This window comes from Chenopodium album, chromosome 2 (assembly GCF_948465745.1).
Source record: "Chenopodium album chromosome 2, dcCheAlbu1.1, whole genome shotgun sequence".
Lineage (NCBI taxonomy): Eukaryota > Viridiplantae > Streptophyta > Magnoliopsida > Caryophyllales > Amaranthaceae > Chenopodium > Chenopodium album.
In genome coordinates, this window is record NC_137835.1 from 84,817,304 (window position 1) to 85,061,771 (window position 244,468).

Sequence of the window (244,468 nt, forward strand, 5' to 3'; positions counted from 1 at the left end):
TCCATATACATACAAAACATAGGACTGCAAGAACCTCTCCTTGTTGTTCAGATTCTCTGTCATATCAGCATGAACAATGCCATAACCTATACCCCCTCTGTTGGAATAGGAAGTCTTCAGCTTCTTGTACTCTTTGTCCTCTGCATTTTGTACACACCATAAGGACAAATCAGTTCAAATTTCACATTATACGATCTATACAATGGGAGGTTATATAAAGTGTATTCATTATCATAATTTGTTTCCAAAGCTATAAAATCTTATCCTATTACCTGTAACACTGTCTTCAATAGTGAATGTATAATCACTGAACGACAGCCCATATATCCACCCCACCACTTCATCAGTGATCTTGATCTCATAATCATCCCTAATGCGTAGTAACTGGGTTTCAGGATCCCACCGACCCATTAACCACGACAGAAAAAACCGGTCAAGTTCATTAAACTTCACATCCAGAAATGTGGAAAATCCAGCCTCCCTAATCCATTCCTTTTGAGTAGTGCCTTTTGGTACTGCGTCGACTACTCTGTCTGGATAAATCCTCATAACAGGATACTGCATCATATAATATATTGTCATTTTAACGAGTACATTGTAATCAGGTATAGTAATTTATACCACCAACATTGTCAAATTTATATTTAATTTAAGATATAACACGTACATGCTTGTTTTTTTTGTGATCGGGGAGGCATGGCCTTCCACGCTTTTTCTTATTTGTTGGTTCAGTTTCTTCTTCTTCACCTTCCGTAATGATAATTGGAACGACATTTTCAAATGCTTTTTCTTTTCCGGGACGCTGCTTTCTTTTTCTTCTGCTGCTTTCTTCTTCTGGGGGTTCCTAGTAAGTGACAAAGCAACTCATTCATTTATATTAAATCTTACAAGATGTACATTTTGATAATTGGATCTATTATAAAATAATCAAAGAGAAATTAGGTAACAACTTACCTCTTCCTCTATGTTCTTTTCCCCTAACTCATTTCCACCAAGCTCTGGGTTCTCATCCCCAACTCCCTGTCCACTTTGAACATGAGACTTATCCCCACCTTGTGCTCCAGCATCCTGTCCTACATCCCCTAATAGTGAAGCCTATTTACATAAAACAGAATTGTCAGATTCATTCCCAATCTTATACAATACAATAAATTAAATTGCTTGCATCATTTCTGTACTAATAGAGTCAGGGTTAACTTGCTGCAGATGCCCTTGATTTCTTTCCCAAAACTGCATCTTCACCCTCTTCGGTGGCATTAGTCTCACCCTCTCCACCATTCCCTTCTGCTGGAGGCTTTTTTTACACATAATAACAAAATATCCCAAATTTTACACAACATAATAATTTAAATATGCATCATTTTTGTATGAATAGAGTAATGGTGAACTTACTGAAGATGCATTTGATTCCTTCGATGATCTCTCTGATCCAGTCGGTAATTGGTTTAGTACCAAACCCGTTGTTGCCTTGTCTTGGGTCTCACTACTATGATCCATGATAGTACCCTTCTGTGACCTTGCCTCCCCTGAAACATTTGTCTGCACAAAATGTGACAAAATATAAATATACACTTCACTAGGTCTTCAGAATTGGTGAAAACACTTATTATTGTTGCTAGAGTGTTACATAAAATGTATCATTTTTGGTTTCTTAGTGTCTATTAACAATTACCATTGCTTCTTATCCAAAAGGAACTAATCAATCTTGCAAAACATTGCAGTCAACTGTAAATATAAATACGAAGTACTTTGGTGGAACACAGGACTTACTTCACTTTCAGGATTAGGGTCAGCGCTATGTGCATCTTCTGTAACTTTGCTGTGTTCTGGACCAGGAACATTTGGTGCTCCAATCTGATGCTGTCAAGTAGACAATTTACTCAAATTATTCCAGTTAAAACATCGCTTCTAAGAACATTAAGATATCAAGCAAATTATAAATTGTTACCTCAGACTCAGACGCAATTACTGATGTCGTAGTAGTGACATCTACCCAATTATTCAACGCAGGATCGTTGTGTAGAACGTCCTTTCGATTGCTTCAGACCCACATGAAAGTAACATGGAAACGCTTGTTATTTAATCTACTGAAAAGCTAGTTTTTTTTTTTTTTTTTTTTTATAAATTTTCATTATTAATTTACACAAAATACCAATTTAATTAGCGAAGCGTGAAGCATTCACAGTGGACGATCCTGTTAGGGTTTTAAAGCATTCTATGTAATTAATAATTATAATTTTTTCCCCCACGAACAACAGCAGTCAGAACAACATGCAATAGCAACGCCAATTAAACAAATTGAGTTATGTAAATCGCTAATCAATAAACCAGTGTACAATTAACTACAATCTTTGAAAACCCTATTAATTTGCAAATTGAATTATAATTTGAGTTCAACACTAAGCTTGCAATTTTCAGAATCAAAGTTCTACTACAATCGGGGAATAATTTAAATGCATGAAATTTTGTCTACAAAACAATTAAGACACTTACGATTCTCCAGGCGCATCCATGGTGTGTTGAGTCGTTGATGAAGTCAGTTACTTTGAAGTTTTAGAATTAAACTAATAGTTTGAAGTGATTACAGAGGATAACTGAGGAGAAAATGTGAAGAAACGTTTGAATTCTAATTGAAAATGGAGAAAAAGAAACGAAGGCGGGTAGAATATCTATGTTATAGAATTATGTATCTTAACCGCTTTACATGGTAATTAATATGCAATTTTTATTTTTTGACAGTTAATTAATATTAAATCATTTAAAATAATCCATCATTTATTCTCATAAGCCATTATTATACATTATTTAATTTAATTAGGAAACAGTATTTACTTTATATTTTAATTGGTTAGTTTTTTTTATTGAGTAACGTGTTGTATTAATTAATGTTTCTTTTTCTATGAAAGAAAACTATTACGAAACTATTACAAAGAAAAAAAAACGCTTGAATTTATGAATATTAAAAGTATTTTTTTTAACAATAAAGTGATAACTAAGTAAAAACATTATAACACTTCGTTTTTTAAAAAAAAAATTAAAAAAATACAATTGACTAAAAATAAATGATTAAATAATTAAATAGTATAGAATTAAGCTAATGACACAAGAAAATCTAGAGAATCTTAAGGTATTAATTGTAAGACGCCTAAAACAACGTGTAAGCATAATTATTTGTATAAAATTAAAAAAAAAGGCAAACCAAAACGAAAAATATTTTGCATGAAAAACTCTGACTTGTCAAATCAACACTACTAGAAAACAGGTTGATTGCGACGGAAATTTTTCGTCGGAAACACCTTGTTTTCCGTCGCAAAACCCATTTGCGACGGAATTCCGTCGTAACCGGTTGTCGGAAAAGTTGTTGTCGGAAAAACACCCTTTTCCGACGGAATTTCCGTCGTAAATGGGTTTTCCGACGGAATTTCCGACGGATTTCAGTCCGCCGAGAACATTTTCAAGCACGGCAAAGTCCCTCGTAAAATTCCGACGGAATTGAATTCCGTCGTAAATGCCCGACGGAATTTCCGTCGGAAAATGCTTTAAAAAAAAAAAAAAAAAAGCCACCGCCACGCTGTACCAGCCACCGCCACCGCAAGCCGTCACCCCTCACCACCTACCCCCACCTCACACAACCAGCAACTCACCAAGTCACCTAACCCACACCCAACCCCACCAACCGTATCACCACCCACACCAGAACCCTACCCACCAGCCACCTACACCAGATCCACCACCCCACTACCCACCTACAACCACCACCGCCACCTAACCATATTTACCACCCCACCACCCACCTAAAATCACCACAACCACCACCAAAAATCATCACAATCCAGAAATTAACAAAAAAATTAAAATCCGAACGCAACCCACAAATACGGTCTCCATCCAACAGCCACCACCCACCACCACCATAAATTGTAAAAAAAAATTTCAATAAAACAACAAAATAAAATCAAAATTGAAAAAACGAAATACATACCTTAATTAGACCACACATAACCTCGAAATTGGGTTTAAGAGGCCAAATTCGACCATAAAAACTCTAGATCTAGAGTTTTCATGGTCGAATTTGACCCAAAAACCTTTGTTTTAAGCATGAAGAGAGAGAGAGTAAGGGCGAAATAGATGAATATTATTGTTGATGTTGATGCCGGCGATGGTGTTGTTGATGTTGGTGTTGTTCGTTGTTCGTTGTTGATGGCGGCTATGGTGGGAGATTTGAGGGGAAAGTAGAGTAGAGGAGAGATAGAGAAGGAGAACGAGTGAGATTCAGAGAACGAAAGAAGGAGAACGAGTGAGAACGAATTGAAAGAGAAGGGGAGTGAGATTCAGAGAAAGAGAAGGGGAGGAGAGAGAAGAGGAAAGATAAGGAGGAGAAGAGGCGGAAAAGAGAGGAGTGTTATTCTAGGGTTGATTTTTTTTTAAAAAAAAAAGAAAAAAAGAAAAAAATTCCGACGGAAAATTCCGTCGGAAATTTCCGACGGACTAAAAATCCGTTGGAAAAAGTAATTTCCTATGGAAATATCCGTCGGAAAGCCCATATATTACGACGGATTTTAATTCCGTCGGAAATTATACCATTTACGACGGAATTTTCCGTCGTAAATGGTATAATTTCCGACGGATTAAAAATCCGTCGTAAATTTACGACGAAATTTAATTCCGTCGGAAATTTCGTACTTTCCGACGGATTTTCTTGTCCGTCGGAACGGTTCCGTCGGAATTAAGCTGTTTTCTAGTAGTGCAAAAGTATAGGCACTAGGTGTATAGGGTTGTCGGTTTGTGATTGCTGAGGTCCAATTGTTGCATTTTTTTTAATTCTTTTAATTTTTAACTAAAGTATAGAAATTCCTGATTACTATTTACATGTTATGATACATTCATTTTATTACGTAATTGTAATAATTATTTGACACCAATTTTTTAATACTTGTAAATTTTTAATTTACATTAATGATTGAAGTAAATTAACATTTGTATTAGTAAAAATAAATTTGATTCAAAATTATTTGTTAAAAACTTTGAATCTATAACATTTATGGACGGAGGTGTATATGAACCGACCAGACAAATAAACAACTCTAGTTCAATATCGGTTTTAGTTTGTTCATGTTCGTTAAAGTAATAAACCACTCTTTTTATTCACAATTTCAATATTTTAAATAAAAAATACCTTCTTTTTATTCAATTAAAAAAAACTGCCATCCTTCCCCTCACAAAATAAAATAAAAATAGAAAAAACTGCCATCCTTGTATTAAGGAAAACTACCATCCTAATATTATTATTATTTTTTTTTAAATAGTAACCCACTAATTGTATCTATCAATAGTAATATATAAATGAAAAGGGGTTTTGGTTGATAAATTTCACTTCCCAAAATACCCCTTTCATCTTTTTTAATTTTCAAAAGAAAACTACCATAATTTAAAAATATAACTACCATTTAAAAAAAAATAATAAACAAATAAAATTAAAAAACTTACCACCCTTTAATTTTTTTTTATTAGAATAAGGTAGATAATATTTTAGGAAGAAAAAGATAATCGCGCCATGCATATTAATTTCTTATGTTGCACACGCAATTTTTCTACACCTAATCCGATCCGATCCGAATTTCTCTCTTGATCCAATCCGATCCAAACCGAATTAAAATTCGGTTATTTGGATCCAATCCGAAAATTCGAATGATAATACATTATTTTTAGCGCCTAATACAATTATAAAAATAAAGCTTTACTATAAATAAAAGTCTTCAAAATCATGATTAAAATAAATAGTTCAATGTCAAGTCATTAATTAATTTATACAAAGTCTCTCTAATTTATTTTATGTAGTAGTAAGTATTTGAGCTAAACTTCAAAATATTACAGAAATCCATATTTATACAAGCTTAATTTTACAATTCGGTTTTCGGTTTGGATTGGATCCAATTAGGGTCAATCCGATCCAATCCGAAAATCCGAATTTCCAAAAAATCTCAATCCGATCTGATCCGATTTAAAGTTTGGATCCGATACGAATTGATAATTCGGTTTGGATTAGATTGGATTTCGGTTTTTATCTGAATTATGTACACCCCTAGCTTGGGATAATAATTATATTGTACACGCACACATCATGTGCGTCTCTTAGCTTCTACACCTAATTGTTCAGATTATTTCATGAACAACTGGTATATCTATGTTCATGACACATATATACACTAAGCTTGTTCATGAAACGCTCAGTTAATAATAGAGTAGTTCATAAACGACTCGCATACATATATGAAATTAATTCGGGTGACCTTGAGCAGATGCTTAGGCTTGCTTCAAAGCCCGGGATCGTGTTCGGACTCACCTAATAAGTTGACTAAACTTGAACATGGAGAAAGTAGTACTAATCTAATTGTTGGGTAGTACTCATATAGGCTCGGCTTAACTACAACCCTAATTGTGTAAGGTTGTAAAGGTAGTACTCATCTATGCTCGGCTTATCTCCAACCCTAATTGTTTAAGGTTAAGGGTGCAGTGGTTAGGGCTAGGTTTTGGTTTTATGATAGACTTATCATTTCATCTATATATGCTACTGTAATCTTAAGTTCCCGGTTGACACAAATAACACATGGAACTGACTTGCCTAATTATTTATAATTTTATTAGGGTATATATTCTACCAAAACGGGTAACATGACCGTAATCGCATTCAATTACACTGTCGTGGTATAACACATCATCATTGTATACCCGTCAACCATGTATTGTTATATGGTAGGAAGATTGTATACTAATGTTGTGTAATTAAAGGTATTATTTACACGGCTTAAAACTTAATACACTCAACCGGTATTGAGATTTTATAATATTCGGATTCAATCATAATAGACTCAACTCATCACATGAAAATGAGATAAATGAATTCCAATTTTGTTTTCAATCTCATCCATCCATGATTGACTACCCAATTCACAACACATTTGACTCCATCTCTAGATTCATTTGTATTAAAAAAGTTTATAATTCCACTTTTTTTTTCAATCCATAATTTTAATGTTACATACAAATTGTCATTAGATTTTCAAGATTTAAAATTTGGTTTTTTTTTAAAAAAGGACAATTATTTTTAAAAATTCTTACATAATTTAGAAAAAGTTAATCAGTCGAAAAAATAAAAATTAACCCACTACTCCTACTTTAGAAGTTATTTCATCACAAACTTAAAAAACTACCCACTCATTTCACCCATACATCTTGACAAAGGAAGTTATAAACCGTCACTTTCTATTTAAGAATTCCATTTACCAAAAAAAAAACAAAAATAAACTCACAAAATATAATCCGCTCCCGCAAAAACTCAAACATTTACTTCCTTCAACATGGTTAAAATCACAGAAATTTCAGATGTAGATAACGTCTCCGTCGCTGAGGGTGTAAGTTGATGTTATTGTTAATGTCTTCCCTTAATTTTGTTCATCATGTGTAGATATGGTGGTGCCATATATTCTTAACATATTATTGGTGTCCTTTTAAATGAATTTAGGCACCAAATACACAACAACCAAAGAACATCGGCGACGGAAATGGAATTGAAGAGGTTTTGTGCAATTCTTTGTAATTTGGATATTTTTTAGTAACTAGAGTTTTATTATGAACAAATATCTTTTACAAAAATCCGATTTTCTATTATTTAATTTTTGGGTAATTAAGTTGATGTGATTGTTTATTGTTCATCATTTCACTCTTACTTGTTGTGGTAGGATGTTGATCGTAAAGGGAAACGTCCCTTAGAGTGCGATGAAGACGATGGATCATCATCAAATTTATATAAGCGCCAAAAGGTGATGTGATTCTTTGTCTTAAAATTACATAGTTCGAAAATAGAAACAACCTGTGACAAATAATTTTAATATACTTATATGAATGAAATTTACTGATTATGTTTTTTTTTTAAACTTAACTTGTAAATATTTAATGGAATTGGGTGAATTTAAAAAAAATAAAAGTTAAAATGATTATTTTAATCAGTATTCACTCTACTAACACAGATACTAGTATATTATTTTATCAATTTATCCCCTAAATCTATTAAATTATTTTATTCATTTTTTAAATTTTAATAAACTTTCAGATTGACGACATTAATGAGAACCAGACCGGCACCCAAGCTCTCCTCGATTGGAGGAAATCGGTATAAATATTGATTTCTTTATCTTTTCCCAATATTGACTTTACTTAATGACTTAAAGTTGTACTTCTATTAAAAACTTTAAAATAGGTCTGGATACTAGAAATTATTTGTTACACTTAAATGTTGTAATTTTGTTCATATCCGAGTAATTAAGTTACATGTGTGTACTGTGTCTTTCCATTAGAGAGCATTTGATTAATTCCCAATTTCCAGACTTGGTACAGGATGGAATTCGAAACCGATGAATTTAAAAAGGAATTGATGGAAAGTTCATACCCTCATTCTGAAACTACACAATGCTCTTGTGTGAAGTGGGTTTTGGAGCTCGCCATTGACCCTAAGTGGAGGAGACAGTTGCCTAGAGGTTTATACTTTCAATTGTGCAATTCTCATGTTATTGAACCTCTTGATCCGGCAGACATTTGCTTATGGAAGAATCAAGACTTAATAGAAAAAATATGGGGATGTATGTCTGAGAGAACCCTATCCAAAGTCATGTTGACTTGTAGGGAATGGGGTAGACTTATTCCATTCTTTGTGCACGACACCCCCTACAGGGCTAATTGGGAATGGCAGCACATGCATGAACCTAACTTCAGATATGAACGAGGACCTCAACGTGGGATTAGGCGTCCATACATCAATACCTACAAGGAGTACTTCGGACAAATCGGTTTTTATTATAGTTCTAGATGATGTTCATGCACTACTACAACTTATTTGTGTGCAAAATACAGTATTAGTGTATTAGTTTGTTTTTAGTGTTTTATCTATTTACCTAAGCGTTATTATGTGTCATTGATTATGTTTTCGTTATTTTGTGTTACATGTAATATAAATTTATATGAACTATTAAATTAGAAGTGTTTTAAAATTCTCAAAATTTGTTCAAGGGCTAGCAAACCTCATGCATCATATATTATCAAATATTTGAAAAACCTAAAATTGTTCAGTTACCAATGAGGATATATTTAAAAAATAGTTTAAAATTTACTTTTTGGAAGGGACTTGCATATATATTTATAACCCTAGAGTTTCCTACTTTTGAAACATATTTACGTATTCTAATTCATCATCTAACTCAGATGATCAACAAATATTGGCAACAACAAGCTGGCTTGCGAATCAAAGAAGATCATAATGTAAATTGGAGTGAATTGGAGAAGATTTATTGTAAGAGCGATAATTCATGCATTGTAGTCCACAACAACGTTGAGGACTTAATGGATTGTAAAGAATGTGCTTGGTTTGGAATATGGAGGAAAAACATGTTCAAGAAGGCAAAGTATTGTTACACTAAACACCATGGTGTGTTGTTTCTTCACGTTGAGGATAATGCTAGGCCATGGATGAAGATGCTAAACACTAAGCATAACAAGAACACGACTGTAGCCCTCTAACTAAAGTAGATGATAATTAAATGTTTATTATGTTATGTGATAATTATAGAAAGTTTTATTGAGCTTGTTATGGGAAATTTTAATTTTATGCATAAGAATTTATAATTTGAAGCATGTTTAACTATTTCATTTTTTGATTGATTAAACTTGTAGCTCTGTTTCGTGTATCAATCACAAAATTTTACCTTATGTACAATTAAGTCTACAGGCTTAACTAATCACGAAAATGTAATGCAATCAAGTTTAAAATACAAAATAATGTAAAAAAAAAATTAAAAAGATTAATATTTGTTACAAGCAAATGAAAACAATTGGTCAACCAATGTCAGCCTACACTCCCATCAAAAGTCGCACATAATGATGACCTTTTATCACAAGATGAAAAAATCTTATTACCCACTCTATTATGCGAAGTAATTCATATTCATTTGGGAGCAATTCTTCTAAAACAAGATCTCAAATCGTTAAGGGTACCATAATTTTAAATTATATATCATCATGTAATGTTTATCAAAATAAGTTTGTGATAAAAGTCACTATTAAATAATTGGACCGTAAATTATCTTATAAAGGTCAATATTAATCCTCATGAATGTTTTTTTTTTAAATTAAAAAAAGAATATATCAGTTAAATCACACCACATAATTTTTAAAAGGTCAATAATAATCATATTTTCTAAACAACATGCGATGCACAAAATAACCATTTTATTTTTACATAAAATTTTATCTAAAAAGTTGAATTATAAACCTTTATTATAATTAATTATTTAACTTTGGTCACATAAGTATATCACTTTTTTAATTTGGCATTACACTTTAACCTAAATTTGGTAATTCAAATATATCTTAAAATTTAATTTATTTAAATGTAAAGTAGATGATAACCATTGGGGAACCAATGTATGGATATTGTTACCTCGATTATAACATAAATTACTAAGCTTTGCTGAATAGTCAGACTTTCTTTCTATTTTTATTTTTCGCTTTAATTAAATCAAGTTAAGTTCAATCCTATTTAGTTCCGAGGGTGTCCATTCGGTATAGCTGTTTCAGTTCAGAACCTAGCCGATGATTCAACTGTTTAGAGCATCTCATTACGATTCCACATAAATAAACGTCGATAATCCGAAAATCCAAACTGACCCCGTTGAAATTTGGGAACTTCTCCGATTAGAGAACTTGGTTTCGATTGAATAGGATTTCTGTTCATTTACAAATGACGGGAACCCTTACCGCTTTTATCTAAACAACTCATTTCAGCTATAATTAGCTAGACCTGGCAATCCTGACCCAGACCTGATAACCCAACCCTTGACCCGTAATCGACCCGAAACCATTGAGTCCAAAGTTGACCCAAAACCCAAATTAACCCGACCCGAGTTAACAGTAATTTGGGACGAAGGAAGTACAAGAATAACTCAAAGAAATTATTACAACAATGACAATGATAATAAGAGTACGTATTTAAACTAAGATCAATAAGAGAGTGAGGTATAACTCAATTAGTTCTTTTTAGTTTCAGGAGATCGTGAAAGTGATTCTTAGCCTGAAGATCTAAACACACACACACACAAAAAAAAGTTAATTAAAGTCAAACAATTACTATAATCCATGACAAAAATAGCATTAATAAATATAGTGAGTTTTTCGTCAACAAATTAATAAATATATGTACAGAGTTGAATTTAACCCAATGAATCACCCGAATATGACTCCACAATAAGTTAACCCGACCCGAAGTTGACCCGGAAAAATGAACCCGATCATTGACCCAACCCATACTTGACCGGACCCGAACTAGACCATAATTGTTGACCCGAAACCCGACCCGACCCGATTATCAGGCAATCTAAAATCAACTACTAACCCGAAACTACCTAACCCGACACGAACTTGACCTGATAATCTTTTGACCCGAACTTGACCCAACCCGAAATGCCCCGACCCTTACCCGACCCAAATGACCCATTTTCCGGGTCAACAATCAGCTACGTTCAATTCATTTCCATTTTCAATAGTCCTGTTACAGCGAGTCTAGTTCATTTACCCTTACGTCGAAGCATATGTCCTCCCAATTTTAATTTTGACATATCAAAATTTTAAGTATATCTATACACTTTAAACTACAGTTCACGATACGATATCACACACATTGCAAATTTATTAAGTAAATACGCCTTCTAAATTTTAAAATAAATCGTAACGCTTTTGCATAACCTTTCTATTTTTTCCACAAAAAAAAAAGTTGATTGTATAAGGGGTCCATATACAATTTTTATTTGCAAATACCCACTTAAACCTTTTTATTAATTAATAATTCAAAATTGAAAGGGGACAAAATACCACTGTACTGCACCGTTTGTTTGTCCAATCACAACTGTCCACGTGTACTGTCAAATACGTTGCGGATTCTAAAAAAAAACAATAAGTAAATGATTCCTATAAATCATATTTGATACTATAAATTCGTTTAAGATACTGACCCGATATTAAGTAAGTTTTGGTACCAAATTCAAGTGAAAATGTCTATCTAATGTAAACTCCCCCGCCAAATAAGATTTTCTATTACTAACTTGTGGCGGGAATTAAAATCTCTATAAATGAAACATTAGTGTACCTCATATCTATATCCAAAGAGCACAAATACTCTAATAAAAAACACTACAACTTGTTACTCCAGATTGATTTGTACATTGTATTTCACGATAAAATATAAATGGCTAAGCGGAATAGATGCACAGGTAACTAATCGATTTCTTGTAGTCGAAAATGGTTCTTCAGTTAAATTAACATTGTTGTGCTATTTATATTGATGGTTGCATGCATGTATTGATTTTTTCCAGCACCCACAGAGCTAGAGCAAAGTCAGATTCACAGAGTGAAAGATCAACACAGCTTTCGACTATTCATGCGAAATGTCTTGTACCACATAGGACCTTTGGATACGGGAAAGTTAGTAAGTGTTGGTGGGCATGACCCATTTATTGAGCAAATGTTTCAGGAGGAGCGCTTTAACTACATGATTCACAAAGGCGTTGCTGGGGCTATACCAATTAACAACAAAGGGATACGGCTAATCTCACTTGCTGATGTTGATGACCGAATTGTGAAGGTTGAACCAATAGATCTTGATGAAGAGATGTCCTCCAAGCGCATCAAGAGAATCGATTTTATTGATCTGTCTACCGAATAGTAATTTGTTGGGTGTTTGTATAATTTCTAAATTAGGATTTTATCCGTTATTGTGCTCCAATTTATGTATCAGAGCGTTGTATGCTGTTATGCACTCTTTTTAGGATATACAATATGCAACCAATTCGTCTATTATACTGATTCCATAAAAACGAAAATGACCTTACAAATTAAACAATGATTAAAAAAAGTTATTATGAGATGAAATATCACTAATTAAAATGCCTTATATTTTACATAAAGTCCTTCATAAACATCACATACCAGATTCCATCAAAATAAAAAACATCCCATACAAGATTCATTACAGATATAGCTAGCTAAGACAGTAATTTTAATAATTATATCCAAAAGATTTATGAAACACCGAGTACATCACTTTTTGTGTCCAAACCATTGCTTGTACTCCCATGCATCATAAATTCTTCTCTTCCTCATGCCACCATAAGATTGAACAAGGTAGGAAGAACCCTTGTCAAAAGCTTCTAATCTCCATGGTACAGTCCAGTTGCAGTGCTCACAGTTGAACATGTTGTCGAGGTTGACATGGCCGCCGCAAGGAGTATCATATATATTCTTACAACAAAGCCTCTCGAGTTGTGACCAATCCACATCCTCGTTGGCATAAATCCTTTCACTCACTATGTTGTTCCAATCTGAGTTTAGCGGTAGCAAATTCAGTAAGTAAAATATCCCATCAATCTTTGGGAAAATATGCTCAGCAAAGATTGTTTCCCAAGCCCCAAATTTATCATGATCAGGGTAATAGGGTTTCTCTTCCTCTTGAGTTTCCATTTTTTGTTTTTTTGAAGAACCTTGAGTATCCATTTTTTATTAAACAATTCTCAGATTTTTTAATAATTAGAGAAGGAAGGGGAAAGGTTTTTAATTTTTTTTTTTGTGCATGCAATAAAGAAGTAAAAGGTATCATATCTGAAATTGGAAAAAACACCTAAATAAAGGATTTTGATTACATAATATCAACAGTGCTAACGTTGACTAACGGTTCAATTCTAAAGACCCTCTCCCTTAATTTTTTAATATTTTAACCTTGAAAGTAACGATAACTGAGTGGGAAATCTTTTTTTTAATTGCATGCATTGGGAATCAGCAAAATTTTTTGGAATAAGGTTAATAGGCTAGGTTTATTTTTATTTACCCCTATAGTAAAGACTACTCACCTCAATATTTAACATACGTATAGGGGAAAAAAAGAAGACATACTTTTAACTCAATATCCCACTTTGAATTTCTAGATTAATAATACACTAAGATTTTAAATGTGTTGTTCTTGGATTTAAGTATTTTTAACATCCTTCACAATACCATTTTTTACTTGATATTTTATTTCACTATTCCAACATTTTGTTGAAGTACTAATTATATTGACTTCAAAATATTACAAAATACAGAAAAATGTACATATCTAGCCACAATTAGAAAAAGAGTTACTAGTATATTTTGTTGAAAAAAACAAGGGTAACAAGGATTATAATATTTTAATTAGGAGGTAAGATAATCTTTTTTGTAATTTAATTCATTTTAAACTCGGTATTAGAAACATTGAGCTAACCAAATGTGCGGTAGCTACATTGAACAAGGAGCTCAAGAATACATAACAACGGGTCTCTAGTTATAATATTGTGTAGGTTTTATGTTATAATCCATCATTAGGAAATAAACACAACTAAAACTGTGTATCCCTTGTTATAATTTTATCGAACGGTTCTTGTAATATTCTTTATCCTTTTAAGAAGTGTACATGGTCATATAAATCGTTTTACATAAATATTTATTTTACATGATGCAATTTTTTTACATAAAAAAGACCACTGAAACATATCACATAAAATCGAGTATATAAATCTTATGTAACAACCATCAAAAAAATATTTATAATAAGAAGGAAACAACTAAATGACTAATGAAGGAGTATAAAATTTAATAAGTAATGTACATTTGCTTCTGTAAATTAAACAATTAAGGGTAATTATGCATGCTTGAACGTTTAGTGTTTATTTTCATCTTTCTATTATATATATTGTTAATAAATCCTATAATATTTTTTAATAAAAGTAATCATTATTTTTGTCCAACGGAACATAAGGTCTGCTATGTAGAAAATCTTTTGTCAGATTCTTTATTTTTTTTTTTTGTGGCCAGAAATTTGCCCACTCTATCCACAATAATTAACATTTTTTAATTTCATAATCTTATCAACTAAGTGTCCTCTCCATTTCTGCCATAGCAAAACAAAAAAACAAAATATAAAAAAAATATTTAATACAAAATCACAAATAACCATTTAAAATAAAATTACAAATCACCAACAGATATTCATGACACTTGGTCCTTATATTACTGTGATTTGCTTAGCCTATTTTTTTAATTGTCTTCCCCTATGATATAATATAGTTTGCGTGTTGGTTTTCATGTAATAATTGCTTTTCTTGTTTTTTTTTTCCCCTAATTTCAGTAATTTTTTTAAAGGTCATATGTAATGGTATGGTACTATATGTTGTACACATTAACATACAATCTTAACCCCATGACTTACTTATCCCTTTCCTTCCTAAAAATCCCCATTATCTTATCATCATGAACAACAATGATCAAACTGAAACCGAGCCTTAGTACCCCGACCATGATTTATTGGCTGATTGGGATCATATCTTTCTAAAAATAAAATATATATGTGCACTATGTTGTATGTTGTTCCTTTTAAGTTTCCCTTTGTGCTTGAACTTTAAGTGTGTTTTGTAAACAAGATCATTTCCGAATTTACAGAATCATAATAAATTTAAGGGAATCACACTATACGTGGGGTTTTGTTCGAGAGATATAAAACAACAAACATAACTTCAACTGCTGTGATTATATGATAGCATAAAAAGCACATAAATTTCATTATGATTTGAAAACAAAGTACAGTACATAATCGAACTAATACATGAATGGATAGTAGTGCACTTGTAGTGCTAGTAGAGTGCATTTATAGCGCTAGTGGATTGCTACATTAGCATAAATGGTAGTGCACTTATAGTGTTGCACCTATAATGGTAATATTTTGCAACATTACATAATCGAATTCCTACATGAATGGATAATCCGTGGGGTCAATGTCTTCTAGTAACTCATCAGTATATGGGTGATTCCTAAACCTACCCTCCAGGATCAACGCATCCCTCCACTCCCAAGACTCATTGTTTTCCCGAATGTGACCACCGTGAGTGTCACTTAAAAACTTAACAGCATTTCGGAAAGTGCACTTGCGACATTCAGTTCTCCACGAACAATCGCGACAACTCTCGAATTCCAAAAAATTCTTATGCTTAATCATACACCCGAGATGAGGCCTACTGATGACCGTCTCAAGCTGACTCCAATCAATATCTTCATTCTTGTTAATCCTTAGCCCTATAACACGTAACATCCTCTTGTTTACAGCCTGGAATTTTAAAAGGTATCCAATTTCTGGTATCTTTGGCAAGATGTGATCCTCAAATATTTCCTCCCATTTGCCAAAGTCATATAACTCTACTTGTGGAGCTAAAACCCTTTTATGTGAATGCTCCATTGAAAATGCTTGAACTTAGTTGGTTGTACTTAAAATGTTGTAGTCATATTAGGTAACACAGGAATATGTGTAGAGGAAAAATTAGGAGGGAAATGTGAAAGCTCTTACTGTTTTTTCCCTCCAAAAGTACTTAAGAAGGGAAATTAACCATTGGGGAACCATTTACCTCGATATGTACAAAAAATAAAGACTATAAACTGGAATAATATATCCCAATTCCTTTTATTCACGTAGCTTTTACAATTACTTATAAGCTACAATCCATGGGAGAATATTATCCAAACCACGACCATTTCGGTCAATGGGAGGTGATTTTTAGGGGGCATATATATCCGAAAATTAACGAGATTGAATATCTATTGAAATTTCAGTCGTTAAACAAAGAATGGAAGGAAACTACTGGAAAACGGATCAACGAGAACAAAAACATCAACTGGAGCCAGTTTGAAAAATATTGTTGTAAGCCAGTTACAAAAGACTCATGTCAACACAACACTTTTGAGGAAATGAGCGGGTGTGTAACATGTCAACATCAAGTCAGTTGGAGAAGACGCTGCTATGAATGTGGGAAACGCTATTTAAGACAAACTCATGGAGGCATAGGCGCAGGCCTTGGATATTGGTTTGGCGTCCATTTGTAGTAATTTACATGATTTTAGTACTTTTAATTGTAGTTGTTTAGAGTCCTTGTAACGTTTTGAAATAAAATAACAGAGTAATTTACATGATTTTAGTTCAGTATGATTGTTGTTATAACCATTGCTTAAACAAATACATTTAACATATTTAAATATTCTATTTGCCGAATTATAATTGATATGTAACAATTTCACCCTGCAATGTCTGGGTAAATAAAACGCAACCCCCTCATAATTTATTTTACAGTATCAAAATATCATTTAAAATAGCAAAACATAATAAATAAATTTAATTCAAATAAAACTAATAGAAGACGATTCAATAGAACAATACCAATAAATTTGTTAAGGATAACATCTTCAAGATCATTAACACAATTTTCTAAAAAAAAGGATACAAAAGCCCAAAACGGAGAAAACACAGACACTGGTAATCCATAAAAGGTCCATATTTAATAAAACGATAAGAAGATTGCATGACTTCATAAACACAATCCAATGAAACCCTAGACACCCACAATCAAGTCTTCATCCTCCACAACCTCAATTTGGTTTGGTCCTCGATGTTGTTGCTGCAGCGCCAGAATTTTCCTGTTGATTTTCAGAAGTTTTCCTTGTAATAACGGTTTTTAATTGTTCTATTAGGATTTGCAATTCAACTTGCCTTTTTTCTGCCTCCTTCCTTTGCTGGCAAGCCTCAACATAACGCCCTTGAAGATATGACAGATAGTGTTGCAAACCGAGCAACTGCAACTCATAAGGAGATTTTGATGATGAAGCTCCATCTTTGTTATTCATTTTAGGTGATGAGGTAGGTTAGTGTTTTGAAAAGGAAATAGAAGGCGAAGGGGTGTATGGAGAATCGGAGGTTAATGGTTGAACAATTAGTTGAATAATTTGGGTTCTTTAAATAGACTATTAGGTTCTATTGTAGTCATCTACCCTAGTTTTGTAGGGAATAGTGAAAACCAAAGAACCACCCTTTTTAAAATAATAATTGGGAAAATAATCAAAATTTATTTATTATTTTTTTTAATTTATATTATTTCATTTTGTTTGAAACAAAATAATTACCGATGAAGACAATTTTTAAAAAAATAGAACAATAATTAATCGGTGAATGGCTAAGAAATCAAGTACATAAATATAACAACTCGGTACTTTCTTGGTTCATTGTCTCATACAACTTTTTCAATGGATCCGTCGCTACTTCACATTCTTTTGACCAAAAGAAATACTTTTGTTAGTTCCATAACCCGAATCCGAGCCATGATTAGTAGTAGCCCCACACAACCACAGACCAAATTTTACCAAAATTACACTTTCCCTTTCGAAGGAGTCCAAAAAAAATCGCATTTCGTTGGAGATCGAAATCGACTCGTCCTTCGAAGGAGATAACCCCTTTCTTTCGAGGGTGACTTTACTATAACCTAAGACATAAAATTAAAAATTGAGAAAAATTAAAGATTGAGGCTTAAAACCGGTGAAATCCGATGGAAGCCCCTTCACACTTCACATTGGAGGGTAAGGTTATTGAAAGGTTAAATATATTATTAATTAAGCAACAATCCCTAGTAGAACGTATAGGACAAAATATGATTCCCACACCGAAAAAAAAAAAAAACAACAACACTACAATTAATCCAACGTGAATTATTAGTTGTACACATTGTTACTTTCTAAAGTTATTTACAAAATTTGCATTATTTTTTTGAACCTAATATATATTTACAGAGTAAATTAATGAGGTTTCTCCAAAACCACAATCCTTAATTCTCATACACTCTCATTTTCGATCTCTTTTTTTCTTCTAATTTTATTTTCTTTTATTCCTTTTTGTATTATTTTTTAAAACCGAGTAACCCTTTATTTAACCAAGTAACCCTTGACAGACTAAGCAACCACTAAACAAATAACTCAGCGACACAGTGTGGCACGCCAAATATGGAATTTGGTGAAATTTTTTAGGGAAATTCCCATTGGTAAACCTGTGATTTTGACTTTTCCCATTGATACACTCTTAAATTTATGTCTTTCCAATGGTACACCCGTGGTTTGGTCTTTTTCTCAGCCGTGACTAGCACCGTTAAAAAGTATTTCATAAGTTAAAATGATTAAGAAAAAGACTATAATACCCCTTATAAACTTCTGATGTCTCGACTTGCGGCGTGTTGAAAATTGTTCGGTTAAAGTTTTGAAAGTCAAGTTAGTTCTTAAGGATCCAAATTAACCTCGAAATTAGCAAAAAAAAATAACGCAAATGTCTCATATGCGTGTCAAAAAATGTCTCTATTTCCGTGCGGTATTTTTTTTGTGATAATAATTGTTCGGTTTAGGTTTTAAGGGTCATTTTGAGTTTCTGACCCTTTATGGGTCTAAATCAAACTGGAAATTGGCAAAAGATTAACGAAAATATCTCATTTTGCACGTCATGATATTTCTTATTTTTTTGTCATGACACGCAAAACGAGTCATTTTCGATAATTTTTTGACAATTTTGAGTTCGATTTAGACTCTTAATGAGTCAAATGACCCCTAAAACCTTAATCGAACAAAAACTATCACAAAAAAAGTAATGACACGCAAATCGAGACAATATTTGACTGGCATATGCGATTTTTACGTTATTTTTTTGTTAATTTGGAGGTTAATTTGGATCCTTAAGGACTAACTTCACTCCCAATACTTTAAACGAATAATTTTCGACACGCAATTCAAGACATTAGATATTTAAATGGGGTATATAGTCTTTTCCTTAATTATTTTAACATAATGAAATTTTATTAACGATGTTAGTCACAGTTGGGAATATCTTTTCGACACGCAAATATCTTTTCCTTTTTTGGAAATAAAATTTTTGGAATATCAATACGTAAAACACATATCAGGTGCATTGCACAAGTACACTTACTCTACTTTAAAAATTTAAAAAGACTATAACAATTTCAAATTAACAAACTTCTTTGTTCATAAAATTAAAATATTGACAAAGATTTAAAATTGAGAAAAATCTATTGATTTAAAAAAATAAAAAAAAAATCCCTTAACTCAACATACTTCATAACGCCCAAACCTTTATATTGGATAATTTTTAATTGGCTCATAATAGGCAACATCGTATTCGCTGTATCATGTAGGCCCGTATATTTTAATACTACAACTGGTTCCATATATTAGAATAATTATATGTAGTGCAAATATTATGGCGTGCTGATACCCATGTCCCAGTTGGCGAGTAAGTGGTGATTGAGAAACTTGTACTTCTTGGTCCTGGTTTCGATTCCTCTATAACCAGTTTCGCTTTAGTTTTTTTTTTTTTTAAAAAAAAAAAAGAGAAATTCTCTTTGGTGAACTCTAAGTTTTTAATTTTCTAAGTGGTAAACATTCTTAAAATTTATTATCAGTGGTAAACCAAATACAACGACCTTGAATTATTGAAACAAAAAATAATAACAACATATTTCTTGTCATCAGATAATTATTTATGTGAACATATTCAAATAAACAAAAACACAAGTTTGTTGATAAATAGACAACAATGTACGATACATCCACTTGATCCTTTCGAATTGATAACAATACTTAATATATTCATATATAAAACAAAGGATTCAATCCAAGATTACTATTAGTACGATTAGAGCTACTAGGCTGTAATTGGTGGTGCATGGTGTTGAAATCTGAACTTGCCTCACCCCTTGCACTACCTTGCACGTTCATGGATGCACCCACTTGACCATAATTAACGGGTCTAGTCTGACTAGATGTATATCCACCAGGTTGAAATGCACCACTAGCACCGGGACCAAAATTAGGGAAATAGTTCCCATTGTAAAATTGTGGTTGAAAACCGTAATACACTGATGTATCCACATAATTGCCATTCCCATTAATATTGCCACCATCAAGCTCTTCTGATCCAATTTCTTCATCGTCATCATAAACCTATAACAATACACAATTTTGAAAAGTTGGGTTAAAGCAAATTACACAAAGATATTGTTACAACATAGACACTGGAAATAATAGTTATTTTTTTTGGTATAAAAAAAAACAATTTTAACACAACATGAGACTTACGCTTTTCTTCTTCTTTTTACGACTCCGTTTTTCGGTTGGATGTTTATTTCTCTTCGTAGGAGCCCTTCCAGTGCCTCGTTTGTCAACTGGATTCTTAATTTGACCTTCACCCACAGGCTTTGCCACACTTTCAAGATGCCTTTGATTATTCTCCTTAGGCCTTATCCTACGCCGGCCAAAAACTCTATTCATGGATGGGTGACTCCAATCAAAACCATCCACTTCATCAGTCCTACGAATACCAATAACATCTTCAAGAGCAGTACGAACTTTGTTAGTTGCTTCATAATACATTGAGAGTGTCTCATCATTGTGCATTGCTAACGTTGAAAGGTATTTGTGCCTCCTTTGAATTTCATCTTTCTGAGCTACGTTAGCTGAATCCTTAGAGTCGTAATAAGACACCTTTATGCCCTCGTAATCCCTAACGAGATCCTTCCTCCATCGATTCAAAATGTACTTCTCTGGGATGCACTCGATATCTTCAGTATGAATCACCTTGATAATGTGCCGGCACAAGATACCCCTAAACTCAAACAGCTTGCAGCTGCAACTAAATTCGCCTTTTTCCTTATCAACAGAAACCTTAAACGTCCGCCTCGTTGCTTTCCATACTGGTTTGGGGATCTTCTCGTCTGCATCATACAAATTCATTGACCCTATGTTACCTGTTTTAACTATATTGGTGTGCTTTAGGCCTATCACTTCGTCCCTCACCTCCAAAAACTTCTCATTAGTGTAAGCCTTGCTAAACACCACCTCGGCTACTACAGTGTTGTCATAGAAAAATGGATTACGCTTTGTTTGGTAATTTAGGTCCTTTTCCCTTTCCACTAAGCCACCACAATACACATTAAATTGATTCATGAATTGTATCAGCCCAGTATTCAAATTAACGTACACTTTTACACCACGGTTCGTGCTTTCACTACGTTGTGTTGATGACATGTCAGCCCAAAAGAGCCCACGCCAATAGCCAGGCGCCCACCGATGCCTATTAGCATATGCGTCACTTAACCAAGTGTTCTTTTGTAACTTGTACTATATAACCATTGCCTTCCATGCATCCTCAAACTCTTCAATGCTAAAATTATCGTGAACAACATGATCCAAATCTGCCTCTATATCCTTCCATCTCGGTAACTTACCCAAGTTCCTTGCAGCGTTTTGCTTAATGTGAAATAAACACAGCCTATGCGGCACATCTTGAAACACAGTTTCCACTGCCTTCCCTATAGCCTTACACTGGTCAGTCAATATTCCTTTAGGGGGTTGGCCCATACATTCAACAAAGTGTCTAAATACCCATTCGAACGACTCGGAATCCTCATGACTGATTAAGGCAGCTGCAAAATGTATATTAGACCCATGATGACTGCAGCCTACAAATGGAGCAAATGGCATTTTGTACCTACAACATTAATTTAGAAGATAAATGATTTATGTTACACATAAATGATTCTGTAAAAAAAAATAAATGATTCATCTTACAAATATATGATTCTGTAAAAAAATACATGATTAGATAAATGTTTCAGGTTAAAAATAAATGATTCTGTAAATAAAATATAATGTGTTTATGCAACGTCATTATACCTGTTACATAAGAATGTTGTATCAAACGAGACAATATCACCAAAATCTCGGTACATTGCACGACCCCTACCATCAGCCCAAAAAACATTTAGAAGTTTTCCTTCTTTATCTTGTTGAATAACACTATACAAATTAGGATCTTCTTCAGTCATCTTTGTAAAATGTTGTTCTACGGCAAGTGCATCCCCTTGAAATAAGATAAGTCGGCGTTGAACGTGCACTGCATTTATCATATCTTGCTTGGTGAACGACAATTTCGAATGTCCTCCTTTCTCAATAACGAACGAATTAAAGCTCTTACCCAAAGAGATCCCAGCAGCATCGTTTAGTGCCATTCTCTCATAACTACCGTCTTCTATACCTCTATAGTTCACCATACGCCTTGTACAATCCGGCAAAAGAGGATGATTGTGATCCAACACACATTGTGTGATTACAAACCATCCCCCTGACATTCTTCCATCAACATATACCTTACATTCTGTACAAGATTTCTTTTTTTTTTGCGTTTATGCTCTACATTTTTGCTCCTATCTTTGACACTAAGATTACAATCCATTCTAATACGGGACATCATATGGTACTTCGGCTCCTTTTCCCCAACGCCTCTACAATTAACGTCTGCTACTTTGTACTCCTTCATCAATGTATCTGTTCTAACATAAAATTCAAATCCTTTCTCATAAGCGTACTTATGGCAGCATTGGGAAAATTCTTCACCGGATTGAAATAACATCCCAACAGCTGGGACAATGGCAGCAACTACAGTGTTGTCATCGTCTACACTGCTATTAGTTTGGTTAACAGGAACATCATCACCTTTAGATGACGAACTAGCATTTTCCTCTGCCTCTTCATTAAGATCAGGAATTATATTGTCGTCATTCTCAACGCCTTAGTTCATCTCATCCAACACATCGTGTTCAATGTTTACAGCTTCACCAGATAATTGGCCTTCGCTTTCCATTTACTGAAACAATACGCAATACAATTACATAATAAACAATTTGATACTAGAAAATTACAAATGACACATACATTAACAAAGTAATACTGTAAATTTAAAAATGTTATATAATATATTAGAACAGGGGATGTGAAATTTTAAGTAATTCTATAACTTTTAACGAACTCCTGAAACAGCCATCACAAGTTGGAATTGAAAGACAAACATTCGATCTACCACAATCCCGAAAGAATCACGAGCTCGACTGCAAATAACTTAATTGGACATTTAAACATCAAGTCGTTATAACCGTCTACAATTACAATGATAATGGAAATATAACCCTTCACAATAAAGGGGAAGTCAACAATTAATGGGGAAAATATCGGATTCTTCAATTATTAACAACGAAATCAGATTGCAGAAGTGGGGAAGAATTGATATTATACTTACATTAGTATAGATGTTGAATACTATGTAGAAAATTATTTGCATGCTAACTTGCTAGCTATGTCAATGGCAGCAATAAAATAGATTGAAGGACAACGATGACGAAATTAAGTGGGCTCCATAATCACTTTGGCGCTCTCTCACAATATTCCCGCCTTAGAACAACGAAATACCGCCAATAGCCCAGACAAACTACCGCTCAGTTTTCCCTCCCATTATTTTGCCTTCCCTCTTCTTTTGTGTAGGACCAGCTGAGTTGTCAATAATTTATTGGTAGTGTGTAAAATGCTCTTACACACCAAGTGTGAATGTAGAGTTTTCGCTACAATTGTGCCTTTAATGATTGAATTTATGACAATTTACCTCAAATTTACACAATTTCTTAATAACCGCGTATAATTCCAAAGCTCAAGAACAAAAGGGAACGGAGGGGGTATTGAACTGGACTGATTGAAACTGAACTAAACTGAACTGAATTGATTGGGGCTAAAATGAACTGAATTAATTAGAGTCTAACTAAATAGAGCTGAAATGAATTGTTTTTGAGATAAGGAAATTAAGAGCTGGACTAAACTGATTGGAGCTAAGCTGAATTGAAATGAAATATTCGACTGTTTTTTTTTTTTTTATATATAATAATTATCTTAAAAGTTTATTATTTTAAAATTAAACTTATTTGGTTTATATCCATAATAGATTACTTAAGTGTACTATACATAAGTTTAAATTATGATAAGGGCTATTATATTCTTTTAAAAAGTTCAAAAAAGTTCAAATTGCGAACAAGTATGCAAAACAAGAAAATTCCAGTCACAAATCCTGAATTTCCTTCTTAACTCAACAGAAAACCAACAAAAATGGCAAGTTTAACCAAAATACAAATTGGTCTCCAGATTCAAACATTTTGATAGAAGGGAGGGAAATAATTTATCAGCGCCTATCCTACAGAACAAATAGCTCATTTCACCTAATAACTGAACACTGAAATTCAAATCCAAAAAGGAGAAATCTCATTAAACTCTAGACGAGTAAAAGTGCATTACTCATCAAGGATTACATGGAATCGTCACTGAGCAGACCAACAAGCTCAGACTTCTTCAACTTCGAGAACCCTTTCATGCCTCGAGATTTTGCAAGCGCCCTCAACTCCGTTAGCTTCATAGCATTCAAGTCTTCAGTATGCTCCTTTTCTGCATCTTCCTCGTCAATAATATCTTCTTCAGCATCTAAAAGCTCAGCCTCTGACAATTTACTTACTGTAGGTCTTTCCACAAATTCAGCTTCCGCCTCCAAATCTACCTCAGCCTCTGACAATTTACTTACTGTAGGTCTTTCCACATATTCAGCTTCCGCCTCCAAATCTACCTCAGCCTCCTCCTCTCTCTCCTCATCATGTTCTAGCTCTAGCCCAGACTCCAGATCCATATCCGGCTCTAGATCAGAATCTGATTCAGCCTCCGGGTCAAGTTCACTAAGAGTCTCTTCATCCGTCCTTGCATCAAGATCTGAATGTGAGATGATTGGCTCATACTTGATCCTAGGAACTGGAGACCTTCGCCGGAATTCAGATGGTGGGCGTGTAAATGAAGGCTTATTGGTTTCCTGAGGCTCTTCCCTAACAATACTACTGGAACTGAAAAAGCTTTTGCTCTTATCCTCATTGGATTGCCCACTCTGTCTTGGATGATCAAAATTGAAATCATTTGCACCACCACCATTCACTTTTCTTTTACCTTGCTCAACTGAATGCTTCCTCAAAAGCTTAAGTAACGAATCAACTGTTTCGCTCTCTTTATTTTGCCCTTTGACAGCTTCAAGCTTCTTCTCTTCCTTGACAACTGCTCTTTGTCGAAGTTGAGCCTGAACCTTCTTAAAAAGTTCAACTATTTCCCTTTCTCTTGGTCCTGGGGTAGCAGTAGCCTGGGACTTTGGGCTATTAGAAAGAGAAAGTAATGGCCCATTTTTAGTTGATAAGAACTCAGATTCATCAAGGTTCTCAGAGCTGTCCTTCTCTTCATTAACCCGGTTCCTATTTCGGGAGTAGCCAGACCTGTTATGCCTAGGGAAGTCTGGATTTCTTCTATAACCACCATTATTTGCCTGGCAGATAAAAGAGTTATGTTTCAAAGAACATTTTGACGACATTATTTTCACCTGAGCAATTTTATATTCATTTCGGGGACACGTTGATACACTGACTGCCCTTCCAGAAACTCCCAAGCACGGGAGAGAGGTGCTCTCAGATGGTCCATAGCCTACAAAATAGAGAAAAGAAAGGTAACAATACGAGTTCTGTACACCAATTTTAACCAGACAAAAGGGTAAAGGAAAACTAATACTTAACCAGCACTATAGCACAAATCGTTAGTCAAAAATCAGATCATAAGCTCAAACCAAATCTGTGGTCAAAACTCACTAGTATCTCCAAAAGAATTTGTCGGTACAAGACTTAAGGATTTGACTCATTTTCATTCATGGCTCTCCCCACACATCTTTAGCGAAAAAATTCCCCTTTTACCCCAATTAATCAATCATAATTTACACAATGACTACTGTGGAAACGACATGCCTATCAATCAACCAATCAATCAAATCCTTAATCCCATAAGTGGAGTCGGCTACATGAACCAAAATTGATTATTCCGTGTGGCATGCCAACATCTTCAAAAACATTTTGCACCTTCCAATAACCCAACAAGTTGCTCCCAATAACCCAACAAGTTGCTCCCAACCCCTTCTCCTAACCTCCATGGCTCCAACCACTTCAAACAAAGATGGAAGCTAAACTATGGCATGATTAGAGAAGCTGATTTGTTTGTAATTGTAATAAACTTACCGTCAATCACAATTAAAATCTAAATTTGATGCATTACTCTCATCTTTCTCTTCGTCAATTCCTCTTGACTTGGTAAACACTAATAATTATGAGTTAAAGATCTCTATTGACAACACTCCTATCTATAACTTCCTTCATCAATGCATACGGTCTGAGATTTGTAATGTCATCTCCAAAATTTTGTCGAAATCACACATATCCATCTAAGAAGTGCTATTACAATTACAAAATCACTAAATTTGAGTTTTGAGCGATTGATGCCCTATCTCCACCAACGCAATTGCAATAAGCCATCCCCACTCATTAATATTTCTCATTGCAATAAACCCCATAACAAATTCTACTTTACCAATTAAGCAGCCCTAGATATACCTAATTTTATCTATGTTGATATAATGGCCCCAAAAAATTATCAAAGAGCCTGCTTTAACCAGGACTTAGACTACTGAAAACTAATGTCATTTCATCAAACACTAGGTGGGCAACATCTGTAACTCCCAAAAACACCTAAATTCACTACTAAAAACCACATTTCAACGAAAAACAACACCTTCCCACAAATCAGATAACCAATATATGAAAACCCAGAAGCCCATTTGACGAAATTTTAGCTACTGAGTCATTAACAAAGAAACAAAACCCAGAAAATAACACAAAAACCATTTTTTTTTTTTTTTTTTTTTGTCAAGAACATAAAATTTAAACAGGAAGAAGAGGAATTATAAATATTTTATAACAATTAGAAATAAAATTGAAGCTTAATGATCATAGACGATGACAATAGACAATTTAAAGGGAATACTAGACCGAAAATTGTGAATTTAATTAAATAAATAGAGTCGAAAGTTTACTGTTAGAAAGGATAAAGAAAATACCTTGAACGTTGTTGGAGATGATATTTAGGGTTCGAGACATGACCTTGAAATGAGTATTTCAACGGCGGTTTTTTCGCATTTGTATACGATTAGGAAGGAGGTCTGCTTCACTTGAAAGCAAATTGACGGCAAAATAAACTAACTATATATCCGGTTGTTAATGAAAACAAAATCAACTGTATATCCGATTGTTTTTTCTATTTGGGGTAATTGGGAGTTTTCCTATGGACTTAAACTAAAATGTCAAAATCAATTATATGTACGAGTCTCATCGTATACCGAAACTCTTGTTGGGAGACTCATTCATTATAAGTTAGGTGTACGATCCGGATTGAATCCATGACATCATTATTGTCAAGTCACTTCATTTCAATATACTTATATGACATCATTATATTCATATGAAATCATTATTGTCAAGTAATATCAGAGCATACACAATGGGTTATAGGATTACATATTGAGTGTCACAATCCTCTTGTGCCACGCCATCATGGATAGTCATTAAAACCCATACACTTGCAATATTTTATTGCATAACCACAAGCAAATAACCGGTTATAGGAATAACCTGATCATTGCAAAATTTCCCCAAGTTTTTCTCTCTTTTCATTTTTTTATTATTCTTTTAGTTTCTCTCTCCTAATAACCAACCCTAATGATCAATGGTTGTGCATGCTCTCACTTCCATCATTATATTCATATGGCATCATTATTGTCAAGTCACATCACTTCAATATACTTTTATGACATCATTATATTCATATAACATAATTATATTAATATGACATCATTATTGTCAGGTACTTTCACTTCAATATAATTTTGTGACATCATTATATTCCAAAAATTTCATAATACAAACATAAATCGTTCTCGGTACTTTATAGACATTTTTATAGGTGTGTTATGGTTTCAAACCACCTTATATGACCTCGGGAGTCACCCCACGTTTTCAGTTCAATTTTCGAAAAAATGACCCGAAATCGTGTATTATAGCCTTCAATTTTGGACAATTTTTCACTTTTTTAGACCCGGAAATAAAAATTTCCGAGATGCTTCCCATGGATCCTAATACACCCCGGGAGTCCATTTGGGCGGGGAAAACCATCCAATATACCTTCAAACAGTCAATTTACCTGTTTACAACTTGCACCGATTTCATAAACTCGAGGCTATCACGGACATTTATGGCAACATATAATGATCATATATGGTTCCAAACGACATTATATGACACTAGGATGTATCCCCTGGTATCTCGAGACTTTTCGACATCAGGTCCCGAAACCTCCAAAATTGGCCAAAAAGTGTGTATTATAGCCTTCAATTTTGCCTATTTTTAACTTTTTTTGATTCGGAAACAAAAATTGACAAGAAGCTACCTATAGACCCTAATACCCTCCGGGAGTCAAATTGGGTGGGTGAAACCATCCAATTTGCCTTTAAGCATCCAATTTACCAGTTTCCGTACACGCCACTTGTATTGATTGTAAGCTTCCACGGGGCCTTTATGTAGCCGAATTATGGTTGTATATGGGTCCAAACAACATCATATGACCTCGGGATGCATCCCATAAAATTCCGTGAATTTCAGACACCAGGTCCGAACACCTACTAAATTGCTTCGATTTCGTGTATTATAGCCTTCAAATTTCGCTTCCGTACATCATTTTTTCACCCGAATGTAGTCGCAGCACCGGATTGACATCCTAAAAATTAAACTAAAAAAAAATGTCTGCCTCAAATTAAGTGTAACATTCTCAACAACATATACGGGGTTGAGACTTATGAGTCAAATCACATACGGAGTATGTAACCAATTGGCTGTTGGTGTAGTGGTGATTGGGATTACACTTGGTAGGGAGGACCCGTGTTCGATCCCCCGCAACAACAATTGGGAGGGGTCTGGAACCTAACCACCCAGAACTAATCCCCGAATCCGGATTAGCCCAAAGGGTGAACCGGGTAGAACACAAAAAAAAAAACACACGGAGTATGTAATATGAGTATAAATGTCCATATTTTAACTCGTTATTACTTATTGTATTACCTTGTTTATTATTATTTTTTTAATATAACCAACCCTTGTTATCACCTCTAAAATAAAATAGTGATTTACTTTTATTATGGTAAAATATCAGTTATATTTCTATGATTTCACTATATAATTTCACATATTATTATTGTTGGTATTCATTTGGAGTTGACTTCATTAGCGGTTAATAGAACAATCTGTTCATATCACAGTGTCTTTAAAGGGATATTCTGAAGCTTATAGGCATTACTAGATGTCTAGATGTCCTTCGAGCTTAAGTAAAGGCTTTTGCCTCCTTAGGAAGAAGCAATACAATGCAAGCACGCCCGGTATGTTAATTCTGGAGTCTGCAATACTCCATTGGCAACAAAGGAACCACAAAATTATTATTTCGGACTTATAACATTTCGACATAAATATGGACACTTAAATACTTCTTTTGGAGCCAAAATCATAGAATATTTTTACAATTTGCTAAGTTAAACACGTGGACTCGTATCCATATATGACACAAGTACCTAAGTCCGAGTAACATAAGTACATAACTACTAGACATTAACTACTCCTATTTTAACCCACGATCATTCTCAAATTTTTTTCTTTCTTACTTTCTTAGCCAAACCTCTCGACTTCATGAATAGGATTTCACTCATTGAATACTGCAAAATTTTAATATCTATAGTTGAGATTCGCTCAAACATTGGAGATGAAATTTGAAATGCAAGGTTAATCACAGTAAATTAACCTCTTCTACCACATACAACTTTGCTCCATTAATTCTTTATAGAAAGTGAGGTATGTAGACATGTAGTACATGATAGCTCTTTAGACTGAATGGATATCAACTGCGCTTAAATGTTCAGAGCATTATTACTCAGATAACTGTTTAAAATCCAAAATCGGATACTGGCCATCCTCACATTTTCGAGAAGAAAACAGCATACTAATCAAAAGTGCCAATCTCATCAGCAACTCAGAATCATCTCGTCATTATTTTAGTTTCTTCTCTCCTTAACGTAATTTTAAACAATGAATATTTTTCGCCACAAAGATATGATTGGATTAAAAGAGGGTACATACAAAACAATTCAGCAAGGCCCTAATTTTGCCAGGATGTACGAGTTATAAGGGGGTTGGTTATGCATAACCCCATCCAACGAACTCCAACACATTGGCTGATTCAACTTAAGTTTTGTGATTCTTAGCCATTTCTTCAACATCGAGCTCAACTTCTAGTACGGGCAAATCCTTCTTGACACTGAACTCACTGAGGAAAAATATTTCAACATATTACTAAGCTAGTTGACATAGGTAGTTGGGTATTTTTACAATAAACAAAACATGATGAAGTAAATGGATGCATATACCTGTTTCTCACAGGACCATGATCAACAGCATTGCGCAAACAATAAATAACTCTACCAATAATGTCTGACATTTGAACTGGGCCGAAAGTTCTACTGTCCTTGGCTTCCTGCTTCAGGGGGTTGGGTTGGGGTGGGGGCAAAGAGAAAGAGTAATAAAAGTCAGAACTTGCTTAGCATGGAGGACATGGTTAGTTGATCAAAATTGCAGTAAAATTAAACATAGATGTTACTATTTAAGATGCTACTCACTCCAGTCTAAGCCTCTTCGGACTTTCACAATGTCTAGATCAAGCTTCCACATCATCATCCACTCCTATGTACTCAGATACGACTCATACGAGTACATCCTTATAGCATTGGAATGAATATGGAGAAGATTTGTACAGAAGGGTGGGAACAGTAAACCTATAAAATCATAAACTATATTTACTCCCAACATCCCTTATTATTTAGCACCCTATCCTTTGTTGACAGTCCCAAGTTGATTGCAGACTCATCTTTTAGAGTATATTTCCCTAATTGCCCCCTTTTTTTTATTCTTTTTTCTCTTTGATCATTATTCTTACTCTTGTACCAATAACAAGTCTGAAGTATATAATATGGAATGGGATCTATAGAAAGGAGAAAAAACCCAAAATAAACAAGAACAAGTGGCAAATTTACTGTGCAATGATTAATGGAATGAGCAATAATATTTGGATATGTTAAAAGCTTAAAATGGCAAAAGAACTGAAAATATAACCATGTGAAAGTAAGAGATCAGCATGAATTAAAACAACCAGATAGTATGCCTACAAAATTCAAACTCTGTTCTGTTAAAGGCTAATGCAGGTGTATGAGCAGAGCGCCAAAGCTTGTTACAAAGACATGGGAAAAGACTGTACCTTTGGCTTCAAAGCTTCATTGTCAGCAAGAACCCAGCATTCATCCTTATCTAGGATAAAAGGCTCCTCTTTTTCATCCTTCGAGACCATTTCATATCCTTCAGTGGCAGCTAATCTTCTGACTAGATAATCCTTTGGGCTTTCAGGGTCTTTCAGGACCACTACATCTCCAATGAAAACACGACTGTCATGGTAAAATAAACATTTAAAAATCTGAATCAGAAGGAAACAATAACAAAAAAACTTCAGAAATCTCTGCTCTCAATTCTTCATATAATCAGTTTTATTTATATACATAAAATTTTTCATGATACTACACCAAATTATACAGAATTTCATATCCCCACACAAATTTCCTAATTTATAACACAGTCCTATTGACTTAAGTTTTTACCCATGGTGAGTTTCCACTCAAAACATATACTCCTATACGAGTCATTTCTGAGTTCTGACACCCTTAGTTGTGTCACTGTATCCAATTGACCAAGAAGTGGGATAATGTAAAATTGAAAAGTAGATAAGTTTTCGTTAACTCTCAAGTTTTGAAGAGACACCATACATCTACAATTATCTATTTGATTTCTTAAGAAAGGATCACTTAATCAATTTTCTGATTTTCTCAAGTGACAAAACAGTTGCTAGAAGTCTAGAATTGACACTTAAGTACTTGACAAGTTGACAGTAATATATGCTCAAGAATGAAATGCGTTTAATAAAGGGAGCTCGACGGCACAAAATTGGGCACAGATTGCGAAGAAAGCGTAACAACCATCTTCTAACATGTCGATGCTCCAGACTGAGGAATGAAAAACTTAAATGACTAAGACCAGCATCATTGGAGTTGAAACAGAAAATTTTAAGCCTAAACTGATTTCAATCAACATCATTATAGCTTCTTATTCAAGATAATCGGTTAAAAAACTGTTTCATCCCAAATTCTTAAAGAAAATGTGCACTTTTTTTTTTTTTTGGAGGGAAGAGGTTAAGCCATAAAGAACAATATCTTAGAGGAACTTCTGTTATAGATAATCATCATATCAAAAATTTTGTGAGATAGAACCTTTTATAATCAATTTTTGTGGGGATGCATTTAATAAAACATGTTTATTGATGATGGTGCCATTTACTTGACGTACACTCTTGCTACTCCTGTAATATTTTCCTCAAACATGCTCCTGCTATCTCCTCCCATTGATCCTGCTTTAATCCTCTGTGTCTCTTCTCATCTTCTTCCTCTCCCACCTTTCACCTCCCATCTTCTATAAGCCCTCTGATCTTATTTTTTAATCTTCTTCCCATCTTTTGCATGACATTATGGAAAACACACTCGTTTTCCTCCCTCTAAAATGTTTCTTAAGTTTTTCCTCTGCCTCTCTCTTTCACTGAATTTTGTTCTCACAATAAGCCAACTTAATGCATAAAAAAAGCGCCCATTTTCGCCCCAAATATTGACCTCTACATGACCTCCTTTACTAGATGTATCTCCGTCGTACATAAATTCCAAAACCTTTACTGATAATTTTGTGGTTTTCTAGCATTGGTGCAATATTTCCCAAATTCAAAAGATTGAAAATACTTTATAGCATAATGGGATCTAATTGTGTTTGTTAGTCACTATAGAACAAATTGACTATACTAAGGTGGTCCAATATCTACTACTTTTGATTACGTTGAGTAAAAATAAATGATATTCATACCCAATTTTGGTTGAGGAGAATCAAGCAAAGATAGAGGGGCAAGAAATTTCAGTTTTTCTGCTTGGTGCGAGCAATTTGGGTTATAATATTATGGAGTATTTTAATGACAGGAGTCTTCCCTTTATATTTTTATATTATTACTAATGTAGTCCCATATTCTTTGCATGGTAGGACTTTGGAGTACTATTTTGATAATTTGGCAAGGTATTGTAGTATTAAGGTTGAGGGAAAAGAAGTATGGTTGATTGAAGTAAAGCAGAATGAGAGGGAGAAAGAGGAAGAGAAGAAAATCAGGTGCATGAGGAAGAAGAAGAGAGAGATTAAAGAGAGTGCGGTGGTCTGAGGGGAAAAAATTGCACTTCAGGTACAGATAGTAGAAAATTAATAACGGTCAACAGTTGGAAATTTGATCCTTTGGCCAGATTCTGGCCAAAATGCGCCAAATTTAATCTTCTGTATCTATAACTATATAAGTAATTTTTTCGCAAATAATTTTAGAGGGTGCTATATCACACATTCTGACAAAATACTATCTAGTCTGACATATTTTCGTAGTTAATAAAGACCAAGGGAATCCAACCTTATTAAAGAAGACAAATTAAACCAAGCCTTCAAATAGGCTATCACATAGCCATACAAAGAGAACCATAGATAAACACTAGTTCTCGACATCACACATAAACTTATCTATAGCTTTGTAAGCCTATAGTACCAATGAGAGAAAAGCTGGCAACTGTGGTTCATGATAGAGATCTCTGATTTAACTGTAGCCTTAAGACTGAGAGCTTTAAACCTTGAACAACAAGAATTTGCCCTAAAATATGCGCCCACTATCTTCTTTCCATGTATTCACCACTAGCTAAATTAAATAGTTTCCAAATTTTAGCAATACAGTTTGCCTTCACCCTCCTCTTCCAAGCTACCAATACATCTTAGTATCTTACACATTTCCACATTAAACCCAACCAATTATAAACATCACAAAACCAAAAGTATATGCTTGCACAAGGTTTGATCTACCAAAACATCTTAGTATCTTACACATTTCCACATTAAACCCAACCCATTACAAACATCACAAAACCAAAAGTATATGCTTGCACAAGGTTTGATGACCACTACAACAAGCTTATCTTTCCACTTCAGCAGTAATAGCAAAATCTACACATTGCCTTAAGGAAGCACATGATACATCTGAGGTGAATATTACGAAGTACATACAAAAACCTGCTAGAACTTTGATTATCTAACGCTCCCAGTCCCACCGTCTCATATCTAACTACCCAATTTTATATTTGAAATGTTTCAAGAAATAATTTCCCATTTCTTTGTCACCTTAACTTTACTCTCTCTATCCATCAAATCAACCCTTTATCATCATTCAATTAAAATACTTTCATTTATTTTTCTCGCTTTTTCAACAACAATTTTTCATTCTGCTCTTAAATTTGTCTTAATGTCCATGCCACTTAGAAAGCAAAAGCTCTACTAAGGACAGGGAAAGAAATAAAAATCACCATTTTATAGGATAAAAATCTACCTAGAATCCTAGATTCAACTCCAAATAAGCAAACAACAACAAATCAAGAAATGCATACACTAAGAGCAAACAAAAGACCAGGTCTACTAAATAATATGCAAAGCTAAAGAACATTAACATCCCCCACTGATCTCCATCAAAGATATGGTTGACGAGTGATAACATCCCACATACAAGTGAGAACTCAACAGTACCAATATATTAGTATGCAAAAGCAAAGGGGTATGAAATTGATAAGCATTCCAAAAGAATGAAGAACAATTAAAATAGACAATTTGCAAATTACCTTGGGCCTGGAACTGGTATTTTTCTAACTAAGAGAGTGCCACCTTCGGACGCAATTGTAGGAGCCATCTCCTCTCCTTTATTCCAATGTAAGAAAGTCACCTTGCCCTGAAATAGGTTTTTCCACACAGTGTCTCCTATTTGACCTTCAGTTATCCGACCTCCTTTATAGTTCTTCAAACACATTAAACACTCCAATCAGAAAAGATAAACCCTAAGAAGACTGGCAATCTCAAAACTAAACAATATCAATAATAAGCTCAAGAAATTGATATAACATGGCATTTGCACGGCTTTACAAAAGGCAAAGAATCAAAAGATGATGCAGAGTATCAGTTACAACAACCCAGCATAAATTCTTCTGGTTACTGTTCACTAGAGGCAACATAGATGGTTAAGATGTATACTACCTAATCCCTAAACAAACTGTAAAAGACAGAAAGAGGCTGTTTTCATGAAAGAAAAGCCATACTTAAACTTCTTCCACAGAATTCATATGTTTTTAAGAGATAGAAAGTTCTTCCTGAAAGATGAGGCAGCGCAACTTAATAATTTGCAACAGACAATAATTTTGATATCCCCTCCTTATAAATCATCAACTAATATTCCAAGACAAACAAGCAAACAAATGTGCCACCTCCCGCTCCATAACTATCAAATTCTCATTGCAAACCCAAAAGACAAGTTAAATGGAGTATATGATCCTATTTCCCCTCCCTCAAGAAGTCAAGAACACGGGTGCAAACACACTGTAAACAAACAGGTTGAATGAGTAAATAAGAAGAAGAGTAATGTACGCTCCATACAAACCTGAATGTGAATGTTGGTAATTAAGCAAGGATAACATTTACTAGTTACTACTCTGTACAATATTTAGCAAGTTATATCTATCAAAGACTCTTTCTTTCATTACACCCTTATTTCATTATCATACTGATAATCATAGAAGAAATATATCAATCAAAGACTTTCTTTCATTACACCCTTATACTCAATGCAGGCATAAGAACCCAGTAATTCACAAAGTATTTACTGCAATCTTACATATATAGCTAATTACAATGAGAAATGTGAAAAGATCGAATTGTTAACATCAAACAAACAATTATAGATCATAAACCCTAAACCCCAAAAACCTCAAGCAAAAATCCCAACAATTCACCTAAAATCTAGGAGCAAATCATAAAAACGACACCCAAATAAACAAAATCATTCATCACAGATTCAAATTGAGGTTCAAGAACACCCTTTTCCGAGAACATAAGCAAAACCCAACATCAACAAAAATACCCATTAACAAATTACTTAATAATTACACAAAAAAATCACAAAACAATGAAATATTGAATTAAAGATTGAATTTGGATAAATAAAAGAAAGATGAGAGAGAAAATGGACACCTTCCAGCTGACAGCCATGGAGTATTCAAGCTTGTGGGCGATGTAGCGACACCATGTTGATACAGAAACCATTGCTTGTTCTTTTTTTTTTTTCCACTTTAATTTTGGGGGTCTCTGATTAATCCAATACTAATGCTTCAATTTCACGAGAAATTATTCAACTACTCGTATAATTATGGTGAAGGTGAAATAGCAGCTGCCATCTCCTTTCTTTGTTTTTAATTTCTTTTTCCTTTTTGGGTTTCTAAAACCCTTCGATTCTAAACCTCGAAGGTGACTGTCAAATTTTCACCGAAGCCCTTCGAGATTTTTTTTTTTCCCTTTCTCGGGTCCGACATGAGTACTTCCGTTACATATTATTTGCAACGATTTGACATAAAGTAGAGAGGAAAAATGTCTAATCGTTGCAAATAATATGTAACGGAGGTAGTAACTTGTTGTACTATTAACAACATAAGTTACGGAGTAGTTGATATTTATCTTTGGTAGGTAAGGAGAAGATGCTCTATTATAGGAATGGCGGACTGAACTACCAAAGCCTCCCATCCCAAGTTGTTTTTGGTGGAATTTGTCCCACAACCATGAAGCTACAATCCTTACCATAGTACCACTAAACCAAGTGTTATTTGGTACAAGCTTCCATGATTACAAGATGGTTAAATAAACTTTCTCATTTTCCAAACAAATTGGTTTTTGAAGCTTAAGACGACCTTAGAGAAAAGAAGAGAAAAATGAATAAAATTAGTACTACGTACATTAGCCATGTAATTATTTTTTTTTTTTCTTTAGTAAAAGTGTAAAACCATTTGAAATCATTGACAAGTTAATCATTGTTACACTCCGCATACAAATTATGTATATATCGGATATGTACTAGGATGTTCTTTGAAAAGAATATTTTTTTTTTTATGCGGTAAGATATAGGGGGGAGGGGGGGATGAGGATCTAAGTCATCTAACTATCTAACCCCCAACCACTTGGGGAAAGATGGAGGGACTAACCATCCCTTTATTTTCTATGTCCTCTTATCTGAAAAGAAATAGTCTACTATAAACTAAACTAAATCGATCATTTAATTCCATTTGCAAAGAAAAGGAGTATAAAAATTGAAACCAAATAACCAATCAATACAACATGTTAACTCATACCCCAATTAATAAGGATGAATCATATAAGTGACAAATATAATGTTTTTGCTTAGAACTTGTTAATTTGTTATGTACTGACTCAAACATTTGTGCAATTGTGCATTTGTACACATCATATTAGGCTGTATTAATTGACAAAAAGATTGAGCTAAACTAAGATTGAGCAAGATAGATTACAACATAAGATTCTATCATTCTATGAATATAAAATAGACACCCCAAACAAATATAAAAATCCCAAAGTTTCATAAATGTGAAATTTTGGATCAAATGTACATAATATAAACAATGACAAAATCAAAAGCTGTCTCATTCTCTGATTTTCATCAGTAATCCTCAAATGATCCAGCTAGCTTAGACTCATTAATCTTTATAATAATATGATTTTTATAATTAAATACTTTGTATTACATTAAACCGTACCATATTTGTTCAGAAACCATTACCCAAACTGCCAAATAGACCTCTAACCAAGATTCTAAATTATATTAATCCGTTATAAATTAAATTAAAAACCTATATACTACCTCCATTTTTTATTATGTGCAACAAAAGGGTATTATTTATGAGATATAAAATATTCCTACGTTACATTCTTTCTTTGTGTTTATAAGCCACCTTCCCTCAAACCTTCACGTCTCATTTCACACTGCACCATTGCATAAAAAAACCTTCTGTGTACGGTGGATATGGGCGAGTTAGGAGCGAGTTATCGGTTCGATAACCGGGGAGATAAGACGATGGTGACGAGTGGAAGAGTGCACGCTGCTGGATCATCCGAGTTAACGGCGTATCCGTCGCAGTTGACTCGGCCGAGTCGGGGATCAAAGAAGGGGAAGAGATGGGGTAAACGACTCAGTAATCCTGAGGTGAAACGGAAGAAGAGAGTTGTAAAGTATAAGGTTTATGCAATGGAAGGTAAAGTCAAAGCTTCTTTTAGAAAAGGGTTAAATTGGATTAAGAATAGAGTGTCTTCTTTTGTTCATGGCACCTAAAAGTTTTGTGATTGTATTGTGGTCAAAGGAGAGAGAAAATTATAACAATGTAGAGGGGGGGGGGGGGGTGGTATGAGAAATATCATGCAAAAATTGTAATTTTTGATAGTTTTTTGTTTATGGGATTTTATGAAATTCTCATCAATCATCTTAATTAGTTTGTCTAAAAAAAAGTCGCAAAGAAAATGATGATGCAGATGAAATTCGATTTAGTTTGGCTGAATATCACCCCTCTTTTTCGGGATGTTGTTTCATATTTGCGTTGTTCGTATACATTTAATTAATGACGTAACAATTGGAAAAGTGGTGAGGAAAATTATCATCATTTGTATGCATATCGTTTCTAAAAGGTAACTAGTATAATTTCTTTACTTGTAAATCAAAGGAATTGATTTGATTTGATTCATTAGAATTTGTAAATGTGGCTATGAGAAGCTATTTTATTTTTTTCCTACTAGGATAAAATTCTTATCCGATTAGGATCAAGATTAAGAATATGATAGATAGTATATGAATAAGCTTTGAATGTAGATACATTTGATACTCCACAAATTTAAAAGATCTTAACTCTATAAAGTATTAATGAAAACATAAGATTTTAATTGCAAGGGTTCATTTAGATAGAATTAAGTGTACACCTAAAATCGTTGGCCACAAATAAGTCTAGTCTAGTCGAGCCGAGTATTTGAGTGTGTATATATATGTTGGCTTGTTCAATTGTTCGAGCTTGGAGCAAGCTAAGTGCTAGAATATGCTTCATCTTAAGAAAACTAATTTATAATCAATAATAAAAGTAGTCGGTTCTTCACAGACCAAATATAATAGTTAATCAGTAAAAATCGGTCAACATGAACGTGGCTATGAGCCTATGACCATTGCCAAGAGAAACCAACATTGCAAAGTGTTGTTCCACCGCTGGCAAAATGAAGTCGTCATCCCATAACAGCCCATCTTACAACATAGCCTTGCACATAGCATTCTGCTAGCCCAACACTGAAAGCCCATTCTAACATGCATTTACACATTAGAAGTAATAGCCTAATATACTTCATGGAAAGTATTGCAATTAAAAAAAAAAACTGAGAAGTATTACGTTCAATATCATCGTATTTTGCATAATACTTCGTAGGAAAATGTTACAAATAAATCTTACCGCATGAATTATTGGGCGTGTATTTTGCATAATAATCTATTAGCTCAACAATATATATTTTATAAGTTATAACAACGCATTTATCAATGATCTATCAACAAAGAATTACCATACATTATAAGCGTGAAATAAGGAAAATAAATGTCCTCGCATTAAAATTATGGCATGGTTAAAAGGCAAAAACCATACCAAAAAATGACATACACTAAACTTTTATTTCACAAGACCAATTAATTAAATAAATAATACATGGTACAAGTAATCCAACCCCAAAAATTTCCCACAAAATGTGAGAGAAATAACTAAAGAAGAAAATTATAATTGGGAAATTACAAGTATACAACTAAAATAATATTAAATGGCATCAAGAAATTAAATCAATTGACCTATATAGATGATGATCAAAGCATGCAATCCATGTAAATTGCACGTAGTCATCACTAATACGTAAACCTATTCTCTTTTATTATATATTTTCCCAATCAATGACAAAATTATAATTTCCTTCATATTTCCCTCAAAAAATTAACCATGAGACCATAATTATTCAATAAACATGCATGAATTATGACCATGGATTCCTAAATAATTCTCAATTTTTTGTTGTATATATAACTCTATTAGAAGTTTTGGAGCCTCATTTGTTGATAAAACTTAGCAATGAACTTATCAGCCTTGTCGTCGATCATCTCATCCCCTTCAAGCCCGTCGTAGTAAGCATCTCCATCGATCATCATACCCTCCTCCTCATCCGAGTCCTCATCAACATTGTCAAGATCATTTAAACTTTGAGCTGAGGCATACCTACTCATATCTCCTCTAGAAGATGATGAGCGCGAGGAGGAGGAAGAGGAGGAGGAGGCATCATACTTGGAATGATAAGAGGGTGCCTCAATTACCTCATCATCATGCCTAGAGAAAAGAAGTTGGGGGTGTGGTGATGATGAAGTCATGCCACCAACATCCCTCTGAAGATGAAAGGGGCGAAATGCCCCCACAAAATTCGTTAGAGAGGTGTTGGTGGCTGTTGAGAGGGAGGGTGACAATTTTTTACCAGTCTTGTCGCCCTTCCTCCTCAACATATACAATACCACCTTGATAACATTCATAAGACTCCCCTTGAACATATTTTTTTTGTTCTTGGAAGTTGGGGGTTTCTTGTGATGGTTGTAATAATGATCATTGTTATTATTTGTTGGATATCCAACGTCGGAAATGGTGTTTGTAGCCTCGCCCTCTCCCATAGTAACAGATTAGACGTGAATGATCTCTAAATTTTTGGGAGAATTTTTTCTCCTCACCCCGCGAAAAGCAGGATGAGAGGAAAATCTAGGTGATAATCTATCTATGAAAAACTTTCTAGGAGAATCATCTTTAGGAAAACAATTTGTAGGGGTATTATGTAGATGCGTGATTTTTGGTGTTTTTAAAGATTAACAGAAATAAAAATTGTTGGCTAAGAAAATTGAAGGATTTACTAGAATTAAAAAATAAATAATTTCATAGATAATTGAGGGACTTTAGGGAAGAAGTGTAACGAGATTTAATTTCATAAGAGTATAAACATACACTATGGTATATATACTCCAAAACTTTGGGTTTCATGCTCAACGTTTTTGTACTTCGTATAGTTTATGGTATATACATATTTAACAGCTAACATTTACGGGACATAAAAACTATATTTAAATTTTTTATAGCCTTGAATATTATGGGAGGATGGGCAATGAAAAAATAAAGGAGTATGTCGTAGAATGGTAAGTAATAATTAGCAATATGTACATTCGAGTGTATAATAATAGATATATTACCGTTTAACATAATTTTATGAAATAAATTTCTGCATCATCAACAATAAAGTAATATAATTACCATGAAATAAATTAAATTTCTGCATCATAACAATGTTATAATATGAATGTAATAACAGATTGATCACCTGAGAACATGCTACCATGAAACATGTACCCTTAAAACTAACATTATATCACGTCCATTTGATTGAAAACCGCGGTATATAGGAGTGTATGGGTCCTACACGATTATGCAAGTCTCCATAGATTACGACCTCTAATAGTCTCTACTTGCAACCACGCTCGGCCTGCAAGACACTAGTGGTATAACACAAATATGCAAACTACGTATGTACAAACATTTAAACCTATTTCGGGCCGGAAATATGTAATAAGGGTCATTAGGTCGGGTACATGTCCAATTGTCCATGAAATTATGTACCAATCTTTCATCTCATTTTTTATTTTATTTTATTTTAATTTATTTATTTTTATATTCGTGTAAAGTAAACATCATCGATCCTTCTCCCACTTACAATATGATTTATCAAATATGCAATGAATGATATGATGAATAAATGAGACAAAGAAGATGTAGTTAGAAGTATTTACGGATTATATATATGTATAATGGGAGTAGGGAGATAATTTAGTTGTAAGGACTTGTATAAGCAAAAATATTTATCAATTGATTCACATGCAAGATGAACCAGTAGATGATTTTAGGCCGAAAACATGGAATTCTAACCAAAGTCAAGCCCATATTGTTGGTCCATTTTGTAGCTAATGACAGTTAATATCTCCATGTTGTGCACAAAAAGTTGGGTAGAAAAATTTAATTTTGTTTTACAGAGATCAAATAAGGATTTCTTAGAGACGAAGGGCATATTCTCATTGACTGAACTCAGCTGAACTGAACTGAACTGAGCTGAACTGAATATTTTATAAGAGAAGGAAATTAGGAGCTGAGCTGAACTGAGCTGAGCTGAGCTGAATTTCAACTTAAGAGAATAGGCCCGAAATAAGGATTTCTTCGCAGTTTCATTACACGTACAATTATAAATTATCTTACGTAAAAAGTTCACATAAAAGATGATGTGTACACTCGAGTTTAAGAGAGAGATTTTGTGATTCTTTAGTTTTTTAATGATTTAAATATTATCATTGAGTAAATAAAATTTAGGTCAACAAATTTTGATTAGGATCAAGTTACAAAGGTGATCAATATCAGCATAGCCTGTAAGTTGGCTAACGATCTAGAAAGGATATTAGCTTGAACATACAATACAGTACAATCAAGTAAACCACCCAACCTAATACCCGGAATCAACCCAATTCAAACTGATTTACTTAGAACCTGAGTGCCAAGGCGATTGGTTTTCGGGTTCATACCAAGGATTTGTTTGCTCACGGCTTAAGGTTCAATTACTTGGATACTTCTACAACATAATAAGGCCAAACATAACAGTCACGAAGCAACGATCTAAATTCGTAACAAAAGCATAAAAAATAACTCAAGGAAGCAACATTGTAATCATTGACATAGAAAATAGAATCAATGAATAATTGATTAATGGGACACAATGATGAACGTCTTAATCAATAAACATTGAATGTAGCAAAGTCTTAATACATAAGTCATAGATTTGGTTAACCACAATTAAACAAGTACATTACGTGTTACGGTTTAGTCTCTCAATTCCATTAAACTGAGATGCCATCATCCATAACCTGACAACCACCCATGTTTTTTTACTTATTAATCTTATGTTCCTATATCATGTTCACACAAGAAAAGGTAAAATAAATATATAAATAAATAAATAAATCTTGTGTACTACATTCTCCTCATTTTTTTTTCACTTTTTGGATTATTTTGTTAGAAAAAACTTATTTTAGCTGAACTTATTCAAGAATTCTAAACGTAAAAGTGATCAACTTTGAACATTTTTCTATGAGCAATATTTTTCGTGAAGAATAAGAAATACACATATTCTTAATGCACATAAATACACATATTACGATCTCATATAACTTTAAAGGTCATCTTTATCTATTAAGGTCTTTTTCCTAAGTGAGATAAGATCTAAAATATGATCCGTACTTCTTAAAAGTGCAAGGCAAAATCAATTAAGGTGACTAAGACCTTAAGCCGACCCTCACAAATGCCATAAATTATTGTAAGTCCGCCTTATAAAATTGAAACTACGTTTCGCTTTAATTGATTAGATAAAGCTGGAGACCTTTACGTTTTGTAAAAGGACAAAACTCTTTTAGTTTTGAAGAAGGATAGAGGGAAACATCGAAAGCAGCTGCCAAACAAAAATCCAACCAAGATGTTTGAAATTCAGGTTACTCAACTTTTAATTTTGGAGGGTCCTATTATTATCCAACTCATTTTTTCTGTATATATCTATTTATGTCCTTTTTGTCCTTTCATTCATTCGACTTGCCTAGGATTTTCAGATGCTTTCTTTTTTTTTTTTATCACTAGGGTGAAGTATCGTATTATTTGTAATAGTAGTAAGGTCCCAAGAAAGAAAAATAAATAAATAAATTATTGTGCTATACATAAATAAGGGTTGTATAATGCTAAATAGTAAATACTTAAACCACAATCAATGTTGTTTGGACATAAATCCTAATGCGAATGCCCATTATGTTCTCGAGTACACCTAAAACTATCCAAAAGTAAACTAGTTTTATCTTAATTATGTCAGGGTTGTAACTAAACTAATTTTATAGTTGTACTTAAATAAGAGAATTGTACTTAGGCTAGGTTTTTTTTTAACCGGTAAGATACGGAATCACAGGAGGGGGATGATGATCAAACCCCCATCACTCGCAGGGGGGGGGGGGGTGGAAGGACTAACTATCCTTCCAACTCCTTGATCCTTTTGTGTATCTAGATATCTAACAGAGTGACATTGCATTTTGCATCACCCATAGTTTTTAGCTATGAAATCTATGGTTGCAATTTGTCACTTGACACATTATACTTTTGACACTTTTCACATACGAATGACTTCATTTTGACCTTGGTTATATATAAAATATATAATAACAATCTGATTAGATTCGACTCGATGTTATTTTAAATCTTTTATTAACTGTATTAATGATATTAATTATTAAAGGTTAAGTTGCCTTAATACGTAAGAATATTACGAAGTATATGTAACAACTTAAGAAAAAACACAAGAAATACTCCGTAATACAAGTTTTTAGTGGTAGGTCCAAAAAACTCATGAAAAAACAAGCTAATGCTATAACAAAAAATAAATGAAAACATAGGGCTGTATGGCCCCACAATACAGCCGTGTTCCCACCCTTCACACTTTCTCACTCCAATCACAACGCGTAAATTCCTTAACTCGTAAATTAAACAATTCTGCCTCATCTCACATATAAATACACACTCAAATTTCAACTCTTTTCATCATCTCAAACTACCAATAACCAAATAAAGCAATAACATTTTTGTACCAAAAAAGAATTGCACAAAAAAAAAGTTCATCCATCTTTTATAGCACCAAGAAAGCAAAACAAAATGGGCAAGAAGAAGAGTTCATGTGAAGCAGCAGCTCGCCGAGCATGGCGACGCCTTCGGATTATATTGTTATGGGCTCAGGAAGGGGGTTTGCTAAAATGTAGGCTAATGGCTGAGTTACGGCACATGCCTAAGCAGCTCAAGGGACATTACAAGAAGTCTAAGGATATGATTCAGTATGGTGAGCGTCAGCTCTCTTTTGATGAGACACCAATGATACATTTTAGGATGAGCCGACCTTCCTCGTTAAGGTTCAAGATCCCATGTATCTCCCCTGAGGTTACTGATTTCGACTACGATTTTAGCAATGATGGACATGATTATGATGATGTGAAGTATAATGCTTATGGTGCAAGGAGGAGTTTCCTAGGGAGCAATGTAGAGGATTGTCAAGAGGATGAGAATGAAGTATGTGAAGAAGCAGTAGTCTGTGGAGACTCGAGGATTGACGACAAGGCAGACGAGTTCATTGCTCGATTCTATGAGCAAATGAAGCTGCAAAGACAGATTTCCTATCAACAGAGGTGTAATTCCATTAAAGCACATTGAAAAGATCCTACAAAACACAGTTCAAAGATTTGATTTGTTCTTTCTCCTTGTTCGGAGTTTTTGTAAACTGAGGCATTACGGCATTTTGTAAATACCCGAGGCCTCATTTAGAGAATTTTGCAGTGATTTTATTAATGAAAGTAGATATTCTATTCAGTATATTCATTTTTGCAGGATGAATTTTGAGAAGAAACATAGTTATGCAAAGAAAATTCAATTGATATAATACTCTCAAAACAAGATTGAAATTTTTTAAAACGATTGTGCAGATTTTCTGGAGTCCAATGGAGAGGTTATTCCAGAGCTATACTATAACCAACACCAATATTTTTCTATCCAAAACTTCCTATAGAGCAAGGAAAAGAAATTACTGACTTCTGTTCTGATACCCTGTTCTGATACCCATGGATACAAAAAACGATGCTGCTTAGAGCTACAAACGCACCTCTTGATCAGATTAAGCACAAAAATCACGCAGCAACCCTTACGCTATGTCTATCAATCCCTGAAAAAAAGGGGCAACCACTGCGTTAGCTTGCTCCAACCCTTCAAGTAAACAACAGATAATCCAACAACTTTTTACAGATATAGATGCTTACCGCTGTAAGAATTAAATCTATAAGATGCGCCAATGTAAATTTCCACACTAGCTACCATTCTGATCTGTCTTCAAATAACCCTCTAATTGATTGGTTGCTGCCAAAATCAGACCTATAATTGCAAAAAAAAAAAGGTCAAAACCAGGCCTCAACTGCTTGTGCTCAATCATTTAATGTGTTGCTAAGTGCATACATGCTTTTTATTCAAGCAATCATGGCATGCATGTTACCATTCAACTAAATCGTATATCTAGTGCAAGTCTAGAATCGTTGCTAATGAAAGGTTCTCCATATCGGGTTCAATCCATCTCAACTACTCCATAGTGGATAAAAACTAGAAACAAGCTCCTCAAGCAAACATCCAACTTAAATGCAAAAATTATACGAAGTATTGAATTTCCAATGACAAAACTTGACCAAAGAGTAGTATGAAAGCAAGAAAATGAATTAACAGTTCAACAAGCCTACTATGTGCTTTTCCCTTGCATCTGTTAGTATGCAGATCCAAGGATTAAATGGTACAGCAGAATTTACCTAAGAACGGAGCAGAAGCTCTCCCAGGCCTTGACTTAAATTCTGGATGAAACTGCACCCCTACATAATATGGGTGACCAGGCAGTTCCAAGATCTGCACAAAAGGCGGTAAAAATTGACATATTTGAAAGTATTTACTACTCGTAAAAAGCAACCGAATTTCAATTTAGCGTCTTTTTCCCATGGAGATTTTTCTAATGTATCATTGAATACAGATAATCTCCACAGAAACAGAACACATAAAAAGCCACACTTGATGCCACATTTTTACAACAAAATTCATCTTATAAAAACTGGGAGAAAATTTACCTCCATTCGTTCTCCACTTTCATCCCTTCCCACAAATTTTAGACCACCATCTTCTAAAGCATTTACTAGATTTGGATTTACCTGCAACATACATTTCAAAAGTTGTTGGTATACAAATCTGTATAAAAAAAATATGGTAAACACAGAAATCAAGCATCAGGAAATGGACCTCATATCTGTGGCGATGGCGTTCGTCCACAAACCTTGAATTATGATACCTAATCAAGGGAAACATCCGGACAAAATAAACTATCATTAAAAGGGAATTCATTTCAATGAGCAGAGCCCTTATCTCAAATTCAGATATAAAAACAAAAACCACTACAAGGTGCCAAGAATTAAAAAAAAAAGTGTCGAACTTACAATTTAGAGGTCACACAATGGGGGGTCTTAAACAATGTTTTCCGAGAACCTAATCTCATTGTGTTTCCCATATGTGTTCTGGAACCCTGTGTGCACAAGTAGTTTGGTAACTACCACAAAATAATCTCGTTCTTCACTAAGATTCTCAACTAGACATTCTCATGGCATACCTCTGGCATAAACTTGATCACAAGACTGGAAGCTTTCTCGTCGAACTCTTCACTATTAGCATCTTCCCAACCCAAAACCTGCAACAGATAGTAAGCAAATCTAATATTCAACCAATATCAAGAAACAGAAAATTGAGTTTTTAAGTTTCTTTGGAATAAATTTACTCACGGATCTTGCAAATTCTATGACAGAAATCTGCATGCCCAAGCAGATTCCCAAATATGGAACATTATTTTCTCTAGCATACTTCGCAGCTAATATCATTCCTCCGATTCCACGATCACCAAAACCACCCGGGACCAGCACACATGAAGCACTCTGTACAGATAGTTCATGTGGTTTATTAATTATATAGGAATTGTATTCATCTTAAGGAGTACATTTGCCAGCCAAAAAGTAGTCCTTAAGTAATTAAAATGTAATAATCATCACTTTGTGGAACAATAAGGAAACTTAGGAAAACAAGAAATTTTGCACAAAGCACATGATAGCCTTTAAAGCAGGAGAAAAATAAATAAATAAATAAATAACCCATTACATTGTTTTACATTATAATTTGAAGACTTTCCGGAAAAATTAGTGGTACATCTAAAACCCCGTAATTCATCCCACAGTGGAAGAAAAATCAGATAATGCTTGTGATAAAATATAAAGTAATGCTTTTAGGGAGCGAAGAAAAGGTAAAAACACAAATCCAAACCTTTAGAGTCTTCCATGCAGAAGCATGGGCTTCTGGTGTCTGCACCAAAATAAAACAAACTGTCAAATAAATGTTCAGAAATTTAGACAAAGTTCCATTTGCAATACAACACTCGCAACAACCTTCTGCAGAAATACAACAGAAGATAACATAAGAGATCTTGGTATAGGGGCTAGCTACCGATTTGACACTTTCATCTTCAAGGTCTGAAGCTGCAATCCAGTCAATAGCTGGCTTCATGGAACACGCAATGCAGGCATGTAAAAGTGCCTATAAACGAGATCACCATCATGCAAGTAAAATTATAATAAAATTGTAATTAGAGCTTCATATACAGTGGCATAGAATCCGTGTAAACAATGTATAACAGTGATGACAAGTCATTGAGAAAATATTGAGATTCATGAGGTAATGAAAAAAAAGAATCAGATGTCTCGCTAAGCAAACCTCCATTCTCATTTTTGTATTGTGTAAGCTGAATTGTTTCTAAAAGAAGCATATTCTTTGCAATTGCGAGAGTAAGACTCCACACATCTAAGTGATCTGACCACCACACAAAAGGTGAGGGGCCTTGTGAGATCACGAGATGCATTAAGATAATAACATGGTGACAGTATGATAAATTTCCACATTCCATTCATGTATGAAAGCTGCTAGAGGGATTTAAGACCTCATGAAACAAAAGGGAAAACATTTTCAGAACAATACCATCCAGTATGATCACTCAGATATCAATATAAAAGTACCTCTTTGGATGTGTTTGGTAGGGCAGAAACCATTTTATAGGAAAGCTGGTTTTCCTTCTTTTCCTCTATTTGGTTTGTGAAGGGAAGAAAAATAGTTTATCCAGGGTGAAAAATGTTTTCCTCTAGTGAAGAAGGGATGCTACACTACCACAAGTTTCTTCATACCCAACACTTCTTCCTCCTCTCTCCCCTTCATATTTTAAATCCTTTCCCCTCATTTTCTGTTTCCCTTTCTCTCCAACTTTTCTATAAAAAAGTCAATCAAAGAAAATGAAATTCCCTTCAAACTGTTTTCCTATAAACCAAATACAACCTTCATGTCTAATAGACATAACAGCATCAAAAGCAAATCATTATTCCCATTTTCCAAAAGGATGGGATTGACTACATGAACCAAAATTTTCTCTCGCAGTCATCCAGAAAGATCCTTTTCATCCTTTTACTTATCTAGTGTTACATATAGTCATACAAACCCACTTTCTTCGTATCATTCTTCTCTCTCTCTCTCTATTTTGGCCTTCTTGGGCAAATCAACAGAGTCCTTATTTTATCCTCAATAATTCAATATCCAGAACTCTTAACTTTGTTCCACATATCTATTTTCCTAATTAGATCTCAAAAGGTATTCCCACGCATTATTCATCTGAACATATCCTCCTTCCTAAGAGCTCAACATTTTGACCTGTATAGTTGGTCTAATTGTCGTCCTATAGAAGGTCCTTTTAGCCTTAAAGGTGCACAAATGTTGCACAATAGCCCAAGCACTGCTCTCCATTTGAGCCACCTATCCATGATTTAATTCTATATTTTACAATTGTATGATATCCTTATTTCTCAGTAAAATCAAATGAGATAATTAAAACATTCACTAACAAGTAACTTCTTAGTTCTTACAATCTAAAGTCACAAAATTTTCACTTAACCCCCTCCCAATGCTCATGTACTCTAAACTAACACCACTTTTAGTCTCATCAACCATCATGATATCATTCGCAAATAGCAAATATCTCATCTTGGATAGACAAAGAGGAAAGGACTTAAAAGCAGATCTTTGGTGTAACCCAACCATGATAAGAAAATACTCCGTTCTCTACAAATCCTGATCTTTGTTTACACTTCTCAATAGATATTCTTACTTAGGTCAATATACTTGCATTGATTACTCTTCCTTGTCATAAAATAATTGCCACCAAGGCACTTATTTCGGTACCTTATCACATGCCTTTTCTAAAGTACTCCCTAATAAAAACCATGAGCAACTTCTTCTTTCTCACCCTACAACTCTCCATTTCAACCTCATAAGATTATTAGCTTATTTGGTCGATTATCCCAATATAAACCCAAACTGAATGTCCAATGTACTAGTACATTTCCTTAATCTATGTTCTATCACTCTTCCATTATTTCATGGTATGCCTCATAAGCTTAATCCTTCAATAGTTTAAACTGAGCTTCTCCTTTGTTCTAACAGAGATGGAATCCAAACATATACTGTAATAAAAGAGTAAGTAATTGTGACCATATTAAAAAATTAGAAGATATCTTTATCTAAGTGTAACACATTGATGGTCATAATAGAGATAATTTGACAACCAGGAAGCACGATTTCGATAGAAAAATTGTTAAAGCTATGGAAATTAAGCATTACCTTTACTACGGACAAATAAGAATCTGTTAAACCGACATACTTTCCAACCATAGCAATCCTAACCTGCCACCACCAAACTTTAATTAATACACAATAGAAGGTACACCAGAAGTGAGAAGATGAAGTAATTAGGAACTAACAGAGTTGGAAAGGTTATCATATGTCTCAGCCCGAGTTGTCCACTCTTGTAAATTGGGAGTTTCAGCAACACTGAAATCAATTCAACCTGGTTAGCGAAAAAGAATCTCTCAAGAACTCAATCTTGATCCCACAAAGTCTTAATATATTGTTCTTAGGTAGAACTAAGAAGGCTCAGATGACACAGGACGATTAAAAAAAAAATCATTTTAACTATATATGCCCTCATTGCACCAAACCTAGGCATTTGGGACCAATCATTTGCAAGCGAAACCTCAAAGACCAAAGTTAACATGAAATATATCTTGTAGTTGAGCCAATACATACAAAGCAGGGGTATGAGAAAGAATATCTTACTCGAGTAAATTCAGCTGTCTCAATATAGCAGAGTGAGCATTTTGATTCTGAAAAATAGAGCATACAAAATTCAATTAGACCCTGTCATGAAGAGGTGTAGTTGTAATGGAGCAGGTGAAATTTAGAAGTCTGAAACATCATGAATATGAAGAATAAACTGACCCGCAATAGAAGTGGGACATGCCAGATATTAGGAACATCATGGACATTAAGAATATTTTCTGCCTGCAGAGTCAAAAAAGGGGAAGTTAAGGATGAAGTCACCAAAAACTATCACATATTCACATGGAGCCTTCCAAAGAAGCAGTCAATTACCGGAACATGGCAAAATTGTGAAAGCTTCTCCTTGGTATTTTCTAGCAAAGGCTGCTCAAAAAAAGAGAAAACAATTACACAGTAGCCATTTAAGCATCTAAAAGGCTAAAACTCTTCAAATTCTATTGAGAAAAGGCTACATTCAGACTGCCAGGAACCAAAACGTCGTTAGGAAATGAACAATCGAAATCTGCAAAGTTTAATAAGTTAGTCTCACACGTAATGGCTGCTAAATTAAGATAAAGATCAACCTGTGCAGATCGGCATGCAAGTAAATGAGGAGTCAAGCCTAATGCCCTCAGTTCTCGCACACTATGTTGAGTAGGCTTCGTTTTCTAAAAAGAAGAAACAAAGAAAGCACAAAGGTCACAAAAGGCAAAGAAAGAATATGCACTCAGAAAATAGACTAAAGAAACATGTGAGTTTTGATCTTTGAACAAAGCAAAATCAATATAAAACAAGTTAAAAGAGTCCATAAATCATTTTACGCATCAAAAAGTACCTGCTCACCCACAACACCCAGAACAGGAATCAGGCTGACATGAATGAGGCAGAAATTTTCTTTTCCTGGAAATTTATACAAAAATAAGTATATGATGGAAAGGACCATGAAGTATCAAGCTCCAAATCCAGTTAGTCGACTGACTATTGAATAATATCATCTTAACAAGACTAAAAGCAAGAATAAAACAGAAGGGTTGATATTCTACAAATTAAAACAGTCACAATATTCACTTCAGAGAAGGAAAATTTGCTAATATATTTAGACATACCAACTGTGATATAGAGACACAAATATAATTATAAAACAAGTGGATTGATATTCTATAAATGAAAGGAGTCACAATATTCACTTCCAAGATGGAAAAATTGCAAAAAAAATTTAGACATACCAACTGTAAAAGATAATTGTCGTAGAGCTTCGATAAATGGCATTGACTCAATGTCACCTTCAAAAGACACAGAAAGAGGTTCTTACATCTGGCTTTTAATATATAGTAAAGCAGTTGCAGAAAGAGAATTAGAAGTGGAGAAACCCTACCTACAGTCCCTCCCAACTCTATAACACAAACATCAGCAGGCTCATTATTTCCATCGACAGGGATGTTTGCAACTCTTTGAATCCATTCTTTAATGGAATCAGTTATGTGTGGAACAACCTGTAGGAAAAATAGAGAAGTCATTACGCGTGACAAACTGCTTAAAATTGCAAGACACCAGGGACTCGTAAACTAAAAATATGAAACCACCTGCACAGTTTTTCCAAGATAATCGCCTTTTCGCTCCCTTTCAAGGACAGACTGCAATAAGGTATAACAAGTTAATTATTTGATAAAGTTAAAAAACAAACTTAGACTGACATTAATACAAATATTTTTTACCTGATATATTTTCCCAGTGGTAATATTATTGTCTCTTGTAAGAGTAACATCAAGAAATCTCTCATAGTTGCCCAAGTCTAAGTCAACCTTTTATGAAACAAGGGGTAAATTAGAATCCTATGTAAAAAGGTCAGATTAAAAACATGTTCAGCCAAGATTAGCTAAATACCAGAATGAAAAACATAACTAGGGATGCAAAAGTAAAACTATATAATTTAGGGGCAAGTGAAGTTAATCAAATCTTCAATTATTTTGCATTAGTGTTCACTTTCAAGTTTATTGGTAACCTAGTGTAGTAATGTATCTATTTCTTGTCTTACTTTGATATCTTTGATATTCATTTTACCCATTGCTTGTGCATAATACATCTGTCAAACATCATATTTGTGCCAGATAAACTTAAAAGGCTTTTAAAGGCGTGAAGCTAGATACCAGTAAACTTGAAAGTAAATGCTAAAACAAAATAACTAAAAATTATTATACATTTTTTCCTATGTCTCGTAATATATCACAGACAGACAGCTTGTGCTAGCAAAACATTGACTGTTTGTTTCTATGAATTCTTTCAAGAGCTGATGATAGCCAGTTATATGCATAAATTTCCAAGTGAAAGATGAAACTGAAGTTAATATGCAAGTTACAAAGTAAATCATAAACAAACGCACTTAAACATACAAATGAGCGTGCCATCCATGAATGTATCATCAACTCATTATCAAGTATCAGAGCAAAATGGACATTTATTTGTTATAAACCCTAAACTAAACATGCAGAAGACAATAGAAACAAAACCAAACCTCTCCACCATCATCAAGTACAAATACTTCTCCATGCTCAAAAGGAGACATAGTACCGGCATCGGTATTCAAGTAAGGATCTGCAATGTAAAGAAATTGTGGTCAATAAACAATCGTCCCATACATTCAAATAGCTCAAAGACAAAAGGATATAAATGGATAAACATTTATAAGATTACAAGAAATATCAGTCACAACCAAAGGAACACTTCAATATGATAAGCAACATTATATAAATTCATATAGGGTACAAATTCTTTCCTTAGAAACCCACAAATACATCATGAAAATCAAAAAAGTAATATAAAAACATATAAACTCAAGCATAGAGAAAATGATAAACCTTATTAGCAAAAACTATGTGACAAACCAACAAGCAACAAATTGATAATATAATAATATTACATTAACAGCAAACATGCAATTACCACAATATAATTTTTCAATAAACCTCGAGATAACTGTAAGTATATATAATAAAACACTAATTCATAAAAAGTCTTTATTACAATTAGCACCATATTCCAAATTTCCAACAAAATACATGAGTTTGCAAATTAACAAGGATGGGGTCGACTGCATGGACCAAGAATTATCTCATGTGTTCATCACAAAGACCCTCAACCACACACTACAATACAAACAAGTGAAACAACTAAACAAATAAACCAATTACTAATCATATAAAGTGATGACAGCTTAAGCAAAACCTACAAATGACAATGCAAACAACTTAATCAGAAATGCAACAAATCAATTACCAGACACAAGTTAAAGTAATTGATGACAACTTAAGCAATACCCATAAATTAATTTACAAGAATATCAAACAAATACAATCAACCCATTGCAAATTAACTCCCAACACATGCAACCATCCCAACACAAATTAAGATATAATAAAAGGTGACATCTTTAGCAATACCCACAAATCAATTCACAATTAAAAACAATATACAAGGTAAAGTTAAAGCTGACATCTTTAGCTATACCCACAAATCAATCCACAATAAAAATCATAAACCCATCAAAATTAAATGAAAAAACTAACCAATCTTAATGGAAGTGACCCGAAGACCACAAGCTTTTAGCACAACACCTATACTACTAGCAGTAACACCTTTACCCAATCCACTAACAACACCACCAGTAACCAAAACATACTTCATCTTTCTTTCTCTCTCTTCACTATTTTTATGTAATTCCAAATTTAACCCTCTATTTGAGGAAGAAGAAGAAGTACAGAAAGGGTAGGAAAAGCGGCAGACAATGTTAATGTAGGGCAACTGTTTGATAAAATGCGTAGCAGAGCGGGAAACAATTGTTGTTGTTGTAGTTGTTGTCGAGAATGAGGAGAGAGAAAGTAATGATTTTGATAAACAGTTTAACTTCAACATAACAATTAAGGTCAAATTTCTACTTTTACAAATTGGGAACAGAATCTGGGTTTTTTTTAATTTTTTTTTTTTTTAGTAAAAGCTGCTATGAAAATTGAAAAATTGAGAGTATATTTATAGTGGGAGAAAAAGGAAGATTGAAGGTGGATAAAAAAAGAAAAAAGAAAAAAGAAAAAGATTCCGATGCCGGGAATCGAACCCGGGTCTCCTGGGTGAAAGCCAGATATCCTAACCGCTGGACGACATCGGAATTTGTTGTTCTTGGTCTAACTTAAAATAATATATACTCATAGCAAAACGGCATTACAAATATGGGTTGAATTGGGAAATGATTCGACACAACGAAAATTAATTTTGACACGTCTTTATGTGAGAAAAATACTACGATTACCTCCGTTTCATAATATTTGCAAGGATTAGACATTTTTCCTCTCTAATTTTATATCAAATTGTTGCAAATAATGTAACGGAGGTAGTACGAGTATAGAAAATTACGAGGTCACATTGGCGTGCTGATATTATTTCTCTTAATTAAGGAGACAAATTAATTACCTTTTCGCGATTTGAATTTTAAAAAAATGACTACTTATTGAAAATTTTTAATTATTATGTACGTTTTATAGTTTTGAGAGAAAAAAAAAAAAAAAATCTTTGACTCGAATTTATTAACCTGGAATTGAGGGTTACAAATCTTACAACTTGCAAACAAATTTTGTTGAATAATTTTCTTAATATGCGATTAAACATTTTACAAATCTTCTTTAGCCATATAGGAATAATTGTTCTGTGCGATTTTATAGTATCCCCTCATATTAAAGATTCTGGCTGCGCTACTCTATATTTTGACCAACACCATAACTCTAAACTAGTACTATGCGTCTATGCCTTTATTAATGTGACCTTTCATTTATGCTAGTTCATACAGCTCAAAGAATTATGTTGCTCATAACTTTGTAAACTTTGTTGCTCAATCATCATAACATACATTCACAATTTGCTTTACAATTGTTAGTATGGTCTAATAAATTCAAATGGTAATAAGTTGTTTAGTTCAAGTAAATGGGACAAGCAAACGGAGATGACAGATTTTTCATAATAGGTTAATGTCTACTTTCCGAAAAATTAAGAAGATATTGTATCAGTGGTACTAATTTCAAGTCAATTATCCAAATTTTTACATCCAAAAATGTTGAACAAATCAAAGACACAAAATTGGGGATCATAATACACAAAACAGTTCCGAAACATGTATTTTGTGATTTTGTCGGCTTTCCTCCATAACAATCCAGGCGTTTGAAGGTTTCATAACAGCAGCTGAATTACAAGGAACACTTCTTCAACAGCCCTCACTAAAGATGAGGTTTGAGGAAAAAACTCGACTTTTTTTTTTATAACAATCAACTCTTAAGTATCAACATTTCTCGAAACTTGCTATCTCTTATGTCAGGGTAAAAAAGATTACAGCAAACCTAGAAAGTCCTTGAGAATTTCCTAATCTCATGAATAATTAATTGAATAGAGACGAGATCCTTGTTCAGTGCAGACCCTCCCTGCACCTTCTTTACACACTCGGACAGCCGTGTGTAGTAAAGCAGCAACTGGGTTAGCGAAGTTCTCAAGATCTCCATGCCGCACAAGAAATTGCTGAAGGATGTTATCACATCTTTGTGCATCAGCTCAATTGCATCTTTCCATCTGCTAGCAAAGTCCTTAACGAGTGGCTCAACTTCACTCACTGATATGACCTTCTCAGAAGTCGAACTTTGATCCTCGGCTAATTGATGATTACCAAACCAGCATTCAAAATTATGAATTAGTATCCATGAAGAAATGGAGATCAAAGCAAAGGATATATTACACAAAATCAACAGTACAAATCTATAATTTCCATTTTTTAAAATAAGTTGCTTTGAGAAGAGACTACATTTTACCTACCATTGCACTCATATCATATCAAGACTCAGAGTTAGTACGCGGTAGGTCAAAAATATTTTCAGGTACTCCTTCCATCCCATATAACTCTTGTTAGGTGTTTTAAGGCTATTAAGAAACTGGTAGGGGTCTAAACCAAAAACTGTTAAATGTAATATTATATTTGAAATTGGACTGAGAGTAAAATTCATCTCATCTTTGGGTAAATTATTAAATTAAAGTAGATGGCAGGTGAATAGTTTTGAGGCACCCCAAATTAGTATAAAGGCATATAATTATACAGACAGAGAGAGTTAAAGTGATTTGATTATTATTTTTTTTTTTTTTCTTAGGATATTAGAATGCTTAAGCAAAAACATTCATAACTTGTAAGGTGTTTGATATACTGGAGGAAGAAAATATGCATCTGCATGTCAGAGTACTCACATGCCCTTGTCTTCACAAACTTAATAAGATCACTGAAGTGCTCCAGCAGTAGTTCTTCCTGAATAAACAAAGTAACAATCGATGTTTATACAGCCACATAAAACCACAGAGTTTTAATCATTAACAAAATCAAATACAGAAATTGAAGAGCCAGCATGGAAATGCTTAACATCAGAGCACCACCTCATAGAAAACTTTATGCTGGTCACTTACCACATATATAGTTGTTTGGCTCTTCAGGACCTCCTCAAAATGCATCTGAATCTTACCACCATCAGGACCAGCTTCCTGAATTTGAAAAAAAAAAAATAATATGAAATGAGGCTCTTAGTTGAAGCAGGTTGTCCATTAACCAACATAACCACTTTTACCTTTAAGACTGCAATCGTCATATCATAGTTATTTATAAGAAACACACTTTGCAGTTTTGATTTAAGAAACTGCGTAGACAGCTTCATAATCAAATCATCAACTGCCATTCTAAGTCTTTCCAAGTTCATCTCCAGCTGAAAAGAAACAGAAATCAATGAAGTCAAGTAATTATATGCACAGATTACAGGAGTGATAATTCTTGGAGCATGAGGATATATGAATTAGCAGACCATGAGGATATATGAATTAGCAGACCTGGCCATCTCCATAGTCAACGTTGAGATGAATGAGGGAGGCAGTAAACTCAGCATAACGCCTCATAACATAGTGAGGAAGAACATCATCTTCCCACAATGTTTTCACATTTGCATTACGTAGACTGTTGATGTGCATGTCAAAAACCATCTTAAAACGGGGCCATAGTGCGATGTTCACCTGGTCACATAAAAGGTAACAGGAAACCATTATGTTGCAGTTGTATATGAAACCATGAAGGTTTGACGGTACAAGTTGCACATAAGTATTGTAAAGAAATTAAAAGGAAATCAATCATCCAGTTAAAGGAGGAGTCTTTTTATTCAATTCATGGCAATAAAAGTTACTTAAAAGAAACACACCTTATCCAAGTATGAGTCCAAGCAAGGGATCCGTCTTCTTGACATAATAAGCTGAAATAAAGACAGAGAGTCAATTGATATGACATAAGACACATGTTAGCAAGAAAATAGTAAATAAATAATTAAATATAACAGAAAAATACCTGGTGCTGATGGGTAAGGCGAATCATGAGCATTAGCCCAATAGCGTCAAAAGAATTTGACAAAATTGTGTTGAAGTGCTCATCGATTACTGCAAATGGACCTGCCAAAAAGGAGCAATAAAATCATCACAGTGCTGGTATAAACTTGGGTTATTGATTTAGTTAGATCAATTATTTTAAGATGGAATTAAGAACAATCAAGAAGTCCATATTTGGCATGGTACAGGGGGATAGTGGCTTTGATTTTTGGACCATTTTCATTGAATCAGGGCATGGGAATCAAGCTTTAGAGCATCATTATGGAAGTTCTAGAAGTTCTAGATGTTGAATAACTCTTTGCCTTTATGTCATTTTAACTTTCATCTCCAATGGAATTACATGATATGGTAAGGATAGAAATGCCATTTTGATATTCAACCCTTTAGAGCGAGGTAGAGCTTGACCGTGAGCCTTGCAGCTCCCACCAGGTTTTCCAATGAGGCAATGACCAACAAAGCCATATCATTGATTTGGTCTTGCACGTGCTGTGCCTTATGTGTACAATATAATACCCTTCGGTAATTTGTATTAGATTTGGTTATCATTTAATTTAAGCATTAAGATAACAATATAAGGTTGGGAAAAACTACTTAAGGGTTTCTTTAAGGTTTTGCTCCCCCCTACAAAAAAAGTTCCGGCCCTCCATGCAATGAACACACATTGCTAATTGATGATTGAAAACCTTTTTGTTCCCTGACAACTATCGCTTGCCTTATGACAATAAGGAATGTTTTATTGGTAATTCAACCTTAAGTTTTTGCAACTCATATCAATATCTTTGGTTCGTATTACTACTACATACTTGTCAGCCCCTGAAGAGCCACTAGGTCTAATACCTTGTATAAAGAGTATCACATTAGTGAAACTGTGAAAAGGATTTTCAATTTTCCTAGTTTTTACTCTATATTTCAATCAAATAATCATACAACATTTTCCCATAGCAGAACTTCAAAATTCTCCCCAAGACACAACTTCTACCCCATTCAAGATACAACAACTTGATTAATTAATTGCTTGACAAAATAAAAAAAAAAAAAATCAGCCTCAAGGCCAATAACATATATGGATGAGATTATGTTTTCTCTTGAAACTTATCATTATGCTAATGATGTAGAATGTCATATATCTACCAACTAATCCCATTCTAATCGTGATACACAAGACTTCAAGCACAGGGTGCAAGATGCCAAGTTAAGAGGCATCCTGGACCATGGTCTTGCACTAAAACAGTACCCTGATAGAAATAAGAAAAAACACCATGCATTGACTCTAGCTAAATAGATTCTAAATGACTTCAAAAACACCAGCCACTTGAGAAGGCACAGCAAACTAGCTGATACAGCATTTCACACTCCTAGAATAAGACAATCACTATATTATGTTATAAGTTGAGATTTCTCACACAAGGTGACTTGCATATCATCCTCATGCATCTGGTTGACTTCCCCCCTCCCCCTTTCCCTTTCATTAGTCATTACAAGATAACACATTACTGACTTGAATTCTTTAGATAAAACGAATAGCCTGAATGATTACCTGCAAATATTTCAGTAAATAAGGCCTCTTCTCCAAAAAATTCATCGCAGAAAAGATACCTGGAAGGTAGCAGATTTGATCAAGTTGCAAACAAAGAATTCAAAGTAGAACCTAATAGTCATTCAAGATGCAAAATGGCATTCTAGTGCATACTCAGAACTGGCAGTGTCCATCAGCAACTTATGCAGGCTCCGGAAAAGAACTTCATAAGGATATTTCTGAGAGCTCGCTTCTGCTATATGAGGAATCAATGCAGGTTGATCAATTTCCTGAAGGCGACATGCAGTTTACAAATATGAAGGTCAACATCAAGCAAACATCACATTTCAGCAGGGATATAAAAATAGCATTAAATGATGAATCATCACAAAAAGCCAAAAGAAAATGAGCTTTATACATTAAAATCCAGACACAAGGACAGCCAGAGGAGTGGACAAATGCAATAACAAGAAATTCCTTGCTTAACCACAATGAACAAGGAGCTAATCTACGGGCTAGCCCTCTCCTGAAAAAATTATGCTGTGAGCTTTTAGTCATACTATTATGTGTTCCATTAATTCGTTGAATTTAAAAATTAAAGGCAAAGAACAATAACAAGAGCAAAATACGAGTAGAAAGTTCCATTGTAGTAACATGCAGGGAAGGATAATATACACTGTATAACTCTGACACCAGAGTAGCAAATGCAACTGCCGCCTATTTAACAGTTTCCCTGCTTATTTTATTGTAAAAAATTCTATGTATAAATTCGACAGTTGTTTTTTTCCCAAAAGATTTACCAAACACATAAGAAACTCTTAGCAAGATATGTGCCTCACAATTTATTGGGATGAAAAAAGAAACTTATCAGGCATAAAATCATCTTTATAACACCAGAAACCCTTAAATATGAGCTTTTTGCAAATTTTAGTCAAGAATGAAATAGAGTGATTAACTTGAGTGATAACAATTACTTTAAAATATCTAGGAATTTGTACTTCTTCCATAAACTGCTACAAGTATGACAAAACAAGTAGTGGGGATCTAATTCATCTAAACTTACAACAAGTGATCAGGATTATCCAGGTTGCAAAGTTAGATGTAGTACAGTAAAAAAAATATAAATAAATAAATAAATAAAACATGCACGAGACAGCAGCAGAAAGTCCAAACACCAACCACCTGACGAGGATTAACCATGAATAGTCTTTATAGGGAAAAAAAATACCTTTAAAATGTTTATTCTATCCCCCAGAGAAAAAACAGAAGAACGGTTCTTCAAAGGTTCTCTTCTGGTTGAGAAAAGACTGGTGCCTCTGGCTTCAACACCAATTAAATCATTTGACGTTGCTATATCAAGTTGCAGTTTCTCCAAGGCTTGTATATAAGCACGGAAATGTGCACTCAAAACCTGTAACATTGGCCGAATTTTTATTACTGTCAAATTTAGCATAAATGACAAACAAATACAGGAGAGCATTGTTCTGCATCAACACTTAGCTCATTAGAGAGGAAAAAAAATAATGATCTACCCAATCAAACTCTTCTGAGAGGCCCACGCAAAAGCTTCATTCTTTTCCATTCCTTCACTACCCCCCCCCCCCCTCTCTCCCCCTCCTCCACTCACCCAGCAGGCCAGCACCCAAAAAAATGCCATATCTGTTCTCCAAACAGAGCTTGACAAAATCATCAGCTCTAACTATGATTAAGGTTAAGGTTATATCTTAAATGTAGACCGCATAACAATTCTATCTATGAAGGATACAATTACAATTCTAGAACATGAAATTATTTCATTTCTGGGTAAAAAACATGAGATTAATGGCTTGTTTATAGTCACATATTTCCAACTTTTGAGGGCTCAAATAGATAAATGATACGTATTATTTGTCAGTATTCACCTTATTCATTGTGTCAAGGTAAGCTGCACGGGCTTCTGTATACACTTCTTTGCCATGTTCTTTAAGAAATGAAATAACATACCTGCATATTAACAGTCAAATATCAATTATTCTGCATGGACTTTACATAAATCCCAACAAGATTCTTTTAAGTAACCTGTAGGATTAAAAGTACTTCTCAAGGGCCTACAAATGATGAAAAATAGTCACAATATACAGTTAAAGATTTTAGAATTGTCATTCAAGACAGTAAAGAAGTCAAGAACATTAAGTGAATGTCAATCCCATTTGTGCCACAGATCTTGAGCATACAAAATGCAGTGTAGTGCACCATGAAGAAATTAAACAGATTAAACTTATAAGTTTTAACAATGAAATTTATTCCACTAAAAGGTGTAGAAATTTATGAGCTCTGAAATTTATCAGATATATATGTAATTTTGGCAGGCCCCACTTACAGACTTACTTATATTTCAAAAGGACGCTTTGTTGAAGGATCTGTATGTTTGTTTTTGGTTTTCTCAACGCATAAAGCTTCTGAACAATGAAATCAAAAACCTACAAAGTCACAAACATATTCAGTCACTCACAAATGCAGTGATGAGCTTCAAAAAATTTAACATGTACACTATATAGCTAAAATGTGAAGAAGTGCAGTTAATGCTAACAGTTTCACTGTGAGCAAAATAAATCCAATAGAAGATTTTGCAAGTCCTTGTACCACAAAAGGTCACCATATACAAATTTGACAGTAAGAACATTTCAGCAGATTGATGTGCCATTTAAGATATCAAAACATGACATAAGATCGTGGAATAACAAGATGCAACAGAAGCTTCATAAACTTGAAGTGAAATAGGAGGAATGCATATTGCGTTAATGCTAGAGGTCAATTAAAAAGAAACCTTGGAAACTGCCTTCTGCCGAAGTCTTTCCAACTCAGGTTGAACATCTTTTAAAGCCATTGATGTCTTCACCGTTGATTCTGTAGTCACAAACTTCAACTTCTTACTGAGTATCTCTAATGTTCTCATGTACTCCTCATTCACCTGGACAAAAATAAAATATAAGCTCTACTGCAACCATGAAGCACCCAAAGCACCAGAAGTTGCACGTACAAAGTTATCCATAAAGCAAGTGAGAAGCTGTTGGAAAAAGACTTTTTGAAACCCCATTTACACACACACGCCTAATTTGTCAGTATCACAAAGGAAAAATACTTTTTTTGTAATACGCATTAAACTGGCAGATTGATGGTGTATCTGTTTAGAGTCTTAGGACATGCACAAAATAGAAATAAAAAACAATAAGGCCTGATGTTACTTTAGATATATGTCATCTACAAAATTAGGCTAGAGATTAATCCATATTAACTTCAGAAGGCATGCAATCTCTTAGTCAAAAACAAACTCCAGAGTCCAAAGTAGAAATATATCAAGATCAATAAAAATTTTATGTGATTTGTATGCTCTTCCCTACCATTAAAGAAAAAGTTGAAATTAAAAAAAAAAAAAAATTAAATAATAATCTGTTGGATGACTCCGGTCTACCAAAAGATTCTTTATATTATCTCCTTACGATTAGAGCTGTCAAAAGTTGACCCGACCCGAAATACAGACTCAAACCCGATTATAAACCGACTCATCTGAACTCGAAAAAATGGTGACCAAAACCCGACCTGAAACCAACCCTAGACCCGAGTTGACACGAGTATGTGAGACCCGTACCCAAACATGAACTGACCCGGAGATGACCCGACCTGAATGTAACCCGTAAATTATTGACATGAACTGAACCCGACTTGAACCGAAATTGACCCAAACCCGTTTTAACCCGTCAAAACCCGAATTTAACCCGACTTGTTACTAACCTGACCTGAATTCAACCCAACCCGTTCCTAACCAGACCCGAACCTGTTACAAACCCGACCCGAAATCAACCCGACTTGTTATTGACCTGACTCAAATTCAACTCGACTTGTTATTGGCCCGACCCGAATTTTACCGGACTTATTATCATCCTCAAATTTAAGAGTTAAATATAATATATATTTGTTGTATGGTCAAAAGAAATAATTATCTTCCTAAATTATAAACTATAGTTTCCTAGTATATTTCCATATATATTATAATCAAAGAAAATAATTAGCTTGATAAAAATGATAATTATCTATTTATAGTTAGTTGAACCCGAATATGATTTGACTTGAAAATGACCCGACCTGATACAACCTACAAATTATTGACTTGAACATAACCCGACTTGACTCCGAGTATGACCCGACTTGGAAATGACCTAACCTGATTATAACCCACAAATTATTAACTTGAACCGACCCCGAGAATGAACCGACTTGAAAATGACCCGACTTGATTATAACCTGCAAGTTATACACTTGAACCGAACCTGACTCAAACCCGAGAATGAAACCCGCAAATTATTGACTTGAACAAAACCCGACTCGAACCCAAGAATTACCCTTGCCTGTTTTAACTCGTGAAAACCCGAATTAAACCCGACCTAGTGTTCACCCGACCCGAATATAACCCAATCTGTTATTAACCCGACCTAAACCCGACCCAAACACGACAAGAAGTATGACCCAACGTGTCCCAACTCAAGCATGACCCTGCACGCATAGGTTATGGAATTAATCCGAATTGACCCGACCCGAATTGACCAGACCCACTCTTACCGACCCAAACACGACCCGTTTAGCCGAATTGACAACTCTACCCGAAACCTCCAAAAATTCTCAAAAAGCGTGGATATTAGCCTTCAATTTTGGAATTTTTTTACTTTTTTTCACCCGGAAATAAAAATTGCCGAAATGTTTATCATGGTCCCAAATACCCTCCAGGAGTCCAATTGGGTGGGTGGAACCATCCAATTTGCCTTTAAATGACCGATTTACCGGTTTAAAACTTACACCGATTTCATTAATTCAAGTCTACCACGAACATTTATGACAACAAATAATGATCATATATGGATCCAAATGACATTATATAACCCCAGGATATATTCACTAGAATATCAAGACTTTTCGACACCGGACGCAGAAAATTCCAAATATTCTCAAAAAGTGTGGATATAGCCTTCAATTTTTGAATTTTTAGACTTTCTTTCGCCCGGATATAAAAATTGTCGAAATGTTTATCATGGTCTATAATACCCTCCGAGAGTTCAATTGGGTGGGTCGAACCATCCAATTTGCATTTAAACGGCCAATTTACCGATTTACAAATTGCGTCGATTTCATTATTTCAAGCCTACCACAAACATTTATGACAACATATAATGATCATATATATTTCCAAACGTCATTATATGACCCCGATATTAATCCCCTTAAATCTCATTTCTTTTCGACATCAGGTCCCGAAACATCCAAAATTTCTCAAAAAGCGTGGATAATAGACTTACATTTTAGAATTTTTTTACTTTTCTTCGCCAGGAAATAAAAATTGCCAAAATGTTTACCATGATCCCAACTACACCCCGAGAGTCCTATTGGGTAGGTGGAACCATCCTATTTGCCTTTAAACAGCCAATTTACCGGTTTACAACTTGCACCGATTAAATTAATTCAAGCCTACTATGAACATTTATAATAATATATAATGATCATATATGGTTCCAAACGACATAGTATGACCCCGAGATGTATCCCCTTAAATCTCAAAACTTTTCGACACCAGGCCTCGAAACATCCCAAATTTCTAAAAAAACGTGGATTTTAATTTTGGAATTTTTTGACTTTTTTTCCCAAAAATAAAAATTACCGAAATGTTTACCATAGTCCCTAATACCCTCTGGAGCCCAATTTGTTGGATGGAACCATCAAATTTGCCTTAACAGCCACTAATTTACAACTTGCACCGATTTCATTAATTCAAGCCTACCACGAACATTTATAACAACATATAAAGATCATATATGGTTCCAAACGACATTATATGACTCCAAGATGTATCCCCTAAAATATCCAGTCTTTTAGACACCGGACCCCAAAACCTCCAAAATTTCTTTAAAAACGTGGATATTAGCCTTCAATTTTGGAATTTTTTGACTTTTTTTCGCCATTGTCGAAATGTTTAACATGGTCCCTAATACCCTCTGGGAGTTCAATTGGGTAGGTGGAACCATCCAATTTGCCTTAACACGACCAATTTACCGATTTACAACTTGGACTGATTTCATTAATTCAAGCCTACCACGAACATTTATGACAACATATAATGTTCATATATGGTTCCAAACGGCATTATATGACCTCGAGATATATCTCTTAAAATCTAAGCCTTTTCAACGCATGGCCCCGAAACCTCCAAAATTTCTCAAAAAACGTGGAAGTCTTCAATTTTGACATTTTTTTACTTTTTTCGCCCACAATTAAAAATTGTCGAAATGTTTACCATGTTCCCTAATACCCTCCGAGTATCCAATTGGGTGGGTGGAATCATCCAATTTACCTTTAAACGGCCAACTTACCGGTTTACAACTTGCACCGATTTCATTAACACAAGCCCACCACGAAAATTTAAGACAACATATAATGATCATTTATGGTTCCAAACGGCATTATATGACCCCGAGATGTATCCACTAAAATCTCATTTCTTTTCGACGCCAGCCCCGAAACCTTCGAAATTTCTCAAAAAGCATGGATATTAGCCTTCTATTTTAGAATTTTTTTCCTTTTTTTCCCCGTAAATAAAAAATGCTGAAATGTTTACTATGGTCCCTAATACCCGCAGGGGGTCAAATTGGGTGGGTGGAACCATCCAATTTGCCTTAAAACGACCAATTTACCAGTTTACAACTTGCACCAACTTCATTAAGTTAAGCCTACCACAAACATTTATAACAACAAATAATTATCATATATGGTTCAAAACGGCATTATATGACCTCGATATATGTATCCTAAAATTCTAAGACTTTTCGACACCAGGCCCCGAAACTTAAAAAATTTCTCAAATGGTGAATAATAGCCTTCAATTTTGGAATTTTTTGACTTTTTTACCTAAAAATAAAAATTGCCGAAATGTTTACCATAATCCCTAATACCCTTTTGGAGTCCAATTGGTTGGATAGGACCATCGAATTTGCCTTTAAACGGCCAATTTATTGATTTACAACTTGCACCGATTTCATTAATTCAACCCTACCACAAACATTTATGACAACATATAATGATCATATATGGTTCCAAATGGCATTGTATGACTCCGAGATGTATCCCCTAAAATCTTAAATCTTTTCGACACCGGACCCCGAAACCTCCAAAATTTCTGAAAAAGCGTGGATATTAGCCTTCAATTTTGGAATTTTTTGACTTTTTTTTCGCAAAGAAAAAAAATTGTCGAAATGTTTAACATGGTCCCTAATACCCTCTCAGAGTCCAATTGGGTAGGTGGAAGCATCCAATTTGCCTTAAAACGACCAATTTACCGATTTACAACTTGCACCGATTTCATTAATTCAAACCTACCACGAACATTTATGACAACATATAATGATAATATATGGTTCCAAACGGCATTATATAACCCCGAGATGTATCTCCTAAAATCTCAAGCCTTTTCGACACATGGCCCCGAAACCTCCAAAATTTCTCAAAAAACGTGGATATTAGCCTACAATTTTGGAATTTTTTGACTTTTTTTCGCCCGGAAATAAAAATTGTCGAAATGTTTACCATGTTCCCTTATACCCTCCGAGAGTCCAATTGGGTAGGTGGAATCATCCAATTTGCCTTTAAACGACCAACTTAACGTTTTACAACATGCACCGATTTCATTAACTCAAGCCTACCATGAAAATTTAAGACAACATATAATGATCATTTATGGTTCCAAACGGCATTATATGACCCCAGGATGTATCCCATAAAATCTAATTTCTTTTCGACATCGGGCCCTGAAACCTTCGAAATTTCTAAAAAAGCATGGTTATTAAGCCTTAAATTTTGGAATTTTTTAACTTTTTTCGCACGGAAATATAAATTGCCAAAATTTTTACCATGGTCCCTAATACCTTCCGGAAATCCAATTGGGTGGGTGGAATCATCCAATTTGCCTTTAAATGACCAATTTACCGGTTTACAACTTGCACTGATTTCATTAACTCAAGCCTACCACGGAAATTTATGACAACATATAATGATCATATACGGTTCCAAACGGCATTATATGACCCCGAGATGTATCCCCTAATTCTTAAGGCTTTTCGACACCGATCCCTAAAACCTCCAAAATTACTCAAAAAACGTGAATATTAGCCTTCAATTTTGGAATTTTTTTACTTATTTTTGCTCGGAAATAAAAAATTTCCGAAATGTTTAGCATGATCTCAAATACCCTTCGGGCGTCCAATTGGGTGGGTGGAACTATCCAATATGCACTTAAACTGCCAATTTACCGATTTACAACTTGCACCGATTTCATTAATTCAAGCCTACCACGAACATTTATGACAACATATAATGATCATATATGGTTCCAAACGGCATTATATGACCCCGAGATATATTCCCTAAAATTTCAATACTTTTCAACACGGGACCCCGAAACCTCCAAAATTTCGCAAAATGCGTATTTTGTAATTTTTTTACTTTTATTTGCCCGAAAATAAAAATTGTCGTAATGTTTACAATGGTTCCAAATACCCTTTGGGAGTACACCTGGCTCGGTGCAACCATCTAATTTGCCTTTAAACAGTCTATATACCGGTTTACAACTTGGACCGATTTCATTAACTCAAGCTTACCACGTAGATTTATGACAACAAATAATGATCTAATATGGTTCCAAACAACATTATATGACCCCGAAATACATTCCCTAAAATTTCAAGACTTTTCGACACCAGGGTCCAGAACCTCCAAAATTTCTCAAAAAGCGTGGATATTAGACTTCAATTTGGAAATTTTATAACTTTTTTTGGCCCGGAAATTAAACTTGCTGAAATGTTTACCATGGTCACTAATACGCTCCAGGAGTCCAATTGGGTGTGTGGAACCATCCAATTTGACTTTAAACGATCAATTACCGATTTACAACTTGCACCGATTTCATTGACTCAAGCCTACCACGAACATTTATGACAACATATAATGATCATATATGGTTTCAAACGGCATTATATGACCCCCCCGATGTATTCCCTAAAATCTCAAGGTTTTTCGACACCGTACCAAACCTCAAAAATTTCTCAAAAAGTGTGGATATAAGCCTTTAATTTTGGAATTTTTTGACTTTTTTTCGGCCTGAAATAAAAATTGCCAAAATTTTTACCACGGTCCCTAATACCCTTCGATAGTCCAATTGGGTGGGTGTATCCATCTAATTTGCCTTTAAACGACCAATTTATGGGTTTACAACTTGCACCGATTTCATTAAATCAAGCCTACCACGAACATTTATGACAACATATAATGATCATAAATAGTTCCAAACGGCATTATACAACCCCGAGATGTTTACCCTCAAATTTCAAGGTTTTTCAACACCAGGCCTCGAAACCTCGAAAATTTCTCAAAAAGCGTGGATCTTAGATTTCACTATTGGAATTTTTTTACTTTTTTTCGCTCAAAAGTAAAAATTGTCGAAATGTTTATCATGGTCCCTAACACCCTTCGTGAGTCCAATTGGGTGGGTGGAACCATCCAGTGTGCCTTTAAACGGCTTATTTACCGGTTTATAACTTGCACCGATTTCATTAACTCAAGCTTATCACGAACATTTATGACAACAAATAATGATCATATATGGTTATAAACGGCATTAAATGACACCAAGATGTTTCGCCTAGAATTTCAAGATTTTTCGACACCGGACCCTAAATCCTCCAAAAAATTTCAAAAAGCGTGGATATTAGCCTTTGTTTATGAAATTTTTGACTTTTTTTTCGCCTGAAAATAAAAATTGCCGAAATGTTTACCATGATCCCTAATACCCTCCGTGAGTCCAATTGAGTTGGTGGAAACATCCAATTTGCCTTTAAACGGCCAATTTAATTACCGGTTTACAACTTGCACGGATTTTATTAACTCAAGCCTACTACAAACATTTATGACAATATATAATGATCATATATGGTTGCATACGGCATTATATGTCCCCGAGATGTATCCCCTAAAATATTAATACTTTTCTACACCGGCCCAAAACCTCCAAAATTTCTCAAAAAGCGTGGATATTAGCCTTCAATTTTAAAAATTTTTGATTTTTTTTTCACCCGAAAATAAAAATTGCCAAAATGTTTACCATGGTCCCTAATACCCTCCGGTAGTCTAATTGGGTGGGTGGAACTATCCAATTTGCCTTTAAACGACCAATTTATTGGTTTACAACTTGCACCGATTAAAGTAATTCAAGCCTACTACGAACATTTATAATAACATATAATGATCATATATGGTTCCAATCGACATTATATGACCCCGGAATGTATCCCCTTAAATCTCAAAACTTTTCGACACCGGGTCTTGAAACATCCCAAATTTCCCAAAAAGCGTGGATTTTAATTTTGGAATTTTTTTACTTTTATTCGCTCAAAAATAAAAATTGCCGAAATGTATACCATGATCCCTAATACAATCCGGCAGTCCAATTGGGTGGGTGGAACCATCCTATTTGCCTTTATACATCCAATTTACCGGTTTACAACTTGCACCGGTTAAATTAATGGAAAAATTGCCCGCAATAATCCGACCTTTTGCCCGTCCACTGAAAATAATCCCACCTTTGGATTATTTTTTAATAATCCCACCTTTACCCCCCGATCTTTTTTATTGGTCCCAACCGGTTAGTTAACTTGTTATAGCAAGTTACTAGCCACGTGTCGGAACTCAATTAGTCCAAAAAATAAAATTTAAAAAAAAATAAAAAAAAAAACAATTAATTAATTTAGAAACCACCCACCACCCAAACCACCTCCCCTACCACCAATCCGGCGCGCCGGCCTCCCCTGCCACCCCTCCCTTGAACCACAATCGAACCCCCTTCCCTGAACCACCCTCGAACCCCTCCCTCCCTCACGAACCTCCACATGAACCACCCTCGAATCCTCACGAAACCAAGCCAACCCCCAACCGGCCAACCCCATTCACGCGGCTCCGGCTTACCCTCCCCTCCCATGAACCACCAATCCTCTCCCTCACTCTTACCCCCGTGAAAACCCAGGCTCCGTCCGCGAAAAACCCACCAACTCCCTTAAACCCAGCTCCGACGCGCCAACTTCCCCCATCCCCAGATTCTGGTCGTGTCGCGTCTCCCCCGTCCACCGTTTCCAGCCGCGTCGTCGTCGTCGTCCACAGAGGAGGGGTTGGGTTAAATGGTTAATGTGGTTAAGGGGTTGGGTTAATGGGTAATTGGGTTTAGGTTGGCTTGGCTCGGTGGGATTCCGGTCAGCTTGGTGGTTTCAGGTGCGGGTGGGATAGTGGTTCTAGGGTTTAGGTTGGGTGGTGGTGGCTGAATTGGGGTGGCTTAGGTGGCGATGGTGGTTTTTTTACTACTTTTTTATTTTTATTTTTTTGACTAATCAAGGAGCAACACGTGTAAATTCTACTTTAAAAAAAAAAAAAAAAAAATTACCTGTTCAACCGGTTCCAAGTATAATGGGACCATTTATAGCGGAATGGGTATAAAGGTGGGATTATTAAAAAATAATCCAAAGGTGGGATTATTTTCAGCGGACGGGCAAAAGGTCGGATTATTCCGGGCAATTTTTCCTAAATTAATTCAAGCCTACTACGAACATTTATAATAACATATAATGATCATATATGGTTCCAAACAACATTATATGACCCCGAGATGTAGCCCCTAAAATTTCAAGAATTTTCGACACCGGACCCCGAAACCTCCAAAATTTCTCAAAAAACGTGGATAAGTCTTCAATTTTGGAATTTTTTGACTATTTTTCGCCCGGAAATAAAAGTTGCCGAAATGTTTACCATGATCCCTAATAACCTCCGGGAGTCCAATTGGGTTGGTGGAACCATCCAATTTACCTTTAAACGGCCAATTTAATTGCCGGTTTACAACTTGCATGGAATACATTAACTCAAGCCTAGTACGAACATTTATGACAACATAATATGATCATATATGGTTCCATACGGCATTATATGACCCCGAGGTTTATCCCCTAAAATATTAATAATTTTTTACATCGGGCCCCAAAACCTCCAAAATTTCTCAAAAAGCGTGGATATTAGCTTTCAATTTTGAAATTTTTTGATTTTTTTTTTCGCCTGGAAATAAAAATTACCGAAATGCTTACCATGGTTCCCTAATACCCTCCGGTAGTCCAATTGGGTAAGTCGAACTATCCAATTTCCCTTTAAACGACCAGTTTACCGGTTTACAACTTGCACCGATTTCATTAATCAAGCCTACCACAAACATTTATGACAACAAATAATGATCATCTATGGTTCCAAACGGCATTATTTGACCCCGAGATGTATCCCATAGAATTTCAAGACTTTTCGACACAGGCCCTGAAACCTCCAAAATTTCTCAAAAAGAGTGCATATTAGCCTTTAAATTTGGAATTTTTGACTTTTTACGCCCGAAAATAATAATTGCCAAACTTTTTACTATGGTCCCTAATACCCTCCGGGAGTCTAATTGGGTGTGTGGAACCATTCAATTTGCTTTTAAACAGCCAACTTACCGGTTTACAACTTGCACTAATTTACCGGTTTACAACGGCCAATTTAATTAACTTGCACTGAACTGACTTGAACCGAAATTGACCCAAACCCCTTTTAACCCGTCAAATCTCGAATTTAACCCAACTTGTAACTAACTTGACCTTAATTCAACCCGACCCGTTCCTAATCCGACCCAAATTTAACCCAAACTATTACAAATCCGAACCGAAATCAATCCGACTTGTTATTGACCTGACTCAAATTCAACCCGACTTGTTATTGAGCCGACTTGAATTTTATCATACCTATTACTTACCCAACCAAAAAATTCAACCTGATCTAATACTAACCCGACTCGAAATTAACACGACTTGATATTGACCCGATCTAAATTCAACCCAAATTGTTCTTGACCCGATTTCAAATCACCTTAAATGCAATTTAGACCACCTTATTATTGTTGATCAAAGCATTTTGTCTTGGGAGACAAAGTCGGTCCACGCCAGCAAAAGAAAGGAGCATCATCCTCAGATTTAAGAGTTAAATATAGTATATATTTGTTGTATGGTCAAAAGAGATAATTATCTTCCTAAATTATAGACTATAGTTTCCTAGTATATTGTCTTATATATTATAGTCAAAGGAAATAATTAGCTTGATAAAAATGATAATTATCTATTTATAGTTAGTTGAACCCAAATATGACCTGACTTGGAAATGACCTGACGTGATTGTAACCTGGAAATTGTTGACTTGAACATATCCCGACTTGAATCCGAGAATGACCCAACTTGGAAATGACCCAACCTGATTATAACCCGCAAATTATTGACTTGAACTGAACCCAACTTGAACCCGAGAATGACCCGACGTAAAAATGACCTGATTATAATCCGCAAATTATAAACTTGAACCGAACCCGACTCAAACCCGTGAATGACCCGACCTGATTCTAACCCGCAAATTATTGACTTGACTCGAACCTGAGAATTACCCTAAACCGTTTTAACCCGTGAAAACCCAAATTAAACCCGACCTATTGTTCACCCAACCCGAATGTAACCCGACCTGTTATTAACCCGACCTAGACCCGACCCAAACCCGATAAGAAGTATGACCCGACATAACCCGACTCAAGCATGACGCAACCCAAACCCGACCCGCATAAGTTATGGAATTAATCTGAATTGACCCGACCCGAGATGACCCGACACACTCTTACCCAACCCAAACCCGACTCGTTTACCCGAATTGACAGCTCTACTTATGATCAATTTTTTCTACATCAAAAGAGAATTCAAAATTTTGCAAAAATATATAATGCAAGATAAAAGCGAAAGGAAAAAGAGGATCTTAGAGGATGACCACAGGAGATAGACTCTGGAGGCAGCAAACCCCTATCCTTTAGGGAATGAGCCTTTGATTTTGTTGTTTCAAAACTCTTTTAAAATATCAAAGTATGCAAAGATTATCACTGCTCTTTTTCTAAAGTCAATGACATAAAAATAAAAAATAAAAAATAAATCCCACAAGTAGTAGCAGTATGTACCTCACCATCGACGATAATGTCAACCATCCTTGGTGGGACGATGATATCTTCAACAAATTTGGCCAATTTTGATTCTGCCATCTATTAAATGCAAAACAAACATTTAATATTAGCAGCCTGCTGTTGAGTTGAATAACAATAGACTGAGAAACAAAACAATAAGTTGAATAAAGATCACAAAAGCTACATTATAAGATAGAATCAAGAAAGGAAGAAAAAAGATAAGATCAATGCACAAAACAATTGTGATTTGACATGAGCAAGTACTTGGGGTACAGAGTAATAAATGTATATACCAATTTCAGGATAATTTACAGTTACAGTTTAACTTTTGAAAGATGAACTCGTAAATGATTAAACTGTTATACCTTGCGGTTCTTCAGCTTCAAGCCCATGTCCATTGACTTCTCTTGGAGAACTTTTATGTCTGAACTTATGGAACCAATCTCAGCCTACTCATATCAACAACATTTTGTTAATTTATTAAAAAATAAATAAATAAATAAATAAATAAATAAATAAATAAAACTGAGGTTACAAAAGTATGGGCAAACCACAAACATTACAAATCACCACAAACTGTCACTTACACAAGATACCAAATTAAAACATATTCTACTGACCTCTCCAAAAATTCACTTATGGTTCTTAAACAATAGCTTCATAAAAGAAGTTCTTCCATACCTGAAATCCGCTTAGAAGGGACTCCATCTGTGACAAGATGGTGTCACAGTCACGAATTTGATCATGAAGTGACACAAGATTATCACTTTCTTTAATATAATCCTGCATGGTTAAGAAGCAAAAAAATCTTGTAACCTTCAACAATTAAACAGACTTCAAGTATTTGAGGAAAAGAGCTTGTGATAGAAAATTAAATTAAGGCCCTGTTTGGTAATTAGCTGGTAGCTAATTGATATAGCTGGTTATATTATTAATTGGCTTGACTAGCTGGTTGTAAATTACTGGTTATGTAAAAGTATTTGGTAAGTAGTTGTTAATATTAGCTGTTTAACTATTTAAGTGTATGTAATAGCTAAAAAGTTAAATATCCAATAAGCTAATTTTAAAAAGCTCTTTTTTTGAGCTTTTTCAACATGAGCTTTTAAGCTTACCAAATCAGGCCTAAATTAACAAGCACAGCGAGAAAGCTATTTAACCATTTAATCAATGTATAATTTCTCAAATATGATTGACAGGGGTAGAATAAAGGAAGGTGTTTGTCATAAGGATAAGCCACAATTCCATGGACCCGTATCATCCATTTTTACGCAAGCCACTCTAAGAAATTTCAGTAAACTTGAAGGCCATAATATACAGTTCAAAGCAGAAAAACTGCAAACACAAGAAGGTGAGTTCCACTATGCAGTCTCTTTCCAAGGTGTAACACCCATTATCAGGAGCATTTTTTTAGTCATAGAGAAAAACCATCAGGAACCACCAGATTAAACCAGGAGCCAAACTCTACACTTCAGCAATCCCAACACTACATTCTCTATGGAGAATCAAAACAAAAGATGATACATCCAACAACTCAGCGATCGAATCTGCTGGTAACTTTTGAAAAGCAGAGAAAATCAGACATCTTCAATTGGACTTTGAAACATGCAAAGATTGCAAACCCATCTTTCTTGTTAACTTTAGCCTTACTCCAACATCATAAATATTGTTACAAAGCCTTTAGGATGATTACACCCAACCCATACAAAATAATAACAAATAAACTGTAAATTATTTACCACTTACAGTGAAAAAGAGGAATGATTGAAACAAAAAGGTTGCTTGAATATACAATCAAAACAATACAAACCTGTATAGAATCCAATTCACCTTCACGTAAGTTCTTCTCAACAGTCTTTGTATAGTCACGTAGTTTAATACCTTTTGACAGGATGTTAGCCACAACCTGCGTGGAATAATAAATTTACACTTCTTTTAACAGACAAGGATTAAACTAAACCAGGCTAAGAATAAATATAGCCACACAAATCAAGAGCTGAAAAGAGAAGAGATCAGCACATTGACTCATAAGGCCTGTTTGCTGTGAAAATGCCAGGATATAATTATCAACAAAACGCAAGCTGGTTATTCATTCTTCCAAATGTAGGATATGATCAAGATGGTTTTTAGGCCAAAAATTTTAGGTAAAAAAGAAAATTGAAGGAAACAGTGCTTTGAAAATTTTATGGCATCAAAACCATATGCCAGAAACAAAACTGTTCAGCAATAATATTCTTTACATTCTAACCACAGGGAGAGAGTCCAGAATTGCAACTTGCAACTAATAGTCCCAAATCAGCTTGCTTAGACGGGGATAGACTTAATAACTCCTAATATCTATAACGTGATTTTCTTTTTCCTATTTGATGGATCAACACACACAAAGCCACCGATCACATGATTCACATCACCATTACACCCATAGAAAATATTTTAGGCAATTCAGATCCAAGCTCATCACATATTCCTTGAAGTAACAAGTTAAGAAATTCTACAACAATGATTTTAGATGATAACATGTGCCCTCGATAGTTCACTATATTTCATCAATGTTACAGGTGTCTAAAACAGCATCAAAATCTACAGATAACTTAAGTTTTCCAGCTCATTAGTGTAAGACATTCAACCTCCTTGAAAAAAACCCCACCCATCAACAGATAGTAGAGTACATCTTCAATAACTTCAAGCAATTTTAAGAAACGCCTAGCTAGTAGCTACACAGATACATCATCATCCACACTCCCAAAACTAAGCCAGGACAACTACCAAAACACAAAATACAAGACACAACTGAGAACCTTACATTTCCCTCTACACATAATAGTATAACACACCTAGCAAGGTTGAAAAATGCTTTGCAACTACACAGAAACATCATTCACATTCTTCCAAAAGTAAGCTCCGACAACTACCGAAACTGAAGAGTCCACCTTTTACACATACACCAGCATTCAAGCAATATAACACATAAACAAGATTCATCTATTAAGACATATTGACTGGTAACTGGCTTCGGTGTAGTGTAGAAAAACTTACTCACTAAGCGTTATGAAATCCTAGCTCAATCCATTCCCTATTAAATCGATTTATGTGTGATAACATTGATAATCAACTCATGCAAGAAACTACAATTGGAAAGCAGAGAAAATCATAAACTGTAATCAAAAAACTAAAACTAGGTTCCATACTTCACATTGATCTTGTTTCTCAGAAAAGCAAACATGGTAAACTTGCTAAACTGTCAACTCAGAATTAAAATTCCTAAACATAGAGTGCCCTTACATCATCATGTATACATTCTTCCAGCTCTTGTTGTAGCCCTTCAAGTGACACATCATCACTGGAAAATAAGAATAAATTTTGTGTCACATACTACTAGCAAAACACACAACATTTACATACAATGTGTTACAAAATGCAGTCATCATTCATAGCCAGGAAGCCAACAAAAAAGGATCATGTCAACTATAGTACAACAAAGCTTTAGTCCCAAAAAGATTTCAGGTCGACTAACATGAATCGTCATAAGGAACCATATGCAGTTGTTTATCTTGTACACACACAAGAACATGATGTGCATTATGCTTCCTATGTTCTTCCTTACGGAAACACATCATGCTCTCGGGTGTATGATCTAATTTGTGCATTCGGGTGTATACAGACACTATACAAGTTAACTTATTGGGTGATCAACAAGACAGAATCAAAATCTAACCACACCCCAGATCCAAAAGCTAGATTGATAAATGATAATCACAAAAGATATCTAATTTCATGTTTCAATCACATTACCCATTTCCTAAAATCGATCAAGGTTACAAATTTTTATAGCATAATAGCACAATTTGATGAATTTATAAGAGAGAATGTTACCTGGCGCCTTCATCCTCCATGGATAAATCTCCCACAAAAGCCCCTAAATCAAGGACCTCCATTTGGGACATTACTGGAAAATCCAAGTGGGATTCAGTTGATATGCCCCAATTCGATTTCTGGGTAAAGTTTGAATTTGATCGGAACCCCTTTGTTTCAATCTTCTTGTTTGTTCTTCAGATTGAATTGGGTTAAAAGATGGGAATTGGAAGTGAATTGAAATTTGGGAGTAGGATTGTAGGAAGGAGATGATTCGTGACGCTTTTTTTTTACACAGTAACAAGATTTACATACTCCATAACCCCGTATTAGGAAGCCACATAATGTGCAATTTACGCCTTAATGATACACGGAGTGGTCAGCAAAATATTACGGGTGTCCGTTCGGTTTTCGGTTTGGATTTAGTACTAGTCCGATTCAATCCGAAATATAATTCGGTTTTCAATTTTTCAATCCGATCCGATCCGAACTTCTCTCTTGATCCAATCCGAATTAAAATTCGGTTATTTGGATCCGATCCGAAAATCCGAATTATAATATATTATTTTTTAGCTCCTAATACAATTATAAAAATAAAGCTTTAATACAAATAAAAGTCTTTAAAATAATGAGTAAAATAAATAGTTCAACGTCAAGTCATTAATTAATTAATACAGAGTCTCCCTAATTTATTTTTTGTAGTAGTAAGTATTTGAGCTAAACTTCAAAAAATAAAGAAATCCATATTTATACAAGCTTAATTTTACAATTCGGTTTTCGGTTTGGATTGGATCCAATTAGGGTAAATCCGATCCAATCCGAAAATCCGAATTTCCAAAAAATCTCAATCCGATCTAATCCGATTTAAAGTTCGGATCCGATCCGAATTGATAATTCGGTTTGGATTGGATTGGATTTCGGTTTTTATCCGAATTATGGACACCCCTACAAAATATAGCTGTTAACGGTGTGAACTGTGAAAGTCTTAATATCTCGTTTCGTCGGTATTTATTTATGAAGTTGTCTTAGTTTCCCGATTCAAGAGGTTAAATTTGAAATTACATACAAAATTGTTACGGTACTTTTCTTTAGTTTGTTTCTCATGTTAAGAAAATGTTGAAACTTGAAATTTTATTTACAGTTGATGTAATTAATAAGGGTATATAATGTCTTTGTAGTCATATATATGTTGTAAAAATCTTATAATGAGCGAGTAACAACAATTTGCTAGTTACTTAAAGAGAGAGTATCTTGTGGTTTTATGTGGCTGTTCTAAATCAATTAAGCATCGCTTGTTACTTTATTTATACAAGTGAAAATTCTTGATTTATACTAATGATTTTTTGTACAATATTCTTGCTTTTTGATCTTCAATTCTTTGTGGATACTAATACTCTATATAAAATTTTAATGCTGATTTGGTAATATTCGATCAGTCAAGGATCAAAGTTCAACATCTGAGAAGGTCATATCAATGAGTCAAGTTGAGCCACTCGTGAAGGATTTTAATAGCAGTAGATGGAAATATGCAGTTGAGCTAAAGCACGAAGATCACAACATCCTTCAACAATTTCTTGTGCAGCATAGAGATATTGAGAACTTCACTAATCCGGCTGCTGCTTTACTTCACATGCTTTGCGAGTGTGTAAATAAGGTGCAGGAAGGGCCTGCACTGAACAAGGATCTTGTCTCTATTTAATTAACTTCAATAGATTAGGAAATTCTCAAGGACTTTCTTGGTTTGCTGTTAATCTTTTTTTACTCTTGACATAAGAGATAGCAAGTTTTGAGAATTGTTGGTAAAAAAAAACCGGAAATACTCTCAGTTGATTGCTATGAGATAAAGTCTGATTTTGTAACAAAGAGTTAACATATTATAACAAATTGTGAGGGCTCAAATTTTTAGGTATGTTTTCAAACTCCATTATAAGGTATGTTTTCTAATTTCAACAGATTATAATAGGGATGGTTAGTCCCTCCATCTCCCTCCATGTGATTAGGGTTCGAACCTCACCCCCTCCCCCCCCCTCTTGTTAGGATTTAGGAGGGGCTCCTCGTATACTTTACCTTTTTTTAAAAAAAAAAGTTTCGTTCAACTCATATTTAGGGATGTATTATATCTTGATAAATTTCTTTATTTCCCGTCAAAAAAAAAATAAATTTCTTTATTTCGTCAACTTAATTTTTAATAATTTTTGAGACACTTACATGGTAAACTAGTTTTGGTAATAACAAGGAGCTCCAATATATACATTAATTTGTGTGCCACTTTTTTTTTTTTTTTTTATCATTTAAAAAATTAAAGAAAATAATTAGGTTGTGAGAGGTCGAGAGGAGATATATTTAAATCTTAGAGAAACTTGAATTTACCCGTAACTTAATCAAATTTCAACTATCTCATTTATCTTCCAGAGTTATAGTTTGCACCAAGAGATTTGGCCGTTATTTCCTGGAGCAATTTCTGAAAAGTTTCCTTATATGGCCTGAATTCTCAACAGGACGAAGAATGAGAGCTCATTATTCCTTGCCAAATTTCTCCTGATGTCAGCTTGTCTTCTTCATAATTTACAATTCCCAGAAAATTTAAGAAACCAGACAAATTAGAGGGATTATTATTGGAAAAAGAAACGAACTATCTCAATTCCTAAATACCCAAATAAACTCAATTCCTAAATACCCAAAAAAAAAAAAAAAAAAAAAAAAAAAAAAAATGGGATCAGAAACCAACTCTCCAACACCATCTCCAAGTGGGAAGAGAAGCAGAGATCCCGAAGATGAAGTTTACATCGATAATCTTCATTCTCATAAGCGTTATCTCAGTGAGGTCTATTCTATTTTATATCTATTTTAATTATTTTCAACAATTATAATTTGGGTATAAATGATTTTATATTTTACTTGTAATAGTATGAAAGTATGTTATATTGATCAAAAAGTCTTCCTGAATGTTTGTGTGTAGTTAAATGAAAAATTACCAATAATATCGGAATTGATGACAAAATCACGTGTCGATGTGTTATTATACTGAACCGTCCTTAGGGGGTTGTTATCAATTTCCTAATTAATATAGTAAAGAAAAGGTGAAGACTTTGGTATGATGATGCTGAAGATATGGGATTTTGATTTGTTTGCATGGTTTCTGTCTTTCTGATAGTGTAGAGCTCAGTAGTTGTTGTTCTTGTTGATTTAAGGGTTTGAAATTGTGGGAATATTTTCAGATGATGGCATCAAGCTTAAATTGTTTGACTGTGGGTGACCCAATTCCTGAAAATCTGTTGGATTCTCCGGCGAGGTCTGAAAGCATGTTCTATTCAAGGTGATATGGTTTTTGGGGTTTGATTTCATGCATTTCAGCATTTGTGTTCAATAATCAAATGATTATTCCTGTTTCCCCATGTTACCTGCAACGTGCATTGAACCTTGTATTCCTGTGTTAGATATTCAATATTTTGACTTGAATGTGGGCACTTGATGCATCTGTTTACTTGAGTCTCACACCTTTACATAAATCCATGTTTTAATTGAGTAGCCAAAGTTGTTAACCTTTAGCAATATTGAATTGTGTGTACATGTTATCGCTTGTTACATGTGTTAATGTGTTCTGATGATATATGTCAGTATGCAAGAATGCAAGGTGCTGACAGAGATTGCTCTGTTCCTGAAATAGTATGTGTAACATAAACTGTGTTTTAGTCGAGGAGAACTAGCATATCTGTTCTCTGAAACTTTTGGATCAATGGTGTAGATGTTCATCGGCCTTATGGGTAGATGATCTACCACACATCAACATCCCTATTCCCTAGGAGAGGCTTTTTATATGAAATTTTGATTTGGGTTAATTTAAATATTTTTTATTGGTGCAAATGAGGGGCTGGCCCTCTATAAACTATAAGAAAGTAAAATGGAAATTAAACATGGCTAAGCCACCTCTTTAACATCCTCATTGGTTATCCTACCGAGTGCAAGATAGGACCCTTGCAATTTGGTTCCTTTACACGAATTGCAATTTCATACGCATCTCTCATTATAAACCTTAATTACCAATTTGTGGAAGCAAAGTTTTTATTCAGGTCAAGTACCCTTGAGAGAGCCATGAGCTAGGCTTTACAGAGGAGAAAGCTTTAAAGATTAGCAATGAAGGCAGAAGCAAAAGCAGCCAAGGTATTCCTTAAAAGCCTTTGCCTTCAGCCAACAGCGGACTAACTTTCACTGCACTAGTTAATTTTAGAGCCACCCAATCAGCTGGCACCTGGCAGAACAACCCACCTTATGAAGACTTCCTACCGGACCATAACTCTCCTTCCATTAAAGTACTTTTCTCTCAAATAACTTTTTTGGTTTCTTCTATACAGTATTACTAAAACAGCAAAGGGATTAATGGGTGTATTCCTTTGCTTATTGCACACATAATATTTTGTTTAGATATTGAGATTTTCATTCTTTCATGCTATAACAGTGCAAGAATAATCTGGATTTAAAGTACATGAGTGCATAATGTTATCTTGTCTTGTTAAATACATAAGTTGGCAATATTTAGCTAACTAATGTCGCGCTACATACCTCCTGCATACTAAATTTGATTAGTGTGTGCTTTTGGCCTTTCAAGCCTTGCGATGGAAGCATGAGAACCACTCTGCCTCTTTCTGTAACATGACCAGAATAAACCGCAGAAGATTTTGGTTCCAATTTTTGCTTATGTATGGAATTTTAATTCTAGAATCATTATGTCCTACAGTGAGGAATTTGAGGGTATCATACATTTGTTAAATTCACAAAAGGAGCTTTACAAATATTGCAATTTCCACAGTTTGTCCTTTTCTTTTCTACTGGGAAATCAACATGTTATTTGCTGAAATAGTCGTATGCCAAGAATGGAGAATTGGCTTTAGGCACTTCATGTAAATAGGTAGGATTTGTGAATGAGGCATGTAAAAAGATATCTGTAAATTTCAATTGCATATGACCAGTTTTGCTTCTCCATCTGGTTGCAAAAAAGTGGTATTGAAGGCTAGTACTGATAATGCACGATTCTACCTCATTGGCATCAAGGATGGAAATGGAAAATACTATTTTTCAAACTCAAAGTATGTTATGCAGTAAATACTTGGCTTTATATGTGCAGCTTACGTATCCCCTTGGAGAACTATTAGGTAAAACCTAACATTTGAATTCTGCTCTATTAGAGTCAGATTGTTGCCCTATCCAGCAAACTTAATCATCAACTCAGATTCCGATTGATTTTTCAACTATCATTTGCTTCTCTTTTTTGCAAATTGTTTGGTCTTGGTGTTTTGGAGATAATGTCATTCTGATTTACAACACTTTGATTCTATGTATTATTATAATTTTCACCTAATATTGCTTTTCTAACCTGTCCAAACAAGAAAGAAGTAAGGAACAACCCTTGAAACCCTCATTTGTACGTATATATTAAATGTTTTGAATGTTTGATCTAACATTTGCTTACACTCATTGCAGAGATGAATTGTCCTTACAGTATTCACCCATGTCTGAAGACTTAGACGATGCACGATATTATGAAACTCCCATGAGTGCCTGCTCATCGCAATCTGAAAGCCGTCCTACTAGTCCTGTCTCCCCGTATAGATATAAACCAGTTGGTGCATTTTGCTCTAGTCCTCCTACCACCTCACAGCCTTCAAATGGATGCAGTACCTTCTCAGGTTCTTCTCAACCTCGTCAGAGAGGTTCTGATACTGAAGGAAGATTCCCTTCTTCACCGAGTGATATATGCCACTCAGGGGACTTAAGGAAAGCTGCTCTTTTACGATCTGTGCAGATGAGAGCCCAGCCTTCATGCTCACCAACATTTGATCTAGGATTTACTGGAGCTCAAGAGGGAATGCAGAATGTTGAATCTGAAACTCGATCTTGCTCATTTTTGAAACCTTTGGATGATGAACGTGAGTACCATGATGAAGGATGTCCTGTCATACCTTCTTCTGATCCTGAATTCGATGAAAGAAAGGATTCAATGGCAGTGACTATGGTCGAGAGAATCATATCTCTGGACTAGCTGTCATATGAAATTGGTTTATTGATATCAATGTTTGGTGTCTGACGCTTGTACGGCCCACATATGAAGATTGTATTTCCTTTTCTTTTATCGGTGAAGACATATGATGATTGTTGGTGCAAACTGCGAAGTTATCTGTTGTGGGATTAATGATGAGAAAAGCTATTAGTTGACCGCATATTTGAGACTCTTAATGCCAGAACAAATGGTTACCCCACTCCTATCCATTATAACAACAGCCTAGTATCAATTTCGTTGAGGTTAGATCTGGAGACGTCCACGTGTACGCAGCTAAATTCCTAGATATGTTGTATACTTGTAATTAGATAACTGATGGAGGCCTTATTGGATTAATATTCAAAGGGAGCTGTAAGCTGCTCTTTGTTCAAGATGTCAGACTGGCAAGTTGAATTTTTGATGTTTGCTGCTGATATTAATCATCAATTTGACTGTTGGAAAAATCTGTAAGTTCAATTTCATTTTTTACTTTTCTCCTTCCATGGCTACGACCCTGTTCTCAATTCTATTTTTCATCTATGTCTTGCAAAAGATGGCTTGAAAACTTCAGTGCTTGAATATATGTTGACTTATTTTTTCTGCCATCATGCCAGTCTTTGTGATTTTTGATCTTATGGTAGTAGCTGAACTTAAGACTAATTGGTAGCTAGCTTTAGATATACCCAAGGCTGTAACCTGCTCATCATTATGAGCTCCTGAATGAGAAAAACACAGCTGAACACAATCTGGTTTAGGGAATTTAGTGCACCAGCATGATAATGATTTATTCGATGCTTGAGTAGGTGCTGGTTTAGGGCTTGAAAAAAATCTATGGTTGTGAATAATGGCAGAAAGTTCCAGTTTAAAGGTTGTGATTTGATGGTTTAGGATATATTACTTTCAACTTCACGGAGATATGTTGAGGTTGTATGCAAACATGGTCTTTGAGCAAGCTTTTGTTCTGAAGTTCATTTGATTCAGGTAATATATATAAAAGACCTGCAGTAAGCCAATAGGGTTTCCCTTTTTTAATTGAAGGTGTTTTTTGGCTTTAATTAAAAACTGCCTGATGTTTGTTCAATCTGCTGGTAAGAAAATACTTTAGAACTTAATGGACCTGCTCTAGAATTGCAATGTAAGTTTATAAGAAGTATCCTTTCCACCTTTTTTTCATTATGATGAAATGGCCACTACCACCTTAAGCTACTATGCCCTAATTAGACCAAAATTCTTTTGCGTGACATTTGTTCCCTCTCCTCACTAAGTTGTTAAATTTTGGTAAGATTTTCTCTATACCTTTTCTCTACAGTCGAAACCCTCACTCACTCACCCCCTTTTTCTCTCTATTTCTCCTGCTCAGTTTCTGTGCCCTTAAGGAATGTTGTATTTGCAAGAGTCCAAGACCATGCAAAGATTTCACTTTTTATTATATTGTTTGGGCTATTTGCAGTTTTCTATTCTGCAAAGACAACTTTTAGTTTTTGGCATCAATTTACATAGAGTGCATGTTGCACTGGAACTAGACTCACAAGACCTTCTGTACTTTTTCCTTTTAGCCAAAAGGAGGAATGCTCTGCTCATCTCTGAAGAAGTTACTTGGATCAATTCTTCTCTTCGCCTTGGCCAACCTCTCGAAATTATTCTTGAAGTATTTGGTACCCCAAACTCTAGCTTCCAGATAGCTTGTAGTTCCATTATTCCCATTAATGCCCAAATCAAGGTCCCTATAATTAAAATAGGCAGTTCTCGGAGACTTAGAAACATATGGACTCATAAATGCATGAAGCATTCTTACCCAGTGAATATGCCTTCTAGCTTCCTCAGCCTCATTCACCTTCCACTTCACTATATACTGTATGTTATATAGGTTTCCTCCTCTATGAGGGAAAGCTAATTGGGTTTCCGGTATGTGATTCATCATCCCACCAAGTGGTTCCATCACCATGTAAGCCTCATCTACCTGTAATTGTCTCTCCCATGCTTGTTGAAGGGCAGTTTCAGGTATGATTTGGTTTACAAAGTCAGATTTCGCCTTGAAGTAGCTCTTATAAAGTTGATGATCTCTGTCTAGGAGAACTTCCCTTGATGTGCCGCTTGGGTGCCCAGCAAAGTATAGAATTGATTCAATCCAACTCACTTCTTTGCAGTCTTTTGCCCCGACTCCCAGTTCTGGGAAGATTAGCTCCATCACTGAGATTAGGCTGTTGTTGCAAGTGATAGAATTTCAGATAATGTCAGATTTCACTATGGAAATAGCAAGAAACATGCATTTATTTGTAGGGATGGCAATCTAGTCCGGATCCAACCCTATTCTGCCCCGATCCGAGGTAAAATATCCGCTCCGAGTCTGAAAAAAATGTAATCCGAGTTTGACTCCGTTAAAATAATCCAACTTCGAGTCGGAAGAGGGTCGGAGTCGGATCCTACAAAAAATCCAAGAAAAAAATCCAACTCCGACAAATGTCCGACTTTAACGGATTATCCGACTCCGACTCCAATAGATAGTGGATTTTTGTGTGGGTCATGGTGGCATTGGGTGTGGGTTGTAAAGGCCCAAATAGCCCAACATCTCAAAGTATATTGAATAATGAAAAAAAAAAACTCGGATTCGGGTTGAGTCGGAGGTCGGATGTCGGAGTCGGATGTCGGATTTAACCTCCGACTTCCTGTCGGGTCGGAGTCGGATTTAGCATAATCCGCTCTGAGTCCGACCCGTTGCCATCCCTATTTATTAGTATACTAGTCTTTTTTATTTGCCTTTTTTTTTTTTTTAATAACAATTATCAAAGAATTATTTTGTACTAAATAAACTTTAGAATTTTGTTCTGCACAGAAGCTATCTTACTCAAAGTCTGTTTCTCTTCAATTACTTGAGTTAAATATTCGACATTTCTTAGGTACATAAACTTGATACTTTATTAGGAGTTTAGATCAAAAGCATTATGTTTGGCCACGAGTACGTGTCAACATTAGTAGTCGAGTCAAGTGCCATAGTTTGGATGAAAATATCTCTCTACTAGTTTAGGTTAAAGACTGTGTACTGGAGCTTGTTTAAATGGTGGGAATTTGTGAGAAGATTTACTGGCCTTTGTTTGACCACAAAGGTCAACCATGAAACTGATGTATTGAATAGACACTAGGTTGGCTGTTGTGTGCAAATAAGCAGGTGTGTGAAAAAAGCAGACTTGTATATGCATGTTATTACTGATACCTCTGAACATTCCCAAGAAACATAGAGTTGAAAGAAGCTTGAACAGTTTTCTGTACACCATAACTTCCACCACCCACATTCTGAACTATGATCCTAATGAACAGATCATCTGGCAACTTGTCTGCAATCTGCTGCCATCGGTCAACGAGCTTATTAGCACCTTGCTCAAGAGTTTTATGAACTGTAAAAACTGTTACAGTAAGTGGAACTGGAACCATTTTGATTTTCCATGCAGTAATCACCCCAAAACTTGCTCCTCCACCACCTCTAATAGCCCAAAACAGTTCCTCTCCCATCAACTTCCGGTCTAAAACTCGGCCATTCACGTCAACCAAGTGAGCATCCATCACATGATCAGCCGCCAGACCGTACTTCCTTGTCAGAACCCCTAACCCACCCCCACTGATATGGCCTCCGACTCCGACTGTAGGGCACACACCTGCAGGGAAACCATAGGTACTACTTCTCTGTGCAATGCTGTAATAGAGCTCCCCTAGCGTTGCCCCGGACTGAACCCATAACGTCTGGTCCACCATGTTGATCCTGATCTCGCGAAGGTGGACAAGATCAATGAGGACAAAAGGAGCTCTGCTCAGGTAGGATAGGCCCTCGTAGTCATGGCCTCCACTCCGAACTCTCACCTGAAGGCCATGCTCTCTGCTACAGAGGACAGTAACTCCAATCTCAGGTTCCTGAGATGGGGTAACTATGTACAGGGGTTTAAAGGCCAAGGTGGAGTTCAGCCACCTTGGATTTTTCTGTGATTTTAATAATAGGGAGGAATATAAAGTTGATTCTTTTGTATAAACATTAGAAGTAGAGAACTTAGATGCCATGCATTGAAGAAAATCTTTGGAGTTTATTGGTTTAGTAAATAGTAAGATCATAAGCAGGAAAACTGTTGATCTCAATGATGATGCAGAAGCCTTGAGGTTATTCATCTGCAGTTTTTAGGTGCTGAGATTTACAGATTGTTAGTGTCTGAAACTAGGTGAATACTGTTTGAGAGCTGTAAAGTTGGATTATAGATATCTGAAGACTACTAACCAGTTGATCTATTTATTTGGATTCGAGCAGTATTGGTTATGAATTTTATGTGAAAATCATGCATCGTTCTGTATAATTAATTATCTCAACTATACTAGTTAATAATCTAACATCTGTAGACATTTTATTAAGGTTTTGTATATGCTTGATTGAGTACACACAAGTTCATTAAAAGCGTATGCGATGAAAGTTTATGATGTGATCAAAGTTGTATTTTATAATGTAATGCTGAAGCTGGGTAGTTTGAGCAGGCTACATTTTTTTTTCTGAACATGCGGTAAGGCTGAATATCCGCCGTGACCTTCTCTTCCCAAACTTCGATCTGTCGCTAACCCCTCGGGGAGGGGATATAACTGAGTGAGTGATCTACCAGACATGCACACTTGTTCCATGTGTTGAAATTGCTTCATGCACCTGCGCATGTATGCATATCTGTCATAGGGAAGATCTTGTGCATTAATGTTATTTTTTCTGGTGATTAGTTATGGTTAGGCACAAAGTACTACAAGTTCTTAGGAAGAATCCAAAGGATACATAAAGATATATAGACATGTAAGTAATTCTAATGTTATCATCATTATGTTAGGTTTGAAGCACAAATGGGAGTAATGTTGGGTTTGCTGATGAGGAGTATGTTGAATTTGCACATATGTTATAATGTGTTGTATTTTGTGTTTGTAACTAGAAAATTACCACTCTATTTTGGGAAATTTGCCAATTTAGATACAACTCGCAATCCGCAAGTGTACTGACATTTGATCTATTCTGTATTTGACAAAAATAACTACGAATAATAAGTTTTTAAAATAAATTGAATAGAATTAGTTCTCCAAAGGCTTGTTACCCACGTCATTGAGCCATATATGGGCTCCGTGTTTGTCCCAACTAAACCATCGGCTTTAATACCACTTGTTGGGCCCAGACAATCCACTTTGTTAGGCCACATGCACACCACAACTCCACATTAATTACTATGATATTGATTGTTTTAGGCTTAACCTGTACAGATTTGTTTTAGACACCTTCTCAAAAGGCCTCATACTAATATAATAGGTAAGCACTTAAAAACAAGTCATCGCTTCCTTATTTTTTATCCGTGAGACCTGATGAATCACATTTATATAGAGTTTATAGGCACATTTATGCTAGTTTTATAGTTGATTTTTGAGTCTTTTGTTGCTTTTTAGGTCGCAATTGCATAAGTTGTCCATTTTGTGCTCTATTATGCTCCGTTTGTGTTTTCTTAATGTTCCAGGTAGTTCTCATAGCTATTTGGACGCTCTCGGAAGAATTTAGCATTTGTCGTTGGATGGAGGGATGTTGATTTGAGGCCGATGATTCATTGACCTTGTGCTTATATATGTATGTAGATTCTTTGAAGCAAATCGGAGTTGTTTCGTAGCTCTTGTTGCAAGTATGAGATCGTTTTAGGCCTTTGGTGCATTTACAATTTGAGTTGCTAAGCATTCTTGCATCGAGCTAAGCTCGAGCTATAGCTCGAGTACTAGCTCAGTAAGGCAGCAAGTCAAGGAAGCTCCGAGCTATCGCTCGCAAGCTAGCTCGCCTATTAGCTCATCACTGCCATACGCAAAGTCCTATGCGAGCTATAGCTCGCCAGCTAGCTCGTCAAGGCAGTAGCTACATTCGACGAGGAGCGATAGCTCGCTCGTTAGAGAGCGATAGCTCGGTGCTGCTCCATCTTTTCTTGGTCGTTTGATGTAATCAAGTCGAGTATCGTGCCACGTCATCAATTATAATCCAATAGTAATTCAACTTATGTATTTATTATTTTCTTTTTACTTTTCTTTAATTATTTCTTTAGATTAGTTTTAGGATAATATAAATACTCAAGGGATATTATTTTCCCGGAGGCCTTTTACATCTTTTTTATTTTACGTTCTTTTTAGTTTTCTCTCTAGAACCCTAGTTTCTCATGGCATCTCCATGGATTCTTCCATGGATGATTCTTGGGTTTATGATTTTAATTCATTGAGGTATTTTATTTCTATTTTCTTGCTTTTAATTATGTTTTATTCCTTAGATCTAGTTTTATTTATTTATTTCATGCTTGAGTAGTTTTATTTCTAGGGTTTGGGAATCCATGTTTATATTATGAATCTTGATTGATATTTGTGATATTTTGATTATTGATTTCTCTAATTGATAGTGTTCTATTGCTAATCTTGCAACCTGATCAATTGTTTGATTAATTATTGTTAATAAGAGTTTGAATCGAAAGATCTTACTTTTAGAGGCTTACCTACAATTAGCAATTCTGATTATGTTAGCGACCGAACTACATATGTTGAATTGGGAGCGTTAAGACCCGATCGTAGGCTTAGCAATTGCTCTAGATAATTGATTGATTGAATTGTTATTGATACTTGATAGATTTAGAACTATAAACATGGTGAACCTTAACCCTAGGTCCTTTTTATTATTTGTTTTCTTCCTATTTTATTTTAGATCTATTCTTAATCCCAATTTCGTGACTTGTTTAGTTTCACCAATTTCTTAGAAGTTAGATTGAATACCATCTCTCTGTGGATTCGACCCTACTTGCCCTACTACATTGTTAGTTGGATTCGTTAGGAATTTATTTTTGACAGGTGTACGACAACCTATCAAATTTTGGCGTCGTTGCCGGGGAGACGGCTTAATTTTATTTAGCTTCTTATTTGGTGAGACTAATCTGTATATATATTTTTTCTTATTTTTATTGTGTATATACTTACTTTTTGTTTTACTCTTATTGTGTTTTCATGGAGTGGTATGATTATATTTCGTATGGGATGAATGATCTTAATTATCAAGGGCAATATGATTATAATTCTGGGTATTGTAATGCTAATGTTTCTATGTTTGATGCGTCATATGATTATCAACATTCACAAAATATATGCATGAATTCCTGTGAAAATTCTTATTACCCTAGTGAGTCTTATATGCATGATTTTAATTCCTCTTACCAACCCCAAGTGGATAATTATGCTCAACCCGATTCATCGGAGTGTAGGGAACTTTTTAATATGATGAATGAGTTTATTGTTTATCAGCATGAGGAACTTAATGAATTGATGCATGATTGTCAACGTATTTCAAAATCTATTGAATTACTTGCTGTGCAACAATATGCTAACCAACAGGTGATACATGATGATAATGATATTGGTTTTGAGGATTGTATTTCAGTGGAGGAAAGCGCTAATTTGACTCATGATATTTACTCCCCGTCAAATGAAAGTACAATAGAGGAAAATAATTTCCCATCTATTTATGATTCAGATGGTGAAAATTTTTGGAATGACGATATAGAAGTAGTGGAGAAGGAAGAACAACCAATTATCGTGAAGTCCTTGGTTGAGAAACCATTGGTTTTGGATCTTTTGGTAGTTGAAGATCTTGTTGACAAGCTTATTCATGAGGGTGAAGTTGAAGGTAAAAGCATAGGTAAAAACATTTGTGTTAAGCCTAACCCATCTCCCCTTCATATCCCGTTTTCCTACAGGCTTGATCTAGTTCCTTCATTCACTATGTCAAATCTTCCATACTTTCTCAAAATATCTCCATTTCATGATACACTTGGTCATGTGGACCTTGATGATTGCTCAAAAAGGTCTACATGGCCTAAGGGGCAAGCAGGGGTAAGGTGTATACATTCTTTTTCTTTTTATTTTAACTTTTCTTTTTCCGATTTTTTTTCTTTTATTTTTTCTAACCCCTTGTATTTCAAGATTTGTGTGCTTGCAGTCAAGCCATATGTGATGCTCAATGATATGTTTGCAGGGGCGTACGATAAGTTACTCAAGGCATTGGATTCTTCCGATTGACGAATTGAGTAGGGTCGTGCGGGACCTTAAAAACCAGCGCTAATTGGGAGGCAACCCAATTTTCTTTTTGTTTTTTTTTTGCTACTTCCTATCTTTTTCGTTATTTAAATAATAATGCTAATGTGTGTTCTAGTGATGACGTCTTTTGCTAGGTACAAACATAGCTAAGTTCCTTGGCTACGTCGGCTACCCAATTACAACTACCAATCGTGGTGGAGGTGTCTATACCTTTGACGCTCCCTTCGCTTACCCACCCCTTTGTGAGTTGTGTCTCTCCTTTATTTATGCTTTAGTTCCTCTTTGTTCACATTGAGGACAATGTGATGTTTAGCTTGGGGGAGAAAGATTGTTATCATCACTTTGTGCATGTTAGTTGTGTTTAGTTTAGTTCTTTTGCTTAGTAGGTGTTGTATGGTTTGTACCATTCATTAGGAGTGGGAGTTTACATACAACGAAAAACAATGTATTGCTTTCTTATTTTTTATTTTTTTTTTCTAGTTGTTTTGATAGTGCATACTTGTGTCCATTTTTCATATATTTGACTTCGAACCGTGTGCGGATTTGGTTTGACTCTCTTGAGCTTCTTTTGATCTTAGTTATAATTCTAAAATTCAGTCGGTTTGCGCTATACATTGCTAACTGCTTGACATTGTGTGAACCAATTGAATGGTTTGTGGAAAGATTGGTTGTCCCATATCAAGTATAGCTAGCCAATTCTCTTGTTAGGTCATCTTACTCTGTGTTTGTGTGATTGATGCAATTTGTTATTTCAATGACTTTGGCTTGAGATTTATTAGTAATTTGACTATGATTCACGCATGCCGCATATGATAAAGGCCATGTTCTTTAGGTAGCCTTCAGATGATATTTAGATACATTTGTTCCCATTTTGCTCACCCATGTTGTTGCCTTGCCCATTCATTGATATGTAGCTACATTACAAGCCACTTTAGCCCCATTGGTTACTATTCCCAAGTCTAGCTAGCTTGGGGAGCTTATTGATGCGGTGTTGTTTGTGTGTCAAGCTTCAATTTATGCAAAACATGATGGAATAAAGATTGAAAAAAGTTTATATTTACAGTTGAGAAGTGTTACTTGAAGATGTGAAAAAAAAAAAGAAAAAAAAAATAAATAAATAAAAAAAAAAAAGCTTGTTTATATGTACTCATTGAAAAAGCCGAAGAATTGAAAGAAAAAAAGGCAAAGAAAAAGGAAAAAAAGAAAGAAAAAGATTATCCATGACGATGTATAGTAGATTTCAATCTTGGTTCTATATAATGTTTTAGAGAAAGTTGGTGATGTCAAATGGAGAATGAATTTTAAATCATTATTTGTTCGTGTTTATGTTATTGCTCCCCAAGTTGGCTTTTTCGCTCACATTTTCCTAAATATTATCCTACCCCTTCACCTTTGCCCCATTACAAGCTTTAAAAAGTCCTTTTGATCGGCATGTGTGTTTTGTGATTGACTGAACGTTATTTCTTGATATCGTCATGTTACCTTTTGTTGCATCAAATATTTATATTCTACAAGGTGTGCGGTGACGACTAGCTTGATTGGGAAATCGTTTGTGGCCAAGTTTGGTTTCAATTGTGGATCATGATGTTGAGAGGTTCTATTTGTATCCGAGCTAAATTTTGGTCTTAATAACTTTGGTTTGATTGTTTGCTCGAGAGTTAGGTCGGTCTTATTCTGGTTCCCTGGAAGTCTTATTAATCTTGTTTCTCCGTCTTGAGTTTAGTGTTGCTTGGGGACAAGCAACGGTTTAGCTTGGGGGAATTTGATGAATCACATTTATATAGAGTTTATAGGCACATTTATGCTAGTTTTATAGTTGATTTTTGAGTCTTTTGTTGCTTTTTAGGTCGCAATTGCATAAGTTGTCCATTTTGTGCTCTATTATGCTCCGTTTGTGTTTTCTTAATGTTCCAGGTAGTTCTCATAGCTATTTGGACGCTCTCGGAAGAATTTAGCATTTGTCGTTGGATGGAGGGATGTTGATTTGAGGCCGATGATTCATTGACCTTGTGCTTATATATGTATGTAGATTCTTTGAAGCAAATCGGAGTTGTTTCGTAGCTCTTGTTGCAAGTATGAGATCGTTTTAGGCCTTTGGTGCATTTACAATTTGAGTTGCTAAGCATTCTTGCATCGAGCTAAGCTCGAGCTATAGCTCGAGTACTAGCTCAGTAAGGCAGCAAGTCAAGGAAGCTCCGAGCTATCGCTCGCAAGCTAGCTCGCCTATTAGCTCATCACTGCCATACGCAAAGTCCTATGCGAGCTATAGCTCGCCAGCTAGCTCGTCAAGGCAGTAGCTACATTCGACGAGGAGCGATAGCTCGCTCGTTAGAGAGCGATAGCTCGGTGCTGCTCCATCTTTTCTTGGTCGTTTGATGTAATCAAGTCGAGTATCGTGCCACGTCATCAATTATAATCCAATAGTAATTCAACTTATGTATTTATTATTTTCTTTTTACTTTTCTTTAATTATTTCTTTAGATTAGTTTTAGGATAATATAAATACTCAAGGGATATTATTTTCCCGGAGGCCTTTTACATCTTTTTTATTTTACGTTCTTTTTAGTTTTCTCTCTAGAACCCTAGTTTCTCATGGCATCTCCATGGATTCTTCCATGGATGATTCTTGGGTTTATGATTTTAATTCATTGAGGTATTTTATTTCTATTTTCTTGCTTTTAATTATGTTTTATTCCTTAGATCTAGTTTTATTTATTTATTTCATGCTTGAGTAGTTTTATTTCTAGGGTTTGGGAATCCATGTTTATATTATGAATCTTGATTGATATTTGTGATATTTTGATTATTGATTTCTCTAATTGATAGTGTTCTATTGCTAATCTTGCAACCTGATCAATTGTTTGATTAATTATTGTTAATAAGAGTTTGAATCGAAAGATCTTACTTTTAGAGGCTTACCTACAATTAGCAATTCTGATTATGTTAGCGACCGAACTACATATGTTGAATTGGGAGCGTTAAGACCCGATCGTAGGCTTAGCAATTGCTCTAGATAATTGATTGATTGAATTGTTATTGATACTTGATAGATTTAGAACTATAAACATGGTGAACCTTAACCCTAGGTCCTTTTTATTATTTGTTTTCTTCCTATTTTATTTTAGATCTATTCTTAATCCCAATTTCGTGACTTGTTTAGTTTCACCAATTTCTTAGAAGTTAGATTGAATACCATCTCTCTGTGGATTCGACCCTACTTGCCCTACTACATTGTTAGTTGGATTCGTTAGGAATTTATTTTTGACAGGTGTACGACAACCTATCAAGACCTTGATTTCATACCCCAGCAAAGTTAATCACACTATTGTTATTTCATCTTAATATAGTTAGTGCATTGCTTGTAATTTGCAACTTAAGTGCAGAAACTTTACACATTATTGGCTGATTGTGAGTGTATAGAAATAGAAATAGCCACTACAAGTCTTAATTGAAATGTGAGTACATGAATTGCCAAAAACAAGTAGTCTAACTGAACGATGCGACAACTAACAAAAGTTAAGATTGTACTTGTGGACACTAACTTTTCATACTTTTTGTAATTATATGCAGTTAATGATACATGCATACACGCAAAAGAACGGGGAGATTAGACATAAATATAAGGCCATTAGGCGTCTAGACAGATTACAAATTCTTTTTACTTTTTCTATAATTTCATGCTTTTCAAATTTTTCTATGTATTACGTGATTATAAAACTAGATATTTTAAAATTTATCCATGCATTTAAATTACGTGCTAGTTAAATGGATCGAGAGGCAAAAAAGACAGGTCGAGATCAAACAAAGAATAAAGTAAACAACTTGTACAAGATGTTCCATGACCTTTCATTGTTATGTAATGAATGTACATCCCAATTGTTCTTAGGAGCTTTTGGGCATACAAATGGCATAAACCATTTTGTATCCAAGAATGTGTTGAGCATTTTCACGAGCCACATGCCAATCTGTTGATTATGGCCGCCCTTATTTTCCTCTTAACTTAAATGCTCTCACCATCTTTACAACCTAGCTTTGGAAATTTGATCCTTAGATCAAGATTTTGTGGTCCTTTACTCCAAGTGGCTGATCTAATTTATGTTCATTTAACTATTATAATCCAAACTAGGTAGTACATAGCTATAGTTTCAATTTGATCTCAATCAAGTGTGCAAGCATTGCATGGACTTAGATCTAGGTAAGTGTAATGGCAATAATGTTGTCTAAATTTATCGGTTGGGCTACATGGTTGAAGATGCATCTAGGGACTTAGTGGCCAACTCGCCATAATAAGTGACAGATCTGATTGGACATAATATGACGTAACACGACAAAATAACTTGAATGTGATATGAAGTGAACACACAAACATTGACTTTGCGCTATGTTATATTGTTTTTTGTATACTAGGAACGTCAATCAATGTAATAACAACTAAAACTGAATACTTCGAATTCATTCATCCAATTAAACTATTGACTTTGCGTCGTGGTTTTAAAGGAATGAGAAGGGGGATCAGATATGGTGAGAGTCATTCTCCTAACTCGGGATATATGGTGGAGGTATATATATGGCCAACTCCAACTCTCCATTGGTAAGGACACTAGCTAACTTGAGTCCTCTACAATGTGAATATATACTAGTCAAATGATTAGACCTTGATTAGATACCACCAATGACAGATACATGAAGCAAGCTAAATCATTTGGTCCAATTGTGCATAGCAGTTTGAAATATTAAATCAGCAAACCTTGGTTAACAAATTGACAAGACTTCTGTACTAATTATCGACTATACATTGATTTTAATTTGATTAAACCATTTAAATTATAGTACTTCATAAATCTTTATGAACATTTCGGGGTATTCAATTAATCAACGTGTACCTCTTGAATATTTCTAAATGTACATCGTCTATTAATGATGCTGTCGTAGTATTGGCACCAAGCTAACATTATTGCACATGAAAAGATTTAATTTGATTCAAGTTAATGTTCATACACACATCACAGCTGCTTAGGAGTTAAGAGCCGAAATGTCATGACGCACAATTGTTACACGATGATAAATAGTATCAATGGTAACGACATTAACGAATTGATGATAATAAATGGTGTCGATGGTAATAAGTTTATATGTACTTTTTTTTTTCTCTTGCTTTTTTAAAAAAGGGAGAAAGTGAAAGCAGAAAACAGACAAAATGTTCCCTTTCGCTACCAGTATCATTCAGATCATCAATAGTACATTAACTAGATCACCAAAAAACAAAGAGGAGCAATATTGAGACACAAATGGAAACCCAAAAAAGAGACAATGATAACTCAACCACTACTACCCAAATAAATAAAGTTACAAATTTAATGAGACTACACTGAAAACATCGAACACCTAAATCTATCTAAACACTTGCATTATAATATCCTTCCCCTCATGAGCAGGGTTTCCTAATGTTTCGGGGATTTTTTTAAGAGAGAAGCCAAGCGAACATAGCTTGTTCTTTCTCAGCATCTAAATCAGAAGAAAGATCAGAAAAAACAGGAGGCTCTTGCAAATGATCATCATTTTCACATAACCAAGAGATGAACTGCTCCTTCTCATCCCACAACTTGAAATCTTGGCCGATACAATCGACGGTCCCGATTTCCCAATCCCAATCAAATCCACCATGATGATCAAAGTTTGATGATGATGAAGCTGTTGATCTTGATCCTCCACCATTAGACCCTATGGATGTACTCACATTATAATTATTGTTATTACTATTGTGTTGATTATGATTTTGATCTTCTGCAATTGGGCTCATTCCCATAGGTCCATTACTCTCACTAGGGCCCACACTATTCTCTTCATTTGTGGTTCCTAAAAGCCCATCAAGGCCCATTATTTCTTCAATACCCAACAACTCTGTTTCCTCTTCATTAAACATTAAATTCTCATCATTTTCCACCTCCTCCCTAATATTATTATTATTATTATTAGAAATTTTATTCTTGGGTATACTAAAGTTTTTATCTCCCACTAAATTGCTCATCTCCTTGGTGGGCCCCACTGTTGCTAGAACATTAGCAACACTGTTGTTATTGTTGTTGTTGTTGTTGTTGTTGTTGATGAGGGCTTTATTGTTTCTATTCCTTTGCATTGCAGCCCTGCTTGTGCGGCCCCCACGGCGCTTAGGTGGCGCGCTCGCATTGCTCATGTTTATGATGATTTTGCCACCATTAGCATCACCATTGGGCCTTCTAAATGTATGGATTTTCCTGCTCAAATGAGAGTTCCAATAATTTTTAATCTCATTGTCTGTTCTTCCTGGTAGTTGCCCAGCAATCATGGACCACCTGCATATATATTGTGTTAGCCCATTTAAGAACAATGAAAATAATCATTCACATGATTATTAATCTAAAGGTCCTATTTGTGTACCAATGTAATAATAGCAAGGGTCCGATCATATAGTTATTATCAAAAGAATGAGACGGACATGTTTGTAGTCGTATCTAGAGATTAACTAGTACGAAGTATATTATATAGGATCTTTTTTCTGTCAAAAAATCGGAGTTAGATCCGATTTAACTATTTATGTTGGAGTAATTTTAACTTATTTTCACTGAACTAAACTTCTGAAAGCGGTAGTGGTAATCACGTGTGGACCTTGTGTACTCATATCGATAGCCACGTCGTGCATGTCGTGGTGTAGGGTTTTTCTCTCATCATGTTGTTAGGGATGGCCACAGTACAAGTCATTCTCAACTAAAGAGCAAATATGTCCGGAAAACAAATCATTAAAGTATAATAGGCCCAAAGATTACCAACTTGCGCAAAAAAAGAGATGACAAATTATTAGGTAGTTTGATTTCTACCAACGATCTTGGAGTCCTTTCACTACTTGTCAACTCGTATAAAATTATGACTTATGAGTAAGTACGTACAACATTAACGTAATAAGACATAATTTCATCGTACATTTAATTTCTAATTTAATACCAATTTCAAAAATTAAACGTACTCGTTAAATTATATTATATAGGATCTTTTTTCTGTCAAAAAATCGGAGTTAGATCCGATTTAACTATTTATGTTGGAGTAATTTTAACTTATTTTCACTGAACTAAACTTCTGAAAGCGGTAGTGGTAATCACGTGTGGACCTTGTGTACTCATATCGATAGCCACGTCGTGCATGTCGTGGTGTAGGGTTTTTCTCTCATCATGTTGTTAGGGATGGCCACAGTACAAGTCATTCTCAACTAAAGAACAAATATGTCCGGAAAACAAATCATTAAAGTATAATAGGCCCAAAGATTACCAACTTGCGCAGAAAAAGAGATGACAAATTATTAGGTAGTTTGATTTCTACCAACGATCTTGGAGTCCTTTCACTACTTGTCAACTCGTATAAAATTATGACTGATGAGTAAGTACGTACAACATTAACGTAATAAGACATAATTTCATCGTACATTTAATTTCTAATTTAATACCAATTTCAAAAATTAAACGTACTCGTTAAATTATACTCTGTATAGATTATTTAGACATGTAAAATGGTTGATATTTTAAAGCTCAACCGCCTTATTCTCTTTATATGATCATTTCTCATTGATTTGCTAGAACTCCCTAGAGTCCCACGGTCCCATAATTTTAATTAATTGAAAACACTTTTTTTGAGTGAAATGACCCTCTTGGTCCATGCTACTTTTCTCATAAACCATATGAATCTCTTCATTTTATTATAAGTAATCAACAAATTTCATTATAATCTCCTTTTAGAAAGCTTCAAAGGATAATTCTAAGAAAATGATTTTTATAAAAGGGAGTAATCTGTTAATTATATGCATGGACGTTGATTTTTTTAAGATACGTTAAAAGATAATTGAAAAGTGCGGGTTTGAAAAGACATCATAAAAAGTTTTAAAAGTCGCTTTTTCTTAAGATACGTTCAAAAAGTCTGATGTAACTTGCACGTTTTGTATTTATAATAAAGTAATTTTACGTAAAACTAAAAATCGTCGTGAATCGTGATTATTAATATAAAATAAAATCATGCTATTATTCATACAACAAATAATTTTTATTTTCTTTAAATTTAAATAGTTTTACTGAATTTCATCCATGATATTCCGATGCACAAGTTTCTAGATTATCCATGCACTATATAGTCCGCGTGTTTGTGTGAGTTGACAGACACCCAACAAGGTTCATTTTGCAAGAACAACCTTATAATTAATTTATGATGATATAGACTAGGCAATATGCATGCATACCTAAATTATTTATTTATTTATTACACGTAAATATACCTCATGGCCTTAAATTACACAATGAAATATCATAAACTAAACTTTATTAATATTATTAGAATTAGAATATAAACTAAACTTTATTAATATTATTAGAATTAGAATATTATTTAATTGGTAAAATTGACTATACATCGCATATTTTCAGTGTTAATATTGATAATTTTACACTACGTGCGAAGAAACAAGCCACACCTCACCGGCCCACTTTCACAGTCCAAAAAGGCCGGGAGGCTTTAAATATACATCAACTAACAATATTAATTGTAAAGAGACTAAAGACATCATCATAAGACATTAATAAATAGAAAGTGAATATTTTTATGGTGACACCCTTTAAATTGCAAAATATATGAGAGCCACTACTCACTATTAAAAGTAGTAATATACTCGGTAAATTAAAATGACCGGTTAAATTGTAAATACACAGAGCACGGTGAATTGATTTTAATAAAATTGCAGACTTCTGACCCCTAAAAAAGTCGAGGTTATATTTCATTTAAATTAGGATGATCTTGTTAAAGTTGTGAACATTATTTGACCCTGTAACCGAGTAATATTACGATAATTGTTTTTTAATTTCTTAGAAAAGAAAGTGTTGCAACGAAAATAGAACTGACCTATTACCCATAGTAGAATGGAGTTTGATAATGATCTCTTCTTCATCGGGTGTGATATTTCCTCTCTTTAAATCGGATCTCAAATAATTTATCCATCTTAATCTACAACTCTTTCCACACCTCAATAACCCTACATGCAATTTAAAACAGTACAAAATTAGTTTTGGGATTTCCAAAAAAAGCCAAACCTTTAAAAAAAAGTAATTAAAGCAATGATGCCAAATGTATAATTCATTTATGTGATTTCGATCCTCAATATTATCATCAACTCATCAAGTAGGCTACTGAAACTTGTAGGATATGGCATATGCTCACAGAAGTACAGAATTATTTAATTAAAAATTTGTCTTTTAACAAAATTAAACAAAACGGAGTATTTTTTTTTAACAATTTATGGGTTCCACAAATTTAATTGTTTTTGGATATGAAGATTGACAACCAAACTGAAGTTGATACATTTCATTTCATCAATCTAATGAAGTTTTTTAGGACCAATTCCAGCAATATTAAATTACATGCAATTTAATATCATCACAATAATTGTTTAACACTTACAAAGTTTATCAAAATATATAAAAGACTTCCCTTAAGTCATTTTCAATAGGTAAATTAATGCCTGTTTTTGTCCTATACAATTTATAATTATTTGCTTTTATCACATCAAAGTTGACTACCTTTAACCATATGTCCATATATCAATTTATAACCAATGACACAACCTAATTAGTAGAAATTTAATAAAGAAATTAGGGATCTAATTCTTTTTTACTAAAATAATAATAAGTTAGTTCTAATAATTTAACAAGAACGAAAAAATTAATAGTACATACATTATGTACTTCTAAAGCATATGAGGCCACATATTATTATCCTATAATAATAATATTGTCTTCATAATACATACGAAAAAAATAAATTAAAATGAAGTAAAACCTGCATTTTTAGGCAATGATCTCCAAGACCCTTCTCCATTTTCTTGAATATATTTCAACAACTTATTATCTTCCTCCTCCGTCCACCTCCCACGCTTCAACCCGACCTTTTCACAACACGGCGCTCTTCCCATCTCCGTGTATGTACGTTTGTCTCAAGCTAAGCAAGTTATCGAGGTCAGTCGATAATAAGAAGGATGGAGATCGATGACAAACCAAATAATATATATTGTGACACAATAAGAAAGTATTTAATAATAAATAACCAAGCAAAAGAAGAAAGAAAGAAAAGAAGATCAAAGATTTAGGTGTTTTTAGAAAGGAAAGTTTGTTATAGAGTGAAGAGTACTTGTAATAATATTTGATGTGTTTTTTTTTTCTTAGAGTAGAGTGTGATATTGCATGGGAGTAGTAGAAAGTGTACAATATAGTATAAGTTTATAGTTATATAATGTAATATACCGCAAATTTTAATATAAAGTGTGATAGTATATTTATAATGGTTCACGAAATATAAGAAAGTGTAAAAGTTTATGAAAAGTGGAAGTAAAAGTGGGTCCATAATAATGGATTAACGGCTATGGATTGGGCCACGTCGACAAGGAAGTGAAATAAGTAGTCGTGGCGTTTTGTGGGTCGAGACTCAAGAGCCTCGTGACGGGGCTTTCCATCCCCCACGTTGAAGTCTAGTCTCTTACTTTCTCTCTCTAAAACTCTAGCTTTCTCTTTCTAGATTTTTTTATTTTTTTTTTTGAGAAAAAAATTTCTACGAGTATCAAGTTTTACACTTTTACTGTTATAGGGTTCTACTTGTAGTTAATAAGGACAATCATTGTTTGGACAAATTAGTACTTTGATGGCTAGAGATTTGGGTTGTTATATATTAATGTTACAAAAAAAAAAAAAAAAAAATCACTCCTTGGAAATTAAAAATAGACGGGTTTGTCTACGAGTTCGATCTTACCCTAAATTATGGGTTAGAATCTTATATAAGTGTTATTGGGATGGAGATTATGATATAAATTTCATTTTCTTCTTTTAACTCTGCATGTTCTATAAATATTGTCTTAAAAAATTGTAAAAATTTTGTTACTAAAAAATAAAGTTGTCAATTGGATAATCGATCAAAAGACATTAATTTATAAATGATCATAGTAGTTGGAGCAAGATATATTAATACAAGCAAAAATCACTCCTTGGAGATTAAACTAAAAATAGAGGGGTTTGTCTACGAGTTCGATGTTACCCTAAATTATTATGGGTTCGAATCTTATATAAATGTTATTGGGATGGAGATTATGATATTTATTTTATTTTCTTCTTTGAACTCTGAATGTTCTATAAATATTGTGCTTAAAAAATTATAAAAAAATTCTTACTAATAAAAAATGAAAGATAAATAAAGTTGTCAATTGGATAATCGATCAAAAGACATTAATTTATAAATGATCATAGTAGTTGGAGCGAGATATATTAATACAAGCAAAACTAATGCAAAAACTTTTGTATACATCCGGTTTACACTAATATTAGTGTACATCGAGCAGTATAAGGGTAACTTTTAACTAATTTTAGGGTAACTTTTTGTCTTTTTTTGGGTAACTTTAAACATAGTACAATTTTTATATAAATCAACAACAAGAAAAGTTTTATAAAGGTAATTTAATTACATTCAATCACTAATAATTGATTTTTAGTCATTTAAAATGTGATTCTTTACTAATAAAGCGTAGATAATTTTTATTTGAATTGAGTTACTTTAACGCATATTGGGGTAACTTTTATTCATTTCAGGGGTAACTTTTAATCACTTTAGGCTATCTTTATAATGGATGTACAATAATTATTGTACACCCGATTTTTTTAAAAGTTTGTAAAACTAATGAAACTCTCTTAATTATTATATTTATTACTTAGGACAGATAGATAACAATTCAGATAAGAAAATACAATGCAAGTAATATAGTTTAACATGATTGTCTATCAATAAAACTACACAAGAAACTTATCATGCGTAAATTAAATTATAACTTTTTGTTAAGTATTATCACCACATAAGCTGTGTTCTTTTTTTATTTTCACTAAATTTTTATACCGGAGTACATTTACTCTAGTATATATAAACATGACTAATTATTTAAACTTATTTAATCTACTTATATATTACTGTAATAAATAATAAATATTTATTGTTCTTAACTTACCCAAACTTAATTGCCATATTTTTCTAAAAACTTATCTAAATACACTAATGTTTCCTAAATTTAATTTGTGAACTCATTTTAATAAGATAGAACATATCCTTATACTAGATACAGTCAGCTATAGGCAATGTTATCAATAATATTTGGGTAAAAGATGATGTTTTCGACTTTGTACGTACAATATTGGTACTCAATTCCTAATAATGTCATTAAATATCAACAAATTTTGATTGGTGAGAGTCTGAATATATATTTACAATTTAATGACATGTTAATAATTAATAACTGAATCTTAATTAAAAAAAATGTGTGCCATATATAATTAGACACATGTACTTTGTACGTACGGAGTAGCTAACTAATTAGGATGCACGTCATTATTAACAATATATCACTTAGGAAAAAGTTAGCCTTCATAAACTAGCTTATTATTAGTTCATGAATTATTTAATTACCATCTCCTTAATATGAAACAATTGTTAATTAAGTGCTATATATACAATATCCAATTCATTCCATCAAAGTTAAGACGTTGTACAATGAATCAATCATGTCCTAGGACAACTATAACTCACATAATATTGTCGTGCAAGCATCTCTTGCCAAGCTTACTTCCATTATAATAACAAGATGTACGTATATATTTTTACTATAATAGTACTTACTAATTAAGCTTGAGTGACGGAAAAAAACAAATTAAAATTCAATACATACTCTAAGGGTTTGTTCTCTTACGTTGAAATTCAGTTCAGTTCAGTTCAGCTCAGCTCAGTTCAGTTCAGTTCAGTTCAGCTCCTAATTTCCTTCTCTTATAAAATATTCATTTCAGTTCAGTTCAGTTCAGCTCAGTTCAGTTCAGTTCAGCTCAGTTCAGTTCAGTTTAGCTCAGTTCAGTTCATCTGAGTTCAGTTAATGAGAATAGGCCCTAATTATATAATTTTACGCAATATGAAGAGCTTACTAGGCTTTGAGTATATTTTTTTATTGTATGTATAATGAAATATATTATTATATTTTTTATATAGGTGTAAATGATAAGTGTGTGACACCCCTGTCAATATATACTTTGGGTTCAAATTCAGTTAAATCGCATCTACCGATCTTTTGCATGTTTTAATTTATATGCTAGTAATTGATCGATTTTACAATGTATATATTCTTACTAAGCTTTACTGGTTAAGTGACATTAAAAATAAGATAAAAAAAAATGGTCCAATATACGTACCGATATTAGGTCTACACTTGATTTCGTGGTCCCAATATTAGGTCTATTTTTTTCCAAATAGAGGAAACAAAATTTAATGTAATTATTATATATATATGGTCATTTACTCATTTGTGAGAGTGTAGAAGTATATATAACCTACTATAATTGTCCTACTAGTGTAACTATGATGAACTACACTCAACAACTTTTTCTGGCAGCACCTCTTCGTCTTTGCTCTTTTAGGTCCACTCTCTTTATTTCTTCACAACTAAATATCTCCACACACTTCGATCTTTATTCTTGTATTGTTTAATATCTTATATTATGATATTATTTTATATGTTTGAAGGATCTCCCATTTATTGAAACTTGAGAATATTCCATGATAGAATATATCTAGGTTTTATTGACAAAAAATATAGAATAAGATTTAAATAAAAAATATATTTTTAAATAGTATTCTATTTCGATTTGATTGTTTCTAGTTAGTACACATAGCTATTTGGATTTAATGACTATATGTAAAATGTATCAAGGCGGCGGACAACTAATCTAATCTTTTTAATCTAAATGTATATTGTATGTACAATTTTGCTAATACACGAGATATATAATCTTATGTAATTATGAATCATAGTATCGTTAGATGATATAAGATTTTTTTTTTTTAAAGATGGAGTACGGAAAATTTGAGTAAGATTTTATAGACTTGTGGGATAATAAAGTTATAAGAAAAACGTTTAATTTATTTAAACACGGAGGAAGTAGTGTAGGACTCCGTACAAAAGTTTCTACAATAATTGACTTTGAAAACAAGCAAGAGAAATGATATGCATATAAGCATATTGCGTGAATATATGACCATTCCATTAATCGAATGCTCTCGTTCAATTCTCATCTTTCTTTAAGAGATTTGGATGTGGTCCACTTAATTAATCCTAATGTATAAATCAAAAACTTTTAATTGGTTGGATATATAACAAAATTGATGAACCAATTAGACGGGCCTAAATGTCATATTAACATTTTTATAAGTTAATAAAACGATCATGATAGATTAACAACTTTATAGTTTTAGGGGGCAATAGCTAGGATAGTTTAATTAAGCTATGTATTTTTTATTATTATTATTATTATTTTTTTATTATTTTTTTTTTTTTGAAGACAGTGTATGTTGTTTTTTTTAATTAGTTGGAGAACCCAAATTTAATTTTTTTGCTTCCAATTTAGCCCAAATTCATGTCTTCAACAATTCAAGTTTGATACTTTACCTGTCTAGTAGTTAATGTCACAATCAATCATTATTAGACATCTAGAGGGGCTTGCTGGTTCTTAAGACTTTTTTGCCCTTTAATTTAATGGCTCAATTAAGAGCCTATTTTGTTCATCTTAATTATTTTCACTTATTTTAGGTGTAATAAATTTAATACAATTTGATAAGGGTTATCCAATTAAGTACAAATACAACTAAATTAAAATTTCATAAGGTCTAATAAGTTCGAATTAGTTCAAGTAAGTTTAAGATAAGTGAAAATCAGGTGAGTAAAACATACCCTTTTTCCCAAAGAATAAAGTGTTACCCTATTTCCCAAAGCATATAGCTAGTGTAGTATTCGTCGTGGTATATATATACAAAGTTCCTCTAGCTTTTTTTCTTGTTAAGCCATATATTGTGTATAGTTAATGGGCCAATGTATAATCCCTAATTTAATTTATATTCTTAGGTTGTATAGATATATTGTGCTTACCGGTAATACAATACATAGAAAACTATTCTCTCTGTTTTTGACATGGTATCGGAGCCAAAAAGACTCTAAACCCTAGAACACTAAATTTCTCTCTAATCACCTCTATTCTTCTCTACCGAATTACTCTGTAAAATTAATAACAACTGGATGATGCATGGTAAAATTGATCCTTCATCTCCTTTCTACCATGGTTTGGGTGATTAACTCGGCAATTTGATAACTCATGTCATCTTGAAGGGCGACAAATATTTGGCTATTACTATGTCCTTGAAATCTATTGTATGTTGGCCGACAACCATCAATTATTTTCAAATTCAAAACTATTATTAGACTAAGAAATAAAACAAACAAATCTATGAACAAACACGAAATAACCTTTATATCTAGCTTATCCTTTTTTTTTTTTTGGTGTTCTACCCGGTTGACCCTTTGGGCTAATCCGAATTCGGGGATCAGTTGTGGGTGGTTAGGTTCCAGTCCCCTCCCGATTGTTGTTGCGGGGGATCGAACACGAGTCCTCCCTACCAACTGTAATCCCAATCACCACTACACCAACAACCAATTGGTATATAAAGCTTATCCTTAATGTACATACTACAGGACCATTTAGAAGGAGGCTTATATATATATAGAAAGAACCACCTTTCCCAATTTCAAAATAGTGAATCATACATGATCATTGATCAAAATATCAAATTGTGTAAAAGTGAAAAACACTAGGAATCTTCCTGTATGCCTTTACTTCTTATCCAAACACGTTTCACGTAATTGAAAAAGGGGGATATTCTATCATATATTCATATTGTATATATGTCTCCCTCTAATTTTTTTATTTTATTTTTTTTATCTAAACATGTTTTCCTCGTTTATTTGCATTGTTTCAATGTAAATGAAACAACTTTCTTTTATAATTGTCCAAATTTAAATGACATACTTTTGTGAATCACAAATTTACAGAAAATGACACTACACTAGCTTTTCCTCCTTAAATTATTAATAATTTGAATCTGACATCAACTTTTATTAAAAAAAATCTCATCAACTATCCGATTACATCTACTGTCCAGATTAAAAAATGAGTCAACAACCATTTATCATATAAAATTAGTGTACATTGTGGTATATAGAATACATTGAAATGTATAAGTACGTGACTAAAATTAGTAACCAGTAATATTAATACGAATGTATGTATCTCTCTTATTGGTCTATATTATGATGTAAATGTACCCAATGCAATAAACTATTCAAATAGATGTATCTATAGAGGTCAAAATATGGATTACTTGGGATTAAATGTATTTAGAGGGGTGAAAGGTTTAAGGTATGGCATGATGCTTTTTTTTTTATTTTATTTTTATTTTATTTTTATTATTATTATTATTATTATTATTACTATTTCTTTTAGGAACTATGGCATGATTTTTTTTATTTTAATTTTTTTTTTTTTTAAGGAAACTATGGCATGATGCATTTGGATGATGTATTGATGTGAATTAGGGTATAGGGACATTAAGATCAATATTGAAGAGTCAAATACTCCGTAAGTTATGATTAGGTGAGATTATTGAACGTTTTGAGTAGTGTTAGAGTGTAACTGTGTAATTGATGCAATGTGATGTTGCAATGGTATCAATAATTAATTAAGGTGCTTACAATGTTGAAAAGTCACCTTGCCAAGTTGCAATTAACTACTCAAATATATATATATATATATATATATATATATATATATATATATATATATATATATATATATATATATATAAATTTTATTTTATTTTAATTTTTTATTTTGAGACAACAATATGAATATATTCTAATTTTAAACAATAGTGATCACACACCAATGTGTTTTTGTTTCGTTTAATTAATGGGTTTAGGCACATGGTAATTTAGAAATAAAAGGTAACTTTTACAAGATTAGTGTTTAAACTTTAAACAAATACACGGAAAAATGAGAATCTTTTTATTGTTAATTAAATTAAGTTGATAATTATTCATGGCCTGTTAGATTCATCATTTCTTTATTTAATTTACTACTAGTTTTATGAAGCTGCCGCAATATATATTTGTTACTTGCTCTTTATGTAACATGTGTTCATGGCCATACGTTAGATAAACCGTTATTATCTTATACTGTATTATTATTATTATTATTATTATTATTATTATTATTATTATTATTATTATTATTGTTGTTGTTGTTGTTGTTCCATCTCAATTGTTTCTTAATCTCATTATAAATTTTGAAGAGATATAACATTGATTATTATTAGAAATTTGCTTAATAGCTCTTTTTTTACCTCATCGTTTGTTAGTATTTATATAATTGACTTTTTAGTTAATGAGTTTTGTTATTACGTAATATTATTTTATTTTTTATTTGACATTTTGGTTAAAAGTTAGAGATCACGTTATTTTCAAAATGATACGTCCATTAATATAACGTGTTAATACTTAACATACAATTTGGTTACTACTCAACATATAGTGACTACTCAAAGTTCATTAATGTAGTCCATGAATGTCAAAGAGAACAAGTTAGATAAATTAGAAAGACTTCTTAAATTAGTGAGTTGAGTACAAAATGCATGGCATACCACACACATGCTAATACCTTGAACTATAAATAATGACCTTGCTTATTATCATATAATTCAAGATATTGTCCGACTTGATTGTAAAGGATTTGATCAAATCATATTTATTGATATTGTTTATAGTTAGCAATCCCTTGATTTACTCTTTAGATTGATAGTCAAAGATATCCCTTATTCTTAGCTAATGTTCCTAGACAAGTACTCCAATGTGTCTAGTCGTATTATATTGCTTAATCATGTACTATATATACTCATGGAATCACATCAATATAATTAAGCTTTCCAACATTCTCTTTCCCATAACTCTATCATTGATAACTAATTGATAAGTAATATTGACAAGAAACATAAATGTTTTTAAGGATAATCCTAGATGATATGAATTGAAAAGAGTAGTATTTTTGTACTTACTTAACCATAAAGTAGCCTTAATGAGAAACGAAACGAAATGTCAAAACAAATGGTTCAAAGACGTGCCACAATGCCATTATACTACGATCATCGAAGTATTGAGAAGGATCACTTATAAAAATAGTAATAATTCGTAGTACGTAGCAAAAAAAATAGATCAATGATCGTGGAAGTTATTGATCCAATAGTTTATATATGGTTTGTAGTTCATTATATGACACTAGAGTACTACAAAACAGTCTAATGTTACATCCTCATTAATGCTAATTGCTAACGTCTTGCCTTTTGTCGATTATAGCACCAACTTTGCTGTTACCTCGTTATCAGTCCACTTTGACTCTTTACATCTACATGAATTTTCAATATACTGTAGTAATCAATCTTCAATGAGTATTGAATTTTATTTATATTTATACTTATTAGGATGACTGGATCAATAAGAGTTTGTTCACTTCAGCTTAATTTCAGTTCAGTTCAAATCCAATCAGTTTAGTTCAATTCAGTTTGGTTCAGTTTAGTTTAGTTCAGCTCCAATCAGTTCAGTTCAGTTTTGTTCCACTTAGTTCAGTAAATGTGAATAGGGCTTGAGAATTAGCGCTAATCAAGTTTTATAAGATAGAAATCGGATGATCAGTTTAAAAAAGGGGTGTAAACATAAAAGTGAAACCGAGCGAGGTTAATTAGGTTTAATAAGCATGTTGACGTAACAAATTCAGTTTAAATAAGTGTATATACATAAAGCGCACCCATATTCTTAAATGAAGTATTTCATATCTTTGCTAGTCATCTTATGGATCATATGATATTTCATACGAATATGTAAACAATGGATCGACATTAGATATCAATTGGTGTATTGGGTTAGTTGTATAGTCATCTTATGTATCATATGATATTTCATTTCAAACAATGTAAACAATGGGTCGACATTAGATATCAATTGGCGTATTGGGTTAGTTGGCGTAACAAATTGTTCAATTCAATTGGCGTATAGACGTAACAAATTCGGTTTAAATAAGTGTATGTACATAAAGCGCACCCATATTCTTAAACGAAGTATTTCATATCTTTGCTAGTCATCTTATGGATCATATGATATTTCATATGAATATGTAAACAATGGATCGACATTAGATATCAATTGGCGTATTGGGTTAGTTGTATAGTAATTGAGTTAATTAAAATCCTCCGATAAAACAACTTCTCTAATCCTCAAGATGCTAGTAATTTACGATATTAGTCCGGTATGTAATACGGAGTATAAGCATGTTTGCATGTGTCGTTACTTTGGAAACTTGGTGGCATTAATTAGGTTAGTTCTAATTAATAGGTTAAATTGTGCCACGCATTTAGAATTGAAACAAAGCAATCAATAGTCTAACAAATCAATCAACTTACTAATATTGATCATGCTACATTTGTCCGATGTGTAAACTATCCTTTTAATAATTAATTAGAAGGATCAAATTAAAGCATGGGGATCTAAATCAAGTAGGGTCATTTGTTCATCAGATAATATAAAACAACTAACTTTTTTTTTATAATATATAATATTATTTGGTAGCCCATATATATCAAAGGTTGAATATTTCAGTATAAGATTTGATAAGACATGGCATCATTGATCCTTCATGAATTATGGCCAAATAATTAGTAATATATACTTCCTCTGTTCTTTTTTACTTGATCTGTTTCTTTTATCACGCTTGTCAATGCAAAACTTTAGCGATCAATAACTTTAATTCTTCATAAGTAAAAACTATAAAAGTTGTATATTACGATAGTACTTATTGAGACGAATTAAAAAAGATATCATATGAATATATTTTTCCTTACATATCATTCACAAAAGACGGTCAAAGGAGAGGTGGTGAATAGTGTAAAAGTCAAAACGGATCAAGTAAAAAAGAACAGAGGAAGTATATTAATTGCATATTTTATTATATTATATATTGGTTCGACAAGAAACTTAACAAAAAAAATCATGCAGATTATAAAAGGATTATTATGTAATTCCTCCATTTTCTTTTTTTTTTTTTAGTTGTAATACTTCCATATAATAAAAATGTCACAAAAGTTGCACTATAAAAGGGAGGTTTTTATGGTGAAAGTTGTACTATTATCTTTATTTAAGCTCATAGTGTATTATATGATGTGAAGTTCACTTTTTCTTAAATACGGTGATAAAAGTGTATATATGTTAATTGTTCTTACCAAGTAATTATTATGCAATTGAAAGTACGAGATAGAAACTCATCATTTACACGTGGGCTTTAAATGATGGTTTCGATAAAATTTAATTATTTTAACACTACAAGAAAAATCACTTTTCGTAGCGATTATTTCGTAGCGATTGTTCATTCGCTACAATATGCAAGTATGTTTGTGAAATAATTAAGGATGCCGTATCATTTTTACAATCGCCATGGTTTTCCCATATAAAATCGATACCGAAAGCATAATAATACATATCTACACTATTTTTACACATTTATATAATTTTGAGAAATCGTATCATTTACAATCGCCACTAAATCCTAAAAATCGATACGAAAAGCCTTTTCAACACTAGATATATAAATATTGTTTGAAAAAGAATACATAAAATATGTCATAGCTTATTGGTGAAACATTTAATATAAGAGTTTGAGGTTGCATGTTCGAATCTTATAAAGATCATACGCATGTTTTTTTTTTTTTTTAAGAAAATGAGTTGAACATTTATAGCGATTGTAATCGCTACAATAATCACCACGATTGGATGTAGTTTTTCGTATCGATTATTGAGGCCAACCCCAGCGATATTGAAAACCACTACTGAAAAAGGGAGCCCTCTTGATCACCTAAAGAGATTTTTAGACAGGCTAAGGCAACGGGGGATATTGTATCGAATGATCATTCTTTGGGAAAGCTTTTTGTTGCAATTACAATCGATACTAAAGGTTAAAATAATCGCTACGAAAAGGTTATTTTCTTGTAGTGTAAACTAGTTTTGTACCCGTGCGATGCCCGGGTTGTTTATTGAATTTTAAGATAAATTTTTAATCTATATGTCAAATTTTAAAACATATCATTGATACAAAGTTACTTAGGAATTGATGTGTTTTTGTGGTGATTTAAACTATATAGTAGACATGTAATGACTAATAATAACATTGGTGAAAAACATTTCTTGACCCGTAACCTAAAATATTGACCTTGTCCGAAATGACTCTATATTGTAAAGTATATTGTTTTAATTGATTAGAATACATTATAAATAATGGATGTGGTGCATTTTGAGCTAATTCCTTCGCTCCAAAAAAATACTATGATACAAAAAATAAATTTATATGATAATTTATGACTGTAATAATTTTTTTAATAAAATTATAATTTAATTTGTACATATGAAATATTGATACTTTATGAAAATAAAACTCTAAATTAACAATTTTATCCTAAAATTCTATCCAAATTTGATTGAAAATAGAATTCTTTATGAAAATAAAACTCTAAATTAACAATTTTATCCTAAAATTCTATCCAAATTTGATTGAAAATAGAATTCTAAATTAATTTTTTTATCACACAAATTGAATTCTATATAACTCTATCCTACGTGGCGCGACACTTGGCGAAAATTTGGAGCGCCAAGTGTCGCTATCTCGTCGCCTGGCTAAAAATTTAGCTTTATATATTAGTTATATGATTACACTTTATTGTATTATATAAAATTTTATAGACAAGAAGAAAAATCCTAGTTTGTAAGGTATTTCTCACACGATTCAATATTAAATTAGTCCAATTCAACTTTCATTCTCACTGGCGCTGATACCCTTAAAGAGTCCTTAATGATATTGAATTCATGACTTTTTAAGTCATAAAGTCAAACCCTAACGATAGTTCAAGCTTTATATGAAATTAACCTACCATTTGATGTAGACTTGTAGAGGTTTTTTTGGCTTTGGAGAGTGATAACATAAGTGTGACATTCATAAAAGAAAGCTTGTAGCTAGCTCTCTTAAAAGGTTATTTTTCATACATACAATATACTCATTATAATTTGTACTTCGGATAATTATACATAGTTCTTTTTAAAAATTAAAAAAAAAAAATACTACGTAAAATTAATACATATACCTTACGTCACAAAAATTAAACAGTAAACAAATAGAGAAAAAAAAAAAAAAAAAAGGTAAAAAACATATTAATCTGAGACAGAAAGAATACCCTATATCATGGAGTATTTTTTCAAGGGACAATGAATGTGCTAATGTAACTAATCAATGGGTAGGGCATGGAATAAGCCCATTATCGCTGTCCATGGTGTTGAAATTGGGTATCTATAATTGTAATTACACCTTTCAAGTTGGAATTCATTAAGGGCCTTTTATAGTCTTCATATCTGTACCTTTGTCTAATATCTAGCATTCTAGGCTTCTAGCCATAACATTTGGGCACCAGCTATATTGAGTTGGCCCATATCTAATGATGAACTATGGATGGTCAACACTCAACCAAAAATATTAAATAATACTTTATGTGATTAACTTCAAATATTAAATAATTTTGTACTTTAATAATAATTATAATATCTCAAAAACAGAAAAAGTTATATAACCTGTAGAAAATTAGTGGGAAGCCGAGATACAATATGGGCCCCCCACTCCTCTAACTATAGAAAAGTCTATCCTAATAAAAATATGAGCTGCAGCACGAGCCCCAATGTTCTGAGTCGTCGAGAACTTCTGAACCCGTTTCAGCAATACAACAGCTTCCGTGTCTAATTCTCCGAGTGAAGATAAGAGAAGGGAAGGAATCCATATCCAATTGCTCAACAACTAAATTCATACTCCGTATTTGACTCGCTTGCGATGAGCCACATCAGTCACAACCCGTCCAGGAACAGAGTCAGATAGCCCATAGTGTATTAAAGGAGAAGACCATGTCAAATGAACACATACATCATAACCACGATCCCAAGAATAAAGTAACAAATATGCAGGTTTGAGAGCCCCGTCATTCCCTCCGGACAACCCAATGTCAACCTCTTTTCTCACTGAAATACCTGATCAATAACAAACATCAACAAGGGTATCCCAAACAACATTGTGCCGATGTTTAATACCCATCATACCAGCACACAATATAGCGTGATCACAGAAAATATCCCCTTGTGAAAACCCTTGAACAAGCAAAGCACAGCGTCGAGACATAGAACAATGGAACACCCAATCGGTAGCATAACACACATCTGTAAGTCTTTGTGTTCATTGTCTGACCCAACCCTGAAATAGGAACTGCGCGAAGCCAAGCGGATGTGTGATCTCCCTCCTGCGATTTCCACAATGCTGATTGTCAAGGAGATAAAGAGAAGGTGGGTTCTGTAGAAGCGATAACCTTTATGAAGTATATATCTACCAATTTTTTCATGAGTTTAGGGGCAGCGACCTCACTAGGATAACTCAAAATGTCAGACTCAACCGTTCCATTAAACAGACTCAACGGATCCGCAAAGGTTCGACCAAGGCCAACAACGCTAGCATGCCGCAGTAGCTTTGTCTATAAACAAGCATTTAAATTGAGTTAAGCTTCTAAAATCAAAATTTTTTAAATGCGTCACAATTGCTTATCTTTGTGATGAATTTTTGAAGTTTAATATTTTTATCAACATGTTTTCGAAATGGTGATACTACAACTAGGTTTTCATCATGGTGCTCTTATATCTTTGCTCAAGCCATTATCTAGTTAGATCAAACGTAAAACAATATTATTCTGAAATATTTACACCTTTATAAACACTTTACTTATTATGCTTTGGAGAACAATAATTGATCAACCATTAAATTCTGGAAAAGCTCAATATATATGCAATACTAGTTAGGTGTAACTTGTAAGGGTCTGTTTTGTTCAGCTTAATTTCAGTTCGAATTAACTTCGATTAGTTTAATTCAGTTCAGTTCATTTCCTAATTTCCTTCCCTCATAAACAATTCATTTTAGCTCTATTCAGTTCAGTTCCTTATTTCCTTCTCTCATTAACAATTCATTTCAACTCTATTCAATTCAGTTTAGTTAAATTCAACTCCAATCAGTTCAGTTTAGCTCCAATCAGTTTAGTTTAGTTGTTTTTAGTAAATTGGAACATACCTTTAGTGTATACTAAGGGCATGTATGTTCTCAATGACTGAATTCAGCTTAACTGGACTGAACTTATTAGAGCTGAACTGAACTGAACTGAACTTATTAAAGGTGAACTAAACTGAATTGAAATGAAATGAATATTTTATAAGAGAAGGAAATTAGGAGCTAAACTAAACTTATTAGAGCTGAACTGAACTAGCTGAAATGAAAATAATCGTATGAGAACAGACCTTAAGTATAAAATAGTTTGTGAAATGCTCATAAGCTAACCACTATTCATTAATGGAGCTCTAAACCACTTAAGCATGACTTGTAACTATCGAATGTATATCACTTAAATTGGTATTGTATTTTTTTTAATTTATTATTTTTTATTTTTTGGGTGCAAACTTAAATTGGCATTGTATAGTATGTGTTTATTTAATTTTGACTTATGAAATAAGTTATCCACTAATTATTAATTGGGATATAAACCACTTGACATGGTTTGTATCTTTTGTAGGTGTATAGATTTATTTATGATTCATTTTATTTCTTATTGTTTGTTTTATTTTTCTTTTTTGGAATTAAAAACTTATCAACTCTGACCATAAACTCCCACTAGCAATAGTCAAAATAGTAATGTATCAAATTATCGCATTTTTTCTCAAAGGTTCATCCAATTAATCTCCTTAGGGCCTGTTCTCTTCACCTTAATTTCAATTCAGCTTAGTTTAATTCCTAATTTCTTTCTTCATAAACAGTTCAGTTCAGTTCAATTCAGTAAATAAGAACGTGCCCTTAATGTACATGTAAGACAAATAAATATTATATAATACTTCGTATGATTTAAATAGTAAACATAATGGTACAAGTATAATTTATGTATTTATACCGGAGTAATAATTTTTATCAATTTTACTTACATAAAAACATACTCCAAATAATTATTTCAATTAGATACAGAGGATTCAACAGTTACAACTAAATATGTCTGAACTACCAAACAAAACTTAATGAAATAGGTGGAGAACTCACCTTGTGACTTTAACGTCTCAAGCTCGAGCTCTCAAACAGTGACTTGCGGAGCTGAGATGGCTAAACCTCGTTCCTACGTTCCAAAAATGTCAATTAATTTGTAAGTTTCGTACTCCTTCTAACACGGCAATACCTAAAGTTAACGAACATCCACGTGGCATCATCCAATTGGACAGCAACAACAAAAACTGCACCCTGATTGGTCGAATTCAATGAAGAACACGTCGGTTAAAAATTTAGAATACCCAGTTGAATATTGACATTCACTCTCTTTTTTTTTTCTTCACAAAAACAAACACTCCCAAATTACACTCGCACTATCGCTCACACAACAATAGAGCCAATCAATTCCAAATTCCCAGATTTTGTTAATTGTTCTTCCGATTTTCAGAGAAGATTGAGGAATTTCAATCGATTATTCAATCATCATTTGTAAAAATCCAGAAATTTCCAATTCAAAACCCTAGAAAATCTGAAAATCGAAGCGGAGAGATCTCGAATCTCTCCTCTGCTAATCAATGGCGACTCGGAGAACAACGCTGAGTTTGAATTTGTTGTTTCTCGCTTGCATTTTATCTTACACTGTCTTCGCCATTGCAGCGTATGCTCATTTTCTCTCTCCTCTAATTATTTTTTGAATAGTATGAATGATCGAAGAGCTGATTTTTTTGTTAATTTTTGTGAATTTTAGGAAGAGTTATTATGATGTATTACAAGTGCCAAAAGGAGCTTCAGAAGATCAGATCAAACGAGCTTACAGGAAGCTTGCGTTGAAGTATCATCCTGATAAGAATCAAGGCAATGAAGAAGCGAACAAGAAATTTGCAGAAATTAACAATGGTAATCACATTCGATTTTGATCGGATTGTTTTGAAATAATTTGAGCTTAAAATGTGATCAAATTTGATATAAAATCGTTATTATTAGTTATTCAAGCGCCAAATCATGATCATTATTCAATTCAAGTTCAAATTAGATGATTTGAACAATTAAGGATTAAAATGTAGTTATATTTGTTCAAATCTGTATTAGTTATGGAGTATTTGCATTATTTTATGATTGTTGGAGGATAAATAAGTAGGTGTTTTGTTTATGGAATTGATTTTTAAGATATGATTGTTTTTGGCAGCTTATGAAGTTTTGACTGATAGTGAGAAGAGGAATATTTATGATAGATATGGTGAGGAGGGTCTAAAACAACATGCTGCAAGTGGCGGCCGAGGTGGTGGTGGTGGAGGATTCCAGGACATATTCAGCCAGTAAGTTGACAGACCTTTTCCCCTTGACTTTCCCCTCCAGAAGTTTATTTAATTATTTATATGTTAATGTTGTATTCTAATTTCACAGTGACTTGAAGTTGGTTTACTTGTTAATTTGTTATGGATATAGAAAATATATGTGTTGCTGAGAACAACTTTGATTTTGTGATTTGGACAATTGGATAGAGTAGTTTTAAAGCTGAGAATTACTTTATAGGTTGTTGGCTAACAAATCGGAGAGAAAGGGGTCTTGACTGTTGACAATGATAGATGAACTTTGGATTGTGTTGTTTACAATTAAACTTTCCTTAGTATTGGAAAACTTGTGAGTGTGCAGTGTAACATATTGGGTACGGGAACTTTGTAATTGGAAATTGTGAAGGAATAGGAAGAAGGAGAGCCATATAGTTGATTTGGACCATTTTGTTAGTCTTGCAATTTAGAAAGAAGTGTATGGGTGATTGGGGAGTGAATTTCCATAATATTTGAACCGGTCAACTGTCATCTTATCAGGCTATAATTTTGTTAGTACAGGTTAGAGGAAACGAAGGAAAACTAGGATGAAAAAACTATGATATTTAAAACAAAAAGAAGCAATGTGATTTCTGAAGATTGGTTACTTTTGACAAAACGAAACTAATGAAAATGGTTCATATCAATATATCATCAGACTGAAATTGTAAAGATTGGTTTTTACCAAAAACATCTTATTGCTAGCTTGAAGCCTTGAACCAATGCAATGAGCATTTATAAATTGCATCTTATTAAAGGAAGTTTTAAGATTACCGTTCTTTGTGATCACATTAGGCTTTTTCCTTCTACTCCCCTCCCCCTTCTCCGATGACCAGTGAAGAAGTGTAATGATCCATAAAATACGAAACTGTAGCAGTTTCTGACTTTCTGTATAACATATGTGCATTTCGTCTTCTTTACTCTTGTTGGTGTTTCCTCTTCTCATTTTTGGATTTTATAATAGATATGAAATAGCCTTGTTAATCTTTTCTTTTCTGGAACTTAAATTAGTCAAGGTTTTTTCATTTGGTAGTAAGTCAATAATTGCAAAACCAGCTAGAGTTTGGCACTTTTAGGACCCTGCTATAATGAGAACTGTCTAGGGTTGTGGTTGTTGTCAGCAAAGCTCATAATTATATGCTTTGGGATTATTTATTCATTGATTCATTTTTTTTATGTCTGCCATTACTATCTGCACTTAGTTATGTTAATAAGTTTCCGTGCGATCTACTGTTAGCTAATTTTTCTAATTTCGGTATTTCTAGATTCTTTGGAGGAGGTATGGAAGAGGAAGAAGAGAAAGTATTGAAAGGGGATGACGTGATTGTAGAATTAGAAGCATCGTTGGAAGATCTGTACATGGGAGGCACAATGAAGGTAGGTTGGTATATTTATCTGAAACAGTAATGCTATATATAAACTTAGTTATATATAAACTTATAAAGTCTTGATTGCTGCATTAATTGAGAAAGAGCCAGTCACGTTACTGTATAGCAAAAATGAAGATAGAGAGACAACACTTATTCCTATTAGGAAATGTCAAAAAACATGAGTCATGCTATAAATCGTTAACTTTCAATTACTGTCAGCAGTTGTGGATTAAGTTTAGTGGAAGAGCCTGAAGGTTTTGCTCTCTTTCTTTTTCTTGTTCAAGGTTGTATTTCTGATGATCCTATAATGCATTGTTGGCCTTCCATTGTGGTTTCATATGCCCTTCTCTTGGATGAAGCTATTTAATTTGTAATGACAACACCCTTTTCTTCAGCTCTAGCCCTCCTTTTTGTATGGAGCTTACGTTCTATTGGTTTCCATTTTTATACGAGTACAATACTTTATAATATATCCAATAAGACAACAGAAAGTAAATGGATGAATCTTAATGAAATACTTAGAGCCTGAGCATAATTCTAGAGGCTTAGGCACACCTCTACCTGAAGCAAGTCTCGCATTACTTACTAGTAATATAGTCGTTCCTGTAAATTCTCTTTATTGTAGATTAGACACACAGTGACATGGTATACATAGTGCTGTACAAATTACTGATGTTGGGACACTCTAAATTTCATGATACCCTGTCATACAGAGAATAAATTAGTTTTAAGATAAGTGGGTTGCCTCCTGTGCCTGAAGCTTGCAAGTCACTGTAGCAAATCTGTAAAGATCATCCCAGCAGTTTTAGGCATGCTGTTACATATTTGCTCTTATGTTCTACGGAGTAATACATATTCAGAACATGTCCTATCTCAATTTTTTCTAAAATAAATGACATTGCCATGCATTTGCAGTGGATGCCTGCAGGTGACTTGAGAAGTGATATTTCTGTAATCTAGACAAGAGAGTTTGATCAGTATTATTCAAAATGGGATGATCATTAATTGATTTAATTATATAATTTATTCCAGGTGTGGAGGGAGAAAAATGTTATAAAGCCAGCATCAGGAAAAAGAGACTGCAACTGTCGTAATGAGGTCTATCATCGCCAAATAGGTCCAGGAATGTACCAGCAGATAACGGAGCAGGTATACCAGCTATTTATGTCCTTGAACTGCTTTTATGAGTCTTTTTCTTTTGTGGATGTTCATACTTATGATAATGATCCAGTGTATTTGAAGTTTGATATGTTTATAAACTTTCGGGTGTATTTTATTTATTTCAATTACTTTGTATTAATACATAGCCTCATCTCACTGTTTGCAGGTCTGTGAGAAGTGTCCAAACGTAAAGTATGAGCGTGAAGGTTACTCCTTGACAGTAGATATCGAGAAAGGGATGAAAGATGGACAAGTAAGGTTTTATTGATTTATTAATGTGAACAAGTTTTTATGCATTATACTGTGGGAGCACCATTCTTGTGGAAAGCATTTAATTAAAATAGTTCAATGATAAAAAGCAGTTTTGTTGGGTGGTTGGGAATGGGAACCATGCATATTGTGGAAGGCTCTTTTGATTGAAACGGCACTCTAATCCTCATCCTTCATCAAATGATGTTTTACAATGCTGGCTTGAATACCATCAGCACATCATGGACTATATTGCACAACTTTCTTTGGGTATTTGGCCATGGACTCATGTTGTTGAATCAAATTATAATTTCTCAGAGCTAAAGCCCCTTTTGAGCATTCTATATATCTACTTAGCTGGTCTTGTAATGGTCCACTAAAAAAACCTAATTAGTGACTACTAGAGAGGTTATTTTGGTAATCTTGTATCGAAGGAAAGAAAGAGGATGCGGCAGGGAAAAATTCAAGTGAAAATAATTTTGACTTGCTTTTGAACTCGATTCATTTTCAAACTCTTGTGAAGCACTTGTTCCCTCACCTGGGTTCCTTGAGTGGCTCCATTATAAGATATCAATTCATGTGAAATATATTGAGGGTAGGATTGAATAAGGTGGATTAGCATATACTTGCGAAAAACTCGTAAAATAAGGACCACCTCCCTAATAATTATTGCTGTATATATAAGCTGGTCTATTATTGCCGGATTGTTTTTCTCTTTTCATTCTTGGTGTGTGAGGGACAAAACCGTGAAGGACAGAGTGATACTTTTAAACAATATAAGATAATGGATAGATCATGGTTGCATATATTAGTTATACTGTAACAAACAATTAGACCCATCTAGAGTTGACACTACTTGGAATTGTAACATTATATTGTGGGATTAAGCCAGACTTTTTCAAAATTTAACGTACTAGGGGATAACTTAAAATTGGATTTGAACTGAAAGGTGATCCTTAACAACTTAACCTAAATCTCATATTACCTAATATGAAATTGATTGGACCTACCTGTCTGAAAGGTTTATAATTGACACTTCCCCCTCATTCCAAACACCCCCCCCCCCCCAACCTCTTTGGTTAATTGTTAATTTGTTAGAAGGTTGAATTATCCTTCCTAACAAATTGTATCTTGAACATTTATGTTTTGTAGGAAATATCTTTCTATGAAGATGGTGAGCCCAAAATAGACGGAGAAGCTGGGGATTTGAAGGTAAAGTTTTTATGTTGTTGAAGATACTCTAGATAACAAGTTCTTTCTAATTGTCCCAATTAAAAGCACTATGTTTGCAGTGGGAATCATCTTTAAAGAAGTTCTCCGTGAGAGTTTACCATAATACATAGCCACATATTAATTGTTAAATCCTGTTCTGCAGTTCCGTATCCGTACAGCACCCCATGATGTTTTCAACAGGGATGGGAATGACTTGCGAACAACTGTTACAATAACTTTGGTAAGTACTACCTTTTTGTATGGAATGTAGATTATTGTCTAGCAAGGAGTTAGTCTGATATTTTGTTTCATTGTATATTAAAAGTCGAGGATTTATAACTAATAATTCTAATCCTCTATGCCCTCTATTAACTTATCAGTAACTTAGTACTGGGAAATTTTTTACCTTTCCCTTCCATTCTGCCACCTCTCTCATTCTCTCTTCTTCCCCTCTCTTGATATTTCTCTGTGATTATCTGGTGGTTCTGGCCTAATATCGTGTTAGGGCCATTTGGACAGGTGTTATTTTTTTGAAACTAGTGGTGCTATTTTTTTACCCTGCCACGGTGCCACCCCACACTTTTTTGATTTCATGGCTTATTTACTTTGCATTTTCAGGTTCAAGCTCTTGTTGGATTTGAGAAGAGTATTAAACACCTTGATGAACATTTGGTAAACATCAGTTCAAAGGTGAGAGTTCGATAACTTGGTTTTTGCTTCAGTTATTCTTGATTTCTCGTACTGAACGAGTTCCAGATTGTAACTTTATTTACCTAATCCTATTTTTTCTTCATTAGTCAAAGTACTGTATTCCAGAAAGTTATGTCATACTCGCTACACAAATCAACAATCCCTGCTCGGTTCCCTATTATTAATACTCCATACTTACCTGAGCTAGTGTAATGACATATTTGAGGAAGTTAGTACCAGTATTTCATATTTTCTGCACAAATCAAACTCACACACAGCATTGAAATAATATTAATACTTTAAGCTGTTGTGAATTGATTAGCGGAACCATTTGAATTTTTCCAAATATTATTATGATTGTCGAGGCACTAACTTGGCAAATTCTGAATGATGTTTAGGGTATTACAAAGCCCAAGGAAGTGAGGAAGTTTAAAGGAGAAGGAATGCCACTGTATTTGAGCAACAAGAAAGGTGATCTCTATGTCACCTTTGAAGTTTTGTTTCCAACTTCATTAACAGAAGAACAGAAGATCAAAATCAAAGAAATTCTTAGTTAGATTGTCGTAAAATTTTTGTTTGCGCAAGGATGTTCTAAAGTGCCCACTGTAACATGAACACATGGTGAACCTCTTACCTTAGCTCCCGCGCCTTCTTTTTTTTTTTAAAAAATAAAAAATAAAAATTGTCCTTCTTGATCTTTCATTTTTATGAATTAGATTAGGTGCTGCAATTTGCAAATGTCCTGTATTTATAAGGGCTTCTGCTGAGGTTACAAAATTACCTTTGTTGGGTTTAGGATTGTTATAATATCAATATAGTGTTATATATTTTTTTGACTTTGATGGACATTTATAATATATGGCATGTCTTCAAGACCTCAATTATCAAAAAGGTTGAATAAATATGATCACGTGACAATTAATTTCGAACAAAATGAGCCTGTATACTCGTATATAGGTTTGTAGACTATCCTTGGGCTTTCTGCCTACTCTGGAGTGGCAGGATCCAACCCATGCCCCATTGCTCCTTTCTTCCACACAGCACACTATAGCCTTATACCAAATTTATGAATAAAATCCTATAATTAGCCAAATAGGCATACTAAAGGCTTCCAATCCCTTGGTTGACGATAATAATAGCCTTAATTGTACCATTAACCCACAATCGACCATGGAGCATCGATTTAGGACATAGTTTGCCTTGATAAAAACAGTATGAAGTACCGAAGGAGGTTGAACGTTTGTTACATAGTTGGTCATTCGTAGTCATTTTTACTCTAACCTTTTCTCTAAAGAAGCAACAACCATAACTCATTAGGGTAATTCTGATACAAACACAATAAATCTTGCACAAAAGTTGTTTATCATCATCAATTCCTAGAAGCATGTTGTAACAGCTTATGAATTTTAATGACTTGGCTTTATGTCTAGTTCTCCTCCCCTAGGCATCATGTTCGATGTGTGTACTATATCGTCTATATGACTATATTGATGATCTACACTCATCTTCACAACTCACAAAAAACAAGAAAAGAAAATTTGTACTTCGTATTTAAATAGTGCGATAGTCAATTCTATATTTCTATATAATGAATACAAACTTTCGATTTATTAGGGCATTAGGGTTTTTTTTTTTCAGCTTGCAATAATCCATTAGTTATTCATTTTCAAAAGCTGGGAATATAGCAAAGTCCTAAAAAATCTACAAGTTTTGAAGAGGTAGTTTGATGTTAGAATTGTAGGTTATCCAATTGCCTTTTTCTAATCCAACCATATATATATATATATATATATATATATATATATATATATATATATATATATATATATATAGTAAGTATGAGTTATGGTCAAAGAAGTAGTAATACAATAAATACTATATTTACTACCTTAAATAGGAATAAGAACGACATGAAAACCTAAACAATAATGACGGAGTGATACAAATTAATGACTTCCGTTTGATATAAAACTGTGTTAATCACCCATCATAATTATCATTTGGTAGAATTGGTCATAATTAATCCAAAACAACGTAGTATCACATTTACAAGTGAGGGTGATTCAAAAGTATGTGTTTGATACCACTATAGGAATTCTTGCCGACTAATTATGCTTTTAAACATTAATAACTCAACTACCATCTAATTAACCAATACTTAAACGAAATTAATGGCTACTAATTCATGATTAGTCAATTGTTTTTCTTTGTACAAGAATGCTTTAGAATGGTCCCACCTACTCTCCAACTACTTGGGAGTTGAGACTCATGCCAACTTTTGTGAACCGAAATAAGAAATGAACTTTTATTTTACTTTCTTTATCAATTAAATATATGATTGTATTGTGATCAAATGTGAATGAGATCTTGACATTAATCTCGTTGCTTTTCTTAATTATCACTTCTTATGCAGGGCAGATTCAAGGGGGCTAAAGTGGGCCTTGACCTCCCCCTTCCCTTGATTTTTGGTTATTTATTGAATGTTGACATAAAATTTTATTGATTTTATTTTGGCTGAGCTGATTTTGGGTATAAATTGAGCTCTTTAGATCTCAAGTTCGATTCTTCCCCTTAAAGCCCTATCACTTTATTAGTGCGGTGTAAGCCTTAATTCCTTAAAGGTTGAATTGTTAGCAAATTATATATAAAAAAAAATACATAGTAATTAGAAATTATTTTGTGTAACGTAAGAGTAATTTATAATTAATTTGATTTTTATAGTCTTAGACTACTACTTGTAAAATTTATCAAAAAATATAATAATATGGCCAGCTAATAAGAGAAATTATTAATTGTAATAACGACGCATTTCTTCTTTTTTTTTTTCCTTTTTTGGTGCAGAATAACGGCGTATTTCTAACTTAAAGAAAGAATTATCTATTCACAAAAATAAATAAAAAATTAAAAAATAAAATTAAAAAAAGAATAAGGGCTCACGTAGTCAGGTAAATACCTAAGAGCAAGTTTAGATCCAAGTCTTAAGACTTGGATGTGACATCATTTTTTGTGGTCCTCATTTAAAATGATGTCATCAAATTCTTATTAAGACTCACAAAGACTTACACAAATTTATCACTTTAGCCCTAAGACTTAAATATTTGACATATTATATGTAGAAAAGTGTAAAAATAAAAAAAGGGATAATAAAAATAAAAGTGAGGTGGGTGAAGTGGGTCACAATCTCAAGTCTTAAGTTGAGTCTTGAAATTTCAAGACTCAACTTGAGACTTGCTTGAGATTTTTGAAAAAAAAAGGGGAAAAGTCTCAAGTATAAATCTTAAGACTCAAAATGATGATGTCACCCCAGTCTAAGACTTGCTCTAATGCTTAGAAAAAAAAAATGATTTATTTAAGAAACATTGCAACAATGGGGACAAAAACAGAGAAATTTGTATTATTTGGTTACGTAAAAAATGGATAAAATGATAAAGTAAACTGACTGTTAATTGTATCATACAGTATTTGTTTTTATCTGTTGAAATTTGTTTTTTACATTGAAGATATTCAGCCAATAATGAGGTGGCAGAGTTGCCTGAAATAACTTTAGAGGGAGGAAATGCAAATATTTATGCAATGATGAGTACAGCAGACTACTTCATCAATTCGTGTCCCAAGTACTTTGTACTTGACACCCTGCAACTTTTGTCATGGGTTGCCCTTGCCTAGGACGCCAATCTTCATTTATAACCTTATTTAATTAAACATTGCTCCATTTTAAGCTTGAATGAGTATTATACCAGTTTTAAATGATCTTACATGAACTTATATTGTATGAGATGTTCGCATTTATAAAAATAACACTCAAGTTTTGATCAATTTCATTATTTGTTTGCTGATGAATAAACTGTAATCAAGCCTAATCATGAGTTGAACACGGATACGAGCATATATTAATCTTTCATCTTAATAGTAAGAATGGGGATTGTTACAAGTAAAACGGAAAACATATATTTACAATTTACATGGATAAATTACTCAATTTTAAGGTATGAATACAAGTCATAACGTGCATAATACATATATCATATACGGTCAATACGGAGTACTTTCCAAACTCTTTTCTATGTCATATACATATACGCCATGTATTATGTTTCCTCTTTTTCTTACTTTATTATTTTATATACTTGCTCAATTTTTATACGCGGAGTTTTAGGAGAAATTGGAGATTGTAATCAAACACTGTATAGATATAGTGGAGTTAGTGGAAGGTAAATTGAGAAAAATAAAAGAGAATCTAAAGGTGATAAAATATAATTGAATTGGGTTTTTAAATAAGAAAATTGAATAAATATTTAAAACAGCCGCAAAAGAAAAGTGGAGCAAACATTTAAAAATAAAAGGAGTATATATATATATAATATATATATATACAATAATTTGGTACTTGTATAAAAAAAATTCATTTTAATTAGAGGTGATAAAAAATTAGGCCCGGCTGAGCCGGGCCTTAACATAATTTCTCGTGCCCAAACTCGTAAAAAAGTAGCGGGTTTGTCAGGCTAACACGGGCTTTTTCGGGCCGAATTCGAGCTTTTTAACTAAAAATGCGTTTTTAATGCTTATCCAAACCCACCCTGTCTTCGGGCCGGGCCAATGTTGATCACCTCTAATTTTAATGTAGATGAAACATCTTGTTAGAGAGTATTTCACAATACACGAATCACACACACAAGCAAACAAAAAAATCTCAATTCACAAAAGACCTTTTCTTTCATTAGAACTCTTTATCACTTTTTTATACTTGTATTTTTTTAATTTACCAATTTTTAAAAATAAAAATTCAAAAAAAAAAAAAAAAACATGGGTAACGTAGAAAAGGGCAATTAACATATTTTCCCAACTAGATAGGTAAAGTATTTGTACATTTTATTTTGTTTGGTTACCCAAAATTTCTTAAACTTCTCCTTCTTTCTTCTTCCTTTTTCTCTCTCATAAAAAATCATACACACAAAGATTAAATCACACGTATTTGCACCAAATTCAGCCACCTGCCCTTTTCGCGTTTTCCCTGAATTTTCTCTCTCTTCCTTCTTCTTCTTCGTCTTCTATTTTTCCACCTATAAATTATTCAACAAATCAAAAAAGTTTGATCTATTTTTTAATTTATTTTTCAACAGAAACAAAAAAAACTAAATAACTGAAAAACCCAGAAAAGTTGTGAAGAAAAGATTGAAACTTTAATGGATAGTCTTTGTGTGAGATCTGGGCTTCATGGGTTGGGCTCAACAATCACATTGAATAATGGGCTTGATGGGTTTCGGCCCAGCCCATCAATTTCTTCCGTCGGACGGTCATCGACGGCGGCGACGAATGCAATATCAGTCGATAAAACGGCGTCGTCTTCATCTTCGTCTTCAAAGTTTGCAGCTTTTAATTACCCTTTTAAATCTCTGTTTTTTGGAGGAGAGAGAAAACAGAGGTCTAAAGGTGTTGCCTTGGACGACGCCGTTTTAATGGAGGAAGAAGATGTTGTGGGAAGCAGTAGTAGAAGTAGTAGTAGTGGTGGTGTTGTGGGGCCCTCTGATTTAGAGGGGCAAAATGGTAATTGGGTATTGAAGATCCTCCATGTTAGGTCTCTGTGGTCTTCTCCAGAGAAGCAAGGGAAGGGTGACGTGGAGGAGAGAGAAAATGAGGAAGAAGGGCAAAATGGGAATTTCACTTATTGTTCGAATTCTGATGAAGGGTGTAAAGCATGTGATAGTGATGAAGATGATGATGATGAAAAGAATGTAGAATTTGATAGAAACTCATTTTCTAAGATGTTAAAAAAGGTTTCTTTGGGTGAAGCTAAATTATATGCTCAAATGTCTTATTTGGGGAGCTTGGCTTATTGTATTCCTAGCATCAAGGTATGATTTTCTATTTTATTTTATTTTGCATGTTACAGTAATATTGAAAATTTGTAATTTATAACTATAATTATGATATATTGGGTGTTTTTGATGATTATTTTTTTTCAATGGTAATGGTAGTACATTATTGTGTTCTGTTCCATTATGTACCTTACTATTGAAAGGTGGATGTTATATTGTCAATTAGCATAATTGGTTACAGTATTCGGGTTGGTACTTAAGGCCTCGGATCAAATCCCGTCTATATTACTGCCTTTGCGACTCCCTTTACACCATAGATAAAGATGATATATTTGAACAGAAAATAGATGATTTAGGAGATTGCCTGCCTCTTTTGTTTATGCATAGCATAGGCAGGTTAAACTATCTACTCCGCAGTAACTTTGTTTAGCTTTTTACTATTACAACTGTACAATTAATTTTAAAAGAGTTGTACACGAGAACAATTAGGTTCGTCGTCTCTCAAGACTGTAACCTAACTTACGGAAATTAAGTATGAAAATTTGTTTTGATGAAAGGGTCAATTTCTTGATTATTATCCATTTAACTTGTACTTTATATTTGTTGAGCTGTTTTTGCTGGTGGAAGTTCTTAGATTAAAAGTTGTTCTGATCTGGAATATTTGGTTGAGTGCAAGTTGCAACTATTTGAAATTTGTTATGTCTGTTTGAAAGTTTAGGAAGAAGGAAACTGGAATGTTTGGTAGATTGCAACTTGCAGACTTGCAACTGCTTGCAAGTTGTTAGGTCTATTGGGAAATTAGGATTAAGCTAAGGGCAAATCGGTAATTCGAATGGTGTCGACGCTTTATTAGATATTCCCTGATTCAATCATATATGTATACTTCAAATATCTTCTAGGATGTGAATCATATTATCAACAGATTCAATTATTGACTTTAACTGGAGCATTGGAATTAGTTTGAGGTCAGCTAATTTAGCTGATTATGTCACTAAAACATTGTTTTGGTGTTGTGGTCCTAGTATTAATTTGGGTTTATTATTATAAATAGTAAAATTGTTGATTTTCCTTAAGTATGTTAATGGTTTCAAAGGAATATAGTAATATACATATCTTTTCGAAGTAAATATCTGTTACGAGTATTTGCTTAATTAAATTTTGTTGGCCTGTATTCACTGAAAGAAGTTACAATGGAAATTAAAATGCTATCGTTTTCCCAATGTAGCCAAGAAATCTTTTGAAGCGCTATAGTCTACGTTATGTAACTTCTTCAATCGAAAAGAGGGAATTGTTAGCTGAGGCTGAAAAGAAAGAACAGTTAGCCAATTCTGAAGCCAAGCAACAGTCTGGTGAAGCTGAAAGCAAGGACAACTGTCAAGAGGAGGCAGGGCAAAGTGATGATCAAAAGAAAGAAGAATCTCGAGTGAGAGAATTAGCTGCTTTTCAGGTTGCTGCCTCTGCTGCTTCATTTTTGCATTCTCGGACTAGAACTTTGCTTTCTTCTCGGTCCTCAAAGGACAAAGCGGATGGCAACTCATTGAACAAAGATAGTGGAAACGATGAAAATCGAGACATTAACTCAGATATGGCTTCTCTTATGGCCACCACAGACTCAGTAACTGCTGTGGTTGCTGCAAAAGAGGAAGTTAAGCAGGCTGTTGCCGATGACTTGAATTCAATAAGCTCTGCACCGTGTGAGTGGTACATCTGTGATGATGATAAGAGTGCCACTAGATTTTTTGTCATTCAGGTAATTTAATTTGTTTTGAACTCAGTGCATCACAGCTCTAATTTCCTCTTCGCGGCAATTTGATACTTACATAATGTCTGTTTTATATCATATCTGTGTAGGGGTCTGAGACGCTAGCTTCTTGGCAGGCTAATCTACTCTTTGAACCCGTTCAATTTGAGGTAAATGCTTATTTCCGCAGTTGGGAGAGATTTCATCCCTTGTTCCTTGTTTCAATATTATATCTTGATTTATTTAGCATAACTTGTGCTTGATGAATTTTCTGTGCAAAATAATCCATTATTAAGCATCATGCCGTTGTCTTTCACAGGGTCTAGATGTGCTTGTGCATAGAGGCATATACGAAGCTGCAAAGGGCATGTATCAGCAAATGCTGCCTGAGGTTCAATCCTATATGAAAACACATGGCAGCCGTGCCAAATTCCGCTTCACAGGACATTCACTTGGTGGAAGCTTGTCACTGCTCATTAATCTCATGCTGCTGATGCGAGGTGAGGTTCCATATGCCTCGCTTCTTCCTGTCATCACGTTTGGCTCTCCTGGTGTCATGTGTGGAGGGGATAAGCTGCTCCGCAAGCTTGGATTGCCCAAGAATCATATTCAGGCTATTGTGATGCACCGTGACATTGTTCCCCGAGCTTTCTCTTGCAATTACCCTAGGGCTGCTGCACAACTACTCAAGGCCGTCAATGGAAGCTTCCGCAACCATCCTTGCCTTAATAACCAGGTAATTTCATCATTGCTGAGTAACTGAATGTGCTTTGTTGCAAAACCTTGCTAGGACTAGTAATGTTCTGAAAATTGAAGAAATAGGTCTCTTGTGTTTATTATTCCCCCATCTTTTGTAAACTAAAACTTTTACCATATTTTGGGACTGAGGGAGTATCAAACGTTGATTGCTTGAATTTGGGATGAAAGAAATTGGGAAATTATATTTCATTTTTTGTCAATTTAGAATGTTTTATGATCTTCTTGGGACACTAAGAGAGTTCCAAGTATTGATGGCTTGAATTCGGATTAATTACTTGGAATAGTCGTAGGTTACTCGTAGCGTTTAGATCTATTGTAATTCTTTTTTGACATATGTGGCCATTTTCATTGCAGAAGCTACTCTATGCACCCATGGGGGAGATGTTGGTTTTACAGCCGGATGAAAAGTTCTCTCCGCAGCATGACCTACTTCCTCCAGGAAGTGGTCTATACCTTCTAACTTACAAGGTTGGTGATGCCATCGAGGGAGAAAAGAAACTTCGGGCTGCAAAGAACGCGTTCTTAAACATACCCCACCCACTCGAGATCTTAAGTGACCGCGCAGCATATGGAAATGACGGCACAATCCAAAGAGATCATGACATGAACTCCTACCTGAAGTGTGTAAGGGGTGTGATCCGCCTAGAGCTCAGCCGCATCAGGAAGGCCAAGAGGGAGCGACGTCGTCAGGTGTGGTGGCCTCTTGTGACACCACACGTTGCCGACAGAAGCATCACCGTGGGGACCACATTGGGTCCGATCAATGTAGGTCAGGCCAAATTCAAGTTTGCCGGGATTGTCAAGTCCGGGAGAGAGTCGTTGAAACGGTTTAGCAGGCTTGTAGCGTCACAGCATATGCATTTGCTTCTTGTGCTCTTGTTTCCTGCAAGAATGCTGTTAATCGGCGCGTATAGTGTGATTAATTACAGTTAATTTGGTAAAACTGTTTGATAATTCATTTGGATGAAATGTACATAAGGTGGCTCCCAAAATTAGTTGGGAAATTCTTTATTCATTGAGATTTAGAAGCTCTGCATGATTTTTCATCCGTGAAGAGCATTAGGTTATTCTTGTCACATTAGATTAAATACGAAAATGTCGAAAACCGACATATTATTGTAGTTTTATTTTTATTTTCCTCCTTAAGATGTAATTGTTGTAAACATATGGAACTGTAGTCATAAAAATGTGAATTTTTACTAAAATCATTATACAAAATGTCATAATCATATACTTGAAATTTTTTAATGTTATGATTTTTTTTTTTTTTTTTTTTTTTTTTTTTTTTTTTTTTGTTGTAATATTTTGTTATCTTTTGATTTATGATATTAGTATTCTAAATATGATGTTGTTTATATTGCTTAATTAGTATAGAACTCCTATTTTGAAATAGTTGATATTTTGAAAATTATATTTATATTGAATGGCTAGTCTTAAATGAACTGTCCCTATAATAATATCACGATCATATATAATTCCTTTCAATAATTAGCAACTTTAGTTGATTTGGACGGTGTTTTTTTCAAGCACGTTAATCATGAAATTTCACTAAGATTTCCTTTAAAGGGTTTTATAGTAACAAAAACTACATGCCAAAATTTTCACCGATGAACCAAATACAATGGTAAATTATACATTTGTCTCAAAAAGTGATACATCTGCTTACAATTTTATCAATGGAATACATGCGTTATATTATTAACTCAACTAAATATTAATTTCGGCGTAATTATATTTAGGGAAATTCTCTCTGGTAACCAAAACCTGAAACTTTTGATTATCAATGGTAATCACGAATTAACAAAATTAAGTTAATGATAACATTAATGATATTAAAACATCATTAAACAATTAACCAGGGTTAATCTTAGGTTAAGTAACAATAGATTTACATTAATACCCTTCAAATTATTTTTTTTAAACAAAATAAAAACAAAAAATCCAAACCCCTCCCCGACCACCAGCCAACCACCACCCCTCCTCCCTTTGCCGGCGCTCAGCTCGGTGCGGCTGACGGCGTCTCAACCCTCTACCCCGCCGGAGACCCCCACCACCAACACTCCAATCCCAAAACGAGTTCCCCTCCCTTGTTCCCGACTCACCCTCTCTCTCCTATCATCACCACCAAATTAAAACCGCTTCTCGGGGACGCAGAAATCATCCATCCTTCCTTGTCGGAATCAACCACCCTCCTCCCTTCCCTGATTCCGTCTCGTTTCCCGAATTTGGGTTGAAATTCAAGGTTATTTTTGGTGATTTTGGGGTCCAGTTTGTTGATTTTGGGGGTCGAATTTATCGAAATTGTTGATTTTAGGGTCGAATTTGTTGGTTTTGGGTTCGAATTTGTTGGTTTTTGGGTCAAACTTGTTGGTTTTGCGATCGAATTTGTTGATTTGGGGTCGAATTTGTCAATTTTTGGAGTCGAATTTGTCGATTTAGGGGTCAAATTTGTTGATTTTGGGGGTCGAATTGCTACTTTAAGGGTTGAATTTGTTAATTTTTGGAGTCAATTTGGTAAAATATGTTGATTTAAGGTCGAATTAGTGGTCGACTTTGTGATTTAATTTGTTGGTTTTGAGGACGAATTTGTCGGGATTTTGTTGAATTCGGGGTCTAATTTGTTGAATTCGTTGCTGCCGCCGCATTTGGTGCTGCCGCTGCCCTCTTTTTCCGACCTTAACAGCAGTTTAACAATGGTGGTGGTGGCTTTAATGGAAGAAGATGGAGGAGGAAAGACATAAGGGTATTTATGTCTTTTTATTGTCCAATAGCTAAACCATGGTAAAGAAATTAACAATCTGTTTAACTTAAGTTACCATTAGTTTAAAAATATTAATTTGTGATTACCATTGATAATCAAAAGTTTTAGGCTTTACCACTAAGAAAAAACAAAAGTTCGTGATTACCAGAGAGAATTTCCCTTATATTTATGGTAACAATTTAAAATAGAAAAATGTAATAAAAAATAAATAAAATAAAATTAAAAAAAAAAAAAAAAAAAAAAAAAAAAAAAGAAAGAAAAGGGAGAGATTGTAAAAGTTGATTGGGTCCATAAGAGTTGGAAATGAAATGGCAAAAAAGGTCAACTTAGAGCCTATCCAAAAGCCTAAGCAAAACCATGATGAATAGTCAGCATATTTGGGTTGGGAACTTGGGACCATAGATGACCCCTCTTGCTTAGTTGCTTCCAAAATCCATGTATCAAAATTGAAGGGATTACAATTTACATATATAGAAATAGGATAGGGATCAATTATAATCACAGTCAGCCTCACGTCAATTTTTTTTTTTTTTTTATTTTTTTTTTGGTAATAATAAATACTTTTCATGTTTTTTTCTACAAAAGAAATACAAACAAATACTAGTAATAAACCAAAAACAATTTGCCTAAACTTCCGTGTGAAATAGAAAAAAACCAAAACATAAGCAAAGAAACTGAGATAGAAATTGGAGTATTGCTTAATTCTATATCAATCTTTATTTTCAAACAAGCTTATACGGAGTATATGTACGTGCATACTAAAACTCATCTATACAATCCACGCGGAACAATTTTTTGCTTGTTTCTTAAGGCATTGACAAATTTAGGAATGTCAATTTAAAACTCTTAGAACAATTAAAACATCAAAAAATGCCTCTTGTCAAGGATTATGAGTTGTCTTGATAGACTAATGTCAATTAGGCCCCATTAAACACATAGTCAAAATTGTTTTCACCTTGATTACGGTTAAATTATGAAAGTGACTTTTATGAAAATTATAATCATATGGACTAATTTTTAATTGGATATTTTTGCAAGCTACATTGATTTATAATTTGTCATATTTTGCTAAATTATAGCTTCTTTGGAACTATTTGCAATCAAGTTCTTAAAGAGTAGTTGAAGTTGAGTGAAACAAGCAATTGGTGCTTTTATGCTATTTGAAGTCCTTCCAATGGCTAATTTTCTCTCACACGTCCCTTTTATTTCATATTCATCCATCATTATAAATCAATAAATGGTTGTTGCCCTCTAGCACCACAAATAAAAGGCTCAATATCAACATTATTTCACGAAATTTGACAAGAACTAACTATGTTTCCATCATAGTAAATCACATACTCTGTATAATTTTATGAATAAAAGGTATATTATACGAAGTACATAAAATTTGATGGTTATAGCATCACATGAATATTCCATGAACCAAAATAATGAATTTTTAAATTTCAAAGAGGTTTCGGAAAAAAACATGAAATATTATTTGACGAGGTTATCTATGATAACGGATTATTATGAAGTCGGATTAAGATTACGATTATTGAAAGAATTCCACGTCAGAGAAAATTGGACATCTACAATTCAGTGAATATGAGACCAACCAAAACTTAGGTTTTGCTGAGAGACAAAAAAATAGAAAGTGGTGAACACATTCTCTTGTTCAACATGTTTTTTGGTCTCTTTTGTTACATTTACGAGTATATATATTGTAACCTTATCCATACAACAAGGCATGCTCACTATTCTGGGTGTCCTATATTATCAACTTGGTTACCCATTATTTCAGGTGTATTTTGGAGAAGAGTCTTATAAAGTTCTACATGGTTTGGTCAAACATATGACACATTATTTGTAGTATTCTAGGATTTACAAGATAAATGACTAGTTTTGCTCTTTTCTTGTGACTTTGTTTTACCCATTTCATAATTCTCTAGGTTTCTTTGATCCTATACCTATGAATTACTTTGTTATTTTGCGTCTTAGAGGTTAAAAATAAAAATTTGCTAATCGTAAGAACTTATACAAATAATTTCAAATTGTGCACGTGAATTTTTATGCTCCAATGTTAACAAAAATTGTAAGGCCTGGAATTAGTCACATGATTGCATCACATATTCCAATTATTATAGTAATTCGTAATTTTCAACTCGAATTTAAAAAGACCGACAAATTATTAGGTGCACTTCAAAACATAAATCTCAAATTATATGACAATAATTTATAAAATATACAGCAATAGGTAATCATCTAATCAATAATCGATACGATGTACTTCATGTGACAAGTCTTAGAGACTTAGACTGTCTATGAATAATGCAAAGCCTACTCCAAGTTGGAGACACTAGATATAATTTGTTTTGTCCCATTGAAACATGCACATTCAGATTTTCTCATCCAAATTCAAAGCTTAGCTGGGTTTCAAACTAAGGAAGTATACGCGGAAAACACACTCTAGAGAGTAAGACAACAAAGCTAAAACTTTGACGAGTTACATAACTTGAGTTGTATTTTGAGTCTCATATGTAGTGCCCAGCTAAACAACAAAGGAGTTAATGCAGGTACAAGGTTTCTTTTATCCCTTTTGCATAATTTCCTCGTGTGATTTGGATCTATTTTACGTGTCATATACGTAAATATAGACCACCTAAATAGTCAATTGGTATCAAGTAGTATTTGATACAGTGGTAAGGATTAAATTTCACAAGTCACAACCTTGAGGAAGGTTGCGATATCAATTGTCAACTACTTCTCATGTTTTCTAAGAATCTCCGTTTCCCATATCAACCAAACAAATACTTAAAATTATGAGCATAATGGGCGGCGCAAGCCCACATCTTTTGCCAATAGGCGTAGAGCTCAAATAGGTTGTGCTTAAAACGGGTCAATGAAAGCCATGCTACAAGCAAAGGCCATGATCATGTAAACAAATTACCAAAGACTAGGATATTCTTAGAAATTACATCAAATGCTCGAATACTCGAATGGCAAACAATACCAAGTCCTAGGGATAACAAATTTGTTCTAATCTCCATGATGAAACCTAGCAGAATTATGAAATCTACACCAGGCCTACACTGTAAATACAGTATGAGATAAAATAGATTAAATAAATGAACCTGCAGTATTTAGCATCCTTCTCAGTTATTATTAAAATCTACAAATGCAGTGTTAACTGACTGGGTTTTACACTTTTACAAGTAACTTGTAATCAAGCTCGTTCATTCTATTCTGTAGTGTGCTTCGATTTGTCAGTTTTTACTAACCATCCTCAACTCTTCTTTCTGTCATAAAACTTTGGAAGGCTTCAAATCCATAAAAGGGAGCCATGTGCATCAGTCACCTGAAACCAGCTTTTCTTCATCCATATCAAAAGCCTTCCTAGCTTGTTTGAGCTCCTCGTTCATAGCAAGTAGTTCTGTGGCACGATTCAATTTTGGGTAGTCCTGAATTTCAATAAATAAACAGATACAAAGTCAGGCTTATGCAACACATATTAGCATGTTTAACCAAACTATTGGGTATACAGGCAAGTTAGAACCAAACTTGAATGACAAATCGACACAAGGTCAATGCAATAGGCAATGTTTGGTCATGCAGGTTTATTGAGATTCATGCTGGATGTCAATACATATAATCAGTGGGCCGGTTCGCTTGGTGGACTGGGCTGGTAGGTGGGGAACCAGGAATGATCCATAAAGCAACTAGCAAGCAGACAGGGCCAGTTCATGGTCCAATCTTTACAGATTTGGCCCATGACCCACCCACTTGGACTGGTTAAGCCCAGTAGCCAAGGGGCTCAGATTAAGTATCCTATGAATGAACATCAAACATACAGAAGAGCAGAACAACCGGCTGCAAGTATCTTCCTACAATTGAACAACATGAACCTTAAAGACCATGAAGCTAATCAAGATAGCCAGCAACAATCACAGCATATCATGAAACCAACAAATCTATAATGACAGCCAGTATATCCTTCTATTTTCTAAGTATATTACAAGACATGCCATATTTCCAGCTGAATTTACAAATTATAAACAAACCACTAAAACACTACATCGTCTCTAAAATCAAGCCAGATTGGATAAAAGATGATGGTTTAGTTATTTTACTTGCCAATAGTAAACACAATTTTAGGAAACAGCAATAACATTCATTAAGTTTGATCCTTCGAAATCATACTGAAATTTAAACATGTTACACGACTTAATCCATACGCTACAATATCCAAAACAGATAACCATGAAAAAGCACAGCAATATTCAGTGAAGTCTTTAAGAGTTTACCTTACGAATGATAAACAGAAAGTCTTCTATCATCAGCCTCCCCCTCTTTGAAGCCACATCTTGGGCCTTGTGAGCCTAAAGCGTACAGCTGGTGAGAACATGAAGAGTAAACTGAGTTTTCAGTGCAGATTTAGGACTTACCAGATCTGTAACATACTCCACAACAATGTCCTCGACAAGGGCCACAGACTCCGGAAGTGGCTGAATATACAACACCCAATCTTAATAAGATACAAATAGCAAAAATACAATCTATCTACCTTGAATAAATGAATATAGATGTAAACAAGTTAGGGTCTGTTCTCATTGACTGAACTCAGCTGAACTGAGCTGAACTGAATATTTTATAAGAGTAGGAAATTAGGAGCTGAGCTGAACTGAGCTGAACTGAACTGAGCTGAACTGAATTTCAACGTAAGAGAACAGGCCCTTAGCTCTGATAACATAACAATTGACACATTTTAAACCTCCAAAAATGACCATAATGACCCCCCCCTCCCTTCTCTAAGGCCTAAACCATTGAAATAAACATTAAAAGAAAAAATTAAAAAATCAGTGATTCATCATGCATACTTGTTAGCATTACCAGGGGCGGACAAGGAAAACCAAAACACCATAAAGCAGAGGGTCTGGAAAGTAAAGTTTCTGGAATTCACCAATTTGTCACTCGTTTGCCTTCTCCAATATGTATTTGAGATTTCATTCTTATGAGAAATCTCCAGTTGACCACACAGATAAACCCCCCACCCATCCAAGGTATCAATCAAGAAAAAAATGAATATATTAACATGAAAACTCTTATTTTGCAAAGCATTAGTTGACTTCTCTGTAAGCATATATAAACATCCATTTTGTTTGGGAAGCTATACAAGACAAGCACTTTACATCCCCTTTCTCTCTTAGATCGACAGTGAACTAGTGAAGATATATCACTTACATGAGCAAAACAACTACCCTACACTTACCCAAATTGAAAGCCAATTTCATTGGAGCAGGGAAACAACAGAAAACCCTTTCCAGCCAAGATATAGACTAACAGGAGCACATATTCAACAAAAAGTACTCCTTGCAGTTTTAAGACTTATCAAACAAAACCAAATTCTTCCTAAGAAACATCAAGTGCAATTCAACAAAAGTCATACTTCAACAACTCACCCATGAAAACACTTCTTGATACAAGAATTTAAATACACTTGCTTGGTTCTTATTCACAAAAGCAACACCCAACAATAAATAATTAGACAACAGTCAATAAGCAAAATTATTAAAACATTAAAAGAAACAAAAATCAATTTACAAAAGGTCAAATCACGCTAACCCACTAAAGGCACCAACATAAACAAACTTTTGAACCAAGAAGTTGATAGAAAAACCTCAATCACTCAAAAGAAATAGAAAACTATATGTAAAAATTGAAAGTGGGAAGAAAGAAGAAACTCACATTCTGATCATCTCCATAACCATACATCATGTGCTGCACTGCAACGAAAATATCCATTATTTATTGTCAAATCTTTTTACAAAAAAAGAGAGGGCAAAAATGGTGTAGATACTCACATTCTTTCTGGAAAACACCTCGCTTACGCTTGAAAGAAGTATCAGATTTACTTGAAGATTCAACTTTTTGTTTGGAGGAACCTCCTGCACCTCCTCCACTCATGATTTCTTCGTAGTAGTTCTACACTCTCTTCTTGCTAAGATCAGGCTGCAAATGCCCAAAATTCTCTTTTTTCCCTGGTTAAGACAAACAGCAGATATACAGACTTGTTAAAACAAACATCTCACCCTAATTCTTGTACAAAAATGCCGATTTAGCCCCTATGGATGTCATTACAAAAAATGGCTCTTTTGGTAATGTGCATGATTTACTAAAGTCCAAGTTTAAGAACAAAGATATGCATATAGTAGCTGAGTAAGTCCAAGTTCATAACAAAGGTATGCAAAGCCGAGAATATGTATAAGCCTTGGATTCCTCATAATGATGAGAAACCACAGATAATATACTTTTAAAGGGTAAAATTAGACCTAGCACCATTGATTCGATCCATCTAAAACCCAATCCATCAAACACTCAATTATATAGCATCCGGACATTACCTAAAAGGCTAAAACTGATCTTACCCAATCAGATCTTACTCAAAGTCGGACTATGCCTGATAATAAGCTGACTTTGGCATTGGATACTAGATACGAGTTGACCAAAACCCAATTACTCGATTAAAGCATGGAATTCATAAGCCTTGGTTCCCTCATATATTAATTGGAAACCTCATAAATATACTTTCAAAGGATAAATTAGACCTAGCACAATAGATTCAATCCATCTAAAACCCAATACATCAAACACTCAATTATATAGCATACTGAGATTACCTAGAAATGATCTTACCCAATCATATCAAACTCATTGTGCAACTATGCCTGGTAATAAAGCTGACTTATTTTCGGAGACTCAACATGAGTTCACCCGAAACCCAATTACTCGAAAACAACAAGAAATTTATACTTAAATAACCCCAAATTAGAAGATAATCATTAAGCTTAAATCACTAATAATTGTACATTACAATTTACAATTGGGTATCGCAAAGCTATGTTATCAAGCCAAATAGATAATGCAGTATACTGGATACACTTAAACCCTAAGATCATTCACCACAACTTTAAATAACTCAAAATTCCCCAAATAACTGAATTAATAACTCAAAATTCCCAAAATAAACTGAATTAAATCACTTACAATCAATCAAAATATAATCAAAATTCAAAATTTCGAAAAGGGTTGTTCTAAATTCTTAAGCCAATGCAAGAAATAACAACCAGAAATAGTCAAGAAAAGAGGAGAAGAGTTGGTGGTACCTAGTCGGCAATTGGTGATGGAAGGCGGCGTTTGGATGGTCTTTCCGAGCGTAAGCTGACGGTGGTGAAGCGAGGTGTGCGACGGTGGAGAATTGAGTGTGCCAAAGAGGGAGCGAAGAAGAAGAATTGCGACGCTTTTGGGTATTTATAATTTTCAGTTGCTCATTTACCCATTAGCTACAACACCATGGGGTTTATATGACTTAAGCGAAACCTCCAAAATTTCTCAAAAAACGTAGATATTAGCCTTTAATTTTGAAATTATTTAACTTTTTTTTCACTCGGAAATAAAAATTGCCGAAATGTTTACCAATGTCACTAATATCCTCCGGGAGTCCGATTGGCTGTGTGGAACCATCCAATTTGCCTTTAAACGACCAATTTACCGGTTCACAACTTGCACCGATTTCATTAATTCAAACTTACCATGAACATTTATGACAAAAAATAATGATCATGTATGGATCCAAACGGCATCATATGACCCCGAAATGTATCCCCTAAAATCTCAATGCTTTTCGACACCGGACCCAGAAACATTCAAAATTTTTCAAAAAGCGTGGATATTAGCCTTTAATTTTGAAATTTTTTGACCTTTTTTCCCCCGAATATAAAAATTGCCGAAAAATTTATCATGGTCCCAACTCCCAAATACCCCCCGGGAGTCCAATTGGGTGGGTGGAACCATCCAATTTACCTTTAAACGACCAATTTACCAATTTACAACTTACACATATTTCATTAATTCAAGCCTACCATGAACATTTATGACAACAAATAACAATCATATATGGTTCCAAATGACATTATATGACCCCGAGGTCCCTAGAATTTCAAGACTTTTCGACGCCGTGATCCGAATACTCAAAAAGTGTGGATATTAGCCTTTAATTTTTGAATTTTTTAAACTTTTTTTCACCCGGAAATAAAAATTGCCGAAATGTTTACCAAGGTCCCTAATACCCTTTGGGAGTCCAATTGGGTGGGTGGAACCATCCAATTTATCTTTAAACGACCAATTTACCGGTTTACAACTTGCGCCGATTTCATTTACTCAAGACTACCACAAACATTTATGACAACATATAATGATCATATATGGTTCAAAACGGCATTATATGATCCCGATATGTATCCCCTAAAATCTTAAAGCTTTTCAACACCGGGCCCCAAACCTCTAAAATTTCTAAAAAAGCGTGAATATTAGCCTTCAATTTTGAAATTTTTTACTTTTCTTCGCCCGGAAATAAAAATTGCTGAAATGTTTACCATGGTCTCTAATAGCCTCTGGGAGTCCAATTAGGTGGGTGGAACCATCCTATTTGCCTTTAAACGGCCAATTTACCGGTTTACAACATGCACCGATTAAAATAACTCAAGCCTACTACAAACATTTATGACAACATATAATGATCATATATGGTTCCAAATGACAATATATGACCCCAAAATGTATCCCTTAAATCTCAAAAGTTTTCGACAACGGGCCTCGAAATATCCCAAATTTCTCAAAAAGTGTGGATTTTAATTTTGGATTTTTTTGATTTTTTTTTCGCCCGAAAATAAAAATTGCCGAAATGTTTGCATGGTCCCTAATACCCTCCGGGAGTCCAATTGGGTGGGTGGAACCACCCAATTTGCCTTTAAACGGCCAATTTACCGGTTTACAACTTGCACCGATTTTATTAACTCAAGCCTGCCACGAACATTTATGACAACAAATAATGATCATATATGGTTCCAAACGGCGTTATATGACCCCGAGATGTATCCCATATAATTTCAATACTTTTCGACACCAGGCTCCGAAACCTCTAAAATTTCTAAAAAAACGTGGATATTAGCCTTCAATTTTGAAATTTTTTGATTTTTTATATACCCGGAAATAAAAATTGCCGAAATGTTTACCATGGTCCTTAATACCCTCCGGAAGTCCAATTGGGTGGGTGAAACCATCCAATTTGCCTTTGAACGACCAAATTACCGGTTTTCAACTTGCACCGATTTCATTAATTCAAGCCAATCACGAACATTTATGACAATTAATAATGATCATATATGGTTCCAAACGGCATTATATGACCCCGAGATGTATCCCATATAATTTCAAGACTTTTCGACACCGGGCCCCGAAACCTCAAAAATTCCTCAAAAAACGTGGATATTAGCCTTCAATTTTGGAATTTTTTTCACTTTTTTTCGCCTGGAAATAAAAATTGCCGAAATGTTTACCATGGTCCCAAATATTCTCCGGGAGTCAAATTGGGTGTGTTGAACCATTCAATTTGCTTTTAAACGACAAATTACCGGTTTACAACTTGCACCAATTTACCGGTTTACAACGACCAATTTAATTAACTTGCACCGAACCCGACATGAACCGAAATTGACTAAAACACGTTTTAACCTGTCAAAACCCGAATTTAACCCGAATTTCTACGAACCTGACCTGAATTCAACCCGACCCGTTCCTAACCCGACCCGAATTTAACCCAGCCTGTTACAAACCCGATCCGAAATCAACCCGACTTGTTATTTACCTGACTCAAATTCAACCCAACTTGTTATTTACCTGACTCAAATTCAACCCGACTTGTTATGGACCCGACCCGAATTTTACCATACCTATTACTTACCCAACCCAAAAATTCAACCCAGTCTGTTACCTACCCGACTCGAAATTAACAGGACTTGTTATTGACCCGACCTAAATTCAACCCAAATTGTTCTTGACCCGATTTCAAATCATTAAATGCAATTTAGACCACCTTATTATTGTTTATCAAAGCATTTTGTCTTGGGAGACCAGGTCAGCTCAGGCTAGCAAAAGAAAGGAGCATCATACTCAAATTTAATAGTTAAATATAGTATATATTTCTTGTATGGTCAAATGAGATAATTATCTTCCTAAATTATAGACTATAGTTCCCTAGTATATTGCCATATATATTATAGTCAAAGGAAATAATTAGCTAGATAAAAATGATAATTATCTATTTATAGTTAGTTGAATCCAAATATGACATGACTTGGAAATGACCCGACCTAAATTCGAGAATGACCCGACTTGGAAATGACCCAACATTATCATAACTTGCAAATTATTGACTTGAACCGAACCCGAGAATGACCCGACCTGATTATAATCCGCAAAGTATTGACTTGAACCGAACCCGACTCAAACCCGAGAATGACCTGACCTGATTCTAACCTGCAAATTACTGACTTAAATCGAACCTGATTCGTACTCGAGAATTATTCTAACTCGTTTTAACCCGTGAAAACCCGAATTAAACTTGACCTATTGTTCACCCGACTCGAATGTAAACCGACCTGTTATTAACCCGACCTAAACCCTACCCAAACCCGATAAGAAGTATGACCCGACTCAAGCATGACCCAACACAAAACCGACCCGCATAGGTTATAGAATTAATATGAATTGACCTGACCCGAGTTGACCCGACCCACTCTTACCCGATCCAAACCCAACCCGTTTACCCAAATTGACAGCTCTACTTAAGGGGTCTGTTCTGATTTATTGAACTGAGCTGATCAGAGCTGAATTTTGTTTATGAGATAAGGAAATTAGGAGCTGAACTGAATAGAAATTAAGTTGAAAAAAACAAGCCCTTACTAGGTCTATAGTAATATACTAATATCCATCCTCGGGGATTTTTGACACTAGGTTTAAACTTCTAAACTGAATTTGTTATAGCTATTTATCTTTAATTTTATACTTTCCCACCCAAAAAGATTAGTGATGGTGGTTCTTCCTATGGACCCCACGACACATTAGGAGGTCATTTGGGTGATTGAGAGACTTAAAAGTTAAACCATTTATTTTGCCTTTATACTCTCAAGGTAGCCATTTATTTACACAACCTCTTTAATCAGGTTAAGACCACTATGGGTCCTTATGTGATAAACTAAATGATAATAGATGTTTCCAAACAACATATATAACCCCATGATGCATTCTTACCTTCTTGAACTTTTTCAACACCGAATTTTGAGACCTTTGAATTTTGTCCAAAAGTGTGGATTATATCTTTCAATTACGACAACATTTTCTTTTTATTTATTTATTTATTTATTTATTTTTAACTTTTTTGGACTTTGTAAGAAAGTTAATCGGGATTTTCTCATGGACCCTACAACAATCCGAAAAGCCATTTAAGTTGTTAGAAGTGAAATTTCATTTTAAGCTCTAAAGTAGAATCCATTAATTAATTCAAAAGTTCAAAAGATTGTTACACTTCATTTGAAATATATTACCCTCTTAAACTCCAAATTTGGTGAATTGGGATATCAAACTTTCTCATTTCTGTGCATCAAATTCTCTATACTTCTCTTCATAATTATAGACAATCTCCCCAATCATTCTAACTCAAGAAACCAATTGAGACTGTGTCAATAATATCAATCATATACTACATTCATCCCAAATTTTACAATTCCATTTTGATCACACTTTACTAAAAATTTAAAATTCCTCAAATTACTCTTGAAGATACTTCTAAGCAACAGTAAAGTGAATTTTTTTTTTTAAAAAAAAAGAAAGCAAGGGTAGTTATTGATTTTCGATTCAATTTTTATAGAAAAGCTCCTATCGAGTGAAGCAATTACTTATGAATAGAGGGAGTATCAAAGCATCGATTAAGCAGCAACTACTCAGCATATATAAACTACCAGGTCTACCAAAAATTCTTCAGTAATTTGTGAAAGCTGCATAATCCAACATCATGATTACATAGTTATAAATACTGGGGAAAAGATTGAATAGTTTGTTATCAATGTTGAATAAATACAAGCTTAACAACAGAGAAACTCTGTGTAAACTCTAATATTCCTCAGTTCCCACTAAGTTTGGTAAAAGATGTAACAGGAAGATGGCATGATCCGATCACAGGTTGAGTTTTACGGCTAAATACCATGAGTGCATGGCAAGGCAACCAAATGACAGGAGGTTAGCGAGAGATGACAGGCCATGGACCATTCCAAACTTCTTGTTCATTGCTGCAAGCTGGGGGTTTTTCTTCGCAACTTCTTTGTTCTTTGTCCACCCGACTTCTTCTCCAATGTTGTTCTCTCGCTCTATCTTGTGCCTTTGCTTCATCATCTGCAACCAGCAACAAAGTAAGAGACTTCTCAGAACAAAGACAAGAAGTCACATTACACACTAGCTAACCAGCAATTGATCAGGCTGTTAAGTAGACATCATGTATGCATATAAGAGTTAAATTGAAGAAGAAGACAACATTGAGATGCAAGAACCTCTAAACATACTATACAAAATTATTGAACAAGGCACAAGAATAGAATAATAGATATCGACGAAATGTAGAAAGAGTATATATACTACAGTTGCACCCCTCTAACTTCTCTAACTTCAAGTAAGATTATGTAATGAGAAGGAGAGGTGGAATTAATTAGCTCAAGCTACTTTCAAAACAACATAGGCCTCATCTAAAATTTTGATTTATCTCAGATGTCTTGGATCATATGCTATGACTCTAATGCAGGATATATCAAGCACAACCAAGTAACCAACTAGCCAATCAAAGCAAACCATTGGCATTGTTAAGATTTCATGGCCTTAGTACTACAAGATCGTGTAAAGCCATAAATCTATAATGCCAAACATAGATATTCGAGATAATGTTGATAAGCAACGATAAAACTGAATGTCCTGCACGCTACAAGGTAAAATAAGTCAACTAGAGCGATTCACCCAAAGACCATGCCAAGTGCAAAACCAAGACATGGTTAAGGTCTATCAAGCACTATATCCAATAGACATGAAGTTTGTTTGACACAAGTTAAAGTGTAAAGTGTAATACACTTTTCATTCATCACTTATCAGAATTATCACACGCCATGGGCTGGACCAATGTAAGATGCTGCAAAATACTTCACTAGCTTGCTATAAAATTCAACAAGATCATCATCATACAGAAATCAATCATCCTCTGGCAACAAAAAAGGCAATAGTTCTACTTTCCTCTCCTGCAACTTCAAACCTCACTGTAATTGCTAATGCTGATCCCAAACACAAACATGTCTTTAGCCACATTTAAATCTTATGAGTAACAGCAACTCTTGATTGAGTTCGTCTTCACACTAATAGTACCAAAGATGTTAAATATACTCTCCTAAATTGTAAGAAGTGGACTAAATGCCATCTTTACATCACATTAAATTATGAGACATTCTAATACCAAACTTCGACAATTCTTCAATTAACACGGTAAGTGATAATGCTAGAATAGATGACAAATATGAGAACTATGAGGTTTATCTCCACAGTAAAAATATGTTGCACATCTCAGTAAGTACAGACTTGCCACGATCATTGAAATGAAGGCAGCCTCGCCGTGGTCAGAGAAACAAAACAAGAGCAAAACACTTCCACCAACTATTAGACTACTACCAAGTACTACAAGAACAATCACAAAATTCACAATACTAACAACACCAAAGGCCCTATTCCAAATTTGGTGGGACAGCTGCAAAAACCAAGATTTCACCTCCGATACCGAACAACATAAATTCACATACAATTCACAAATTTAATACAACCCCATTTGATTCCAACCAACATGGTTTAGCTCTAGCTAACTAATTGGAATTCTGATCAATAAAAAGCATGATTGTGAAAAAAAAGCATGAGAAAGAGATAACCTTGATGGTCATTGGAGTAAACACCAACAAATTGGAAAGATTAAAGAGAAACGCAAAACCCAGAAACCCTAGCTGATACTTCTCAGTAGAAGACGATGATTTCCAAGGATGCAAATACCCAAACGACGCCGTTGAAACCGCGCAACAAACACCCACCAATGTAAAATACGCTGGAAACATCTTACTCTGCAAATTCCCAAATTGATGCCTTGGCAAATTCCTAAAAAAACACCCAAAAAAACACAAAATTATGAAAAAACAATCAAAATTAAGAAGTAGGGCAGATAGAGTAATTTGTTACTTGAACAAAAACACAAAATTATGGAAAAACAACTAAACCCCAGAAAAATTAAGAAAGAAAAATAGTAATTTGGTAATTGGACAAAGAAATGCAAAATTACGGAAGAAAAATAAAAACCCAGTAAATATAAGAAGAGGGGCAAAGAGAGTAATTTGGTACTTGAACATGATGATGCCACCGATGAAGGTGGCCCACAAGGCGGCGCCCCATGCGGTGGAGAAGCAGAGAAGGTGAGACAATTTAAGAATGGAGGAAAGAGAAGAAGAATCTGGGTTGTCTGATTTGAAGGTTTCAGGGGAGAAGATGATTCCGATTGCTAAGAATGATAGTGCTACTACAAATCTGGATAGCCACCCCATTTTTGTTTGATTTTGGGTTGTTGAAATGGAGTGTTTGTAAAAGTAGATGAAATTGATCTTCGGAAATTGTTATTCTTTCCTTGACTTTTGAATCTTTGATATTGGTTGTTCTTAGAGGTGATTACCTGTGATTGACTAACCATTTTTGGCGCATTTATTTATCAACGTTGTTTGTGGTTCGGGCCTCGGGGTGGCTTCTTCACCTCACCTAACCACCTAAATATGGCTGTGCATCGTGGCTCATGCCAAGCTCATGAGTTACAGATTAGGATTTACGATTGGATATCCTTTTGTGTCGTATTGTGTTTTTTTAAGGGAAAAATGTGTCCCAAACAAGAATCAAGATCCGGCCACGCTACATAATGTGCAATTTCTGTCGCGCTCCTGTTTGTGATGGATTGTGAAATGAGTTCAATACTCTTCATTGAGACGAATATGGATAACAAATCTTTTGTGATGCACTTCATTGTAGTGAATATGGATAACAAATCTTCTCAAACATCGATCTATTGTGTGGAGTGCTTGCCAAAGTCATTGCAACGAGCTTGACAACGAGGGTATAAATAAAAATTGACTTGGGAGCTAGTACGAATCAAAGGTCACGATAAACTGATGGCACTTACGGATTGCTCTAAGAGAACAAGATTAACTTATACCAATGAGAAATGAATTTCCAGAATTTGGTACTCCGTATATTCATCTTATTTCACACTAAGGGTTGTTTTACAGGAAAATCGAAAAGTTTAAATACAGCCCAGTATACACATTTCATTAATTTATCAAACTATTTTATCTAAAAACCGTGGAGAGTTTAAACACAACCCAATAAAAACATCAAGAAAGGATAAAGCACTCCACGCGCGTTGACCGTCCTGGTCATTATAAAAGTCTTGGGAACACATCCTATTAATATCAAGTGAGGGGATTAAAAAAAGGCTTGTAAAACTAACTTATGGAGGCCCAAATTAATAAACCCAAACATCGGCCCAATAAAACAACACTAGAGTTCCAGAACAATCCACGTGTTAAACTCATAAAATTTGCCTTTTTTTTAATTCTCCCGCCACTAACCCAAAATTTTTTTAAAAAAAAAACAAAAAAAAACCCCAAAGCTTCTCCAACACTACACTATTTTCTTCTTCTCTTCATTTTCTCTCTCCTCTTCTTCACTCTCTCTCCAAAATTCCGCCATTTTCAAACTCTCAGAAAAACTCTGTAAAAATGATGTACGGTTCATCTATCTTCTTCGGAATCCGCTTCTTCCTTGCTGGATTCACTCCTCAACAAATCCTCGAGGTTTATCAATTTTCTCTTTCTAACTATTTCAATTTTGCTTTAATTTTGTGTTTTTTTTGGAGATTAATTTGATTTTTGTTTTTCTGGAAACAGTATAAATCCAGGATTTTGAGTGAAGGAGGAGTAATTTATGATGATTATAGTCCTGATTGTACTCACGTCGTCGTCCACAATCTCGCCTTTGTATACTCTCTCTCCTTGATTTTTAATTTCATTTTTTTGCATTTTTTATTTGTTTATGTTTGTAATTGAGCATGGAATTTAGATTAATTATGATAAAATTAAGGAGAAATGAAGATGAAGCAAAGTGTAAATTTGCTTGATTGAAAAACTCTATTTTGATATCTGAGCAATTCAATTAAAGTATTCTCTCCGTTTCTAAATGTTGTTTGTGCTTAAGACATTTTTGTGAGATAATCGCCGTTAAAGTAGGAATACGAGTAAAATTTTTGGACGGAGGGAGTGGAATTTATAAAGATATTGATGTCAATTAAGGTAAAGGGACAAGGTGTAACTTTGAGGGTTTGAAATGTTTTTTTTTCAATAAAACACTTATACTCCGTATGATACTTAGGTTTACTAAAATTCGGTTTTTTTAACGACTGATTTTTACAATTGGACATGTACTGGTGTTTATCACCATTGTCTAAGCTTAGACAACACATGATTTTGTTGGGTTTAGTGACTTAGAAGTGTATAGTATGAGTTTATTGTTGGTACTGTGTAAAATGAAACAATATTAGACTGCTTTTTTTCGGCTTTTCTGCTAAATAATGTCAAGTTTCTAGATTTTACTGCATTTATTTCTGTAAAATAATAAGGTTTAATTAGCTTATGAGAGGGTGATTGTTAGTGTTACTCGTAATTGCTAATTGTGTGTGTGTGTGTGAACTGTGAAGTGTAATTGTTTCATTTTCCCATTCTATGTAGGATAATCTGTGTGTGTGATGTGTAATTGTTTCCCTTGCCTATTTTATGTAGGATGATCCTATTTGTGTTACTGCTAGAAGGGACAAGAAGACGCTTGTAACAATTATATGGCTTAAGGACAGTTTACGATATGGAGAACCGATTGGCATTGGTAATGTAAGTTTATTCCCTCTTTCATGTTCGCTCTCTTTTTCTGTTCCAAGTGACCCATAAGTTGCTCTCTACAGTATGAACAGGTTTAACACAATGCTGTGACCATGTGAATCACTACTTAGTACTTATCACTTAGCTTGCTATAATGCTATGATTTGATTATCTCCCGTGTCTTAATGGTTTTCTTTTTTTTTTTTTTGCTCTAGTTTTATGCATTTGATCTGTCTTTGACCTAGCTCTAACTTGCTCTTTAATTCACTCAATGTGCCTATTTTATCTTTTAAAGCCTCATTAAGTCGGCTTCATGTTTACTCACAGATCATGTATAGGCCACTGAAGGATCTGAATGGAATTCCTGGTGCTAACAAGCTTATCATCTGTTTGACTGGATACCAAGGGATGGATAGGGAAGACATGAAGGTATTTGTACATATCATTAAGTGTCCCTTGCTCCGTTGCTTTAGCTGTTCATTTTATGGTTACTTGTTTGTTATGTCATGGATGATCATAGATTGTAACCGTGTGGCTGTATGTAATATATTTCTTTGAAATTCTTCTTAGATGATGGTGCAATTAATGGGAGCACAGATTTCTAAACCATTAGTGGTCAGCACAGTTACTCATCTTATATGCTACAAGTTTGAAGGTTCGTAATTGCATTTTCAGTATCTTTTCCCTCCCTCTCGTGTTCTAGTCCATGGAGTCAATTCTAATGGATAAAGCTTGTACCTTCTATTATGCATGTTGTTATTTTGTAACTGAAGTTGTTTGTATCATGATGCTGATTCCTTCTTTTGAATTTAACTAGCAAGATGCTTGTTCATCAAATGTGATCTTCTGTTAAATGTATTAGCAGAATAAATTCTTCTGAAGAAAAATAGATCCCAATCATCCTAACTAGGAAATGTAAATACACCAAAAAGGAGAAGCAAACAATAGAATTAAAATGTCTTCAGTTCATCATTTCTTGTCTTTTTTATGAGCTACTTTATACTCTTGTGTGTAAAAACCTGTGCATCTTGAGAATTTTGTGTTCAATGCATGTGTGGAATGTACTTATGGTTTGCAATCCTCCCTGATTCGACCTGATATGAACTTGACCACAGAAACCTGAATTCAACTTGAACCAATGCCAAACAACATGATATATCATATATTGTACTAATATTATATTGCACTGTTTTTGATTTACTTAGCACAACCTAAATTGACTTGAAACCAAATCTTTGACCCAAATTGCCACTAGAATTTTGGTGTTCCCTTTAAAATTTTTAATATATTATGGAGTATTTTGCTGGTAGGATAGCACATAATGGTACTTCTGATTTTGAGGGTGCACGTCCATGATTGTTCAATTTTGAGCATTTGACAACTGAAATTGTTCCACATTCAAAAAGACATTACATTATTTAGCTATTATGTATAATTGTAAGCATCAGCTGCTTTGTTTCAGCTCATACCTGAATATAGAATGGAGTCAGTGTACAGTTTGAATCTTCTTTTCAGCTCTTGATTAGAAAGTTATTTAATCCTTTTGCTAATATACTCATTTCCGGAGTCTGCTTTGCTGAACAAGCTCAATATGACAAAATTATCTTCTCTCTTCACAGGGGAGAAGTATGAGCTGGCTAAGAAAATGAACGTTACAAAAGTTGTCAACCATCGGTGGTTGGTAGATTGGTATGTCTAATTCTTGTACTTCAGAGTTGGGTTAGAATTGTCCATAGATGCTGTATCTTAGTTTGCAAAATCATATTATTGTGGTAATAATTGTCAAATCTTTCTTATTTTGTAATATTTTCTTTGCTATGCAGCCTGGAGGCTTGGAAAATTCTTCCAGAGGAGCCTTATAGCAGTAGAAGGTAATCTATTCCCCAATTTTTGCTAAATGATGGTTTATATTGGATAACTTTAAGCTTTGAAGTGATGGTATTTACCTGTATGTTTTAGAAGTCAGTGCTCTGTTCTTTTATAAACTTGAATTGATTTTATTTGCTTGTTTGTTTCTCCTTTGGTTGCTTGTCTTATCATTCTCTTTAAATCATTAGTTTACTAACATTAGTTATCTCTCTCCTTCAGTGGCTATGAATTAGACATGGAAGCTGAGGCTAAAGATTCTGAAGACGAGGTTGAAGATATATCTGGAAGAAACAATGATGGGATTACTATAATGCAAAATGAAATGGGGAAAGCTCATAGTCATTTTGTGATTGCAAGAAATTTGCCAGATCCTTCTACACAACAAGGATTCTCTCATAACGATGGAAAATTGCTGCAATCTGATAACTCTGATTTTCTCAAGTCTGCAAGTGTTAATAAATTGGGTAAGCAGCCTGTACTGGACCGTAGAGCTCAGTCTTTGATGGAAGCTAAAGTTGATAATGTTGATGAACCAAGAGCTGTGTTTCCTCCGTCTGATCAGACTGGAAATGGCCATCCCTCAACTTCTGAAAATCCAAAGAATGCTGGTGATTTTGATGCTGAGAATTTTAATAGTCTAAAACACTCAAGGAAGACTCCACAGAAATCTGCTCTTCCGTTGCATGTTGAAGAGGGCTCGGGGAATACAATTGGATCATTAAAAGCTCCATTGAGCTCAAGAAAAACTCCAAGGTCTGGGGCTTCTTTGCAAACTGCAGTAAAGTCTGGCAAGTCGGGTGGGAGATCGAAAGATAAATCAACTAAAAAGATAATTGAAGACATGCCTACGTTTAATCTGGACATAGACAAGGCAGAAGTTGCTTCAGGTTTCCTTGGTGAACCAAGTTCCAAAAGACATGATGAATCTGATGCTGGCAAGCTTAATTCTTTGAAATCAAGAAAATCACCAGCAAAGTCTAGTCTCTCCTTGCAATCACAGGGAAAGTTGAGCAATCAAGATGGAAAATTGGAAATTCCTCTTGCTGAAAAGGTGATTGCTGATGTGTGCACCTCCAATATAGGGCCAGACCAAGGAAAAGCTACTTCCGAATTTAGAGCATCAAGTGCAGAGAAGGCTAATTTATTTGATGAGAACGGTCCGGGTGCTTTACTCCCACAAAAGAGGACTTCAGATGGTGCTTCTCACTCTACTCCCAAATCTCAGAAGTTAACTTCTTCAGCCAGTAAACGAGTTGATGCATCAGAACCTCATGAGAAAAGGAGTAGCGGTGCCCTTAATTCTGGCTGCCAAATAGGAGATGAATTCGCCACACCATCTGTAGGTAGGTCATCCCCTAATGTTTCATCTTCCAAACTCAAAGCAAAGACTGTTACTTCCTCTAGATCTTTGGCTTTCGAGATGCTGCAAGGCGGTGAACCTATGAACACAGATTCTCCAACTACCCCTTTTACCAATAGTGTTTCTACTTCACCAGTTGTTGGTAACAACAATGGGCAACCCCAGACTCTGCAGAAAGTCACTGATACGTCTCCTGGCACCAATGACTTGGAGGCTGAGAAGTCTGGTAATCTCGAGCTGAACTCTACTGATCAAAATGATATTCCAAAACCATCAAAGAAGAAAATGGTGGCTAGGAAGACTTTGGGTTCCAAATCTAAAGTATGTAGAAGAAGTGCTGATGTTCAGAGAAGTTCTGCCAGCAAAGACTCTTTTCGAGACGATGCAGCCATACACTCAGCTGGTCAGGAAAATAATAAGCCGCCTACAGCTTCACCTGCTGCTGATAAAGTTTTTGTGCCCCCTGCAGTAGAAGAGTCAAATGGTTTGGGTTCAAAGCCTCACCTGGGTACTGAAAGCAATAATTTTGCTACACTTTTAGATGATGAAACCGAAGCTCCACCAGAATTGAATGTGGATAATGAACCTTTGGCAGCTGAACAGTCGCTTTTAGTGAAATCAAAATCCGGAGAGGCATCTGGCATGCTGCTTCATCAAACAGATGGGCAGGGAATGCCTGTGGCTGAAACTGTTGATATGAAGAAAAACTTGATTTCGCAGAAGGGATTGGCCGTTAAAGCTAGGAAAAAGTCTCTGCTTGCTGCAAAGGAAGCTGCTAAAGATGCATATGAGGCTGAAGCCGGAAAACTGAAGGAACAAGTTGGTAGTGTTGCTGCAAAAAAAAGACGTGGTACTCTGTTGTTGAATAAGTCAAAGAGGCCTGTTGAAGCGGGGAAAGAAATTGAACCCATTTCTTATGATCGTGTTGAAGTAGGAAGAGAACATGAACTTGATTGTAATGATCAATATGAAAATAAGGGTGGTAAACAGTCAGGGAAGTTAGCTGTGAAGAGTAGGCGTGGAACTTTACTATCAAACAGGTCAAAGGGCCCTGTTGAAGTGAATAATGAAAATGACCTTGTTGTTGATTGTGACGATGGTCAAAATGGCAGTAAAAATTGCCCTGCAGATCTGGCTGCTCCTTCCAACATGACACTGGACAATGTGGAAATCAAAAAGAAAAATGACACTGGTGTTTGTACTGACCAAGGCACAAGCAAGGTTTCAAAGCGCTCTGGGAAGTTAAAAATGTCAAATGCCCCTGCCGAAGCAGAAATGGAAAATGAGCCGGTCCTTGATGGTGGACAATACTCTGGGAAGCAGGTTGGTGCACCTGGTATCTTAGATAGTTCTGTGGAGGTTGACAAAGAAAACGAACCTATCCTCGCTACTAATTTAGATACTAGTAAGGGTGTAAAACGTGCTGGTAAATTAGCAGGGAAGAAGAAGGGTGGTACTCTATTGTTAAACAAGTATGAGGGGCAAGTCAATGAGGAGAATAAGAATAAGCCAGATCTTGATGATGAAGAAGTTACAAATAAAGGTGGAATATTCACTGAAAAGCTGACCAGTAAGTCCAATTCTACAGTCAATGAGAGTGATGCAATTAAGGGTGGGAAACGTGCTGGTAAATTAGTTGGGAAAAAGAGGCGTGGCACCTTAGTTATAAACAAATCTGAGGTGCAAGTCAATGAGGGGAACAAAAATAAATTTGTTCTTGATGATGAAGTTGATACAAGTAATGGAACTGAGAAGCTCACCAGTAAGCCCAATTTGACAGTCAATGAGAGTGATGCAGCTAGCAAGGATGGAAAACGTGCTGGTAAATTACCTGGGAAAAAGAGGCGTGGCACACTAGTATTAAACAAATCAGAGGTGCAAGTCAATGAGGAGAGCAGAAATAAGTCAGTTCTTGATGGTGATGAAGATGCAAGTAATGGAAAGGAGGAGGTGACCAGTAAGTCCAATATGCTAGTCAATGAGAGTGATACAGCTATTTCAAATCCTTTGAACATTGAGTTGAAAAAGGTTCAAAAACAAGCAGCATGTTTCATACTTAGTGGACATAGACTACAGAGAAAAGAGTTCCAACAACTCATCAAGCGTCTCAGAGGAAAAGTATGCCGAGATTCTCATCAATGGTCATATCAGGCTTCACATTTTGTTGTTCCAGAACCAATCCGTAGAACAGAAAAGTTCTTTGCTGCTGCAGCATCTGGGAGGTGAATTTCAAATATTCTGTTTTTTCCCCTATTTTTTGTACTACGTAATTTATTTTCAAGATTGTTAATAGCTATAAGCCTTTTTTAGCTTGTTAATTTCTGTCGTGATTTGTCTCAAATACAGTTGGATTTTGAAGACTGATTACTTGATTGCGAGCAGTCAAGCCGGAAAGTTCTTGCCTGAGGAACCTTATGAGTGGCACAAGAGTGCCCTCAGTGAAGATGGTGCTATTAGTTTCGAGGCTCCAAGAAAGTGGCGCCTTCTAAGAGAGAAGACTGGTCATGGTGCTTTCTATGGCATGCGAATTGTGATATACGGAGAATGCATCGCTCCACCTTTGGTATCTTTCTTCATCCTTTCTTCGTCATTGTCTTTCTAGAATTCTTGATTTAGTTCTTCCTTTCTCCCAAAGCTAACTTTGGACCCACAGATAGCTGTACTCTTTAGGCAATGTTAACTAAGTTACTATTTTAGGAATTTGGGACAGTGAGAGGAGAGTTACTAATGACTTTTTGTTCAGTTGCTTGATATTGCTTTCATGCTGTTAATGTATCAACAGGATACCTTAAAGCGAGTAATAAAGGCTGGAGATGGGACTATCCTAGCTACTTCTCCACCTTACACCCGTATTCTTGAATCAGGCGTGGATTTTGCCATTGTTAGTCCTGGGATGCCCCGTGTTGATATATGGGTACAAGAGTTTCTCAAACACCAAATTCCTTGTGTTTTGGCTGATTACTTGGTGGAGTATGTTTGCAAGCCTGGATACACTCTAGATAGGCATGTTCAATATAACACCCACGAGTGGGCTGCTAAGTCATTTTCAAAGCTCTTGAGCCTGTCAGAAGAGGTTGTAGCCGATAATATTACACCACCAGATGATCAGGTTGATGACCTCGCATGTCAAGTTTGTGGCTCAACTGATAGAGGGGAAGTCATGTTAGTTTGTGGTGATGAGAGCGGTTCCACTGGCTGTGGAATCGGAACTCACATTGATTGTTGTGATCCTCCTCTCGAGAGTATCCCTGAAGAAGACTGGTTTTGTCCCAAATGTACTGAATAACTTCGTAAATGTTATTTGAAGCTGCCATACGCAAATTATTCTGCGTATCACAGCTGAAATCTCGCCCATTTCACCTTCATGTACATCTCCTTAGTATTGTAAATTTTTGTAGGAAGATGTTATAGGAACTAAGAGTCATGTAATCAATGTCTCAAAGCATAATCTAAGTTAAAAGTTATGTGTAGTACAAATGTACAATTATCATTGTGCTTTTGTATTTTATCTAGACTAAATTTTTCATAAGAAGCTTGTGTTAATAATTATGTTTTACTTTATATTATTTGCATGATGAATCTTGAGATAAGAGAAAGCGTTATATTTTGGTGCATATGTTTTTTTGGCTGCTTTATTAAAGAGTTTGATGTATAAATAATTTTACCAAGTAAAAATCTCTGATTTATGTTCCTTAGATTCCTTGAATTATAAACAGTTAAATGGGCCCATCTTTTAGCATATTAAAAGGCTGTGCATTTTGGTTATGTCTGGGCCAATCATTTAGATTACAAGCTTTTTACAGATCTGGGTTGCCAACCCAATCACGGCCTTTTTATGCCTTCAAGGTCCAAAAGTAACTTCGGCTTTTACGATGTTTCATGTTTGTATAAAGTTGCATTGGTTTCATCTTAAGAAGATATGAAAATTTAATTTTTGTAACATAAATTTTTTTGATAGCTTTTTTTAATAATATGCAAGTATATTGTTTCAAAAAAAATAAAAATAAAAATAATATGTAAGTATATCTATAATTGGAGCTTTAGATGTTATTTCTTTGATTATATTTTAATTTTGTCGATTTCTGCTTATCTGCTCTTTTGGTAGAAATCTTACTACACTAGAGAGCGATTGAGCAAAAAAATGAGTGAGGTTGTAATGTCTTTATAGAACAAACACTTGAAATATGCAAGTATGGTTTCATATAGGCATTAGTTAAAGTCTTAAAGATGAAGATTCGTCCGTATTGTTTAGTGTTTACTTACTTTCCTTTGGCCCATCTTCTCCCCATCAAATACATCGATCCTACTAGAATTTGAACTTGAAACTAGGAGATTAATTAAACTTGACTTCATGTCAATCTTCTCATGTCAAGACACATAATCAATCTACTTCTATAAAATTCGACTTTCATATATAATACTTTGTATTTGAAACAAGAGTCAAGTGAAGTTCGTTCTATTAATTTCGAAATTTGGACTAGGAAAGAATGGACCTAAGGTCCCAAAACTTAAACACCCATAACTTTCACTATCTCATAAACCACTCCAAATAATATAAGAATCTAAGGACTTCAAATCAACAAAACAAAACAAAAGAGTAAGAATCATAAATCATAAAAAAACAAGCCAACCCAAACTAAACCATAAAACGTCAAGAAAATGAATGTCAGTAAGTCTGAAAACTCCAACCTTTTTTCAACCAATCATACTTCTCATTAACCATCCCTATGCCCAGATGTTAGTTTTTCTGACTTTGAAAATGCGTGAAGAAAATTTCCAAAATTAATAAATTTCTTTTACAAAAATAATTTTTTTTTATAAATTTATTTTAATTAAAAATAAAATAAAAAATGAAGAAGAGCACATGAATGATTCCATCACATGGTATTGACTGACATCATCATATTTCATATCTGGCCACCATCTTTCCTCTTTCCGATGTTCCCAACATTCAAACATCACGTGCTTACCGCCCTCCTCCCATTCTTATTTTTTTTTTTTCACCATTTTTTTTTTCTTCTGATATTAATTTTTTCAGAAGTATATTAGTACTACTACTTAGAGACAAAAATTCAGTTTCCAATTTTATCTTTATACTGTAATTCATACTACTATATATATCCAATAATATAAATGTAGTGATGTAGTAGCTTACAAAATCTTGATGTGTGTGACATAGGTTAGTGCAAAGAATCTATGATGATATTGTATTTTCACCCCTTCATCAATGAAATGAGGTACACAAATTGTACCTCTTTTTATGAAATTTAATATAAATGGTGATCTTGAAATGAGTTTGAGTTTAAATGATTAATTTAACAATGCTTTTTTAATGTAGCTAGCTAGTATACCAGTGTTACTGTATGATCATACGTGGATTATTATGATGCAACTAAATTTGAAGTTTTTCTAATTTTATTATATAGTGATTAAATTCTTTGATATCGCATATACAATAAGTTATATATATGGTGAGAACGTTATGTACAAGTACATGATTTTCTTGTTCCTTTTTAACTCCTAGGATAGCTATACAACGTATACACTTGTAGTTGTTGCCTAATATCAACCCTTAGAGTAACTTTAAAAGGTCCGTCTTATTGCCTATTGGTATTATAATCTGTCATGCACTAGAATTATTTTTCCAAAGTAAGAGAATAAAACCCTACGTAGTTAAAAATTTCGCATAGGTATCATCTGTCGTGAATTAGTAAGCAAGACCCTTAAAAGCAGAAGAATGTATTGGATAAGGGAATCCCTATCTCCTAAAGAGCTACCTTGTGGAATTGAAATACTTTATTATGTCGAACTTTTATTTGTCTTATAATAATGGAGACTTTGTATTTCATTTATACTACGTGTGCCAACTAACAGGTTACAAAAATTACAAGACAATGAGCAACGAATGTTGTTGATTGCTATCAAAACTTGGTAGTTTGGGATACAATGACTTCGAAAATTAATGATTTAATTAATGAAATACAATGCAAATTGGTACAATATAACCATGCAAATTGACATAAACAAAGAAATTAATATATTTTTCTTATAATAGTAGCTCTTAATTGTTGTCCACTAATTGTTCTTGCTTATCTTAAGGAATATTGAAGAATAATTAGACCGTTTATACTAGTTGAAGTAATCAAATATCTCATTGATAAAACCATAAAGATCATCTCATATCATTTTTTAAGATAAAATATTACTTTGAGTTTATTAATATAAGTTAGAATAATTATATTCTTGAAATATTCCAACTTCCAACTCAATATACTGTACCATATCCTCATATTTAACTCCCTATTTGACTATTAATATTTATAAAATATTAGGGCATTACATTTATTCTCATTGCAAAGTTGAAACTCTAAACTTGACTATAAGTGTACATTTTATTTATTTTGTGTGGCTTAAAGTTTGAGAGAATGCTACAAAGCCCTCTGACTAATAATTTTTTAATATTATATATGTAAATAAAAATATTTTAGATGAGATTTAATGTATAAAATAATTATTTTAAAAATTAAACCTCTGCAAGGGGCAAACCTTCCTTTACTTTCACCACAAGATAAAACAAGGAAATAATGACTTTAAAAACAAATTTAAATACTAGGGGGGGGGGGGGGAACTTACTTTTTTTTTTTTTTTTTTTTTTTTTTTTTTTTTTTTTTTTTTTATGATATGTGACAAAATATTGTTCAATGACCTATGAGAACACAATACTAGAAGACAGAGTATGGTCAGAACAACAATTGGGGATTTCTATAAGATATATAACTTGCTATGGTTCATACTTTAATGCACTTCAAATACTTGTACAAGCTAGTATATTTTTTTTTTATCATACATTATAACATAGGTCCAAAAATAAAATAATACACCTACTATTAGCTATTGGAGAGACTATGTAAGATGAGAAACCTAAAGTATTATTTTTTTGTGAGGATTTTCCACTTTTTCTCCACCATTAGCCTTGAATTCCTAGCTAAACCATTTGCTAATTCAACAACATTCATGACCCATGTGGAGCCAATTTAAAAAGGTAGATCTAGCCTCAACCTTGGGAACAATATATCCTTAATTAATTTAATTAGTGCATGAGATATGATATGATGTCACGATTTTACTAATTTTAACCATGTTTGAGCTCTTAAATGCTCGTTATGGGGAGATGCTCCACATTGCAAGATCTAATCGACGATCGTAGTTTTATGAAGGAAAATTCTATTTGATTCAATATCTTATGTATTTGTTAACATCGAATCTCTATTGTAGATGTCGTATGACTTTTAATTAATGAAATATTTTTGCTATTAAAAAAAAATGCTCGTTATAGGTGAATCTTAGATAACTAGATAAGGTTGATATCAATCTTATAGTTATACTTGTATCTAATACTAGAAGAATTAGGACATATATATATATAACAAAATTATTCAAAATATTGCATATACTATATAATTAACAATGTATAATTGAGATTTTTTTTTTTCCTCTACCTTTTTCCTTTTATCTTTATTTTGTCAAATGCGGATAAAATCTCTAAAGAAAACATTTATTGCAAAACCAACACATGGTTCATATACTTTGAGAAAGAAAGAAAATAAAAGTAATATCTTGACTTGTGATAGGGGTTACCTTAGTTGTAAAAAGAGCAAGTGCAAATTAAAGTTTAAATCACTTGTAAGGAAAGAAAACTTCCTAAACTTGAGGGAAAAAAAGAGTAATCAAACTTTAATTAATATGGAAGTGATAAACAATGGTTTTGTTTTTTTAAAAAATTGTTATTATATGTTGATACATTGGATTTGGGGTGTGTTGAAGGATGTGCATATCATTAAAATGTTGCCTTTAATATCTTCAAGTTAATCGGACCATTTTTTTATTTTTTTTTTGGAGGGTATCTAAAGTTTTATTTATTTGTTTGTTTGTTTATTTATATTTTCAGGAGGTCTAAAAAGATTGGCAGCCTTTCCTTTCAAGCACCCTTTTGCTAGCTAGCTAGTTTTCCTTCAATTAAAAGTAGACTGTTCATGCTCAACTAAACATACCTATGAATTGAAATGCTCCTATTTAGATAAAAAATGGCCAAAACATAAGTTCTATACAAGTATATGATTTCATTTTAGATTATCTAATTTCATTTTCATGTAGCTATTTCTACTTTTAACATATGTGTATGAATTTAGGGATTTCTTTTACATTCATATATTGCATCGTACACACATTAAAATGAATCGAACTATCATAATCAATGCAGATTATTTTTAGACACTATAAATTAGTGCTCGTATACAAATCATTTTTTGTAATATCACTGGTTTTCAGTTTGTTTATGATTTTGAGATTTGAAAATAATATTAATTATCAGATTAATTCCTTAGTTGTTTAAGCATATATGTATACAACTTGATTGTAAATTTATATAGTTGAAAATTTAAATATAGTTGAAAATTTGTAAGCCTCATTAATAAAATCTAAAAAGTACATAATATACTCTAGATTTTGGATATTTTTCATGAGATGGGGCATTATTTATCAAGTCACTCAAAACTTGTGAGAATCTAGCTTGGACCACCCACAAAAACCATAATGATCAAAAACTACTAACTCCCCATCTCGATCATACTCATACTCTCTTGAATTTTGCAAAATAATATTACTAGCACTTACTATCTCCAGCTACTTCATGCATTGAGTTTCACTATAAATTCATAAAATTTAAAATCAAAATAAGTTAATACTTTGAATAAAATTTAAATTAAAAAAAAAAAAAAAAAAAAAAAAAAAAAAAAAAAAGGAATCCAATGAAAGGGTGAATAATAAGAGCAAAATGGTCCAAATGAGGTTGCACAGTTAACAAAGTGCACACTCAATTTGATAACTACAACCTTAGCCTTATTGGGTTCCCATATTATCCTGTACATACAACACCTGTGACTTCTATCCATTGCACATTATTTTGGATCATCTTTTTTTTCAATATCAATCTTCCAATCCTCTAGGAGTAATTTACGATTATGATGTATCTATATTCTTATTAAAAAAATAAAAAAAAATAAAAAAATTGGTGAAGAGTAGGATTATTTCATATACAAGTATCTTAATGATTATTTTACGCTAAATTTATATAAATTTGCTATTCTGTTATAGTATTCCGTATTTTTTAACGATGTGTGACATATATTCCCATTCACATAAAAAGTGATGAATTCCTTTTGATTTACAAGCTTATAGCTTAAAGTACTTATGTTGGAGTATTATACCAAGTAACTTACAATTGGACATTTTGCTCATAACTCTTTATATTTTTGTTTAATATACAGAGTACGTATGTTTTAATACACTATCTTGAATATTGAAATACTTCGTATTATAGTTTATGTACAATATTGCTCGAGGCTCGCTGTACATACTACATAGCAATAGTCTATACATGTAAGTCATCGCCTTGTTGGAAGATTATCATGCATGTTAGTCTCATCGGGTTGTCAAATTACTTATATATACATACATTATGACATAATCCATACGGAGTATCAGTTACTCCGTATAAAATTGTATTTATAAGTAATTTGGGATCAGAAATCGGAATATATATAATCAAATTAATAAAAAGAAAAAGGAAGCAAATAATTAAATTAAAAGAAAGTATCACACTCAAGAATTGAGGGTGTGCAAATCCCACAGCTCAAATGAGCTGCAATTATAAAAGTGATTAGACCCATCCTTTGTTGCTATCAGGCCAGCCAAACCTACTTCAATTCCACCACCTTTCTTTTTCAGGAAAGGTATCAAATATAGTGACCTTCTCTACCATTTTACCAATTATTTTACACAACTATTTTTAGTTTACACAACTATACTATAAATATATATATTAAGCTCCTAAACCAAAAAAATTCAGAATATTAATTATTTATCAAAAATATTTCCAACCTTAGTTAACCGCCAATTTTCAAATTCTTACAAAAAATCTAGTAGCAATAAAAGTTCTTAGAAGAAGAATCCAAAGCTGCCCTATTACTATTAGTTTCCACCCAAAAATTAAAAATAAATAAATAAATAAATGGCTGAATTAAATGAAATCTAGTGGATTGACAGGACTTTTGGTCAGAAATTCATGAGCAAAGTTTTGGTAATTTTTTTGTTTATTTTTTTGGGTGTAGGTAAAATTGAGAACATTAATTAATAAAAATAGGTACAACAAGAAGAAATGTCATGAATGACAAAGAAAAAAAAAAGGGGGGGTTTTCATAAATCATGTCATCTTCTTTTCCCAACTAAAATCACCGTACCAAACCCCCTTTTTACCAAATTTCATTAAATTTCCCCATGTTTTTTGGGCACATGAATTGTTTTTATTATATGGTCAATGAAAACCGATTTTAGCACAATTCAGTTGTGCATTAATTGTGTCTTAAGTGTATGTAATTAAACCCATTAACTAATTCAACCTCATTTTGAATGTCACCCGTTGTAATTCGAAATAATTCAAATACGCGTACAAAAAAAAAAAAAAAAAAGTTCATCAATTTCGTACTCATAGTTGATAATGTAAAATAAAATTATAACCCTACACGAGTCAATGGCGAAAATGAGGCATAAATGTAAAATTGAAGTAAAAAAATATTGAAAGCTCGAAATTATGAAAAAATGTACTAGTAATATAGTTTGATTCAATGATAATAGTACTACTAAATTGCACATAAATTGAATTTTAAGCATAAAAAGTCTGTACATCTAAAAGATTCAAGTAGCAAAATTTTCTGGCACCCCATTTAATCCTTCTTTTTTCTTCATTTTTTTTTTTCACCTTCACATTCCCTTTTTTTTTTTTCCTCTGTACATGGAATTTTAACCCCAAAATTAATCACATTCCCCCTGCCATTATCTTAATTTAACAAGTACCCCCAAAATTTATTTTCCTTTCTTCCAATTTCACCCCCCTCGATTTCGAAAACTCGAAAATTACCCCCCAACAATATCAATTTTTTTCACCCTCTAAACTTTGGTAATTACACTAGCAAGTAGTAAACCTTCCTTAGCAACTCAATGCCTCATACTTGAGTGTAATAGGGCGGTTAAAACCAACTTGAGAGAGCAAACTCCCAACAGTTGCTAAGTCCCTACAAAACACTCCTTGGTAAGCAAATGACCCTACTTTGCCACCACAACTCGGGTCGTGCCTGTCATCGGGTTGATCCACATCAACCTCTGGCTCGTACTCGTACCCGGCCCCAAGGCCAATCTCAGGCCCATCATCTACCGGCATTTGTTTCCGTGCCTCGATAGCTTGCTGGGCCTGAGCTTGGGCTTGAGCCTGTTGTAGGGCCAATGCTGTTTTCTTCCTTTCGGCCTCCGTTGCCTCCTCCTCGACAATTGTAGACAGCACATTCGAGTACGCCTTTTGGACAAGTCGGAAAAGCAACACCGCAGACATCCTTGCCCGGTCCTTGACCGAGTCGAAATCCCTTTCATCCGCTAGCTCGCACCGGTCTAAAAAACTCATCGATTTCTCCGGTTTATGCCTTAAAACCAAAAGTAAATGAGCCCGGTCCAATTCCGACCTCGAACAACCTCTCCTTAAACCAATTAACTTAAAATAGTCCACATTACCAGTCTCCCCCATTGCAATTCTTTGCTTTAATTGCTGAATTTTCGAGCCCAAAGCACAAAGCCGGCCCGGAATCTCTCTATATGGAACCGCCCTCGGCTTCCAAACCGGACCGGGTGGTTTCCGGTCCCTTAAAATAGAATTATAGATCAATTTCACATGCTCAAGATCATGAACTGAGTCTGTAATACACCCAATGAACTCAAACAAACCCGCTCGAGCGTGAAGTGCCACGGTCGAGGTTGGGTCCAATGCAAGGGTACGATTCAGGTCAGCTATACTCTCAGCTGTCCGACCGGCAGCCTTATAGGCAGACGACCGGTGAAGGTAACATTCCGCAAGAAACGCTTGAGGGGCCGGGCGACGGCCCTCTAGAATCTTCGAGAAGTGTCTGATGGACTCGGTGAAGAGACCAGCGTCTAAAGCCGCAAGCGCGGCTGCACGACGCCGGAGGAGAAGCTTAATGTGGGCAATGAGGTGGGATATTGACTCAGTCTCTGTAAGAGGCTGATGTTGAGTTGAAGACTCTGAAATTGAGTCAGAGGTGGTGGAAATGGTGAATGCAAAGCTGTCATCGGACCAGCAAATGCTCTCGCGTCGGAACGCAGCCGAGGCGAGGCGCTTGCCGTGTTGGAGGAGGACCAAGGCGTCCTCCATTAGCCCAAGGTGGCAACATGCTTGACCAAGAACTGAGTACCTGAAAATGATCACCAACAGAACAAAATTAAGTCAAATTGTTCCAACTTAGAATAAATTGACCAAAATTACACAAGAAAATCAATAAAAATTGACAAAAATTAACAAGACCAATTTGTATTGTTTTGACTTGCAATAAATTTTTTTGTCTTGAATTTACTTTTACTCATTATAAATTTTAATTGTTTGACTAAAATTCCAAAATAAATTCAACCCCAACAATTATTAGTACCGGTTTGACATAAAACAAACTTCTATTACCAATTTATTAGTGATAATAATTAATACCAATACAACTGTCCTAAGGTAGGAAACACATTCAATGAATAAGGGATCATAAGCAATAGTGAGTCAACTCGGACCAACTCGACAAATTTACCAAAATACCCCTGCTTATCAAAATCACTCTAAAAAAAGGAATAATCTTTCTTTTCATTTAGTACCTCAAATTGCCCATTTCATTACATTTTAGGAAAATGAGTAAAATTTGCCCAATAATCAAGAAAAACTGAGTCAACTCGGACTAACTCCATTAAACTCCAAACTAACCCATGTGAAAGAAAGAAAAAAGTGGGTTTGTTGGTTTAGGGGATCGAAGAGCATGAAAAACAGAGTGGCGGTGGAGGGCATAATGCTACTAATCCTAGCGTAATGCACAAGATCATGTTTCCTTTCGATTTATGAGAAAAATTAATTATTATTTTAACCCAAATTAACCAAAGTTTTGAACTTTGAACTAATTAATTAATGGGTTTTATTGCTTAAAACCCAAAATAATGAATTAAAGTTATGAACTTTGACTTAATTAGACGATTATAATGAACATTAGTAAGAATTAATTAATGGGTTTATGAAAAAATTACCTCCATTGCCCTTCTTTATCACAGTTCTTATAAAAACCAGAGAGAACCTTCTTCTTAAGATCAGAAACAGAGAAACATTTGAATGAAGTTGGGTAATCACAACCTGAAGATGATAAATTAGACTCTGACTTAGATGATCCCAACAATTTGACTCGTTCTCTCGACAAAGTCTGAGAAGACGAGTTCGAGTTATCCGAGGATGAACCGGAAGAATCATCGGAGTAAACACTGATTTTGTAACTTGGAATGTAGTCTTGTAACATGTCTGCTACTTCCTTGTTTCGTCTTAGGTAAAGAAGACATCGGGCTTTAAGTTCGAGTGCTTGTTCAAATTTTGGAGATAGAGAAAGGGCTGATTCGAGTAGACTCAAAGCTGAGTTTATCTCGTTTTGATCCCGAGTTGAGATCATTGTTCGAGCTTCTCGTACATATTTGTCTACAACCTGAAATAATGTGAATCAATTAAATGTTATAACCCCATTTAATTTTGACATTAAAGTTTTGATTTTTATTGACTAAAACTGATTAAAATCAAGGTGATTGGAGATCAAATGTGTGTGAATGCATTAAAAAGTTTCAATCTTTTAATAATACCCATTTGAATTAAAAGAAATTTAGAGTCACCCATTTGATTGAAATGAGTTTCAAGATAAATTAGAGATCAAATTAGAGATAAAGTTTAATCTTTGACTTATTGATATGGGAAATTTTGGATTTTGATTTATACCCATTATGATTTAGGCAAAATTAGCATTACCCAAGAAGAAAAAATTGAAAAAAATGAAATGAAATTAAAGATTGAATGAAAAAAATACCTTTTTGGTGCTAAGCCACCAATGCTTCTTATCTGTAGAAGGAAGATGAGAAGGAGAAGATGAAGAAGTAGAAGACATGGTTGTAAATGGTTGATCCACCATTTTAGTTTTTTTTTTTTTTTTAATTTATTTTTTTCTAAAAAAATAAATAAAACTTCTTACTTTCTCTCTCTAACTCTGTGAATTGTTCTCACTCTGTTTCTCTCTCTAAAAAGAGCTCATTTCCCTCAAGGAGGAGAATGGGAGAAGAGGGGAGAGGGATTATATATGAGAGAGAAAAGATATGAGGGTGGGATTTGAAATGGATAGATTTTCATTTTTTTTTTTTAAAAGTAAAAAAAAAATTAAATGAAAAATGAAAATAATTTTCTCTCTCTAGAAAAAAACACACACTCCCTTAATAATTAGACATAAAAACTTGCCAGCTTTGACTCTCAGAAGAGAAAGCTTTGATCCTTCAATTTCATCGCTGGCACCCTCAGATTCTCTCTCTACTTTCTCTCACTAGACTTTCTGCTTTCTCTCTCTAGGCTAAGCTAAGTCATTTTTTTTTATTTAATTTTGATTAATTTTAATGAAATTAAATAAATTTAAAAAGATGGTGATGGCTTATGTGTGGTGTAATTGTAAGCAAGCAGGAGTAGTAAATTTGTCTGACAATTTGAAGTCATTTTTACTACCTTTATTTTAAAAAAATTAATAGTTCTACGTACTACTTTTATTTTGCCCATTTAATTACTAGTACTCGTATTATTCAATTTTTTTGACGCCATATTAGTTTGATTTGAATCTTTAATTTAAGATACATAGTAAATCAATTTTAGCTTTAGTGCTTGTTTAGTTGGAAAATATTTCCCTTGTAAATAGAAAGTTCTTGGCAATATCTAAAATATGTTGTGTTTTGTTAGAAATTTTGTAGGAAATGAATTTTTAAGGGAAATGTAAATTCCCACGTAATATTAAAAAAAAAAAAAAAAAAACTCACCAAAGGCCTGTTCTGATTTACTAAACTAAGTTGAACTGAACTGAATTGTTTTTAAATAAATTAGGAATTTAACTGAATTGATTAGAGATGAAGTAAACTAAAATGAATTAAGCAGAAATTAAGCTAAAAAGAACAGGCTCCAAGTCCCCCTTAGGTGAGTTAGGGCCTGTTCCGATTGACTGAACTCAGCTGAACTGAACTGAACTGAACTGAACTGAACTGAACTCAGCTGAACTGAACTGAACTGAACTGAACTGAACTGAACTGAACTGAACTGAATATTTTATAAGAGAAGGAAATTAGGAGCTGAGCTGAACTGAATATTTTATAAGAGAAGGAAATTAGGAGCTGAGCTGAACTGAACTGAACTGAACTGAACTGAACTGAACTGAACTGAACTGAACTGAGCTGAACTGAACTGAACTGAACTGAACTGAACTGAACTGAACTGAATTTCAACGGAACAGAACAGGCCCTTAATCCCTACAATGTCTTAAGAAGTTATTTCGTAGGAAAGGAAATATTAATTCTCATAATGTCAACCAAACACTTTTGCAAAATTGGTAAGCAATTAGCAAGGGAAATAACTTCCCATGGTATATGATTTCATTTGGGAATTTATTTCCCAGGTTAAATCAAACAAACACTTTTTTTTTTTTTTTTTTTTTTTTTTTGAGAAAATCAAACAAGCACTAAATGTATACTGTACTCAACATTTTAAGTGAAATTTTATTAAATTCTTCCAATTAATATTCATATGCATATATTTTTTTTTTAATAGTTCATAGTTATATTAATTTTTCATAATCTCTTTTGCTCATCTTTGACAATCTAGCAAAAAATAAGGTCAAATTTTTTTACAAAAAATTACTAGCAAATGAGTAGAATTAGAGAAAAGTACAACAGTACAATACTTCTTACTCCGTATTAATTGTTATAATATACGCAACATTAAAGATGCTCGTATAATATGAAATGAGTATTTCGTATATCTCTTAAAATGGTACTGTCATTAATTTAAAATTTATATCAATATGACATGTCAAATTGTCAATGGATCTTACTTATTAATGTTTAGTCAATACTCAATAATTTTATTTATTTTAGTTAGGCGATTCTGCCTATCATTCTCCAATAATTAATTAAAGGGGTAATGCTATACATAGCCCTTAGGGCTATATATAAGTATTGAATTTACTCTTGGAAAATGTATAAAGTTAGGAATTCATGACAAAAACACACTAATACAATTTTCAAGAGTAAATTAAATGCTTATATGTAGCCCTTAGGGCTATGTATAGCATTTTCCTTAATTAAATAATGTTAATGTTAATGGTAATGAATTATTTTTGTTGCTTAATATTTTACCGGGTATAGCCGGTCAACCAGTCACGGGTTTTTAGAAGAGAGGGAAGAAGAACTTCTATGAACAAAGCATTTAATTTCTTGGGTTAATTTCAATTTTTAAATATTTTTTTTATAATTATTTATCCTCTATTACATGCAATTTGCACATTAACTACTTACTCTTATCCACTGAATTCGAAGATTTTCTTGTGCTTAATTGGCTCGTTGAATGATTGGTTGGTTTAATTATTAAACATTTTTGTAAATGCAATTAGTTGCCTTTTTTCCGGGGTAGAATCCGATTACTTACCATATAAGCCATATTTTCTTTATTGGAGTATTGATTTTAGCTCGACAATAATAAGTGAAGAGCCAGGTAAAAGTTTTAAAAAGTTAAAGTTGAAAAAGTAGGTACTCAAATTAATGGATTTTGATAAATATAGTTAGTTCTTACCTTTGGGGATAGGACAAATAATATTATCTCCGTCTTTATTTATTTGTGTTGCGTATGATTTTATATAAGTTTAAAAAAAAAAAAAAAAAAAGTAAATTGATGCTTGTAAATCCTATCTCAATGAAGGAAAAAAAAAAAACAAAAAAAAGTAGATGAAAAAATATTTCTGTCAAGAAAAAAAATAATTTAATTGTTTTGAGTTATTACTCTCTAAAAAAAATAAAGATAGGGTGTATTAATATTTTGCGTATCAATATTAATTTTGACAGTATATTTGATGTTTTTTTTTTTTGACAAGAAGAAGAATATTATCATTAATAAATAGTCATACGGCATCTACAACAATAATAAAGATTTTTAAACCACAAATCTAGAGAAAATAACATAACTTTTACAATCAAAATCATAACTAATTTGCATATCGGGCATAACTCACACTCCACCGCTTCAAACTTGACGCGAGTAGTGATTTTCGATGTCTTTGCATCTTTCCAAGTAGAGACCTTCGCAATTTGCGCTGATGTTTTGATCGTAGAGTTGATGACGAACCCTAAACCCATATAATCCAAATCACCTTCTCAATTATTATTAAAACCCTAAAAATAAAATTCTCATCCATAGATGAGAATCAAAATCCCAAAAAATTGGGACAGACTCTCACAAACGGAGAGAACAAAACAAAGCAAAACAAATCAAATAACAAAAAAGCAAATTAAATTGAAGAAAAGGGTTGGAAATAGTCTAATTTTCGAAGAAATTAGACTATTTCCGGCCCAAACGACCAAGAATTAAAATTAAAACCCTAAAGAGAGGAGAGGAAGGCTAATTTTCTATAAAGTTGTCAATGCTTTTGATGTTTGTTTTCACTTGCATGCATTGTGTGCATTTTACTTTTATATGGAGTATCATTTAAGATTAAATATTAATATTCAATAGATCATCAGATTATGATAAATAATGTGATTTGGTCTTGATCATCACTTAAAAGCTTTTATTAAAACAAGTAGTGTTGTTTGTGTTATTTTTATTGTTTATATGTGTAATTTAAAGATTAATTTATAACCCACATAATACATTCAACATAAAAAATTGTCAAAACTTTTGATGAATCAACCAACTATATTATTCATGACTATATTTACTTCCTTTTTTTTTCAATTGGGGAAGATCGATTGGCAATTATTATCATTACAACATAGATGCATAATATCTATTCTCCTTAGTGAATGTCTTTAAAAATGAAATGTACATTTTAAATTTTTACAATATTTCTATCTTAACTTTGATCATATATATTTCGATACTAACACTAGTATATAAAACACAATGTATTTAATTATTGCACTTGTATAAAATATTGTTTAGACTAATTCGAATGTATATTATGGAATTTAATTTATTTATTTTTTAATTAATTAATAGACAATTAATTTATAATACAAGTATTAAAAATCAAAGGTTTGTGTCACATGCTTATTATAGTACTACATACACTATGTCTATGTAACAACAATATTGAAAATCATGCCATGCAGTCATGCACGACCAAATATGAAACTGTTAGAGACTTTTGTGTACCAGTCTTTCTTCCCAAAAGTCAATAACATAAACCAAACTTCATAAACAGCCATTTTATTCTTGTAGTATTCAAGAAGTTTTCTTTTTTTCTTTTTTTTTTTTAAAAAAAAATAAAAAATAAAAAATAAAAAATCCTGTAATCGTAACGTGTCCTTTCCCCAATTACAAAGTGTTTCTTTAGTTATTTTAGCAAACAATAGCTATATATATGTAGCATCTCTTTTGCTTCTTCCATAGTTTAATTTGATTTTGATAGCTATATATGTGCTCTTTACACTTTACACTGACCCATACAAGCTAAGGGTCTTTTGACTCTTTTCCACTATTATATTACGTAGTATAATGAAAGTTAAGCATTATTCTCTAGGTTATGTGAGGTCTTATGCGTTTTATAACTAACTTTATATAAGTACAATTTAATAATGAGTAATATTATAGTCAAAAAACACATATCCCGCGAAAATGGAAGTCGGAGTTGAATACCAAACTATTATTTGAAAACCAATATATGTATAGTTATTGGATTAAAACTCTGAACATCTACCAAGAACATCAAACTATACAATTTGAATAACAAACTTCATGCAACAAACTTCAATTCATTAATTACATCATTAATTTTTAAGTAACAAGAACATTACTAGAAACAAACTCACAATTCGATTACACTTTTCTATTCCTAGTAACTCTATAATAAATACTCCATGTTGTATATAAAGATGATATACTAATTAACGTCTAATTCATTAGACACGTAATAACATATGAATAATACAGATTTAAAAATGTGATACTTCGAAGTAGTAAGTTGAAAGGAATAAGAAATGCCAAATCTCTTAAACCACAAGAATCATGCAATGCAAATTTCTTTATTTTCCTTTTGGTAAGATAGCTAGCTTATAAGATGAGGATGAGATTGCTTTAGCTTTTTACAAATTGAGTTATTTTTCCCCACCCACAACACAATTCACAATCACAATTGATTAATATTGAATGCACATGAAATATGGATAGATACTATAGATTGCCAGATTGGTTAGCCTTAAAGTCTTTCTTTAACTTCCTTTTCATATTCCCTACCAATCACCTTTCACCACGTGTACCCTCCTTTGATTGTGTTAAATTACATATATACCCTTCATTGTTTAGGACAATGCCCTACATTTTTACAAGACTTGGGACTTGAAATTGGGGTACACTGCCAATTGGCATGATAGCTTTGATTTCATCTTTTGACACGTGGCATTACACTACTTGGGTCCCACTTTTGTAGGACTATGATCTTTATTTTTTTGCCTAAGGTCCAAGTCACACTATATTTGCTCCTAGTGAAGCTAACAAGAGAGACAAATGATAGTGTATCATTGTATCATAGCTTTACTTTGTTAAGGACATTTTCGTCCTCTTCTTCTTTGTTTCTTTATTTATTTCAGTGATACGATCTTACGAATGCCAGCTATATTTTCAGGGTGATATCTTGTACGAGTATTTCCCATTTTATGAACTATTTTTACGAACTATTTTCAATTCAGTGGCGGATTTTGGATAAAAAATTAGGAGGTTAAAATGTTTGATCATTGATCATCTTAACTTATTATTCAAGCGAAAAACATAAGAAACGATAATAATTATCAAGTATGGAGTTTAAATGTCTTAATTAGTGGTAAATATATATATATATATATATATATATATATATATATATATATATATATATATATATATATATATATACATTCAACATATACAATATGATTGAGAGGATTAATTTTTATTTTTATTTTTATTTTATTTTTTATATCACAATAATTTGTATGTTAGATGAAGAATTGTGGACTTTGTGGTTATCAAACACAATACGTTTATCTAATTTTTTTTAAGGCACATTTATCTATTGCTTTTGAAAGCAATTGTTTTGTATTTTTGTTTAATTAAAAAAAAAGTTTTGAAAGGTTTTTTGTCAAATTTGTCTACAATTTGTATTGGTTCATTTAGAATCTTGATAAAGTCGGGTATTGTGAGGTAAACTTTATCTCGAGTTCTTTACTAATATTATTGGAGACAAACTATTGCAAATCAGTTATATCTTTATTTCAAAATTAATAAATGCATACGTGATTTGACAAGTTGTATTTAACAATCATAGTGTATACATGGCCCGATATAAAATTTATGCAACGATGTAATAGGCCTATTTATACCTACAAGTTGCAAATATGCAATCGAGGACATGGTCTAACATAAATAATTTGCTTGTTTATAAATGGTATTTGATTAACATATTTTCATAAGCAAATAAATTGTCAAGGCAAGTTAATAGAGGATAAGCAATGTGGATTCTATTATGTCACCACGACACCACCTTTACAATTTATATTATATATTTACATTCCCGCCGAGAAGCATGCATGCATTTATTTATATATAAAAAAATGTAATATAATTAGTACTTCATAATTCTAGATTACATATAAAATAAGATTTGAAAAATTTTAGGGACTAAATCTCAAACGTTTGTTTGTTGTTAATTGCTCATTATTTATTTGCTCTATAAAAAAAACTTGTATTACCACCTAAGTATCAAGGTATTATTTTTTAATCTTTGGGTGCAGTAAAAAAAATACATTCCTTCTTATTATGCATGATTTTAATTTGTTAATCATTTACCAAAGAAAGTACACAACATGTTTTATCAAATCTTATGTACTTCTTAGTACTTTGTACCTAATCCAATTTTATTAGTCCTTAGATATACTGATCCAATTCAAAGTTTGTAGACATGTAAATTCTATTTTTGACATAATTCGACCAATTATTAATCTCTAACAATTAATGAAATCCTTCTCGAACTAGAAAATTACTAGGCAAATCATGATCGAATCGACATACAACTGTTAATTTGCATGCTCTAGCTAACGATAGGAACAAAATTAAATGTGTGCATTCATGCATGGTAATATGACATGAGACAAAAGGTACAAGCTAGTTGGTTTGTTTCATTCAATCTTATTACTTGCCTTTCATGTATATACATGGTGCACCACGCACAATTAGGCTATCCTTTTGTTATTCTCAAGGCCCCAGTTGTCATTGATCATTCATGCATCTTCATTATATTCTACATCTTTGGTATGAAACCTAGCTAGCAACCAAGAAATTTGATGTAAGGTAACTTAATTTCGAGTGCCATTGATATAATCTATTGCAATGTACAAATCTCAACATAAACAAGTAATTAATAGTAATGTTTTGATTTGTAAGTTAATTATTGCTTTTTTAAAAAAAAAAAAAAAATCGGCCAGCAAGGGTAACTATAATTCTATAAATACACAACCAACGGATTGAATATTTACCTCGAGGGTTGCTTTTTCATACATTATAGGTGTTTGATGATAATGCGCATATTATAACTTATATAATTTGATACCATATATTTAATTAAAAAAAAAATGCCAATAAAGCAATAACCACGTATTTTTAATACTAGTTGTCCAAAAATTTATATCGGCTATATCATCGCATATAAGAGGTTAATTAATTAAGCTTTCAATTACAGAGCATCAGATTTGTACGTATTTACTACAATTACAACCTAAGCTAAAAACCCTAATATATAATAAAAAGATCTACAACATCAATTCAAATTTCACCTAATATTATATTACCGTAAAATTAAGTAATGATATTATATTTCGCTTCTACTCGTTTCACATATAATGACACAATCTAAATAATGGTGATCCATAGCACAACTAACTGAATCTGTGCAGCAGCTAGCACATGTAACACTTGAAAATTCCAAGTTAATGACAAAATGAACACTTATTAACTTCACTTTAAGAGTACTTTCATAATTTCATGTGTTCCCTTACAAGATATGGCCAATTTCAAATCCATCTATCAATTTAGTCTTTACTTGCAAAAAAAACAATAGGACAGTAGTACCATTTCGTATTTATTTAGAGGTTGAGGGACACACTTCACTGTTTTCCTTATATAATTGTTGTTGTTTTTATTCAACTTTTATTTATTGCACTCTAATTTTATTTTATAAATTTCTCATACCTTAGCTTGCATCTATTATTGATATCATGCTAGATAATAATACTCCGTATTTTTTTTCTAGTACAAAAATTATTATTGGAAATAATGAAACTAGGATGCATGTTTTTCTGCAACATTATATTATTATGCCTTTTCTTAAATTATTTTTGATAAATAATAACATGCTACTCTATTAATCCGTTGACCATTATTATAATTTTTTTTTTTAAATATATAAAAATTCTATTTTCTTATGTTTCCATAATAGCTTAGATTGCCAAAAACAAAGGTTGGTCCGGTTCTTTTTACTTATTTTTCAAATTTTTTAATTTAATTTGATTTATTTTTCTTATGATTACTTCATTCTTGTTAGTTTAACGTAATTCAATTTATTTAAGTCCAATTTAGATGTATTTAGATAGATTTTAAATAAATAAAGGAATAGTTCAATTGGTTAGAGCTTTTCTCCCGATTTTAAGAGATTATGGGATCGATTCTCATCACCGTCCTTGTGGCTCTCTAAATACCAAAAAAAAAAAGTTATAATTTAGTGGGGACTTTGCACAACGGCCCTAGCTATTAATGGTTCATGGGATTGGAAATTCTAAATAATTAAAAAAATTTGATAATATGTTTATAATACCCCTTCAATTTAATTTTTATGGATAGAGAAATGAGTTTCATACTTTCTTATTTACTTCTCACACACTCATAAATATGAAAATCACATTTTTCAATTAAATGCCACTCTGAATGCATGCAGGAATGTAAGAGATATTTCTTTTTTTTTTTTTTTTTTTTTTTTGTCAATTAATGGGAGAAGAAAATTTGAAGAATAATAAAGTCCATGATTCAAAGCATGCCACTCACAAGTCATAAGTACTGTTGGATCTACAATTTGCTCCCAATCACTAGACATGGAGGTAATGGAGCATACAATTCAAAGTGTTAGATTAAATTAGTCAAAATTCATAGATCTGTTTAACCAATATATTTGTGGTTTTACTCTATTTTTGTCAAAAGTTTTCAATAAACTTATTTGGTACCATCTTAAAAAATGCATATAATTTAATGTTTATACCACTATATCAATTATATAGTTATACGCAGTCCTAAAAGTTGTAGTATATATCATACTCTAAAACCGTTAAAATCAGTCACATTTTAATTTTAGGTATATAATAAAACTTATAGATTAATCAACTCATAGTATACCAAATGGGTTTAACTTTTAAACCATTTTAAATTAAAATTTGGTATAATAAGTCACAATTTAATTTTGGATATATACCAACGAACACTTGCATGATCGAATTCAAATATATAGTTCAAATTGACAGTTTGTAGTTGGTGCACGAATTTAGTATATTCACTAAGTAGGAGTAGTATTTTCTGTTAAATTGATAAGAAGAGTAAAATTGAGTACTAAAAACAGATAAAGTAGGATGAACAAATAAATATATTCACAAACATATAACACGAGCATTAAAAGCCTTTATTGAAGGTGCACCAACCTTCTGCTCATTTGCAAGGGTGGCTATTAATAAATACTAACAACTTTACTAATCAAATGAAATAGTATCCTATGAATTGCCTTCATGTTTTTCTTTTACTTCCTTTTTACCCTTATTGTGCTACTCCATAACTAGTAAATAGGTTATGAAAGAAAATAAATGTAATTTTTGTGAAACGATAGACCTTGTTAAAATATTTTAAGGACATACTCCCCATGATTCTAAATGTTTTTTCAATCTTATTTAGAGTTTTTTTTTTTTTTTTATAAGACAACAATAATTTTTGTTGAAAATAAAAAAAAAAAAAAAACTTTTAGAGATAAATCGAGGGATTATGAGTCTGTTACAGAATAATTTATATTATCAACTTACTAATACCAGTTAGAAACATGTATTCAGGGCCTGTTCACATTTACTGAACTGAACTGAACTGAGTTGAACTGAAATTAATATTTTATGAGAGAGGGAAATTAATAGCTGAACTGAACTGAACTGATTGGAGCTGAACTGAACTGAAATTAAGTAAATGTGAACAGACCCTTAGTTTGTACTAGGGGAATACTAATTTAAATGTGTCTAATTATTGATTAAACAAACAATTTGTTTATTTTCTCACCTATATAATCATTTCTCTTAAATTGTGTGTCAATCTAATGGCATTGCAAGTATTTGAAATGAAAGAAGTACTATTGTCTAAGGTTACTAACAAGAACATATACTTGTACGTGGTAATATAATCACTTAATCATGCAATTCAAATAATCACCCATTGCATAATTATTGATTAATTTATACTAAAATTCTGTTGAGAGAAATATTAAATAGAGAAATTATGAGTGGTTCCCATTATTTAGGCATGTCTGTAAACAAGGGAGCAAAGAGTGACGCAATGTTTTTGTAGAATCTTTCTCTCTCCTGGATTAGGGTGTTCTGCTTGTTTTCCAAGCATTTTAATCTCTTTTTAATACCAAGTATTTATAGAATTCAGCTTTTTTTTTTTACAGCTTATGGATTGAATTAAATAATTAATTACTACAACATGCTACCTAAATTAGCCAATAATATTTGATCATCATTAATCCAGAATTGATTAATTAAGTTTATGAAGATTATGAACTGTTGTAGTAATCGTGTCCAATCAAGAGGATGGCACGTGGGTCAGTTGCCACATGTGTCATGTGCAAATAACTTGTACGTGTCAATGCTCAAAAGGTGGGCGTTTATAAGAATATTATTCGTAGTCTACAATTAAAGCGTATAATACGAGGTAATACATTGTGATAATGGTAATGAATTATTTTGTACTCTGTATAAGGAGTAATGCGGACATGCAATTTTACATGAATGTTGCACGTAAATAAAAGTTCGTTGATTTACCTAAGGGTCTGTCCACTTCAGCTTAATTTCAGTTCAGTTCAGTTCAGTAAATATAAACAGACATCTTCTGTGAATCATGACTTAATTAACAATTTAGCATCAATAAAAGTATGAATATCTTGATTAGTTACTACTCCCTCCGTCCCTTAATACAATGCCTCTTTCTCTTTATTATGTGAGGAATAAATGCTCAAAAGAGGCATTGTATTAAGGGACGGAGGGAATATTATATATACCCATTTTTAATATGCTTATCTAATAAATCAACTCATATTAACCATGCATGCATGCATCTTTTGTCAATCTAACAAATCTTGATTAGAAAATCCTTACACATTAATTAGAGTCATTACTGTTGGAATATGATTTACATTAATCAATTAATGATATCAAGTCCTTAGAGATCAAGTTACGTATACATTTTTTTAAAGTCACATAAAAGGGGTGATAATGTAGATAATAATTGTAAATGCTTAAATTACTTAAAAGAAATATACTCAAGCTGATGTCATGATTTAATTTATGAGTTTTATAACCAACTAAACTAGTTGTACATACCTAAAAAAAAAATCAGATTAGATACTCTGTATATGCAACTGTATATACGGAGTACTCTAGTCCGATAGTCTGGAAATTAAAGTATGGGCAACGTAACATACATTCTGCAATCAAATTAAACAAGTAATGCCAAGATGTGATCAGTTACATTATTGCAAAATTTAGGAGGTTTAAAACTTGACAGTGTCATTGATCTTAAAGATCCAACCACAGTCCAAATCTTTTATTTATGGTCATATAAATTATATAATACGAATGAAGTAGCAACTTCGTCAGTTGGAATGTACAGTTAGATGTATTTTTTTTTTGGCTTAAATCATTCAGTTTATAAATTTATAACTATTTTTTTTTTTGAAAACAATTTATAACTATTTATAAGTACATAGTATCGTGTCACATTTATAGTCATACCTTGCGTCACAACTCGATGTTCAAAGACAGGCCACAATTATTAATCAAATGTTATAATTAGTGTACTTGCACTAATCTTAGCAACATAATTTCAAGCCTAATTTGGATATAATCAGAAGGGTAATTATTTAAATTTATCTGTTGTACTTTGTAATTATTTTTCATAAGGTGTATTAAAATTTCTAATACTTTGTACAATAGTGGATTACATTCAAAATTCAATAAATCATAACCAATAGTACAATAGTGTTTGTTTCAAAAAAAAAAAAAAAAAAAAAGAAAACAATAGTATAATTGTTCGTGAAATAAATGAAAATGATCGAGATGTGATGAATAGAACATAGCCTTATCCTCTAACTCACTCATAGGAATCATTGAAAAACAAAAAATTAGAAATTGACATGGTGATTAGTGTTATGTAGTATAACATAAATTCTAAGGTGGTACTAAAAATTAATTGACATTTACACATCAAATTAAAGTTGTCTAATATATACCATACAATTATTATCACTTTATCACTAAGTTGAACACAAATTTAGACCAAGTATACCCTAAAATTATAGACACCTTTTATATTATACCCTCATCAACAATGATCGATCTATCTGTACACTTTATATCCCTGGAATATATACTTTCGCTTTAATTTGCAGAGTCTAAGTAAAAAACATCATCCTGTTTAGCCATACTATTGAACACATGTTATGTCCCAACTTATTTTATTGTTTTTAAATTCTGATATGACCATTATCAACATAAATTACGGAGTACAACTAAAATTTTATATTAACTTCTCCATATTTCGTAATTTTAGAAGTCTAGTCATTTATTGTGGTCAAAATAAATTTATCTTGATTGTTCTTTATTATTTGATTAATTTACAGTGTATTAGGATAAAAATCAACATGCAAGATTTTGTTATTAGCTAGTTTTATTTTAGTATAAGTTTAATTATAAAATCTAGCTTTTTATAATTATGCTTGTATATATACTAAAGGTGGCAAAAAGTCGTGTCGTGTTCGTGTTTGGTCTCGTGTCAATTTTGTGTTGTTCATAAAATCTATCAAGAACTATTTAAAATGTAAGATAATTGCATAATTTGACCACTGTATCTAAACAAGTCGTATTCATGTTGATTTTGTGTCGTGTCAATTTCGTGTTTTCTCTCAATAATTTCACGTTCGCGTCATGCTGATTTCGATTGTGTTGTCATGTCGTGTAAGAGATTGCCAGCTCTAATATATACTCTGTAGGTGAATTATATATGGTATAAAATTGGTTTAAGATTTGCATGCAATAAAAACGGTGCAAAAGCCAAATGAGTTGAAGACGAAGAAGTATCTAATTTTGAGAAGTCCTTTTTATCTTCACTTACATGATTGTCCCTACTTGTAAGTTCATCATGTACTATCATTATATCAATAAGGCAGGCCTTAGACAGGTGGATATAAATAAGTATATGAATGAAATCAATCAGAAAAAAAAAATAAACAAATAATAATTGTTTTGTTTTGTTATATGTTATGTTATTTACTCATTTATGTTTGAACATTTATCTCTCACATAGTTCTGTTGTCATTCCCATATTATTGGCAATGATGCAATTGTATAATTATCGGTTGTATGTACGTTATCTTGTTAGTTTAGCTCGTTTTGCTACCAATAATGCAACGTTGTATTGCTGCATGTCTGCTGTAGTGCTGTTGTAATAGACAACTATCTTTGAATTTTTTGGCATTTGAAATCATTTGGGTGGTTGAATAGAGATAGCCTCATGGGCATGTTCACTTACGCTATATCACTAGCTTCCTCCGCTCCTAAATGATTGTAATGTAAGTACGAATATTGGGTAAGCACATTTTATAAGACCGGGTATTGAAAAAAGTACGTTATAGTTAGTATTTAACTTGTGAATACAAGCATGAGTTACTAAAAGATTGAGTACATGTTGCTAACGTATGAAAAAGAAAATTGTGGGCTTGTAACATTTGTTTCAAGACTATAAATTAAAGTGTATTTTGGTGTTATTAAAAGCTGTTTATTATGTGCATAGAAAGGAATGAAATGTGAATGTTATCTTTCTTTAATTTGTAAATCTAAACTAGTGATGTCAGGTATTTTATTTTCAAAGCTAATCGATATGTTAGTTAATCGATATATCTATACTATATACTAAAGTAATCACCAGAGTTATCCCTTAAGTACACATGTCACATTCACAACAAAAATTTTCCCGCCCAAATATTTTTTAGCTTTTTTTTTAAATTTCTTTTTTTCCCTTAAAAAATAACATGATAAAAAAAATTTAATGAAAAAAAACTTACAATAATTTATAAAATATTTTAAATAATGTATCTAACAAGAGAATTTTAAGGATAGACATGATATGAATTCAAATTTAAAAATAAAAAATGTTACATATAAGCCATTTCATTTAAACTAACTCCATTTTAATTGAATTTTATTCATTTATTTATTTATTTATTTTTATTTTCAAGTCTTATTATTATAAATCCGTGCATTTGCACGGGGATAAAACTAGTTAGGATAAAACTGATCACGTATGTGCGACCAATTAAAATTGATGACCATGTACAATTATGACATTTTTTGGGCCCAGTTAAGAGATTATACATTCGGAGGGCTTTGGAAAATAAGTTCGAATTCGAAACCTCGATTTTGGTCACAAGTTCTCCTAGCTTGTCCTTAAATTAGCCTAACCTAGTGACCTTGATTAGCTCCACAAACCCACAAGTATATTATAGCATGACCTAAATGAAGTTCTTAATGTGTTGAGCATCATGATACCTACTTTTGAAACTTTTTTTTTTTAACTAACTACTTAATTAAAAATTAGCAATAATTTTTCTATTGTAATTAAGGAATAAAAAAGCAAAATAGAATCTTCCACTAACAATGCTCCTCTAGTACTCTAGTACTATGCTATCAAACTTTAATTTATTGAGACCTAATAACGGTACAATGTCAAATAAAATGAATTAGTTAAGAACTACATAATCTTACTCAAAATCATACAACCACTTAAAAATGCTTCTTTGTACTTAAACGCTTAACTTTCCTAAAAATAAATGGAAGGTTTTAGTGATGAGTTGGATCACAAGGGGACCATATACTAACCATGTTTAATTAGTTAAAAATGAACTAACCATATTTTAATAATAATAATTATGATACTAACACCCGCCCACTAATCGGCACCAACTAAATTGCAAGGGTGGCCAATACAATTAAATTACTTTAATATAAAGTTAATAGATATAATTAAGATATCTTAATCATTCCTTTATCAAGGAGAATCAGCATCCTAGGAGAATACTATTGGTGATATTCTATGATTTGTCAAGTAATAATTTAGTGGTATTGAATTTTATTTATTTTTTTTTAAAAAAAAAATGAGAATTGAAGGATAAGAATATAGAAATAGGCTCCCATTATCAAGGGATGTCCAAGTCCAAGGAGGCAGAAAGTGGCTAAATTCTGAAGATTCTCTTACTAATTAAAGTGCCTGGGATAAGGTTCGATCGATCTATTGGTGCACTTAATACCATACCTAAGGTTTAAACCGCTTAATAAAAGTATTAGCATATATATATACACTTGGTTTTTGGTACACGCAATAAGTTACCTATCAACAATATAAACTGATTATCATTTACGCATTTAATATTATGATAAAAAGTCATCACTCAAATTGTACGAGTACAATATTTGTCTCACAAAATTAACCGAAGTGAAAATAGTTTACTTCTTGTTGTGCACTTGTGCTAATGATATACTTATGCAAAGCTAAATTTTCAATAAGGGTGCATTGCATGCATGGTCGTCACTTTTCTTTAGTTTCTCCACCTTTACATATGTCACTTTTAACTATGCACATTGTACATGATTTGTTTCCTTTTACATTTTACGTAACACATGTGTACGACCATTCATTCTTAAACGGCAAAGGACATTGATCTCATAATTAATAAGCCAAATAATAACATAATCCATAGTATATCCTAACTCAAAAATTAATATAAAATTAAGTTGAAGATAAGAGAGTGATTTTTTGAAATTAGCACTTAAGGTTGCATTTTATTGTAGAATTCAGTAAGATGGGCAGATCACATGCTTCCCTGCATAAATGAATATAAATAAAACTATGGTATTATCTTTATATCATTATGAAAATAACGCATTTTTTTGTCAGCAGAATTCTCTGAAGATCAGATGCAAAAAAGCCGTTGTATTCCTTTGAATAATAAGAAAACATTGTAGTAGTAATCTTAATTATATAATCATACGATCCAAGTCAATCAACTTCCAACAAAGATCTAATCTAGTACATAGAATTGTTTACTTCCATAATGCTGTACTATTGCAGACTTTGTAGAATTTTCTTGATGCTCTTATTTTATACTTTATCTTCTGAAAATTTAATTTACTAAATTAACATTAATTAGTGATAGTACAAAAGTTGGCTTTTTGATATTTCAAAGTTTTTAAGGGTTGTAAGAAAATTATGCTTTGTGTTTTTAATTAATTCGATCTAGAAAGATCCTTGGGGCTAGCTAGATGACTCAAAATCAACCACTAACTAATTTAGATTAAAAATCACCCAATTTAAATTAGAGCACCACCATACATTGACTTACAAATAAATGATCTTATACCTATGTATGTACTGTTTTTCTAGTTAATGGTACGGTGGCTGGTTTATTAAGCATTTAATATTACTCCGTATACAGATGGGAATACGTACGTACGTATTACATAATGGTGGCATGAGACCTAAAATGAGAATGTAACAAACCTACAATATGACCTATAGCTTGTTGGGTGCGCGGCAAGCTACTAAAAAACAAGTTTATTAAGAAGTGCATGTTCGAATCCAACTTATATTAGTATGTAGTTACAAACGAATGCTTAATGAAATATTCAAATCAAGGGGTACAAATCAACCCATTTTTATGTCTCAACACCGTTCATACACATTTAAAGAACCTTTAATTTCATCTCGTTCATCCCTACTGAAAAGTGCTAGCTCTAAATCTCTAATATATGTTTATTGTTCTCTATTTGGTCAATGGCTGTCGGCCATTTAATAGTATAAATATACGGATTGGAGTACAATATTATGATGTCATGAGATCTTGCTAATTGAACATGTAACTAATAACCTACATCACATCTTAGCTTGATGGGTACATTGTTATTACTACTAATTATTAATAATAATAATGCTATAGATGCATTATTTAAATGCTACAACATCATATGATCATGTTTAAGAAATTAATTCAAATCTTCATTGACGAGTACACACTATTAAGCTTTAACGTACGTTTTTTTTGGGCGGCTAGTAGTATATCGTCTATATGCATGTCAGCATGTGGTCTGGACTACGTTACTTAGCTAAGAGCCAAACCTATGATTTTATGCTCTATTTTTATGTGGTTGTTATATAACCAATGTAATTGTACTTTAATTAACCTCGTAATTACAACATTAATCTAATTTTTTATTACACTAAAAGGGGTTAAATTTGGACCATTTATGTACATTTTTATGCGGTTAAAATATAAAATATGAAAAGGAATATGGTACAATTGTATGTACAAAGGTGCAATGTACTGGTACATCCTCTGGTAATTTTTTTTTTGTAGGGTTTTGATCAGAGTTTTCAGAATCTTATCGAGCCAATTACTACCTTATTTTGGACAGCTTTTACCAAATTAAAATACTTTTTATGGTTTTTTTTTTTTAAAAAAAATTAATTAATTTTTTAAATGTAGTACTCGTTTCATAAAGTTATGTATATAAATCTGCTGTTTAACTTTTCAATTTATTGTAAATAATAATTAGAAAAAAAAAAAAAAAAATTGTTGTACCCTATATAATTCACATGGTTGTATTCCTTTCTTGGGCTAATGTAAATTAATTTATTCTACAAAGTTTAAAGAAAAAGAAAGAAAAGAAGGGAGAATAAAGGAATAAACCAACCAAAAAAAGAAGCTCTTTATATTTAAGCATCCAAATTTAAACATTGACAGCTTTAGCTAGCTTTAAAATTGATTTATTTTGTTGTTCCTAAAATTAATTTTGCTTGTTATAATGATGGTTGCTCTTGCCTTTAGCACATGCATAAAATTTTGGAGTGTAAAGTAAGCACACTTTATGCACATGTATTCTAGCCTTTTGATTTCCTACATGGTATGCCTTATGATTGGAGCTAAATATATACTCCCCTAGTAGATGATGTAAGCATATTTCATCGATATTTCATCGGTTTGAAAATAGTTGTCACGTTATCAAAACATATACTCTGTATATCATTACAAACATATACCATGGTATTACATACTCTAACAAATAATTCAACACTATTTATTATCTAATTCAATATTTAGTAGTCATGAAGCTAGCTAGCCTACTCTTACTATGTATATAGTTATTACATATATGCAAGTATTTAAAAATTTTCTAAAAATGGTATTGGTGTGTGTTTAGGAGTTTAAGATTAAACCATGATGAGTTAATAATAATGCTTCATATTTTCACTTTCCTAATAAATAGTTGAGCTATACATTTTCATACTTTTTTCTCCAAACTTAATATTTATATGGTGATTTAAAAAATGGTGATCAAAGAGGTCTTTCTCACGTATCAGCGTATCGTAGCCTAAATATTTTTTTTACAAGCTTAATTTAACTTAAAATTCTACTTCATATTTGGTTTAATTCAATCTATAATTTTTATATATATAAAAAAAATAATAAATCAAATTGTTAGGGTTACCTGTTGTGGTCCAAAATCCAGAATTTCGTTATCATAAATAATATCATCCTTTCACACAAAAAGAACTTCGACCCTTGTAAAACCATACAATTCTATTCCATTCTCTTTTGTATGTTAAGTACAAATATACAATAATGTACATCAACCTAATAATGCGACTACAATATTATTGCATATATTGTACAAATAAACTTTATTATTGTTTGTTTGTAATAATAATTCTTTTGGTACCTCCTACCTAGCTAGTCCTCTCTAGCTATCCATAAAGTCATAACCTATTTGTAAACAATATAAGAGATATAGGTTCGACTCTCAACCCTAGCATAAATTTGCCATTGCTCGAAACTTTGCCCTTGACACGTAGTATCAATATAAATTTATGTACGAAAATAAACCCTAATGCAATTAATTAAGCTAATCAATATGGTAATGCATTATGTCCAAAAACCAAAAATAATTGGATATGTATGTGTGTATGTCAATATGTTTGGTTAGTTTTGGCTGTTATATTATGGTCCAGGAAACACCATTTCATTACCTCAAGCTAGTATTTTCAATCCTTTCATTATTAAGTATATATTTTTGTGTAATATTATGATGATTATATGTACTATGTTTATCTTATATAAAAAAAGTAACAATTATAGAGACTTTAGACAATGCGTAGGCCAACCAGGCAATAGCACACTACATACGTTAGTTCACGAGGAGCAGAGATTTGGGGTATGTGATACACATACACGTCACACTCTCAAACATACACATCTAACGTGTTAGAAATTTAGAATACGAACAACCGTTATTGTAGCAATTATGACCAATAATAAACTTTTCCCTAATTTTCATAGACAATTACTTCAACCATTCATTTGTATAACAGCCAAACTTTCCCCTTATACATATACGTACATTACAAATTTACAACAAATTATATTCTTGAAAGCAAAATATAATGTGCATGCATGTTCCTATATAATATATAGTACGAGTGGCTAATATATTCATCTTGTGGTACCTAGCTCATAGTACGTACTAAAAAGCTAGATAATTATAAAACGACTAACCAAGTGGATATAATATTGTTAAAAAAAATTGTTTGGTAGTACTATTTATGTAATAGTACGTAGTATATATAAATAGTATATGCTTTATAAATAGGTTGAAATGTAGCGTTCGTTAATTCAACATCAACTTTTAAAGTATTTTTCTTTCTCTTATTATCTTGGTTGCTCTGATCTTCATGTATAAATGTGGGACAGTTTGAGTGGGAATCCTTTCTCACCAAGTAACCATCTGGTCCATTTTTGATCCGTGCTAACACATGCAATGTCCCATTCTTATTATAACTATGTAATAAATTAAATTGATTTATAAATGTATATGATCCATATTATTTTAAAACGCAAATGAGGGACCAAGTCTCGAAAAAAGGTTAATTTAAATAGAACATAAGTATAGAGGAATAATACGTTGTATAGTTATACCTACATCGTGATGTATAATATAATATGACCTAAAATATGAAAAAGCCGGAAGAGCTGAATCAATCTGATTTTTTTGTTTTGAATAACACCTATCTTGGTTGGGTACAACAGAATTACTAACTGCTCGATCTATAGCATTAATAGCAATGTTTAATTATCTTCTACTTACAACTCAAGTCTGCAAGTAGAATATGATCATTATTATATAATTTCACGAATTTGTTTAATTCGATATGATCATTGAATTTCAAAAGTTAATTATATAATTTAACACCAATACGAGCTAGTTGCAAGGACTACAACATAATAATGTAATTAACTAATTAAATGTAACATTGTGGCCTCACATATATATTTTATTGGGACAAACTCACAGTTGGGAAAATTCATAAATGATAAAGGTCCTGCATTTTTTTTTAACATTTTCTTCTTTGTAGTAGATTTTAAAAAATAAGTACATCTCTTTCAATATAAATGACATAAAATGGCACACCTTCAAGAAGTTAGCTTCATTTGTTCTTTAAAGGGGCGGAGTAAAGGGAGCAACATTAGTACAGTACGAATACATAGCTAATGATCACAATTCAATATTTAAATTTAGGTCTCGAGAGAAGACGGACTTAATTAGTTGCTATCATGTATCCTTCTATCCAATAAATAAGTAAATAATTGAATCACTAGACTAAGGGCCTGTTCACATTTACTGAACTAAGTTGAACTGAACTGAATTGATTGGAGCTGAACGGAACAGAACTGAACTGATTGGAGCTGAACTGAACTGAATTGAGCTGGAATGAATATTTTATGAGAGAGGGAAATTAAGAGCTGAACTGAACTGATTGGAGCTGAACTGAACTGAACTGAAATTAAGTAAATGTGAACATGCCCTAAGAGCATTACAATATTACGATTTTTCTTTGAAATGGTACTACGATTCATTAATTTTATAATCATTGTAAAATTAATGACGTTATCCTTACTTATAATAGGTCTGCTTCAAACGAATAGAAGGTTTAGATTTTTTTAAATTCTAAACACGGTCATTATTCCTAATTAACAAAAAGATTATTTTCGAAGAAACTAAGTTAATTTATTTTTATCTATTTGTTGGCGTTTCATACAATTTGGCTTAATTATTTGTGACAGTTATAAAACAATGACATGTATCGATCGAGCTTAGCTAGGGCTAGGTGTGAATTCAAAGAATGATGCTAGTATTTCATGACTCAGGCCAGCTGCCACATCATATACAATTAATTTTCGTTGACCTTTTAATATAAAAACAAAATATGTAGGGATTTTATTTATTGAAGTAACACTTTCAAAGTTTTAATTTAATTTAATTTAATTTTTATAAATACTAATTATTTAATTAATTTACTCTACAATATAAATTTGAAAACGTTGACCTTATTATATATACGTCATCAATAACCGGCGATTTGATGTGACACCTAAGATTAAGAAATTAAGTCCTTTTGTAATAATATATACACACATTAACTTTACTAATTAAGTAAAATATCATAGAATTTTAGTCCAATAAAATTGGAACTCATCATAATGTCGCTTGCAAGGAACATGTAACTCCACCAACTTATAAAAAGCTAGCTCTTATACTTGGAAATAAATTAATTAACAACATAAATAATGTGTGCTTTTTACTAGAACTAGAACATTGTCAACATACGCACCATTCTTCATCTCTATTGATCAAATGCACTATTTAAAGTGGCCATATGCAAATGCAATGGAGTGAATTCAAAGGGAAGGCTTTGCACCTTAGAAGGGAATCCATATATTGGAAAAAACTTATTTTACTAATTTGATTATTCGGAATAATTAGTTGTCATATTGACAAAATCCTTTGCATGATCCTTTTTTGATTTCATACAAAATAATCTATTATAATAGTTAATTAAAATAACTTATAAATGTGCTATTGTTGTAATGAAATTTTTTATTTTCTCGGCTAGGAATAGAGGTGGATTGATTTTGGATGTTAAAGGTGTATTGATTGTTCACTACTTGTATACAAAGTATGTTACTCCACCTTTGCTCATGTGATAATATGTTCTTAATAATTTACTCTTTCATCAATTACATGTAAGTTCACCGTTTTACCCTTTAAATCAAATTTACTTAACCAAATATTTAAAAAACTTGGAATATATGTACTTGTAGACAAAAGGGTATAAATGGTTGCAAGTAAGAGAGCTTTACCTAACAAGTTTAATCATCTATTGCAAAGTTTCATAATCAATAACACAATACGGGCCATTATGAACATTGCCATATCGGAATAGTCCATTAGGTTGTAGAGACCCTAACAAAGTACAACCCAAAGTCCCAAACATTAATCATCAATAACTTTTACAATATGTGACTATTAATTTAAAACTTGTTCTATAATCCGATATCAATCACTTAATTGTATAATCTTTAAAACTAAATGCACAATATACATTTTCATTTGTTCTCACTATAAAAAGCTCATGTCATACCTAGGATAACTTAATTTATAAACTCCCTTAATTTATAATAAGAAGGCCATAAATTTATGTGATTTAAAATTTTAATGAAAACATGTGAAACTAAATCTATATTATAGAATAATAATGCCATAAACATGAACACCACTAAAATTTGACTGTAGCTTGCATCTAAAACAAAGTTGATCAAAATGAAGATATAGTTGAATACAGTATATATACAACTTCCAATCAATTAATCCAATGAGCAAAATCATGAGTTCAATCATGAGACCATTAAATGTTTAACGTTCCTAATACTTCATCAGATACTATGTAACAGGATAAGGTTCTTAACTCTATGTTATTGCAGAGTACTATACTAATTAATTAATGATATAATATGCTAATCCAAACTTTGATTATTATTAACTCATGTAATTAGAATTTAATCTTCAATTTAATCATTTATGATGGTCCAAAAATATAATGCCTATTATCGTGTGAATTAATCATAAATCACAAAGTGCAGCTCACGTGTCAAGCGGATCAGTGGGGGCAATGGCCACATGTGCCATGTGCTAAGACATTCATGTATAGAATTATGCATGAAATATACACCAATTTTTATCATGATTAATTTCAATTTAAAGTAATGATATTATTATTATTGTTATTACTAAATATTCTAAACATTTACAAGTTTTTTATTCTATTTATTTACGTTACACATATTTGGAAAATTCACGACAACATTTGATGTTATTAATACTTAATAATTCTTCAATTTTTTTTATCAAAAAATAAAAATAAAAATAATAATTCTTCAATTTTTTTTTTAAAGTTTGTCATAGCTATATGTATCATTTTATTTTTATTCTAATTTTGACATATAATTTTTATTTTTAAATAGTCTTAATAAGAATATTTTAGAATTCGAATTTTTGATAGGAGGATGATTTCAAAATAAAAAAATCTCGAATTATTAGATAATATAAGAAATTGAAGAAGTCCTTGGAAATCAAGTAGCCGTTAAGAAAATCTATAAAATGGCCAAGAAATGGCCAGCTTAAATACGATTGTCATAAGTTGATTGCTCTGACTATGATTAAAAATTGAAGGGAAAAGAGAGAATAATTAATAAAATAAAATTAGAAAGTGATTAAAGATAGTATATATTATGATGGAATGTGCAAGTTGTGGAGTTAAAAAAACATAAAGACATTCCAATATTAGTACTAATCCCACTATGATTGGTCCAAATCTGATTGTAATCACATGAACTCTGCCATACTTTGTGTGAAAATTTTACAACTTGATCCCCTCTTAAACGTGCAAGCTAGCTAATTCCATGACAATTTATTTTGTTTCATAAATTTATTTATGTAATTTGAGTATCTTTCATACATGAATAGATATTATGAAACTAACATGTATTAATGTATAATTCATATAGAATTGTTGGCAAATTAGCGAATGGACTTAAGTTGAGTTAAAGGTTAGGCACATGTTCAACTTCTATATCTAAATTACTCCATCTGTATTTAAATGTTATTTCTATTATGTAAAATGCTCTTTGAACCATATGTAAAGAACTTTTAAGAATTGAGCGAGTAAATGGTTATTTGATTTGATTTTTAAAAACGTATACTTATAGGAGTAAATCGAAAATCAAAATACAAAGTACGGAGTATGTATTTGTTTAGGCTAATGGTCAATGGAACATGCTTACCTTTAGCTCAATTGGGCTTTTAAAAGACCGCAAATTGTATAAAAAAAATGAAGTCATGATCTTTATCGAGCCCACCATTAAATAGTCAGTCCTTTTACAGAATAAGCAAAGAAAAAACCAAGGTGTTTCTGACTGTGTCTTGGAACATAATATTTTGGCACCCTGATTTTGGTAGCTTTTTACAAATTAATAACTAAATTAATGAAATATTATTTGTTGATTAGATGCTCTAAATATTGCTCTTTTGCACGTGGAATTTTTTATGGTTAAAAGTATTAATACTTTTGGCTAAATCATAAAAAGGAACATATATTGGAAATAAAACAATTGCTAATGGACAAATGAGAAAATGTACATTCTTAAATGTATAATATATATTCAAATGCTACCTCAACATAATGATACGCATGTATAAAGAGGTTTTGATTATAAACATTCATAATATCAACTTAAATTATTGGCAAACTTAAGAATTTTGTGTATTATGCTGTATTACAATAAGTAAAGAATCATAACACAATTACATGTTACATCTGAAAAAGTTTGTAACACTAAAAAACCTTGATCTTGCTGATATTGAAAATCCTAGTGAGATTACCTTCATGTATGATACTCTGTATTAAGCTTCTGTATTTAACATTCGAGGTGACAACGTACAAGGAGTTTGTTAATCTAATAGGTTGTGCACTGAGAGAAAATAATGGTGTTCCCAAAGATGTCGAGATGGCTCAGCAGGTTCCTACTTTCTTATGTTATGATTCTTTCTTAAAAATTGCCGAGATTTCGAGATTTTTAGCATGGTCCCAAATACCCTCCGGAAGTCCAATTAGGTGAGCGGAACCATCCAATTTGCCTTAAAACGGTCAATTTACCCATTCACAACTTGCACCGATTTCGTGAACTCAAACCTACCACGGACATTAACAACAATATTTTATGGTCATATATGGTTCTAAACGGCATTATATGACCCTGAGATGTATCCCCTAGGGTTTCATGACTTTTCGCTACGGGACCTGTAACCTCCGAAGTTCCTCAAAAAGCGTGGATAATAGCCTTCAATATGGAAATTTTAGAACTTTTTCGCCAACGAAAAAAAAATACCGAGATGTTTAACATGGTCCCTAATATCCTCCGGGAGTCCAATTAGGTGGGTGAAACCATCCAATTTGCCTTAAAACGATCAATTTACCCGTTCACAACTTGCACCGATTTCGTGAACTAAAGCTTACCACAGACATTTATGACAACATATATTGGTCATATATGGTTCCAAACAGAATTATATGACCCTGAGATGTATCCCTTAGGGCCTCAAGACTTTTCGCCACTAGCCTTGTAACCTCCGAAATTCCTCAAAAAGCGTGGATAATAGCCTTCGATTTTGGAATTTTTTGACATTTTTTCGCCCGGAAATAAGAATTTTCGAGATGTTTACCATGGTCCCTAATACCCTCTGGGAGTCCAATTAGGTGGGTGAAACCATCCAATTTTCCTTAAAACGGTCAATTTACCCATTCACAACTTGCACCGATTTCGTGAACTCAAGCCTACCACAAACATTTATGACAACATATATTGGTCCTATATGGTTCCAAACGGAATTATATGACCTTGATATGTATCCCTTAGGGCCTCAAGACTTTTCGCCACTAGCCTTGTAACCTCTGAAATTACTCAAAAAGCGTGGATAATAGCCTTCAATTTTGGAATTTTTTGACATTTTTTCTCCCGGAAATAAGAATTTCTGAGATGTTTACCATGGTCCCTAATACCCTCCGGGAGTCCAATTAGGTGGGTGAAACCATCCAATTTGCCTTAAAACTAATTTACCCATTCACAACGTGCACCGATTTCGACCACGGACATTTATGACAACCTATAATGGGCATATATGGTTCCAAACGACATTATATGACCCTGAGATATCGTTTTTGCGGTTTTTGTTTTTATAATACCTTTTGATCCAGAAATTGGAATAAGATAAATAATATGTCGTTGGAAAGCTGTTGAATTCTAATTTCTAACCCAATTAGAATCAGATTAAAATCCTTTGTAGAATAAAAGATATGGCCGAAATAGTGAGACGGTGTTAGTTTTGGGTAGAGTTTGGTATTTGATACATATCTTTTCCGTTATAGCTCGGAATTGATATTATAATATATTATTGGAAAGATAATTTTAAAGGCTATCCTACCATCTAAGATTTGGATAAAAACTATGAGGCACTAAAATAATATCTGACTATCTTTGAATGTCTTTCAATTCGAATAGAATTATGACTTTCAAAAAGAAAAGTTTTATTCAATTTCAAACTTTTTAATCTTATCTTTTCAAAAGTAATAATTAAGATCTTTTAGAAAATTATAGAAGCTTTCAATTAATCCTAACTGGTTTAGGAATGGGATTAAAGCTTTTGGACCCTCCACATGATCATTGGGTGGTAGGTAAGGTGGGCTTAGGTTCGGTTTGGGCTCAGTTTAGTATTTTGGCCCCCACTTATTCGTTATAACTCGGATTTGGGCTTATAATATATCTTTGGAAAGCTCTTTTCAAACCCCATCCAACTATTCAATCGTTAGACCCAGATTATGGACCAAAATAAACTGGATTAAACGTCTTTATAAAAAGGACACGAAATGAATGATTTTAAAGGACACGAAATGAATTATTTTGGGTTTAAAGCCACGATAAGAGGAAAATAAGTTATGGTTTGGGGAAATGGGCTAGAAATTGGGTTGTTTATGAAATGTATTGGGATTGAATATGGATTTAAGCACTCCAAAGATTAAATACTCAACCCGACCAATAATGGCAATGAAAGTTTGTTCATCATCGGGTTTGGTTTTGGGGAGACATTTTTAGGTGTCTACAACCGTGTTTTGTACCCCTATTAACTTATGCCACAACTAGTCAAATTCCCATAAGTTTAAAACACAATACAGTGTTTTGTCCCTCTATTGATTTAGGCGCGTTGCAATCATATCCATAGCAGTTTAAAACACGGTACCGCGTTTCGTCCCTCTATAGACTTATGCCACAACTAGTCAAATTCCTAGAATTTTAAAACACGGTACCGTGTTTCCTACCTTTATTGACTTACGCCGCAATTAGTCAAATTCCTAGAAGTGTAAAACACAATACCGTGTTTCGTCCCCCTATTGACTTATGACACAACTAGTGAAAATCCTAGAAGTTATAAACATGATACAGTGTTTCGTCCCTCTATTGACTTATGCGTGTTGAAGTCAAATCCATAGCAGTTGTAAACACGGTACCGTGTTTCGTCCCTCTATTGACTCATGCCACAACTACTCAAATTCCTAGAAGTTTAAAACCTGGTACCGTGTTTTCCTCTATTGACTGATGCCACAAATGGTCAAATTTCTAGAAGTTTAAAACACGGTATTGTGTTTCGTCCCTCTGTTGACTTATGCCACAACTAGTCAAATTCCTAGAAGTTGAAAACACGGTACCGTGTTTCGTCCCTCTAATAACTTATGCGTGTTGCATGAATTCATAGTAGTTTAAAACACGGTATCGTTTTTTGCCCCTCTATAGACTTATGACACAACTAGTCAAATTCCTAGAAGTTTAAAACACGTTACGTTGTTTCTTATGTGTGTTGAAGTCAAATACATAGCATTTGTAAACACGGTACGGTGTTTCATCCCTCTACTGACTTAGGGCCTCAAGGCTTTTTGCCATCGGGCCCCATAACCTCCGAAATTCCTCAAAAAGCGTTGATACCCTCCGGAAGTCCAATTAAGTGGGTGAAACCATCCAATTTGCCTTAAAACGATCAATTAGTCTGTTCAAAACTTGCATCGATTTCATGAATTCAAACCTACCATGGACATTTATAACAACATATAATGGTCATATATGGTTCCAAACGGCATTATATGACACTAAGATGTATCCCTTAAGGCCTCAAGACTTTTCGCCACCGGGCCCGAAACCTCTGAAATTCCTCAAAAACCGTAAATAACAACCTTTAATATTGGAATTTTTAGACTTTTTTTTGCACTAAAAAAAATTGCCAAGATGTTTACCATGATCTCTAATACCCCCCGGGAGTCCAATTAAGTGGGTGAACCATCAAATTTTCCTTAAAACGATCAATTTATCTATTCACAACTTGCACTGATTTCGTGAACTCAAGCCTACCACGGACATTTATGAAAACATATAATGGTCATATATGGTTACAAACGACATTATATGATACTGAGATTTATCCCCTAGGGCCTCAAGTCTTTTCGCCACCGAGCCCGATAACCTCTGAAATTCCTCAAAAAGCGTGGATAATAACCTTCAATTTTGGAATTTTTTGACCTTTTTTCGTTCGGAAATAAAAATGGCCGAGAATTTTACCATGGTCCTTAATATCCTCCGGGAGTACAATAAGGTGGGTGGAACTATCCAATTTGCTTTAAAACGGTCAATTTACCCGTTCACAACTTTTACCTATTTCGTAAAGTTAAGCCTACCACAGAAATTTATGACAACATAACCTAGACATATATGGTTTCAAACGGCATTATATGAGCATGATATGTATTCTATAGGGCCTCAAGACTTTTCGCCACCGGGCCCCGTGACCTCTGAAATTTCTCAAAAAGCGTGGATAATAGCCTTCAATTTTGGAATTTTTTGACCTTTTTTTTCCCCAGGAATAAAAATTTGCGAGATGTTCAGCATGGTCCCAAATACCCTCCGGAAATCCAAATAGGTAGGAGGAACCATCCAATTTTCCCTACAACGATCAATTTACGACAACATTTACGACATTTACGACGGACATTTAATGGTCATATATGGTCATTATATGAACTCAAACCTACCACGGACATTTACGACAACATTTAATGGTCATATATGGTTCCAAACGGCATTATATGACCTTGAGATGTATCCCCTATGGCCTCAAGACATTTCGCCATTGGGCCTGTGACCTCCGAAATTCCTCAAAAAGCATGAATAATAGCCTTCAATTTTGGAATTTTTTGACCTTTTTTCGCCAGAAAATAAAAAATGTGGAGATGTTTAGCATGGTATAAAATACCCTCCAGAAGTCCAATTAGGTAGGTGGAACCATCCAATTTGCCTTAAAACGGTCAATTTACCAATTCATAACTTGAACCGTTTTCGTGAACACAAATCTACCACGGACATTTACGACAACATTTAATAATGGTCATATATGGTTCTAAACGGCATTATATGACATTGAGATGTATCCCCTAGGGCCTTAATACTTTTCGCTAGCAGGCCTGTGACCTCCGAAATTCCTCAAAAAACGTGAATAATAGCCTTCAATTTTGGAATTTTATGACCTTTTTTCGTCCGAAAAAAAAATTGTCGAGATGTTAAGCATGGTCCCAAATACCCTCTGGGAGTCCAATTAGGTGGTTGGAACCATCCAATTTGCCTTAAAACGGTCAATATACAAGTTCACAAATTGCACCGATTTCATGAACTTTAACCTACCACGGACATTTATGACACATATATTGGTTATATAAGGTTCCAAACGGCATTATATGACCCTTAGATGTATCCCCGAGGGCCTCAAGACTTTTCGCCAATGGTATCCGTAGCCTCCAAAATTCCTAAAAAGACGTGGATAATAGTCTTTAATTTTGGAATTTTTTGACCTTTTTTCGTCCGGAAATAAAAATGGCCGAGAATTTTACCACGGTCCCTAATATCCTCCAGGAGTACAATTAGGTGAGTGGAACCATCCAATTTGCTTTAAAGCGGTCAATTTACCCGTTCACAACTTTTACCTATTTCATGAACTCAAGCCTACCATAGACATTTATGACAACATACCATGGACATATATGGTTCCAAACGGCATTATATGACCCTGGGATGTATTCCATAGGGCCTCAAGACTTTTTGCCACCGGGTCCCGTGACCTCCGAAATACCTCAAAAAGCATGGATTAGCCTTAAATTTTGGAATTTTTTGACCTTTTTTCGCCCAAAAATAAAAATTGCCGAGATGTTTAGCATGGTCCCAAATACCCTCCGGAAGACAAATTACGTAGGTGGAACCATCCAATTTGCCTCAAAACGGCCAGTTTACCAGTTCATAACTTGAACGTTTTTCGTGAACTCAAACCTACCACGAATATTTACGACAACATTTAATGGTCATATATTGTTCCAAACGACTTTATATGACCTTGAGATGTATGCCCTAGGGCCTCAAGACTTTTCGCCACCGGGCCCTGTGACCTCTGAAATTCCTCTAAAAGCGTGAATATTAGACTTCAATTTTGGAATTTTTTGGCATTTTTTCGCCCGGAAATAAAAGTTGCCGAGATGTTTAGCATGATTCCAAATATCTTCCGGGAGTCAAATTGGTGGGTTGAACCATCCAATTTGCCTTAAAACGGTCAATTTACAAGTTCACAACTTGCACCAATTTCGTGAACTCAAGCCTACCACGGAGATTTATGACAACATATAATGGTCATATATGGTTCCAAACGGCATTATATGACCTTGAGATGTATCTCCTAGGGCCTCAAGACTTTTTGTCTCCAGGCTCCGTAACATCTGAAATTCCTCAATAGCCTTCAACTTTAGAATTTTTTGACATTTTTTCGCCCGGAAATAAAAATTGCCGAGATGTTTAGCATGGTCCCAAATACCCTCCGAAATTCAAATTAGGTAGGCGGAACCATCCAATTTTCCTTAAAACGGTCAATTTACCAGATCATAACTTGCACCGATTTCGTGAACTCAAACCTACCACGGACATTTACTACAACATATAATTGTATATGGTTCCGAATGACATTATATGACCTTGAGATGTATCCCCTAGGGCCTCAAGAATTTTCGCTACCGGGCCCAGTAACCTCCGAAATTCCTTAAAAAGCGTGAATAATAGCATTCAATTTTGGAATTTTTTGACCTTTTTTCACCTGGAAATAAAATTTGTCGAGATGTTTAGCATGGATCTAAATACCTTCCGGGAGTACAATTAGGTGGGTGGAACTATCCAATTTGACTTAAAACAGTCAATTTACAAGTTTACAACTTGCACCAATTTCGTGAACTCAAGAATACCACGGACATTTATGACAACATATAATGGTCATATATGGTTCAAAACTGTATTATATGACCTTGACATGTATCCCCTAGGGCCTCTGAAATTCCTTAAAATGGTCAATTTATCCAATTTGCCTTAACACGGTCAATTTATCCGTTCTCAACTTGCACCGATTTCGTGAACTAAAACCTACCACAAACATTTATGAAAACATATATTAGTCATATATGGTTCCAAAGGGCATTATATGAATCCCCTAGGGCCCCAAGACTTTTCGCTACTGAAACTCATAACCTTTGAATTTCCTCAAAAGGCATGGATAATAGCATTCAATTTTGGAAATTTTTTACCTTTTTTTCGTTTGGATATAAAAATGGCCGAGAATTTTACCATTGTCCCTAATATCCTCCGAGAGTACAATTAGGTGTGTGGAACGATCCAATTTGCCTTAAAACGGTCAATTTACCCGTTCACAACTTTTAACCAATTTTGTGAACTCAAGCCTACCACGGACATTTATGACAACATATAATGGTCATATATGGTTCCAAACGGCATTATATGACCTTGAGATGTATCCCCTAGGGCCTCAAACCTTTTCGCCACCAGGCCCCTGTGACCTCCGAAATTTCTCAAAAAGCGTGAATAATAGCATTCAATTGTGGAATTTTTTTTAACCATTTTTCGCCCGAAAATAAAAATTGCCGAGATATTTAGCATGGTTCCAATATCCTCCGGGAGTCCAATTAGGTGGGTGGAACCATCCAATTTGCCTTAAAACGGTCAATTTACAAGTTCAATAATTGCACCGATTTCGTGAACTCAAGCCTACCAAGGACATTTATGACAACATATAATGGTCATATATATATGGTTCCAAACGACATTATATGATCCTGAGATGTATCCATTAGGGCCTCAAGACTTTTTGTCACCGGGCTCCGTAACCTCTTAAATTCTTTAAAAGGCGTTGATAATAACCTTAACTTTTTGAATTTTTTGCCTTTTTTTTTATTAAGAAATATAAATTGCCGAAATGTTTACCATGGTCCTCTATCACCTCCGGGAGTTCAATTAGGTTGGTGGAACTATCTAATTTGCCTTAAATGGTCAAATTACTCGTTCACAAGTTTTACCGATTTCGTGAACTCAAGCCAACCACTAACATTTTTGAAAACATATATAATGGTCATATATAGTTCATTCCTAACGACATTATATGACCCTGAGATGTATCTCCTAGGGCCTCAAGACTTTTCGCCATCAAGCCTCGTAACCTTCGAAATTCCTCAAAAAGCTTGAATTATACCCTTCAAGTTTGGAATTTTTGACCTTTTTTCTCCCGGAGATATAAGTAGCTGAGAAGTTTACCATGGTCCCTAATACCCTACGGGAGTACAATTAGGTGAGTGGAACCGTCCAATTTGCCTTAAAACGGTCGATTTATCCGTTCTTAACTTGCACCGATTTCGTGAACTGAAGCCTACCACAAACATTTATAACAACATATATTAGTCATATATGGTTCCAAAGGGAATTATATGACCATTATATGTATCCCCTAGGGCCTCAAGATTTTTCCCCACCGGGCCACATAACCTCCGAATTTCCTCAAAAGGCGTGGATAATAGCCTTCAATTTTGGAAATTTTTGACCTTTTTTCGTTTTCAAATAAAAATGCCCGTGAATTTTACCATGGTCCCTAATATCCTCCGTGAGTAAAATTAGGTGGGTGGAATGATCCAATTTGCCTTAAACCGGTCAATTTACTCGTTCACAACTTTTAATCGATTTCGTGAACTCAAACCTACCACGGACATTTATGAAAACATATAATGGTCATATATGGTTCCAAACGGCATTATATGACCCTGAGATGTATCCCCTAGGGCCTAAAAAATTTTCGCCACCGGGGTGTAACCTACGAAATTTCTCAAAAGGCATGGATAATAACCTTCAATTTTGGAATTTTTTTGAACTTTTTTCGTTCGAAAATAAAAATGGCCGAGAATTTTACCATGGTCCCTAATATCCCCCGGAATTACAATTAGGTGGATGGATCTATCCATTTTGCCTTAAAACGGTCAATTTACCAGTTCATAACTTGCACCGATTTCGTGAACTCAAGCCTACCACGGACATTTATTGCAACATATAATGGTCATATATGGTTCCAAACGGCATTATATGACCCTGAGATGCATTCCCTAGGGCCTAACAACTTTTTTCCACAGGTCCCGTGACCTTCGAAATTCCTCAAAAAACGTGGATAATAGCCTTCAATTTTAAAATTTTTTGACCTATTTTCGCCCGGAAATAAAAATTGCCAGGATTTTTAACATGGTCCCAAATACCCTCAGAAAGTCCAATTAGGTAGGTGGAACCATCCAATTTGCCTTAAAATCGTTAATTTACCATTCATAGCTTGCACGGTTTTCGCGAACTCAAACCTACCACGGACATTTACGACAACATTTAATGGTCATATATGGTTCCAAATGGCATTATATGACCTTGAGATGTATCCCCTAGGGCCTCAAGACATTTCTCCACGGGGCCTGTGACCTCCGAAATTTCTCAAAAAGCATGAATAATAGCCTTCAATTTTGGAATTTTTTGACCTTTTTTCGCCCGAAAATAAAAATTGCCGAGATTTTTTGCATAATATTAAATACCCTCCAGAAGTCCAATTAGGTAGGTGGAACCATCCAATTTGCCTTAAAACTGTCAATTTACCAATTCATAACTTGAATCGTTTTTGTGAACTCAAATCTACCACGGACATTTACGACAACATTTAATGGTCATATAAGGTTCCAAAATGCATTATATGACCTTGATATTTATCCCCTAGGGCCTCAAGAATTTTCTCCACCGGGCCTGTGACCTCCGAAATTCCTCAAAAAGCGTTAATAATAGCCTTCAATTTTGGAATTTTTTGACCTTTTTTCGCCCGAAAATAAATATTGTCGAGATGTTTAGCATGGTCCCAAATACCCTCCAGGTGTCCAATTAGGTGGGTGGAACCATCCAATTTGCCTTAAAACGATCAATTTACAAGTTCACAACTTGCACCGATTTCGTGAACTTTAACCTACCACGGACATTTATGACAACATATAATGGTCATATATGGTTCCAAACGACATTATATGACCCTTAAATATATAACCTAGGGCCTCAAGACTTTTCCCCTTCGGGCCTCGTAACCTCTGAAATTCCCGAAAAGGCATTGCCTTCAAACTTGGAATTTTTAACCGTTTTTCGTCCGGAAATAAAAATGGTTGAGAATTTAATCATGATCCCTAATATCCTCTGTGAGTACAATTAGTTGGGTGGAACCATCCAATTTTCCTTAAAATGGTCAATTTACCCGTTCACAACTTTTTACCGATTTCGTGAACTCAAGCCTACCACGGACATTTATGATAGCATATAGTGGACATATATGGTTTCAAATGGCATTATATGACCTTGAGATGTATTCCATAGGGCCTCAAGGCTTTTCGCTACTAGGCGTCGTGACCTCCGATTTTTCTCAAAAAGCGTGGATAATAGCCTTCAATTTTGGAATTTTTTGACCTTTTTTTCGCCCGGAAAAAAATATTGCGAGATGTTTACCATGGTCCCGAATATCCTCCGGGAGTCCAATTAGGTGGGTTGGAACCATCCAATTGTCCTTAAAACGATCAATTTACCTGTTCACAACTTGCATCGATTTCGTGAACTCAAGTCTACCACAGACATTTATGACAACTTATAATGGTCATATATGGTTCCAAACAACATTATATAACACTAAGATGTATCCCCTAAGGCCTCAAAAATTTTCGCCACCGGGCCCTGTAACCTCTGAAATTCCTCAAAAAGCGTGGATTTTAGCCTTCAATTTTGGAATTTTTTGACCTTTTTTTTTGTACGGAAATAAAAATTGCCGAAAAGTTTACTATGGTCTGTAATACCCTCCGGGAGTCCAATTAAGTGGGTGGAACCATCCAATTTGCCTTCAAACGGTCAATTTATCTGTTCACAACTTGCACCGATTTCGTGAATTCAAGCCTACCACGGACATTTATGACAACATATAATGGTCATTTATGGTTACAAACGGCATTATATGATCCTGAGATGCATCCCCTAAGGCCTCAAGTCTTTTCGCCACTAGGCCCCGTAACCTCCGAAATTACTCAAAAAGCGTGGATAATAGCCTTCAATTTTGGAATTTTTTGACCTTTCTTCGTCTGGAAATAAAAATTGCCGAGATGTTTAGCATGGTCCCAAATACCCTCTGGAAGTCCAATTTGGTGGGTGGAACCATCCAATTTGCACTACTAGAAAACAGGCAAATAGCGACGGAATGGTTCCGACGGACACTAAAATCCGTCGGAAAACACATATATTCCGACGGATTTTAGTTTCGTCGAAATTTTCCGACGGATTTCACAATTCCGTCGGAAATCCGTCGGAAATTAAATCCGTCGGAATATATGTGTTTTCCGACGGAATTTTCCGTCGTAATTTTCCATTTCCGACGGATTTAAAGTCCGTCGGAAATTTCCGACGGATTTTTCCGTCGGAATATATTTAAAAAAAAGAACATTTTTTTAAAACCCTAGCTGCCTCCGCCTCCATTTTATTCATTCTCCTTCTCTCTCCTCTTCTCCTTCTTCTCCAGCCGCTCTTCTCTCTTCTTCTCCTTCTCCTTCTCTCTCTTTTATTTCTGCTCCTCTTCTCTTTCTTCATCTCTCTCTTTCCTCTTCTTTCCCCCTTTTCGACAATCACCAACAACACTACAATCACCAACAACACCACCACAATCACCAACAACACCACCACAATCACACCAAAATCGGTCAAGGGTTTCGCCCTTTCTCTCTCTTCTCATGGTGAATAAAGCAAATTAAAGGTTTTGAGGCCAAATTCGTCCATTTAAAGCCTAGATTTAGACTTTAAATGGCCGATTTGGCCTTGTTAAACCGTTTCCATGGTGAAATTCAAAGCATATTTCAATTTAAGGTATGTTTTATATTTTAAATTTTCGATTTTGTTTCTGTTTTTTTTTTTTTTTTTTTTTTTTTTTTTTTGGATTTCGATGGTGGTGGTGGGTGTGGCTTATGTGCATGCGTGTGGTAGCTGGAGATGGTTTTTTGGATTTCGTTGAGGCTGTTTTGGTGCCGCGATGGGTGGTTTAGGTGGGCGGTGGTGGGTGGTTTAGGTGGACTGTGGTGGGTGGGTCGGGTTTAGGTAGACCATGGTTGGTGGGTTTAGATCTAGGTTTAGGTGGGGCACAGTTCGGGTTTAGATCTGGGTTTGGTGGGTTGATGGTGTGTGGTGGGTGGCGCTGGGCACTGGGTTAGGTTTGTGTGGGGGTTGTTTGGGCTTAGGTGGGTTTAGCCGTTTAGGTGTGTTTAGGGTTTACGGTGGGTGTGTGGTGGCCGCTGGGTTAGGTTTGTGGTGGGTGAAATGCGATTGGAGGTGGTGATACGCCGTGCCGGTGGTGGCGCGGCGTATTTTTTTTTTTAATTTCATAAATGAATTTTTCTGACGGAATTTCCCTCGAAAATCTCTGACGGAATTGCGCCCGTCGGAGATTTCCGACGGATTTGCCGGTGCCGGAAAATCCCTTCTGACGAAAGAATTCCGTCGGAAATTCCATCGGAACAATGTTTCCGACGGAAAAGACCCTATTTACTACAAACCCTTTTCCGACAACCACTTCCAACGGAATTCCGTCGGAAAGGTGTTTTCCGACGGATTTTGAGGTGTTTCCGACGGAATTTTTCCGTCGGTATTCAGCAGTTTTCTAGTAGTGTTGCCTTAAAACGGTTAATTTACCAGATCACAATTTGCACCGATTTAATATTATATTTGTGAGATACTACAACTATATAATGTTAATTTGCAGTTTTTACTCATAATTATGTTAATATGTTAATGGTTAAATTAAATATTGACAAACATAAAAGTCAAAATATTATGAGGGTTGAAAATAAGAAAAGGAAGTAGAATAATGCCCCTTCAATAGTATAATCAAACGCAAATCGCAATTTAAACCCAAAACCATAAATCAAAAATCATAAACAATCCAAACTCAACAGAATCAGAACATAAACAAATATGATCAGAATAATTTTTAAATAAAAAGTCAATGAATTAATTCAATAGAAATGCTAAATTGCATACCAAATTTCAAGGTAAATTTGAATAACTAACTTCGAATTGAAGATAGAAACCTAGGAGAGAGAGACAGAGAGTAAGCAGAGAATGCTAAGGATTCTTCTGCTGCTACTATGGTGGCAAAATGACTTTCATTCTGTACCCTTTTTAAAATTTTACTAGTGAGTAGCCCGGGCGTTGTCCCGAGTTGCTACTTTTATAATCATGCAATTGGGGCATTTTTTCAAAGGATTTTGAAATATGAAATCTATATTATTGAATGTTTTTTTTTTAATAATTAAATCATGTGGTTTACACTTATGTACATTTTATTTTAATATTTATAGCATGCTTGATAATGGGATAAGATGGTTTATAAGCCACCTTTGTTATATGTGGTTGGGGGTTCAAATTCCCTTAACATTATATTGGGTAGGTGATGTGGCATCACGAATTATTTGTGAAGCGACACGTGGCATATTATAAAAGAATCTACGTAGCACATGGACGTTTTTATTAACGCCTTTTAATAGATTAGTATAGATTATTCTTTCCTTTTTTTTGGGTTGATGGTTTTATTTATTTATTTATTTATTTATTTTGTTTTTACTGTATTTGACTACTTACTCCTCCTGTTTGTAGTTGCTTCATAGAGTACTCCGTAATATTCAATTTCCTAAGAAGTGGTTAGAGCTTTCCCCCTTGTTTCATGAGATATTCTCACCCCCCATTCTTTTGGCTCTTTAAAAAAAAATACATAAAAATTAAAATAAAAAAAAATACATTATGCATATGGGGTTGTAAGTGGGGTCGTTGATGAAAAAGATAGAAAGAGCAAGTGTGGTTGTAAGGGAGGACACTTAAAGCCTTACAGGATAACATAACAACGCTAACACAAATCCTTAGTGGGTTTATCGTAATTGTATTGGACCTATTGGTTGAATTGACCAACTAATTGCATTAATGGTTTGTATAGAGAAATTTGATCTTACAAGCAGTGGCGGATCTAGGATTTCTGAACTTGTGAGTCACCCTTAATTATTAATCCAATGCCACCGATGTAGCCTAACACACTACAAGAAATGAGCCGTAAACCGATGGTCAAACATACCAAAAACCATACTAACCCCCTACTCCATACGACCATAGCCCATACGGCCATATTAACCCCCTTCCCCTGCCACCACCAAAAACCTTACTCCTGCCCCGACCACCTCCCTTTTCACCTCTAACAACCTTGAGCCACCACCTACCACCACCAGGCACCAGGCACCAGCCACCGTTAACCACCAACCAAAATCACTAAAATTTCGAAAAATTAAACATAAAAATTTCAGATCTAAATACAAAAAAACATGAAAAAACGTAAAAAAAAATACTACATATGCAAACCCACAAAAATCACACCAAAAACCCACAAAAATTAAACATCAATCAACGAAATCAACCAAAATAAACCGAAATTAAACAACAAAATCAAAATTAAACCACCCTAAAACCAAATCAACCCCAAAAAATCAACATACCTTGAAATATTTCACCTTTTTTGGGTTTACATGGTCAAATTCGACCATGAAAATTCCAGATCTGGAATTTTCATGGTCGAGATTGACAAAAAAAAAAACCGTTAACTTTGAAGAGAAAAAATGAATTAAAAAAAAAAAAAAGGTAGGTGATGAAGAATTTCATAGATTCGTAGGCATCTCAATTCTCATGTCCTAGTGTTGAGGAGAGGACTAAGGGCACAAAGTCACAAACGTGTGAAGGGAGAAGGAGAGAGAAGGAAGGAGAGAGAAAGGAGGAAGGAGTGAGAAGGGAGGAGAGAGAATGTCAGTTTACTGCTTCACGGATTCACGCCATCATGTGTCTTTTTTTTTTTTTTTTCTTTTTTAAATTTAACTTAATACTTCGTTTTTTTTTTTTTTACACTGCTGAGTCACGTGACTCACCTTGCACCAACGTAGATCCGCCCCTGCTTACAAGATTGTGTACAATTTCAAAGAAGGCTCAAGTTCCAAATTCTATATGATCTTGATATTCTAATTTCAATTTGGCACGCAAAAAGTGTAAATTGTACATGCCAATTATGAATAAATCTACAATTTAGCAAGCATAGTCAAGTTGTTAATCACAATTCACAATATGAAACATTTGCGGGGTATATTATTTCATAAGTTATATTCCTAATCTTCTTCTAGTTCGGGTGAGTAAAAGTACATAAGATATCTACATATCAACTTGTGAAAAATCAATCAATCAATCACGTCTCACTATACAGCTATACAACATTGGATCATAAAAAAGTTTGTCTACGGATGGAGTACCGGTAATAATTACAATTTAAGATAAGAACTTGTTTTTACGACTAATGCTTGACATTAACAAGCTCAACATCGAATATAAGAGTTCCTAATGTCGATCCTTCTCCATTGGCAAGACGTGTAGGGTTGAAGATTGTAGTGAATAATCGTTGTCTGTCGAAGAACTAGTCCAAAGAAACGAAAATCATCGATCATCAATACACTAGCACATAAGTTACAATCACGTACACAATAAAATATAGTGTATTGTGTACATACATTGGGTGGTAAAGGCTCTTGAGTTGTGTTCTGATATCCTTGAGATGGAGGAATTATTACTCTTCTAATGCCACCAACTTTCATTGATCTTACTGCTGCTTCAATCCCTGAAATTACCTATGATATACAACGTATGTACATTATAAATAGTAACATGTTACATATAATGCCATTTAATTTCTTTAACTTAGTTTAAAACTTACTAATAACATGCTTTTCTAATGTATTGAAAATTACTATCTCCGTTACAGGTTATGTGCAACAATTTGACATAAAGCAAAGAGGAAAAATGTCTAATCGTTACACATAACCTGTAACGGAGGTAGTATATTAAATGTAATGCAAAATTACATTGTTGGAGCCAAGAATGAAGATGAAAGGAATTGGTTCACCAGTTGGATCTTTGTGATCATATGTTGAATCAAAACGCCACCCTTGCTTTGCTGCTAATCTTCCATAATAATGTATTGCTACCTACTTATTTTTAATCCCATGCCAAATTTCATTAGTCAATTCACATGCCATAATATAGGATTAAATGAAAAGGTATACGAATATATATGATCGCCATTACACTAGAAGCGATACTTCTACATGTCATGCCGTTTCAAAATAACAGGTCACTTTCTGAGTTAAACAATTTATAATTTTATTAACTCTTTCTAGTGTAAATGTGTAACCAATACTTGTACAGTATTATGTAACAATAGAAAAAAAATATTAATTAATCAATATGTTCGGAAACAAAAAAAAAAAAAAAATTTGAGGTAAGTTTGGAAAATTTAAGGCGAAGAGAATAGAGCCTAAGTCGAACCTGGTCACCATCGACAGGGGTGGAACCGCTACCTACACGAAGGTCTAATGCCTTAACACCACCGGAATTCGAAATCTCATAGAATTTACCAATTGCATCACTTGAATTATTAGGAGTTGATGAAAATGAAGCAGCAGAAAATGAGAAGAAAGTAACAGGGGATATAATTGATGTTATGATACAAGTAGATAGCAGCAATCTTCTACTACTATTACTTGTTGGTTGTTCAACTAAAGGAGAAGAAGATGATGAAATAATGGAGATTTTTGTTGATTGATTGGATTGTTGAGATAATGTTGAGGAATGAATGGTAAGATGGTGAGGTACATGGAAGGATATCATAGTCATGAAGCAGCAGATAAATCAAGTGTAGTGTTTTATCTTGTTCTTCAAATGAATGGACATGAAGTCTTCTAATTTAAAGGTTTAAGATGCATAGATGTTTGTGTTGTGTGTACCACTAGATCATAAAGTGAGAAAATCTTGACCGTAGATTTCTTCTTATTATGCAAACTTAGTTGAGTTTGAATGCATATACTAACTCCAATCCATAAATTATTATGTTCAACTTAGGGGCAGCAAGTTAGAAACAATAAAGAATTAATGTACGTCAGTACGTAAGTGTGAAATTGAGATAAGTGGGAGGGAGGAACAATAAACTACAAGGAAAAGTGATATGCAGGTGAAAATATTTGTATCGATTTACGTAAGTGTGAATATTATTATAAAACAGAAAAAAAAAAAAAAAAAAATTATACTAGTATATACATAATGATACTCTGTAGTTAAAGATAGTTGTCGTTGAAGTTTTGCGTTGGAATAAGCCTAGTTTGATGGAAACATCTATCTATACTTACTAACATTTTAGGCACCAAAAATAGAATAACAAATGACTATCAAATAGGCGTCTCATATTATTTGCTACGATTAGACATTTTTCTTCTTATGACAAATCGTTGCAAATAATATGAAACGGAGGTAGTACTTACTCCTTTCTATTAATATTGCAACACGAATGAAATTGCGCATCCCAAAGCACATTTTATATGCTAAACATCTATAATAATGCAAGAGTAAAAATTAAAAAAAAAAATTGATATTATTAAAGTATTTTATGAGACAAATCCAACAAAATCTCACGTGACTATATTTTGCTTAATGTATAAATCATATTATATAGTCAAACAAGAGTGATGAATAGTGTAAAAAATCCATTATTACAATATTAATATAACGGAGAAAATATAACCATAAAGTTTTATTAAAATAGCAAATCCGGTGTAACGTTGAAGTCATACACTAATTTATTTTGAAACCGAGGTATTACATGCATTTGACTATTTGAGTGTACTCTGTAATAAATTACACGTTATAATATTAATGTGCTTTGTAGTTTGTACTACAACTAACATAGTAGAAATAGTGTAAAATCATTCCTGCAAATAAAGATCTTTCACTAGATCCTCCAATAATGAAGCCCAAAAAAATTGAAGAACAAGAATTGAAGACCAAAAAAAGGCACCCAACTCATTTCTATAAATTGATGCTTTCTCCTCCTCAACAGTCCATCAAGCTGGTAACCTTTCTTTTCTTTCCTGTTTTTTCAGTAATTCATTCTAATTGGTATAATTTATTCATATTTAAGTCTTGCTGTCTTCTAATTTTATTTCATAATTTCCATTATGTTCAATTCTTTGATTATATATTGTCAAGGGGTTGATTATATTTGTGAGATACTACAACTATTCAATGTTAATTTGCAGTTTTTACTCATAATTAATTTCATATGTTAATGGTTAAATTAAATATTGACAAACATAAAAGTCAAAATATTACGATGATAGAAAATAAGAAGCGGAAGTAGTATAATACTATAATGCCTGCAATAATATTAAGATAACACAATTATACACTTCTAAAAGTATGCTAATTGCATTGGGTTGATTTGCTAGTTGATTGCTACCAATGTGTTCCTTAAGTAGTTAAGTTGGGGAAATTTCCTGTTTCTAGTGATGAGAAACGAAATTTGTTTTTTTCATTTTCGTGAATAAATCAACAATTTTTTCATTGTGGGCTCTAGTTGAATAAAGTTGTTGATTTTTTTACGAAAATGCCTTGTGTTTCTCACCATGAGAAACTGGGGCATCCTCGTTAAGTTGGTAATAATCTCAAGAGTGTTTAATTGTTTATACATACTCCATTGTTTTTTGCTAATTGAATTGGATTAATTTGTTACCAATAATGTCTTCCTTGAGTTGGTGACAATCTTAAAAGTGTTTAACTTCAAACAGTTTATTATCTCATCAACTTCAATTCATATATATACATGTACTAACAGAGGATTCCGAAGAAATTTGCTAATACACGGCGCAATGAACTCTCTAGTCCTGTCATTCTTACAGTGCCAACAGGTGAAACCCGAAAAGTGGAGTTAGTCGAAGAGGACAATGATCTATGGTTTCGAGATGGTTGGGAGGACTTTGTGGAGTACTTCTCAATAGGCCCTTCTTACTTGATGTTGTTTGAATATCAAGGGAATTCTAATTTCAAAGTTAATATATTTGACTTAACTGGTTTTGAGATTTCCTATCCATGTAATGAAGGAGTTGATTATAGTGATGATAAGAAACACGAAAATATGCACACATCTTCCTTTAATAGCTCGAAAGCATCTGATGTAGAGGTAATAACAGGACTAAGTAGTGAAGACGATGAATGTGTTGTTGATGATAAAGTGATGGATGATACTAGAGAATGTTTTCCATTTGGTAAGTGGATATGTTGGATAACATGTGTGTTTAGCTTAATTTATCGTTCTCTTAAGTCTTAAATCGAGGTTAGATAAGTTGATTTAGTCGAATATGCAGGGTATCCTTTGTGGTTGAAGAGGTATGAAGGGCTAATCAATGTTGTTATTGCTGCTGGAATTCCCTTGCCAAAAAATCCTTTCTTTGTTGCTGCTATAAAGGACTATGTTTTGAGTAAAGGAATGTTCTTGGTAAGTTTTATGCAAATTCAGGTTTATTATGCTTGTAATAGTTGTGGAGTGTACTTGGTAAGATTGTTTAAAACACGATTTCTTATTCGTGCAGAATATTCCTAAGGCCTTCGGTCAAGGGCACCTCAGATGTGAGATATACCAGAAGAAATCTGTTAAGCTTGAGGCATATGATGGAAGGCAATGGAATGTTGAGTGTTTTAGAGACAGAACAAAGTACATTTTAAGTCGAGGGTGGATTAACTTTGCGCGACAGATTGGTTTAGAAGTTGGAGATGTCTGTGTTTTCGAGCTAACAGATGCAAAGAAGCATGTTCTGAGAGTTCGAGTTGTTAAGGAAAATATCTGCAGGGTTTCTGAAGATACATTTTGATGGCATAGTGCAAATTGTGTTACTCTTGCTCCAACTTCTGTAATATACTAATATTAATACACTATGTAGATAGAATGGACTCTTAGCTCCATTCCAAAAGGTCCAACCAAACGGACTCTGATATCATGTTAATATTGAGTGGTGTATGCTGTGTAGGTTTGTGTGTTGGTAATATTTTGTCACTTAAATGTTTTTAATTTCCCTTGTAAAAGCTAACAAGCGCTCTAGGATGTTAGATAGAAGAACTAAAAGTGAAATAATAGAGTAAAATTAACATTAATTTCACAATTAATACGTGAGTTGTTATGCAATAATTGAAGATATCAGTTTCTCGTGTAATTGAATTTTCTAGGAAATTTTAAAAAGTGTTCGATTAACCATAGTGGAACTTCATTTCGTGGAAAATCACCACAAAAGATTTTCAACTGTCAAAAATTTCAACTTTCCATTTTATTCGTCAACCAAATGGCATTTTTTTTTTTTTTTTTTTAAAGTAATTATGGTTTATGGTACTTACATAGTCTTGCACTCTTACATCCCATAGATTGATTCTCAATTTCTCATATATCTTGTACTTGTATGAGTTGTATCATTTGAAGGTCTATATACTTTACATCTTTATACATTTTTTTTTAATCCTAAATTTTTAGTTTGGGTATAAAATTGAAACTCCAATATTTAATGCCACATCGAGATTCGAGAGTTCCAAGATACAATTACTTTATTTCCTCCATTTTAAAAAAAATAAAATAAAATAGAGTTAAGTCAAAATAAACTCTGAGAGATTGCCAACTGTGAGGTTAATGTCCTCAAAGAAAAAAAAAAAAAAAAAAAAAAAAAGTGTGAGGTCTAATCAAAATTCATACTGTCAATTCATCACAATAATAAATGTGGTTGAAATTAACAAAAAGCGCGCTAAATTTACAGTGAGGTTGACCGTGACTACTCAACCATGGAGTGCAACCAAGAAGAAGAGAAGATAATTCATCATGACATAAAACCTTCCTGCTTTTTCAAGCTGATTCTCTTTCCTCATTTACAATCTAACAAGTTGGTACGTATTTTTCCATTGCTAATTTAATGTGCTAATTATGATTTTATGATAATTAAAGTCGTGTTCTTTAATTTCTTCAAAAAAAAAAAAAAGTTGTTCTTTTGATTTATTGGATTAACTACACGGAGTATTACATTGATGTAGAATTAGTTGTTACACAAACGTTACTATTTCAAATTATACTATCAACACGCACGAACAAATTCTAAGAGTGTTCATATTGTCATGCTATATATAATTTAAGCACCTAGCAGTATAGCATGGACAAATATTTGTGTTTATTAGGAAGTAAATTATTAATTCGATATTTAATTTGCATTTTCATGGTTTACTCGGGTTTTGTAGGACTATTGACATCGATTATAATTGTATAATTATGTTATGTAATGATATATAAATGCAACTTCATGATATTTGCATAAACAAAAACAAACAGGCTGTAAGTTTTTTGGTTATGTCACAGATGATTCCGGAGAAGTTTGCAAGGGCATTCGGCGAAGAACTCTCTGATGTTGTTATCCTTAGAGTGCCTACAGGTGAAACCCGGAAAGTTGCAGTAGTCGAAGAGGGTGACAACTTATGGTTTCATGATGGTTGGCAGGATTTTGTGGAGTGTTACTCCATAGGCTATGCATCCTTTTTGCTGTTCAAATATGACGGGAACTCAAACTTCTGCGTGCATATTTTTGATCGATCTGCTTGTGAGATATCCTATCAATGCAATGCAGTTGCACGGAATAATGTTATAAAATTACAATATGAACCTTGTCCTGAACAAATCGATGATGATGCTCAGGACAGTCGCGAAATATTGCATTCAGAAGAAATAATTGAACTGGATAGTGATGATGAGACAAATGATGCAACAGAATGCAGTCCATTTGGTATATAATTTACTAGAAAAGTTACTGATTTTAACAGGTTTCTGCATAGTAAAGATATCAAAGCTATTCTTATTGCAGGGTATATTTACAGTTACAACTTGGGGAATATAGAAGGGGTAATGAACGCGGTAGCTGCTGCTGGAATTCCCTTGCCTGATAAACCTTACTTTGTTACTGATATTAAAAAGTATGCTCTGCATAATGGACTGTACTTGGTAAGTTTTTTTTTTTTCTTGTATATCGCTGAGGTGTGATCTGAGTGTTCCTTGGTAAAGGTTTTCCGACATTACATTCCAATTTATGCATCGTTTTTTCTTGCAGAATGTTCCTGTGTCTTTTTGTGATGATCATCTCAAATGCAATGTGATGCAATCAAAGTTTATAAAGCTTGTGGCATATGGTGGAAAACAAGTGACAGTTAAATGTATAAGAAGTCAATCTAGATGTACTTTTGGTTCAGGGTGGATAATCTTTGCGCGAGGGGCTGGTTTGGAGGTAGGAGATGTATGTGTTTTCGAGCTTACTGATGCAATAAATTATGTGCTGCATGTTCATATTGCTAAGAAATCACAGATCAAGGCTGCTGCTTGAGTGCTTGACAACTCGATCTTAAAACATAGTGTAGCATGTAGCATTGTTAAGCCCTATAGCCTGTACTAGTATCATTTTGGCTTAATTTGACCGTCTGCATCTATATTTAGATGGTAGGATTATGTATTTTGTGTTTTGTACACTTGCATGAATGCTTTGTTAGTATAGTAACATGAAATATTTTGTATATGTCGAACCATAATAGTTGTGCTTTAGGTGAAATCTTAGTTCTATCTTCGCGCTTTCTGAATTTCAATTGCATATTTGGACATACAGATGCAGGCAAACATGATTGACACAATCGAGTAATGGAAGATTTACTACTTGAAATCAATAATATATATATATGTGAATCTTTCCAAATAGATCACTAATAATCGATCTAATACAAGGCTAGTAATATTTATGATGTAATCACACACAATATTATGACTGCATTGTACACTTGTACTGCTCTTGAATTGAATTCCAAATCAATATATTCTAGTTGTAATCATGTAAATAGAGGCTTCAATAAATATATTACAGCAAGCTTTTTGCTGCATGAAGCCAAGAATAGACCTATATAGTCATAATTGATGACTTTTGCCAATTTACTGCAACTCTACATCCTCTTGCACAGTTTGCTAACGCGATCCTGTCCTGCTCTTCGAGCAGGTTGCCAATACTGTTTCTGAGCATGAGGCTCCATATCATAAGCTCCATATCATAAGCTAAAAAAGAATGATGTAAACTAGGATTTGATGACTCCCAAAGTTTCTGGTTTGAGTGAGACAGAATGCCTAGCATCACCAATGTGAATTTTGTGATCACCCAAGGGAATTCGTCTAATTCCTGATCTATCCACCACACTCAAAAACTTGCATACATGGATGTGGACACTGACCCTCTGCTGGGATCCAGCAGGTACGTGGACCTTCTCGAATGCAACGAGTTGCTTGCGTGGAGCCCACTGCCCTGCTGGTGGCCTCGAGAATACAAGAAGGGTATGTGCTCCATCCTTGGATCCATGGTTCTTTACATCCACGTGTACAGACAAGGACAATTGGTTGCACCTTGCATGGGTCACACGGATGGCCTTACCGGCGTTGCTGGCATTGGACCTCCGGTGGCCATCCAAAGGTACTACAACCTCCAAGGGGGCATCAGCTATTGTGTGGACGAAGTGGGTGTAACTTAGTCCATATCCGAATGGATATACCACGGGCCCTTGGTAGAACCGGTAGGTTCGGCCAGGGTAACCTGGTCCTGAGCGCATTGCCATGTTGGTCATAGGGAGATTGTTGAGATATTCTTGAGGGTACCATGTCATTGGCAATTTACCACCTATTACAAGGAAATATATAATCATTAACATTACATATAGAAATGAAAATTAAGATTCATAAAATGGGTATACATTATAGTCTTGTTGTTACCTGGATTAGTTGTGCCAAAGAGGACATCTGCTATGGCTTGTCCACCAGCTTGGCCTGGGTATCCAGCCCACACTATGGCTGATATTCGTGGATCATTCTTCGCGAATGAAATATCCACAGGCCCACCGCTCATCAAAACCAAAACTACGGGTCCTTTTGAGGCTGCAGCCACCTTGGAGATGAGCTCCTGTTGTCGGCCTGGTAAGAGTAGCCCACCTCTGTCCCTGAACTCTGCCTCGATAGACTGGTCAAGCCCCATGATGAGAACCGTTGCATCCGCTTGCGTTGCTGCTGTGATTGCAGGCCCAAATTGTTTGTCATCATTGCAGCCCACATTTGCACAGCCTTGTTGGTGAATGGTCTTGGCATACCTCCCTATTCCTTGAAGTGGGGTTGTGTACCCACATGCAATACCTAGATCAAGTCAAACAAACAAATAAGCAATTTGGAGTAATGACGTGATTAAAGCTGTCAATTCGAATAAACAAGTCCATATTGTATTTGATTTTGTGTCGAATTCAAATTGTTTAGAATAATATGCTAACCTAAAAAAAAAAAAGCCAAAATCCTAGCTCGTGCTAGATGAAGTTAAATGACCACGAATATAAGTTAGACCTAAACTTACCGGCGTAGTTGCCAATCATGGTCACCGTGACATCGGAATTGGGCCCAATAACAGCGACTGTACGATGACGGATATGGGACAACGGAAGGGTTGGGCCGTGGTTCTTAAGAAGAACCATGCCTTGTCGGGCGGCTTCGAGGGCCAACTCTTGATGGGCTGGAGAACATACATCTGCTGGACCAAGGTGGCCATATGGTTGGGCTGATGGTGGGCCATCAAACATTCCCAACCTCATTTGGACTGTCAATGTATTTGTTAAGGCGTTGTTTACATCTAGTTCAGTCAGTAGGCCCTTCTTTATGGCATTTTCTGTGTGGAGCCCAAGGAACGGCCCACAGTCCAAATCTAAACCTGTAACATTTATTTGTAACAATATAAAAAAATGTCATTAAATCTTATTACAAGTAAAAAAATGAATATAAATAGAAATAAAATCTTATAGTATAAAGTTGGAAAAGGAAATTGATTAACCTGCTTTGATAGCATCAGCAGCAGCTTCTTCAGGTGTTGATGTATAATGTTGGTTACTATAGAAAACTCCAACCGAGTCACAATCTGAAACTATGTATCTGTTTATGCACCAGAAAACAAATCAATTTTGTCATTTTTCAATGAATTATGGATAAAAATGTGCAATAAGTAGTAGTAGTCCATTTCTAGGTAAATTTAGTAATATTGTAAGCGTTGTGGCTACTTTAACAAACTTACTGATTTCTTAATTATATTCGTTTGGAATTAATTGTCACATTTATAGCGTATTGTAAATGTATAACCTGGCAACCGGCAGCTAAATTCACACTAAAATGTATTATTATTACAAAACAAGTACGCGGTAATATTAACAATTATTTTGGAATGGAGGGTGAAAAAATGTACCCATTAAGACGCCAATCTCCTCTAATAGTGTTACGAAGGAGTTTAGGGTCAGCACAAGTAGGGATGCCATTGACTTGATTGTAAGAGCACATGACACTCGCAACTTTGCCTTCCATCACACATTCTCTGAAAGACACATCATATGTATCCACCATGTCTTGTTTTGTAACCTGTCCAACCATCATTACATATTAGGACTTAGGAGTAGTAACACACAAGAAAAATAAGTTTTTACAATTCCATTTTTAGTAATTTTATAATATCATTTTCACACATAAAAATAATCTAAATCACACAAATTACGTACAAATTAAACTTTACATCTCTCATTTATAAAAAATTAAGGATATAAATCATTTCGAACTTCACTCAGCGTGAAACTAACATGAGACGTATTAATGTATCATATTAGTGAAAAATAACATATTACTCATTAGGGTAGTTTTTGAGCATGTGTAACGTGAGCAACTACATAAAATTTATGGTTATATGACGAATATACGTAGTTTTTTTCTTTCTCACTTGTTGATATTTAATCTTCATTATAAAATCGATAGTTTTGTAACATATTTTTGTTAAAGATAAATCGCTTATATCTATTTTATGAATTAAAGGTCCATTTTTACAGAGTTATACCGAATTATTATCATTGTGATTTGTGAACATTTATAAGAATCTCATTTGTAGGAGGCATTTAATTAATCATATCAAAACCATTGAAAAAAAAAAAAAGAGATCCTCTTAAATTCTCGAATGCAATATACAAGTATGATCTTTGACTACACGCCTCCTTTTATAAACAAGTTGGCACGGCCCACTCTATCCAATTATCTATATATGTCGGCCAACTTGCACAACTTGTTACATAATGCTAACCAGAGATATATTATGTTGGTTATGTCACTATTTTTAAGGATAAAATATTCTTTCATTAATAATATAATCATACTATGATTAACTTAATACGTAGTACAAAATACCAAATATTATTAATATTTTATAATGTGGGTTATTGTTTTAAGAGTTTATAGATCAGTATGTCAGAGGTAAATCTCGTGAAGTATTAGTACATTCCAAATCTAATGCTTAGTTTCATTTCAACTATTTCCAAGGTTGTCAAATTTGCACGCAATTTCAACAAATAAAACATTGTTTTCTATATCAAATTACTTTTTAAAATGTACTTTATCTTCTTGATCAAATATCCCACCTTGTGTTTCTAAAGCGGCATAGTCGTTTACAATGAAAAAAAAAATTAAAAGTTAATAGTTTGTCAATCAAGTACCCGTAAATGTATATATGGGGCTAAGCTATTAACACGTGCTAAACCCGATCAATTATTGACCTGATCAGGGAAATCCGTGCTAGAATATACTTTACACGTATCTTTTGTGTTAATATATCTACGCGTACATATAAATTGTAACATGTTGCACTAGTTGTAATTGTCATATTAATTACTCACATTGTACGTGTGATATGATTAATGATTAGTTTAATCCTTAGGATTAACATAATTACCACATATTATAAGATCAAATATCTAATTACTTGGTATGACATTAAATAAAAATACCTGAGCATTGAAATGGAAGCGATCAACACCACTCCAATTATCAAGGTCATAAGCAGTGTAGTGTTTACAAGATGCAGCAACTTTTAACCGGTCACCGTCAGTACCCTGTAAACCTCTGACATAACTTGCAGCGTATTTACCGGCAACAACAGGGTCTTCACCGGGAGTCTCCTGTCCACGGCCCCAACGTGGGTCCCTCAATATATTAACATTTGGACTCCAATAAGTCAGTCCTCCCATCCCTCCGTTGTACATTGCTCTTGCTTCATCTGACACCACCTTCATTTTCAACCAACCATTATTTCAATTAATATATAAATTCATGAATATCTAAAAATCTAGCATAAACAATTTTATTACTCGTATTATTATTGTTAATAAGGTTTATAATCATGTTCGACACAACTTTTTAAGGGTGTAACATGAGTACATGACAACAGATTTTTAATATGTTAAAGCACGAGACATGCTGACACTACACATAAATTATACAATCTGGACGTGACTGCGGTCTTATTTTTGAAAATTCCTGGTAATTTACTTTCAATCTTCAACAAATCAAATGGAGCCCACTTTGTATGATACTTCAATTTCTTCGTTAAATAAATGATGTCCAATGCAATTTGCAAAGGTCTTTATATCATAAGGTCCATTGAATTTGCATAATACTAGCTAGTAGCTAGTTGTAGTACTCACCTAAATTTAATTCCTAACAAGTTGAATTGGTACGTTATATTTAATCTTTAAAGCTTCAATTACAGATTCTTTTGAGGTTACAAAATAAATATGAAGTAAAACTTGGTGACATTAATTAAGTATACAGAAAGTGACATTAATAGATTAGCCCTGAACTTTAATTACCATTTGCTTTTGCTTAGGATATTGTCCGAGGGAAGCAAGGTATACTTCTTTAAAAGATACAACTTATACCAATAATTATCATGCAATGTCAAAGTTCTCAATGTGTAATTTTTAATTTGCTATCTTCTTTCAATGTGTTATGTTTGTTATTGAGTAATTTATAGTAAATTCATTAACGTTAATATTATATAGATGCTCTTAAATGAGTGGATAGATCTATAGTATATTGCCACCAAACTTTTAATCAATAACAAATATTAAAAGCTAAAGTTATTATGGCGACATTTAAAATACTCTGAAAAGTATAAACTTTTAAGACACTATATTATTGACAAGTGACCGTAGTTACATGACTTGCAACCTATATATTTTTTTTCATAGATATAAACACTATACATACCAAATCTTAGAAATTAAATCTACTCTACACTAAAGTCCATCATGAACAACAATTAACATTACTTACATCATACGCATTATATACAGAGTATTAATTTTTCAAATTTAGTTGGTCATCTAAAGGGAGAAAATTATAAACTTTGATAAAACAAGAAATATTAAGCAACTTATTAACCTCTAATAATTTACCTTTCACATTCGTTAAACCAACATGTGCATGCATGTTTGTTACCTACTTCATTGAAATTTGAAAATGAGTAGGCAATAGTATCTAACACATAACACAAGTTGCATTATTATAGTCAATCTTATCTACCAAAAAATATGCCAAGTACATTAGTGTAACATCTTTTAAAATTCTATATTTTGCAAGCTTAATTATTGTATACGAGTTGCCTGCCAAAGCCAAACTGATAAACACCTTTTTATCACTTTATATTTTATAAGATACTTTTCTACCATAAAATGACATAAGCTAAAGTTGTACTTCTGAAATTTTCCTCACTCCATTACCTAAAACAAAAGAAAAATGCTTCTCTTATCGACTTATCGTTCATTTTTGTATGTTTTGGGATTGTGTAACCTTTATAGCACCCTTAAAAAGAAAATTAATAAAGAAAGGTATGTAACTCATCATCTTCGAGAATATATATTATCGTAATATAATATTCTTAAAATAAGATAGGTGATAAGATAAGGAGTGACTTGAGTTTTATTCTAAGAACTGATAGTCACGTTTGATTTTTAACGACCCATAATTGTAAAATATAAACGTGACTAATTATGAAATACGTACAAAATAAATTATTTGTTGATCTAACATAGACAACTAAAAAAAATATCAATTCGCCCCTCATGAGGTGAGGAGGGGGTCCTAATTCTTTTCTTTTTCTTATCTTACCAAAAAAAAAAAAAAAAAAAATTCATATACAAATAGTACTTTATATTTCGTATTAATCATATATATGTACTCGTATTTAATAAGGTCGTCTAACTTTGCGCTACACGAGTAAAAGAATACTCATACAACACAATGCAAGTTTTCAACCTTGTTAAATAGATCATGTAACATATAAATTATTAAAGTAACCAAAAGATGGCAAGAAAATAAATAAATAAATAAAATATACTCCATATACTACCTCCGTTTTATATTATTACTTTATGTTAAATAATTACAAATAATGTGAAACGGATATAGTACTAGTAATTGTATGACATTAGAAATTATATTGTGCAAAGGAAAAAATCTCACCCGTCCAATTTCTTCCCACAAAGAAGCATTGAAAGAGGCAGCAGTTGTAATAACTTGAGGAAAGCTAGTTGCTCCAGGAAATTTCCCTCCAAATTTAGTCCCTGGTCCTACATTAGACACCCCGTGTAACGCCTCGGACCACCACTCGTAGTCCTGAATTCCGAGCCTAGGGACCGAGGCGGCATTGTCCACCAATAGCTTTACCTTCTCTTGCAATGTCAACCGCCCAATGAGGTCCCGAACACGTTCGGACACGGGCAATCTAGTTTGACAAAACGGGAAGGCTCGGAACCCTGCACGCTTGGGGTTACAAGCGAACGGGGCCCGGGCCTCCCCGTTTAAAATAAAAACACTTCCTAGAAGGAGATAGAAGAAAATAAGAGTGCCTTCCATTTTGGGAAGGGAAGTTTAAAATGGAAGGATGTGATATTTTTTGTGTGTTTGGCTTTAAGGTTAGTTTGTGAGTGGATTATGAAAGTGTGTGCTTGTGTGTATATATAGTGTGAAGCTACTTGTATATTTTATATATTTTATTATTATTATTATTTTATTATTTATTTATTAATTTAAAGGGTGGCTAGAAATTAGAGTATTGGATATGATGATATTAGTAGGATGATGTGATGTGAGAGGAAATATATTGGGTGATATGATATGGATTTTCTTTTAAAAGTGTTGTTGGTTAGATGTTTGGATAAATGGTACTAATATATTTGAAGTAAAGAATTAATTATTTGACAGCCAAGAGGTGGGGAAATATATGGAAAAAAAAGAAGAAAAAAAGAGCAAGTGAATTATTTGAGTGGTGAGAAAAAAGTAGCTGTAACAAGCAGTTGGTGTGAGCAATTATATGACTTTTTACCAAAACTGGTTTTTTTTCAATGATTTCAGTTGTTAACTTCCTAAACCAATTAAAATCCTTACTTTCATAATAATAATGTTGTCATTTTTATTTTTACCGGATTTATTCGCTTTGCTTACTCCCAAAGTTCATATTTAGTAAATCAGAACGACAAATGAACGCATAATCTTTAAATACATACGACATAATATAATTATAAAGTACATACATAGTGGGTATCCATCTCTCAATCATGAGATTTGGAGTTCCCTAGCTACCCCGTCCCTCTCCATTGTCATAATACCTCACAGATCATTATCATGATAGAGACATCCAATAATAGATTACCGTATAAGAGAGTATGAAATATTTCGATTTCTTATTATCGACTCCAAACATCATGGCAATTACTCTACAAAACTTGAATTATAGCCAATTGTGGAGTGATGAAATAGTGGTGTACATACCTTTAAGTTGCCAAAAAACAAACAAATTAAAGAAGAAGGCCATGAAGTTATGGGTTGATATTATATGTGCATGCCCAAAACAAAAAATTGTTAAGTTAGCTATTGGAGGTTGGGGCCAATATATTCTGTAGGACCCCCTCATAAATAGAGTCGAGGGTATTTCATATTTGGATATTGTTATTGTGGCCTATTGAAGATAAGAGCAAGTCAGATGTGCTTTTCTTTCTGATCATCATCAGTTCATACAACTTTAGATTTCTCACGCAACAAATTATAATCTAGTGGACGAGCTATTTGGTTGGGTTAATTAAGTTAGTGATAGAGACTTACCATGAAGTGTTTTGGAAGATTATATGGCCTGGACCGGTGGATTTTTATTATGGTGTTCAGGTAAATTTACAATTGATTCGACTTGAAATGAGAGTATTTCAGTTTGAGTATACTTAAGAAAATAGTATAAACTAGTTAGTAGTTACGATTTATATAGAACTTTGTTTGATGTTAATTGTACTCGACACCAAATATGACTTGAAATTGATATCTAAACTTGAGTCATACACAACCCGGATCTTATACACTTAAGTAGACATGATATTTATTACTTCTATTAGATTTGATTCATACCCAAATTCTTGAATCAACTTGGTTTAGAACAGTCAACTTATCTTGATACGATTCAATAAAAATTTAGCTATATACAAAATAAATTAAATAAAATCACAAAATTTTGTGATGGAAAGTCTAGTCATTTGCAAGGTACAAGTAGTTGCTATTAAATTTAAAAATGATAGTTTCCCATACATAGAAGAAAAGATAGAGCAATCACAATTTACAAATGACACAACTCTAGCAACAGTGATGGTTTAAATGTAACAAGATTGGCCTAACATATCATCATAATATCACATACTATATGATGCTATAATAGTATAATAATAGATAAGAAAGCCAGCGTGTTGTGTCCCTCTATTGACTCACTTTGGTGGCTCCAATTTAATGTAGAATGGGCAGGCTAAGCACAAAATTTGTTCTGAGGGATGCATATATTAAATTTGTTCTTTCACAATACCACAAATGTGGGACCTTAGCAGCCATTTTCCGTGATAAACATCCAGCTAAAGAAATCTCAGCCTAGTGACAAAGATTAAGGCATATGTGAGGAAACCTCGGTTTATCAGGAGTAATAAATAAAAATTGTTTATCTAGTGATATTTCTGTAAACAAATCAATTAATTAAAAAATTTAGTTATTATGATATTTTTGTAAATAAATTAATATATATGAGGCCCATATTTAATAGGAAAAATTGTTAAAAATAATACAACCTTTGGTCCATTCTTTTTTAATAATACAACCTTTGGATTACTTTGTAATAATACAACCTTTATGGAGTATTCATTTTAAACAAGATAAAATCAATTTTTCTTCGGCGGACTTTGAGGCTAAGAAAGGGGACGGATGAGTTTTTGGTGGTGGGGATGAGGAAGGATGGAATATCCCCTCCCCTTCTCCCACCTCAAAACTCACCGAAAATTCGATTTTATCTTGTTTAAAATCAACACCCCCTTAAGGTTGTATTATTACAAAATAATCAGAAGGTTGTATTATTAAAAAAGAATGGGACAAAGGTTGTGTTATTTTTAGCAATTTTTCCTTTAATAAAAAGTTATTAATTTAATTACGTAATGGATAAAAACTGTTGATTTATTTGAGAAAAATACTGCTAAAATCTCATTGTTATCTTGACTCATTTGGATCAAAAGCTCAAAAAATAATCTAAATCATAGTGTAATTTAAGCGTGACGTATATAGGGAAAAATTTACTTCTTCATCCATGCAAAGAGCATGAGCATAGGGATTGGACTGCATGTATACAGATTTGGGCTACTGGGCTTTGGCCTTGAGAAAGGCAACCTTAAGTCACGTATAGTTTCTCACCCCACTATATTTTCTCACCCCACTATATTAATTAATGGAAACACATTAATAAATTAGAAAAAAAATATATACTATTATATTATTATCATTATTATTATTATTATTATTATTATTATTATTATAAGTTTGATGGACTATCCAATCCAAAAATTTTGGACTCGGGTATTCGGGTATTTGAATTCAAGTTTGATTCAAACTACAAGTTCGGTCAAGCTCAAATTTTATGTACGAATTCAGTCAAATCTCATCCAAATTTTAAGATTTTTTTTTTCCTTTATAGCTCAATCGTATTCAACTAATAAGTAGAAAAGTTTTTTGAAAATACAAGAAGAGACTGAGTTCAAGTCTAATTGGATTTTTTTTTTTATATTATTATTATTATTATTATTTTAAAAAAAAAAATTGAAACTTTGAAATCAAAGTCCAATAATCCAAATATCTATAAATTGTGTCAATTGCAACAAGTTTAGACTAATTTGAATTGAACTTAGACTTTTGTACTCTTACCCATAAATCCATAATGGCTAATGCTCCATCCCTCTCATAGCATATAGGGTTAATACTTTAAAGCAAAATACTTGTCCCATTAATAGTATTCTATTCTACGTACAAGTACTTGTTATTCACATTTCACAATGACAGTATTAAAATTAATTTTATAAAGAGAGAAATAATTATTTTAGCATGTCAAGCCATTTTTTATTTATTTATTTTTTTTGGTATGGTGCCTAAATATACTTATCATTGCTTACAATATAATGGACCAATTCATGAAAAAAAAAAAAACAAAGGTTAAAAAATGGTGCCATGAAATGATTATTACTACTATGCTTCTTACTGGCTTTGAAGTCACCAAAGAGAGTGGATGGAATTGTCGATGATTTGTCAATTGCTTAGCTTAAAAGATAATAGAGATCCAATTGCTTAACTATTGTAATCTTTAATACATAATGGTTAAAATAAAAGTAGTAATTTGCATTACCTTTTTTAGATCTTACAAAGTTTCAGCATAATTTTGATGGATTACAAAGTTTACAATTTACTACTTACTAGTAGTGATTGTACTTGGCTTCAAAAAAAAAAAAAAAGTAGTGATTGTACTTTGGTGTCTTCCAATTTAATGTAGAATGAGCCGCCGCAAGCACAAAATATTGTTCTAAGGGATCGATGCTTATCATATTTGCTATTTTACAATAGGATTGCTCAATTGAGTCAAATGTGAGACCTTAGTAAATAAGGGTCTGTTCTCATTGACTGAACTCAGATGAACTAAACTGAACTGAACTGAATTGAACTGAACTAAGCTGAACTGAACTGAACTGAACTGAAATGAATATTTTATAAGAGAAGGAAATTAGGAGCTGAGTTGAACTGAACTGAATTGAATTGAATTTCAACGTAAGAGAACATATTCTAAATATTGAGGGTTTATGTAAGAAGGATTTTGCTCCCGTGATTGAAAGTTTGGCTCGTTTACTATAAACTCTTGTTTTAAAAAATGCATGGAAAAACCTAGTGAAGGTAAGAAATTAAATAATAAAGTAAAAGACATGAGTAAAGATTAAAGTGGAAGTGTAAGAATAAGATGGATAAAATAAAAGTATTACTCCGTATAAGAATTTTTTTAAAAAAATAAATAAAATTGGAAAAGCAACCTTCTTATTGTAATAGTTATCACAACATTCAAAGTGGGTTGGACTGCAAGGGTTTGGTGTATATATGTGTAAGATTTGGGATACTGGATTTCGGCCTTTAGAGAGGCAACCCAAAGTTACATTGTATGAAGTTTCGGAGTTTCCACAAATTCAATTAAGGACCTCTTCTCTTCAACATAATTTCAGTTCAGTTCCTAATTTCCTTCTCTTATAAACAATTTATTTCATTTCAATTCAGTTTAGTACATCAGAACAGGCAACTTTATAACTCAGACCAAACTTTCTTGAGTTCAATTCAATTTACTAACACGGTAACACCCTTCAATACAGATCAATATTAACACCACCATCTAAGTTATACTTGAAACGACCTTCGCACCATTCGGGAGTTTCTTTTCTAATTCCCGAATACACCTCAATATATGTTCCTTATCGTAGTCGACTAACTCCATTGACGAAGAGTCAAAAATCACCTCTTCTAGCATAGGAGCATTGATGATCACATAAGTGGCTAGCTCGAGGTCAATTCGCCATCCTGTAAAGCCTATAATCTCCATCATCTTCAAGCATTTAAAGGGGCGGCGCCCGTAACATTCTTGAGCTGTGAAATGTTGTTGAGGTCGCCTAACAACAGTTCGCAACTGCAATGTGAACATGTTTGATTAGTACGTATGCCTTAACACGAAAAAGTATATATACACTATGTAGAATTAATGTCATACATTTCTTTGTTTACAATATTTACTTGATGATGATAACAGATATTTACACTTGAATTTATGCATTAACAAAATGTGAACGTAACTATGTTATGCATTAACTTTCTAAAATTAGGTGAATGATGAGAATTCAGGCGATAGTCTTTTATCACATTTTACTTTTTAGGGAGTATTAGTTTCCACAAATAGAGGTTCTGTTCTATAATATATACAACATTTCAAACTAAAAATAAATAAAATCCTCAACATTAATAAAGCAAACACAAAATATACATTAAAAATAAAAATAGTACTAGTAATAATAATGCCTTGCCTTAATGGTGAGTTTTTGTAAAACAGGAGATGCATCAATCAAAGAGGCCCATCCAAAGAGGGTGAGATGAGATGATCCAAATGCTTCCAATTTTAAATGCTTAAGGTTTGTCAACGCAGGAGCGACTTTGACCCCTGTATTTTTCTTCATTATTATATCAAACAATAGAAATAATTAGACTTGGACCATACCCTATTTTTTGGAACTAAATAAATGTATACGAACTTACTACCTCTGTTACAGGTTATGTGCAACGATTTGACATAAAGCAGAGAGGAAAAATGTTTAATCGTTGCACATGACCTGTAACGGAGGTAGTATATGAATTGAATACAGTAAAAAAAAAAAAAAAAAAAAAAAAAAAAAAAAAAAAAAAAAAGAAACTAATTGAATAAATTAAAAAATTGACAATACTAACCTTATCTGACAGATGCATATTGAGACATAGGTACGTGAATTGTGAAAAATATTTGGAAAGGGAGTGAAAAGCATACATAGGTGTTGTAATATCTTGGATGAAGCCACCAATAGTTAGCTGAGAAAGCAAAAGAGCATTTCTTATATGCACCTCAAATGGGATGCCACCATATATAAATGACACAAGCTTAGGAGCACATATATCCATAATTGTCAAATCACAATACACTATCTCCAATTTTTTGAGTTGTAGTGCTAATGAACTTGGAAGTCTTAGATGGGTAAAGTATTCAATTGATTCAAGGCACAAGTTCTCAAGAAAAGGACAATATTGAAGAAACCTTTCAATCACTTTTGAATCTACTTTAATATACTTGAGACACAAATTGGTTAAATTATGAGGAGGTGTAATAAAGTTTCCTATGGTGCAATTTAGGGCTTGGCGAGGTGTATCATTTAGCTCAATCACCGGAGTGAAATCTAGCTCAAGCACTCTTAACTTTTTTCGTTATTGCGAAATTAAGCCACTTATCAAGATGAGATTGGAAGTCATTGTTAATATCAAAAGTGATTTTGAGCCCATATATAGATGAGCCTTGATGGAGCTCCAAAACACGATTGATCCAGTTCGCAACATGACATCTTTCTTCATCAACGAGTTTAGAATTATTAGAAATCCTTAGCATTGCACTTGAATCATCAAAATTTAATCTAGGGAAATGCCTCCACAGGTAATTCAAACGACGCGAAACAACACTAAGCCTTGCAACTTCCTTCATTGTAAAGCTAGACAATAACGCCAATGCAACATCATCCGACAACTCACTCATTCGATCAATTATTGCTTCATCACTAGCCATATGTGCCCTGTTAACCAACCAACTTAACTATTAATCCTCAATATACTTTATACTTCCCGTATCAAATATCAATATACTTTATACTAACTATATAATTATTCACGCAAACAGAAAAACACTAATTAAAATATATATAGAGTTTACAATATATACTAGTCCTAATCACGTTAACAAACCTAATACAATAAAGATACAAAATATACACAAAACTTATCCTAATCTGCGACAAATATTATCCTAAATATATTATCTATCAATTCTAATAATCAAATATATTGTAACAAATCTTCTACATTCCCTTGCGTCTTCAATTGTGAAACTATAAAATGTATTACTCATGGCCATACTAACACAAAGAGCATGACAAAAAAAAAAAAAAAAAAAAAAACTATTTAATGGACATATTTGATGAAAAATTGAAAGTTGAATCTTTAACAGCAAATATACAATATTTAATAGCATAATGAATCCTTAAAATTCAAGTATAATCCATAAAAAATAACTAATATAAACTCGTTTTGAAGGAGTAGAAATAAACGATGCAATGTAAAGATTTATAATTGTAAAATTAAAAAGGGAAATTAAAATTAACTTTGATAATAATATATAAAAAAAACTATTGTAAATCATGTAATTGCTACAAAATTGAAGGAGACCGAGAGCTTACCAAAATATACACGTACACTATCGAATTAGTCGACTGATAACGATCTCTCCTTTCTCTCTTTTGTTAATAATATGTTAGTTTTAGTCTATTAGACTTAATCAATGTAGTATATATAGAGAGATTTTGGTACAGAAAACCTAGAAAACTACCAATTAGGGGGCGTTTGGTTCAAACAATGGTATGGGTTTGGAATGAGGAATGAAACCTGGGTGGTATAGGGTTGGAACTTGATACTTGATTTCATGTGTTTGGTTTTTACGTAGGAATGATAGTTATTTTTTTTAAGCCTACTCCGTTTAGTAATATGTTTACCTATTCTTAAGAAAACCTTAGATATTGTCGATATTTTTCTGTTTTTCAATTCCTATGATTAATTGATTAGGAGTTTAGGACTCTTATAAATTTACCTAATTCGATTTAAGGAAACTTTACATACTCCGTACTTTTGATATTTTTTATAGTACCTAATTCTAAGGAAGCTTTACATATTTTAATACTGTACCTAATTCTAAGGAAACTTTGCATTTTTTTTATTTTTTTAATTTTTTTTAAATACAAGATTAACAAAGTTAATTACTTGGGCACTTAGTTGCGACGCAAACTATAGTTATCATGGCAAGCTACACGTATGTATGATATACTTCCTCTGTTTTTTATTACTTGACCCGTTTTGACTTTTACACTATTCACCACCTCTTCTTTGACCGTCTTTTGTGAATAATATGTAAGGAAAAATATATTCATGTATGATCTTTTTAGATTCGTCTCAATAAGTACTATCATAATATATAACTTTTATAATTTTTACTTATGAAGAATTTAAGTTATTGATCGTTAAAGTTTTGCATTGGCAAGCGTGATAAAAGAAACATATCAAGTAAAAAAGAACAGAGGAAGTATAATAAAGTATATAATTATATAAAGATAACCTACCTAAAGATAGATGCGATTTTTCCCCCTTGGTACACCTATAATTTGACAAGAATAACTCTGGTACAAATTAAGTCTAATAATATATCGATGATTCTCATGCAATTTAATGCAGGAATATTAATACAAGCAATAGGTACGAGTACTAAATATATAACATTTCTCTTAAGTTTTTACATCAAACCTTTTTTTTTTTTTAAATTACCCTCTTTTGAACGTTTTTTCTTCACTTTGGGTTGTGGAAAGTATATTACAATGGATGAACATGAACTAGTACATACTTGATACAATTAATGTTGATGTGTTTTCAACCCCAAACTAAGCCCTTAGAGTGTATCCTCTTACCAACCTTATTTGCAACTATCACCCAATTAGACACCTTCTTAATCTCATTTTTCTTCTCTTCTATGGTGTCTAAACTTGGCTTCCAACTTTTTCCCGAGACTTGCCTACTAAGATAATCCGGTTTTTCAATCAAATCCAAACCCTCATCATCAAACTCGCCACCCTCTTCCATTTTCCTATCCTCAGAACCCAATACCTCTCTCTTAGATACCGCAGACTTACCATAGCTATCTTCAATATTAGTCATGGCAGGACAAATCTTAGCGAAAAGAGGGATGAATTTCGATGAAGAATTCAATGTTTTTGACCTAAGTATCGCGTTCACCCTAAGAAGAATATGATGAGCCTCTTGGGGAGACAAATGAGCTAGTTTACCTTTCCTTAGAGGAACCATAAGGTAAATTTTATCAACCTCTAGGGTTTTATCAGCTGGCAAAGGACTAGGCTTTTTTTGTGTTGTTGTTGATTTTAGATCAACCACCATTTGTTGTGGATACTCTAACATTAACTCAGCCACAGTTAAGGGCTTGTCAAATTCTTGGATCGAACCATCTAGAAGGATCACTTTTCCGGTCACCGGCGAACCATTAGACACTTGATTGCCCATTTTGATGATGATCAATATATACACTAGTAACAAATCTAGAGTTTTGTTACAACTTTCTTTTGGGTTGTAATGAAAGCTTAGAGTACAATTTTTTTTTAGAGTAGAATCATATATAGGAAAAATTGTAATGTATGTATAGTTTAATATGTAACATTAGATTTGTATTTAAGTAGAAATTGTAGGAAGGTGTTTGTTAAACCGCTCCATCTTTCAATAGATAGAAAAGGTGGACTTGGTAACAACTAAACAAATATTAACACTTTCGTATGACATGTTCATGGGGTTGTTGAACTGAGTCCAAGTCCAAATTTAATCTTTTTTTGGAATTGATGATGACATTTTCTGTTTAAGAGGACTTGTTAGATGGAATTTACTTCTTGTTCGATCGTAAGATTTTCTTTCACTTTCTTTATTAATTAAAACTTAAAGATAGGTTTACTTCCTAGATTAGGTGTTAGAGGAAGTTTAATCAATACTATGATTAACAAGCTGAACTACTTGTATTCGACAGTAAATGATGAAAATGTTAGAGTATGTTATAAAATCTCGTAATTAATAATATGTATGTCACATATCTTTTTCATAGTCCCCTTATATTCATCGTAAGGCTATATCGAGTATGTGATAATGTTTTAAGTATACATCTCTATGGTAAATTAATGGGTGGACATAGAGTCGATCAATACATAGGAAAGATCTCTAAGGGATAATGATTCTCCAAAACTTGTTCAACCCCAGACGAAACTAATCTAACAAGGCGATAAACAACTACTTGGTATAAATTACTCGAGACCAAGACACAAAATTAAAAAGAAGTTGGCAACGGCCTTTGGAAGACGCAATCAAGGTCAAATGTGTTGGTTGGCTAATGTTTAACACTTGCTTAGTCCGATTGGAATAGGCCCATTATCTAACTTCATTATCCAAGGGCCCAGTTTGAGGAACATTTATGGGTCGTGTTATTATTTGCCTTTTTTGTTGACAAAAAGTTTCTAGATTTAGCTTAGGATAGATTTTAGATACAAATAGTAAGTTAAATGCAAGTTTCCAACATGGAAAAGTATTGTGTAGAACGGACTCACGTGAGTCCGATCATACAAAAAAAAAAAAAAATCAATTTATAAGCCTGGGGATGGGGATGGTGGTTGTTGGTTGCCAACAAGTGGCTAAGAAGTGTTAGTGGGGTGGGGATGAGTGTGTGCATTATAAACTGGACTCACGTGAAACGGTTTCACGCAAAACCTTCTCTTTGAACATTAATGATAAAATTAATATGGCTGAATTGAATAAATACAAGTATCACTCTAATTAATCAAGTAAACAAGCTGTTATTCAACTACATCTAAATTCTAAAACTTTTGCTATTATGCCTATAAATCTTCACAATTGCCGATCATTGCAATACATTAGTACAAAATAAGACCAAAATTTTTGGAATTTATTTGCTATGGCTCGTGTTTAAACAACATCAATAACATACGATTAAAATCATTTGTACAAATTAAACAAGTCCATATATAAATCAATATATATTATGATCAAGAATCATTAATTAATTAAATTACGAAAATAACATCAATAACATACTATTAAAAGTTCAAAATTCCATTGTCCGAATTACAAACTACACAACAAAGAATCAAATTACACTAAAATTTTACGTACTCAACATCCATTAGACTAATAATTCTAATACTTCAACTCATACTAATTAATATTATTAGGGTTTCCACTTTCTAGCACTCTTCCAAGATAGGCTCAAGAACAGGCTTCCAAGCAATGCATCTCCTTCTTGGCTCGACTACCACGATGCGCTGACTAGCCACACCAGAACCACCGGAACAAGGCAAAACCCTAGAACCGCCACGTGTCCTTCCACCACCCAATATATGATCACAAAAGGAACGTATCACAATCTCATTAATAAAATTTAGTTGCGCTTTAGACAAAATAGAGTTGACTTTGTCAACCGGCACTAGTATGTAAACTTTCCGAGCAAGTAACACGTCATCAGCTTTCAATGACCGGAGCTGGCGAGTTTGCCGGAGTTCTTCAATTGAAGAAACCGCGAAACCCGGGTGCTTAAGCATTATTTCAGCAGCTGTTGAAGGTTGGACTAGGATTATTTTTCCATGTGAATCAATTAATTTTGCCATGTTTTCTTTTTTTATTTCAAAACATGAACTCAAATTTCCCATTTATTTTTATTTTTTTTTTTAGTATTTTGTGAAGATTTGATGTGAGAAAAGTGTTTTTCTCATCAAGGAATAATGAAATATAAATAGAACTAATAACAGTGCATGATAAGGTTAATCAATGGAAACATTATGATGTTATTGTATTAGGAAAGTAAGGAAACCAAATAACAGTAGGAAATTAAAAAAACTACACATAAATATAAAGATAAAAAAATAAAAAAAGGAAACTACCAAAAAACGTTCTACAAGTTAAAATACTTTCCTAATAATGAAAACAAAATAAAATAAATTAACTTATTCCCTTGTGAGAAAAAAGTGAGAATATAAATCAAGCTTCGGTAACCCTATTAGACAAGAACTAATTTAGATTGGAGTTATATCAATAATCATAATATTAGTATCAGAATTTTATAATTTTTACGCACGTAAAAATAGAGATATGATCATTATAAGTTGTATCTTGAAAATCATAAAAAGTCAAATGGGCCAAAAAAAAAATAGAGACAAAAGGAGTAAATTATATTCCTTGTACAAAAAAAAAACCTTTTCGTTTTTAATTTGGTGTTTACATAAGTATCAAAATTACTACTCCATCCGTTTCATAATATTAGTCCCATATACAATCAATCACATAAAATAAGAAAACAAATATATTTGGAATCTAACAATAAAGTACAACATAATTCATAATTAGTTTACCTTATTTAACTTTTTTGATTTTTATTATGAAAGCACAAGTCATAATTGCATAATTTAAGGTAAAAATTTCCTTACTTAGAGTCATGTCATCAAGCCACAATCAATTAATTCCAAAAAAAATCAAGTTATAAATTAAATATATTCAATATGGGTAGATCTTTTTGAAAAGCCCAAAATAGGTTATGGGACTAACATTATGAAACGGAGGGAATAAGTCAAAAATAAAAAATCACTAATAAGTACTTCCTCCGTTCTATTAATATTGCAACAGTGGATTTTTTGCACTATTCATCACTCTTGTTTGACCATATAATATGAGTTATTTAAGCAAAATATAGTCAAGTGGGATCTTGTTGGATTCGTCTCATAAAATACTTTTACAATATCAACTTTTTATAATTTTTACTCTTACACAATTACAGATATTTAACATATAAAATGTGTTTTGGGATGCGTAATTTCCTCCTTGTTGCAATATTAACAGAACGGAGGAAGTATATTATTATCATTATAAGATGCGTCTTGAAAACCATAAAAAGTCAAATGGGCCCAAAAAAAAAAAAATTAGAGACAAAAGGAGTAAATTGTATCCTTTGTACAAAAAAAAACCTTTTCGTTTTTAATTTGGTGTTTACATAAGTATCAAAATTACTAAGTCAAGAATCAAAAATCACTAATAAGTACTACTATTATATACTTGTACATTCTAAACTTAATTAGCACCCTTCTAAAATGGGTTCAAGAACAGGTTCCCAAACCTTACAAAATCTCTTTCTTTGACCGGTTAAACCGGTACACTTGCCACTCAAATCCTTCACCAAGTCCTCCAAACTTTGACCATCTAAACCATTATTAGCCTCCAAGTCAGGAGAAATCTTTGAACCGCCACGTGTCCTTCCACCTACTTTTCCATTACAAGAACAAACAATAGAGTCAATAGCAGCCATTTGCAAGTCAGTCAACCTTGAGTTGACTTTATCAACCGGCACTAGTAGGTAAACTGTCCGGCCAAGTAACACATCGTCTGCTCTCATCGCCGTTATACGACGTGTCTCCCGGAGTTCATCCATGGGAGCGATCGCGAAGCCGGGATGTTCAAGCATTAGTTCAGCAACCGTTGTAGGGAGGTTTACAAGTTTTAGTTGCCCTAGTGAATCTACTAACTTTGCCATATTTTTTGAGTTTGATGGATTTTGAACCTTATAACATGAACTCAAATTTCCCATTTTTTTTGTTTTTCCTAGAGAAATAAAAAAAGGTCAAATTATTTTGATGTTGGTAGTTTTTTTTTTTTGGTGTGTGAGATTTGAGAAAGAAAGACTCTATTTATATAAAGAAAATAAAATTGGTGTACAATATATATAATGTCAAAAGAGAGTGTAGTACGTGTGATTTAAGGGAAGAGTTCAAAAGTCAAAAGTAAAATGATTAAACGAGTATAAGTTGAATTGAAAATGTCTTTGTATTAAAAAATTGTGACGTGGAAGGAAATGTGTGATTAAACGTTTTAAGGGAAATTTCATGGGTTATTTCCTTTTGGTATTGGATCAAGATTATATATAATCATGAGTTAATTTCCTATGGTTGTCTTCATTTTGACTTTAGTCTCGTATGATGTGATCGTTTTCGAATGAAAAACATGTGTGAGATATCATACTCCAACCCCCTCCTAGATCTACCGACCTAGTGAAATTGATCCGGTCCGACTTGAATGACTAAATCGGCTAGCTAATTTAGACTCAGGTATTGTTCTAAATACTCATCTCCCGGTCTGATACTAAATGCTTTTTACATTTTGACGGTGTACGTTTGTCAATATACTTCCTCCGTTCTGTTAATATTGCAACAAGGAGGAAATTACGCATCCCAATACACATTTTATACGCTAAATATCTATAATTGTGTAAAAGTAAAAATTATAATAAGTTGATATTATGAAAGTATTTTATGAGACGAATCCAACAAGATCCCACTTGACTATATTTTGCTTAACGTATAACTCATAATATATGGTCAAACAAGAGTGATGAATAGTGCAAAAAGTCCATTGTTGCAATATTAATATTAATAGAACGGAGGAAGTATTACTTTTGATTATAAATATTTATATTTACATTTTATTAAAAAGATTATTATAATTGAATATAATAAACTATTTAATGAGACACATTATGTGCATCTTAGAGATGAACTTGTATGTACCACTTGTATGTACCCCCATTGAATTAAACCAAATATGTCTAAATTATGTTTTATATATTGAGATCGAGTGACCTGACCCACTCTTACCGACCCAAACCCGACTCGTCTACCCGAATTGACAGCTCTATCCGAAACCTTCAAATTTTCACAAAACACGTGGATAGCCTTCAATTTTGGAATTTTTTTTGACATTTGTTCACTCGGAAATAAAAATTGTCGAAATGTTTACCATGGTCCCTAATACCCTCCGGGAGTTCAATAGGCTGGGAGGAACCATCCAATTTGCCTTTAAACGATCAATTTAACGGTTTACAACTTGCACCGATTTCATTAACTCAATCTTACCACAAACATTTATGACAACATATAATGATCATATATGGATCCAAACGTCATTATATGACCGCTAGGTGTATTCCCTAAAATCTCAATGTTTTTCGCACCAGGCCCCGAAACATTCGAAATTTCTCAAAAAACGTGGATATTAGCCTTCAATTTTGAAATTTTTTCACTTTTTTCGCCCGGAAATAAAAGTTTCTGAAATGTTTACCATGGTCCCAAATACTCTTCGGGAGTCCAATTAGGTGGGTGGACCATCCAATTTGCCTTTAAACGACCAATTTACCGGTTTACAACTTACACCGATTTCATTAATTCAAGCCTACCACGAACATTTATGACAACAAATAATGATCATATATAGTTCCAAACAACATTATATGACTCCGAGATGTATTCCCTAGAATTTCAAAACTTTTCGACATCAGGCCCCCGAAAACTCCAAAAATTCTCAAAAAGCGTGGATATTAGCCTTCAATTTTTGAATTTTTTTGACTTTTTTTCACCTAAAAATAAAAATTGCCGAAATGTTTATCATGGTCTCTAGTATCCTCCGGGAGTCCAATTGTGTGGGTGGAACCATCCAATTTGCCTTCAAACAACCAATTTACCGGTTTACAACTTGCGCCGATTTCATTAACTCAAGCCTCCCACGGACATTTATGACAGCATATAATGATCATATATTGTTCCAAACGGCATTATATGACCCCAAAATGTATCCCCTAAAATCAAAAGGTTTTTCGACACCGGGCCCTGAAACCTCCAAAAATTATCAAAAAGCGTGGATATTAGCCTTCAATTTTGGAATTTTTTTACTTTTTTTTACCCAAAATTAAAAATTACCGAAATGTTTACCATGGTCCCTAATATCCTCCGGGAATCCAATTGGGTGGGTGGAACCATCCTATTTGCCTTTAAACGATCAATTTACCGGTTTACAACTTGCACCGATTAAATTAACTAAAGCCTACTACGATATTTTATGACAACATATAATGATCATATATGGTTTCAAACAACATTATATGACCCCGACATGTATCCTCTTAAATCTCAAAAATTTTCGACGCAGGGCCTCGAAACATCCCAAATTTCTCAAAAAACATGGATTTCAATTTTGGAATTTTTTGATTTTTTTTTTCGCCCGGAAACAAAAATTGCCGAAATGTTTACCATGGTCCCTAATATCCTCCGAGAGTCCAATTGGGTGGGTGAAATCAAGTTAACCAACCAATTTGCCTTTAAACGGCCAATTTACCGGTTTACAACTTGCACCGATTTCATTAACTCAAGCTTACCACGAACATTTATAACAACAAATAATGATCATTATGGTTCCAAATGGCATTATATGACTCCGAGTTGTATCACCTAAAATCTCAATCCTTTTCAAAACTGGGCACTGACAGGGTAAAGTCGTATCCCCTAATCAAAAATAATTCCTAAATCCTCTAACTAAAGTAGATAGGGAAGTAGGGTCGATATCCACAGGGAAACAAGTCTTTTTACTCCTAATTAATTATTATAATCTAAATTATCTAAGTAACCAATATTTATATTTGAGTATGAGACTAAACTACAAAGAATAGGAATAGGGAGAAAACAATATATAAAAAGATCTAGGGCATAGGTTCACCAATAAATAATACTCCAGGGTAAAACATAGTAATCAATCATTGACATTGCATAAATAACATGATTAACAGGCTCTCGCAATTTATTAATTAACATAGATCTAACAGGCTCTCGCAATTTACTAGATCTAAGTTCTTATTGAAAATAGCCTTTAATATCAAATTAACATCTGCTTGATTCATCAATTTAATATTGCTATACTTTTACAAGCCGCAATTGTAAAACATTAAAACAATTCAATAAGAAATTATCATGCAATACCAACAATCAATAATAGTCAATCATCAATGCATCAATTAACCAGATTGTAAAGGGCTTTCGCTACGTATTACAATCACACAATTAATTTATCGGTATTAAATCTCATCTCTCGAATCTCGACTTAACCATTTATAAATTAACCTTCCTATTGAAACTAGACCTAAACATCAATTCTCATCTCTCGCATCTTGAATCAATATTGTCAAACTCATGCATAAAAGATAGGCCTAATCTAGTCACAGAGCATTAAATCAATCAATAGGAAATTAATCTAACATTGATAATTAACAACAATAAATTACCCCTTCATATTATTTATTAGATCCCCATAAACCCTAGAAATTAAACTACTCACACATATTAAAAACTAAACAAATCAAAGCAATAAAATAAGACATGATTAAAGGAATAGAATAAATAACTAAGATTAAGAGAAGAGGAATCGTTACCAAAATAAATTTGGAATTAAAAGTAGAATTAAGAACAAAGGTTTAGAGAGAGAATTCTAAGAGAATAATTAAGAGAGTAAAGAAAGTGTAAAGAGGAGAAGAAGAAGAGGTGGTAAAAACGTATTACGGAGGAGTATTTATACTCCGTACAAAAATCCTAAACTAAAACAAATTAAAACGACGTTAAGCGTCTCCTAACAAAAACACGCGCCCGATCGGGCGAAGGGCCGCCCGATCGGGCCCGCCTTTTCACTCTGCTCTTGCTTGGTATGCTGCGCCCGATCGAGCCTACGCTCACCCGATCGGGCGCGCTTCTTCCTGAGGCTTTCTCTTGCGTGCACTCGCCCGATCGGGCGTATGCTTGCCCGATCGGGCCCGGCTTCTTCTCTGAGGCTTGGATTTCGATTGGGCTCGATTCCTCGGCCCAATCTGGATTTCCTCATCGGGTCTTGATTAATTGATCCAATAGCCCCAGTATCACATACCGAGCCCTTAATCACCGGCTCTCACTGATCCTGGGCTTCAAGAGTGGCCGTGTCCTTCTAGCTTCCGTAGTCGATCCATAAAGCCCGGGAAAATGCTCCAAGAGTGCAATTTCCTGTAAAATACAACTAGAACTACGAAAACACTAGAACACACAAATTAGTAATAAAAGTGGCCCGAAAGAGCCAAAAACACTACTAATTATGACCGAGGGACGGGGGTAAAATACTATATAAAATGGACATATCAGGCACCGAAACCTCCAAAATTTCTCAAAAAGCGTGGATATTAGCCTTCAATTTTGGATTTTTTGATTTTTTTTCGCCCAGAAATAAAAATTGCCGAAATGTTTACCATGGTCCCTAATACCCTTTGATAGTCCAGTTGGGTGGGTGGAACCATCCAATTTGCCTATAATGGCCAATTTACCGACTTACAACTTGCAACAATTTCATTAATTCAAGCCTACCATAAACATTTATGACAACATATAATGATCATATATGGTTCCAAACGGCATTATATAACCCTGAGATGTATCTCCTAATATCTCAAGCCTTTTCGACACTTGGCCCCGAAACCTCAAAAATTTCTCAAAAAACGTTGATATTAGCCATCAATTTTGGAAATTTTTTGACTTTTTTCGCCCGAAAATAAAAATTGCCGAAATTTTTACCATGGTCCCTAATACCCTCCGGGAGTCCAATTGGGTGGGTGGAACCATCCGATTTGCCTTTAAACGGCCAATTTACCGGTTTACAATTTGCACCGATTTCATTAACTCAAGTCTACCATGAACATTTATGACAACATACGAAGTATAATAATCAAATATGGTTTCAAGCGGCATGATATGACCCTAAGATGTATCCCCTAAAATATTTAGGCTTTACGTCAAAAAAAAAAAAAAAAAACGTGCAACAATGGGAATCGGAACCTCCAAAATTTCTCAAAAAGCGTGGATATTAGCCTACAATTTTGGAAACTTTTTACTTTTTTTGCCTGCAAATAAAAATTGATGAAATATTTACCATTGTACCTAATATTCTCTTGGAGTCCCATTAGGTGGGTTGAACCATCTAATTTGCCTTTAAATGACAAATTTAACGATTTACAACTTGCACCGATTTTATTAACTCAAGTCTACCACGAACATTTATGACAACATATATGATAATCATATATGGTTCCAAACGGCATTATATGACACCAAGATGTATTCCTTGGAATTTCAAAACTTTTTGACACTGAGTCCCGAAACCTATAAAATTTCGCAAAATGCGTAGATGTTAGTCTTCATTTTTTGAAATTTTTTGACTTTTTTTCACCCGTAAATAAAAATTGCCAAAATGTTTACCATGGTCCCTAATACCCTCCAAGAGTCCAATTGGCTGGGTGGAACCATCCAATTTGCATTTAAACGGCCAATTTACCGGTTTACAACTTACCCCGATTTCATTAACTAAAGCGTACCACGAACATTTATGACAACATATAATGATCATATATGGTTCCAAAAAACATAATATGACCCCGAGATACAACCCCTAAAATCTTAAGGGTTTTCGACAACAAGAACAGAAACCTTTAAAATTTCACAAAAAGCGTGGACATTAGCCTTCAATTTTGGAAATTTTTTACTTTTTCGCCCGAAAATAAAAATTTCCAAATTTTTTACCATGGTCCCAAATACCCTCTGGTGATCCAATAATGTAGGTGGAACCACCAATTTGCCTCTAAACGACCAATTTACTGGTTTACAACTTGCACCGATTTCATTAACTCAAGCCTACCACGAACATTTATGACAACAAATAATGATCATAAACGATTCTAAACGACATTATATGACCCCGAGATATATTCTCTAAAATCTTAAGTCTTTCCGACACCGGGTCTCGAAACCTCCAAAATTTCTCAAAAAAACGTGGATACCAGCCTTCAATTTTGGAAGTTTTTGACTTTTTTTCGCCCGTAAATAAAAATTTCCGAAATGTTTACCATGGTCCCTTATACCCTCTGGGAGTCCAACCCCCAGATGTATTCCCTAAGTTCTCAATACTTTGCGACATTGGGCCCCGAAACCTCCAAAATTTCTCAAAAGGCGTGGACATTACCATCAATTTTTGAAAATTTGACTTTTTTCGCCAAAAAATAAAAATTGCTGAAATGTTTATCATAGTCCCTAATACCCTCCAGTAGTCCAATTGGGTGAGTGGAACAATCCAATTTGCCTTTAAACGGCCAATTTACCGATTTACAACTTGCACCGATTTCATTAACTCAAGCCTACTACGAACATTTCTGACAACAAATAATGATCATATATAGTTCCAAAAGACCTTTTATGACCCCGAGATGTATTCGCTAGAATCTCAAAGCTTTTCGATACCGGGCCCCGAAATCTCCAATATTTCTCAAAAAACGTGGATATTAGCCTTCAATTTTGAAATTTTTGATTTTTTTTCGCTTGAAAATAAAAATTGTCGAAATGTTTCCCATGGTCTCTAATACCGTCCGGAAGTCCCATTGGGTGGGGTAAACCATCCTATTTGTCTTTGAACGACCAATTTACCGGTTTACAGCTTGCACCGATTTCATTAACTCAAGCCTACCACGAATATTTATGACAACAAATAATGATCATATATGGTTCCAAACAGCATTATATAACCTTAAGATGTATCCTCTAAAATTTCAAGACTTTTCGAAACCGGGCTTTGAATCGTCAGAAATTTCTCAAAAACGTGGATATTAACCTTCAATTTTAAGATTTTTGATTTTTTTTTCGCCCAGAAATAAAAATTTCCGAAATGTTTATCATGGTCCCTAATACCGTATGGGAGTCCCATTGGGTGGGTGGAACCATCCAATTTGCCTTTAAACACACAATTTACCGGTTTACAACTTGCACCGATTTCATTAACTCAAGCTTACCACGAACATTTATGACAACATATAATAATGATCATATATGGTTCCAAACAACATTATATGACCCCGAGATGTATCCCCTAAAATTTCAAGACTTTTCGACACCGAGTCCCAAAACCTAAAAAATTTCTCAAAAAGCGTGGATATTAGCCTTTAATTTTGAAATTTTTTG

The 244,468-nt window shown here is 33.5% G+C and overlaps 20 protein-coding genes, 1 non-coding gene and 1 pseudogene across 25 annotated transcripts; 7 read left to right on the plus strand and 15 right to left on the minus strand.

Moving 5' to 3' along the window:
• Positions 1-22,101: 22,101 nt before the first annotated feature.
• Positions 22,102-23,623, minus strand: LOC145578151 (protein FAR1-RELATED SEQUENCE 5-like). Its single transcript, XM_081635528.1, has 4 exons — positions 23,599-23,623; positions 23,130-23,550; positions 22,657-23,037; positions 22,102-22,471 (listed from the first exon to the last, which is right to left on the minus strand). Exons 1-4 carry the CDS (start codon positions 23,621-23,623, stop codon positions 22,102-22,104), a joined length of 1,197 nt encoding a protein of 398 aa, XP_081491654.1.
• Positions 23,624-24,856: 1,233 nt separating this feature from the next.
• LOC145604738 (uncharacterized) lies at positions 24,857-27,970 on the minus strand. Its single transcript, XM_081660672.1, has 2 exons — positions 27,764-27,970; positions 24,857-26,307 (listed from the first exon to the last, which is right to left on the minus strand). The coding sequence occupies exons 1-2, from the start codon at positions 27,801-27,803 to the stop codon at positions 25,106-25,108; spliced, it is 1,242 nt and encodes a 413-aa protein (XP_081516798.1). The 5' UTR covers positions 27,804-27,970; the 3' UTR covers positions 24,857-25,105.
• A 2,772-nt stretch (positions 27,971-30,742) lies between these two features.
• Positions 30,743-37,238, minus strand: LOC145591530 (mitochondrial ATP-independent inner membrane protease subunit 2-like). Of its 2 annotated transcripts, none has more exons than XM_081648024.1 (5): positions 36,975-37,238; positions 35,576-35,748; positions 32,053-32,236; positions 31,169-31,275; positions 30,743-31,068 (listed from the first exon to the last, which is right to left on the minus strand). In XM_081648024.1, the coding sequence occupies exons 1-5, from the start codon at positions 37,044-37,046 to the stop codon at positions 30,987-30,989; spliced, it is 618 nt and encodes a 205-aa protein (XP_081504150.1). In that variant the 5' UTR covers positions 37,047-37,238; the 3' UTR covers positions 30,743-30,986. The 2 variants fall into 2 exon arrangements, with proteins under 2 accessions (XP_081504150.1, XP_081504140.1); XM_081648014.1 differs by having other exon boundaries at positions 31,169-31,278.
• Positions 37,239-40,890: 3,652 nt separating this feature from the next.
• Positions 40,891-41,514, minus strand: LOC145578157 (uncharacterized). The gene has a single exon (XM_081635533.1). The coding sequence runs from the start codon at positions 41,512-41,514 to the stop codon at positions 40,891-40,893; it is 624 nt and encodes a 207-aa protein (XP_081491659.1).
• Positions 41,515-45,522: 4,008 nt separating this feature from the next.
• LOC145604752 (uncharacterized) lies at positions 45,523-46,321 on the plus strand. The gene has a single exon (XM_081660697.1). The coding sequence runs from the start codon at positions 45,614-45,616 to the stop codon at positions 46,160-46,162; it is 549 nt and encodes a 182-aa protein (XP_081516823.1). The 5' UTR covers positions 45,523-45,613; the 3' UTR covers positions 46,163-46,321.
• Positions 46,322-46,360: 39 nt separating this feature from the next.
• Positions 46,361-55,790, minus strand: LOC145604745 (uncharacterized). Its single transcript, XM_081660686.1, has 23 exons — positions 55,273-55,790; positions 54,222-54,301; positions 53,425-53,511; positions 53,293-53,343; positions 53,085-53,202; positions 52,936-52,992; positions 52,545-52,609; positions 52,294-52,377; positions 52,043-52,093; positions 51,890-51,952; positions 51,728-51,774; positions 51,373-51,442; positions 51,233-51,295; positions 49,019-49,108; positions 48,839-48,877; positions 48,307-48,456; positions 48,138-48,215; positions 47,968-48,053; positions 47,774-47,822; positions 47,605-47,685; positions 47,296-47,389; positions 46,762-46,873; positions 46,361-46,667 (listed from the first exon to the last, which is right to left on the minus strand). The coding sequence occupies exons 1-22, from the start codon at positions 55,616-55,618 to the stop codon at positions 46,809-46,811; spliced, it is 1,914 nt and encodes a 637-aa protein (XP_081516812.1). The 5' UTR covers positions 55,619-55,790; the 3' UTR covers positions 46,361-46,667; positions 46,762-46,808.
• Positions 55,791-55,796: 6 nt separating this feature from the next.
• Positions 55,797-55,868, minus strand: TRNAE-UUC (transfer RNA glutamic acid (anticodon UUC)). The gene has a single exon. It is a non-coding gene; the product is annotated as a tRNA-Glu (tRNA).
• Positions 55,869-56,974: 1,106 nt separating this feature from the next.
• Positions 56,975-78,945, minus strand: LOC145604760 (vacuolar protein sorting-associated protein 52 A-like). 2 transcript variants are annotated; one of them, XM_081660717.1, is made up of 19 exons: positions 78,655-78,945; positions 78,064-78,121; positions 76,612-76,687; positions 75,466-75,567; positions 75,150-75,233; positions 74,782-74,862; positions 63,469-63,612; positions 63,030-63,121; positions 62,564-62,645; positions 61,891-62,073; positions 60,837-60,952; positions 60,684-60,742; positions 59,109-59,209; positions 58,966-59,016; positions 58,604-58,783; positions 58,348-58,482; positions 58,190-58,264; positions 57,977-58,034; positions 56,975-57,392 (listed from the first exon to the last, which is right to left on the minus strand). In XM_081660717.1, exons 1-19 carry the CDS (start codon positions 78,665-78,667, stop codon positions 57,088-57,090), a joined length of 1,995 nt encoding a protein of 664 aa, XP_081516843.1. In that variant the 5' UTR covers positions 78,668-78,945; the 3' UTR covers positions 56,975-57,087. The 2 variants fall into 2 exon arrangements, with proteins under 2 accessions (XP_081516843.1, XP_081516835.1); XM_081660709.1 differs by having other exon boundaries at positions 76,592-76,687.
• Positions 78,946-80,966: 2,021 nt separating this feature from the next.
• LOC145591541 (uncharacterized) lies at positions 80,967-85,164 on the plus strand. The gene is made up of 3 exons (XM_081648032.1): positions 80,967-81,457; positions 81,852-81,949; positions 84,112-85,164. Exons 1-3 carry the CDS (start codon positions 81,344-81,346, stop codon positions 84,668-84,670), a joined length of 771 nt encoding a protein of 256 aa, XP_081504158.1. The 5' UTR covers positions 80,967-81,343; the 3' UTR covers positions 84,671-85,164.
• Positions 85,165-86,219: 1,055 nt separating this feature from the next.
• On the minus strand, positions 86,220-88,819 carry LOC145578164 (berberine bridge enzyme-like 22 pseudogene; annotated as a pseudogene).
• Positions 88,820-98,058: 9,239 nt separating this feature from the next.
• Positions 98,059-103,114, minus strand: LOC145591549 (uncharacterized). The gene is made up of 3 exons (XM_081648041.1): positions 102,620-103,114; positions 101,687-101,816; positions 98,059-99,105 (listed from the first exon to the last, which is right to left on the minus strand). The coding sequence occupies exons 1-3, from the start codon at positions 102,750-102,752 to the stop codon at positions 98,235-98,237; spliced, it is 1,134 nt and encodes a 377-aa protein (XP_081504167.1). The 5' UTR covers positions 102,753-103,114; the 3' UTR covers positions 98,059-98,234.
• A 15,092-nt stretch (positions 103,115-118,206) lies between these two features.
• On the plus strand, positions 118,207-124,759 carry LOC145604783 (dnaJ protein ERDJ3B-like). The gene is made up of 10 exons (XM_081660738.1): positions 118,207-118,534; positions 118,625-118,773; positions 119,063-119,192; positions 120,470-120,581; positions 121,607-121,723; positions 121,902-121,988; positions 123,137-123,196; positions 123,360-123,437; positions 123,815-123,886; positions 124,285-124,759. The coding sequence occupies exons 1-10, from the start codon at positions 118,452-118,454 to the stop codon at positions 124,441-124,443; spliced, it is 1,047 nt and encodes a 348-aa protein (XP_081516864.1). The 5' UTR covers positions 118,207-118,451; the 3' UTR covers positions 124,444-124,759.
• Positions 124,760-128,729: 3,970 nt separating this feature from the next.
• On the plus strand, positions 128,730-133,442 carry LOC145604774 (phospholipase A1 PLIP2, chloroplastic-like). Its single transcript, XM_081660727.1, has 5 exons — positions 128,730-129,738; positions 130,928-131,452; positions 131,554-131,613; positions 131,763-132,179; positions 132,557-133,442. Exons 1-5 carry the CDS (start codon positions 129,070-129,072, stop codon positions 133,133-133,135), a joined length of 2,250 nt encoding a protein of 749 aa, XP_081516853.1. The 5' UTR covers positions 128,730-129,069; the 3' UTR covers positions 133,136-133,442.
• A 4,441-nt stretch (positions 133,443-137,883) lies between these two features.
• Positions 137,884-142,252, minus strand: LOC145591560 (transcription initiation factor TFIID subunit 13-like). 2 transcript variants are annotated; one of them, XM_081648051.1, is made up of 6 exons: positions 142,109-142,249; positions 140,807-140,983; positions 140,691-140,728; positions 139,391-139,450; positions 139,250-139,324; positions 137,893-138,406 (listed from the first exon to the last, which is right to left on the minus strand). In XM_081648051.1, exons 2-6 carry the CDS (start codon positions 140,907-140,909, stop codon positions 138,296-138,298), a joined length of 387 nt encoding a protein of 128 aa, XP_081504177.1. In that variant the 5' UTR covers positions 140,910-140,983; positions 142,109-142,249; the 3' UTR covers positions 137,893-138,295. The 2 variants fall into 2 exon arrangements, with proteins under 2 accessions (XP_081504185.1, XP_081504177.1); XM_081648059.1 differs by lacking the exon at positions 139,391-139,450 and having other exon boundaries at positions 137,884-138,406; positions 142,109-142,252.
• A 4,516-nt stretch (positions 142,253-146,768) lies between these two features.
• LOC145604791 (uncharacterized) lies at positions 146,769-149,571 on the minus strand. Its single transcript, XM_081660749.1, has 3 exons — positions 149,253-149,571; positions 148,793-149,012; positions 146,769-147,230 (listed from the first exon to the last, which is right to left on the minus strand). Exons 1-3 carry the CDS (start codon positions 149,450-149,452, stop codon positions 147,015-147,017), a joined length of 636 nt encoding a protein of 211 aa, XP_081516875.1. The 5' UTR covers positions 149,453-149,571; the 3' UTR covers positions 146,769-147,014.
• Positions 149,572-150,576: 1,005 nt separating this feature from the next.
• Positions 150,577-158,597, plus strand: LOC145591570 (BRCT domain-containing protein At4g02110-like). Its single transcript, XM_081648072.1, has 10 exons — positions 150,577-150,748; positions 150,842-150,931; positions 151,730-151,834; positions 152,150-152,251; positions 152,393-152,477; positions 153,442-153,511; positions 153,646-153,693; positions 153,911-157,273; positions 157,398-157,614; positions 157,834-158,597. The coding sequence occupies exons 1-10, from the start codon at positions 150,674-150,676 to the stop codon at positions 158,335-158,337; spliced, it is 4,659 nt and encodes a 1,552-aa protein (XP_081504198.1). The 5' UTR covers positions 150,577-150,673; the 3' UTR covers positions 158,338-158,597.
• A 7,113-nt stretch (positions 158,598-165,710) lies between these two features.
• LOC145604801 (uncharacterized) lies at positions 165,711-169,283 on the minus strand. Its single transcript, XM_081660760.1, has 3 exons — positions 169,043-169,283; positions 168,228-168,670; positions 165,711-167,365 (listed from the first exon to the last, which is right to left on the minus strand). The coding sequence occupies exons 1-3, from the start codon at positions 169,142-169,144 to the stop codon at positions 166,096-166,098; spliced, it is 1,815 nt and encodes a 604-aa protein (XP_081516886.1). The 5' UTR covers positions 169,145-169,283; the 3' UTR covers positions 165,711-166,095.
• Positions 169,284-209,264: 39,981 nt separating this feature from the next.
• LOC145604810 (peptidyl-prolyl cis-trans isomerase FKBP17-1, chloroplastic-like) lies at positions 209,265-210,830 on the minus strand. The gene is made up of 4 exons (XM_081660773.1): positions 210,425-210,830; positions 209,962-210,084; positions 209,611-209,727; positions 209,265-209,516 (listed from the first exon to the last, which is right to left on the minus strand). Exons 1-4 carry the CDS (start codon positions 210,770-210,772, stop codon positions 209,397-209,399), a joined length of 708 nt encoding a protein of 235 aa, XP_081516899.1. The 5' UTR covers positions 210,773-210,830; the 3' UTR covers positions 209,265-209,396.
• A 957-nt stretch (positions 210,831-211,787) lies between these two features.
• LOC145591580 (B3 domain-containing transcription factor VRN1-like) lies at positions 211,788-213,921 on the plus strand. 2 transcript variants are annotated; one of them, XM_081648082.1, is made up of 4 exons: positions 211,788-212,000; positions 212,763-213,192; positions 213,280-213,422; positions 213,517-213,921. In XM_081648082.1, exons 1-4 carry the CDS (start codon positions 211,896-211,898, stop codon positions 213,793-213,795), a joined length of 957 nt encoding a protein of 318 aa, XP_081504208.1. In that variant the 5' UTR covers positions 211,788-211,895; the 3' UTR covers positions 213,796-213,921. The 2 variants fall into 2 exon arrangements, with proteins under 2 accessions (XP_081504208.1, XP_081504218.1); XM_081648092.1 differs by having other exon boundaries at positions 211,789-212,000; positions 213,292-213,422.
• Positions 213,922-214,694: 773 nt separating this feature from the next.
• Positions 214,695-216,496, plus strand: LOC145604824 (B3 domain-containing transcription factor VRN1-like). The gene is made up of 4 exons (XM_081660795.1): positions 214,695-214,849; positions 215,313-215,733; positions 215,812-215,948; positions 216,055-216,496. The coding sequence occupies exons 1-4, from the start codon at positions 214,748-214,750 to the stop codon at positions 216,322-216,324; spliced, it is 930 nt and encodes a 309-aa protein (XP_081516921.1). The 5' UTR covers positions 214,695-214,747; the 3' UTR covers positions 216,325-216,496.
• A 134-nt stretch (positions 216,497-216,630) lies between these two features.
• On the minus strand, positions 216,631-223,785 carry LOC145604816 (putative beta-D-xylosidase 2). The gene is made up of 7 exons (XM_081660787.1): positions 223,335-223,785; positions 220,820-221,098; positions 219,244-219,413; positions 218,839-218,936; positions 218,368-218,718; positions 217,743-218,156; positions 216,631-217,650 (listed from the first exon to the last, which is right to left on the minus strand). The coding sequence occupies exons 1-7, from the start codon at positions 223,725-223,727 to the stop codon at positions 217,058-217,060; spliced, it is 2,298 nt and encodes a 765-aa protein (XP_081516913.1). The 5' UTR covers positions 223,728-223,785; the 3' UTR covers positions 216,631-217,057.
• A 4,800-nt stretch (positions 223,786-228,585) lies between these two features.
• On the minus strand, positions 228,586-229,892 carry LOC145578171 (uncharacterized). The gene is made up of 3 exons (XM_081635543.1): positions 229,686-229,892; positions 229,268-229,411; positions 228,586-228,876 (listed from the first exon to the last, which is right to left on the minus strand). The coding sequence occupies exons 1-3, from the start codon at positions 229,890-229,892 to the stop codon at positions 228,586-228,588; spliced, it is 642 nt and encodes a 213-aa protein (XP_081491669.1).
• Positions 229,893-244,468: the final 14,576 nt, after the last annotated feature.

What these genes read in the sequence shown, in the direction of transcription:
- LOC145591530 (XM_081648014.1), bottom strand. Translation starts at nt 37,046, where the DNA reads ATGGTTTCTGTATCAACATGGTGTCGCTACATCGCCCACAAGCTTGAA. An exon ending in ATGAAGCTTTGAAGCCAAAG is followed by an intron (nt 31,279 to 32,052) that starts GTACAGTCTTTT and finishes AACCCCCTGAAG; the next exon opens with CAGGAAGCCAAGGACAGTAG. An exon ending in CATGGTCCTGTGAGAAACAG is followed by an intron (nt 31,069 to 31,168) that starts GTATATGCATCC and finishes ATTTTTCCTCAG; the next exon opens with TGAGTTCAGTGTCAAGAAGG.
- LOC145604824 (XM_081660795.1), top strand. Translation starts at nt 214,748, where the DNA reads ATGGAGTGCAACCAAGAAGAAGAGAAGATAATTCATCATGACATAAAA. An exon ending in AACAGAATGCAGTCCATTTG is followed by an intron (nt 215,734 to 215,811) that starts GTATATAATTTA and finishes TTCTTATTGCAG; the next exon opens with GGTATATTTACAGTTACAAC. An exon ending in TGCATAATGGACTGTACTTG is followed by an intron (nt 215,949 to 216,054) that starts GTAAGTTTTTTT and finishes TTTTTCTTGCAG; the next exon opens with AATGTTCCTGTGTCTTTTTG.
- LOC145604783 (XM_081660738.1), top strand. Translation starts at nt 118,452, where the DNA reads ATGGCGACTCGGAGAACAACGCTGAGTTTGAATTTGTTGTTTCTCGCT. An exon ending in TTCCAGGACATATTCAGCCA is followed by an intron (nt 119,193 to 120,469) that starts GTAAGTTGACAG and finishes CGGTATTTCTAG; the next exon opens with ATTCTTTGGAGGAGGTATGG. An exon ending in AAGGGATGAAAGATGGACAA is followed by an intron (nt 121,989 to 123,136) that starts GTAAGGTTTTAT and finishes TATGTTTTGTAG; the next exon opens with GAAATATCTTTCTATGAAGA.
- LOC145591560 (XM_081648051.1), bottom strand. Translation starts at nt 140,909, where the DNA reads ATGAGTGGAGGAGGTGCAGGAGGTTCCTCCAAACAAAAAGTTGAATCT. An exon ending in GTTATGGAGATGATCAGAAT is followed by an intron (nt 139,451 to 140,690) that starts GTGAGTTTCTTC and finishes TTGTATATTCAG; the next exon opens with CCACTTCCGGAGTCTGTGGC. An exon ending in TTCTGTTTATCATTCGTAAG is followed by an intron (nt 138,407 to 139,249) that starts GTAAACTCTTAA and finishes ATTGAAATTCAG; the next exon opens with GACTACCCAAAATTGAATCG.
- LOC145591570 (XM_081648072.1), top strand. Translation starts at nt 150,674, where the DNA reads ATGATGTACGGTTCATCTATCTTCTTCGGAATCCGCTTCTTCCTTGCT. An exon ending in TGGATAGGGAAGACATGAAG is followed by an intron (nt 152,252 to 152,392) that starts GTATTTGTACAT and finishes AATTCTTCTTAG; the next exon opens with ATGATGGTGCAATTAATGGG. An exon ending in AATGCATCGCTCCACCTTTG is followed by an intron (nt 157,615 to 157,833) that starts GTATCTTTCTTC and finishes ATGTATCAACAG; the next exon opens with GATACCTTAAAGCGAGTAAT.
- LOC145578151 (XM_081635528.1), bottom strand. Translation starts at nt 23,623, where the DNA reads ATGGAAAGCGAAGGCCAATTATCTG. An exon ending in AATCTTGTACAGAATGTAAG is followed by an intron (nt 23,038 to 23,129) that starts GTATATGTTGAT and finishes GGATTGTACAAG; the next exon opens with GCGTATGGTGAACTATAGAG. An exon ending in ACAACATTCTTATGTAACAG is followed by an intron (nt 22,472 to 22,656) that starts GTATAATGACGT and finishes TTAATGTTGTAG; the next exon opens with GTACAAAATGCCATTTGCTC.
- LOC145591549 (XM_081648041.1), bottom strand. Translation starts at nt 102,752, where the DNA reads ATGGGAAGAGCGCCGTGTTGTGAAAAGGTCGGGTTGAAGCGTGGGAGG. An exon ending in ATCATTGCCTAAAAATGCAG is followed by an intron (nt 101,817 to 102,619) that starts GTTTTACTTCAT and finishes AATTGCATGTAG; the next exon opens with GGTTATTGAGGTGTGGAAAG. An exon ending in CATTCTACTATGGGTAATAG is followed by an intron (nt 99,106 to 101,686) that starts GTCAGTTCTATT and finishes ATATATATGCAG; the next exon opens with GTGGTCCATGATTGCTGGGC.
- LOC145604816 (XM_081660787.1), bottom strand. Translation starts at nt 223,727, where the DNA reads ATGGAAGGCACTCTTATTTTCTTCTATCTCCTTCTAGGAAGTGTTTTT. An exon ending in GGAGATTGGCGTCTTAATGG is followed by an intron (nt 218,937 to 219,243) that starts GTACATTTTTTC and finishes GTGCATAAACAG; the next exon opens with ATACATAGTTTCAGATTGTG. An exon ending in CATGATTGGCAACTACGCCG is followed by an intron (nt 218,157 to 218,367) that starts GTAAGTTTAGGT and finishes GACTTGATCTAG; the next exon opens with GTATTGCATGTGGGTACACA.
- LOC145604752 (XM_081660697.1), top strand. Translation starts at nt 45,614, where the DNA reads ATGGGCAAGAAGAAGAGTTCATGTGAAGCAGCAGCTCGCCGAGCATGG.
- LOC145591580 (XM_081648082.1), top strand. Translation starts at nt 211,896, where the DNA reads ATGAAGCCCAAAAAAATTGAAGAACAAGAATTGAAGACCAAAAAAAGG. An exon ending in TAGAGAATGTTTTCCATTTG is followed by an intron (nt 213,193 to 213,279) that starts GTAAGTGGATAT and finishes AAGTTGATTTAG; the next exon opens with TCGAATATGCAGGGTATCCT. An exon ending in TGAGTAAAGGAATGTTCTTG is followed by an intron (nt 213,423 to 213,516) that starts GTAAGTTTTATG and finishes TTATTCGTGCAG; the next exon opens with AATATTCCTAAGGCCTTCGG.
- LOC145578171 (XM_081635543.1), bottom strand. Translation starts at nt 229,892, where the DNA reads ATGGATATATGTGCTCCTAAGCTTGTGTCATTTATATATGGTGGCATC. An exon ending in ATATGCATCTGTCAGATAAG is followed by an intron (nt 229,412 to 229,685) that starts GTTAGTATTGTC and finishes ATAATAATGAAG; the next exon opens with AAAAATACAGGGGTCAAAGT. An exon ending in TACAAAAACTCACCATTAAG is followed by an intron (nt 228,877 to 229,267) that starts GCAAGGCATTAT and finishes TTCACATTGCAG; the next exon opens with TTGCGAACTGTTGTTAGGCG.
- LOC145604774 (XM_081660727.1), top strand. Translation starts at nt 129,070, where the DNA reads ATGGATAGTCTTTGTGTGAGATCTGGGCTTCATGGGTTGGGCTCAACA. An exon ending in ATTGTATTCCTAGCATCAAG is followed by an intron (nt 129,739 to 130,927) that starts GTATGATTTTCT and finishes TTCCCAATGTAG; the next exon opens with CCAAGAAATCTTTTGAAGCG. An exon ending in ATCCTTGCCTTAATAACCAG is followed by an intron (nt 132,180 to 132,556) that starts GTAATTTCATCA and finishes TTTTCATTGCAG; the next exon opens with AAGCTACTCTATGCACCCAT.
- LOC145604745 (XM_081660686.1), bottom strand. Translation starts at nt 55,618, where the DNA reads ATGTTGAAGTTAAACTGTTTATCAAAATCATTACTTTCTCTCTCCTCA. An exon ending in TTGCATGCCGATCTGCACAG is followed by an intron (nt 52,094 to 52,293) that starts GTTGATCTTTAT and finishes TTTTTTGAGCAG; the next exon opens with CCTTTGCTAGAAAATACCAA. An exon ending in AGCTTCTGCTCCGTTCTTAG is followed by an intron (nt 46,874 to 47,295) that starts GTAAATTCTGCT and finishes TTGCAATTATAG; the next exon opens with GTCTGATTTTGGCAGCAACC.
- LOC145604791 (XM_081660749.1), bottom strand. Translation starts at nt 149,452, where the DNA reads ATGGGGTGGCTATCCAGATTTGTAGTAGCACTATCATTCTTAGCAATC. An exon ending in GGTGGCATCATCATGTTCAA is followed by an intron (nt 149,013 to 149,252) that starts GTACCAAATTAC and finishes GTGTTTTTTTAG; the next exon opens with GAATTTGCCAAGGCATCAAT. An exon ending in TTACTCCAATGACCATCAAG is followed by an intron (nt 147,231 to 148,792) that starts GTTATCTCTTTC and finishes TGCTGGTTGCAG; the next exon opens with ATGATGAAGCAAAGGCACAA.
- LOC145604760 (XM_081660709.1), bottom strand. Translation starts at nt 78,725, where the DNA reads ATGTCCCAAATGGAGGTCCTTGATTTAGGGGCTTTTGTGGGAGATTTA. An exon ending in TGAAGCTGAAGAACCGCAAG is followed by an intron (nt 74,863 to 75,149) that starts GTATAACAGTTT and finishes TGCATTTAATAG; the next exon opens with ATGGCAGAATCAAAATTGGC. An exon ending in TGACGATTGCAGTCTTAAAG is followed by an intron (nt 58,265 to 58,347) that starts GTAAAAGTGGTT and finishes TTTCAAATTCAG; the next exon opens with GAAGCTGGTCCTGATGGTGG.
- LOC145604738 (XM_081660672.1), bottom strand. Translation starts at nt 27,803, where the DNA reads ATGTCTCGAACCCTAAATATCATCTCCAACAACGTTCAAG. An exon ending in CATCTCCAACAACGTTCAAG is followed by an intron (nt 26,308 to 27,763) that starts GTATTTTCTTTA and finishes TCTATTTTGTAG; the next exon opens with GCTATGGACCATCTGAGAGC.
- LOC145604801 (XM_081660760.1), bottom strand. Translation starts at nt 169,144, where the DNA reads ATGGTGGATCAACCATTTACAACCATGTCTTCTACTTCTTCATCTTCT. An exon ending in GGTGGCTTAGCACCAAAAAG is followed by an intron (nt 168,671 to 169,042) that starts GTATTTTTTTCA and finishes ACATTATTTCAG; the next exon opens with GTTGTAGACAAATATGTACG. An exon ending in GATAAAGAAGGGCAATGGAG is followed by an intron (nt 167,366 to 168,227) that starts GTAATTTTTTCA and finishes GATCATTTTCAG; the next exon opens with GTACTCAGTTCTTGGTCAAG.
- LOC145578157 (XM_081635533.1), bottom strand. Translation starts at nt 41,514, where the DNA reads ATGGGAGAGGGCGAGGCTACAAACACCATTTCCGACGTTGGATATCCA.
- LOC145591541 (XM_081648032.1), top strand. Translation starts at nt 81,344, where the DNA reads ATGGGATCAGAAACCAACTCTCCAACACCATCTCCAAGTGGGAAGAGA. An exon ending in ATAAGCGTTATCTCAGTGAG is followed by an intron (nt 81,458 to 81,851) that starts GTCTATTCTATT and finishes GAATATTTTCAG; the next exon opens with ATGATGGCATCAAGCTTAAA. An exon ending in GAAAGCATGTTCTATTCAAG is followed by an intron (nt 81,950 to 84,111) that starts GTGATATGGTTT and finishes CACTCATTGCAG; the next exon opens with AGATGAATTGTCCTTACAGT.
- LOC145604810 (XM_081660773.1), bottom strand. Translation starts at nt 210,772, where the DNA reads ATGACTATGATATCCTTCCATGTACCTCACCATCTTACCATTCATTCC. An exon ending in CCCCTGTCGATGGTGACCAG is followed by an intron (nt 210,085 to 210,424) that starts GTTCGACTTAGG and finishes AAAAATAAGTAG; the next exon opens with GTAGCAATACATTATTATGG. An exon ending in TCATTCTTGGCTCCAACAAT is followed by an intron (nt 209,728 to 209,961) that starts GTAATTTTGCAT and finishes TGTATATCATAG; the next exon opens with GTAATTTCAGGGATTGAAGC.